The sequence below is a fragment of the Crinia signifera genome, chromosome 5 (assembly GCF_055691185.1).
Source record: "Crinia signifera chromosome 5, ASM5569118v1, whole genome shotgun sequence".
Classification (NCBI taxonomy): Eukaryota; Metazoa; Chordata; class Amphibia; order Anura; family Myobatrachidae; genus Crinia; species Crinia signifera.
Genome location: NC_139221.1, coordinates 125,458,714 through 125,747,071, shown reverse-complemented (window position 1 = coordinate 125,747,071; position 288,358 = coordinate 125,458,714). Strand labels below are relative to the sequence as shown.

Sequence of the window (288,358 nt, the reverse complement as noted above, 5' to 3'; positions counted from 1 at the left end):
TTGTCAATTCAGTTCCAATGCAAAAAAATTATTCCATCATGCATTGTTAAAAATGTGGACATAATTTGAGAGATATCCTGGTCAAAACAGATATATCTGCTCACAAGAAAACTTACAACAAAATTGGATGCTTTGGGTGCGCTAATTGTATGACCTGGTATGTATGTCACTTTAATAGAGGACCTTTAGACTCTCCATGGTACGTGCCAAGATAGGTTTTCTAAGCAAAATTCAATAATGATGTATTTATACCTGTTATTATGTATTTGCTGCTATGAACGCACATCTGTTATTTGCTACCTTATTATTGGCCGTGTATATCGACTTAAACAGTGGCACTGTTTTGCCTTACAGGTCTCTGTTCTTTTTAGCTTGTTCTCACTATGGTGATGGGAGATCACTTTCTATGACGTCAGGAAGCCCACGCCCGCGGCGGGAACACAGCGTTTTCACTCTGGTGCTTACACACTATATAGGTAAGTTGTATCTTGTTATTCGCTTATATCCTGACGAAAAACATAACGTTTGAAATGTTGATACATCAGTGTAACCTGTTTGTGGATTTTGTAAATGGTCAGTGAGTGCTGCCCACCAAATCTCTATCTATCTATCTATCTATCTATCTATCTATCTATCAATATATATATATATATATATATATACTTGCAGGGATGAGAGCGGCACTCGCAGCACAATAAGTTGACAGGTACACAAGGTTAGATGAGCGACGTTTCAACGTCCTTTATTCGGACATTTTCTTCAGGCTAATAAATGCAACATCTTACCATACTTTTATACACCACCGTGCTCTGGACGTCTCCCGCCGTTACACTGGTAGGCGCATCCGGAGTGACGTCATCATAGTGCTACCATCACCAAGGTTACATATACAAACAATAGATGCAATCCATAACATACAGAGAGGCACCTAAGACAAAACAGACAAATGAATACTGATTCAATAATGGGCAAAATAATAGCACTATAATCAATGTAAATAAATATTTATAAGATATGCACGTACTGCGTCACATCGATCAGGAAAAATAGAAGAATAACATCAAAAAATCGGCCTACACATTAACATCACACCAATAAAGTGCGTATGTGCATTAAGCAGCTATGTATCAAATAGGCTACATTATATATAAGACACTAAAATCCAGTAATGACAATGTTTCACGAATATCATTATTTCCTATTCAGGCAGCTAATGCCGGACAATTCATTTAGACCACGGGGTGACAAGGTGTCTAGACGATGTATCCACCGTGTCTCACACTTCAACAGTTGTAACCCTCGATTGCCTCCCCTAGGATTGAGTGGAATATGGTCAATCATGCGGTATCTTAACCCCTTCCTGACAGAGCCTGTTTTTGCCTTCCTGACAGAGCCCTTTTTTTCAATTCTGACATGTCTCACTTAAGTGGGGATAACTTTTTTTTGCTTTTACTTATCCCAGTGATTTTGAGATTGTTTTTTCGTGACACATTGTACTTCAAGTTAGTGGTAAATTTTCGTCGATACAGTCTGTGTTTTTTTGTGAAAAATACCAAAATATCGTGAAAAAATGGAAAATTTAGCGATTTGCAAAATGTTAAATTTTCTGCTTGTGAGACAAATAATCTTACCACTCAAAATAGTGAATAACTAACATAGACCATATGTCTACTTTATGTTGACATCATTATTTCAACTTCCTTTTAATTTTTTGGGACACTAGGAGGCTTACAATATGAATAGCAAATTCTCAAATTTTCAAGAAAATTTCAAACACTGATTTTTTTAGGGACCAGTTCAGTTCTGATGTGACTTTGAGGGACTTGTATGTGAGACACCCCCATAAATGATGCCATTTCAAAAACTGCACCCCTCACAGTATTCAAAACAGCATTTTGGAAGTTTGTTAACCCTTTAGGTGTTTCACAGGAATTAAAACAAAGTGTAGGTGAAATTTCAAAATTTCTTTTTTTTTGCAGATTTGCAATTTTAATACATTTTTCTAAGGAACACAGTACATTTTACTAGAGAAATGTGACTAAAAATTGATTCCCCCAATTCTTTTGTTTTCATAAATATCCTATATGTGGCCCTAGTGTGCACGGTGACCAAACCACAGGCTTCATAATAGAAGGAGCACCTACTTGATTTTGGAGCCTCCTTTTTATGAGATTATTTTTTAGGCACCATGTAGGTTTCTAGGCACCATAACATGCTAAAAGTTAGGAACCCCCCCACAAGTGACCCCATTTTGCAAACTACACCCCTCAGGGAATTCAGCTAGGGGTATAGTGTACATTTCAAACCCCCAGGGGTTTCACCAATTTTGATACAAGTGGGCAGTGAAAATGAAAAATTACATTTTTTTACACAAAAATGCAGTTCTGGCTCAAAATTTTTCATTTTCAGAAGGTATGAAGGAGAAAAAGCACCCCAAGATCTGTGCCCCAATTTCTCCCGAGTACGGCAATGCCTCACATGTGACCAAAAAATACCAGTTGGGTGCATGGCAGGACTCAGAAGGGAAGGAGTGATTTTTGGATTTTGCAGCACAGATTCTGGTGGAATGAATGGTGGGTGCTATGTTGCACCAATACAGTGGAACCCCCCCACAAGTCACCCCATTTTGCAAAGTACACCCCTCAGGGAATTCATCTAGGGGTATAGTGTACATTTCAAACCCCCAGGGGTTTCACCAATTTTGATACAAGTGGGCAGTGAAAATGAAAAATTACATTTTTTTACACAAAAATGCAGTTCTGGCTCACAATTTTTCATTTTCAGAAGGTATGAAGGAGAAAAAGCACCCCAAAATATGTGCCCCAATTTCTTCCGAGTACGGCAATGCCTCACATGTGACCAAAAAATACCAGTTGGGTGCATGGCAGGACTCAGAACGGAAGGAGTGATTTTTGGATTTTGCGGCTCAGATTCTGGTGGAATTTTGGTGGGTGCTATGTCGCATTAGCAAGACCCCCCAAGCACCAATACAGTGGAACCCCCCCACAAGTCACCCCATTTTGCAAACTACACCCCTCAGGGAATTCATCTAGGGGTATAGTGTACATTTCAAACCCCCAGGGGTTTCACCAATTTTGATACAAGTGGGCAGTGAAAATGAAAAATTACATTTTTTTACACAAAAATGCAGTTCTGGCTCAAAATTTTTCATTTTCAGAAGGTGTGAAGGAGAAAAAGCACCCCAAAATCTGTGCCCCAATTTCTCCCGAGTACGGCAATGCCTCACATGTGACCAAAAAATACCAGTTGGGTGCATGGCAGGACTCAGAAGGGAAGGAGTGATTTTTGGATTTTGCAGCACAGATTCTGGTGGAATGAATGGTGGGTGCTATGTTGCACCAATACAGTGGAACCCCCCCACAAGTCACCCCATTTTGCAAAGTACACCCCTCAGGGAATTCATCTAGGGGTATAGTGTACATTTCAAACCCCCAGGGGTTTCACCAATTTTGATACAAGTGGGCAGTGAAAATGAAAAATTACATTTTTTTACACAAAAATGCAGTTCTGGCTCACAATTTTTCATTTTCAGAAGGTATGAAGGAGAAAAAGCACCCCAAAATATGTGCCCCAATTTCTTCCGAGTACGGCAATGCCTCACATGTGACCAAAAAATACCAGTTGGGTGCATGGCAGGACTCAGAACGGAAGGAGTGATTTTTGGATTTTGCGGCTCAGATTCTGGTGGAATTTTGGTGGGTGCTATGTCGCATTAGCAAGACCCCCCAAGCACCAATACAGTGGAACCCCCCCACAAGTCACCCCATTTTGAAAACTACACCCCTCAGGGAATTCATCTAGGGGTATAGTGTACATTTAAAACCCCCAGGGGTTTCACCAATTTTGATACAAGTGGGCAGTGAAAAAGAAAAATTACATTTTTTACACAAAAATGCAGTTCTGGCTCACAATTTTTCATTTTCAGAAGGTATGAAGGAGAAAAAGCACCCCAAAATCTGTGCCCCAATTTCTCCCGAGTACGGCAATGCCTCACATGTGACCAAAAAATACCAGTTGGGTGCATGGCAGGACTCAGAAGGGAAGGAGTGATTTTTGGATTTTGCAGCTCAGATTCTGGTGGAATTTTGGTGGGTGCTATGTCGCATTAGCAAGACCCCCCAAGCACCAATACAGTGGAACCCCCCCACAAGTCACCCCATTTTGCAAAGTACACCCCTCAGGGAATTCATCTAGGGGTATAGTGTACATTTCAAACCCCCAGGGGTTTCACCAATTTTGATACAAGTGGGCAGTGAAAATGAAAAATTACATTTTTTTACACAAAAATGCAGTTCTGGCTCACAATTTTTCATTTTCAGAAGGTATGAAGGAGAAAAAGCACCCCAAAATATGTGCCCCAATTTCTTCCGAGTACGGCAATGCCTCACATGTGACCAAAAAATACCAGTTGGGTGCATGGCAGGACTCAGAACGGAAGGAGTGATTTTTGGATTTTGTGGCTCAGATTCTGGTGGAATTTTGGTGGGTGCTATGTCGCATTAGCAAGACCCCCCAAGCACCAATACAGTGGAACCCCCCCACAAGTCACCCCATTTTGCAAACTACACCCCTCAGGGAATTCATCTAGGGGTATAGTGTACATTTCAAACCCCCAGGGGTTTCACCAATTTTGATACAAGTGGGCAGTGAACATGAAAAATTACATTTTTTACACAAAAATGCAGTTCTGGCTCAAAATTTTTCATTTTCAGAAGGTATGAAGGAGAAAAAGCACCCCAAAATATGTGCCCCAATTTCTTCCGAGTACGGCAATGCCTCACATGTGACCAAAAAATACCAGTTGGGTGCATGGCAGGACTCAGAACGGAAGGAGTGATTTTTGGATTTTGTGGCTCAGATTCTGGTGGAATTTTGGTGGGTGCTATGTCGCATTAGCAAGACCCCCCAAGCACCAATACAGTGGAACCCCCCCACAAGTCACCCCATTTTGCAAACTACACCCCTCAGGGAATTCATCTAGGGGTATAGTGTACATTTAAAACCCCCAGGGGTTTCACCAATTTTGATACAAGTGGGCAGTGAAAAAGAAAAATTACATTTTTTACACAAAAATGCAGTTCTGGCTCAAAATTTTTCATTTTCAGAAGGTATGAAGGAGAAAAAGCACCCCAAAATCTGTGCCCCAATTTCTCCCGAGTACGGCAATGCCTCACATGTGACCAAAAAATACCAGTTGGGTGCATGGCAGGACTCAGAAGGGAAGGAGTGATTTTTGGATTTTGCAGCACAGATTCTGGTGGAATGAATGGTGGGTGCTATGTTGCACCAATACAGTGGAACCCCCCCACAAGTCACCCCATTTTGCAAACTACACCCCTCAGGGAATTCATCTAGGGGTATAGTGTACATTTCAAACCCCCAGGGGTTTCACCAATTTTGATACAAGTGGGCAGTGAAAATGAAAAATTACATTTTTTTACACAAAAATGCAGTTCTGGCTCAAAATATTTCATTTTCACAAGGAATGAAGGAGACAAAGCACCCCAAAATCTGTGCCCCAATTTCTCCCGAGTACGGCAATGCCTCATGTGTGACCAAAAAGTGGCAGGACTCAGAAGGGAAGGAGTGATATTTGGAGTTTGCAGCACAAATTCTGGTGGAATTTTGGTGGGTGCTATGTCGCATTAGCAAGACCCCCCAAGCACCAATACAGTGGAACCCCCCCACAAGTCACCCCATTTTGAAAACTACACCCCTCAGGGAATTCATCTAGGGGTATAGTGTACATTTAAAACCCCCAGGGGTTTCACCAATTTTGATACAAGTGGGCAGTGAAAAAGAAAAATTACATTTTTTACACAAAAATGCAGTTCTGGCTCAAAATTTTTCATTTTCAGAAGGTATGAAGGAGAAAAAGCACCCCAAAATCTGTGCCCCAATATCTCCCGAGTACGGCAATGCCTCACATGTGACCAAAAAATACCAGTTGGGTGCATGGCAGGACTCAGAAGGGAAGGAGTGATTTTTGGATTTTGCGGCTCAGATTCTGGTGGAATGAATGGTGGGTGCTATGTGGCATTAGCAAGACCCCCGAAGCACGGTGAAATTATGAACCTAATATTCCATAGATGTGTGGTATAATTTAAAACACTCCTTTATACATAGGCCGGGTTTGTCGGGGCAAGTGTCACACTGGAAAATAGTTTGCTTTCTTATTCCCTTTTTATAGCAAACTTTGCACCTTTTTTGTGTCCTGCCCTTTTTTCCAGTGGAGGGGATTTCATCAGGAAAATGCTGCCCTGGTACAATACGGGGGCCAGTACTAGAAGTACTGGGGCCCTCTGCCTGCTGGTTCCCAAATATTAGGCCCTTTATGACTTCCTCTTGAAAGTGCATAAATGTCCCCCTCTGGCCGGTAGAACGGAATAGCACGTAAGCGTTATACAGTGCCATCTGGATGATATACACGGCCACCTTCTTGTACCAGATTTTTGTTTTCCGCAGGGCACTGTACGGCTTCAGTACCTGATCTGAAAGATCCACTCCGCCCATGTACCTATTGTAATCCAGGATACAATTAGGTTTTGAGGTGTGGGTACTGGTACCTCGTACAGGGACGGAGGTGGTACTGTCTCCGTGAATTGTTGTCAGTATAAGGACATCCCTCTTGTCCTTATATTTGACCAACAACATATTTTCGGTGCATATTCCCCTGCTTTCACCCCTTCTCATTACTTGGGCAATGTGCGTTTTTGGGAGGCCTCTTTGGTTCTTGCGCACAGTACCGCAAGCTGCTGTACCTCTTGAACCAAGGGCCTTAAACAGGGGGATGCTAGTGTAAAAGTTATCCACATAGAGGTGATAACCTTTATCCAGGAAGGGGTGCACTAAATCCCAGACAATTTTCCCACTAACACCTACGAGGGAGGGGGGGCATTCTGGCGGTTGAATTCTTGAATCCTTCCCTTCATAAACCCTAAACCTGTGGGTGTACCCTGAGGTGCTTTCACACAGTTTATACATTTTTATGCCATACCTTGCCCTCTTACTGGGAAGGTATTGGCGGAATTTAACCCTTCCTTTAAAATGTATAAGGGACTCGTCGATACAAATAAATTTTTCAGGGATGTACACCTCTTCAAATTTGGCACTGAAATGATCAATGACCGGCCTGACTTTGAATAGCCGGTCAAAGGTGGGATCATCTCTGGGTGGGCACTGTGCATTATCGGTGTAATGTATGAATTTAAGAATTGTCTCAAATCGAGTCCGGGGCATGGCCATACGGTAAAATGGAGTACTGTACAGAACATCTGTACTCCAATATTGCCTAATTTCTGGCTTTTTTACTATGCCCATATGAAACACCAGACCCCAAAACGTCATCATCTCTACTGCATCTACAGGGGTCCACCTAGCAAATGATGACGTGGGGTTTTGAGCAATAAACTGCTGGGCATATAAATTAGTTTGGTCCACCATTAAATTTATAAAATCATCAGAGAAAAATAATTTGAAAAAGTCAATTTCTCTGAGACCTGTGGAATCAAATTGGATTCCTGGCATGGCCAAAAACTCAGGAACCTGGGGCTCAAAATTGTCTGGTGGTGGGGTCCATACTAGATCAATTATTGGGGGGGGAATCTCAGCTGATCTACGGGGGCGTCTTTGAGGGGGTCCCTCATCAGCAGAGGAGGAAGAGGAGCTTAAGGCAAATCCTTCAAATTCCCCGCTTGCATCACTGGCTGTGTCAGAGTCAGAAGCAAGCATGGCATATGCCTCCTCCACTGAATACATTCTCCTGGATGATTGGGAGGACATTTGGGAGGACATTTGGGAGGACATTTGGGATGCCATTTTTATTTTTGTGTTACCGGTAGTGAAATGTTTCAACACGTGTATAGTGTAGGGGGGGGCACAAACTTTATTTCAATCCGGGGGGTATGTAGTGTGTAGTGTGTATGTGGTGCAGAAAAAAAAAAAATACTTTATACCAATAAAAAAAAAAAAAAATGAAGGGGTTAAAAAAAAAAAAAAGGAAGGGGTTAAAAAAAAAAAGGTCCTGCGCCAAAAATTGAGCACAGATGTTGGTCAGTAACGTCTGTCACTGAACAGCGCTCAAAGGCAACAGGAATTTGATCAAAAAAAAAAAAAAAAATAGATCAACCCTGTGCCGAAAGAGATGATCAGTGATGTACGTCACTGATCAGCGCACAGCGGCCACAGGACACCCACAAAATCACAGTGTGTGTAAAAAAAAAAATTAAAAAAATACCCCACAGCACACACACAAAAAAAAAAGGTGATCAGTGATGCGACACTGATTACCAGTGAGGTGCAGCAGGTGCACAACCTTTGGTGCAACTGACAGGTATATATAAAAAAAAAAAAACCTCTGTACCCCCAAAAAAGTTGCTGATCACCTCAGATATAGTGATCAGCACAAAAGGCGGGGACAGCAGACACAAAATTTAGCACTCTCTATCACTATCTCTCTCTATCTCTCTATCTCTCACTATCTAACACTATCTAACACTCTATGACACTGCAGCAGCAGCACTCACAGGTATATCTATATATAAAAAAAAACCTGCGCCCCCAAAAAGTTACTGATCAGTTAATTTATACTGATCAGCACAAAAGGAGGGGGCAGCAGTCAGTTATATAAAAAATATATAGCACAATCTGTCACTATCTCTCTCTATCTCTCTCTATCTCTCTCTCTCTATCTCTCTCTATCTCTCTATAACTATCACACTGCAGCAGCACAAAATATAGCACTCTGTCAGTAGGCCTCTCTCTCTATCTCTCTCTCTCTATCTCTCTCTCTCTATCTATAACTAGATCACACTGCAGCAGCACAAAATATAGCACTCTCTGACACTATCTCTCTCTCTATCTCTCTCTATCTCTCTCTATCTCTCTCTATCTCTCTCTATCTCTCTCTATCTCTCTCTATCTCTCTCTCTCTATCTCTCTCTATCTATCTCTATCTATCTCTCTATCTATCTAGCTAATACTAATACAGTGCAGCAGCACAATATCACAGTATGGCACAATTATTGCACAGGATCCAGGAAGCAATCAGCAGCGATCAGGTAAGTATTGCAGCAAGTATTTCTGGTCAGTATGGCGGCAGGGGGGTACGGTGACCGCACTGCACGCTTTCCAGACCGGAATGGCGTCTGCAGTGCAGTCACCGTTAGTTTAAATCTCCCTCCTTGGCTGTGATTGGTCCGTCGGTCCGACGGACCAATCACGGCCTTTGGGGGCGGGCGGGGTGAGGTGGGGTGACACCAGTGTCACCCTTACACCCCGCGGTGATTGGTGCTGTACTTTACAGCACCAATCACCTCTGATCCCGTGTCACCGGCGAACGTTATTCGCCGGTGACACAGGAAAACGCTGTGAATGGCTGTTCACACTGAACAGCCAATCACAGCGATCGCCGACGGGGGGGCGGCATCGCAGCCCCCCCGGGGCATGCACGGACATGTCTGCTGTCAGGGACAGCAGACATGTTGAAACTGTCACCGCGTCTATAGACGCGGTGACAGTTTAAATCCATGACGTACATTTACGCCATGTGTCGGGAAGTGCTTCCCGACCATGACGTAAATGTACGTCAAATGTCGGGAAGGGGTTAAGGAAGGGAGTGTGTGTTGACGACTCACAAAGTGTTTGGGCACTGGAAGATCACACTTTCCCCCTGCGAGCGCTGCTCGGATGGTAGAACGGTGGGTGGTAATTCTCTCTTTAAAACTACGCTCAGTCTTGCCTATATACGACATACCACACGGGCATATAAGTTGGTACACAACGAATTTACTCTGACAAGATAAAGTATGCCTGATGTTATACTTCGTACCTCGGTGTGGATGGTAAAAGGTATTGCCAGGTATCATGCATGCGCATACTGTGCATGTACACCTGATGCAACCCCGGGGGGGTGGTTTCTCAGGTAAATTGAAGCCTGTGATATCAGTCTTAACTAAAACATCACGTAGATTGGGGCCCCTCTGATAACAAGACATAAGTCTAGTATCAGGAATGTTGATATCACGGTCTGTTTTTACTATGGGCCAAAGTTTTTTAGAGATTTTGTTAATTACAGGACTTTCTTTGGTGAATGTAGTGACCCAGGGTATAATGCTAGATGGCTGTGAGTCACTCTTGGGAGCAAGCAGTTCCTCTCTAGATATTAATTGGACCCTGTTCTTTGCCAAGATTAAGTCTCTAGGCTTATAACCTCGTACAAGAAATTTTTGGATCAAATCCTCAATTTGTCTATCAGCCTCAATGGGGTCTGAGATGATACGCTTGACACGTACCATCTGAGAGTACGGGAGGCCCTTAATGAGACTGGCTGGATGACAGCTTGACCCATGTAGGAGATTGTTCCTATCTGTCTCCTTTTGAAAAAGTGAGGTGGAAATGTGCCCATTATCCAAGGTAAGTAATACATCCAAAAAGCTTATATGTTTGTGGTGGTAAGTCATAGTTAATTGAACAGGACTGCCACTAGCATTATGCGCGTCAATGTGGAGCTTAAGATCCGCTATGGGACCTGACCAAATGACCAAGAGGTCATCGATGAATCTCCGATAAAGGAGAATTCTTCTTGCAATCGGAAGCACTTGAAAGAATAATAGCTGCTCAATGTGGAACATATAGATGTTGGCATACGCCGGAGCGGCGTTGGAACCCATTGAGCAGCCATTCAATTGTAGCCAAAATTTACCGTCATGAATAAAATAATTTTTAGTCAACACAAATATTAACAATGATATAAGGAAATCAATATCTGGACCTGAGTAATCCTGTTGGAGTGCCAAAAACGTCCGAACAGCCTCCACACCATCCCCATGGGGTATGATGGTGTAGAGGCTCTTCACGTCCAGCGTCACCAACCACACTTCACCCTCCAAGGTAGGTAGCTCTCGCAAAGCCAAAAGTAATGAGGTAGTATCAAGCAGATAATATGGCTGGCGAACTATATACGGTTGTAACACAGCATCTATAAACACAGATGTAAATTGTGATAGAGATTGCCTGGCCGCAATAATTGGGCGCCCAGGAGGATTACTTAAAGATTTGTGTATCTTAGGGATACTGTATATTACCGGTACAACAGGATACTCCGGAACAAGCGCCGTCATCAAAGTCTGTTCAATAATTTGTCGGTCGACAGCTCGTTTAAGTAACGACACCAGTTCTTTGCGGTAGTCCAATGTGGGATCATATGGTAATTTCCTGTATGTAGCGGTGTCAGAAAGTTGATTATCCAATTCTGCTTTATAATTTTTGTAATCCAAGACGACAAGGGCACCCCCCTTGTCGGCAGGTCGGAAGATCAGTTCCTTGTTGTTAGACAAATTTTTTAAGATTTTGCGATCGTTAGTCGACATATTTGAATGTTGAATCGGAGACTTGGTCAGTGATTCTTCAACTTGTGTGCCTAGGAGCCGCATATATGTCTTTATAGAAGGGTTGTTGGATTGGGGATCGAAAGTCGACCTCGGTTGTAGTCTGGCTAACTGGGGGGGAATTGCATTATTTGTAGACCAGTTAGTATTAGGACCGGAGGCAAAATGTTCCTTCAGCTTTAATGAGCGACACAGAGAATATTTCTCAGCCTGCCAGTCAAGCGTGTCCATTTTTAACGACGGTACAAATGATAAGCCCTTCGATAATATGGCATTCTCAGCTACTGACAGTGGGTAGGAAGATAAGTTGACCACTAAATTTTTGTTGGAATCGGGGGTTTTTTGCCAGATTGCTTTCCGCTGCCACTGGTGGCCCCTCCAGGGCTTATCATTTGTACCGTCGTTAAAAATGGACACGCTTGACTGGCAGGCTGAGAAATATTCTCTGTGTCGCTCATTAAAGCTGAAGGAACATTTTGCCTCCGGTCCTAATACTAACTGGTCTACAAATAATGCAATTCCCCCCCAGTTAGCCAGACTACAACCGAGGTCGACTTTCGATCCCCAATCCAACAACCCTTCTATAAAGACATATATGCGGCTCCTAGGCACACAAGTTGAAGAATCACTGACCAAGTCTCCGATTCAACATTCAAATATGTCGACTAACGATCGCAAAATCTTAAAAAATTTGTCTAACAACAAGGAACTGATCTTCCGACCTGCCGACAAGGGGGGTGCCCTTGTCGTCTTGGATTACAAAAATTATAAAGCAGAATTGGATAATCAACTTTCTGACACCGCTACATACAGGAAATTACCATATGATCCCACATTGGACTACCGCAAAGAACTGGTGTCGTTACTTAAACGAGCTGTCGACCGACAAATTATTGAACAGACTTTGATGACGGCGCTTGTTCCGGAGTATCCTGTTGTACCGGTAATATACAGTATCCCTAAGATACACAAATCTTTAAGTAATCCTCCTGGGCGCCCAATTATTGCGGCCAGGCAATCTCTATCACAATTTACATCTGTGTTTATAGATGCTGTGTTACAACCGTATATAGTTCGCCAGCCATATTATCTGCTTGATACTACCTCATTACTTTTGGCTTTGCGAGAGCTACCTACCTTGGAGGGTGAAGTGTGGTTGGTGACGCTGGACGTGAAGAGCCTCTACACCATCATACCCCATGGGGATGGTGTGGAGGCTGTTCGGACGTTTTTGGCACTCCAACAGGATTACTCAGGTCCAGATATTGATTTCCTTATATCATTGTTAATATTTGTGTTGACTAAAAATTATTTTATTCATGACGGTAAATTTTGGCTACAATTGAATGGCTGCTCAATGGGTTCCAACGCCGCTCCGGCGTATGCCAACATCTATATGTTCCACATTGAGCAGCTATTATTCTTTCAAGTGCTTCCGATTGCAAGAAGAATTCTCCTTTATCGGAGATTCATCGATGACCTCTTGGTCATTTGGTCAGGTCCCATAGCGGATCTTAAGCTCCACATTGACGCGCATAATGCTAGTGGCAGTCCTGTTCAATTAACTATGACTTACCACCACAAACATATAAGCTTTTTGGATGTATTACTTACCTTGGATAATGGGCACATTTCCACCTCACTTTTTCAAAAGGAGACAGATAGGAACAATCTCCTACATGGGTCAAGCTGTCATCCAGCCAGTCTCATTAAGGGCCTCCCGTACTCTCAGATGGTACGTGTCAAGCGTATCATCTCAGACCCCATTGAGGCTGATAGACAAATTGAGGATTTGATCCAAAAATTTCTTGTACGAGGTTATAAGCCTAGAGACTTAATCTTGGCAAAGAACAGGGTCCAATTAATATCTAGAGAGGAACTGCTTGCTCCCAAGAGTGACTCACAGCCATCTAGCATTATACCCTGGGTCACTACATTCACCAAAGAAAGTCCTGTAATTAACAAAATCTCTAAAAAACTTTGGCCCATAGTAAAAACAGACCGTGATATCAACATTCCTGATACTAGACTTATGTCTTGTTATCAGAGGGGCCCCAATCTACGTGATGTTTTAGTTAAGACTGATATCACAGGCTTCAATTTACCTGAGAAACCACCCCCCCGGGGTTGCATCAGGTGTACATGCACAGTATGCGCATGCATGATACCTGGCAATACCTTTTACCATCCACACCGAGGTACGAAGTATAACATCAGGCATACTTTATCTTGTCAGAGTAAATTCGTTGTGTACCAACTTATATGCCCGTGTGGTATGTCGTATATAGGCAAGACTGAGCGTAGTTTTAAAGAGAGAATTACCACCCACCGTTCTACCATCCGAGCAGCGCTCGCAGGGGGAAAGTGTGATCTTCCAGTGCCCAAACACTTTGTGAGTCGTCAACACACACTCCCTTCCTTAAGATACCGCATGATTGACCATATTCCACTCAATCCTAGGGGAGGCAATCGAGGGTTACAACTGTTGAAGTGTGAGACACGGTGGATACATCGTCTAGACACCTTGTCACCCCGTGGTCTAAATGAATTGTCCGGCATTAGCTGCCTGAATAGGAAATAATGATATTCGTGAAACATTGTCATTACTGGATTTTAGTGTCTTATATATAATGTAGCCTATTTGATACATAGCTGCTTAATGCACATACGCACTTTATTGGTGTGATGTTAATGTGTAGGCCGATTTTTTGATGTTATTCTTCTATTTTTCCTGATCGATGTGACGCAGTACGTGCATATCTTATAAATATTTATTTACATTGATTATAGTGCTATTATTTTGCCCATTATTGAATCAGTATTCATTTGTCTATTTTGTCTTAGGTGCCTCTCTGTATGTTATGGATTGCATCTATTGTTTGTATATGTAACCTTGGTGATGGTAGCACTATGATGACGTCACTCCGGATGCGCCTACCAGCGTAACGGCGGGAGACGTCCAGAGCACGGTGGTGTATAAAAGTATGGTAAGATGTTGCATTTATTAGCCTGAAGAAAATGTCCGAATAAAGGACGTTGAAACGTCGCTCATCTAACCTTGTGTACCTGTCAACTTATTGTGCTGCGAGTGCCGCTCTCATCCCTGCAAGTATCTATCCTTTGGTGCAGGCACCCAGCTTCATAATCAAGCATTGCGCCGTGGATTGTGCCGGTCTATTGGACTGATATATATATATATATATATATATATATATATATATATATATATGTATATATATATATATATATATATATATATATATATATATATATACAAAGCAAGGTCCCGATTCCCCTCAGGTAGCCGGAACAAACACGTCACTGCAGCCTTCTCACAAAATTATAGTTGCTTTATTAGACCTCGACGGGCCGTTTCGGGGTAACACCCCGTTTTCAAGAGGATACAACACATAAAAACATCTTACCATTTAAATAGGACACCGTGGCGCCAATCTTCACAGTTCTCCGCCCAGACACTCCCCCGGCCAGCCCCGTGAGCACGGGCGCATAGATCTGACGTCAGCGGCTCCCACCCGAGGCGTCGTCACCATGACAACCCGCCTTCACCTTAGACAGTACGGAGGCAGCGTCTATCCTGCCCCTCAGCCAATCACACACGGCGCACAGAGAACACGTCTGCGGCTCTCACCCACTACACGCATTCCCATAGCAACCGGAGTGATCCCCTGAGTGCAGGAACAGTGGTGGTTAATGTAAAGTTGGTGTATGTGTCACGCGCCGCCGCGGCGGTACACGGCGGGTCCTGTACTCACCCGTCCGTGTCCGCAGTCGGCTGGCGTGTGTCGGCCTCCATGTCAGGTGAGGCGGCAGGCAAAGGTCCGGCAGTGTTGGAGGGCAGCATGGAAGTCTGCAGCGTGGTCTCACTCTAGGCTATGGGTGCCGTGAGACCAGCGCCGCCATCTTGCTTAAGGGCAAACAGGGGATTGGGCCAGGTCAGAGCTGCACACCTGTTTCACTGTGATAGCCAATGGCAGCCGCCTTCTATGCATATAGAGGATCTGCCCAGGTAACTCAGTGTCAGTGCAAAGAGTCTTCTGTGCCGTGCACTTCCTGGAAGGCTCCTGACTCATTGTGTCCTTGCTATCCCAGCTGTGTCCGTCAGCTCGCTTTGGCTTCAGATCCAGTGCTCCTTTCCAGTCACACTGGTCGCCAGCTTCTCTCTGGTACCCTTGGGTGCTTCCTCCTGGATTCCCCAAAGACCTCCTCTTCAGCTACCTCCAGCCGCAGTCACCTCCCATCTTCTTCCAGTTCCGGATCCTCTATTTGCCACCATCTTTTCATCTCTTCATCAGGATTTTCTTCATCATTGTCTTCTGGACATTCATCCTCATTGTCTTCTGGACATTCATCCTCATTGTCTTCTGGACATTCTTCCTCATTGTCTTCTGGACATTTATCGTTTGCCATTTACTTTGATTCCTATTACAGTTGTTCTCAAAGAAGTATTTGAGTCCTGTATGACAGCCTTTATTAAACCTGCTCGTTTTAACCCTACTACTGCCTCCTCCTCAGTCCCTGAGCACCACACGACCTCATCAGAATCTTCGGCCGTGACAGTTTGCACTGACCCGATGGAGTCGGGTGAAAATCAGGGATCTCTGGCAAACGTATTGCAAGGCATTATGGGCCGCCTGGAAAAAGTGGAGTCTTCACAGCGGCAAGTGGCGCAATTTTTACAATCACTGACTTCCTCACAAACCACCCCTCCAGCGGCTACAGCAACATCTTCAGTATCCTCGGGAGGAGTTTCCGCCGCGCCACCAGTCGGGTCCATTATTCCCCCTCAGTTACATTTGCCGACCCCCAGCAAGTACGATGGGTCTCCTAAAGGATGTCGCGGGTTTTTGAATCAGTGCGATGTGCACTTCACTCTCCAAGCCTCCAACTTTCCAACTGACAAGGCGCGTGTAGCCTACATTGTCTCCCTCCTCTCGGGATCTGCCCTAGAGTGGGTTTCGCCTCTGTGGGAGAGAGCAGATCCTCTACTAAACAACTACGATGATTTCATTGCCTCCTTCCGACGAATCTTTGACGAACCAGGTCGAGTGTCATCAGCCGCTGCAGAGATTCTGAGAATTCGACAAGGTAGCAGATCGGTGGGCCAATATGTGGTGCAGTTCCAGACACTAGCATCGGAGTTGGAGTGGAATGAAGAGGCTCTCGTCGCCGCGTTCTGGAATGGTCTTTCCAGCCGTCTCAAGGACGAACTAGCTACCCGTGACACCCCTTCCACTCTGACAGCGCTAATCTCCTTGTGCAATAAAGTTGATCTGCGGCTTCACGAGCGACAACTGGAAAGGACTCGTTCTGAACGTTTTCGACCTCGTTCTTCTTCTGTGGTTACTTCTCCTGTAAAGATTGGATCATCTACTCCTTCTGCCACAGAAGAACCAATGCAAATAAATCGGTCCCGTCTCTCTCCCGAAGAAAAGAACCGACGTCGCAGAGATAATCTCTGTATGTACTGCGCTTCATCTTCTCATCCTCTGATCTCTTGTCCTCTTCGTCCGGGAAACGACCGCTCCTAATCTCCACGAGGGAGGCTAGATTAGGAGTGTTATCGCCTGCTCCCTCCACCATAGACTCTACCATCTCAGTCACCCTGAGTACTCCTCGGGGACAAACGTCCATGCAAGCTCTACTGGACTCAGGTGCGGCTGGGAACTTCATCTCGGCCGACATGGCTGCACAACTCTCCATACCTCTCCAACCACTGGAACAACCTCTGGTCCTGACAGCCGTCGATGGCAGCCACATCTCCAGTGGCCATGTCACCTCACAGACGGTACCGATCCATCTTCAAGTTGGAGCCCTGCACCAAGAGAAGTTAGAGTTTTTGGTTCTCCCTCAGTCCTCTCACCCTGTAGTCCTAGGGATGCCGTGGCTTACTAAGCATAACCCCCATGTCGACTGGCTAACTATGGAGATTAAGGCCTGGAGTAAGGACTGCTTTTCTTCTTGCTTATCTCCTGTTATTCCTATTCTTCTGAGCAAACCTCAAGCATTTTCTCCCCAGCTTCCTGCCTCCACCATACCCGCACCATACTTGTCTTTTTCAGATGTCTTTAGTAAAGGAGGTGCCGATACATTGCCGCCCCACCGGCCATGGGATTGTCCCATTGATCTCATTCCAGGCAAGACACCACCACGGGGAAGAACGTACCCTTTATCGTTGCCTGAGACCGAGGCCATGTCGGCATACATCCAGGAGAATCTGGAGAAGGGATTTATCCGGCCATCCACCTCTCCGGCAGGAGCAGGCTTCTTCTTCGTCAAGAAGAAAGATGGCAGCCTGAGACCGTGTATCGATTATCGGGGGTTGAATGACATCACCGTTAAAAATCGCTATCCGCTGCCCCTCATCACTGAATTGTTCGACCGAGTTAAGGGGGCCACGGTCTTCACCAAACTAGACTTGAGGGGAGCATACAACCTGATCCGTATCCGCCAGGGGGACGAATGGAAAACGGCCTTCAATACCCGAGATGGACATTATGAATACCTCGTTATGCCGTTTGGTCTGTGTAATGCTCCAGCCGTTTTCCAGCAATTCGTGAATGACATCTTTCGGGACTTGTTATATATTTCCATTGTTGTCTATTTAGATGACATCCTCATCTTCTCGTCCAATCTCAGCACTCACCGGCACACCGTTCGGGAGGTGTTAAGCCGTCTTCGCCAGAACCAGCTTTTCTGTAAGCTCGAAAAGTGTGCCTTCGAAGTCTCGTCAATTCCCTTCCTGGGTCATATTCTTTCAAGTACTGGGCTGGAGATGGATCCTGAAAAAGTCCGCGCTATTCAAGATTGGACACCCCCAACCACTCTCAAAGGTTTGCAAAGATTCCTCGGCTTTTCCAACTACTACCGCCGCTTCATCCGCAATTTCTCCTCCATAGCAGCACCTCTGACGGCTCTTACCCAAAAAGGGGCCAATCCTGCCCAATGGCCGCCCGCAGCTACCAAGGCTTTCCAACTACTGAAACAGGCGTTTATCACCGCTCCAATTCTTCTTCAACCTGATGTGAACCGACCCTTCATCCTGGAGGTTGACGCCTCTTCTGACGGAGTAGGAGCAGTTCTTTCGCAAAAAGGAGAGGATGCAGAGCTTCACCCTTGCGCATACTTTTCCAAGAAATTTCTCCCGGCAGAAAAGAACTACCCTATTGGAGAACAGGAGCTGCTCGCTGTTAAGTTAGCCTTCGAGGAGTGGCGGTATCTGTTAGAGGGGGCTCATCACCAGATCACAGTTTTTTCCGACCACAAAAATCTTTCTTTCTTAAGACAAGCACAATGTCTCACTTCACGCCAGGCTCGTTGGGCTATGTTCTTCGAACGCTTCAATTTCCAAATCAAGTATCGTCCAGGTGTTTTAAACAATAAAGCTGATGCCTTGTCTCGGTCCTTCAATCCCAGCTCAGATTCTGAACCACTTAAACAGTCCATCCTGAACCCTGTCGTTTTTGCTCATATCTCTCCTCACCCTACACCACCTGCAGGCAAGTCCTTTGTGCCGCCCAATTTACGCAAGAAGCTGTTGACGTGGGGCCACGCCTCCCGCTTTGCTGGACATTCCGGGGTACAAAAAACTTTACAATTTCTCCTACGATCATATTGGTGGCCAACCATTCGACAGGATGTAAAACACTTTGTATCTTCATGTGTCAAGTGCGCCCAACACAAGACGTCTCGGACTCCCCCAGCTGGGGCTTTGCTACCACTGTCCATCCCAACGGAACCATGGACTCATCTGTCGATGGACTTCATTTCTGAATTACCCTCCTCTAGCGGTTACACTGTTATCTGGGTGATAGTCGACCGATTTTCCAAAATGGCCCACTTCGTGCCCCTAAAATCATTACCTTCGGCTCCAGTACTAGCCCAACTCTTCATATCCACCATCTTCAGGCTTCATGGGTTGCCCAAAGAGATCATATCCGATAGGGGTGTGCAGTTTGTCGCCAAGTTCTGGAGAGCTCTGTGTACTGCCGTTCAGGTGAAATTAAAATTCTCCACCGCCTTCCATCCTCAGACTAACGGGCAAACCGAACGTGTCAACCAAGACCTAGAGACATTTATTCGACTTTTTGTGTCCTCCTCTCAAGATGAATGGAAGGATCTATTACCCTGGGCGGAGTATGCACACAACAACTCTTATCACTCCTCTTCAGGTACTACACCCTTCTTCACAGTCTACGGCAAACATCCACGGTCCCCTGATTTCTCAAGTTTGCCGTCTCCGGAGGTTCCGGCAGCTTCCATGTCTCTTCATCGTTTCAAAAAGATATGGGCTGAAGTTCACAAAGCTCTTCTTCAAGCTTCTGCCAGATATAAGAAAGCAGCTGATAAGCGAAGAAAGGCAGTTCCACCATTTAAAGTAGGGGATCGAGTGTGGCTGTCTACCCGCAATCTTCGACTTCGTGTACCCTCGATGAAACTTGCCCCTCGTTTTATTGGTCCATTCCCCATCACCCAAGTCATCAACCCGGTGTCCTACAGATTGCAGCTTCCATCTTCTATGAAGGTATCTAATTCTTTTCATATATCTCTTCTCAAACCATTGAAATTAAGCATCTTCCAAAAGAAAGTACCCCGACCCTCAAAGGTCAATACCGAGAAGGATGCTGAGTTTGAGGTCAGACGAATCATAGACTCTCGTTATCGCAACTCTCGACATCAATTTCTGGTGGAGTGGGCTGGTTTCGGACCGGAGGAGAACTCCTGGGTGGATCAAGCTGATTTACATGCCCCAAGTCTCGTTAAGCGCTTTTTTCAGAAGAATCCTCACAAGAAGCGCAAATGTCCTGAGGTTACCCGAAAAGGGGGGGGTACTGTCACGCGCCGCCGCGGCGGTACACGGCGGGTCCTGTACTCACCCGTCCGTGTCCGCAGTCGGCTGGCGTGTGTCGGCCTCCATGTCAGGTGAGGCGGCAGGCAAAGGTCCGGCAGTGTTGGAGGGCAGCATGGAAGTCTGCAGCGTGGTCTCACTCTAGGCTATGGGTGCCGTGAGACCAGCGCCGCCATCTTGCTTAAGGGCAAACAGGGGATTGGGCCAGGTCAGAGCTGCACACCTGTTTCACTGTGATAGCCAATGGCAGCCGCCTTCTATGCATATAGAGGATCTGCCCAGGTAACTCAGTGTCAGTGCAAAGAGTCTTCTGTGCCGTGCACTTCCTGGAAGGCTCCTGACTCATTGTGTCCTTGCTATCCCAGCTGTGTCCGTCAGCTCGCTTTGGCTTCAGATCCAGTGCTCCTTTCCAGTCACACTGGTCGCCAGCTTCTCTCTGGTACCCTTGGGTGCTTCCTCCTGGATTCCCCAAAGACCTCCTCTTCAGCTACCTCCAGCCGCAGTCACCTCCCATCTTCTTCCAGTTCCGGATCCTCTATTTGCCACCATCTTTTCATCTCTTCATCAGGATTTTCTTCATCATTGTCTTCTGGACATTCATCCTCATTGTCTTCTGGACATTCATCCTCATTGTCTTCTGGACATTCTTCCTCATTGTCTTCTGGACATTTATCGTTTGCCATTTACTTTGATTCCTATTACAGTTGTTCTCAAAGAAGTATTTGAGTCCTGTATGACAGCCTTTATTAAACCTGCTCGTTTTAACCCTACTACTGCCTCCTCCTCAGTCCCTGAGCACCACACGACCTCATCAGAATCTTCGGCCGTGACAGTATGGTTGCCTGTACATACAATCATTAGTACAAACGTTACATAAATATAATACAAAAGGACACACAATATAAAAATTAGACAACGGAGCAGAAATGGCTATATTCATATAGAAAAATATGAAAAAAGGTATATAGCAATATATATAAAAAAAAAAATTACTGAAGAAATTACTGAAAATTAAGACATGTATTCTAACAGGTACTAACAGTGTACATCATTTGAAATCCATAGTCATCTACATAAACATACACCACACGATTCTTTCATTTAATCCGTGCGGTGAAACTGTGTTCAATCTATGGATCCAATTAGCCTCAAGACGCAGCAGCTTTTTAACCCTATCCCCACCTCTATTAGATTCAGGGATGTGGTCAATTATCTGATACCTCAAAGATTCCAGTGAGTGTCCCTTTTCTTTAAAATGGATGGCTACAGGTTGTTCTGCTTTTTTGCCAGACAAAGCCCCTTTAATAGATGACCTGTGCATGGCCATGCGTTCTTTAAATTTGCGCGATGTCATCCCGACATAGCACAAATTGCATGGACATGTGATCATGTATACGACAAACCTAGTGTCACATGTCAAAACGTGCCTGATTTTAAATGTTTTTGATGAATGAGGATTTTGAAATTTATCACCCGCACGCATAAAGCTACATGTTACACAACTTGGACATTTATAACATCCAGGTTTTTTAACCTGCACATTTGGAGACTGTGCAGATTCAAACCCCTAACATCTGTATGGACAAGGATGTCCCTTAAATTCCGTCCCCTTGTGTAACATGCTAAAGGTCTTACTTTTTTAAAAATGGGAAGCTCTGCATCAGTGGCCACAATCGGCCATAGCGCTTTAGTAGCTATCGGGACTACAGAACTGGATGTATCAAATTGAGACACAAATGGAAACACTTCTTCACTTTTTTTCTTTCTAGATTTCCATAAATCAGCCCTCTTGAGTTTTAGAGCCCTCATTTTGGCATTTTCCAATTCTCTCAAGGGATATATATTTATACAGGGCTATTTTTCAGCAGGCTCAAGCAGAAACTGAGGCCCTTATTCTAGTTCACTCTTTCTGACAAAATATTTCTTAGATGGACAAAACCATGTGCACTGCAGGTGAGGCAGGTCTAAAACCAGGGGCGGATTGGGGACTAAAAGTGGCCCTGGAAAATATCTGGCAGTGGCCTCATGTGGGCGGCAGCAAATCATTAATGGGCAGAGCCAGCAGAACAGTAGGCGGAGCCAAATCCAGCAGCGCTGGACCTTATACTTACTGCAGTGTATGGGGAGAAGGAGGTGAAGTGGGAGGAAGTGGGGCAGTGGCCAGGAGCAGGCAGAGAGGAGGACAGCGGGCGGGAAAAGGTGGGGCCGCCCTGTGTGGCAATGCCGCCGCTGATACATTGCCCTGCAGGGGTGGTTTCAGAACAAAATGTCAGGGGGGCACCAAAATAGGGAAGGGAGATGGCTTATTAGCACATGATCCTAAAACAGTTGGCACTGCCTCAAAACAAGGGCATGGCCTTAAAGGGAATGACGAGGAGAGACAGTGAGTAACAGTGAACAGATGATTGAGAAGGCAGAGGGTGATGTCTTGGAAAGGCTGAGGGGCAGGAGAGAGAGAGGAAAATGGGGAAATAGTGCCACAGGGGAGAGGTAGATGGTGATACAGTGAGTGATGGGGAGAGATTGAGAGACAAAGGTGGCTACAGGGAGAGACATAGGGAGCTAGGGAAGGTGGACGGAGGGATGGGAGAGCGAGTTGGGGAGAGTAAGTGAGAGGGGGTGAGAGAGGTGGCAAGCGAAAGATGGGGTAGCTGGGAGGAGGAGATAGAGAGGGATTGGGTAAAAGGGAAAAATTAGTGACAGTGATAATAGGGGGAGGGGAAATTTGAGAGAGGAGGGATAGGGCCAGATGTATCAAACTTCAAAAGTGATAAAACAGAGAGTAATAAACAGCCAGCCAATCAGCTTCTACCTGCCATGTCACAGACTGTCTTTGAGAAATGTCAGGCAGGAGCTGATTGGCTGGCTGTTTATCACTCTCTATTTTATCACTTTTGAAGCTTGATACATCTGGCCCATAGTGAGAAAGGGCATGAGAGGGGTGAGTAAGTGAGAGAGGGTAAGAGTGGTGCGTGAGAGGAGGAGAGAGAGAGGTTGGGTGAAAGGGGAAGTGAGTGATGGGAGGATAGTAGGGGAAGGGGAGTCAGAGATGGGCAGAATGAGAAAGGGAAGAGGGAGTGTGTGAGGGGGAGAGGAGGGTGAGAGTGACAGAGGGAAAGAGAGTGTGGGGGGGGGGGCAGGGGCTGGCTTGCAACTTTCATCCTGGGGACAACACAAGCAAGTGTCCCCAGCTTTCTACAAAAAAAAATAAAAAATATTGAAAAATGTGCATTGTGTGTATGTGCGTATGTATGTAGATAAAGTGCCATTTAGAACTTTGTGGGCCCCATAGCAACATATTGAATGGGCCCCTGTACAGCCCAGGAACAGTATGCGTCAAAGGCGGGTAACAAAAATTTAGGACATGGCTTTGTGGGGATGGATCGTGGCCAAGTAATAGCCTGCGGGTGTGTCTATATGGTTAGGGCTGTAGGTTGCAGGGTGTGGGTGTGTGTGTGTGTGTGTGTGTGCGTATGTGTGTATGGTTAGTGTTATAGGCTGCAGGAGGGGTGTATGGTTCGGCTGAGGGGAGTATTCAGTTAGGTGTAGGCTGTGGGGGTAGGGTTAGGGTGCAAGTGGGTGGTAAATGGTTGGGCTGTGGGGGGGTGTATAGTGACAGTTAGGCTGTGTGGGTGAGGGGTGTATAGTTACAGTTAGGCTAGGTACTGTACCTTGCTCTGATGCCCTCAGAAGAAAATCCCCTCTATATGTAGCAATAAAGACACAGGTGGCACTCAGAGACACGATAAACCTCAAACGTGGGTTTTAATGTGTGAACGATGTTTCAGGGTCCAGTGGCCCTTTTACAGAAGAAGGGGCACTGGGTCCCAAAATGTCAATCACACATTATAGTCCACATTATAGTCCACATTATAGTCCACATTTGTGTGTGTATATATTGTGTGTGTGTGTGTGTGTACTGGCACACCCAATCCACCAATGCAGCTGCTGGGGTGCTGATCTCAGTCTGGAATCCAGGGGTACAGTTAAATATAAATATAATAAAGTATCCTAATAAGAGCACTCACCAGTCTTCAAATCTTTGCAACATTGAGAAAGGATTAATACATCACCAATTTAGTCAGAGCACATTTGTATGAACAGTTTGTCTTTGGGCTCTTCAGGGCTAGTATCATCTAAATAGCCGGTTAATAATGTCATCACAATGTCATACTGTATATGTAGGCGATATTAATGATACTGTAATATCATATACACTAAGTAACAGCTATTTAGAAGTACAATTAAAATCATGGGAAAGTCCTATTATAGTTACCCTTTATAGTAACTCTGAGTATTATGTTTTGAAGACTATCTGATTTACTGTAGTGTGCGGCTGGCAGTGACCGTGTGTTCCACGCTATCTATGTGGAACGCATGCAGCCTTAAGACCCACACTTCCGGCTTGAGCTCCGGAGTTACGCCAGAGGTAAGAGATGTTAATGACAGCAGTTCCACGTCTTAATGGCGTGACACGCAAGATACTGCGCTATCCGGACATCCTGCCTGACATCCCGCCGGTGGTCAATGGAACGATATACATGAAAGGAGTCTCTTTACCCATATAAAAGGTAGCAATTATTATGCGTTATTTTTACAGGCTATTTCATACTTTATGCCCACTGAGATACACCAAAAGTGGGTTATATAGACGTGCAGTCCTAATAAGTGAATGCTATGGACACTACCTGGCACCATGGTATATAAGGTGCTCAGTTGATACACTTGACAGATCTGTGATCCCTCTGAAAGCTTGGTCCCAAAACATCGACAAATGTGCTCTATGTACTCTATATTGGTGATGTATTAAACCTTTTTCAATTTTGCAAAGATTTGAAGACTGGTGAATGCTTATATCTATCTATCTATCTATCTATCTATCTATCTATCTATCTATCTATCTATCTATCTATCTATCTAGATAGACTGGGGTACAGCACTGCCCTCACACGGATTAACACAAAGAAGACGCCACACAGAGCAGAGTCAGGTCGACGTTTCAGATGTTTCTACTTTATCTAGACCAGGGCTGGGCAATTGCGGCCCTCCAGATGTTGATGAACTACACATCCCAGGATGCTTTGCATTAGTTTTGCTATGTGGCCATGCTGAAACTGATGCAAGGTGTGCTGGGATGTGTAGTTCATCAACATCTGGAGGGCCGCAATTGCCCAGCCCTGATCTAGACCAATATCCAACAAAAAATACAAAACATGACATACCTAAATACCGTGAGTGCGTCACTACCACATCGCTGGGGTCTCGGCAGTTGGCTCCCGCTGTGCAACTTGCCGCTTCCGGGTTTCGCCTGCGTCATGACGTCAGCATATCTCCGGAGCTGTCCTATGTTGCCAAGCAACCAACACGCTGACCAACCAACAATTGGGAGATCTGCATAAAGAAACAAAGCAAAGCAATAATAAACAAGAAAAAATACAGACAAATGCATAATATCCACTGGAGTGTGTAGTCCGCTGTAAACTTTACAAAAAAATATTAAAGGACAACAGCTCATTTAAACCTTTCGGTTTCATAGTGTCCAGCTTATAAATCCAATATGTCTCCAATTGGAGTAATTATTTTGCCCTATCGCCACCCCTGATATTGTATGGTACATGGATGCCATATGCCCTCTGGCCCACTTATATTTCAGTGTCCTTGGCCCGCCAGAGTGCACCTGGCTGCTGGGAGACATACAAAGGACACCTCTCTTTAAACACCGTTTCCTCTCATCTGATTTATTTTTACAAACACAACGACACTAATTTTCTGTATAATTAAGGTCTAATTCTCCACACATAGACAGCATTATAGAACACAGTAAAACACACAGTGAGTGCGCAGTTCAAACCCATCCTCGCATGACATAAAAAGGACGCCCGCTCACCCCCCCATCCGATCGCCCGCCTGCCCAGCATCCCGCCCGTAACCTCCCCCCCCCACACACACACACCTAGCTCCCGGCACCATTCTGCCCGCACCCACCCCCCCCTGCCAGCTCCCTCCAGCATCCCACCCGCTTTCCCCCACCCCCGCAAGCTTCTGCACCATCCCTCCCCCCCCCGACATCATACCCCACGATCTCCCTGCAGCATCCCACCCACAACCCCCCCAACCACCACTAGCTCCCACCAGCCTTACGCCCGCACACCCCCCTGCGATCTCCCGGCAGCATCCCTCCAGCAATCCCGCAAGCTCACGCTAACTTCACCGCTGCACATATACCTCATTACCAGCTACTTTGCCCAACTTGAATTACATAGCATGGCTGTCATTACTGCCAGTGGAACTGTCACACACTAAGTGGAGCATCTCTTGCCAAATATAAAAAGCACACAATTTCAACTAGCGCACACATTTTCTAATCCTGGTGTTACAATTAAACAAATGCACACCGATGTGGATTAACAGGCGGAATACGCCATGCAGACGTGTTTGCATTTGTGGGGGGGTCGAAAAGATGCTGCTGCAAGCTCCTGCCCGCACGCACCCACCTCCGGCCGGCAACCCCATACGCACACACCTCCCACCGTCACCTCCCACCAGCATCTCCGCCCCCACAATCTCCCAACAGCATTCACGGCTGCACCACCCCACCTCACCCACCCATAGCACCCCACTCTCTCCCACGCAATACATCCTCTCACAGGTTAAGGGGGCGCAGCCCCTTAAAACCTAGTACATACACATTATTAATGAATATCAGGAGGGGTGGAACTCAGCTGTTGATCAATTCAGGTACACATACACGAAATACATATACACTAAATACACATTGTACACAAAATACACATACTGTACACAAAAACACAAAGACAAGGGAGACTGAGAAGAGGAGAAAGAGAAAAGTGGAGAGAGACAGGTAGAAGAGAGATGGAGAGAGAGATGTACCTCATCAGCAGCAGCAGAGGTTCCCAGGAGCCTGGACGTGTCTGGGAGGGGTCCAGCGTTATCTCTCCAGGCAGCAGCTCTACTGGAGCACTGGGGGCGGCAGTGGGATCCTGGGGATGGCTGTCACCCACATCCGACAACTGCTGCGGCCGTGGAGGGAGCGGCAGGGAGGGAGTAGAGGGGCTATCCGAACACTATCCCCTGCGGCAGCCTGTCAGCTGGTCCGCGTAGCTCCCGTGCGCGGTCCCCACATCTGACCCACGCCGCCGCTGTGCTGCTTAAAAACTTTTAAAAAGCAGCGGCGGCAGCATGCAGTGCATGAGAAAGTCAGCACAGCCAATCAGCCTTGTAACAGAGGCTAAGCAGCTGATTGGCTGTGCTGATTTTCATATAACAGAGGCCGCGGCACAGACGCGCCGCGCACTGCTGCTGCTGATGATAGACGGGGAGGGGACGGCCAGGGAAACTGTATCGGCCTCAATGTCGGCGGCCTCCCGGGAAACTTCCCGGTAGATATAACGGCCAATCCGCCCCTGTCTAAAACCCCACCCAAATCTAATTATCTCTGCACAAGTATATATATATATATATATTATACAAGTCCAATTCTCTCACCACAATATAAATCCACATCTTGCTACGGCTGCCATAATGTTATTATATATCCATCCAATCTCCAAGTAAGAATAAATTCTCTCAGTAGTCGATTTTTGCAAAAAAGATATTTGTAATATGTTCCACAGGGGGAACGTTTTCGGGGTATGAGCTCCTTCTTCAGCCCCACAACAGCAACGAATACACCACACAAACAAATATTTATACTTACAGACTGGCAGCTGATCACACCAGGTCCGCCGAACTTTGCGTCCCTGCAGCCGGAAGTCATCGGCGCCTACTTCCGGGCGGAAGTACAAGCTCCATTGCATAGCAAACAGATGCTTGCGTTCCAAGCCACATAGACAAGGCATCATCACCAGCAGGGGGATACCAGGCGCACAGCAAAGACCTCCGGACCAGCAGCCAGTTTACAAATAAACATTTAACATAACTGACACGCAATGATGGTCTCGCTCCACTACTATATACATCCATGGTCTATGACAGGACCACTCCCGGAGGGCATCACTCCGCCCAGTTGCCAAGCAACTCCTTGCAGCAGACATGCCTCCTAGTAGTGTCGCAGTCAGAGCCACGCTGTAGTAGATGGGCTACTTAACCTCAAAAGCCTGTCAGTTACATACAACATTACAATCACTATCCCCTGCATTTTGTATTCCCTGTATGGCAACTTTACCAGATTCAAATATCTTACATTTATTATACTGTTTAGATTTATTATACGGTCTGTTTATTATACAGTCTAGATTTTTTGATTGTCGAGCTGCTGATGAGCCTGGGCACTTTGAGACCACTTAACACTGAGAGTCAGGATTAATTGTTAAACCTTCTTCCCCTAAACAATAAGTCTATAATCCACCTCTGCTCACAGGGAAGATTTCTGGTGGGCAGGCGTACCTCTGAGACCTGATCCCATTCTTTTATTCCATCTCTGCAATACAGTAAGTCTTCCATCCAGTGATGTTCTCATGACTACATGACCTGTTATACCTCTGGTTCTGACCATGTCGGTCCACTTGTGCAGTTTACCCCTTTGAGTGTCAACATCTCTGTGAGAGATGTTCAAAATATCCGCTAAAAACATTTGTTATATCAACTCAATAAATAATGTATTTAAAAAAAAAAAAATGTTTGCTTGGCAATCTTCACTCTTACTTTGACATATTCACTTGGCACTCAAAGACTTGCGTTCACAATTCACCCCTTCTTGTTACATAGTTGTCTGTAGACTCAAATCAATAGGAGAAAACATCTCTTAAACAGATTTAATAAATATGCCCTCATAATGTTACATTTGACTGAAACTGTTGTCTGGGAACTTCAAATAGAAAGCATGGTATATATTTGATATTCTAATCAATTTCAGTCACTGAACACAAAATCAGCTGGTTATCACCCTTTTTGTTTATTAACCAGTGGAAAAACAAGATTAACTAAGTCATTAATATGAGGCAAAACCTTTATAAATAATCACAGGAAGCAGTTAGTGGAACCAAATGCTTAGACTACACAGATAGCAAACATCAAATAAAGGAAATGGTTATTTTAATGAACTGCAATATTTAAAAAACATAAAAGTAGTAATAAAAATCATAGCAAAATCAATGCAACTAATTTACAGTGTCTCCATGATTGCTTTTAAAAACTGTATTTTAATGTATTCTATTCAAAGTAAAATGACATTTCAAATGTATGAATGTGTCATTTCAACCTCCATTGTACGTACATATGTGTACATTTATTAGATTTGAGCAGTTTGAGCAGTCTCCCAAAACCACCCTCTTGGGGGGGGTCAGTGGGACCAAATGACATGAATTGCATCATTGTAGCCCTGCCCACCGCTGTGCAATGTCTGAATTACCGGCATTGCACAGCGGGGGCGTGGCCACAAGGACCCAATCGTGCTGGCCGTGACCTCAAACACAATGTTCCATTGGCAGACCTGCCCCTTTCTCATGTCATCAGCACTCTCCCCTCCGCCTCACTGGACTGGCTGCCCTCTCGGGAAGAAGACAACCCTGCAGTAAAAGCTGCAGACAGGGATCAGGAGGTGAGCGCTATAATGGAGGACTGTGAAAACGATTTGGGTCCTCCTACGTCTGGTTACAACCCTGTGCACTATATTGGACATGGGGGGAGGGGCCCTAAACTGCACACCCTGGACATATGAGGTTCTACCTGCTGAGACCTGTAGTGCAGCAAGCAGGAGGAGGAGTTTGCATGTGCACACTAAATATAATTGCTAGACCTTTTAATATCTTTGCTATATTGCATTGGAGGTTATTAGCATAATGAGTGTTAGTCTGGGGGACTGTGTTTGGGGCGCAGGGCTCTTTGGGCTGCTGTTGCTGGGCTGTTCCATGGCATCATATCGTACACTTTCCATCACCCCTTTAGTTTGTTTAATATATATGTAGCACCCTCCACATTTATTATTACCTCTTACCTAGGTAAGTCTTATCACATATAATTTCCCCTATCCCTTTTACTATCACTTCAATTTCACACTAATGTGATGCCATGGGATGGTTCTGCTGGGCTGGCCTGGGGGGGGTCCTGTGCCCTGGACCTGTCTCAGAGTAGTGTTAGGGACTTGTCCTATTGAGGTAAGGGACTTGTCCTATTGAGGTAACCTGGGCGCGGTGGACAAGCCCACTATATTGGACTACATCTTTACATGTGGTATTTTTTTAGAGAAGAAGAAAAGTTTTAGTTGATTTATATATGCACATTAGCAGGATATCCCATTTGTGAGTACACTACAGTAAGAGATAACATATCCCATTGGTGGTATACACTATTGTTTTTCCCCCTTTATTTTGAGGACTAACAAAAATAGATTCAAACATCAGATTGGATTCAATAACAACTTGTAAATAAAATATCTATAAACCCAATACAAGTGCTGCCTATGTTTAATTTCTATACTGCTCCATATTATTTGACTATACACAGTTTGCTCCAAGCATAGGGATTAATATTGCCAAAAAAACATGTACATGACTCCAGAGACCTATCAGTAGCTATGGCTCCCTATATAGTCTCTGCCTGGCTACTACTCATTGCCAGAACAACTTCTTCAGCTTCCCTGCCTACCTACTGTTTGCAGTTTTAAAAGTTTAGTTCCACAGTCCAGTGTACAGATAAAGCCATGCTCATTGTTTCCATGATACGTACTTACAAGCATATGCATGGTGTCATGTAGCATGGCATGCCGGGTTGCAAATAATTGCATTCAGCTGTTGCCCATAGTGCTTAATGCTGCATGCAGGCTCGCATTATAGTCACCAACACACTTGCCACACAAGCTTGACAAAGCTGAGTATGGCTACATTTGTATGTACTGTGTTTTAGCAGCTGCTGTGTGTTCTCTAAATGCTAGATTGCTGCTAGCCTTATATCATTGTTCCAATGCATTGATGCTTCCAAGTCCATCTTCCCTGCCTCAGTGAATCAGGACTTGAGTAAAGAGGTTTGACTCCTCCAGCGCTAGTCTTGCAGACTGAGCCCTGCTACTTCTATTGCGCTTCATTTGTGTTTCCAGTTCTGCCATGTGCCAACACCATTCAGGACTTTATTATGTAAGGTTTTTTCTCTACATTGTCTTATGTCAGGGGTGGCCAAACCGGTCCTCGAGATCTACCAACTGTCCACGTTTTCCAGGTTACCTAGCTGCTGCACAGCTGTAGTCATTACTAACTGTCACATTTTAAAACATGCTGCATTCATTACTACTATAGTTTCACAAGTTGCCTGGAAAACATGCACCGTTGGTAGATCTTGAGGACAGGTTTGGCCACCCCTGTCTTATGTATTCGAAGTGTATGCTGTTTTCAGATAACAAGTCTCCAGTTTCTATGTGTACCTACAAACATTCCGTTTGCATCCATTACTCATCCACTAAAGATGAGTAGTGGATGCACACAGGTACACTCCACTACCCAGTATACCTGTGTGCATCCACTACTCATCTTATCCTCCACCATATTGAGTTTCAACAGTGAATCTGTTCTATTGGGCATCACAGATCTCAGTATTTTAACCAGGACCGCCATCAGGGGGGTCTGGGGGTACTTGAGTCCCGGGTACAAAATTGTGGCCCAGAAGGCAGCGTTGTAGTTGTACTAGGCTGCCAGTACGCACCGACGGCATTACAAATGAGGCAGCAGTTGCGAGCCAATTCAAGCTTTCTAACCTGCAGCCAGTCAGAAGCTGGGACTTGCGTATTGGCCCAAGGGTGGATTTACAGTGGGGGCACACGGGCATTTTTTATTTTAATTTCAAATCCGGGGCGTCCTAGTAATACAGTATGTAACAGTATGCTGCGGGCTGTTTCTGGAGGATGTGTGTAGTTGTACAAGCCCATCTCCTCTTCTCCCCCTCCCTACTGCCACTGCTGCTGAACGAGACATCACAAACTAGTGACTGCCCGGTGTGAAGAAGAGGACTTTTTTCCAATAGCTGCCTGGCACGCAGCTTACCCACTTCTCCAGAACAGAAGTTGATGCTGGGGCCTTCTGCTGCCAGAGCTTCGAGCACAGGAACCGGCTCCTTCCAGGACTGAAAGGAAATGCTGCTCGGCTGTCAGTGGACCCACAGCTGCTTGAGGTACTGTACACACAGTACAGCATATTATGAATGGTGCAGAGGAGGAAACAGTCATATCTGCTCTCTTTTTTTCCGTCTCTCTTCTCCTTCTCACTGCTCTACTTTTCTTTCATTCTTTTTCCCCCTCATCCCTCTTTGTCTCCCCCATTCTCTCTCTCTCTCCTTTGTTTCTTTCTGCTTTTCTCCCTTCCCCACTGTCTCCTTTTCTTTAATTCTATCACCCCTCATTCCTCTTTGCCCCCTTTTATCTCTCCCCCTCGTCCCTTTCTTTGTCCACCTATTTCTGTGTCTCTCTCTCCCCCATTCTCTCTCTTTCATTGCTTCTGCTGTAGCTCCACCTACATTATCCACAGCTCTGCCCACCTACATGCCCACTATTCCCCTATGGGGGCCCTGCCCATTTTGTCAGTCCCGGGCCCCACAATTTGTAATGGCAGCCCTGTTTCAGACACAGATTCATATGGTTCATTTGCCAGTATTTACAGTGATACCTGTCTTCATATACAGAAAGGAGATTTACTAGCCAAGCAAATCTTAATTTTTTTCTGAAATTGTCCCATCAAAGTAAATCAACTTATAAAAAATGGCAATATGGTTTTGCCCAGTTGCGTCCTTTTTTACTTTGCTTACGAACCTGAATAAGGCCCTATGTCCGTATGTCTTTCAGTTTGTTAGCTTTTAAATAGTTTAAAAATAGTTATTACTATTACATTTCAGTCGCTTTTTGCTAAAGATGGTTCTTGTAAACTTACAGTATGTTGGGGCCTTTTTTTTAAACTCTCCCTGTTGTTAATCCAGGAACATACAATTTTGGGATTTTAGTCCACTTCATTACATTTAGGTGAAAAGCCTAAGTACCGTCGCAATAAAATGTGATAATTTTTGCATGAAAAATGCATTTGATAATACATGTGCTCTATTATGAGTAAGGTAGTAATCTAAAAGTAGACAGATCTTGGAAGTTATTAGTTTTTCCCAAGTGCACATTCCTCCTGAGGATCACAGTCTCACATAAAGCATTGGTATACGCACACATCAAAACACAGAATACGGTAGGTGCATGCACTTATTTATCTGCATACTGTTAGATAGTTCACATACAGTATACAGAAAATTTGTGCAATATACCTGAGCATATCCCCTGATAAATTAGCTGACCACATCAATTAAGTTAAACATATTGCCTGATATTAAGAATATTAACAATAATGAATTTACAGTAAATGGTGAAAACACATCCAATGCTAACAAATCTTATATATTATCATATTAATATGAACATATTGCATATGAAAATGTTTCTTGCATGACAAAATGTACCCAAACATCAGCATTATCTTATCAAACCACCTCAATGTTCTATAGCCCAGATGCTTTAATTGGAAATTATGTTGACATTGCACAGAACATGAACTTCAATATACTGTAGATAACCAATTAAATGGCAAGCAATAAAATGTTGCATGATTCCTAATTGCTTGGCTTGCTCTGTAGAAAATACATTTTAGAGGTTTTGCTTCATGTACCTTATGTACTATATACAAGGTGTGGCTATTAAATAACGCATCTGTACTTATAAATAATAAACGTTACTGCATGAGATAAAAGGGATTGGATCATAGACCTTGGAGTACCCCAAAACGGTTTTGTAAGTTCCACCGCTCTCACACAGATTACTCAGCATGCAAAGAAGTTGGGTGTTTTCCTGTGCTTTGTAATAAAGCATCATCTATATATATGTCTAGTGTCCGTGAGTCTCTGAAACACTGCCATCTGCTGGCAGAGAGTGAAAATACATCTATTTCTCACACAAGCACAAACAAAGGTAGCAGACTAGCTCTCGAAGCCTTTGCTTCCAGTAGGCTTACTAGTAGTTCAATAATAGAGGTACAACTTAATATTTTTGTCAAATTGGAAAAATGCTTACCAAATCTTGTATTTTAATTGTACAAAAAAAATGTAGTGACGGTCATGAAAGTGTCGAAGATGATGAATGCCTTGCATATTCAACATGGAAATGTGGAAATTATGTTATAAATTGACCGTTCGCAGAAGGCATCTTGGCAATAACAATGTCGGAGAAACAACCGTCAGAATCCCAACGGTCAGTGACTGATCCACCACCCCAGTGGGCAGGCTGCTGGCACAAGCACACTAAAATGACAAATCACTTGCAGACACTGCATCTGATATGAATAGGGAAGCACTGATAGACTTTGAAGCAGGAAATGTCAGGTTACAATTGACCCTGAAAATGGATGTATTGTATTGTATATGAAACATGACTTTTTTACATAAAGCAAAATCAGCCATAAATAGCCACAAAACCTACAATAAGTAAGTTCAATTGGATTTCATATTTTTTTCTTTTTTTACATTTCCATAGTTATCAGTTTATAGCTAACCTTTGACATTTTAAGTCTGTGACAGGGCTTGCTGGGACTTGTAGTTTCACAAGAGCTGGAAAGCCACGGGTTGGCCAGATTTGGTTTAGTGGAATACTTCCCTGTAGAAAATAGGAGAAATAGAAATCATCATGAAGCAAATTAATTTAAAGAAATTGAACAAAATCTTCACACAATTGCATGCACAATTGCAACATAAACCATAACGCCTTCTAAGAAATCTAAAAGGATTAGGTCTATGGGGTAGATATAAGGGAGGGTTGTGTGAATGACATCATTGCAGCCATGTCTCCACTGTACAGTGCTGTAATTCTTTCCACAGGGCAGCAGGAACAAAATTCTTCAATCCACTGTGTTCCTCAGCTAGTCTACTCCCCCAGGAGTATGGGAGAACTCCACAAAGTCTCCAATACTTTCATGGACAATTATGGTATAAACATGACGTGTTAGTGAAGTGCCTCTCTTTTTTCTTGTTTGCACATTTCTCCTGTTGTTATTTCTTTTTTTATCCACCATATATAAAGTAACTCATAACAATAGATGCAAAAATACAATTTAGAGAATACACCCTCTTGCGCAGCTGCCACACAATCTCAACATCCAAAGGAGGGTCACCAATCCTAAATAACTGATTTTTGGGAAATGTTTTTAGGTGGAGAGAGTGATAGGGGCTAGTGAAATAAATATATCACAAGGAAAATTTCTTCCCTTCAATGGCTGATTTGGTATTCCTGAAGAGACTCGATGTCAGGTCATGGATGTTGTCATGGTACCATGGGGAAAAATAAAAACATATATAGCCTTATGGTGTAGTATGTTTAATCAAAATGATATTAAAGCATATATGAGTCCCCAGGTAAGAAATTCTTCCTAAGGTTTTTGTATAGATTTCCTCCAATTTTATATTTGACAGATGTCAATACCAGAACTCACATGAATCTCAATAGAAGACACATCAAGGTATCTTTAACTTTAAGGTTGAAATCGTACCCCAACTCACACTTTCTCCAGTGGAACCCTGTATATAAAGGTATCTTTATCCTTTAGGTACAAAGTAGTGCGTACCCCAACTCACTGGTATTTAGGTGTTTGTTAGCATATCAAAGTGTCTTTGACTCCATGTGATTTTTCATAAAACAAACGATTTACTGGCAAGTACTCCATGATATATGAAATAAAAAAAGGTGTCAGGGTAAAAAGGAACTTTTGTCTGCAATACAGAGGAAGGACTGGTACTGGTGCAGATGGAAAAAGTAGCAAAAAGTGGCCTTTAGTGGTTGAGGTCTGGATACCCAATCCAGTCAAAGTTCCACAGTCATAGTCCTCCTTGTATGCAGAAAAAGTCCCAGGTGCTTCCCAATGCATTTCGATCCTTCCTAGGATCTTTTTCAAGGTGTGCAGCTTCCATAACATTCATGGTATTTATACCCCTTGGCCGGAAGTATCTGTACTTCATACTTCCGGTTTATAGCAACATATGTAAAACCTATATGTCCCTTTATTAATAACATTCCAAAAAACATAATCCATATATAAGTCCACTTTATGAAGCATATTGTACCTCTTATCAGAAAGGAGAGGTCTGTATAATTGCTATGTGGCCGCGGATGCCGCATTGGACATACACGTGCGTTCCGCAGGCCGCCCTCTTTCAGGATTTGCGTGTCAAACCCTGGAAGTGATGTTTCTCAGACCCGATTGACATTGTCTGAGCTCTGGTTAGTACAGACCATAGATATCCGTAGTGCTGGATGTGTTAAACATCTATGTGCGCACATAGATGTGCCAAAAATTAAATCGACCCCCCCAATTAAAAAGGTTGTGGTGCCCCTGACTGCACATTTTAGGAGGACTTCATTCACATTAGCATTGTAGGCATGTTAAAATACTATTTCATGCATGTTTACAAAAATACTGTCCTTGGTTTTGAGAAATCTGGATTGATGATGCTTGAGAAAATGAAACAGATACCATAATATAAGTAATTAGCAGCAAAGGATATGTAAGCAAAGCAATATTTTAATTAATTCCCTAAATGTTGAAGACTCCCTCACAATCCCCAATGAGACAGTTGCTACAGTCTGCCTCTATAGTCCCACCCTGCCTGTACAGTATGACAGGTATGTTTGTAAAAACAATTTGTATAGGTTATAACATTACTGTCATTGTAGTATTTTGCTATACAGTAGATGCAAAATAAGGTAAATACAAAAAATTATCCAACTTCTTACCTTATAATAAAGCCTTTATTCTTTTCAGGAGTATAAAGAAAATGATTAATAGTACTCAATAGTTTATCATAATGAATCTCTGGAAGCACAGACACAAATTGAAAGATTTTTTGCTGGTGTCAGTTAATTATGTTGATTTTTGAAGAGTACATATATTCTTGATACCCCAAAATAATGCCATCCATTGCTGCTTCTCTGGCAGTAATCTTACAGCAAAGATATACTGTAGACCTACCGTCTGTATGATTTTATATCCAAAGCAGAGCCCAGTGAATTGGCCTCACGCATCTCAATGGTCAGGAAATTCTAGGTACTGCTTGTAATAGATTGTTCTGTTTATCATGTGTTCCTTTCTCAGGCTATCTCCCATTGGAGCTGTTATTACCGGTCATGTACACAGTGCCGTTTTGTTTTTTCTTTATCTTATGTCACATTATTCATGTTCATTACTGTTTCCCAATGTGACAGACACTTTTGTTATGATTTGTTAAAATGCAATATATTTGATATATTAAGTACAGTATGAGGTTATATTTTTATTTTAGATATATTGTAAAATTGCACATGAAATGTAAACCTATTAAATTGTAATACTTTTAAGGCAATTCACATTTCAGAATTTCCATACTGAATTGCAGCAATGAAGGCAGTACCTGTATTTCCTCTTCTAAATGATTATAAATTGGTTGTAGACCTCAAGGTAACTTGTATTGTGAACCCAGGGGTTTATTCTAGTCCATTCTTTCTGACAAAATCCTTCTTAGATGGACAAAACCATGTGCACTGCAGGGGGGCAGATGTAACATGTGCAGAGAGAATTAGATTTGGGTGAGTTATTTTGTTTCTGTGCAGGGAAAATACTGACTGCATGATTTTACACTTCAATATAGATCTCACTTTGAAGAAAAACCCCACCCAAATCTAATTCTCTCTGCACAAGTTACATCTGCCCCACCCGCAGTGCACATGGTTTTGTCCATCTAAGAAGGATTTTGTCAGAAAGAATGGACTAGAATAACCCCCCCAGTTTGGAACATTGGGTTGATGTATTATAAAGGCTTATAACAAGCCAGTATTTCTCTTCCTGCTTCAGCTCTTTACCAAGGTGAAGCAGGAAGAAATAATGTCAAGATGTAAGAACGCAGTACCGTAAATACTAGGTGTGGGAACAGAGACTCTGTGGGCACATCATCACCCACACATTGCTCTAGCAGTAGCATGACAGTAGAGACCTTACAATACAGTAGAGACCCTACCGTCCGCAGTATGTGGGGACCAGGGAGTGCCAGTCTGACATAATTATCTGTAATATGGGGCCCCACAGGGAACGGTTTTAACACCATTTCTTTTTACTGTCACCAACCTGTCACCTGCAGAAGTTTTCTGATGACTCTGCTATAGGAGGCCTCAAGTTATATGGGGACGATAGGGAGTACAGAGAATTTACGTAGGCTTTTGCCCTTTGGTGTCAGAAGAATCATCTCCAGCTTAATACAGGAAAGATTATGGAGCTGGTAGTTGATTTTAAGAGATGTCAACACTCTCCTCCTTCACCAGTAAGGATCCAGGGAGCAGATAATGAGATTGTAAAATCTTCTAAGTTTTCTCCATAACAATAAACTGGATTGGACTGATAATTCTGCTGCTCTGTATAGGAAGGGGCAGAGCAGACTTTACTTGTTGAGGAGAGTGAGGTCTTTTGGGGTGCAGGGAACGCTACTGAGGACTTTCTTTGACTCTGTGGTGGCATCAGCTATATTCTTTGGGGCGGTTTGCTGGGGCAGCAGCATTTTGTCTGCTGATAGCAAGAAACAAAACAGACTGGTTAGGAAAGCCAGTTCTGTTTTGGGAATCCCCTTGGATACGGTAGTGGTGGTCGGTGAGAGGAGAATAATTGGTAAGTTAGCATCCTTGCTGGATGATCTGTCCCACCCACTCCATGACATTTTGTCGGAATGAAGTAGTTCCTATAGTGATAGATTGCTTCACCCTCAATGTCTTACGGAGAGATACTGCGGGTCTTTTCTTCCTGTTGCAGTTAGACTATATAACCACCATGGTCCCCGGTAGATTCCTGCATACATCACTGCTTACGTTATGCCAATATATATTTACATATTTTTATTTACCATGGTTCTGTACTATGTTTTGGTTTCTCTTTATTTATTATGTGTGTTTTTATTATGCTATTTATTCTACCTCTACTATGCACTTTGCTGTAACAATGTGAATTTCTCCATTGTGAGACGAATAAAGGAACTCTGTGGCCCAGACACTGGAGACCTGACCGCTAAGCAACTTTTTTATCAAATGGACAAAGCCATGTTGCAATGCAGGTGGAGCAATGACAACTGTGCAGAGAGATTTAGATTTGGGTCCAATTCAGACTAGCAAGCAGGTAAATGCCACCCCACCTAGCTCCCTACCCCATCCCTGCGCACAACTGTGAATGCATTAGCAGCCAGGCACACGGGGAAAATCTCTCACCATCAAATGAATTTAACCTTCTTGCAGAGTAAGTCTAGACGTACAGTACTCAGCGCTGCAAATGCCGTGGGAAGATGGAGACCACTGCTGGCGTCAGTGGCTCTCACTCCCAATGGCATGGGAATGACTGTGTTTTCAGGTGCATTCCCAGAAAAGGCCGGCATTACACCCCCAAATGCCCGGCACCTGTAAATCACCTTGCAAGTGGCCAGCGATGGCTAGGCTTCACATGGTCCATTCGCAAGGGGGCCCTGCACGTGCGCACAGCGTACCGCATGCATGGATGGCCTTTCAATAATCAGCATGGCTGTGAATTCACAGCCCTGTGTATGGGTAACACGGATGGTGTAATGGTTAGCATTACTGCCTCACAGCACTGAGGTCATGGGTTCGATTCCCACCATGGCTCTAACTGTGGGGAGTTTGTATATTCCCCCCGTAATTGCGTGGGTTTCCTCCGGGTACTCCGGTTTCCTTTCACAATCCAAAAATATATACTGGTAGGCTAATTGACTCCCAACAAAAATTAACCCTAGAATGTCTGTGTGTGCATGTACATGTGGTAGGGAATATAGATTGTAAGCTCCACTGGGGCAGCGACTGATGTGAATGTTCAACTATACAATGGAACTTTTTCTATATAAAGATTGAGGACCTCAGTCACACACAGATATACAAGTTTGATACATCAAATTAATCAGCACAGTCTCCTATTACTTCCTAACTCTATCACATTGCGACTTAGGGCCTGATTCAGACATGTTCATTAGGCTGCATATGTTCGCAGCCTAGTGAACAGGTAAACGCCACCTGACTGAACACCTGCCCCCCTACCATGCAAATCCCTTTTCTAACATGCGAGGAGAGTGTATGGTAACGCATCCCCTCACATGCGGCTGTAGGGAAGAGAAATCATTCAATGGTCACTCACCTTCGAATGATTTCTCCAGCCTTTGCTAAGAAAAGTCAGCCTGGACTGACTTTCCTAGCGCCCACTGTCTTGAGAACGGAGCAAGTGGCTTGCTGAGTGTGAAACTCCCCAAAGTAGGATTGCCTACTTTTGAAAAGCAGTTTCAGGGAGATTTTAGATGCTAGCAAATTACACCATGCAAAAGGTGGCGCACCTTACTGTTGAGGGGGCCTTTCATGTTCCACCCAAAGCGCATGTCTAATGACACCTAGTGGTGTGTCTATTTCCACCCAGGGGCGTGTCTATTTCTCCCCCTGCCCCCTCCCCACTGCTTCATAAAAATGATTCTCTCCCCCTGGAGAGCTAAGAGGGGCTGCTTGGCGTGAATTCAGAAAACATCTGTACATTAAGGCAATCCTGAATCAAAATAAATGACATAAAATGACATGAAACAGTAGTTAAAGATGGCACTGCTGCAATAATGTTACAAGAAGTGATTGCTTCCAGAATGTCACGTGACCTGACCTGATCCATACATGCAAAATGGATAAAAGTACATTTTTTTTCCGATTTTCCAGCATTCTAGGATATACTATGATCCAGTAAAAAGACATTTCATAAAAGCAAAGCAGCAGTTCATTTTTGATTTATTATTTCAATTGTACAGATAAACATGTTTATTCTAATATAATGGCCGATAAAAGTATTGAGTTGTATCAAGAATATATACACTAATAAAAACGACTTTGTACCTAGCAAAACAAGTTCATAGTAAACTATTATATATTTATATGTTAATCTATTACCATGTACAGATGAGTCCTTATAAATTGCGTATACACTGTTAGTCTATGTTTCTGGTCCCTCCCCCACCCACCCATATGTGTGCGTATACCGGTATTAGTGGCTGTATATCAGAGAACCTTTGAGTCTCTATATATCCTCATCTTTATTATTGAGTTTTTTATTATTCAGTATTTTGCTCAATTCATTTATAATGTAGATTTTACTATATGTCATTACAATTTGTTATTGACTATTTAATTAAATTTTATACGATTGTCCACCTTTTGTGAGATCATTAAAGTATAATTTATTAAGACAATTAGAGAACAGTGATTATTCCAACCGAACTAGCACCAGTAACTGTAAGCGTGAAGTGTTGGTGTACTTTTTCTCCCATACGTCTCAAGAGGTATTTTGTAGTGTACCTATCTCAAACTTCGCAGCTAAGTTACATTGTGAGTCCACAGCGCAGCCTCCAAACACCCCACCCATCTATTACAGCTTCCACTAATGTGCTAAAGATCCAGACTGGAAGTGGTCATCGCTGATGCTAGAGACCCACCCAATAACGCTGTGGCACGTGTTAGTTTTCACAAACATACCCAAAAACACCATGTTTGTTTCAACCCCTATACACTGGCTTCTTGTCAATCAAACTGCAGCTTCTATGCGACCGGTATGTGTATACATACTTTGGAATGGACATTTTTTTATTCATATCTAAGCCACAATATCTAATGATATTTAAAGCAAAAACCTAAAAAATGTTGATGTACTCAACTAAAACATATCACTAAAACCACAGCGTGTGCATATATATATATATATATATATATATATATATATATATATATATATAAGTTATGTTTTTAAGACCTACAAAACCTAGGAATCACTTATTATTACCATAGAAACAATTTAACTGAATTTGATATACTGTAAATGTCAATTATCCAAAATTTACTGCAGGGCAATATCTGTAAAATACAATGTTATCTGAAATGGTGGTATTTTATTAAGTATATCCGATATAGAGAATAGGGAGTATTCTAATAAATAGTTATTGTACAGTATGTCGTACTGTAGCTGAGGAAACTAAAGAAACTGAATCAGACAAACTGTTTCACAATTCTAAAACTTTTATAGTTACATCACATCCATGTTCACAAAATTAGCATCATGTTTTAGAATTTGTGGTCAGGGCAGCCGAGAGGGGGGAACAGGTACTAATTACCCGGGCCCAGGCTTGCTGGAGGGGCCCAGTGGGGGCCCTGGTCCGACCCCCCCCCCCCCCATACCTTCCCCCTCCATCCCTCCCAGGCAGCCGCAGCAGCACACACGTACAGCATGTGCTGTGTTGACAGCAGGCTCAGCTTGAGTGTCTCACTGACAGTGTGGGAGCTCGTGCTGAGCCTGCTATCAGCACAGCACATGCTGTACATGTGTGCTGCTGCTGAGGAGGGCAATAATAACACTCCCCCCCCCCTCCATCGACTTTAAAGTGTGTTTTCACCCCCCTAAATGTTTTGGGGGCTTGGCCTAATAACGGGGTGGCCACGCCTCCTGCAATTAGGCCACCCCCCCAACATTTTTTTTACCGGGGCCCGGCATACCTCTTGGCTGCCCTGTTTGTGGTGTTTAAATCTGAAGGTATGTGTTAGTTATACACAAGCTGTCACATAAGCGAATTAAGGTTGTATTTATTGTAGGGTGATAACCTCTAGCTCTGGCGAACACCAATGTCTTATCCAGAGGTTTGGCCTACTCCCTATTTACTTTAAAAATCCCACCAGCATGGATAACTACCTCTGGTAAAAGCAAAGTATCAAAAGACAGTTATCATTATGGTATATGTACTGCTACAATCCTTACAATATAGCCTCCTGGGATCGGGGCTGGCTCCAGTGGTGTAACTACAAATTGTGCCCCAGCCTAAAAATTTCGTCTGCGCCCCCCCATCCCAAGTAAAGTTGAAACCCCCAGCCTGCCTTAGCCCTCCGCTTGCCGCCATGCCTGGGTCTGTGGTCCCTGCACTCCTCCTGGCTCCTGCTGCTAATGAAAAATTACCCTCACAAAATGGCTGCCCCAAATTACCCTGACAAAATGGCTGCCCCTAAGAGCAGACCATTTTTAAGGATTCTAGAGGAGGATGCTGTAAGGGAACTGACATTTTGTGAGAACCATTTTCATTAGCAGCATGAGCCAGCAAGTAGATCTGCGGGTCCCGGCTGCAGGTCCTGGCAGCGGTGCAGCGCAGCAATAGCCCCCACAGACCCCTGGTGCCCCGCCACTGTGGGCTATTGTTATGCCACTGGCTGGCTTTACCATTAGAGAGCTTTAGGCACTAGCCTAGGGTGCTGGGATTTGGGTTGGATTACATAATAAAGGATGTCTATAAGGTAGACAACCCTTGAACTTAATGCAGATCACAGCTCTGTAACTTCTAAGATACCACCTCCACACCTTCACTTGTGGGTCTGGACAGTGGGTAATTGGTGGCAGTGTGAGGTGGGGGAGGGGGGGGGCAGTAGAAATTTTGCCTGAGAAGCCTAGAGGTGCCCATACAGTGTGGCGATTTGGTCGAATGTGTTTGACATCACTGACCCGATGCGTGGTCCCGTGCACATCAGGTCGGTCCTTAGAGATTGAACATCCTGCACATAAAATCTATCAGATTGGACCCATCAGTGGCACATCGTGTATTGGGTTAGATTCTGTAGGTTTCTGGCAGCGATAAAGAGCTGCTGGCACACACCTATGTGCAGGCGGCAGTTCGGACAGCATGCGTTGGGGCGGGCAGCTACTGCAGAGTTTAAAAACTCTGTCTGCAGGGCGGGGACGGCTACAGTGAGCGGTGGGTGCCAGATGGGCAGCAGCGGGTGACGGGATGGGCAGCAGTGAGCGGCAGGTGCCAGATGATAGGGTGGGCACCAGTGAAAGGCAGCAGAAATTTAAAAAACACTTTCAAAAGGATCGTGAATAAGTAAGGTCAGCCTTACTGCTGCTGGTCCACAATTGCTGTGGGGCAGATCAGCAGTCAGCTGACCTGGCAAAGCTTTGATGGTAAATTACAGCATCAAAATATTGTCTATGTACATATTATTGCATACTGTGAAAGAAACCCCATTAAGCAGGTCTTGCATATAAATCAGATTTTCTAATGCAAACTAAAACAAGGAAGGCAATAAAATCAAGTATCACAAATTATTCATGTGTCTGGTGCTTCTCCCACTCACTGCCTATTAATCAACAAAAAGGGCAGGAAGAAATAAAAAAAATATATATATTTTTATATGGAGATGCTTTCAGTCAATCAGTGCTTCTATAGCACTAGGACAGCAGGGATCCCCGCTGTCAGTAGTGCGGAGGAAGCCACCTCACTCGCAGTTAGTGAGGGGTGAGGCTGCATCAGAAAGTCACCGCTGGAGCCTAGAATGGTAATGTATGCTGGTGTAAAATTAGTGTATGTATTAAAGTTATACTATTATATTCTATGTGTGTGGGTTTTTATTTGAACATTCTTTTTACAGGTGAATTACAAGTCCAAGGGGGGCCATTAAAGCCCAGCATGCTGAGACTTGTGGTTTGCCAAGTCCCAGCATGTGGGGAGGCCTGCTGGGACTTGTAGTTTGACTGTAAAAAGCACCCTGGACCTGTGATGCCTGGGGGGGCTTTATTAAGGGGGTCTCCCCCAGTGTGAAGGGTACAGCCGGGGGACCTTATGAAAGTTTTATTGTCCCCAGTATTTTTGGAACCAGGACCGGTCCAAGAGTCCATAGATGGTTTCAGAAATACGGAGGACCCCATACCCATTTTGTCCCCTGTATTTTTGGAACCAGGTCTGGCTCAATGAGTTATTCTCAGGAGGGGGTACCCCATGCTATTTTTATTTTATTTTAATGTTTACCAAAAATCGCACCCTATTTCATTTGCGAGTTGCATAATTTATAACGGGAAAACATCTGGATGCGAATTGAAGAGGGAGGAAAAAATCAACGGGTAAAATGTACGATTTTCACAGCAAGAAGTGCGATTTTTACCGCAATTTGCATCCTATTAAATGTGCAATTTTCAGAAAACAAGCGAATCCGGCTGTGTTTTGAGAAAAATTTTCTAAACTCTAAAATTCGCACTCTATTACATCTCCCCCAAAGCGTGCATAGAAAATAATACATATACAGCACCAGAACCACATCTTCATTTCAGAAGGATTAAGTTGTTAAATGTTTGAAATTGATTCGTGCTGCAACAGTAACATCTCCTTTGTAGGGTGTGCAGGGATAGATCAAATTTATTGTAAAGATTACTATAGTAATTAACATTGTGTAGTATCTTATAACATAATCTTAACTGTATTTTATTTTCCCCAATAGTGGTCAGGATTGGTATATTGGCTAATATAGCTGATTCCTGAGCCTTCGCCAAACGTTTTTTCAGTCTCATCTTCTTCAATGTGAAAAACATGTTGTAGAGCAGATTGAATAGAGCCCTGAAATTTCTTTTTCTTTTGCCGTCCAATCATGAAGTAGATATATGGGTTCATGCTGCTACTTAACACAGTGCATAAAATGCTAGCAAAGAAGAAATGCACAGTGTGAAAATCATTTGGCAAAAGTTTCATATACAATAACAGCCACATGACTTTGACAGGTACACAGGCAACAAGAAACACAAATACAGAAACAATTATAATAATATAGAGCTTTGGCGGTCTACATTTTATAGATGTTCTTTGAACCCTGATAAGTAAAAATATGCTGGATAGCATCATGACGGGAATAGATATACCAATCGATATTACAAATGTCATTGCCTCAGCCCCAGTACATATTACTGATCTGGATGAGTATGCCTTTGGGGAGCAAAGAAGGTTTTCAATGCAGCTTTCTATACCAGCAATAACCCACATGCATAAACAGACTGCGGATGACTGGTGTTTCGGACGGCAGCAACGGTACCAAATAGGATAAGAGACAGATAGACATCTCTCAACACTAATTGAAAGCAGGAATAACATACCAGCCTGGTATGCGCCATCATAAAATAGCTCTAAGAAAAGAATAATATGAGGTATTCCTGGAAAAAAAGGATGAAAACCTATCAGCAGATCTATCTGCAAGACCATGAGAACAGCATTAAAGAGGAGATACATAAAATCAGCAATGATCAGATTAATGATATATACTGTGAATTTGTTTCTTGGGATTCTGAAGGAAAGGAACCAGAAGGCAATTCCATTTCCTAGCAATCCAAAAACGCAGACAATGAAGGTACAACAGGCAGCAATTGCATAATGGATGTCAGAGGACTCATCAGTATTATTTTCGTGTGTTCCATTAAAATCGTTTTCCTCAATGTTGATAACAGACATGAATTTCATTGGACTTCTGGGTGTCTTCTGGGCTCAATTCCAGCCTAATTTAAAAAAATCAAAAAGGGTTATCATGTAATGATTAAAACATATTTATTATCTTGCATTGATATTTGCTTGTTATCTGCTGTGTGACAGGATTTTGGAATGTTCTATGCAAAGGGTAGGTGTTGGGGTGGGTAGTCACTAGAGCCAGTCCAATCATTCTGGACCATGAGAGACTGGTAGTACTTACTACAGGCTGTAATGAATGATAGAATGAGACCTCATTCCGTCCTTTAATACACTGCACCACCCCTCATGTGATACCATATAATTGAATGTTGCATGAAACCCACCGGAGTGCACAATTGTGCATACACACTAGACGATGCAGACGATTTGTCATTCCAATATGGCAACCGGCACAAAATCTTTCTAGTATGTACCCAGCTTTTGTGTATTGGACAGTGCCATAAAGCATTTGTAGAATTGGAAAGGCTATGGTCAGGCCATTTTGTGTGTGCGTGTGTGTGTGTGTGTGTAGAGGGGGTCATGTCTAGCCCATGGTGGGCATGGATGATAAGTGCTATATAACATTGGTGACTCTTATCCCCATTGCTGCTTTTATTCAACTTTGTGCATTTTGAGGAAGGCTACTGCATGGACTAAGCAGTTTGCCTATACAAATAAATATTAACTATCATTAACATAATATACTGTAAATTATAATTATGTTCATTTAAAAACTGTATTCCCTGCTGGTACCAGGGGCCAACTATCAATTATGACATTAGGACATACTGTACTAGTCTCTCTGATCACCTTCCCTGATCCATTGTAGGAAATCCAATCCCCCCCCCCCTTTCCCCTGACCTGTTTGGTCACATGACACCTTACCTTTCACTCAATCCCTGTCATTGTACAGAATGAATATTTTACTTTCCCAGCAATGAAAAGATTTCAGAGTGATGCATTTACTGCTAGTAGCAGTGCTGCTGGGGTTGATAGTCCCGTTTATACCACTTTTCCACCAAAAACGCAGGTCAGACCTGGGTTTCCAGACACAGGTGGTAAAGGGGTATTAGCCTCTCTCCTGGAAATGCAGCTGGTCTGTGCCCTTGCTCCATTTTCTAAACTTAGGTGGAGGTAGACAGTGTAAAAATGGTGCATGAAATCATGAACACATAGGGCCGTATGTAATGCGGGCGACGAAGGGTTAAACGGCAGGGAACGCCAAAAACAAGAGATCCTCGCCGTTTAACCCCCACGCCGGCCACTCCCCCATTTCTACATTCTGGGGGAATCCTTGCTCTCAGACATCAGCAAGGATTTCCCCAAACAGCGAGGCTCCCAGCTATTACAGGGAGCCCTTTTGGTATCTTTCCTTCTTGTTCCATTCCAGGGAGCCCGCTGCATTTACCACAAGCCTCGCTGTTTTAGTGGCCGCAAACCATTTCCCATCGCTACAAAAACCTAGCAAGGAAACGGCGTGTGCAGGAGGTCAGTTGAATACTGACCGTGCGAGCTGTGACAGCGAGGAGGCAGCACTGCTCGCTGTCACAGCTTGGAAAAGGAATCCAGCAGCAATTAACCCCTTCATGACAGAGCCAGTTTTTGCCTTCCTGACAGAGCCCTTTTTTTCAAATCTGGCATGTATCACTTAAGTGGGGATAACTTTTTTTTGCTTTTACTTATCCCAGTGATTTTGAGATTGTTTTCTCGTGACACATTGTACTTCAAGTTAGTGGTAAATTTTCGTCGATACAGTCTGTGTTTTTTTGTGAAAAATACCAAAATGTCGTAAAAAAATGGAAAATTTTGCGATTTGCAAAATGTTAAATTTTCTGCTTGTGAGACAAATAATCTTACCACTCAAAATAGTGAATAACTAACATAGACCATATGTCTACTTTATGTTGCCATCATTATTTCAACCTCATTTTGATTTTTTTGGACACTAGGAGGCTTAAAATATGAATAGCAAATTCTCAAATTTTCAAGAAAATTTCAAACTCTGATTTTTTTAGGGACCAGGTCAGTTATGATGTGACTTTGAGTGACTTGTATGTGAGACACCCCCATAAATGATGCCATTTCAAAAACTGCACCCCTCACAGTATTCAAAACAGCATTTTGGAAGTTTGTTAACCCTTTAGGTGTTTCACAGGAATTAATAGAAAGTGTAGGTGAAATTTCAAAATTTCATTTTTTTTGCAGATTTGCAATTTTAATACATTTTTCTAAGGAACACAGTAGATTTTACTAGAGAAATGTGACTAAAAATTGATTCCCCCAATTCTTTGGTTTTCATAAATATCCTATATGTGGCCCTAGTGTGCACGGTGACCAAACCACAGGCTTCATAATAGAAGGAGCACCTACTTGATTTTGGAGCCTCCTTTTTATGAGATTATTTTTTAGGCACAATGTAGGTTTCTAGGCACCATAAGATGCTAAAAGTTAGGTACCCCCCCACAAGTGACCCCATTTTGCAAACTACACCCTTCAGGGAATTCATCTAGGGGTATAGTGTACATTTCAAACCCCCAGGGGTTTCACCAATTGTGGTACAACTGGGCAGTGAAAATGAAAAAAAAATAATTTTTCATTTTCACAGCTCAGTTGTATCAAAATTGGTGAAACCCCGGGGGGGTTGAAATGTACACTATACCCCTTGATGAATTCCCTGAAGGGTGTAGTTTGCAAAATGGGGTCACTTGTGGGGGGGTTCCACTGTATGGGTGTTTCGGGGGTCATTCAACCAGAATCTGTGCTGCAAAATCCAAAAATCACTCCTTCCCTTCTGAGTCCTGCCATGCACCCAACTGGTATTTTTTGGTCACACATGAGGCATTGCCGTACTCGGGAGAAATTGGGGCACAGATTTTGGGGTGCTTTGTCTCCTTCATTCCTTGTGAAAATGAAAAATTTTGAGCCAGATCTGCATTTTTGTGTAAAAAAATGTAATTTTTTACAGAAAAATGCAGTTCTGGCTCAAAATTTTTTATTTTCACAAGGAATGAAGGAGACAAAGCACCCCAAAATCTGTGCCCCAATTTCTCCCGAGTACGGCAATGCCTCACGTGTGACCAAAAAATACCAGTTGGGTGCATGGCAGGACTCAGAAGGGAAGGAGTGATTTTTGGTGGTGGAATGAATGGTGGGTGCTATGTCGCATTAGCAAGACCCCCGAAGCACCAATACAGTGGAACCCCCCCACAAGTGACCCCATTTTAGTCACCAGCTTTGGGAGGGGGGCTGGCGCTGCGGCTGGCGGGGGGGTGGGAGGGGTGCTGGTGCTGCGGCAGCCGGGTGGGTGGGAGGGAGGGGGGCTGCCGGGTGGGAGGGGGGGGGGCTGACGATCGGTGCGGTATATACACACACACACACACACACATATATATATATATATGTGTGTATATATAGTCCACAGAGGTGTCGCACTCCAGCCCGTTTTAAAAGCTTTTTATTGCAAACAACGGTGACACAGCAACGTTTCAATACATTCAAGTATTATCGTCAGGCTCATTGAACACACAAACAGACACTGTTTAAATAGTGAACACTGCGCCCTTCAGCCAGGGTCCACGCCCAGCCAGGCGGCGCTACCAGATGACATCACCAAACGTTACTAAGTTGCAATGTCTAAAGCAATATATCAACCTTAAAAATTATTATCAAAATCACCTACTTAGTGCTAAACAAAACCATCCTCTAACATGTAAGTTCAATATTGATGAACACTTATTATAATGATAATCCGGACTAAAATCCTTATTTAGTATCATTAATTAAACGTGATATATAAATAGACACAGCAAAAATGACAAAGTAACCAAAACCACTTATAAATAAATAACGAACAACATATAACATATAGCGGACTGTCTCAATAATGAATTAGCATAATAACATCATATCAATGGGTTAGTATAACGATATAGATCTGAGGATATCGAATAAACATCGAAAATACATCAATCATGAAAATTAATCCCTAAGATCATTGCAGCAAGACATTCAGACCCATATTCTCGTTAAGCCCTTTTGGGGCAACTGTATCTAGTTTTATGATCCATCTAGATTCACATTGTAGTAAACGAAGACCACGATCACCCCCCCGTAGAGAGGGTGCCACGTGGTCGATCATGCGGTATTTCAAAGATGCAATACTATGCCCAGCAATTGCAAAGTGGCGAGCCACTGGCTGCTCACTTTTACCAGTTTTAATGGCCTTAGAGATCGAAGACCGATGTCCAGCCATTCGATCTTTAAAGCTACACTCGGTTTTCCCGATGTAGCTTAAGCCACACGGGCACAAAATTTGATAAACCACATAACGAGAATTGCATGAAAGCGTGTGTCTGATGGTAAGTACCTTACCAGTATGCGGATGATAGAATGTGGGGCCAGGAATCATAAATCTGCAAGTCGTGCAGGGGCATCGCACACAACCTAATTTTTTGGTTCTATCCACATTAACTGGTGTGTATGTCTTTACTAGATGGTCACGTAGATTGGGGGGACGTTTATAGCATGACATCAATCGAGAATTATCAAACTTAAGTTCTGGGTCACTCTGTATTATCGGCCATGTGTGTATATATATATATATATATATACATATATATACACACACATATATATATATATATATATATATATATATATATATATGTGTGTGTATATATATATATATATATATATATATATATATATAGTTTTTCAGTGCATATATTTATTTTTTTAACTTTTTCTGCAGCTTGATGCTGCTGCTGCGGGGGGGAGGGGGGAGGAGGTCAGCGCTGCGTGCGCTTCAGACGCTCCGGGGGAGCCGGGGGAGCTGCTGCTGCTGCCGGGTGAGTGCCCGGCGGGTTGGAGTGGGGGCTGCACATCGGAGGTGATCGGTGCTGTACTTGACAGCACCGATCACCACCGATCCCTGTGTTACCGAGCGGCTTAGCCGCCGGTAACACAGGAAACGCTGTGAATGGCTGTTCAGATTTGAACAGCCAATCACAGCGATCGCCGACCGGGGGGGGGCACCCCTGCCCCCCCTGGGCGGCGAGGGGGGATGTCTGCTGTCAGGGACAGCAGACATCACCTAACTGTCACTGCGTCTCTAGACGCAGTGACAGTTAGAAGTCATGACGTATATATACGTCATGTGTCGGGAAGTACTTCCCGACCATGACGTATATATACGTCAAATGTCGTGAAGGGGTTAACAATATTAATAAACTGTTCTTTTCTGGGGCGGGTTTTAGTGTTCTCTTTCCTTACAGTATATGAATAATGCTTTAAAGTGTCAATTGTTAGAGCTGAAACATATATACATGATACCACTTCCAGCTTTTTCAGCCTGTGTCTGTAGAACAACAAAGACAGACTGATCCAATTCGCAGCTGCCCTGCCCAACTTTCAGCTGAGGCTGGTCACGTCAGCAAACTGGATGAGTGAGTTACAGGAACTGAATATAGAACTGATACCCCTTTCACATCGCACTTTTAAAACGGTATATTGCCGTTTTTTCCCATTTTAAAACGTTTAAGGCTGCAATGTGAAAGTCCCAAAGTTGATTTACCGGTTAAAGTTAACTGGTATTTCAACACGGTTAAAAAGCAGAGTCCTACACGTTTTAAAGCCGTTTTTTTAGGCAGTGTGAATGGCTCTATTTCAATGGCTTGAAACGTGTCCCTTGGGGGTTAAACGGGTTGAATGTTTGAATGGTATTAAATGATTTTTAAAACAGTTTTCACCTGCAATGTGAAAGGTCTCAAGGCTCAGACCCGTTTTAAAGTCCCATTTAAGAATACCGTCTCATTACCCATTTCTGCAATGTGAAAGCAGTATTAGATTATTTGCCCTTAAAAACAACTATGCAAAGTACAAAACACATTCAGCATGTTCTATCCAAATAATGTACAGTAACTTACCCAGACTCTGTTTAACAACTTAGAAGTTTTCACTTAAAGCAGTATCTGTTAATACAATAATGGATGAAATACTATAATTGGCTATTATTCTCTAAGGTCTGTGATATACTGTACTGTAACACAAAACTCTGTACACAATATACCAATACTAACGCAATAAAATGTATCTTCCCATTTCAAATTTCAATTAGAGAACTAGATGACCTTATGTTCAATTATGTATTCTATCATGTATATACTTTATTGCCTATATATTGGGGCAGCACGGATGGTGTAATGGTGAGCATTACTGCCTCACAGCACTGAGGACATGGGTTCCATTCCCACCATCTCCCTTGGAGTTTGCATATTCTCCCCATGCTTGCATGGGTTTCCTCCGGGTACTCCGGTTTCCTCCCACAATCCAAAAGTATACTGGAAGGCTAATTGGCTCCCAACAAATTAACCCTAGAATGTCTGTGTGCGCGTACATGTGGTAGGGAACATAGATTGTAAGCTCCACTGGGGCCGGGACTGATGTGAATTTTTTCAAATATTCTCTGTAAAGCGCTGCGGAATACTGTATGTGTGCGCTATATAAGAAACTGTTATTAATAAATATTATAAAGATTTGTGCATTTTTGTTTTACCGGAAGGAATTAAGTACTCATACAAATGGAATGATGTGGAACTTTAAACTATAGTATGTGATCTGATCAGTGTGTATGAAGTGAGACTGTAAAATAGCCTTGGGTTACAAAAAAAAAATCCTGGCATACTAAAACATACCCTAAAAGCAAATAGGAAAACAGAATAATGTCATGAGGTTTAAAACTAGCACATTATACTATTCCACTGTTATTGGTAAAATGAGATGAACTCGTGCTCAATCCAAGCTTAGGCTGAGCATCTCAAACACACATCATGGGGGCCCTTAAAGATGGCCTCATGTCTAGGCAAATGTCAAGTCATGAGCAGTCATTTCACATTATCTGTGATCAAAATGTTGCCGCTTAGACAGAAAGAAAAAACGCACCCTTGCAAAATTGTGATACATTTGCAAAAAACTAACCATCAAACAGTTTTTTCCATCTGCGCCAGTCTAGGGCTTCCACTATTCTGCTAAAAAACCGGGCTGGAAGTGGTCATCGTCATCGCTAACATCAGAGACCATGACCCGAAAACCTCTGGGTACAACTGCGTTTTCATGAAAACGCCATGTTGCCACCTCCAAATGCTGACTTCCTGTCAATCAAACTGAGAATGCTTTGCGTTCGGATATTTATTCGCTAATTGACCCCACGCAATGCACATGTACGGTCGTTCTATAATTGAACGGATTATAAATTCTCTGATTATCAATCATACTGAATTAGGCCCATGAGTGAAGAAATATATTAGCGGAAATAAAGTCATTTTGTAACTATAGATTGTAAACTTGCGAGCAGGGCCTTCCGACCTCTATGTCTGTCAGTTTGTCCTATCACTGTTGATTCCACTTGTAAAGCCCAACGGTATATGCTGCGCTATATAAGAAACTGTTAATAAATAACCACGCACATACACAGAGTGATATAGTGCCAATTGCATCAAGTGTGTCAAACAAGGTGTTTGTCTCTCACAAGTAAAGTTTGGATTACCTGATCGATTAAAAAATGCAAATGCTAACATTTTTGGATATACAGTATGTTTATGAAAAAGGATTTAATAACTTTATTGTTACTCAGTAAAAAATATTAGAATTTAATTTGTCAAATACTATTGTCACCCATTAGCATGATTAAAAACTTTCAATGCAATTAGCTGCCTCTTCACAGCTAAATATATAATTTAGAGAAATATTACTTTACAACTGAAAGATTTTCAAACCTTGTTTGATCCTTCTCAGAAAATAGGGGGTTATTCAGACCCGATCGCATGACTAAATCTGCAGGCTGGGGATAATCAATAGACTGCGGATGCATACAGCCCATAGTACGCATGCCCGAGGTCATCCTGCGATAAAATCCTGCTACTTATTTAATCATTGGCCATATGCAAGTTCATTGACAGAAAGCTAGCATTTTAGGGTGGTGACCGCCCATTTTCTGGGAAGGTCAGTGGAAACATAGGTGTGCCCAGGCATTTTCAGGGAAGTCGTGTGACATCAGCTCCGGCCCTCATCAACCTGTTTCTATTGCAGCCACTGAGTATGTGCTGGGCTATGCACAGTGTTGTAACTACAATTTGACCCCCCCCCCCCCCCCACCACCACTACAATTTGAGCAGCACCACCACCACCCCTTCACCACTGTATCTTCTGCCACCTCCTCTAGCATCCTTAATAACCGTCTGCTGTGAGGGGAGTGGCCATTTTACAAGTGAATTTCTAACAGGAGGATCTGCTGGTCCCAGCAGGCTGGCATGGCAGCACCAGATTTGGCGGCGGCGGCAGGAACAATAGCTTCCGCAGGTCTGCAGAGCTATAGTTACGCCAGTGGCTATGCACAGACTGCACACAGTGTTAAAATCTTTAAATTTGGATTTTCAGCGAATCACAGATCCAGCTTTTCGCAGGCCGTGCTAAGCAAATCGCAGTCTTCCATGGTGTGGGTTTTTTACTCTGGCTGGGCAGCGTATACCTGATTGCAGCGCTATGCAAATTAGCAGCACAGCGATCAGATCTGAATAACCCCCAAATTTCCAACAGGGAGCTAACTCCCCTGCACTACTAATTATGCTGTGTTTCATGGTATATTTTTTGTCTGCCAATGTGTTCACGCATCTGTAAATGTGAGAAAATGTATCCTCAGATTTCAGAGCATTGAAAGGTAAACAATAATTACATAGGCAGATACTGTACACAATAGATGTACATACAGTAGGTTCATCCTTTTTTTATTTATTTAAGACAAAAATGGCAACTGGGCAGATTAGTTATCTAGCTGCCTCCAATATCTCTGCATGTTTTCAATGCTTTTGAAAAAATAAATGGGATTTGCAAAAACACAGTCAGTTTGGCAGCTCAATGCATCAGTCCACATATCTTCTAGCATCTTCTACTTCTGAGGAGTTATATTGTATATAAATTCCCATTTTTATGTTTATTATTTATTTATTATGTGATGTTGAATAACATTTGTATAAGAAAACCTAAATCTGAATCCACAATGAAATGCCACATAAAGCCTTAGCTAATGTAGGTTATATTACTAAACATTATTTCAGCACTTGTTTTGCTCTTCTCAAGTAGTTTTCTTGACTAAATAAATACATGAATAAAATTGAAAATAAAACAACTTAACAAAGAAGCACAAGATATTGAAGACTCTGCATATATGGACAGGTTACTGGGTCAGTATGGATGGTGTAATGGTTAGCATTACTGCCTCACAGTGCTGAGGTCATGGGTTCAATTCCCACCATGGCCCTAACTGTGCATATATTCTCCCCTTGCTTGCGTGGGTTTCTTCCAAAAATATACTGTTAGGCTAATTGGCTCCCAACAAAATTAACACTAGAATGTCTGTGTGTACATGTGGTAGGGAATATAGATTGTAAACTCCACTGGGGCAGGGACTGATGTGATTTTTAAAATATTCTCTGTAAAGCGACGCAGAATATGTGTGCGCTACTGTATATAAGAAACTGGTAATAAATAAATTAAGGCTTGGAGTGAGATAAAGTAACAATAGATAAAGTTTCAAGCAATTAGCTCCTAACAGCCATGTTACTGGCAGAATTTGAAAACTTACAGTAAGAAGCTGATTGGCTGGTACTCTAACTCATTCCAAGGCTTAGTAAATACAAGTACTTATTGGCGTGTTTATCAGAAATATGTTTTTTAAATGTAACAGTAGCAGAATAGCCACCTAGATTGTAGACCATTCATCTACACATAGTTGACAAAACTCCACATCTCCCAGCTAGACCAAGTCTATCACTACTTTCAATAACTTTTAACTTAATTGCAATTTCTTTAAATTACCCATACTTCAATTACATTTAATACATTTATCCATACAGTACTTCTTTTTGCATTTTAAGGACCGGATTATGAGAAATATTTCAGATCTTAGTTGAGTAAATTACCTGCTTGTTTATGTAGATACACAAGATGCTGCTCTTCCCAGGTCTTGCCAGGTCTGGCAAAATGAAGTCGTGCTGATATTAGCCTTTGGCATTTGATGTATTATTCTCAATGTTCTAGAAATTTGATCTTGGTTTCTTTATTTAAAAATGAATTGAACATATCTGTTAACTATTCTCTGCTGAATTTTCTCCCAGTGACGTTGACAAGTTTATTGTTCTCTCTGTTTCGTAGAAAGATTGTAATGTACATTGCTTTTATTCATTTTCAGAAAGATTTCATTATTTTATAGTCAACGACAAAGTATTCATAATTAATTTTTTACTTTAATTCATATATCTTGCCATTGGTGACTTTCTTAACTTAAAATGTTAAATTGGATTGCTCCAACATTAATTCTACTATAAAATCTCAATTTCACAATCACTGACATAACAATGGTACATTTCACTTACATTCAATCTGGATTCGGGTTTGGAATACATCATTTTTTTTTATTTATTTTTTTTATTTATTAACAGTTTCTTATTTAGGGGGTTATTCTGATGCACTCGGAAAGGCACAATCACTCTCTAATGGGCAAAACCATATGCACTGCAGGTGGGGCTGATGTAACATGTGCAGAGAGAGTTAGATTTGGGTGTTTTATTGTTTCTGTGCAGGGTAAATACTGGCTGCTTTATTTTTACACTGCAAAATAGATCTCACTTTGTAGAAAAACCCCACCCAATTCTAATTCTCTCTGCACAAGTTACATCTGCGCCACCTGCAATGCACATGGTTTTGTCCAGCTAAGAAGGAATTTGCCTCTAAGAATGAACTAGAATAAGGCCCCATGTGCACTGCAGGGGGGGGGAAGATGTAAAATGTGCAAATGAGAATTAGATTTGGGTGAGTTATTTTGTTTCTGTGCAGGGTAAATACAGGCTGCTTTATTTTTACACTGCAATATAGATCTCACTTTGAAGTACAACCCTCACCCAAATCTAACTCTCTCTGCACATGTTACATCAGCCCCACCTGCAGTGCACATGGTTTTGCCCATTAGAGAGTGATTGTGCCTTTCTGAGTGAATCAGAATAACTCCCATAGTGCAGCAAATTCTATTGTGCTTTACAGTTGGAAACAAGAGTTATAATGAGACACAACCTTGGTCCCATCACTACACAATGGGCCGGCCTATTTCCAATTTCTCCACAATGCAGATTCACACAGCTGAATCGGAAGACTGCTCATGTGCTGTGATTGCACTGCGCACATACCATGGTACCTATGTGATGTCGCTCACAGAGACAAGTTATTCTCAGAGTGATTGACAGTCAGAAACCATTTTGGGAAGGTAACAAGGAACAGAGCAAAAACCCAGGTATGTCACTACTATTTCACGGTGTGTCTCTGACTACATCTGCAATTTAACATGCAGAAAATGTGGTGCCAAAGCTCTCTCTGCCATTCTACATGATCATAGTCTCATTGAGGGTCAAAAGTGGAAAGTAATAGAGTACCAGCTAAACCAATCCTAATTGCCATTTTACAGCTTTGTTTAAAAAATGACAGGAGCTGTTTGGTTGGTAGTTTATCACTTTCTATTCTATCACTTCTCAAGGCATAGTATATCTTGCCCACAAAGAGTTCAATGTTCTGTGGATTTGCGTTGATGCTACAAATCTGTACGCAGTTGCTGAGATTCTGTGATGGCTCTGGTGGGTGTCGCTATACATTTTTGGGCAGCTGCTTTACAGGGCTTTTTCTAGACTATTTGGCTCCCAGGGTGAACAGTTAAAAATGCACTCTCTCCCCCCAATTTTTTTGCACATCAGAAAAGAGGTGTGGCCTCGTGGAAATGGGTGGGGTCTTGGGGAGGGGGTGTTGCCTTGCAGGGAAAAATGACTTTAAACCCCAGTTTTGTCCCACATGCTGAGAGTAGTTGCTGCATACAAAGCTGGATTATGACTCAGGAGGGCCCGGGGTACTTATGACAAGGGGCCCTGAGGTCTAAAATTTAAATCCTAATACAAATGTCTGTCTGTGTATATATGCAGTATATACACATATCCTTCTTGACCCAGAAATGTTGCTAATATGCTGTTCGATAAATTCAATTTAATATAAAATAATAGTTTAATACTGCAGTGCCGTATGTGGACTTGATTAATTCTTGATCCTCAGCAGAGGGATGGAACGGGATTCCGGCACTCAGAATACCGACGCAGACATCTCAACCATAAGTATGCGGGGCAGGTCAGCGTTAGGCTGGGAGGGAATTTGGTTTAGGCTGTGGGGAGGAGGTTTCGGCACTTAGAAGTGGGGTAGCTGTAAGGCCATGGGGCACAAAGAATAGAATTAGACACAAGCAAGGAGGGTTAGGGTTAGTTTGTGGGGGAGGCAGAGTTAGTGTTAGGCTGTAGGACGGGAGGCGTAGGAATCCCCTGCATTGGGATGCTAGCATTAGTATTCTCATATTCATGAGATTATTGTGTGGCTGAGAGACACTTTTAGCGAGTGCCAATAGATGATGGTAGACATGCATGATTGGCGGTGTTTGACATGCCCAATAAGTGGTGTTAGGCACACCCCTTTGAAGGTGCATCCCCTAACAAAATGTGCTGCGCACGCCTATGTTTGTGATACTATACATACTGTATATATATATATATATATATATATAGGGACAACAGAAAGTATAGAGTGCGCTTATACCAAAATGGAGCTTCCACCAGTTTGTAATCATATACAATTCAATAACCCAATACAATGTGTAATAATAAAACCAGAATGCTTTATTTTTGTTTCAAAGACCACATCTGGACATTGTATCCTTTTCGGAAAAACGAAATCAGTAACCCGACGCGTTTCGTCTTGAAAAAGACTTCATCAGGGGTTTTTACACTAAGTATGAATTCAAGCGCTTAAAATTGCGCGTAACACCATTCAGGATTTGTAGGCTGTAATAACCTTCCCCTCTGTGGGGTAAAGTCCGAGTATCCAAAGTTTCCCCAATTGGGGTCAAAAAGTACACGGTATATCCTTCCTTATGCCCTTATTAGGTATGCAAGTACATGGAATCCTGATTTAAAGGGATCCTCTCATTAGTACAAAACTGTCGGCGAGATCTGGGTAATGGAGATGGCCTGATCCACCGAGTCTGATTCACAATATCAGAGGTTCTGTTTAAATTTATATTGCGGATACCTACACGCACCTTACCCATTCTTCAGCTGAACCTCTGATATTGTGAATCAGACTCGGCGGATAATAAGGGCATAAGGAAGGATATACCGTGTACTTTTTGACCCCAATTGGGGAAACTTTGGATACTCGGACTTTACCCCACAGAGGGGAAGGTTATTACAGCCTACAAATCCTGAATGGTGTTATGCGCAATTTTAAGCGCTTGAATTCATACTTAGTGTAAAAACCCCTGATGAAGTCTTTTTCAAGACGAAACGCGTTGGGTTACTGATTTCGTTATTCCGAAAAGGATACAATGTCCAGATGTGGTCTTTGAAACAAAAATAAAGCATTCTGGTTTTATTATTACACATTGTATTGGGTTATTGAATTGTATATGATTACAAACTGGTGGAAGCTCCATTTGGTGGTATAAGCGCACTCTATACTTTCTGTTGTCCCTGTTAATTGCTGCCTCCCACTAACAGGGGGGTTCTAGAGTAGCTGCTTCACTATTAGGGCGCACGTGGGGTCAATCTTTGGATATATATATATATATATAGGTATATATATATCAGTGTTTTGTACGGCGGCACTCAGAAACTTTGCATGATATGCCAATGTTTAAAGGAGCTTTACTCATTTTGATCAGGGCCGTACAAAGAGCTGCTATCGGAGGGGGTCTGTGCCCTGGATATCACGGAAGGCAACAGACATATTGCAAGTATATAACGAGTGCCAGAATCCATCTACGCTATATATGGTACTGTGACTGCCAGTGGCGTAAGTTCATCCGTGACACCCGGAGGCAAGAAATAAGCTGGTGCCACCCCCCCCCCCCACACACACACACCAGCATAGATACATAGCTATAGAGAGGGAAAATGAGATAGGGGGAGCAATGGAGAGAAAGAGAGAATGATAGATAGGGAATCATGGAGAAAGAGAGAAACAGGTGTCAGAGATGGGTGAGAGGGGTGTCAGGCAGAGAGGGTTCAGGCAGAGACAGAGGGGGGTAAGGTAGAAAAATGGGAGGCAGAGAGAGAGAGCGAGAGGGGGCTAAGGCAGAGAGAGGGATGAGAGGTCAGGCATATAGAGAGGAGAGTGACGCAAAGAATGAAGAGGTTAAGGCAGAGAGAGAGAGGTGAAAGAGGGGGTTCAGGCAGAGAGAGGTGGTGGTAAGGTAGAGAGAGGGGTGTCAGGCAAAGAGAGAGACAGAGAGGGGGCTAAGGCAGAGACAGAGGGGTCAGGCATATATAGAGAGGGGGGTGAGGCAGAGAACGAGGTGGGGGGTCAGGTAGAGAGGGGTCAGTTAGGTAATGCGCATGAATAGCTCCTGGTAAACAGCAGCCCCCTGACCTTAGCGACACCGCTGGAGCTGAGTGCTGGGAGCCGCAGGAGCTGCCGTGCCACTGCTACCTTCCAGGCCTCCTGTCCTGCCCGCCGTCCTGTCATGGAGCCCGGGGCTGCAGGTTTGAAGTTTCACTGGACAGGCGCTAGCTCTGCAGCGCTGGCAGCTGTCTATCACCGCCTGCTTAGGACAGCCTGATAAACAAACAACCAGCGGTGCTGCAGAGCTAGCGTCTGTCAGGGGGCTGTCGCGGATAGGGGTGCGGACGGGGGTGGGGACGGGGGGGAAGCCCGGTGATTGAGAAATGTGCCCGGTGACAGGGCGATGTGCTCCTTCAGGGCTTAGCGCCCGGCGGCTGGAGTCTCCGTTGTCTCCCGGAGTTCCGCCACTGGTGACTGCTGTCTGTACCCAATCTGTTAACACACATTATAAAAAAAATTAAAGTAAAAAAGTTCTCTTTTGTTTCTTACTGTACTCCAACTGTGTATATGGTACTGTGACTGCATGCCATACTCACACAGTGTATACGGTACTGTAACTGCTGTTTGAACCCCAACTGTGTATATGGTATTATGACTACTGTTTGCACCCCCACTGTGTATATTGTATTGTGATTACTGTCTGTACCCCACTGTGTACATGGTATTGTGACAGCTGTCTGTACCCCCACTGTGCATACAGTTGTGACTGCTGTCTGTATACAAATTGTGTATACGGTATTGTGACTGCTGTCTGTACCCCCAGTGTGTATACATTATTGTGACTGCTGTCTGTACTCCAAATGTGTATATGGTATTGTGAATGCTCTCTGTACCAAAATTGTGTATACGTTACTGTGACTGCAGGCCGTTCCCCACTGTGTATATGTTACTGTCACTGCAGGCCATACCCCACTGTGTATACGTTGCTGCGACTGTCAGCCATATCCCACTGTGTATACCTTACTGTGAATGCCGACTGTACCCCACTGTGTGTTAACACAAGATAAATAAATAAAAGATATTATTTATACTGTTTGGTGCACTTTTTTTCACAAGCATCTTTTTCACAAGCATTTAAAAAAAATCAATTAACTGTTAAATAGTCCTTTGAAATTAGGACCACGTATGACAGCAGTCACCCTGTTCCACAGTGTATACAGTATTTTGTCTACTGTCTGTACCCCCACGGTGTATACAGTATTGTGATTACTGTCTGTACCCAAACTGCGTATATGGTAGTGTGACTGCTGTCTGTACCCCTACTGTGCATACAGTTGGGGGGGTTATTCTGGTTGATTCTTAAGGCTGCGAATTTGCAGCTTTGCGAGTCTACCACACCCCACCCGACGAATGCATACAGGGCCTGCAAATGGATGTTTAACATAAACATCCATTTGCAGCCTGTGGGTGAACACCCACATCATTCGATGGTCGCCGACCATCAATAAATATATGTTCCCCATATCCGTGTTCCCCATCAGGTTACATCTAGTGCCTTTCTGTATGTTTCCTATATCTGTACCGGTGCCACTCGGCTCCCTGACAGTTGGGATTCCGACAGTCATTACTCTGATGTCGGAATCCCGACTGCTCCCTCGTGGGGGTCCACGACCCCCAAGAAGTGAGAATAAAATAGGTGGCGAGTGCAGCGAGCCCGCAAGGGGCTTCATTGCGCTCCCCCCCGTTATGCAGTTGGGATTCCGACGTCTTAGTAATGACTGTCGGAATCCCGACTGTCGTGAATTGTACTACACCCATCTGTACTGTATTTACTATCTTCCTATGTGGCTGTTGCAGTCACCAAGTGGTGCTGCTGAATGGCTGCCTGGGTGCTGTGCAGCTCAGTAAATATATGTTCCCCATGTCCGTCTCCCTCATCAAGATACACCTAGTGCATATCTGTACATGTTATGTATATCTGTGCTGTCACTGGTTTTACTAGTTCTCACCCTGGCTGTTGCACAGCAATCCAAATCTAATTCCTAGTATATGCAAGTATTCATGGCCAATAAAGCTGATTCTGATTCAGAAAGTTAGAGATTTGGTAAGAAATCTTCAGTTTTTTTTTTTTTATATTCTGTTTTTATTGAATTAAAGTCAAATACAGAGACCAGAAAGCATAAACATAAGCAACAGTGATTGTCTTAGCTGTACACTTGGTGGCGGAGCAATTACCATTGTCGATAACAAGTTACAGTCTCAAGAAAAATAAAAAAAGGGAGAATGGAAGAGGTGTGTAACTAGAACTAAGAAAAGGGGGAGGTTGGGGATAGGGGAGGGGGGGGGGGGAGGGAGTGACCAATCACTTCAAGTGGAGTGCATGTAGTTTTTAAGTTGTATTGTCGCAGGGGAGAAGGTTGATCATACCTTACCGTGGGCGGCTATATAGTCTTTGTAGTGGGTGGAGGATTTGTAGTTTAACCATGGGAGCCATGTGGAAGTGAATTCTGACATCCTATCTTTAGAACTGAGGAGTAAGTCCTCCATATTCATATAGTGGTCTATCCTGGCGAACCAAGCAAGGCGAGTGGGCGGAGTTTGGGATTTCCAGAAGGCGGGGATCATTGCACGAGCCGCATTGCTGAGGTGACGTAGTAGGGATTTTTTATGTGAAGAAAGTGGTATTTTGGAGTGATTTAACAGCCAGAAGGAGGGGTTGTTAGGTACCGAGGTGAGTGTGATATTTGCCGATATAGAGATTACATCTTTCCAGAATGGTGTAATTAGGGGGCATGACCACCAAATATGTACCATAGTGCCTAAGTCTTTCCGACATCTCCAACAGTTGGGGGAGATCGATGGGGAAATAGCATGCAGGAGGGTTGGGGTTCTGTACCATCTCATCAGAAGTTTATATTGGGTTTCCTTAACTTGAGTGCATATGGAGCTCTTATGAGCTTTCAGAAAGATAGATTCCCATTCTTTCTCTGAAATTGTGATATTCAGATCTTTTTCCCACCTCTGAAGAAAGGGCACAGATTGCTGTGAATCATTTTGTTGTAAAATTCGATATAGAGAGGATATTATGTGGGTAGGGTGGGAGGGGGAGACACATAGTCTTTCGAAAGGAAATAGTTCTCTGGCCGCTTGTGTTAGGGCGTTTTTTGTGTGAAGAAAGTGTCGTACCTGGAGGTATTTCCAGAAGTCGGAATGTGGTATGTCCCATTTTTTCTGAATATCGGAGAATTGCATTACTACAGAGTTTTGTGTGAGCTGACCTAGTCTAAAGAGGCCTTCCAGTGCCCAGAGTTTGTAATGGGAAAGAATGAGGCCTGGGGTGAAAGCAGGGTTCCCCAGGAAAGATGTGAGAGGACCTATGTCTGAGGAGATATTAGGCTTGTTGCGTAAAGTCTTCCAGGAAGTCAATGTAGGAGATATGGTCGGATGATTATGCGGGAGTCTAGGAAGGGATGGGAGCCAGGGGAAAATTTCAGGATACTGTTGGGCGCATAGGCCCTCCAGAACCACCCATTGTTTGATCTCCCTACTACGCGTCCAGTCTAGGACTCTGCTAAGCATAATGGCTTGGCGATATTTTTTAATATCAGGGAGTTGAAATCCACCTTGAGCGGTTGACCGCATCAATGTATGTTTACTAATCCTGGGGGTCTTCCTAGCCCATACAAACTGTTGTATTAAGGATTGAATGGCTTTAAACCAGGAATCTGGGATTTGGATCGGGAGTGCTTGTAGGAGATAAAGTAGTCGAGGGAGGATATTCATTTTAACTACACCAATACGGCCCAGCCACGACAGTTTTTTTTAAAGCAGCAATCATTTGCACTGCAAAACCAGTTTGATTTGGAAGTGTAAATAATTGGCACTTTAAAAAAAAGGGAGCTGTATCACCAAATCTCTCACTTTCTGAATCTCTCATCCTAGCCACGGCTGTGGATCGTTTGGTCTACAACAACTAAGTCGACAAGCAGTGGGTCGACACCACTAGGTCGACATGCCGTAAGGTCGACATGGGTTAAGGTCGACATGGGTTAAGGTCGACATGTCATTAGGTCGAAACAAGCATTAGGTCTACATGGGCTAGGTCGACAGTCAAAATGTCGACATGGGGTTTTTTACTCTTTTTTGACCGAATGTTGACACAGTTGACATGGACACAGTGAAGTGCACCGCATCCCCTCGCATCACTCGTTTCGCTAGCCATGCTTCAGGCACAGTGAGTGTGAGTTCGGGCTTGTTCACGCACAGAAATATAATGAGAAAAGTTGAAATGAATCAGTGGGAGAAACAAATGTGGGTACTTATGTAATATCTGGGCTCCCGTTTTTCTTATGAGACCTCTTCCCCTCGCGGGGCTCGCAGCGCTCGCCACGCTTCGGGCACGGTGGCTCGCTGCGCTCGCCACACTATATAAAATCAACTCCATGTGTAGTTGGATAGTAGGGGTATGAAAAAATGGGGTGCATTTAACATGGGAGCCCAGATAATACATAAGTACCCAAATGTGTCAGCAATCTTTAATGGCAACACTTTTGGCTTTGCACATATTGCTATATTTTCCTCATACAAGTCAAAACAATATAAGCAATGCAAGCCAATGAATAAACATATAATCATTGCATCAGGGCATCTCATTATTCTTCAGGTAATAGAGCCAATCAGACGCGTTTTATTTTCTGTTGCATAGTACTGTATGTATCCCAATAAAATCAGATAAATGCTCGGAGCGCTTGCACAACAACATGGTGTATGTGCATTGCATAAAAACCACACCTGCAATGTACATGTTTGGAATATAATAATTACTATCATTTGGGATTTAGTCACCTTTTGAAAATGAGGTGACAACTCAATTAACGTTCTATAAATAAAAAAGATTTATACAAACTGGTAATTCCTGCATGCGGAAGTACAGACTTCATTCAACATTTCCTGGTGGATTTTTAGCTATTTTCATATTAATTACAATGTTACATTTCTGTTGTTTTTGTAAATGTGGGGATTCCCATCATTATGTTTGCTCTTCCTCGCATAGCAGATAAAGCTACAACTGTTATGACAACAGACTATTAGCTGTTTCCTACCAATCAGGAACAGCGCCATATGATCTGAGCCTGAGGAGCAACTTATCACTGGTTAATATTTAACATTTATACTTTGGTTTACACTATTCTCCTCATTCTTTTTATGGAACTTCTATATGCCAGTATCATACCGGTCACTAGTCATTTTGGGCCTTATTCTGGTTCGCTCTTAGAAGCAAATTCCTTCTCAAATGGACAAAACCATGTGCACTGCAGGTGGGGCAGATGTTACTTGTGCATATATAATTAGATTTGGGTGGGGTTTTACTTCAAAGTGAGATCTATATTGCAGTGTAAAAATAAAGCAGCCAGTATTTACCCTGCACAGAAACAAAATAACTCACCCAAATCTAATTATCTCTGCACAAGTTACATCTGCCCCCCTGCATTGCACATGGTTTTGTCCATCTAAGAAGGATTTTGTCAGAAAGAGTGAACTACAATAAGGCCCTTTGTCACCGACATGCACTTTTTGTTTCACTGTTGCAAATTAAGAACTTGATTCAGAGATGAATGTAAAACCGATGGTTAGCGCACATCTATGATGACTGCATAGGCGTGCGCACTTAGAGTGTTAGCGGTGCACAGGCACCCCCTAATGCTGTGCCCATCCTTATAAACACCTCACTACCGGTAGCAACCAACAATTCCTTTTTCTTTTTAGAACTGTATTCTATTAAAAGAAGCGCCCATCATTCAATTATGTGTGTTTTGCATTGTTAATTGTACTAGACCATTGTCATATCACTACATACCTGTGTCATCCATATATGTTTTTTACTTTATTTGCATGAACTGTTACAGAGAGTAATAAGAAGATTAAAAACTGACTGAAATAGGCCGGAGATTATGTTGTGGCTGAGAGACTTTTATATTGTAGTGAGTGCCAATAGATGATGGTTAGATGATGGTAGACACGCCTGATTGGTGGTGTTAGATGCACCCAATGGGTGTTGTTAGACATGCACAATAGGTGGTGCACCCCCTAATAAAATGTGCTGCGCACGCCTATGGATGTGGTGCGCATGCCTATGCACATGTGGAGGCTGTGTCTTGCGAATGTGCAGCCTTCCATCGGCAAGTCCGCTCGCAGTGTCTCCCAGCTACAGCTTGATTTGACAAGCTACAGCATTTGGGAGGCAGAGAGGCTGACAAACTACGACATTTGGAAACAAGTCAGTGTTTCAGGAAATGGGGATGTAACTCCCCAATTTTTAGCGAGGGATGCATCCAGTGTCTGCAGGGCTGGCGCCACCACTAGGCAAATCTAGGCATTTGCCTAGGGTGCCGGCCACTGGAGGGCGGTATTTCGCCCCCCCTTGCCGCCCGGGTACCTGTCCTGCGGCGTATATGTGCGTAAAAGCTGGCGGCGGCAGCGGGGGGTCCCTGCAGTCAATAATAAATAACGAGCGCTATCCGCCGAGCTATGCAGAAGCGCTTCTGTTTTGGAAACACTGGCCGCATGCTGATTGGCTGAGATTCAGCCAATCAGCGTGCGCCGTGCGGCCAGTGTTTCCAAAACAGAAGCGCTTCCGCATAGCCCGGCGGATAGTGCTCGTTATTTCTTATTGACTGCAGGACCCCCCCGCTGCCGCCGCCAGCTTTACAGCACCGCAGGACAGGTACCCGGGTGGCAGACACCGGGACGCCCCCACCCCGACTTGCCTGGGGCGCTCTGGTGCCTTGCACCGGCCCTGAGTGTCTGCATAACTGTACACACATTTTCTGGCCTTGTAAGCTGTCAGGAACCAGCCAGGCTGAGTAATCCTCAGCTTATGCAACCTGGCCAAACCTGCAATCATCACAATCAATTGTTGTGATAGTGATCCAAGGCAGCATCTATGGACACTGCACTCGTATTGCAAATGCTAGGGCGGAGTGAAAAAATTGAAATTGAGATATAAAAAATCGGCAAGTGTGGAAAAGTTGTGAGTTGACCTGAATAGGAAACGTGCAAAAGCGTTTTGATCTGAGTCAACATCTTCTGTTCTGGCAAGAGACCTAAAGTTTAGCTTTGTAGGTAAAAAAATGAAACGTATGAAGAAACTCAGAATCTAGTTAAAATTATGTCAGGATGTCTTAGAGTGGTTCATTAATATACTTTAGCATACTAAAAAGGAGTACGAGCTTGCCCTAGTGCAAAGGGACTGACTTTGGCGGGAGAAAAAATCCCTGATAACTGACCCATTTTCTTGGTCACAATTGTGAATATTGTGTGTTTTCTCCTGAATGTGTTTATAATAGAAGAAGCAAAAATACTTACAGAGTGACACTGTGTGAAATATAACACTGCATAATGGCCCTTAATCAGACCTAATCGCAGTACAAATTTTTTCTCAAAATGGGCAAAAAAATGTTGCACTGCAGGTGGGGCAGATGTAACATGTGCAGAGAGAGTTAGATTTGTGTAAGTTATTTTGTTTCTGTGCAGGGTAAATACTGGCTGCGTTATTTTTATACTGCAACTTAGATTTCAGTTTTAACACACCCCACCCAAATTTAACTCTCTCTGCACATGTTACATCTGCCCCAACTGCAGTGCGGCATTTTTTTGGCCCATTTTGAGAACAAATTTGTACTGTGATCAGGTTTGAATAAGGGCCAAAAGGCAGTTCACAGAAAACCCTCATTACCTTTTCACTAGTAATGTCCTACCAACCTTCTATATAACAGGACAATAGCACATATGGAGTAAAGCTGATTTTTGCAACCTTATATGAATTTAGGAATGTTTTGTGATAGTAATGCCAATCAAGTATAAAAAAAAACCCGGCACTGTTTTTGAAATCTATAAATAAATAAAAAAATACAATATTTAGAATTTTTTGGAGCACTGTGAGCAGTGGCGTAAGTTCATCCCAGTCGCCCGGAGGCAAGATACATATCGGTGCCCCCCCCCCCCTCCCCGATTTTATATATATATATATATATATATATATATATATATATATATATATATATATATATATATATAAAGAAAAAGGAACAGAGTGCGCTTATAGGTGAAGGTACACAACTTATTCCTCACTTTTGTTTAAAACATTTATTCAATAAAAGCCTTAACAATTCGGCTCATATAAAATACATAAATACATATGGTCATTTTGAAGATAACTATTAACGTAATGTACAATTTTTCCAATACAACAACTGGCCCAACGCGTTTCGTCACCTGCGTGACTTCCTCAGGGGCACTTGACGACTTGGTTGTCAAAGGTACAATTGCACTTTATGCAGTATCTCAAAATGAATGGGTACAGAAAATAGTTTTTTTGCAGGAGTATATATTTTACCAGTTAACAGCACTCTTGTTATGGCTGGCCCATACAAATAAACAAAGTTTTTGTCCCAGTTTCACTGAGTACAGAATTCTGCCATTGAATACACTAGAGGTTACTTCCTGGTCACACAGCATTGTTTGACCTGGATGTTGATATCTGCCACTGAGTGGGTGTACTCAGTGAAACTGGGACAAAAACTTTGTTTATTTGTATGGGCCAGCCATAACAAGAGTGCTGTTAACTGGTAAAATATATACTCCTGCAAAAAAACTATTTTCTGTACCCATTCATTTTGAGATACTGCATAAAGTGCAATTGTACCTTTGACAACCAAGTCGTCAAGTGCCCCTGAGGAAGTCACGCAGGTGACGAAACGCGTTGGGCCAGTTGTTGTATTGGAAAAATTGTACATTACGTTAATAGTTATCTTCAAAATGACCATATGTATTTATGTATTTTATATGAGCCGAATTGTTAAGGCTTTTATTGAATAAATGTTTTAAACAAAAGTGAGGAATAAGTTGTGTACCTTCACCTATAAGCGCACTCTGTTCCTTTTTCTTTATCTCTATCTGTCTTAAGTCCCGGCTAACAGGGGACTTTCAGAGTTGCTGCTAGCCATCTTTAAGGCGCGGACGGTTAGGTATTCCCCATTTTTATATATATATATATATATATATATATATATATATATATATATTCCGGTGCCCTCGGTCTAGATATTTGTAGTACTGAAAAAAACAGATGGCGGCACTCGGAGAATGATGAATAAATAATGTATTCAAAAAAGATTGCATACTACAAATACAACATAGTAGGCACAATGGATGTGGGGTGACGGACTATGACTGGTGGGGAGTAGTTGTGGGGTGACAATTTGTGAGTGGTGTGAATTATGGGTGTGGGGTGACAGACTGTGAGTAGGAAGGATGTGTAATGCGGCCGCAGTGGGGGGCGCTGTTAGTGTATCTCATATTTGGGGTGGGCAAGCTGCCCCCTTGCCCCATATTCCGATGCGGCACCCCTGGTTAAGTTTCAGGCAGGGAGGAGGAGGTGAGCTGTGGGACAGACTGCAGAACAGTCCCCAAAGATGGTCTCCTCCTCCTCTGCCAGGGGAGCCCAGCATGAGGGACACACACACACACTCTCTAGACATGTGCTGTCCCCCAATCAACCCGCTGCTCTCATACTGATACCGATGGTCAATCAGGCGGGCAATGGCAGCCACAGCATCTCCCCCCCCGGCTTCTTGCTGACTGCTGCTGTCTCTACTGGCCCCACACGCTGCAGTGTCTCCTACCCGGCTCCAGGCACCTCATCACGCTGCTGCGGCTGATTCAGCCTCACTCGGCACCCGTGCGCACTGGCTGTGGAGTCTCCCGCCCCGGCCCGACTCCTCGTCAGTAGTCACTGTTTGCTGGCTCTCACTGAGAGCAATGACTGAGGGAGTGCAGTGGCAGCCCACCGGGTGACAGGGAGGAGGGGGCGCGTCAAGATGCTGCATAGAACTAAGGTACCGCCGAGCAGCACTAGACTCGGGACTAGTGTTGAGACTAATGAGCGGAACATTTGGAGGCAATGGAGCCAGTGCCCCCTTTAAGGCTGGCGCCCGGTGGCAGATGACTCCATTGCCTCTGGGAGTTCCGCCACTGACTGTGAGTGCGGTATGTTTTGTCTTATCAATAACAGTTGCCCTTATTCTGGTTGGTGCGGATATGTCCGTGTGCGTTTGTTCCGCCGATGTTTTGTGTCTGCGCATGTGCAGAGGCAAAATTCCGCGTGAATTGTTTACACTACGAACAGGGGGAGGAGAGGGGTGTGAAGGGCTGTTTGGCCTCATTAACATATGCATACGCCCCGCGTTTCATGGGCGTTCCCATGAAAACGCTGGGCGTACGTATGGTAATGCGGCCGTGACGCACGTGTAGGGGGCGGACATATGACATTGCCGGATGTCAGCTGCCCAGATCCCTGCTTTTGCACGGATAATGCCCGAGTGGTCTGAGCTCGCGGGAGCTGCCTGACCACTCGGTCCTGCATTCCCAGAGATGGAGGAGGTGTGTACATGAGAAATCCACTCGTGCTCCGTGCGGTCAGCGGCTTACCGCATTCGGACGGAGTTTAGGACGCACAGTCCTGGCCGCATATTCGGCTCCGGCCGCACAGAACAGAATAAGGCCCAGTGTCTGGTTGTTAGATCTTGCTAATTCCATCCCAGTGAGGAGGTAATTGGATTTATGCTGCTCTCTTTGCAGTGCATATACAAAGATAGACAATCCTGTGTACATAAATAAGAAATAACTGTTGCAGGGCCAGATGTACTAAGCTTCAAAAGTGATAAAATAGAGAGTGATAAACAACCAGCCAATCAGCTCCTGTCTGACATTTTTCAAACACAGTCTGTGACAGGGCAGATAGGAGCTGATTGGCTGGCTGTTGATCACTCTCCATTTTATCACTTTTGAAGCTTAGTACATCTGGCCCTTAAAGAGATACAGACATCTAGAAAAATGGACTTGGACCGCACTATGAATAAATGTCAATTTTACTGGGCTCAAACTGGCATTATGAGCATTAATGAGAGCTTTGAGGTGGTCCCCTCCAAAATACCAGGCGGTCATCTATGTAGCAGGTGTAGAATACAATTCTATCTGCCACATTAGGATCTGCAAAGAACAATTTAACTTCTACGTCAAACATAAAAATGGGTTCTTGTTTAGTTTCACGGCGGCAGCATGGCGGCCCGCTACTTCCGGGTTCGGCGCTCGCAAAACTTTCTAAAATAAAGTCCATGCCAGCGTGAATAGTTCATACCCCCACTATCCACGTTGGCATGGAGTTGATTTTAGATAGCGTGGCGAGCGTAGCGAGCCACCGAGCCCGTAGCGTGAGCGAGCGAAGAGAGCCCCGCAAGGGGACACAGACGCTGCTGCGACTGAGATGCTGCCACCGTGAAACTAAACAAGTACCTAAAAATGTTTGCGTAGGATGGAAATACTGCAGCTCTCATCGCACATCCCACGTTTTGGACATAAAACTTGTCTTTCTAGAGAACATTTTTTTTAGTTAGAATCAGATTTAACAATTCTACCACTAGATCCTAACCATATAAGCATCATTATTGGTCAAAACATTTTAAGGGCTGCCAAACTATCAATACGAGGGATCACTGTTCAATCGTGAACAACCACATATCTTTGCCTCAGTCTGACACTGGAGATAATTTCCGCAATAAGGACTAAGCGTCCGTAATGCCCATTACATATCATGCCACATGTAATGCCCATTACACATTATGCCACAAACATAATGCCCATGATATATTATGCCCTTAGTAATGTCCCTTACACATAATTCCCCTCGTAGTGCCCCTTGAACATTGCCCATATTTCTGTCCCTCACAGAATTCCCATATTGATTCCATATAAGAGGAGAGACCTCATCGCCACGTCCCTCTATCCCCACCACAAACACCCTGTTCCACCCACAGACCCCCTATAAAGCTTTACTCACATATACACCCTAGTCCCCCTGTTTGTGCCACATTCACTCCATAATCCTCTACACCACTCCCAATTACACACCCTACTCTTTCACTGTCCCCAACATACCCATCCCATACCCATCCTATCCAACACCAGGGTGGTGAGTCTGGACCTCTTTTATGTTTGTTACACTGGAGCTCGAGCATGGTCCCCCTTCTGATGGCGACAACTTACCAACACATTGGGAGCCGGGTAGGCGGGTATATGTTAGCTGCGGCGGCTGACCCAGTCTGCACTCCCTGCGCAGGCTGCTCAATCAAGTCACTCAGCCGTCACAGCCTGCACTGAATCTGCAGCGGCTGTGATGGCTGTCACGAGAGGGGAGCAGTGCCGCGGATCGGCCTCTGCGCGCGACATCTGATAGTGGGACCCCCAGCTGTCCGCTGTCCATGCTCCGCGCTGTAACAGTGCACTAGTGTGTGCTGCTGCGCCTGCTATTTAAGATTCACATATCCCGCTGGACCGCGCTAGCCAATAGGCGCTCGCGGTTCAGCAGCCACCAGTTGATTGGCTGCTGGACCGCAAGCACCTATTGGCTAGCGGTCCAGCGAGAGACGTGAATTTTAAATAGCATCACGTCTCCCGCACACAGAGGGCCAGGGAGCCGGGAGCTAGCGGGGGAGATGGAGTGGGCGAGCTGGCGGTGCCGGCACGGCTCCGGCGCCAGGATAGCTTCCAGCGCCCGGAGCTGGTGCTCCATCGGCACTGCCCTTGCTACGCCTCTGCCCCTACAGTGCATCTGCTGGGTGAGCTATAAAATGTGAACTGTTAGGAGGTTTGAGGGCTGAGGATGAGAAATGCTGGCATAGGAGAGATTTTTTTTATATATATAGAAACATCCTCAGACCATATTTGATCCTTATTTCTTTGTAAGGATATCAATATGCTATCCCAAGCATGTTTAAATTCCTCTAATCTATTTAACTCTACCACCTCTGATGGGAGGCTATTCCACTTATCCACTATCCTTTCTGTGAAGTAATTCTTCCTCAAATTGCCCCTGAATCTTCCTCCCTCTAGTTTCAGTGCATGTCTTCGTGTTCTGTTGCTCCTCTTCCTGTGAAGAATGTCTCCCACCTGTACCTTGTTAAAACCCTTGATTTATTTGAAAGTTTCTATCATGTCCCCCCTTTCCCTTCTCTGCTCTAAAGTATACATATTAATATATTTTAGTCTTTCCTGGTACGTTTTGTGATGTAGGCCATGCACCATTTTAGCTGCCCTTCTTTGTACAGTCTCTAATGTATTTATATCCTTCTGGAGATATAGCCTCCAGAACTGAACACAGTACTCTAGATAATGTCATACCAATGACCTATACAGTGGCATTATTACTTCTTTCTTTCTACTGCTGATACCTCTCCCTTTGCAACCAAGCATCTGACTTGCCTTCTTCATTGCTTTGTTATATCGCCTACCAGCCTCTAAGTCCCCTGAAATAGTGACACCTAGATCCCTCTTCCTCAGTAGTTTCCATTATAGTGCCATTTATACTATATTTAGTCTTTGGATTTTTGCAACCCAAGTGCATGATTTAGCATTTTTTGGCATTAAACTGTATCTGCCATGCTCTTGACCATTCCTCTCATCTACCTAGACCATCAGTCATTTGTTTTACCCCTCCAGGTGTGTCTACCCTGTTGCATACCTTTGTGTCATCTGCAAAAAGGCACATTTTACCCTCAATTCCATTTGCAATCTCACCAATAAAAATATTACAAGTTGGTGCCCCTAGAAGAAAATACCACCACCAAGCTCAGTGTTTATACATGGAGATGAAATATAACACATTGGTTTATAGCTTATTTTTTATTGTTAAAGAAACACGCGATCAATGCACAAAATATACAACTACGGTATAAATATAAATTCTGAGTCTTGTCAATAATTAAAAATGTATTTATTAATTCACGACTATGCTTCAGGTTTTACCTGTCATCAGGTAATAAGGACATGATTAGGTTCAAACAGGGATGTACAGTACATGGTCCAAGGCACATCACTAGCTGAACCTAATCGGGTATTGTAATTCATCAATATACATTGTTTGTCTCATAAATAGTTTGTACACCTATGCTCTGTTTCCCTAATGACGGGGTAAAATCTGAAACTTTGGAGTGGATTAATAAAATACATTTTAATTATTTACAAGAATCCAGATTGCAACAGTATATTTGGCCACTATACCCCTGGAAGGCACCGCAGCATATCCACTCCTATGGAATGTGAGTTCCAGCATTTTGGATCTATGGGCTTAATTCAGCATGGATTGTTAATATGCTAAATTGCAGATGACTGCGAGTAGATATGCACCGCCCAGACAGAAAGATAAATCCCCCCGAGCAAATCTGCAAATGAATTGCGAAACTTAGTTACATAGTATTTAAGGCTGAATAAAGACTCAAGTCCATCCAGTTCAACCTTGGTGTATTAGCTTCAACCCTTGTTATATGTAGTCTACACTGATATATTTAAGGACAGATTATGATTATTGCTTGTACCTCTGTATATTTTTATCCAATAGATCCAACCTTATTTTAAACATATTTATTGTGACTGTTCAAATCTGAATAGCTCTGAGGATTTTGCAGCTTGAACGGTATAACATCAACACTGGGATGTAAGGGCACCTGGATGTCGGGGGATAGGGGGTCGGGGGGGGTGTGTGTGTGTGTGTGTGAAGAATTCACAATGTGCCGGCTGTTGCTGATAGTGAGATCTGCAGCTGTTACATGCAGGTGATAATGCAGCAGCCAATCAGCTCCTAACTGTCAAGTTACTGATCGTGATTGCAAATGACAGTTGGGGGCTGACTGGCTGCTGCGTTATCACCTCCCACTTTATCACGTCATCAGTCTAAGTACATAAGCACCTGAGTAGGCAGTAAGGTGGTATGGGGGTCCCTTCTCTTGTCAGGCATTCACATATGTTAAGCATGTAGTTCCAGCATCTGCCAGAGGTGGCGCTGTTGAGTGATGATGTCATAATGTAAATGAGACTCAATAGTTCCAGTGCTATGTACAGCTGTTGGGCAGCACTGTGGCACAGTGCTAATGCCCGTGCCTGGGGAAGCCAAGGGCCGCCGGTTCAAGACTGTCTCTCTCTCTCTGTAAGGGAAAGTGCCAGGAATGGCTCAAGACTATGCTTCCCCTCACATCAGATTGCAGGGATGAACCGTAGACCTGAAGCGTCTCAGGCACACTTTTTTATTCCTGACATTTTTTTCATCTCCATATTTTCCATGGTATTAATTTATTATCACTACGTGCCGCTGTATTTAGATCTCATGTTATATGAGTTTGGCTTAGCAGTTGTGACATTTTATTGGAATTAATAAATATAATAGGCATGTTTTCTTGTGTAAATCAGGCTAAAATGATATGTTCTATCTAAGCTTCATTTATTAAACACACTTTAATGTACTGTTTGGTTTTTATAATTTAAGATTACTTGTCATTTCTGGGGTGTTTCTGGGCGACACGTGGGGAGTGAGGAGGATATTTGTGACAATTGAGAGATTATGTAAGGGATTGTTTGGGGGGTGTGTTCAGTCTCAATGGGGGGGGTATTATTTGAAATGTGGATGTTTGTTGTTTGCCACAGCAGCATAGGGATGCGCACATAGGGGGACATTTACTAAGATGTGTATTCTACTTCACATGTGCTGTTGCTATGGGCAACCAATCAGATCCTGTCTACTATCTTAGAGGGTGCTAAATAAATAAGAAGTAAATTCTGATTGGTTGCCCAGAGCAACATCACATGTGAAGTAGAATATACATCTTAGTAAATTTCCCCCTTAGAGTGTTTGGTGTTCACAGTCACACCCTAATGCTGTGTACACCCTTGATCGTGTTTACCACCAGCCGAGGAGCAGTGGGCCATTTGTGCAGCAATGCAATAGTTGCACTGCGGAGCTGCAAAGGGAGTGGAACCTACTGACCAGATATAACCTGGCAACGACCAGCCGAGGAGAAGTGGGTGATTCGTGCATCACTGAGATCAGCTACGAGGTTCCAACAGAACTGCTTCAACTTTCTTTTTTATAGCACGCTAGGCAAGACTTTCAACCTGACTTACAAGCAAAGTTTAATATCCAATTCAACCCCTATGTGGCTTGTTCATGTTTACCACCAGCCAAGGAGCAGTGGACGATTCGTGCAGCAATGCAATAGCTGCAAAGGAGTGGAATCTTCTGACCAGATATAACCAGGTGATGACCAGCCGAGGAGCAGTGGGGTATAAACAGATTATTTCTGTCCGTTTCTTTCAAAAACAAACATGTATCGATTTTTCCATCACTTAGGGCCAGATGTACTAAGCTTCAAAAGTGATAAAATAGAGAGTGATAAACAACCAGCCAATCAGCTCCTGTCTGACATTTTTCAAACACAGTCTGTGACAGGGCAGATAGGAGCTGATTGGCTGGCTTTTGATCACTCTCCATTTTATCACTTTTGAAGCTTAGTACATCTGGCCCTTAAAGAGATACAGACATCTAGAAAAATGGACTTGGACCGCACTATGAATAAATGTCAATTTTACTGGGCTCAAACTGGCATTATGAGCATTAATGAGAGCTTTAAGGTGGTCCCCTCCAAAATACCAGGCGGTCATCTATGTAGCAGGTGTAGAATACAATTCTACCTGCCACATTAGGATCTGCAAAGAACAATTTAACTTCTACGTCAAACATAAAAATGGATTCTTGTTTCACGGCGGCAGCATGGCGGCCCGCTACTTCCAGATTCGGCGCTCGCAAAACTTTCTCAAAATAAAGTCCATGCCAGCGTGAATAGTTCATACCCCCACTATCCACATTGGCATGGAGTTGATTTTAGATAGTGTGGCGAGCGTAGCGAGCCACCGAGCCCGTAGCGTGAGCGAGCGAAGAGAGCCCCGCAAGGGGACACAGACGCTGCTGCGACTGAGATGCTGCCACCGTGAAACTAAACAAGTACCTAAAAATGTTTGCGTAGGATGGAAATACTGCAGCTCTCATCGCACATCCCACGTTTTGGACATAAAACTTGTCTTTCTAGAGAACATTTTTTTTAGTTAGAATCAGATTTAACAATTCTACCACTAGATCCTAACCATATAAGTATCATTATTGGTCAAAACATTTTAAGGGCTGCCAAACTATCAATACGAGGGATCACTGTTCAATCGTGAACAACCACATATCTTTGCCCCAGTCTGACACTGGAGATAATTTCCGCAATAAGGACTAAGCGTCCAATAAATAGTGTGGGTGTACTCTAATGCATGGTTGCAAAACACTAACAATGTACACTGACAATAATTGGAACAATGAGGGTGAGATTTAATAGGATAAGAGATTCAGAAAGTGAGAGATTTGGTGAGAAATCTCCAGGTTTTTTTTAAAGTGGTAATCATTTACACTGCAAAACCAGTCTGAATCTCTCATCCTATTAAATCTCACCATATCGGTCTGCCAGGTTGATCAGAAATGGATTTATGTAATTTCGGAATGCAATAGAAAACCGGTGCCATAGGATATGCTGGGGTCAGGCTGTCAATCAACTTCTTTGAAATTAATTTATAGTCTAGACCCTACTGTAATGCTGTGTACACACGGTGAGATCCCCTTGATATTCGACTTAAGATTCGAGTGCTATACTATCTTTGCTAACTCTGTACTATTTACATACAATTCATGCTATCTACATTACATTTGAACTATATAGTCACTGCTGCCCTATCTATCTGGGTTTAGATTTGTGCTGCCACGGGAGCGCGCATTGGGATCGCAAAGTAAAAAACCTGTATAATCTGCATGCGATCCCGATGTGATTTTGACTATATAGTCAAAATCTCATGCTGATTGTACCCGTGTGTACCCACCATAAGACTTGTTGCAATTCTTTCTTATAGCCGTCTGTAGGATCCTGATCAATTTTTGATTAGGATCACCACAAGGGGGAGCCCACACATGAATGTTTAATTGTGACAATCATCTCCAGAACCGAGGATTGTCAAAATTTATCTCAGGTGTATGGGCTCCATAAGCCCTTTGATTAATTAATGGATGCTATAACAATCATAGCTGCCAGTGTGCTAGCTGAAGATGTGCGAGACCATAGCTGACCATCAAATGATTTCTCCCACACACCCAGGACTGTGAATGGATGATTATGCAAATCATCCATTCACAGCCATGTGGGGGATCGTGGGTGTGAGGGGGGCAGTTGGCTGTGTGGGCGGCCTCTGGGGGACTTGTAAGGCTGCAGAATTTGCAGCCTTGCAAATCAACCAGAAAAAAGTCCTGGGTGCCCAGTGAGAGTTGGGAGCAAGGATAAATAAGGGAGATGGCACAATAAATAATTAGTAATAGAATCTGTTTACTTACATAAATGTTAACACTTAACACACTTAAAACACACTTAAAACAAAAACAAAACAAAACAAAAAAATATATATACATACAGTATATAATAAAAGAGTTAAAAACAATACTCTGTTTGTGTTCCAGGGTTATATATTTTTTTAATTGTTTTCTGTTCTGTATGTGTATGTGTCTGTACCCCCTTCCCATCTGTATACCGGTATCAGGAAAAATTCAACTTAAAGTCAAGGAAAGTTTACCTTTTTAAATAGATATTTTCCAGCCATCATTTTTTTCTATGAATTACTTGTTTGAATAAAAGTACATTATATATTTATATAGTTGCCTTACTCAGGAGACTCCCTGAAACAGCAGCAATCTCCCTCTCTCCCTCATTAGTCTAGCAATCTCCCTTATTTCACCTTGCCCACATTATGTAGCTGTTACTTTATTGGGGAAAAAAGGAATGAGATACTGTATAGATACATTTACATCATATTATCAGCACCATTTCCCAGCACTTTACCAAGTATAGTAGCTCTTACTAACTGCTTTGGGGCTCATCTACATTTGGATATAAGTCATTTTAAATGATTCCTCTCAGATGTAGCAGTACACGCCCATGCTTCAATGTGCAACGTGCACAATCTCTTTTCACATTCTCTCCATATATGGCACTAGACACATATATGGCACTAGACACACCCTTTAAGTGGAGCATGACACGCCCCTCAATGGGTGCTGTGCAAAATTCTACTACCAACTATAATCTCCCTGAAACTAGTTTTCAAAATTAGGTAAGTGTGTATATTTATTACTTGCATAGTTAATTTATTTTACATACACACAGGTGTGTTTTTCCTTTGCTTTGAAGTCTGCAATACTTCAAGTCTCTAATATTAGGTGTATACTTTATTCAACACGTTAGCCTATCCGGCCATCACTTTTATTTATATTATGGGTTTTCAACTGTATTAGTTGTATTAAACCTTTATATAATTAATTCCCTTTACAAGGGATGAAACGTAGCGAAAATATTAAAAACAAATAAAGATATAGAAAAACAAAGAGATAGAAATTTAAAACGTGTCTCTGTGACCTTTTTTTTAGCTTATGTTAATTTAGCTTGATGCTATTATGTAGAATCTGTGTTCATTCAAAATGTAATAAAGATACTTATTTCTTAATCAGCTGTGTTTGGTGTTTATTGTTACATTTGTTAACATTGTGTGTATCCACCCAGTGTAATTTTGTATCAATATAATTTTGACACAATTGTTGGTGGACTTGTTCTCTCTTATACTATATCTCATGCACCCTCTCCAGTATGTCGGGGGTCACTTGTTCTGGCTTATTCAGATGTGACTGCTTTCCCTAGGTGTCATTGGTCTTTAGAACATAATATAACTAAGTGGGGAATGCCTGCCGTACGGCCCAGTGTTCCCTTGTGAGAAATATCTAAGGATCAGTGAACAGGGATTTATACACATGTGTGCACACATTTATTGGTACATTTTTCAGACATATGTATGCAGGTAAATTTAATATTCGTTTCTGCAGAAAATATAGTTGACAACTGAGTTTTATTGTTGTTCACGTTTATATGCAGAATTTAATATTCTGTTTTCTCACCAAGGCGTTATAGTCCTGCATACATACCAAGCAACTTGTCAGATTGGACTTTATAATTTATTTTGCGTAATTCCGCATGAATTTCACATCCAATCAGTAATTTGTTATTGGGCAGTATATGCGCGGAGTTTAGTCAGATCCTTTCTATTCCGTTAGGTATATATGAGTATGATTATTTCATTATTTGCGTATACATGTGGCAATCTGCCGATTTGTCTTAGAGATTGGATCTCTTTAAATCGTGTTTTTTTATATTATATCACACTGCATACACACCAAGCAATTTGTCAGATTGGACTTTATAGTTTATTTTGCTTAATTCCGCATGATATTCACATCCAATCAGTAATTTGTTATTGGACAGTATGTGTGCAGAGTTTAGTCAGATCCTTTCTACTCCGTTAGGCATATATATGAGTCTGTTTATTTCATTATTTGCGCACACATGTAGCAATCCGCCGATTTTTCTTAGAGATTGGATTTTTTCAAATCGTGTTTTTTATCACACTGTTCATACACCAAGTGATAGCTGGATGAGAATAAGTGTAACTGTTTGCATTTTATTAAATTTCAAGAGAGAATTTCGCTTTTATTTTCTCTCAATTCAGTGCTGGAAAACTGCTGGTGTTTGATATTACTTTAGAAAGTATTTGCTCAGCTCTGTATGTCCCTTTTGCCACACAGCTGCAAGGTTTACAGCAAGTGCTTACAATAAAGCATATACATATGATGCAAATAGATAATATATTAATGAAGCTGTGTCAGGACGTACAGTCATACCGCTAATTACATCAGCCTTTTGTTTGCTGCTCTGTGGAACTGCAGTGATGGCTGCACTGGCTTGTATTGCCACAATAGTGATTAGTATGTTTAGTAGGTTTAGATATGATAACAACGGATGGTTGAAGCGTTACACAGAAAGTGCCGGTGGATACCTCCAGCCGGAGGCTGAGTCTCACTGGCTGGCACACTCCGCCGCAGCAGTTGTGGAGCACAGATACGTTTAGCCGCTCCTAAGCCAGGAGATAGATCTCTCTGGCTAGCGGGCGCTATTGGTAATGCTATATCAGTTACACAAGATATTTTAAACACCAAACAGATATATATTAAACACAGATCATCTGCTACACATTCACTCTGTGACCTTGTAGCAGATGATCTGTGTTTAATATATATCTGTTTGGTGTTTAAAATATCTTGTGTAACTGATATAGCATTACCAATAGCGCCCGCTAGCCAGAGAGATCTATCTCCTGGCTTAGGAGCGGCTAAACGTATCTGTGCTCCACAACTGCTGCGGCGGAGTGTGCCAGCCAGTGAGACTCAGCCTCCGGCTGGAGGTATCCACCGGCACTTTCTGTGTAACGCTTCAACCATCCGTTGTTATCATATCTAAACCTACTAAACATACTAATCACTATTGTGGCAATACAAGCCAGTGCAGCCATCACTGCAGTTCCACAGAGCAGCAAACAAAAGGCTGATGTAATTAGCGGTATGACTGTACGTCCTGACACAGCTTCATTAATATATTATCTATTTGCATCATATGTATATGCTTTATTGTAAGCACTTGCTGTAAACCTTGCAGCTGTGTGGCAAAAGGGACATACAGAGCTGAGCAAATACTTTCTAAAGTAATATCAAACACCAGCAGTTTTCCAGCACTGAATTGAGAGAAAATAAAAGCGAAATTCTCTCTTGAAATTTAATAAAATGCAAACAGTTATGCCGCCCACAGACGCTACAATTGTACTGTGCTATGCGTTTTTGACTGTACAATGGTTCTATACAATTTTTCTTTCAGCTTGCTATGAGATGTGCACTTGGATGCATGTGATGAACCCATGTTTGTAATGTTAAATTTCAGATGTAGTCTAAAAAGTACGTGCAGCACGTACTTTTTTAGACATACAATATCGGGCTCCAGGGAACATAAACACCATCCAATAATTGTACATAAGATGCAATTTGTGCTTAAAAAGTACAAAACGCATTCGATAATTGATGCGTCTGTGGGCACCTTTACACTTATTCTCATCCAGCTATCACTTGGTGTATGAACAGTGTGATAAAAAACACGATTTGAAAAAATCCAATCTCTAAGAAAAATCGGCGGATTGCTACATGTGTGCGCAAATAATGAAATAAACAGACTCATATATATGCCTAACGGAGTAGAAAGGATCTGACTAAACTCTGCACACATACTGTCCAATAACAAATTACTGATTGGATGTGAATATCATGCGGAATTAAGCAAAATAAACTATAAAGTCCAATCTGACAAATTGCTTGGTGTGTATGCAGTGTGATATAATATAAAAAAACACGATTTAAAGAGATCCAATCTCTAAGACAAATCGGCAGATTGCCACATGTATACGCAAATAATGAAATAATCATACTCATATATACCTAACGGAATAGAAAGGATCTGACTAAACTCCGCGCATATACTGCCCAATAACAAATTACTGATTGGATGTGAAATTCATGCGGAATTACGCAAAATAAATTATAAAGTCCAATCTGACAAGTTGCTTGGTGTGTATGCAGGACTATAACGCCTTGGTGAGAAAACAGAATATTAAATTCTGCATATAAACGTGAACAACAATAAAACTCAGTTGTCAACTATATTTTCTGCAGAAACGAATATTAAATTTACCTGCATACATATGTCTGAAAAATGTACCAATAAATGTGTGCACACATGTGTATAAATCCCTGTTCACTGATCCTTAGATATTTCTCACAAGGGAACACTGGGCCGTACGGCAGGCATTCCCCACTTAGTTATATTATGTTCTAAAGACCAATGACACCTAGGGAAAGCAGTCACATCTGAATAAGCCAGAACAAGTGACCCCCGACATACTGGAGAGGGTGCATGAGATATAGTATAAGAGAGAACAAGTCCACCAACAATTGTGTCAAAATTATATTGATACAAAATTACACTGGGTGGATACACACAATGTTAACAAATGTAACAATAAACACCAAACACAGCTGATTAAGAAATAAGTATCTTTATTACATTTTGAATGAACACAGATTCTACATAATAGCATCAAGCTAAATTAACATAAGCTAAAAAAAAGGTCACAGAGACACGTTTTAAATTTCTATCTCTTTGTTTTTCTATATCTTTATTTGTCTTTAATATTTTCGCTACGTTTCATCCCTTGTAAAGGGAATTAATTATATAAAGGTTTAATACAACTAATACAGTTGAAAACCCATAATATAAATAAAAGTGATGGCCGGATAGGCTAACGTGTTGAATAAAGTATACACCTAATATTAGGTACGTTTTTATGAAAAAGTCCAATAAGAGACATTCTGGGTAAGGAGTGCGCCCCACTCCAAACTGATTTCTTTTCTTTCTTTCTTGTTTACACTACTTAATTGACAAATCAGGGGGCTGCACCCTAGCAAACCAGGAATTATATTTTGAAAAAATTCCTGGCACGCGAGTATTTCTCCACCCAGAAAGAAAATAATACATAAATATAAAAATATGAATATCTGATTTATGGTGCGGATCACCCAACTTTCTTTCATCCAATACTTCAAGTCTGTCATTTTTACTTATAGGCTTTCCTGCTACACAACTAAAGCATATTTGCTATTTCTAAATACATTATTGATTCTCAGTGATGTCCTGATGTAAATTTGCCTTTAAGCCTTGTAACTCCACCTCTGTAACCCTGGTGGTTAGTAAGGACTTCTGCTCAATATTATTTTAAAGAAGACCAAGGCAGCAGCTTAGAACTGTCAGAGAAGTGAGCAGTATGATTTGAGTAACAGTTATCTTGGCACAAAGCACGAGACAAAGACATTACAGGTTAGTGTTCCTGTCACTTTCAGCTAGTACCTATATTCTGTGATCTTTTTTCTTCATGTTATACAGTACTGTATTTGCTTACTGTGATAAAGGCTTTTCTGCATGGTTTAACCTCAATAATCTAAAATCATACCACACACCATACACTGAGGGTGGGATGCACTAACATCCGCTGTCCCACATCACCGGCATTCGCCAGGTACTGTATTATTGATCATTACATATGTATTAATATATGGTATTACTAATGCAAAGGACAACTCTTCGGATAAGAGCTGAAAATCCAGGTCTGAGCCTCGGGTGTCCCATTGCACATGTAAAGAGTGATGGTGCCGGCACCGGCCGCTGGGCATGCTGGAAGGGATCCATAATGGATCCCTCAAACAGCGCTGTGGAGAGAAGCCCATAGGTTTCTATAAGGTATTCCCTCTGCAGCGGAGCCCCGGTGCTTTACTGCATTCGAAAATGTGGTAAGAACCACGAAAACTGGGTTTTTACCGCATTTACTCTTTAGTGCATCCCCCCCCAAGGGTGTGGCATACAGTAGCTCACAGACAATATCTAGGTCAACTGCTTTTAGGTCGACAGCAGAATTTCAACACGCACAAGGTCAACACAAGTAAAATAGGGACATAGAAAATGTCAACATGAGTTTTCACATGAGCTCGATTCGCTCAACGTGCTTCAAGCCAAGTGCCTTGACTTTACCGATCCCAATCACAGTCACGTGGATGGTAAAGTATGATAAAGTCCAAAAAAATAAAAACTTTTTGGAAAAACAAATGTCAAAGTTTTCATGTGTTGACCTTTTCCACATTGACCATTTGCTTGTGTCGGCCTTGCGTCGATTTTGACCTTGTGCGTGACGATATTTTGGTGTTGTTGTATTGACTATCGACTTTGACACTGTCTGTCCACTATCCACATACTGTACACTGATTTGGTTAATCAGCTACAATGACATACACTTTTGAATGATAGAATCCTTATATGTATATAAAAGCAACATTGTTATATAAATTACTTGTGTTTCTTGTCACATTGCCTTATGTTTAGATTCTTGCAAAAAAATTTTTTTTAAATCAATCTGGTGTGAAAGTAGCCTTTGAAGAAATACAATTTTGTACAGCACAACACAAAATTTGTCTATTTGCAGACGACGTTCTCCTTTTTCTAGCGAACCCTGAATTATCCCTTGTATTATATTATAAACTAAATACTACTAAAACTGAGGCTCTCACCTTCAGCATAGATGATGCTCTCCTTCTCTCCCTATGGTCCCAATATAAATACACCTGGCAAACCTCATCTCTACAATATTTAGGTGTTACAATCCCCCTGCGTCTTCAGGATGTAATCTCACTTAGAGGGTTATTCTGGTTCCCTCCTTCTGGCAAATTCCTTCTTAAATTGACAAAACCAGGTGCACTCCAGGTGAGGTAGATGTTACTTGTTATTTTGTTTCTGTGCAGGGAAAATACTGACTGCTTTATTTTTACACTGCAATATAAATCTCATTTTGAAGTAAAACCCCACCCAAATCTAACTCTCTCTCTGCTCAAGTAACATCTACAGTGCACATGGTTTTGTCCATTTAAGAAAGAATTTGCCAGAAGGAGTGAACCAGAATAACTCCCTAAATTATCTTCCACCTTTTAGCCCAATTTACAACTCCCCCTAAACAATGGACAACCTATGCCATTTCTTGGAAGGGTCGCCTAGCCTCTGTCAAAACAATGCTTCTCCTCTACTTATTTTGATCTACCCCCTATCTAGTCCCTCTCAATATAATCAATCAATTGTATTCTGTTATGTCTACCTTAATTTGGAAAACTAAAAGACCACCACTAGCATCCACTAGGGCATGGCGGGAGAATAATATACTGTCCCCGAAGCATGGCAATCACAGAGAACCATGAGAGGGGACGTGGTGCTACGTTTTAGTGTTTATGTTGACTGTGTTGACATTCTGTTTAAAAAAAAAACATGTCAACTTTATCAATGTCGACCTTACCCATGTCGACCTTATGACCCTGTCGACCTTACCCATGTTCACCCAATGACCCTGTTGACCTAAATATCTACCTTCCTGCATGTCGACCTTAACGCATGTCGACCTGACTGTATGTCAGCCTAATGGTGTTGACATAATGCTCGTCTACTATAGGGTGACCAACTCATCCCTTTAATCCGGGACACATATTAATTACACAGGTTCTGTGGCTGGCTTTCACCTGGTTTTAAACTGCCACACCTCAAGACTCCATTTCACCTGGTTTTAAACTGCCACAGAACCTGTGTAATTAATATGTGTCCCGGATTAAAGGGATGAGTTGGTCACCCTAGTCTACTATAATGCTGTTGACCTAATGATCCATACCCTCCAAAACTACTGCCAGATCTTTCCCTACTTGGTTGGACGGAGTTGAAGATTTCAACAATTGGAGACTTATATGAAAACTCAGTGCTCAAATCATTTCAGCAGCTCCATCTTTCTTAACATATTTAGAATGTCCAGATGCATAAACTACTTGGAAATTATGTTTAAGTTGACCCATGGGCTTTACCACACACCTGACAGACTCCACAAGATTTGGCCTGAGTCTTCCAAAATTTTGCTGGGGAAGATGTCAATGGGATCACTAGTCCATATATTTTGTTCCTGCCCTATCATTCAACAATTATGAATGGAGGTCTTTGATATGATCAAATATATTACAAAGGTCTCCGTTTCATTTCAATTGGTATTCTTACACTACTCCCCCCCCCCCCCTCCCCGAGGTTCCCGGACACTGTATCTAAGTTGTAAGACATGTTGTCATAGCAACTAGAGCTGCTATCGCTCAAAACTGAAAAAGACCTGACCCTCCTCATCTATGCAAGATTACTGCAGCTATTCAACGGAGTTATGAAATGGAAACTATTGGATTTAAGTATTCCATGACTCCAAACTCCCCCCTGACTAAATGGTTACCTTGGCCTACTTACTGTGAGTCCCATTTAGTATCATACCCCCCGACCTGTTTGAAACTTTGCAGACATACTTGTTTTTCCTATTATCATTTATGTTATTCTCTGTTGGCAGAGTAATGGGGACTTTGACCTATGGCTTAGTCACTATTAATGAAATCTTTGTTAACCTAGATATTGCTCTAATGTGCATTCTTTTCATTTTTTGTTCTAATTTATATTCAGCCACCCTATAGTTCGTTTATGCGAGACTATGATGTTTTCCATTTGTTTGAGGCTATACCTGGTATCACCCCCACCATACTTCCTAGTGTTCATTCTAGCACCCGCCATCTATGAAAACCCATGCAGTTCCTCTACCCTGCCTGGGGTGTCGCTGTCTGCTGTAGTTCTTATAACACAGTGTGGTCTGTATATCAGCACTGATATGCAAACCAGACCTGTGCTAGAAACACCACAGCACACAGTGACACCCCAGGCAGGGAAGAGGAACTGCATGGGTTTTCAAAGATGGCGGGTGCTAGAATGAACACTACCCTTTAGACTTCTTCTTTCCCCCTCTTTAGCCTTCCTCTTTCTTTTCTTTTCATTCTTCCTTCCTCTTTCCTGTTTTATTTACTTAATTTTAAAGCTTACCAATGGTGTCTGTGCTTTATGTTAAATGCAGAACTGATCTTCCATGTAGTAATGTCTTTATGTACAGTATTTACACTTTTCTGCATATGTTCTAATGTAAAATATACCTAATAAAAATATTTAAGTTAAAAAAGTAGCATTTAGCTATGTTTACCTATGCAGCTTATATATTCAGTAGCAAGTCCTATTTTACAATCTACAGCATATTGCTTCATATTATACCCCTTTCAGACTGCAAATGCCAAGTCGCATCCAGGATCGGGACACGGGTGCGTCCCGGGAGTGATCCGGCATTTGCGATCTGAAAGCTCCTGCTGCGACACAGCTTATTGCTGGTTCGCTGACATCACATGGGGGCGGGGTGGAGCGGTGGTGCATCATCGGGGGGCGGTGACAATGTCTCCAAGCACTGCTTCCTCCATAGTGTGAACAGGACCCTTGGGGCTCAATCTGAGTTTCCTGTTCACAATACACCTTGATCCCGGTCAGAGCCATGTTCATCTGTGGTGGTGTTGAAATGCCAGGTTGCTTGACCCGGGAAATGGTGCTATGCTGCTTTCAGACCGCAGATCAACCCAGGTTAACACAGCAATAGCGTTGATGTGGCGGTCTGAAATGGCTATTAGAAACCTAATAATGCTGCAAACAATACATAACAGATGCTAGAGGACATGTTACTGAAGCTAATGGGAGAAGTACAGTATAACATACAATTTTTTATTTATTCTGAACATAGGTCTGAATACAGGAGGAAAAGAAGAAATCTACCAGCACTCACAGAGGCTGACATGAATATCACAGACACCAATAACACTGACCAGAATGTGTCGCTGGAAGCAGATAATGGAGGCTATTCACAATATGCTTATATACATTTTACTATAGCAGCTGGTGTTGCATTAGGCCTCTGCCTGATCGGCTTTGTGGGAAATATTATAATATTTTGGTATCTTTGCTTCAGGATCCAGAGGAACAAATATACTATTTATATTATCAACCTGGCGGTGGCTGACTCCATCTTTATACTGCTTAGTGCTATACTGTTGATGATCAGTATCAATGCATTGATTAACACACAACCTGAATTTAAGGGGGATAAGTTATTGTATTTTGTTGTTGAAATATTATATGACTGCACACAGTATTCCGGAATGCTCATCCTAACGGCTATCAGCATGGAAAGGTGTATTTCTGTCCTGTTTCCCTTATGGTACCAGTGTCATCGTCCTTACAACCTGTCCACTATTATGTGTGTCTTCCTTTGGGCGATTGGATGTTTGGAAAGTCTCATTCAGAACTTGGTGTGCCCACCTGATGCATTTGACCATCAGACCTCACAGTGTACAGCAGTGCAGATAATGACATTTGTTATAGCTACAGGTATCTGCCTCCCAATCATGCTCATTTCAAGTCTCATCTTACTGTACAAAATAAAGAGGACCTTTAGAGAGCAATACCCATCAAAACTCTATACCATCATCATCACAGCAGTTTTATTTTTCATCATATCCGTTATCCCTATCAACTTTTTATGGTTTTTATTGTACTTCCGGATGCTGCCAACCAATGTTCAAACAGTCAGTTTATTCTTTGCAAGTATCTTTTGCACAGTGCTTAACTGTACCATTAACCCTTTTGTTTACTTTATTGTGGGAAGAAAATGGAAACAATCATCTAATCATTCTCTTCTTGATGCTCTTCAAAGAGCATTCAGTGTACAAAAATGATAATAATAAAGTAATTAAAAAATGAATAAGATAAGTGAAATAATTAATATAGCAAAAACAAACTACAGAATAGCTTTAATAGCAATGCTGCCAGACTTGTGATGCTGTACGGTTACCAATATTGTTGTCAAAAACACATTGGGGATTATGCTGCGCATACACAGTGCATTTTGGGCTGCTGATGCGATGTGCTGCAGGTACGTTTTGAACTAGATTGCATCGTATCAAGTTCAAAATGCATGCTGCTTTAGCACATCAAATGCGTTTTGAACTAGATACAATGCAATCAATAGTTCATTGCATTGTGTATGGGCTGCAATAGTCAGACCTGATCGCAAAGCTGATTTTTTTTTTCTCAAATGGACAAAACCATGTGTATTGAATTAGGCCCGTAGTCTTGGCAACGTTGAAACATATTAATGAACTAGCTGACCCGCCTGGCATTGCCCGGGAAAACCTTTGGGTTTTTTTAATTTCTTTAAAATTTTGGGTACTTGTGTATTATCTGGGATGCGATGGGACCCAATTTCCGGGCGCACAGACCCGCACTGTGCGATAAAAATATCGCATCGCATGCCATTAGAAATGGCATGCGATGCGATATTAAATTGTACAGGCACCCTGATGGGTGATTACTATGTTAAATGCACCCCCATTGTTAATGCCACCCCCACCATCAATGGCCACCTGAAGTGTGGCGAGCGCAGCGGTATGCGTCCTCTGACCTTTTCATACCCCCACTATCCATGTCGGCGTGGAGTTGTTTTTAGATAGTGTGGCGAGTGCAGCGAGCCACCGAGCCCAAAGCGCGGCGAGCGGACACCGAATACATGCAAAGTAATACGCGGACGCTTACCACGCTTCGGGCTCGGTGGCTTGCTGCGCTCGCTACACTATCTAAAATCAACTCCACGCCGACGTAGATAGTGGGGGTATGAAAAGGTCGAATGATGCGTACCGCCGCCCCATGCGGGCTCACTGCGCTCGCCACGCTTTGGGTGGCCGTTGATAGTGGGGGTGGCGTTAACAATGGGGGTGCATTTAACATAGTAATCACCCATCAGGGTGCCTGTACAATTAAAAATCAGGTCCAATTTGGTCGCATCGCATGCGATGCAATGCGATCAAAACTATGTCGTACGATGGAAATCTTGGGTACCCAGATAATACACAAGTACCAAATTTTGGCTTATGCTGTGCCAAAGGCATAATATTGCAATTTGTTAAAACCTCCACCATAATGTTAGAATGTTCCAAACTGAAAAAGCCGCCCTAAGCGCAGCAAAACGCGTTTTTGAGGACACATACCCGCAAGTGACCAGGTGACATATGGTACTGCACAATTACTGCACAATACAAGTGGACAACTGACGGCTGGACCTGGCACAGGTGAAGCGGACATTGTAGCATCATCACCTTCCACACAGCCGGCAGCCGAGGAGTCCCGCTGCTAATCACTATCTGCACAGTGCGCCTGTAACACGGCCGTCAGACACACAGAGCACTCTCCCCCCTCGACTAAGCCCGCTGGACGGAAAAGTCTATAACAATAAGGAGAGGGGCATTCGCACATGCTACCAGCATCGTGAAGCCGATCACGGCAATACAGACTGTCCTGATCACCACCAGTCACGGGTAAGATTGCTCCGTTAAAGAGCACTTGTATTCCACAAGGATTCCCCCATTTTTACCTCTGCTCTTGCCCCAATACCATCTGGGAAGTGTGCATATTTAAGAAACTGGGAGCCATATTACTCCATCAGTGAGACACACATTGACTTACAGCTAGCCCCGTTCTATTAAGAACTTGCACAGAGCACGTTAATACCATTGGCCAATGTGTCTGTATGTTTGTGTTGTTTTAGTTTGTTATTAGTTTTTATTTCAATGTTCTATTAATGTATAGAGTGTTAATACATTTTTATTGTGTACATAAGGTGCCTACTGGTACTTTTTCTCTACTTCTGTAAACTTTTGAGGGCGGCATCCCTCTACCATAAGGCGGCCATTTGCACACAGCATACAAACACCTGCCCCTAGCGCTCAAAACTTGTGTTTTTTATAATGTTAGAATGTGTTTGTATTGATTCTCAATATAAGCAATGAAATCAGGTGTGGTGTTTGAAAGACACCGCTCCTGACTTGATAGCTTTTGTGTGTGTTGATGAATTCCACATCCTCTGCTGAGATGTAGCGCCTACTGTATGATGCATTTATTTTTTGTGTGTGTTGTACTGTTTTTGTGTGTGGGTTGTAGTGAGTGTGGGCGTGTGTTGTACTGTGTGTGTGTGGTGCGTTATGTATGTGTTGTGTGTATTTGTCCAATGTGTAAGTGTGGGAGGTGTGCTACATATATGTGTGTGTGTGTGTGTGTGTGTGAAGTGTGCTGTGTGTATCTGTGCAATGTTAAAGTGTGTGGGTTCTGTGTGTTTGTGTGTGTTGTACTGTTTTTGGGTGTGTGTTGTAGTGAATGTTGATGTGTGTTGTACTGTGAGTAGTGTATTATGTGTCCGTGTGTGTTGTGTTGTGTGTATCTGTCCAATGTGTAAGTTTGTAAGGTGTGCTACGTATATATGTGTGTGTGTAGTGTGCTGTGTATCTGTGCAATGTTTAAGTGTGTGTTCTTTGTGTTTCCTTATTTGTGCAGTGTTTAAGTATGTGTGTTCTGTGTGTTTGTTTGTGTTATATTGTTTTTGGTGTGTATTGTACTGCATGTGATGTGTTATGTATGTGTGTATGTGTATATATGTGATGTGTGTGCTGTGTGTGCGTATTTGGAGTACTGTGTGTGTGATGTGTGTGTCTACAATGTGTACGTGTGTGTGTGATGTGTGGTGTATGTATAGCCCCAATTATCCCAATTGTTTAAAACCTCCAACATAATGTTATAATGTGTTTGCATTCATACTCAATGACTGCAATGATATACTGGATGAACAGTAATAGGGTGAGAGAATCAGAAAGTGAGAGATTTGGTACGAAATCAAACTCTTACCAAATCTCTCACTTTCTGAATCTCTCATCCTATTACATTTCAGCCCAGGTATGGTGTTATTTCTTTGTCATCTGTTTTCCATATCGTCAATATGTTTTCCAGATCGTCGATATGTTTTCCAGATTATGAATCAAGGCAAATTGAACCATGGTATTTTTTTTATTTATAAGTGAAATTTCCCAAAAACAGCTTTGAAGTGCACCCCACCATATCCAGAGATACCTTGTATCAATACCGATTTATTATGATCAAAGAACAATAAGTAAAAAGCGTAGGTTACGTATTATGTCCGTAACCCGCGTACCTTTTATGCCTAGCTACGTGCGAACAAAACGTAGCGCAGCGTAGCGTACCTTTATCGTGTATTATACACAGAAGAACCAATGCGTTAATAAGAGATCCCTTCGCAGTACTTTGTCTCTAATCTGCGAATACACCTTTAAGGACAATGTCCGTAATATACCTTTATCGCAATATGCGAATAACAGACAAGACCACAGTATAAAGGTGAGGAGATAGAAACTCCGTAAATAATGTATTTAGTCCCTAATGGACAAAAGGGGATTACAGAAATAAGAAAAACAGGTATAACAAGTAATGCAATCGTCTAACAATGTATATAATAATCAGGCTCTACTAGGGGAAAGAAAAACAGACACAGGATACAATCAGCCAACAATACAATAAAAGTAAGTACAGTGAATGCAACCGTTTACCGTCTCATCAAATATGCGCAGCGGTCGGAGCTCGCTTTGTTCAGGTTTGATCTATAGCCCGGTCAATGGTCAGGAAAAAGAAGCTGTGCCGAAGTGACCAAGGCCGCCCTGGGTCACCTATCTTATAGGGTCAGAAGGGGGAGGTCAAAGGCCATTCCTATTGGTCAGGGTTCATATGTCAAGTCCTCTGTGATTGGGGTAAAATGATGCACCTGGTTTGGATAGGTGCAGGGGGGAGTGAACTTTGGAGTCCTTTGTCTGTTGGCATCGTCGTCAGGGGTCGTAAATAGCAGTAGGAACCGGTTACAACCAGATTCTTTTGTAATACACATTTTAACAGAAACAGTCTTGGGAATATGGATTTTGTCCATAACTATCGGACCGTATGAATTGCGATTTATTCGCAATGACCGGAATACTGCGCATAAGAAACGGAACGTAACGGTACTAAACATTATACAGACGGAAGTATGTAATGCTGACTAAACTATGTGTGGTGCTCTCAACCTTTAACTATATTTTATTTAGTGTAAGTATGGTATTATGAATTTATGTGTAATAGTATGGCTGCGCTTCTGGTCCACTTTGTCACACAGACTCGGGTATGGATACTTTATTTGCGCAACTCTGCGAACCAAAATGGCGGCCATACTATCCTAAAATGGCGTGTGTGTAACTCGACTTTAACAGTCCACCCTTTGACAGTAAATATAAAACTGTCACAGCACAAACATTTTTTCATAACAATACAGAAATTCATAATCCTAACAGAGAAATTGGGATCAATGAATCAAACATATAAGGGGAGTAAACCATCTGCTCTTTGGCCGATCCAGGATCATGGATAAACGATGGGCCGCATTTATCGAACGATCTACTCAGGGTGACGAAGGATAATGTACAATTTTTTTGGATAAAAATAAAAACAAGGGAGGTTACAACATATACACTTTCACAAATATGGTATCTTTTAGTGGATGATGGTTTCAATTCTAGGGTCATATACCAAACCCTGGTCTTCCTCTGCATCTCTCGTTCTTACACTCATAATTTCAATACGTTTTGTCTTTCCCCGGGTCACCATTTTTACACATTTAAACAATAACACCAAGACCATGATGGCACCACCGATACAGAGAAGGAGTTTTCCGATGTTAGCTATGATTCCTTGCGCCCATTCTCCTAAACCAGAGAACCAGTGCATTGGGTTCAACCAGGAGGTCCATTCGCCGACCTTATTACCTATTTCTGCCAGGCTGATATTGTGTTCCCTTCTAAATTCCCATTTAAGCTGAAGAATCTCATCCATCCGATGATCGATGATTTCTTCTGGGTCTTCAGTATTGTTGGTGATGTATGTACAACATTTCACCCCAAACTGTGTAGAGAGGGTGACACAATATCCTCCTGTCATGGCTGTCAGATAGTTCAACACCATCCGATGTTGAACTACTGTAGCTCTCTTTTATATGCTTGTAACTCTTTCCCAGTGTATCTAAAGGTGTCATCATAAATCTCAGTGATGTTATCTACCAAGCTTGCTAATGCTTGGATGTACTTAAAATTTATGACTCCTCTGGCGGTATGGGTGATATCTAATGCAATGAGGAGTTGGATACCGAATGATTCGTGTATCAATTCAGAAGCTAGGGGTTCTTTCTTGATTGTTAAATCCCTTTTATGAATTTGGTCATAATGGGTATGAGTGTAAGGAGGAGGTATACCTTTGTGTATGCTTACCATTTCATCATGTGTAAGGGTCATCACTTCAGGTAACACTCTACCTAAATAACAAATTCCAACGTAGTTCATGGAGAGCCATTTGTACGCCTTCTACCACAAATATAATAAACATCGTCAGGGAGAAAATAAGGGACAGAGTATTTCATGATTTTATCACACATTATCCATAAGAACATTCCCGTCCCCTGCTCCCTGACTTGTTCCTCACAGGTTTCTAGCTGTAGGGTCATATTACAATAACCAGCGGATACTCTGCCGGCCATCATTTTACTTTTCTTCACAGTGTAGACATATTTATAGTGTCTCCCACTGGTGCGGATCTTTAACAATAATTCCTTATCAATAGGCTCTCCATCTGGACGCTGGGAGTAAGTTATTGTCTGGTTGTGCCATGTCACTTCCCTAGTACCAGTCATTCTGGAACTAGAGAAGTTCATACATACCAGGGACTTATCCACTTGGTATGGGTGTAATCTAAGACTAGGGGACCTGGTATACAGGTATCTCTTATCCAGTGGCCTCCCTTTATTTAATACGCTTATCTCAGAGATATTAAGCGGGTATGGGACTAGGCCTACACTACTTCTTTTATGTAGTACTTGTGAACACACCGAGCATTCCAGTTGGTTTAAGACCTTACCCACTAGTGAGTGGTAATCACTCAAGGGATGTCGGCCCGTAGTTGCCTTACTCATCGACTGACATCGCTGGATGCATTCTTCTTCCATTTTCGGCTGACAATATCTACAGACACAGTACTCACCAGACAAAAACTCATCACATTGCCCTTGAACTACGTTTTCCTCATACCTTTTACCTTCTCCTGTTATGGGTAAAGTATCAAGCTGGTTTAGGGATTCTACTTCACCCATATCTGGGTCCATTAGTACACTGTCAGAACTCCGCTCCGATCGCTCTAGAGTGTGGCAGCCACCGAGTATCCTTGAATGAGGAAGAGGAAATAGGAAGAAAACAAAGAAATAGATATATAACTGTGAACCTGTTGCTTGGAGTCCTTCCATCATCTCTACCAGGGGACTTTTTATTTGCTCTGCTCTTTGACTTTTGCTCGTTCAGGTTGCTTGACCTTGGCTGCCTTTCAGTCTTCCCGGAACAATGCTTCTAGCGATACTTCTTCTCTTTCGCTCTCTGCACACGGGAACTCTGGGTTACTGGCTTTCTTGCAGTGGGACGAATGTATCCAAGTCTCTCTCTCTGCGACTTTAATTGATGTAGTGCTGGTCAACAAAACTTGGTACGGTCCTTCCCAACGGTCTATCAAACAACCTGAGCGTAAAAAAATTTCGGATCATAACAAAGTCTCCTGGTTTAAGATTATGACAGTTCTCGATAGGCATATCAGGTGTCAATAAATTCAGCTCCTTTTGTTGTTTCCTTAGCTGTTTGTTTAGCTTTAGGATATACTGTACAGTTAGCTCATTGTTACACTTGAGATCATCCTGTGGGTCTATCATGACGTGTGGCTGCCGACCAAACAATATCTCGAAGGGGGACAAGTTGAGCGGAGCTCTGGGAGTGGTCCTAATGCTATACAGCACAATAGGCAGTGCCTCTGGCCATAACAACCCTGTTTCAGCCATAACTTTACCCAATTTGTTCTTAATAGTACCATTCATTCTCTCAAATTTGGCGCTCGCCTGGGGTCGATATGGAGTATGAAGTTTACTATTAATCCCCAGGAGTTTACACATGATTTGGAAGACCTCTCCTGTGAAATGAGTGCCTCTGTCACTCTCGATGACCTTTGGGATACCATATCTACAGACAAACTCTTGACATATTTTCTTTGCTGTAAAGGTAGCAGTGTTGGAGGCAGCGGGGAAAGCCTCCACCCAGCTGGAAAACATGTCAACACATACTAATACATATTTCAAATTTCTACAGGGTGGTAACTGTATGAAGTCGATTTGTATTACCTGGAAAGGGCCTTCTGTAGGAGGGATGTGGGATGGCTCTGTTGGGATGGCTTTTCCAATGTTCTTCCTCAAACAGGTGAGGCATGACATTGCCACTCTACCTGCTTGAGAAGCGAACCCTGGTGCACACCAGTAGGCCTTTACCAGCTTGCACATACCTTCCTTCCCAAGATGTGTCAGCCCATGGGCCGCCTCGGCTAGACTAGGAAGGTATGCCCTGGGGGCCACTGGTTTCCCGTGTCCATCTCTCCAAAGTCCTTTGGACTCTTGGCCACATCCCTTTGACTTCCATACTGCTCTCTCCTGTGGGGAACACAAATTCTGCATGTCTATCAGTTTGGATGTGGATACCATGTTCAGTGTACAGAGGTTTGTAGGATGGGTGGAAATATTTATAGGGCATGCGGCCCTTTTCGCTGCCTCATCAGCGCGGCTGTTACCAAGGGACACTGGGTCCTTCTCTGATGTATGAGCTTTGCACTTAATAACAGCCACTCTGTCTGGAAGCTGGATAGCTCCCAGAAGTTTCCTGATATATGTCGCATGCGCCACTGGTGTGCCAGCCGCCGTCATGAAATTTCGGAGGCGCCATAGGGCTCCAAAATCATTTATTACTCCGAAAGCATATCTGGAGTCGGTATATATGTTAACTGATTTTCCTTTGGCCAGTTCACATGCTCTGGTCAGTGCCACCAGTTCCGCTACTTGTGCTGAGTGAAAAAAACACTTAATCATTAAGATCCAATTGGAATATGCAAATATTTATTAAAAATACAATTCATCATAAAAGGAAAACATTTTCCTAAACATACATGACATACTACACATAACATACAATAGATAATTAGGCGAAGCTGATAATAGCTTTTGAGTGTCTGTATACTGAGGCTTTATAAGATGACTGTTTGTCATGTCATAGAGGCATTTTCAAATATAGAGGCTTTTTATATAGTTACCAGTCCCAGGGCCGTTTGTAGTGGGTAAATTTCACAGATTTTTGCTGCAATGTCCTATTGGACTTCCTCCCTTTATCTGAGCCAGGTATATGTTTGTAATCCTTTGAGTGGTCAACCTTTTTTCAAAGGGACCGGCTCCAGGTGGTTTCATCAGCTGATGAAGCCGCCGATCTACTAAACAGGCGGAGAAACGCGTACTTGGGAGCCTCACATATTCAGCCCGGAAGCAGTCCAGCCCAGCGCCGCAGTAAATCTACACACAGCTTTGACTGTGTAAACAGCTAAAGTTTCTTTTGGACGGACACCACCTGGAGCCGGTCCCTTTGAAAAAAGGTTGACCACTCAAAGGATTACAAACATATACCTGGCTCAGATAAAGGGAGGAAGTCCAATAGGACATTGCAGCAAAAATCTGTGAAATTTACCCACTACAAACGGCCCTTGGGACTGGTAACTATGTAAAAAGCCTCTATATTTGAAAATGCCTCTATGACATGACAAACAGTCATCTTATAAAGCCTCAGTATACAGACACTCAAAAGCTATTATCAGCTTCGCCTAATTATCTATTGTATGTTATGTGTAGTATGTCATGTATGTTTAGGAAAATGTTTTCCTTTTATGATGAATTGTATTTTTAATAAATATTTGCATATTCCAATTGGATCTTAATGATTAAGTGTTTTTTTGACTAAGCAGCGCCACCTAGGGATACCAGCTTGCTGGATACCTATTATATATATTTCCACTGTGAGAGGTACACAATTCCTCTGAATAGGAGGCTGCAGCTTGGTCAAAAGATTGAATCAAATCCATACCCATCTATTGTAGGAACCAGCGCTTTTGAGTGACCCTAGTGGCCACACACGTATTGTGCTGAGTGAGGTGGTCCTAAGGGTTCAGCTTCCACAATACCTTCTCCATCTACTACCGCGTAGCCTGTGCACAGCTCTCCCGTCTCCGTTTGTCTATGACAGCTACAGTGAATAAGGTTATGTCTACCTCACTTAATGGGCTGTCGCTTATGTCAGGACGTGCTGTGAAGGTCTGATTCAGGTAGGTCATGCAATCATGTTTGTCCTCACCCTCACTAAACTCTGCCTTACCATATTCAGCAACATTCCCATCACCCTCCACCCTTTGTGCCTTGGAGGGCACATGAGGAAGGAATGTGGCTGGGTTTAGTGTGTTGCATCTTTTGATGGTAATATTTACTGGGGCCATCAGCGCCAGTTCCCACTTGGTGAACCGTGCTGAGGACACATGACGTGTTTGGGCAGAATTTAGGAGGGCAGAGACAGCATGGGGAGCATGAACAGTTAAATCGTGTCCTAACACCACATCCTCACTCTTGCTTACTAATTGTGCTATCGCAGCTACGCTTCGTAAGCAAGTTGGGAGTGAGCGTGCTACTGTGTCCAGCTGGCCACTGTAGTACGCTACTGGTCGGTTGGCATCACCATGCTTTTGAACAAGTACTCCTGCCGCACACCCAGCTGATTCTGTTCCGTACAGTTCAAAGGGTTTCCCATAATCTGGCATTCCCAGTGCTGGGGCCTTTGTGAGGCTCACCTTTAGTTCCTCGAAAGCCAGCTCAGATTCCTCAGTATGAGAGACCCGGTCTGGCTTAGTTGAGGAAACCATCTCTTGTAGTGGTAATGCCAGAATAGAGAATCCTGGGATCCAATTGCGACAGTATCCACACATGCCTAGGAACGTACGGATCTGGTGCTGGGTCTGTGGCAGTACCATGTTTTGAATCGCTTGGATTCGGTCATCAGTGAGGTGTCTCAGCCCTTGGGTAAGGCATTGGCCCAGATACTTAACCCTGGTCTGACATAATTGTAGCTTATCCTTTGATACTTTATGTCCTGTCTCTGAGAGATGCATCAGCAGCTGTCTAGTGTCATCTACTGATGACTCCAGTGACTCAGAACACAACAACAAGTCATCGACATATTGTATTAGTATCAAACCACTCATAGGTTGAAAGGATTGTAAACAATCATGCAAGGCCTGGGAGAAGATGCTGGGGCTGTCTATGAATCCCTGAGGGAGTCGAGTCCAAGTATACTGTACTCCTCTGTAGGTAGAGGCGAACAGATACTGGCTGTCAGGGTGTAAAGGGACAGAGAAAAACGCAGAACACAAATCAATGACTGTGAAATGAGTGCAGTGAGGTGGTATTTGCATCAGGATGACAGCTGGGTTTGGCACTACGGGGAATTGGCTCTCAACTACTTTGTTTACCCCTCTTAGATCCTGCACTAGTCTGTAGCCCCTCCCCCCGCTCTTTTTCACAGGAAAGATGGGACTATTGGCCGTGCTGGAAGTTCTAACTAGGATTTCTTGTTGGAGCAATCGCTGGATCACTGGGTATACTCCTAGTTCGACTTCAGGTTTTAAAGGGTATTGCGGTATTTTTGGGGCTATCCTGCCTTCTTTTAAACGGATCTCTACTGGAGCTACATTTGCCATCAGCCCAGCATCCTGTCCATCTTTAGTCCAAAGGGAACTCGGTATTTGTGCTGTAATTTCAGCTACCCTAGATGGATTTGACTCTACAACAGTTGAATACAACATTAGCCTCTGAGGACTGTCCAGCATATCTTGCACTTCTTGTGCCAGATCTCTAGGAGTGTCCAGAAATACCCCATCGGGGGGTCCAATAGATGACACATCCCATTTTACATAGTAAATCTCTACCCAGGAGGTTAGTCGGGGCTGCTGCAGCCAACAGGAAAGAGTGTTTGGTATGTAGAGGCCCGATTGTAACATCCGCTGGTTTCGTCAGTGGGTAATGTTGTATTTTTCCTGTTACCCCAATTGCTGCTACTGATTGGTCAGTGAAACCCAAGTGAAGAGGAGTGTTGAGAACAGATCTGGCCGCCCCTGTATCAACCAAAAAGGTTTGCCTTACTCCAGCTATATCAACCTTTACCTGAGGTTCCTCTCTAAGGTGTTGTGTCAATCTAACTGGCTGTAGGATACAGGTATGACCTGTTTCCTATTGTCTTACCTGGGTTGCCCTTAGTACAGTGTCAGCCATCAGATGGGGAGGAGGCATGTTGCGTGACCTGTCTGTCTCCTCCCATTGTCTAGGGGCTGGGTATCTCCGTGTCTCACCCTGGTGAGATTCCCATTCTCGCCTATGTGTTTTGTAGCTCCTGGGGTTTCCTGATTTGCATTGAGTTGCAAAGTGTCCCTCCTTGTTGCAGTTGTAGCAAATTATTGGCTTTCTACCTGTGTCTCTGGTGTTCTGGTGGTGTGGGGTCTTGTTAGGGGCCTTACTGAAAGCTTGGATGCTAACCATCATTAATTTATCAGTTTGCAGCTCTCTGTGCTTCTTAATGTTACGGTCGTGGTCCATGGAAGATTCCCGTAGGGCATCTACTGTCATTCCACGCCAGTTTGGGAAAGATGTTTGGACTCTGGCCCTCAGATTTTCTTTAAGCCCATCCACCAGCACAGAGACAATCATTTCCCTCAGGTGGGGGTTGTCCTTAGGCTCGGAGACACCAGTGTATTTTGATACCGTTTTCAAGGCCCTGGTGAAATAATCACCAGCGGTTTCACCATCCTTTTGTTTGATGGTGAATATCTTGCTATATTCCACTGCCGCAGAAAAATATACTCCCAATTGTAAGTTGATTAGGAGTATATTTTCCTGGTTGATCTCATCATTTATTTCCCTGTCCGCTCTCAACCCACTATCCTGAATGAATTTCGGGATATCTATGTGGGTAGGGAGACAGGCCCTCAACATGATTCTCCAATCCTTGTTGGTGGGTTCATCAGAGTTTCCCAGATCCCTTACAAATTTCTGGCTCAGTGCCAGATCTTTCCTAGGATCAGGGAAATCTGAAATGATAGACCGCAGTTCTAACCGTGTCCATGGATTTAGCATGGTCATCTTTCTGGTAGGTATCACACCCTCTCTGTCTGCCTTACCATAAGGAACCTCCAGTGTGCAAACAGGGTATGTTTGCACCACCTCCGCATTACTGGGACCTGGTCTGGAGTCGACTGTGTCTGTGCTGTGTGGTGCTATCTTACCTGAGTCCAACTCTATGCTGTTGGCATCCGCCGTCTCCTCTTCCTGTGCTGGAGCCCCAGCAGCAGGTTTTGCAGGTTCAGCCTTTCCTTCAAGCATGTTAATTGCATGGGAGACGGCCAATGCCAACAGCTGCTCGTTTTCTTCTCTGGTTTCCTTATAAGGGGATAAGACAGGGTACAAGTTAGCAATTGTTAAATCTTTATGGATATTTTGCTTATCAGTTATTAATCCCTCCGGCACATATGGAGGTGGGGGAGCGGTTGCGGTTGCATTCCTGTTGCGGCTGATTGTATCTGATATTGCTAGACATCCTCCCCATTGTTCCTGCCCTTCCTTCTGCCACAATTTAAGAATTTCTATGTGCTTCACTCTCTTCTTACGACAGGAGAGTAGACATATTTCATCTTTTACTGCCGATGAGATTTCTGGATCAAAGCTACCAACACTGGGAAATTCTAACTTGCTGCCCTGTGTCATCTTTTTCCATTTCTTTTGGTAAACAACTGCTCGTTCACCGTGCTTACTGCACATAATGAAAGCTGCCGACCCTTTAGGTCGACTAGCTTCCTCCCTAACTAGCACGGTATCCCTGTGTGACCCGTTATTACCCATGATTACAGGAATAAACGTTCACAGCTAGTAGACACCGGTGGGTCGTTTATACCTTGAGTAGCTCCCAAAACACTCCTTCTCAGCGACCTAGAACGTTCCCACAATCAAGTGAGGCGCGAAGGGTACGAGGTAATAATACTCAATCACCAAGTCTTTCAACTAGTAGCGAACTACTAATCAACTTGCAAGGTGCGGCCAAATTTTTCCAGGACACAACAAAACTGGTTTTTCCTGTATCCCCAAAAACTGGTATTTCTAAAGCAGCTGATCGGATCACTGGGTTCCGATTTAGCTTCTTGTACCCTCCCGGTGGATCAAAATAGGTAGTTCCACGGAAGGGGCAGTTCCTATGGGCACGTCGTCACGTGCACCTTGTCCTACACTGGACTGTCCTACACTGGACTGCGCTACTATGCTTGAGTCGTGTCGTCACACACCCCTTCACCTCAGTTTTGTTTCACACTGGGTGCTAGTTACACCTTGGTCTTATACTTAAACTTGAAATATTTCTGTACAGAAAAATCTTCTCAGGTTGGTAGTTTCTCACTAGATACTTATGCAGGTATAAATACCTTTTAAATGGCTATAGGAATCTATTAAAATTAATGCTTGAGTTGCTTGTTTTTGGAAAAATGAACACTAAAAGAAAAACTTATTTTCTCTTATTAATCACCGCTTTATCCACAGTATGTTACTATACTGTTTTAAATAAAGCTAGTGATCAATACTGTTCACCTTTGAGTTCCTATGTGTGCTGCATGTGCAGTGCCAATGAACAGCCACGTGTGTACGTGCGTTGTTCACAGGCCGCCGATGAATCGGCCACCCACGTGTTCTATAGTGTATTTGCAAGGTCGCGCTCGGGTTTCGCTATACGCAGTAATTGCGCATAAATATGGAATAAATCCCTTAACCTCGTCCGAAAGTTACGTACAGAGATGCGAAATAAATCCCGCACTCAATCCGTAAATTACGTACAAAGATGCGAAAATTTCCAAATGCAAGCACGTGCGTGCAGACCTTGCGTAATACACAATAGACGCTTCACGTTACTGAAAAAGGCCCAGAACTTATCGCCACGTGGCGGAGTCCCTGGCCTTGCAGTAACTAACAATAAAAGTTATAGTTTTGCACAGAAAGGATCTTCTATGTAATATACTAAACACAGGCCTTTGTCTCCACGTGTGCGAACCTTATCGCACGTGGCACATATACTGTAATGAACAAGCAACTCAAGACACTATACCCTGTTAAACTACTTGTGGCAGGCAGAAGTACAGTTTACTAAACACTTAAATATACTTTAAAACACGTGGCTTAATGTTTCCTTGGATTTTACTTATTGTACTTCGAGTTCAATGCTAGCACCTCTCGAACCCCGCACCGCCGCGGACCCGGCCTATCCAGCAATGGATAATAATTACTTCCACCCTTTTGCTGGTATAGGTCACGCCGCGCGTATGGTACGGAGTTCTAGAGTGTGAAACGGCCGGACGCAGCCCCCAATTATCAATACCGATTTATTATGATCAAAGAACAATAAGTAAAAAGCGTAGGTTACGTATTATGTCCGTAACCCGCGTACCTTTTATGCCTAGCTACGTGCGAACAAAACGTAGCGCAGCGTAGCGTACCTTTATCGTGTATTATACACAGAAGAACCAATGCGTTAATAAGAGATCCCTTCGCAGTACTTTGTCTCTAATCTGCGAATACACCTTTAAGGACAATGTCCGTAATATACCTTTATCGCAATATGCGAATAACAGACAAGACCACAGTATAAAGGTGAGGAGATAGAAACTCCGTAAATAATGTATTTAGTCCCTAATGGACAAAAGGGGATTACAGAAATAAGAAAAACAGGTATAACAAGTAATGCAATCGTCTAACAATGAATATAATAATCAGGCTCTACTAGGGGAAAGAAAAACAGACACGGGATACAATCAGCCAACAATACAATAAAAGTAAGTACAGTGAATGCAACCATTTACCGTCTCATCAAATATGCGCAGCGCAGTCCGGTAGGAGCTCGCTATGTTCAGGTTTGATCTATAGCCCTGTCAATGGTCAGGGAAAAGAAGCTGTGCCGAAGTGACCAAGGCCGCCCTGGGTCACCTATCTTATAGGGTCAGAAGGGGGAGGTCAAAGGCCATTCCTATTGGTCAGGGTTCATATGTCAAGTCCTCTGTGATTGGGGTAAAATGATGCACCTGGTTTGGATAGGTGCAGGGGGGAGTGAACTTTGGAGTCCTTTGTCTGTTGGCATCGTCGTCAGGGGTTGTAAATAGCAGTAGGAACCGGTTACAACCAGATTCTTTTGTAATACACATTTTAACAGAAACAGTCTTGGGAATATGGATTTTGTCCATAACTATCGGACCGTATGAATTGCGATTTATTCGCAATGACCGGAATACTGCGCATAAGAAACGGAACGTAACGGTACTAAACATTATACAGACGGAAGTATGTAATGCTGACTAAACTATGTGTGGTGCTCTAAACCTTTAACTATATTTTATTTAGTGTAAGTATGGTATTATGAATTTATGTGTAATAGTATGGCTGCGCTTCTGGTCCACTTTGTCACACAGACTCGGGTATGGATACTTTATTTGCGCAACTCTGCGAACCAAAATGGCGGCCATACTATCCTAAAATGGCGTGTGTGTAACTCAAGGGAAAATATATATGTAATATATAATCAGGCGCAAGTGGTTAATTAAATAATTAATATAAGAAACCATATATTAAATGGCAGCTCCCAATGGATTCCCAGCAGGGGATCCAATGAAACAAAATCTAGGGGATATAATTATTCTAATCAAATAATTATAGAGAGCGCACTGAATTAAGCACAAATATTTATTAAAAAACAATAGATGAAAAGCTCATATAAACGATCACAATTATTTAATAAAATATAACAATAAAATCAATATGATATAAAATAGTTATAGAGCACTGGGCAATCACTGATGCCCCACACAATGCTATATGAATAATGTCCAGTTGCTCTTACCCACTAAGGATGATGTTATGTCCAGTAGCGGGGAACTTGTAATTGAGTTTGATGAGATATGAGAAGACAAAGTCCATCCAATAAGTTTATGGAGATATGTGATGTTTGATTGGGGGAAAAAAACGGAGGGGGATTTGTAGAGATGAAAAGGTGACTCGCAGAGCAGCCTCGCTGTTGGAAATAGATGTATCTGTGCTACAACCGGCAGATGATGGTCTCGGGGTCTGGAGCGAGTCACACCTCTTCTGAGGAAACCGTCTGATCCCACGACGGAGAAACGCGTTAAGACCGGGAGGACCACCCGGCACTCACCTTTACCCACCACTTTGCTTCAAATCATCAGATTTATTTCCTATCCTCGGGGCCGATACCTGTGAGCAGAAGGGTAGCTGCGGCGATCCTGGACTTTACCATCCACAGGCTCCCCCGAGAGGTGTGACTCGCTCCAGACCCCGAGACCAAGCGCGGCAGTTACCCCGTCACTCCCACCGTTGGCTCTCTTCCCCAGAACGTCACGGTGGTAGATGAGACAGACTTCTCCAACATACACCTAGCCGCGCCGCTGGTTCACTATGGAGTGCTCCCGGCTCATTACCATCATCTGCCGGTTGTAGCACAGATACATTTATTTCCAACAGCGAGGCTGCTCTGCGAGTCACCTTTTCATCTCTACAAATCCCCCTCCGTTTTTTTCCCCCCAATCAAACATCACAATTGTGATCGTTTATATGAGCTTTTTATCTATTGTTTTTTAATAAATATTTGTGCTTAATTCAGTGCGCTCTCTATAATTATTTGATTAGAATAATTATATCCCCTAGTGTGTGTAACTCGACTTTAACACTTGTTACGGAATTTGGCGGCTTTGAGTGCCACGGTGTGTCCGCAATGCGACACACACACACACACACACACACACACACACACACACTCTTCAACTTATTATATAGATAATTCCCATGTATATGTATTGTATGAATTTTTTGTTGCAACTTGTTGCTAAAGATCTCTATGTTCTGAACATGGGTCTGAGTCTGGGATCTGGGATGCGTACATTAAAGTTCGGACTGCACATGCGCACCTGGAATGGGTGGGGGCGAGACCTGCAGGGAAGACATCACTGCTGGCCACCGCAGGGTTGTGGGTAGTGTTGGCTGAGCTGCAGTGCACGCTGACAGGAAGTCAGCACATCGGGAGAAGCAGAGAGCCATCAGCCAGGGCTCTACTTCCCTGAAGCTAGCCCCGCCCACCACACAGAGAGCGTGCATCGGGCATACTGTACCTGCTACTCTCCTCTGCCTGCGGTGATCTGTCTCCTCCCTACCACACTGCTGGGTCCCTGCACCTCCAAGTGAGTGTTATGTATCCTGGGGGAGGGGGGGGGCTGTTTATAAAATATGTGTGTGTGTGTGTGTGTGACTGTGTACTGGTTGTTATATGGGGGGGGGGGGTGCCTATAAGTAATGTAAAATATTGGTGTGTGCTGGCAGTAATACAGAAGGAAGGGTTGTGAATATGTGTAATGAAATATAATGGTGTGTGTGTGTGTGTGTGTACTGGCTGTAATAAGGGGTGTGTGTAATGTAATATAAGTGTGTGCACTGGCTGTAATGTGTGTGTGTGTGATGTAATACAAGTGTGTGTGTACTGGCTGTAATATGGGGTGTTTGTGCGTAATGTAATATAATGGTGTGTGCACTGGCTGTGGTGTGTGTGTGTGATGTAATACAGGGGTGTGTGTACTGGCTGTAATATAGGGTGGGTGGGTGTGAGTTTGTGTAATATAATGGTGTGTGCACTGGTTTTGTCCAGAAATAATTGATCAGAAATAATTTGAATCGGTCCTTGACGACCAAACCGAGGCACCCCTGCAAGTGTCCCGAGGCACCCTAGGAAGCCTAGGCGCACAGTTTGGGAACCATTGGTCTAGGTGATATGCAAGATCGACATTAACAAAAAATCTACGTGCACAAGGGCAATATTGGCAAAAGGTCAATACAAGCAAACTGTCGACATAGAAAAAAGTTGACACATAAAAGGTCAAAATAATTTTTTGGGTGTGACTAGCAAAACCTGAGCATGTGGATCCCAAATTAGTGTAGCATGTACCCTGTAGGCCAGGGGAGGCTGAACCATTCCTCGAGATCTACCAACGGTCCACATTTTCCAGATCACCTAGCTGCTGCACAGCTGTAGTCATTATTAACTGTCACATTTTCAAACATGCTGCATTCATTCCTACTATAGATCCACAGGTTGCCTGAAAAACATGAACTGTTGGTAGATCTTGAGGACAGGTTTGGCCACCCCTGCTGTAGGCCAATTCAAATTGGAGTCCATGAGGATATTAAAGTATGAAAAAGTCCAAAAAAATTCGAAAAAAGTGAAAACCATGTTGACTTTTTAGCAGAACAGTTGAGAACAAAGGTGTTCAGTGCTTCCAGGGTTCCCAAAGAAAAACACTTAATTACGTGCAGCGGGTAAAAATCAATTGTCACTATATATATAGACGACATTTTAATTGTATGGGATGGAACAGACTCACGATTTTATGAATTTTTTTTAAAGATCTGGACAACAACAATGTGAACTTAAAGTTTACATCCAATATACAAAGAGAAACTATAGAATTCCTTGACCTGATCTTAACGAGTGAAAATAACAAAGTAGTAACTAAGAACTTTGTTAAGAGTGTGGACAAAAACAGTTACCTACAACATAAGAGCAACCACCGAAAAAGAAGGACAACATACCATACTCTCAATTTCATAGGATCAAACGTAATTGCAGCAAACCAGAGGACGTTGAAGAACAACTCACGCTGTACGGACAGAGATTCACAGAAAAGGAATACCCAACTGGTCTAATTGAGAAAGCAGAGAGAACAAGGTCCATAAATCGTGTCTCACTACTTACATATAGAAATAAAGAAGAAGAGAGAAAAGAATCCATGGCATTTATCACCACCTATAATAGGCACAAAGTCACCATAAAAAAATGCATACAAAACCACTGGGGGATACTCCTGATGGATCCCATATTAAAAGAGGTCTTACCCCCAAAACCGGACATTGTCTATAGAAAATCAAAGAATTTGAAGGACATACTAGCACCTAGTATGTTAAAAACAATAACATCCCCACAAAACAACCAAAGTGCCAAGGATCTTATAAATGTGGCAAATGTATCATATGCAAGTACCTCCATCCTAATAGGAGGAGCTTCTCTGACACAGGGAACAACAACTAGTTCCAAATCAAGAACTTTATGAACTGTAATTCGACCTCAGTCATCTATCTACTAGAATGTACCTGCAGGAAGAAATATGTAGGCAAGACCAAACGTCCCCTTAAACACATACAAGAACAGGTAAGAAGCATAAAGAACAAACTGGATAACCATGCAGTCCCCAGACATTTCGCAATAACACATGCATCAAATCCAGAAAACATGACTTTTAAGGCCATCGAACATGTAAAACTGGTTAGTACATACTAACAATATGTGTAAAAAAAAATACTTTATTGCGACTATTACAATTTCAAATGGGAGTCTGTATTTCTGGGGGAAGTTGGTGAATGGGGGTAAGGGTGAAGGTGGTCACACATATGGGTGGGCGTCACAGAGACCAGTTCTATCTTGCAGATCTCACTGGGGTGTCTTCTGCACATCAGTGTGGACAACCTGGGTGGTGGTGGGGAAAAGGCAGAGGCTCCGTGTTTGGGCAATGCAGGGGTCTGCTGAGTGTGTGGGGGGGGGGTGGACACACCCCCCAATATTACTAATGGACACACAAGTGAGTGCACAATTCACCCCAATATTACCAATAAGTCACCAGGTTTTACAGACAAAAAAAAACAGAATTTGCTGCACCACCCTGCATTAACTAGAGTGGAGCGCAATACCACCACCACCCTACTCCAACATTGACCATCCCCACCCCGCCACCCAGCAGACTCTGTGCATTGCCCAAACAACGAGCCTCTGCCTTTTCCCCACCACCACCCAGGTCGTCCACACTAGGGAAGGCTGACACACACCAGTATTTGCAGAAGACACCCCAGTGAGATCTGCAAGATAGAACTGGTCTCTGTGACGCCCACCCATATGTGTGACCACCTTCACCCTTACCCCCATCCACCAACTTCACCCAGAAGTACAGACTCCCATTTGAAATTGTCTCCAAGAACATTCTTAATTGGGTAGTTCAGAGATCCACACACGCTGGACACACAAGTGAGTGCGCAATTCACCCCAATATTACCAAACAGTATATGATGTGTAAAACCTTTTTTTGGGATGGAAAATAATTATGTAGCCAAAATATTTATTCTAACAATATTGCAGTTAGCAATGCTCATTAAATGAGCTTGTTTCTGTGATATTTTCAGCTTTGGGTTGATCTAAATTCAATGTCCTTTGTCTTTCACTAAAGAAGTAAATGTAGGGGTTGATAGTACAATTAAGAACAGTGCTGTAGATACTGGCAAAGTATAGAATGACTGTTTGAACATCTGTAGACAGCAACTGAAAATACATTAGGAACCATAAAAGATTGAAAGGTACAACAGATAAGATAAATGCAATAACTGCAGCAATTATGAATACATAAAGCTCTGCTGAAACCTGTTGGCTGAATTTTCTGTTAATGTTGATGAGTAATATGAGACTTGAAATGACCATGATTGGGAGGAAGATACCTATAGCTATAACAAAGGTTGTTATCTGCACTGCTGTACACTTTGAGGCCTGATTCCTGAATGCTTTATGTTGTGTGTTCTGAAAGTTCCGAATGAGACTTTCCAAACATCCAATGACCCAAAGAAAGACACATAGGGTATGGATCATTGGATAGACAGCAACTAGGTCGACAAGCATTAGGTCGACACCATTAGGTTGACATGCATGAAGGTCGACATGACTGAAGGTTGACATGCCGGAAGATCGACATGGCTGAATGTCAACATGGGTTAGGTTGACAGTGTCATTATGGGGACTTTCACTTTTTTTTGTCTCGAATTTGTCCAGCCATTTTGGCCTTTTTTATCCATGTAATAAAACTCCTTTTTTACATTTTCTAGATGTTTAAATTTTTTTCAAATCTGGTTTCATTACATATGCAATATGTCTGGAGATATCTATATTGATGAAGACACACAAAAATACCTTTATGTGAATTAATCCATCTTCATACCTTGTACAATACACATAACATATGGAGGTTTTCTAAACATTAGGAAGAAGTTTGCAAACCAACAGTTAAAAGAAACCTTTATGGGATTTAACTAATTTCTTATGAGTATGGTACGCAACCTCTGGATTCTGTGTTAAAACACCTTAAACACACAAAGATGCCTTGATGCATTGAACACAAAGGATGTCCATGTGAGGCAGGGTATGATTCAATCCCGTTCAGCTTCGGGGGGAGTAATATGTACTACTGTACATTAAAGTACTGAAAAATATGCACTTTATTTGGTTATTAAAGAAACCATTATAGGTTTATACACACTTTTTTCATTGTGAGTGGGGCATGCTATAGCATTCATCACCTTTATGGATAAATTTGGATTAATTATTTCCATTGTTTGACTTTATTACACATTGTTTATTTAAAATGTTGGGTACTTATGTAGTATCTGGATGCCCGATTTTTTGATTGTATGCCTTAACTTAAGGCATACAATCAGATGCGATGCGATTGACCCGATTTTTCATAGGATTCATTGTAAAAATGGTCTTGTTCATTTCCCTACTATCCAAGTGGGCACGGAGTTGGATATAAACCTGTGGCGAGCGAAGCGAGCCACCGAGCCCCGCGAGGGGACGCGGATTATTTTGGTGACATGGAATACATTTTAAATAATCTGCGTCCCCTTGCGGGGCTCGCTGCGCTCGCCACGCTTCGGGCTCGGTGGCTCGCTTCGCTGGCCACAGGTTTATATCCCACTCCATGCCCACTTGGATAGTAGGGAAATGAACAAGACCATTTTTACAATGAATCCTATGGAAAATCGGGTCGATCGCATCGCATCGCATCTGATTGTATGCCTTAAGTTAAGGCATACAATCAAAAAATCGGGCGTCCAGATACTACATAAGTACCAAATGTTGTTTTAAATGTACCATGGAGATAATTTTCCTGATCAAAAAGTGTAACCAAATAAGGACAGCTCTGGGACATCTATACTGTCAATCTCACAAGGAACATATTGTATAAACCTCTTATGCATAGGCACCGATTCTGTGGGTGCTCAAGGGCTTGAGCACCCACGGAAATTCATGAGCACCCACAGCCGCCATATTGCTGTATGTATAAGCCGTATTGCTGTATAAAGTAAGCACACTTGACTTCCGCTGGACGCGTACACCCGCCAGGCGCCGGCGCCAACCTCTGCCCTCTCCCTCCACCGTGCCTGAACACACAGTGGCAGTGCATCACAGCCTGGAGCCGAGGAGGCAGCTGAGCTTACTCGCCCCCAAGCAGAGTGGACTGGAGTAGTATGTAGGCTGCCAGGAGCGGGACCACCCGGCATCTGATTCCTCCAGTGAATCCTGTCACCCGCTGTGTCAGGCTTGTCAGCTTTTAATATCTGTTCAGCCTCCTGAGGCTGAGCAGATATTAAAAGGTGACAGGACTCTCTGGAGGAGTCAGATGCCGCGTGCCAGGCAGTCCCGCTAATTATGATGAATTTCTTAGCTGATATTTGGTTTAAAGATTCAAGTTACAATTTTACAGCTAAAAAAATGGAAAGCTACAGCAATAAAGAAAGTCAAGAGAATCAACAATGCAGTACTCTTAATTAAATAAGACACTTGTTACGATTGGCTGAGCAGTTAAAAATTGATTCAATGGCTAATTCACGCTACAGCCTAAAAAATTTTTTTTTATCTCCTCCTCATCTGGTTAGTACAACAACAGTAATTCACACAATAAAATGTAGTTGAATGCAGTTGATGCATCACATACTGTACATCTATCCTCCTTTTATTTTAAATAGCCCTTTTTCATCGCACCATGCTATGGTGCAACTCTGTCCCCGAATAGCACCCACATGCAGCTCCTGCGTAGTAAAATATGTGGCATGTCTATATTCAGCGTGACTGGAGACAACTGTGTTGTATAATACAAATTGGTATTATTTTGTGGCCACGCCCCTTCCCCATGAAGCCACCCCCCTATATTTTTGGGGAGTGGCTTCATGGGCACCCACCAGCAAAAACATAAATCGGCACCTATGCTCTTATGTAATAGTCTCAGTGAATAAGATTGCTTATATTGTTCTGTTTTTTTTGTATGTGAGAGAAGGGGGAAAGCGGGGTAAGGGAAGGAGGGTGGAAGCTTACGGTAGGGGAGAAGAGGAAAAGCATGCATTAAAGATAGAAATGGTAAATAAGCAAAGCATGCATAGTCTGGGCTTCGGCACATAGAACTAAGTGGTTAACTCAAAAGTGTTAACCACTTACAGCTCTGCACAGTGGCGGATTTAGGGCGGGAGGACCAGGGCTTTCCAACGAGCCCAGCCCCGTGTCTCTAGCCCCCCGGGAACCGGAGATATCGCCTGGTAAAGCTGTAACGTTTTTTCCCCATAGGATAATATGGGACCCATCAATTCCGACCCCCACCCGGTTCCGATGGCTGCCAGTTCCCCCCCCTGGCATCACAGAAGCTTGTTGTTGATCTTATTCAATTCCAAATCGCTGGGCCTTCAATATAATACCAGGCTGGTCCATATCGGTCTATTGGTTCCAGAGATATTGTGTGTAAACTGATTTTTTTATTTTTGAAATGTAATGTAATGGCTGTTCATGTTCTTTGAGGGCAGATTACTCTGGACCCAAACGTTCCAGTTTCACTGGACCAAAATCATTCAAAGCCCACTCAAAAGTTCTTCAATATGATGCTTGTCTCATGTAAATGGGTCAGTTGGTTCCGAAGATATAACCGGTTAAATGAGATAACTGGTTAAATGGGGGAGGGGTGGTTTTCTCTCCCCCTCACACCAGAAAATGCAGGGACTAGGCTGGTGTAAAAGGGGCCAACCTGGGAATGCATTTTCTGGTGTGAAAGGGGTATTATTTCAAATAGCCGGGACCTGCAGTGCTCTGAATACAGCCAGGCTCTGCCACTGTCAGTGGCTATCACTTCTGCCTGGCGGCGGCTGTCCCCCATTTACCGCGAGCATGTATTCCCGCTTGGCAATGAGCATGTAATCCCACATTGCAACGAGTATGTAACCTCTGGCAATGAGCATGGAACCCTTGGCAATGAGCATGTAGATAAAAAGCACTTATGTAGCATAATTTTTAATAGGCATTATGGTGTTTGGCATAATACATAATGGACATATTGGCGTGTGACTTAACGTGTAATGGACATTATGGTGTAAATGTTTAATGCGCGCCTTTGGTGGACAATGTGCCTGTCTATGAAGCGTATTGTGAATTTTGGCTTAATCTGTGTGGCATTATGTGAATTCTGGCTCAATCCGTGTGGCATTATGTGAATTTTGGCTCAATTCATGTGGCATTATGTGAATTTTGTCTCAATCCGTGTGGCATTTTGTGAATTTTGTCTCAATCCGTGTGGCATTATGTGAATTTTGGCTCAATCCATGTGGCATTATGTGAATTTTGGCTCAATTTGTATGTCATTTTATGAATTTGGCTCAATTTGTATGTCATTTTATGAATTTGGCTCAATCCGTGTGGCATTATGTGAATTTTGACATAATCCATGTGGCAATATGTGAATTTTGGCTCAATCCATTTGGCATTATGTGAATTTTGTCTCAATCTGTGTGGCATTATGTGAATTTTGGCTCAATCCGTGTGGTATTATGTGAATTTTGACACAATCCATGTGTTACTATGTGAATTTTGGCTTAATCCATTTGGCATTATGTGAATTTTGGCTCAATCCATGTGTTATTATGTCAATTTTGGCTTAATCCGTGTGGCATTATGTGAATTTTGACACAATTCATGTGGCATTATGTGAATTTTGGCTCATTCCATTTGGCATCATGTGTAAGGGTCTAGTATTTTGTTGCATAATGTGTAGAAGTTGTATATGGTGTTGTACACTACACTCAAGGACACGCCCCCTGTTGAGTGGCCACACACCCTTTTCCAGAGCGCGCCTTCGGCATGCGCACAACTACTTCCTTCACTTTTGTCGCCATGGTGGGCCTGCATACTTTAAATGACAGGGCCTATTTTTAATCCCATTCCCACCCTCTCTCTGCTGGTCTCTTAGCATGTACACTGGAACCACTAACACCACCCCTCCCCCACCTAAACCCTCTTTTATCATGGTGCCCCCCCTGTCATTTTATCCTGGATCCGCCCCTGGCTCTGTATATTGCTGAGCTACCAGAACATAAAATAATGGTAAAATAAGCAATAACAACAAATACACTTTAAATTAAATTGAATAATAACAGTACAGGCCCATTTTCTCTAATGCCCCTTTCCCACTGCAGCTAAAAAACGGTAAATTGCAGATTTTCAGCGCAATTTACCGTTTTAAGGCTGCAGTGGAAAAGTGCCAGAGTTGAAATACCGTTTAAAGCTAAATGGTATTTCAACCCGTTTTTAAAGCAGAGTCCTACACGGCTAAATAACGTTTAAGAGGCAGTGGGAATGCCTTTTAAACACTATTTAGCCTCCAGGCAGTCCCAGTGCCTGATGAGACCTAGTAGTTCTCACTTTGTGCATGTGTAATGAGTGCACGTGCATAATAAAGAGCCGCTCATTACATATGCACATATGTAATGAGCGGCTCATTAGAATGCACGTGCACTCATTACATATGCGCAAAGTGAGAACTACTAGTTCTCATCAGGCACTGGGACTGCCTGTACCCCGCATGGACCCTGCATGGACCCCCGCTGCCTCCCCACTGCCCTGCATCCCCGTGCAGGTAAGTACAAGGGGAGGGGAGGTGGGGGCACAGGGCAGGTACGGGGGGTTAGGCACTCTTTACACTGGGGGGCGGGAGGGATTAGGCACTCTTTACACTGGGGGGGGGGGGTAGGCACTGTACATTTTACATGGTTCACTGCAATGGGAATGGTACTTAAATGGTATTTAAAACGGTAATCTGCTGCAGTGGGAATGCTAATACCGTTTTAAATACCATTTAAGATTACCAGTACTTTAAACTGGTCTGCAGTGGGAAAGCAGCATCAGCGAAGCACACTAGTAATAAAGGTGCATTCAGCAATTTATTTATTTATTATTTATTTATTTATTTATTTATTAACAGTTTCTTATATAGCGCATACAGGTGTATTTGTTTATTACATCATAATACACTTCAACGTATTTAACTTAATATATTGGCTTATCTTTGGCATAATTATATGCTGTAATGCAGCCCATTCAGAAGTGATATGTAAAAGGATACATTAGACAGTTTACACTGTTACTTGTAATACTTATTGTAACATTTACTGTTTTTCAATAACAGACTGCGGGGGAAATTTACTAAGATGTATATTCTACTCCACACGTGATGTTGCTCTGGGCAACCAATCAGAATTTACTTCTTATTTATTTAGCACCCTCTAAGATAGTAGACAGGATCTGATTGGTTGCCCATAGCAACAGCACATGTGAAGTAGAATACACATCTTAGTAAATGTCCCCCTATGTGCGCATGCCTATGCTGCTGTGGCAAACAACAAACATCCACATTTCAAATAATACCCCCCCATTGAGACTGAACACACACCCCAAACAATCCCTTACATAATCTCTCAATTGTCACAAATATCCTCCTCACTCCCCACGTGTCGCCCAGAAACACCCCAGAAATGACAAGTGATCTTAAATGATAAAAACCAAACAGTACATTAAAGTGTGTTTAATAAATGAAGCTTAGATAGAACATATCAATTTAGCCTGATTTACACAAGAAAACATGCCTATTATATTTATTAATTCCAATAAAATGTCACAACTGCTAAGCCAAACTCATATAACATGAGATCTAAATACAGCGGCACGTAGTGATAATAAATTAATACCATGGAAAATATGGAGATGAAAAAAATGTCAGGAATAAAAAAGTGTGCCTGAGACGCTTCAGGTCTACGGTTCATCCCTGCAATCTGATGTGAGGGGAAGCATAGTCTTGAGCCATTCCTGGCGCTTTCCCTTACAGAGAGAGAGAGACAGTCTTGAACCGGCTTCCCCAGGCACGGGCATTAGCACTGTGCCACAGTGCTGCCCAACAGCTGTACATAGCTCTGGAACCATTGAGTCTCATTTACATTATGACATCATCACTCAACAGCGCCACCTCTGGCAGATGCTGGAACTACATGCTTAACATATGTGAATGCCTGACAAGAGAAGGGACCCCCATACCACCTTTCTGCCTACTCAGGTGCTTATGTACTTAGACTGATGACGTGATAAAGTGGGAGGTGATAACGCAGCAGCCAGTCAGCCCCCAACTGTCATTTGCAATCACGATCAGTAACTTGACAGTTAGGAGCTGATTGGCTGCTGCATTATCACCTGCATGTAACAGCTGCAGATCTCACTATCAGCAACAGCCGGCACATTGTGAATTCTTCACACACACACACACACACACACACAACCCCCCCGACCCCCTATCCCCCGACATCCAGGTGCCCTTACATCCCAGTGTTGATGTTATACCGTTCAAGCTGCGAAATCCTCAGAGCTATTCAGATTTGAACAGTCACAATAAATATGTTTAAAATAAGGTTGGATCTATTGGATAAAAATATACAGAGGTACAAGCAATAATCATAATCTGTCCTTAAATATATCAGTGTAGACTACATATAACAAGGGTTGAAGCTAATACACCAAGGTTGAACTGGATGGACTTGAGTCTTTATTCAGCCTTAAATACTATGTAACTAAGTTTCGCAATTTCTTTTGCAGATTTGCTCGGGGGGATTTATCTTTCTGTCTGGGCGGTGCATATCTACTCGCAGTCATCTGCAATTTAGTATATTAACAATCCATGCTGAATTAAGCCCATAGATCCAAAATGCTGGAACTCACATTCCATAAGAGTGTATATGCTGCGGTGCCTTCCAGGGGTATAGTGGCCAAATATACTGTTGCAATCTGGATTCTTGTAAATAATTAAAATGTATTTTATTAATCCACTCCAAAGTTTCAGATTTTACCCCGTCATTAGGGAAACAGAGCATAGGTGTACAAACTATTTATGAGACAAACAATATATATTATTGAATTACAATACCCGATTAGGTTCAGCTAGTGATGTGCCTTGGACCATGTACTGTACATCCCTGTTTGAACCTAATCATGTCCTTATTACCTGATGACAGGTAAAACCTGAAGCATAGTCGTGAATTAATAAATAAATTTTTAATTATTGACAAGACTCAGAATTTATATTTATACTGTAGTTGTATATTTTGTGCATTGATCGCGTGTTTCTTTAACAATAAAAAATAAGCTATAAACCAATGTGTTATATTTCGTCTCCATGTATAAACACTGAGCTTGGTGGTGGTATTTTCTTCTAGGGGCACCAACTTGTACCAGTGCTTTTTAATATTTTTATTGGTGAGATTACAAATGTAGGTAGATGAGAGGAATGGTCAAGAGCATGGCAGATACAGTTTAATGCCAAAAGATGCAAAATCATGCACTTGGGTTGCAAAAATCCAAAGACTAAATATAGTATAAATGGCACTATAATGGAAACTACTGAGGAAGAGGGATCTAGGTGTCACTATTTCAGGGGACTTAGAGGCTGGTAGGCGATATAACAAAGCAATGAAGAAGGCAAGTCAGATGCTTGGTTGCATAGGGAGAGGTATCAGCAGTAGAAAGAAAGAAGTAATAATGCCACTGTATAGGTCATTGGTATGACATTATCTAGAGTACTGTGTTCAGTTCTGGAGGCTATATCTCCAGAAGGATATAAATACATTAGAGACTGTACAAAGAAGGGCAGCTAAAATGGTGCATGGCCTACATCACAAAACATACCAGGAAAGACTAAAATATATTAATATGTATACTTTAGAGCAGAGAAGGGAAAGGGGGGACATGATAGAAACTTTCAAATAAATCAAGGGTTGGTACTTGTTTCCTAGCACGGCCACAAATCTTATGGATCGTGTACCTTTAGTTAAGGTACACGATCCATAAGATGGACCCGATTTCCTTTGAAATCAGGTCCATTTGGCCGGCTAGGATAAAATATCGGGGGCATTGCGTCAGTCGGGACCGTTAACAATGGTCCCGACGTGACCGACGCGATGCCCGCGATTTCCCCATAGGCTTCAATGTTAAAAAATATTTTAACATTGAAATCGTATCGGGAAAGGTAAAATATCGGGGGCATCGCGTCGGTCGGGACCATTAACAATGGTCACGACGCGATGCCCCCGATTTTTCCATCGGGTTCAATGTTAAAATATTTTTTGACATTGAAATAGTGAAAAAATGTGAAAAATGTGAAATGGGCCAATATGACCCATTTCACATTATAGATGTCCCCGTCGTCACCCCACGATAGACGCCAACCCGAAGCGTGGCGAGCGCAGCGAGCCCGCGAGGGGTGGCGGTGCGCGTCCTCCGACCTTTTCATTCCCCTACTATCCACGTCGGCGTGGAGTTGAGAATAGAATAGTGTGGCGAGCGCAGCGAGCCACCGAGCCCGAAGCGTGGCGAGCGTAGCGAGCCCCGCGAGGGGACGCGGATACCTTCACAGTTATACGCGTCCCCTCGCGGGCTTCACAGGTGTCCGTGGCGACGCGGACACCTGTGAAGTCCGCGAAGGGACGCGTTTACCTGTGAAGGTATCCGCGTCCCCTCGCGGGGCTCGCTGCGCTCGCCACGCTTCGGGCTCGGTGGCTCGCTGCGCTCGCCACACTATTCTATTCTCAACTCCACGCCAACGTGGATAGTAGGGGAATGAAAAGGTCGGAGGACGCGCACCGCTGCGCTCGCCACGCTTCGGGTTGGCGTCTATCGTGGGGTGCGGTGTACGCCGTTAAATTTGGGGGGGTTGGGAATATTTTTACATTGAATACAATGTAAAATCGGGTCCCAGGGACCCGATTTACATTTCATTAAAAAAAAAATCGGGTCCAAAATCGGTCGGTCGCGACGATCGCATCGCATGCGACCAAATCGCATGCGATGCGATCGAACCGATTTTTCCGACACGACCACCCCGATGTAAATCGGTGTGGCCGTGCTAGGAAACAAGTACCCAAGGGTTTTAACAAGGTACAGGTGGGAGACATTCTTCACAGGAAGAGGAGCAACAGAACACGAAGACATGCACTGAAACTAGAGGGAGGAAGATTCAGGGGCAATTTGAGGAAGAATTACTTCACAGAAAGGATAGTGGATAAGTGGAATAGCCTCCCATCAGAGGTGGTAGAGTTAAATAGATTAGAGGAATTTAAACATGCTTGGGATAGCATATTGATAACCTTACAAAGAAATAAGGATCAAATATGGTCTGAGGATGTTTCTATATAAAAAAAATCTCTCCTATGCCAGCATTTCTCATCCTCAGCCCTCAAACCTCCTAACAGTTCACATTTTCTAGCTCACCCAGCAGATGCACTGTAGGGGCAGAGGCGTAGCAAGGGCGGTGCCGATGGAGCACCAGCTCCGGGCGCTGGAAGCTATCCTGGCGCCGGAGCCGTGCCGGCACCGCCAGCTCGCCCACTCCATCTCCCCCGCTAGCTCCCGGCTCCCCGGCCCTCTGTGTGCGGGAGACGTGATGCTATTTAAAATTCACGTCTCTCGCTGGACCGCTAGCCAATAGGTGCTTGCGGTCCAGCAGCCAATCAACTGGTGGCTGCTGAACCGCGAGCGCCTATTGGCTAGCGCGGTCCAGCGGAATATGTGAATCTTAAATAGCAGGCGCAGCAGCACACACTAGTGCACTGTTACAGCGCGGAGCATGGACAGCGGACAGCTGGGGGTCCCACTGTCAGATGTCGCGCGCAGAGGCCGATCCGCGGCACTGCTCCCCTCTCGTGACAGCCATCACAGCCGCTGCAGATTCAGTGCAGGCTGTGACGGCTGAGTGACTTGATTGAGCAGCCTGCGCAGGGAGTGCAGACTGGGTCAGCCGCCGCAGCTAACATAATCCCGCCTACCCGGCTCCCAATGTGTTGGTAAATTGTCGCCATCAGAAGGGGGACCATGCTCGAGCTCCAGTGTAACAAACATAAAAGAGGTCCAGACTCACCACCCTGGTGTTGGATAGGATGGGTATGGGATGGGTATGTTGGGGACAGTGAAAGAGTAGGGTGTGTACTGTAATTGGGAGTGGTGTAGAGGATTATAGAGTGAATGTGGCACAAACAGGGGGACTAGGGTGTATATGTGAGTAAAGCTTTATAGGGGGTCTGTGGGTGGAACAGGGTGTTTGTGGTGGGGATAGAGGGACGTGGCGATGAGGTCTCTCCTCTTATATGGAATCAATATGGGAATTCTGTGAGGGACAGAAATATGGGCAATGTTTAAGGGGCACTACGAGGGGAATTATGTGTAAGGGACATTACTACGGGCATAATATATCATGGGCATTATGTTTGTGGCATAATGTGTAATGGGCATTACATGTGGCATGATATGTAATGGGCATTACGGACGCTTAGTCCTTATTGCGGAAATTATCTCCAGTGTCAGACTGGGGCAAAGATATGTGGTTGTTCACGATTGAACAGTGATCCCTCGTATTGATAGTTTGGCAGCCCTTAAAATGTTTTGACCAATAATGATGCTTATATGGTTAGGATCTAGTGGTAGAATTGTTAAATCTGATTCTAAATAAAAAAAATATTCTCTAGAAAGACAAGTTTTATGTCCAAAACGTGGGATGTGCGATGAGAGCTGCAGTATTTCCATCCTACGCAAACATTTTTAGGTACTTGTTTAGTTTCACGGTGGCAGCATCTCAGTCGCAGCAGCGTCTGTGTCCCCTTGCGGGGCTCTCTTTGCTCGCTCACGCTACGGGCTCGGTGGCTCGCTACGCTCGCCACGCTATCTAAAATCAACTCCATGCCAACGTGGATAGTGGGGGTATGAACTATTCACGCTGGCATGGACTTTATTTTAGAAAGTTTTGCGATCGCTGAACCCGGAAGTAGCGGGCCGCCATGCTGCCGCCGTGAAACTAAACAAGAACCCATTTTTATGTTTGACGTAGAAGTTAAATTGTTCTTTGCAGATCCTAATGTGGCAGGTAGAATTGTATTCTACACCTGCTACATAGATGACCGCCTGGTATTTTGGAGGGGACCACCTTAAAGCTCTCATTAATGCTCATAATGCCAGTTTGAGCCCAGTAAAATTGACATTTATTCATAGTGCGGTCCAAGTCCATTTTTCTAGATGTCTGTATCTCTTTAAGGGCCAGATGTACTAAGCTTCAAAAGTGATAAAATGGAGAGTGATCAACAGCCAGCCAATCAGCTCCTATCTGCCCTGTCACAGACTGTGTTTGAAAAATGTCAGACAGGAGCTGATTGGCTGGTTGTTTATCACTCTCTATTTTATCACTTTTGAAGCTTAGTACATCTGGCCCTAAGTGATGGAAAAATCGATACATGTTTGTTTTTGAAAGAAACGGACAGAAATAATCTGTTTATACCCCACTGCTCCTCGGCTGGTCATCACCTGGTTATATCTGGTCAGAAGATTCCACTCCTTTGCAGCTATTGCATTGCTGCACGAATCGTCCACTGCTCCTTGGCTGGTGGTAAACATGAACAAGCCACATAGGGGTTGAATTGGATATTAAACTTTGCTTGTAAGTCAGGTTGAAAGTCTTGCCTAGCGTGCTATAAAAAAGAAAGTTGAAGCAGTTCTGTTGGAACCTTGTAGCTGATCTCAGTGATGCACGAATCACCCACTTCTCCTCGGCTGGTCGTTGCCAGGATATATCTGGTCAGTAGGTTCCACTCCCTTTGCAGCTCCGCAGTGCAACTATTGCATTGCTGCACAAATTGCCCACTGCTCCTCGGCTGGTGGTAAACACGATCAAGGGTGTACACAGCATTAGGGTGTGACTGTGAACACCAAACACTCTAAGGGGGAAATTTACTAAGATGTATATTCTACTCCACACGTGATGTTGCTCTGGGCAACCAATTAGAATTTCCTTCTTATTTATTTAGCACCCTCTAAGATAGTAGACAGGATCTGATTGGTTGCCCATAGCAACAGCACATGTGAAGTAGAATACACATCTTAGTAAATGTCCCCCTATGTGCGCATGCCTATGCTGCTGTGGCAAACAACAAACATCCACATTTCAAATAATACCCCCCCATTGAGACTGAACACACACCCCAAACAATCCCTTACATAATCTCTCAATTGTCACAAATATCCTCCTCACTCCCCACGTGTCGTCCAGAAACACCCCAGAAATGACAAGTGATCTTAAATGATAAAAACCAAACAGTACATTAAAGTGTGTTTAATAAATGAAGCTTAGATAGAACATATCAATTTAGCCTGATTTACACAAGAAAACATGCCTATTATATTTATTAATTCCAATAAAATGTCACGACTGCTAAGCCAAACTCATATAACATGAGATCTAAATACAGCGGCACGTAGTGATAATAAATTAATACCAATGAAAATATGGAGATGAAAAAAATGTCAGGAATAAAAAAGTGTGCCTGAGACGCATCAGGTCTACGGTTCATCCCTGCAATCTGATGTGAGGGGAAGCATAGTCTTGAGCCATTCCTGGCGCTTTCCCTTACAGAGAGAGAGAGACAGTCTTGAACCGGCGGCCCTTGGCTTCCCCAGGCACGGGCATTAGCACTGTGCCACAGTGCTGCCCAACAGCTGTACATAGCTCTGGAACCATTGAGTCTCATTTACATTATGACATCATCACTCAACAGCGCCACCTCTGGCAGATGCTGGAACTACATGCTTAACATATGTGAATGCCTGACAAGAGAAGGGACCCCCATACCACCTTACTGCCTACTCAGGTGCTTATGTACTTAGACTGATGACGTGATAAAGTGGGAGGTGATAACGCAGCAGCCAGTCAGCCCCCAACTGTCATTTGCAATCACGATCAGTAACTTGACAGTTAGGAGCTGATTGTGAATTCCGGCCGGCACATTGTGAATTCTTCACACACACACACACACACACACACACAACCCCCCGACCCCCTATCCCCCGACATCCAGGTGCCCTTACATCCCAGTGTTGATGTTATACCGTTCAAGCTGCGAAATCCTCAGAGCTATTCAGATTTGAACAGTCACAATAAATATGTTTAAAATAAGGTTGGATCTATTGGATAAAAATATACAGAGGTACAAGCAATAATCATAATCTGTCCTTAAATATATCAGTGTAGACTACATATAACAAGGGTTGAAGCTAATACACCAAGGTTGAACTGGATGGACTTGAGTCTTTATTCAGCCTTAAATACTATGTAACTAAGTTTCGCAATTCATTTGCAGATTTGCTCGGGGGGATTTATCTTTCTGTCTGGGCGGTGCATATCTACTCGCAGTCATCTGCAATTTAGCATATTAACAATCCATGCTCAATTAAGCCCATAGATCCAAAATGCTGGAACTCACATTCCATAAGAGTGTATATGCTGCGGTGCCTTCCAGGGGTATAGTGGCCAAATATACTGTTGCAATCTGGATTCTTGTAAATAATTAAAATGTATTTTATTAATCCACTCCAAAGTTTCAGATTTTACCCCGTCATTAGGGAAACAGAGCATAGGTGTACAAACTATTTATGAGACAAACAATATATATTGATGAATTACAATACCCGATTAGGTTCAGCTAGTGATGTGCCTTGGACCATGTACTGTACATCCCTGTTTGAACCTAATCATGTCCTTATTAGCTGATGACAGGTAAAACCTGAAGCATAGTCGTGAATTAATAAATACATTTTTAATTATTGACAAGACTCAGAATTTATATTTATACTGTAGTTGTATATTTTGTGCATTGATCTCGTGTTTCTTTAACAATAAAAAATAAGCTATAAACCAATGTGTTATATTTCATCTCCATGTATAAACACTGAGCTTGGTGGTGGTATTTTCTTCTAGGGGCACCAACTTGTACCAGTGCTTTTTAATATTTTTATTGGTGAGATTGCAAATGGAATTGAGGGTAAAATGTGCCTTTTTGCAGATGACACAAAGGTATGCAACAGGGTAGACACACCTGGAGGGGTAAAACAAATGACTGATGGTCTAGGTAGATGAGAGGAATGGTCAAGAGCATGGCAGATACAGTTTAATGCCAAAAAATGCAAAATCATGCACTTGGGTTGCAAAAATCCAAAGACTAAATATAGTATAAATGGCACTATAATGGAAACTACTGAGGAAGAGGGATCTAGGTGTCAGTATTTCAGGGGACTTAGAGGCTGGTAGGCGATATAACAAAGCAATGAAGAAGGCAAGTCAGATGCTTGGTTGCATAGGGAGAGGTATCAGCAGTAGAAAGAAAGAAGTAATAATGCCACTGTATAGGTCAATGGTATGACATTATCTAGAGTACTGTGTTCAGTTCTGGAGGCCATATCTCCAGAAGGATATAAATACATTAGAGACTGTACAAAAAAGGGCAGCTAAAATGGTGCATGGCCTACATCACAAAACGTACCAGGAAAGACTAAAATATATTAATATGTATTCTTTAGAGCAGAGAAGGGAAAGGGGAGACATGATAGAAACTTTCAAATAAATCAAGGGTTTTAACAAGGTACAGGTGGGAGACATTCTTCACAGGAAGAGGAGCAACAGAACACGAAGACATGCACTGAAACTAGAGGGAGGAAGATTCAGGGGCAATTTGAGGAAGAATTACTTCACAGAAAGGATAGTGGATAAGTGGAATAGCCTCCCATCAGAGGTGGTAGAGTTAAATAGATTAGAGGAATTTAAACATGCTTGGGATAGCATTTTGATAACCTTACAAAGAAATAAGGATCAAATATGGTCTGAGGATGTTTCTATATAAAAAAAATCTCTCCTATGCCAGCATTTCTCATCCTCAGCCCTCAAACCTCCTAACAGTTCACATTTTCTAGCTCACCCAGCAGATGCACTGTAGGGGCAGAGGCGTAGCAAGGGCGGTGCCGATGGAGCACCAGCTCCGGGCGCTGGAAGCTATCCTGGCGCTGGAGCCGTGCCGGCACCGCCAGCTCGCCCACTCCATCTCCCCCGCTAGCTCCCGGCTCCCCGGCCCTCTGTGTGCGGGAGACGTGATGCTATTTAAAATTCACGTCTCTCGCTGGACCGCTAGCCAAAAGGTGCTTGCGGTCCAGCAGCCAATCAACTGGTGACTGCTGAACCGCGAGCGCCTATTGGCTAGCGCGGTCCAGCGGAATATGTGAATCTTAAATAGCAGGCGCAGCAGCACACACTAGTGCACTGTTACAGCGCGGAGCATGGACAGCGGACAGCTGGGGGTCCCACTGTCAGATGTCGCGCGCAGAGGCCGATCCGCGGCACTGCTCCCCTCTCGTGACAGCCATCACAGCCGCTGCAGATTCAGTGCAGGCTGTGATGGCTGAGTGACTTGATTGAGCAGCCTGCGCAGGGAGTGCAGACTGGGTCAGCCGCCGCAGCTAACATAATCCCGCCTACCCGGCTCCCAATGTGTTGGTAAGTTGTCGCCATCAGAAGGGGGACCATGCTCGAGCTCCAGTGTAACAAACATAAAAGAGGTCCAGACTCTCCACCCTTGTGTTGGATAGGATGGGTATGGGATGGGTATGTTGGGGACAGTGAAAGAGTAGGGTGTGTAATTGGGAGTGGTGTAGAGGATTATGGAGTGAATGTGGCACAAACAGGGGGACTAGGGTGTATATGTGAGTAAAGCTTTATAGGGGGTCTGTGGGTGGAACAGGGTGTTTGTGGTGGGGATAGAGGGACGTGGCGATGAGGTCTCTCCTCTTATATGGAATCAATATGGGAATTCTGTGAGGGACAGAAATATGGGCAATGTTTAAGGGGCACTACGAGGGGAATTATGTGTAAGGGACATTACTACGGGCATAATATATCATGGGCATTATGTTTGTGGCATAATGTGTAATGGGCATTACATGTGGCATGATATGTAATGGGCATTACGGACGCTTAGTCCTTATTGCGGAAATTATCTCCAGTGTCAGACTGGGGCAAAGATATGTGGTTGTTCACGATTGAACAGTGATCCCTCGTATTGATAGTTTGGCAGCCCTTAAAATGTTTTGACCAATAATGATGCTTATATGGTTAGGATCTAGTGGTAGAATTGTTAAATCTGATTCTAAATAAAAAAAAATGTTCTCTAGAAAGACAAGTTTTATGTCCAAAACGTGGGATGTGCGATGAGAGCTGCAGTATTTCCATCCTACGCAAACATTTTTAGGTACTTGTTTAGTTTCACGGTGGCAGCATCTCAGTCGCAGCAGCGTCTGTGTCCCCTTGTGGGGCTCTCTTCACTCGCTCACGCTACGGGCTCGGTGGCTCGCCACGCTATCTAAAATCAACTCCATGCCAACGTGGATAGTGGGGGTATGAACTATTCACGCTGGCATGGACTTTATTTTAGAAAGTTTTGCGAGCGCCGAACCCGGAAGTAGCGGGCTGCCATGCTGCCGCCGTGAAACTAAACAAGAACCCATTTTTATGTTTGACGTAGAAGTTAAATTGTTCTTTGCAGATCCTAATGTGGCAGGTAGAATTGTATTCTACACCTGCTACATAGATGACCGCCTGGTATTTTGGAGGGGACCACCTTAAAGCTCTCATTAATGCTCATAATGCCAGTTTGAGCCCAGTAAAATTGACATTTATTCATAGTGCGGTCCAAGTCCATTTTTCTAGATGTCTGTATCTCTTTAAGGGCCAGATGTACTAAGCTTCAAAAGTGATAAAATGGAGAGTGATCAACAGCCAGCCAATCAGCTCCTATCTGCCCTGTCACAGACTGTGTTTGAAAAATGTCAGACAGGAGCTGATTGGCTGGTTGTTTATCACTCTCTATTTTATCACTTTTGAAGCTTAGTACATCTGGCCCTAAGTGATGGAAAAATCGATACATGTTTGTTTTTGAAAGAAACGGACAGAAATAATCTGTTTATACCCCACTGCTCCTTGGCTGGTCATCACCTGGTTATATCTGGTCAGAAGATTCCACTCCTTTGCAGCTATTGCATTGCTGCACGAATCGTCCACTGCTCCTTGGCTGGTGGTAAACATGAACAAGCCACATAGGGGTTGAATTGGATATTAAACTTTGCTTGTAAGTCAGGTTGAAAGTCTTGCCTAGCGTGCTATAAAAAAGAAAGTTGAAGCAGTTCTGTTGGAACCTCGTAGCTGATCTCAGTGATGCACGAATCACCCACTTCTCCTCGGCTGGTCGTTGCCAGGATATATCTGGTCAGTAGGTTCCACTCCCTTTGCAGCTCCACAGTGCAACTATTGCATTGCTGCACAAATTGCCCACTGCTCCTCGGCTGGTGGTAAACACGATCAAGGGTGTACACAGCATTAGGTTGTGACTGTGAACACCAAACAATCTAAGGGGGAAATTTACTAAGATGTATATTCTACTCCACACGTGATGTTGCTCTGGGCAACCAATCAGAATTTACTTCTTATTTATTTAGCACCCTCTAAGATAGTAGACAGGATCTGTTTGGTTGCCCATAGCAACAGCACATGTGAAGTAGAATACACATCTTAGTAAATGTCCCCCTATGTGCGCATGCCTATGCTGCTGTGGTAAACAACAAACATCCACATTTCAAATAATACCCCCCCATTGAGACTGAACACACACCCCAAACAATCCCTTACATAATCTCTCAATTGTCACAAATATCCTCCTCACTCCCCACATGTCGCCCAGAAACACCCCAGAAATGACAAGTGATCTTAAATGATAAAAACCAAACAGGACATTAAAGTGTGTTTAATAAATGAAGCTTAGATAGAACATATCAATTTAGCCTGATTTACACAAGAAAACATGCCTATTATATTTATTAATTCCAATAAAATGTCACAACTGCTAAGCCAAACTCATATAACATGAGATCTAAATACAGCGGCACGTAGTGATAATAAATTAATACCATGGAAAATATGGAGATGAAAAAAATGTCAGGAATAAAAAAGTGTGCCTGAGAGGCTTCAGGTCTACGGTTCATCCCTGCAATCTGATGTGAGGGGAAGCATAGTCTTGAGCCATTCCTGGCGCTTTCCCTTACAGAGAGAGAGAGACAGTCTTGAACCGGCGGCGCTTGGCTTCCCCAGGCACGGGCATTAGCACTGTGCCACAGTGCTGCCCAACAGCTGTACATAGCTCTGGAACCATTGAGTCTCATTTACATTATGACATCATCACTCAACAGCGCCACCTCTGGCAGATGCTGGAACTACATGCTTAACATATGTGAATGCCTGACAAGAGAAGGGACCCCCATACCACCTTACTGCCTACTCAGGTGCTTATGTACTTAGACTGATGACGTGATAAAGTGGGAGGTGATAACGCAGCAGCCAGTCAGCCCCCAACTGTCATTTGCAATCACGATCAGTAACTTGACAGTTAGGAGCTGATTGGCTGCTGCATTATCACCTGCATGTAACAGCTGCAGATCTCACTATCAGCAACAGCCGGCACATTGTGAATTCTTCACACACACACACACACACACACACATCCCCCCCGACCCCCTATCCCCCGACATCCAGGTGCCCTTACATCCCAGTGTTGATGTTATACCGTTCAAGCTGCGAAATCCTCAGAGCTATTCAGATTTGAACAGTCACAATAAATATGTTTAAATTAAGGTTGGATCTATTGGATAAAATATACAGAGGTACAAGCAATAATCATAATCTGTCCTTAAATATATCAGTGTAGACTACATATAACAAGGGTTGAAGCTAATACACCAAGGTTGAACTGGATGGACTTGAGTCTTTATTCAGCCTTAAATACTATGTAACTAAGTTTCGCAATTCATTTGCAGATTTGCTCGGGGGGATTTATCTTTCAGTCTGGGCGGTGCATATCTACTCGCAGTCATCTGCAATTTAGAATATTAACAATCCATGCTGAATTAAGCCCATAGATCCAAAATGCTGGAACTCACATTCCATAAGAGTGTATATGCTGCGGTGCCTTCCAGGGGTATAGTGGCCAAATATACTGTTGCAATCTGGATTCTTGTAAATAATTAAAATGTATTTTATTAATCCACTCCAAAGTTTCAGATTTTGCCCCGTCATTAGGGAAACAGAGCATAGGTGTACAAACTATTTATGAGACAAACAATATATATTGATGAATTACAATACCTGATTAGGTTCAGCTAGTGATGTGCCTTGGACCATGTACTGTACATCCCTGTTTGAACCTAATCATGTCCTTATTACCTGATGACAGGTAAAACCTGAAGCATAGTCGTGAATTAATAAATACATTTTTAATTATTGACAAGACTCAGAATTTATATTTATACTGTAGTTGTATATTTTGTGCATTGATCGCGTGTTTCTTTAACAATAAAAAATAAGCTATAAACCAATGTGTTAAATTTCATCTCCATGTATAAACACTGAGCTTGGTGGTGATATTTTCTTCTAGGGGCACCAACTTGTACCAGTGCTTTTTAATATTTTTATTGGTGAGATTGCAATGGAATTGAGGGTAAAATGTGCCTTTTTGCAGATGACACAAAGGTATGCAACAGGGTAGACACACCTGGAGGGGTAAAACAAATGACTGATGGTCTAGGTAGATGAGAGGAATGGTCAAGAGCATGGCAGATACAGTTTAATGCCAAAAAATGCAAAATCATGCACTTGGGTTGCAAAAATCCAAAGACTAAATATAGTATAAATGGCACTATAATGGAAACTACTGAGGAAGAGGGATCTAGGTGTCAGTATTTCAGGGGACTTAGAGGCTTGTAGGCGATATAACAAAGCAATGAAGAAGGCAAGTCAGATGCTTGGTTGCATAGGGAGAGGTATCAGCAGTAGAAAGAAAGAAGTAATAATGCCACTGTATAGGTCATTGGTATGACATTATCTAGAGTACTGTGTTCAGTTTGGAGGCTATATCTCCAGAAGGATATAAATACATTAGAGACTGTACAAAGAAGGGCAGCTAAAATGGTGCATGGCCTACATCACAAAACATACCAGGAAAGACTAAAATATATTAATATGTATACTTTAGAGCAGAGAAGGGAAAGGGGGGACATGATAGAAACTTTCAAATAAATCAAGGGTTTTAACAAGGTACAGGTGGGAGACATTCTTCACAGGAAGAGGAGCAACAGAACACGAAGACATGCACTGAAACTAGAGGGAGGAAGATTCAGGGGCAATTTGAGGAAGAATTACTTCACAGAAAGGATAGTGGATTAGTGGAATAGCCTCCCATCAGAGGTGGTAGAGTTAAATAGATTAGAGGAATTTAAACATGCTTGGGATAGCATATTGATATCCTTACAAAGAAATAAGGATCAAATATGGTCTGAGGATGTTTCTATATAAAAAAAATCTCTCCTATGCCAGCATTTCTCATCCTCAGCCCTCAAACCTCCTAACAGTTCACATTTTCTAGCTCACCCAGCAGATGCACTGTAGGGGCAGAGGCGTAGCAAGGGCGGTGCCGATGGAGCACCAGCTCCGGGCGCTGGAAGCTATCCTGGCGCCGGAGCCGTGCCGGCACCGCCAGCTCGCCCACTCCATCTCCCCCGCTAGCTCCCGGCTCCCCGGCCCTCTGTGTGCGGGAGACGTGATGCTATTTAAAATTCACGTCTCTCGCTGGACCGCTAGCCAATAGGTGCTTGCGGTCCAGCAGCCAATCAACTGGTGGCTGCTGAACCGCGAGCGCCTATTGGCTAGCGCGGTCCAGCGGGATATGTGAATCTTAAATAGCAGGCGCAGCAGCACACACTAGTGCACTGTTACAGCGCGGAGCATGGATAGCGGACAGCTGGGGGTCCCACTGTCAGATGTCACGTGCAGAGGCCGAACCGCGGCACTGCTCCCCTCTCGTGACAGCCATCACAGCCGCTGCAGATTCAGTGCAGGCTGTGACGGCTGAGTGACTTGATTGAGCAGCCTGCGCAGGGAGTGCAGACTGGGTCAGCCGCCGCAGCTAACATAATCCCGCCTACCCGGCTCCCAATGTGTTGGTAAGTTGTCGCCATCAGAAGGGGGACCATGCTCGAGCTCCAGTGTAACAAACATAAAAGAGGTCCAGACTCACCACCCTGGTGTTGGATAGGATGGGTATGGGATGGGTATGTTGGGGACAGTGAAAGAGTAGGGTGTGTAATTGGGAGTGGTGTAGAGGATTATGGAGTGAATGTGGCACAAACAGGGGGACTAGGGTGTATATGTGAGTAAAGCTTTATAGGGGGTCTGTGGGTGGAACAGGGTGTTTGTGGTGGGGATAGAGGGACGTGGCGATGAGGTCTCTCCTCTTATATGGAATCAATATGGGAATTCTGTGAGGGACAGAAATATGGGCAATGTTTAAGGGGCACTACGAGGGGAATTATGTGTAAGGGACATTACTACGGGCATAATATATCATGGGCATTATGTTTGTGGCATAATGTGTAATGGGCATTACATGTGGCATGATATGTAATGGGCATTACGGACGCTTAGTCCTTATTGCGGAAATTATCTCCAGTGTCAGACTGGGGCAAAGATATGTGGTTGTTCACGATTGAACAGTGATCCCTCGTATTGATAGTTTGGCAGCCCTTAAAATGTTTTGACCAATAATGATGCTTATATGGTTAGGATCTAGTGGTAGAATTGTTAAATCTGATTCTAAATAAAAAAAAATGTTCTCTAGAAAGACAAGTTTTATGTCCAAAACGTGGGATGTGCGATGAGAGCTGCAGTATTTCCATCCTACGCAAACATTTTTAGGTACTTGTTTAGTTTCACGGTGGCAGCATCTCAGTCGCAGCAGCGTCTGTGTCCCCTTGTGGGGCTCTCTTCACTCGCTCACGCTACGGGCTCGGTGGCTCGCCACGCTATCTAAAATCAACTCCATGCCAACGTGGATAGTGGGGGTATGAACTATTCACGCTGGCATGGACTTTATTTTAGAAAGTTTTGCGAGCGCCGAACCCGGAAGTAGCGGGCCGCCATGCTGCCGCCGTGAAACTAAACAAGAACCCATTTTTATGTTTGACGTAGAAGTTAAATTGTTCTTTGCAGATCCTAATGTGGCAGGTAGAATTGTATTCTACACCTGCTACATAGATGACCGCCTGGTATTTTGGAGGGGACCACCTTAAAGCTCTCATTAATGCTCATAATGCCAGTTTGAGCCCAGTAAAATTGACATTTATTCATAGTGCGGTCCAAGTCCATTTTTCTAGATGTCTGTATCTCTTTAAGGGCCAGATGTACTAAGCTTCAAAAGTGATAAAATGGAGAGTGATCAACAGCCAGCCAATCAGCTCCTATCTGCCCTGTCACAGACTGTGTTTGAAAAATGTCAGACAGGAGCTGATTGGCTGGTTGTTTATCACTCTCTATTTTATCACTTTTGAAGCTTAGTACATCTGGCCCTAAGTGATGGAAAAATCGATACATGTTTGTTTTTGAAAGAAACGGACAGAAATAATCTGTTTATACCCCACTGCTCCTCGGCTGGTCATCACCTGGTTATATCTGGTCAGAAGATTCCACTCCTTTGCAGCTATTGCATTGCTGCACGAATTGTCCACTGCTCCTTGGCTGGTGGTAAACATGAACAAGCCACATAGGGGTTGAATTGGATATTAAACTTTGTAAGTCAGGTTGAAAGTCTTGCCTAGCGTGCTATAAAAAAGAAAGTTGAAGCAGTTCTGTTGGAACCTCGTAGCTGATCTCAGTGATGCACGAATCACCCACTTCTCCTCGGCTGGTCGTTGCCAGGATATATCTGGTCAGTAGGTTCCACTCCCTTTGCAGCTCCACAGTGCAACTATTGCATTGCTGCACAAATTGCCCACTGCTCCTCGGCTGGTGGTAAACACGATCAAGGGTGTACACAGCATTAGGGTGTGACTGTGAACACCAAACACTCTAAGGGGGAAATTTACTAAGATGTATATTCTACTCCACACGTGATGTTGCTCTGGGCAACCAATCAGAATTTACTTCTTATTTATTTAGCACCCTCTAAGATAGTAGACAGGATCTGATTGGTTGCCCATAGCAACAGCACATGTGAAGTAGAATACACATCTTAGTAAATGTCCCCCTATGTGCGCATGCCTATGCTGCTGTGGCAAACAACAAACATCCACATTTCAAATAATACCCCCCCATTGAGACTGAACACACACCCCAAACAATCCCTTACATAATCTCTCAATTGTCACAAATATCCTCCTCACTCCCCACGTGTCGCCCAGAAACACCCCAGAAATGACAAGTGATCTTAAATGATAAAAACCAAACAGGACATTAAAGTGTGTTTAATAAATGAAGCTTAGATAGAACATATCAATTTAGCCTGATTTACACAAGAAAACATGCCTATTATATTTATTAATTCCAATAAAATGTCACAACTGCTAAGCCAAACTCATATAACATGAGATCTAAATACAGCGGCACGTAGTGATAATAAATTAATACCATGGAAAATATGGAGATGAAAAAAATGTCAGGAATAAAAAAGTGTGCCTGAGACGCTTCAGGTCTACGGTTCATCCCTGCAATCTGATGTGAGGGGAAGCATAGTCTTGAGCCATTCCTGGCGCTTTCCCTTACAGAGAGAGAGAGACAGTCTTGAACCGGCGGCGCTTGGCTTCCCCAGGCACGGGCATTAGCACTGTGCCACAGTGCTGCCCAACAGCTGTACATAGCTCTGGAACCATTGAGTCTCATTTACATTATGACATCATCACTCAACAGCGCCACCTCTGGCAGATGCTGGAACTACATGCTTAACATATGTGAATGCCTGACAAGAGAAGGGACCCCCATACCACCTTACTGCCTACTCAGGTGCTTATGTACTTAGACTGATGACGTGATAAAGTGGGAGGTGATAACGCAGCAGCCAGTCAGCCCCCAACTGTCATTTGCAATCACGATCAGTAACTTGACAGTTAGGAGCTGATTGGCTGCTGCATTATCACCTGCATGTAACAGCTGCAGATCTCACTATCAGCAACAGCCGGCACATTGTGAATTCTTCACACACACACACACACACAACAACCCCGACCCCCTATCCCCCGACATCCAGGTGCCCTTACATCCCAATGTTGATGTTATACCGTTCAAGCTGCGAAATCCTCAGAGCTATTCAGATTTGAACAGTCACAATAAATATGTTTAAAATAAGGTTGGATCTATTGGATAAAAATATACAGAGGTACAAGCAATAATCATAATCTGTCCTTAAATATATCAGTGTAGACTACATATAACAAGGGTTGAAGCTAATACACCAAGGTTGAACTGGATGGACTTGAGTCTTTATTCAGCCTTAAATACTATGTAACTAAGTTTCGCAATTCATTTGCAGATTTGCTCGGGGGGATTTATCTTTCTGTCTGGGCGGTGCATATCTACTCGCAGTCATCTGCAATTTAGCATATTAACAATCCATGCTCAATTAAGCCCATAGATCCAAAATGCTGGAACTCACATTCCATAAGAGTGTATATGCTGCGATGTCTTCCAGGGGTATAGTGGCCAAATATACTGTTACAATCTGGATTCTTGTAAATAATTAAAATGTATTTTATTAATCCACTCCAAAGTTTCAGATTTTACCCCGTCATTAGGGAAACAGAGCATAGGTGTACAAACTATTTATGAGACAAACAATGTATATTGATGAATTACAATACCCAATTAGGTTCAGCTAGTGATGTGCCTTGGACCATGTACTGTACATCCCTGTTTGAACTTAATCATGTCCTTATTACCTGATGACAGGTAAAACCTGAAGCATAGTCGTGAATTAATAAATACATTTTTAATTATTGACAAGACTCAGAATTTATATTTATACTGTAGTTGTATATTTTGTGCATTGATCGCGTGTTTCTTTAACAATAAAAAATAAGCTATAAACCAATGTGTTATATTTCATCTCCATGTATAAACACTGAGCTTGGTGGTGGTATTTTCTTCTAGGGGCACCAACTTGTACCAGTGCTTTTTAATATTTTTATTGGTGAGATTGCAAATGGAATTGAGGGTAAAATGTGCCTTTTTGCAGATGACACAAAGGTATGCAACAGGGTAGACACACCTGGAGGGGTAAAACAAATGACTGATGGTCTAGGTAGATGAGAGGAATGGTCAAGAGCATGGCAGATACAGTTTAATGCCAAAAAATGCAAAATCATGCACTTGGGTTGCAAAAATCCAAAGACTAAATATAGTATAAATGGCACTATAATGGAAACTACTGAGGAAGAGGGATCTAGGTGTCACTATTTCAGGGGACTTAGAGGCTGGTAGGCAATATAACAAAGCAATGAAGAAGGCAAGTCAGATGCTTGGTTGCATAGGGAGAGGTATCAGCAGTAGAAAGAAAGAAGTAATAATGCCACTGTATAGGTCATTGGTATGACATTATCTAGAGTACTGTGTTCAGTTCTGGAGGCTATATCTCCAGAAGGATATAAATACATTAGAGACTGTACAAAGAAGGGCAGCTAAAATGGTGCATGGCCTACATCACAAAACATACCAGGAAAGACTAAAATATATTAATATGTATACTTTAGAGCAGAGAAGGGAAAGGGGGGACATGATAGAAACTTTCAAATAAATCAAGGGTTTTAACAAGGTACAGGTGGGAGACATTCTTCACAGGAAGAGGAGCAACAGAACACGAAGACATGCACTGAAACTAGAGGGAGGAAGATTCAGGGGCAATTTGAGGAAGAATTACTTCACAGAAAGGATAGTGGATAAGTGGAATAGCCTCCCATCAGAGGTGGTAGAGTTAAATAGATTAGAGGAATTTAAACATGCTTGGGATAGCATATTGATATCCTTACAAAGAAATAAGGATCAAAAATGGTCTGAGGATGTTTCTATATAAAAAAAATCTCTCCTATGCCAGCATTTCTCATCCTCAGCCCTCAAACCTCCTAACAGTTCACATTTTCTAGCTCACCCAGCAGATGCACTGTAGGGGCAGAGGCGTAGCAAGGGCGGTGCCGATGGAGCACCAGCTCCGGGCGCTGGAAGCTATCCTGGCGCCGGAGCCGTGCCGGCACCGCCAGCTCGCCCACTCCATCTCCCCCGCTAGCTCCCGGCTCCCCGGCCCTCTGTGTGCGGGAGACGTGATGCTATTTAAAATTCACGTCTCTCGCTGGACCGCTAGCCAATAGGTGCTTGCGGTCCAGCAGCCAATCAACTGGTGGCTGCTGAACCGCGAGCGCCTATTGGCTAGCGAGGTCCAGCGGGATATGTGAATCTTAAATAGCAGGCGCAGCAGCACACACTAGTGCACTGTTACAGCGCGGAGCATAGACAGCGGACAGCTGGGGGTCCCACTGTCAGATGTCGCACGCAGAGGCCGATCCGCGGCACTGCTCCCCTCTCGTGACAGCCATCACAGCCGCTGCAGATTCAGTGCAGGCTGTGATGGCTGAGTGACTTGATTGAGCAGCCTGCGCAGGGAGTGCAGACTGGGTCAGCCGCCGCAGCTAACATAATCCCGCCTACCCGGCTCCCAATGTGTTGGTAAGTTGTCGCCATCAGAAGGGGGACCATGCTCGAGCTCCAGTGTAACAAACAAAAAAGAGGTCCAGACTCACCGCCCTGGTGTTGGATAGGATGGGTATAGGATGGGTATGTTGGGGACAGTGAAAGAGTAGGGTGTGTAATTGGGAGTGGTGTAGAGGATTATGGAGTGAATGTGGCACAAACAGGGGGACTAGGGTGTATATGTGAGTAAAGCTTTATAGGGGGTCTGTGGGTGGAACAGGGTGTTTGTGGTGGGGATAGAGGGACGTGGCGATGAGGTCTCTCCTCTTATATGGAATCAATATGGGAATTCTGTGAGGGACAGAAATATGGGCAATGTTTAAGGGGCACTACGAGGGGAATTATGTGTAAGGGACATTACTACGGGCATAATATATCATGGGCATTATGTTTGTGGCATAATGTGTAATGGGCATTACATGTGGCATGATATGTAATGGGCATTACGGACGCTTAGTCCTTATTGCGGAAATTATCTCCAGTGTCAGACTGGGGCAAAGATATGTAGTTGTTCACGATTGAACAGTGATCCCTTGTATTGATAGTTTGGCAGCCCTTAAAATGTTTTGACCGATAATGATGCTTATATGGTTAGGATCTAGTGGTAGAATTGTTAAATCTGATTCTAAATAAAAAAAAATGTTCTCTAGAAAGACAAGTTTTATGTCCAAAACGTGGGATGTGCGATAAGAGCTGCAGTATTTCCATCCTACGCAAACATTTTTAGGTACTTGTTTAGTTTCACGGTGGCAGCATCTCAGTCGCAGCAGCGTCTGTGTCCCCTTGCGGGGCTCTCTTCGCTCGCTCACGCTACGGGCTCGGCGGCTCGCTACGCTCGCCACGCTATCTAAAATCAACTCCATGCCAACGTGGATAGTGGGGGTATGAACTATTCACGCTGGCATGGACTTTTTTTTAGAAAGTTTTGCGAGCGCCGAACCCGGAAGTAGCGGGCCGCCATGCTGCCGCCGTGAAACTAAACAAGAACCCATTTTTATGTTTGACGTAGAAGTTAAATTGTTCTTTGCAGATCCTAATGTGGCAGGTAGAATTGTATTCTACACCTGCTACATAGATGACCGCCTGGTATTTTGGAGGGGACCACCTTAAAGCTCTCATTAATGCTCATAATGCCAGTTTGAGCCCAGTAAAATTGACATTTATTTATAGTGCGGTCCAAGTCCATTTTTCTAGATGTCTGTATCTCTTTAAGGGCCAGATGTACTAAGCTTCAAAAGTGATAAAATGGAGAGTGATCAACAGCCAGCCAATAAGCTCCTATCTGCCCTGTCACAGACTGTGTTTGAAAAATGTCAGACAGGAGCTGATTGGCTGGTTGTTTATCACTCTCTATTTTATCACTTTTGAAGCTTAGTACATCTGGCCCTAAGTGATGGAAAAATTGATACATGTTTGTTTTTGAAAGAAACGGACAGAAATAATCTGTTTATACCCCACTGCTCCTCGGCTGGTCATCACCTGGTTATATCTGGTCAGAAGATTCCACTCCTTTGCAGCTATTGCATTGCTGCACGAATCGTCCACTGCTCCTTGGCTGGTGGTAAACATGAACAAGCCACATAGGGGTTGAATTGGATATTAAACTTTGCTTGTAAGTCAGGTTGAAAGTCTTGCCTAGCGTGCTATAAAAAAGAAAGTTGAAGCAGTTCTGTTGGAACCTCGTAGCTGATCTCAGTGATGCACGAATCACCCACTTCTCCTCGGCTGGTCGTTGCCAGGATATATCTGGTCAGTAGGTTCCACTCCCTTTGCAGCTCCACAGTGCAACTATTGCATTGCTGCACAAATTGCCCACTGCTCCTCGGCTGGTGGTAAACACGATCAAGGGTGTACACAGCATTAGGGTGTGACTGTGAACACCAAACACTCTAAGGGGGAAATTTACTAAGATGTATATTCTACTCCACACGTGATGTTGCTCTGGGCAACCAATCAGAATTTACTTCTTATTTATTTAGCACCCTCTAAGATAGTAGACAGGATCTGATTGGTTGCCCATAGCAACAGCACATGTGAAGTAGAATACACATCTTAGTAAATGTCCCCCTATGTGCGCATGCCTATGCTGCTGTGGCAAACAACAAACATCCACATTTCAAATAATACCCCCCCATTGAGACTGAACACACACCCCAAACAATCCCTTACATAATCTCTCAATTGTCACAAATATCCTCCTCACTCCCCACGTGTCGCCCAGAAACACCCCAGAAATGACAAGTGATCTTAAATGATAAAAACCAAACAGGACATTAAAGTGTGTTTAATAAATGAAGCTTAGATAGAACATATCAATTTAGCCTGATTTACACAAGAAAACATGCCTATTATATTTATTAATTCCAATAAAATGTCACAACTGCTAAGCCAAACTCATATAACATAAGATCTAAATACAGCGGCACGTAGTGATAATAAATTAATACCATGGAAAATATGGAGATGAAAAAAATGTCAGGAATAAAAAAGTGTGCCTGAGACGCTTCAGGTCTACGGTTCATCCCTGCAATCTGATGTGAGGGGAAGCATAGTCTTGAGCCATTCCTGGCGCTTTCCCTTACAGAGAGAGAGAGAAAGTATTGAACCGGCGGCCCTTGGCTTCCCCAGGCACGGGCATTAGCACTGTGCCACAGTGCTGCCCAACAGCTGTACATAGCTCTGGAACCATTGAGTCTCATTTACATTATGATAACATCACTCAACAGCGCCACCTCTGGCAGATGCTGGAACTACATGCTTAACATATGTGAATGCCTGACAAGAGAAGGGACCCCCATACCACCTTACTGCCTACTCAGGTGCTTATGTACTTAGACTGATGATGTGATAAAGTGGGAGGTGATAACGCAGCAGCCAGTCAGCCCCCAACTGTCATTTGCAATCACGATCAGTAACTTGACAGTTAGGAGCTGATTGGCTGCTGCATTATCACCTGCATGTAACAGCTGCAGATCTCACTATCAGCAACAGCCGGCACATTGTGAATTCTTCACACACACACACACACACAACCCCCCCGACCCCCTATCCCCCGACATCCAGGTGCCCTTACATCCCAGTGTTGATGTTATACCGTTCAAGCTGCGAAATCCTCAGAGCTATTCAGATTTGAACAGTCACAATAAATATGTTTAAAATAAGGTTGGATCTATTGGATAAAAATATACAGAGGTACAAGCAATAATCATAATCTGTCCTTAAATATATCAGTGTAGACTACATATAACAAGGGTTGAAGCTAATACACCAAGGTTGAACTGGATGGACTTGAGTCTTTATTCAGCCTTAAATACTATGTAACTAAGTTTCGCAATTCATTTGCAGATTTGCTCGGGGGGATTTATCTTTCTGTCTGGGCGGTGCATATCTACTCGCAGTCATCTGCAATTTAGCATATTAACAATCCATGCTCAATTAAGCCCATAGATCCAAAATGCTGGAACTCACATTCCATAAGAGTGTATATGCTGCGGTGCCTTCCAGGGGTATAGTGGCCAAATATACTGTTGCAATCTGGATTCTTGTAAATAATTAAAATGTATTTTATTAATCCACTCCAAAGTTTCAGATTTTACCCCGTCATTAGGGAAACAGAGCATAGGTGTACAAACTATTTATGAGACAAACAATATATATTGATGAATTACAATACCCGATTAGGTTCAGCTAGTGATGTGCCTTGGACCATGTACTGTACAGGGGCAAACGCAGGATTTTCAAAAGGGGGTTTCCAGAGGGGCGGAGCAAAGCACGGAGATGGACACTTAGGTGACCCAGTATATGCCGGGTCAGTTAAAGTATTATAGATAGACCAAATGTATATAAATAATAATAATAAATATATATATATATATATATATATATATATAAATATATATACATAACAGCAGAGTAGACCCCTGGGCATAGTAATGTATTGGGGCCCCTACCTATCCTCCAGCGGTAGGGGTGGGGGAAGCTTTGATGTCCTGCGGGTGGTAGGGGGTATTATCAACCGCTCAGCATGTAGGGCCTGGATCAGTAATTTCCACTAATTACCCCTTTACTGCACAGATAGTGGGAGATGGGGTGGGAGAAGGGGGCATTGGGCTGAATGAAGGGGTCCTGATACATAACTTCCAGGGTGGTAGAGGATGTTTAATACGCAGAGGAGGGGTGTATAGTGGAGTGGGTTTAATATTCATAATTTTCTGGTGGGAGGACAACTTGCTTGACTGCAGATATCTCCAGTTCCCGGAAATAGATTTCTTAGCTTTTAATGAAATTAAAAACTAGAGAATCCCACCTACCAAATGGTATTGGGGACTAGGGGATCAGAGTTAAGGAGGCAGAGCAATCCGCCAACGAGTATATAAAACTACATACCAGGTGTGTGGAGCTGGAGCAGTAACCAGCTGCTGGAAGGCTGAGATCTCTGGTTCTGGGCACAGTAGAGACAAGCTTCTAGTGTCCCTCAAAGGGGGAGAGTCCCATATATTTTGGAATATACCCTCAGAAAAACTCTAAGTCAGACAGTACCTGAAATATCTGACTGGGAAAAACAATTAACAGGCTTGGATGGGGACCACTGCTTTGAAGTCAGATATCTCCGGTTCCCCAAGGCCGATTTTGAAAATTTTTGTACCCATGGAAAGAGGGGACCCTCAGTTTTCAGACTAGGGCCATCAGATTCCTAGGGGGGTTTCTGGGTACTCAGAAACCCCCCCTGCGTGCGCTACTGCTGTACATCCCTGTTTGAACCTAATCATGTCCTTATTACCTGATGACAGGTCAAACCTGAAGCATAGTCGTGAATTAATAAATACATTTTTAATTATTGACAAGACTCAGAATTTATATTTATACTGTAGTTGTATATTTTGTGCATTGATCGCGTGTTTCTTTAACAATAAAAAATAAGCTATAAACCAATGTGTTATATTTCATCTCCATGTATAAACACTGAGCTTGGTGGTGGTATTTTCTTCTAGGGGCACCAACTTGTACCAGTGCTTTTTAATATTTTTATTGGTGAGATTGCAAATGGAATTGTGGGTAAAATGTGCCTTTTTGTAGATGACACAAAGGTATGCAACAGGGTAGACACACCTGGAGGGGTAAAACAAATGACTGATGGTCTAGGTAGATGAGAGGAATGGTCAAGAGCATAGCAGATACAGTTTAATGCCAAAAAATGCAAAATCATGCACTTGGGTTGCAAAAATCCAAAGACTAAATATAGTATAAATGGCACTATAATGGAAACTACTGAGGAAGAGGGATCTAGGTGTCACTATTTCAGGGGACTTAGAGGCTGGTAGGCGATATAACAAAGCAATGAAGAAGGCAAGTCAGATGCTTGGTTGCATAGGGAGAGGTATCAGCAGTAGAAAGAAAGAAGTAATACAGGTTGAGTATCCCGTATCCAAAATGCTCGGGACCAGGAGAATTTTGGATAACGGATTATTCCGTATTTCGGAATATTTTAATATTTCAATTATGTATTTTGAAGTATCTTGCATGTATGCTGTATAAACACATAAAATACACACAAATATATTTTATTACCACATAAAATACACACAAATGTATTTTATTTGTTCAAAAAACAAGGTTTCAAAACATGAAACAAAATTTGTGTACTATCTCAGATATTGAATTTGAATGCCAAGCAATCATTTTCTTGCACATATATAGTGCCAGTTACATACAATGTCACCAGTGATGCTGTTACATATGTCCCCAGTGAGTTTTTATCAAATTTTTTTTTTTTTTTCACTTTCTGGAATGTATGGTTTTCGGAATAATTCGGATAACGGATACTCGGATACGGGATACTCAACCTGTAATGCCACTGTATAGGTCATTGGTATGACATTATCTAGAGTACTGTGTTCAGTTCTGGAGGCTATATCTCCAGAAGGATATAAATACATTAGAGACTGTACAAAGAAGGGCAGCTAAAATGGTGCATGGCCTACATCACAAAACATACCAGGAAAGACTAAAATATATTAATATGTATACTTTAGAGCAGAGAAGGGAAAGGGGGGACATGATAGAAACTTTCAAATAAATCAAGGGTTTTAACAAGGTACAGGTGGGAGACATTCTTCACAGGAAGAGGAGCAACAGAACACGAAGACATGCACTGAAACTAGAGGGAGGAAGATTCAGGGGCAATTTGAGGAAGAATTACTTCACAGAAAGGATAGTGGATAAGTGGAATAGCCTCCCATCAGAGGTGGTAGAGTTAAATAGATTAGAGGAATTTAAACATGCTTGGGATAGCATATTGATATCCTTACAAAGAAATAAGGATCAAATATGGTCTGAGGATGTTTCTATATAAAAAAAATCTCTCCTATGCCAGCATTTCTCATCCTCAGCCCTCAAACCTCCTTACAGTTCACATTTTCTAGCTCACCCAGCAGATGCACTGTAGGGGCAGAGGCGTAGCAAGGGCGGTGCCGATGGAGCACCAGCTCCGGGCGCTGGAAGCTATCCTGGCGCCGGAGCCGTGCCGGCACCGCCAGCTCGCCCACTCCATCTCCCCCGCTAGCTCCCGGCTCCCCGGCCCTCTGTGTGCGGGAGACGTGATGCTATTTAAAATTCACGTCTCTCGCTGGACCGCTAGCCAATAGGTGCTTGCGGTCCAGCAGCCAATCAACTGGTGGCTGCTGAACCGCGAGCGCCTATTGGCTAGCGCGGTCCAGCGGGATATGTGAATCTTAAATAGCAGGCGCAGCAGCACACACTAGTGCACTGTTACAGCGCGGAGCATGGACAGCGGACAGCTGGGGGTCCCACTGTCAGATGTCGCGTGCAGAGGCCGATCCGCGGCACTGCTCCCCTCTCATGACAGCCATCACAGCCGCTGCAGATTCAGTGCAGGCTGTGACGGCTGAGTGACTTGATTGAGCAGCCTGCGCAGGGAGTGCAGACTGGGTCAGCCGCCGCAGCTAACATAATCCCGCCTACCCGGCTCCCAATGTGTTGGTAAGTTGTCGCCATCAGAAGAGGGACCATGCTCGAGCTCCAGTGTAACAAACATAAAAGAGGTCCAGACTCACCACCCTGGTGTTGGATAGGATGGGTATGGGATGGGTATGTTGGGGACAGTGAAAGAGTAGGGTGTGTAATTAGGAGTGGTGTAGAGGATTATGGAGTGAATGTGGCACAAACAGGGGGACTAGGGTGTATATGTGAGTAAAGCTTTATAGGGGGTCTGTGGGTGGAACAGGGTGTTTGTGGTGGGGATAGAGGGACGTGGCGATGAGGTCTCTCCTCTTATATGGAATCAATATGGGAATTCTGTGAGGGACAGAAATATGGGCAATGTTTAAGGGGCACTACGAGGGGAATTATGTGTAAGGGACATTACTACGGGCATAATATATTATGGGCATTATGTTTGTGGCATAATGTGTAATGGGCATTACATGTGGCATGATATGTAATGGGCATTACGGACGCTTAGTCCTTATTGCGGAAATTATCTCCAGTGTCAGACTGGGGCAAAGATATGTGGTTGTTCACGATTGAACAGTGATCCCTCGTATTGATAGTTTGGCAGCCCTTAAAATGTTTTGACCAATAATGATGCTTATATGGTTAGGATCTAGTGGTAGAATTGTTAAATCTGATTCTAACTAAAAAAAATGTTCTCTAGAAAGACAAGTTTTATGTCCAAAACGTGGGATGTGCGATGAGAGCTGCAGTATTTCCATCCTACGCAAACATTTTTAGGTACTTGTTTAGTTTCACGGTGGCAGCATCTCAGTCGCAGCAGCGTCTGTGTCCCCTTGCGGGGCTCTCTTCGCTCGCTCACGCTACGGGCTCGGTGGCTCGCTACGCTCGCCACGCTACGCTCACCACGCTATCTAAAATCAACTCCATGCCAACGTGGATAGTGGGGGTATGAACTATTCACGCTGGCATGGAATTTATTTTAGAAAGTTTTGCGAGCGCCGAACCCGGAAGTAGCGGGCCGCCATGCTGCCGCCGTGAAACTAAACAAGAACCCATTTTTATGTTTGACGTAGAAGTTAAATTGTTCTTTGCAGATCCTAATGTGGCAGGTAGAATTGTATTCTACACCTGCTACATAGATGACCGCCTGGTATTTTGGAGGGGACCACCTTAAAGCTCTCATTAATGCTCATAATGCCAGTTTGAGCCCAGTAAAATTAACATTTATTCATAGTGCGGTCCAAGTCCATTTTTCTAGATGTCTGTATCCTAAGTGATGGAAAAATCGATACATGTTTGTTTTTGAAAGAAACGGACAGAAATAATCTGTTTATACCCCACTGCTCCTCGGCTGGTCATCACCTGGTTATATCTGGTCAGAAGATTCCACTCCTTTGCAGCTATTGCATTGCTGCACGAATCGTCCACTGCTCCTTGGCTGGTGGTAAACATGAACAAGCCACATAGGGGTTGAATTGGATATTAAACTTTGCTTGTATGTCAGGTTGAAAGTCTTGCCTAGCGTGCTATAAAAAAGAAAGTTGAAGCAGTTCTGTTGGAACCTCGTAGCTGATCTCAGTGATGCACGAATTACCCACTTCTCCTCGGCTGGTCGTTGCCTGGATATATCTGGTCAGTAGGTTCCACTCCCTTTGCAGCTCCGCAGTGCAACTATTGCATTGCTGCACAAATGGCCCACTGCTCCTCGGCTGGTGGTAAACACGATCAAGGGTGTACACAGCATTAGGGTGTGACTGTGAACACCAAACACTCTAAGGGGGAAATTTACTAAGATGTATATTCTACTTTACATGTGATGTTGCTCTGGGCAACCAATCAGAATTTACTTCTTATTTATTTAGCACCCTCTAAGATAGTAGACAGGATCTGATTGGTTGCCCATAGCAACAGCACATGTGAAGTAGAATACACATCTTAGTAAATGTCCCCCTATGTGCGCATGCCTATGCTGCTGTGGCAAACAACAAACATCCACATTTCAAATAATACCCCCCCATTGAGACTGAACACACACCCCAAACAATCCCTTACATAATCTCTCAATTGTCACAAATATCCTCCTCACTCCCCACGTGTCGCCCAGAAACACCCCAGAAATGACAAGTGATCTTAAATGATAAAAACCAAACAGTACATTAAAGTGTGTTTAATAAATGAAGCTTAGATAGAACATATCAATTTAGCCTGATTTACACAAGAAAACATGCCTATTATATTTATTAATTCCAATAAAATGTCACAACTGCTAAGCCAAACTCATATAACATGAGATCTAAATACAGCGGCACGTAGTGATAATAAATTAATACCATGGAAAATATGGAGATGAAAAAAATGTCAGGAATAAAAAAGTGTGCCTGAGACGCTTCAGGTCTAAGGTTCATCCCTGCAATCTGATGTGAGGGGAAGCATAGTCTTGAGCCATTCCTGGCGCTTTCCCTTACAGAGAGAGAGAGACAGTCTTGAACCGGCGGCCCTTGGCTTCCCCAGGCACGGTCATTAGCACTGTGCCACAGTGCTGCCCAACAGCTGTACATAGCTCTGGAACCATTGAGTCTCATTTACATTATGACATCATCACTCAACAGCGCCACCTCTGGCAGATGCTGGAACTACATGCTTAACATATGTGAATGCCTGACAAGAGAAGGGACCCCCATACCACCTTACTGCCTACTCAGGTGCTTATGTACTTAGACTGATGACGTGATAAAGTGGGAGGTGATAACGCAGCAGCCAGTCAGCCCCCAACTGCCATTTGCAATCACGATCAGTAACTTGACAGTTAGGAGCTGATTGGCTGCTGCATTATCACCTGCATGTAACAGCTGCAGATCTCACTATCAGCAACAGCCGGGACATTGTGAATTCTTCACACACACACACACACACAACCCCCCCCCGACCCCCTATCCCCCGACATCCAGGTGCCCTTACATCCCAGTGTTGATGTTATACCGTTCAAGCTGCGAAATCCTCAGAGCTATTCAGATTTGAACAGTCACAATAAATATGTTTAAAATAAGGTTGGATCTATTGGATAAAAATATACAGAGGTACAAGCAATAATCATAATCTGTCCTTAAATATATCAGTGTAGACTACATATAACAAGGGTTGAAGCTAATACACCAAGGTTGAACTGGATGGACTTGAGTCTTTATTCAGCCTTAAATACTATGTAACTAAGTTTCGCAATTCATTTGCAGATTTGCTCGGGGGGATTTATCTTTCTGTCTGGGCGGTGCATATCTACTCGCAGTCATCTGCAATTTAGCATATTAACAATCCATGCTCAATTAAGCCCATAGATCCAAAATGCTGGAACTCACATTCCATAAGAGTGTATATGCTGCGGTGCCTTCCAGGGGTATAGTGGCCAAATATACTGTTGCAATCTGGATTCTTGTAAATAATTAAAATGTATTTTATTAATCCACTCCAAAGTTTCAGATTTTACCCCGTCATTAGGGAAACAGAGCATAGGTGTACAAACTATTTATGAGACAAACAATATATATTGATGAATTACAATACCTGATTAGGTTCAGCTAGTGATGTGCCTTGGACCATCCCTGTTTGAACCTAATCATGTCCTTATTACCTGATGACAGGTAAAACCTGAAGCATAGTCGTGAATTAATAAATACATTTTTAATTATTGACAAGACTCAGAATTTATATTTATACTGTAGTTGTATATTTTGTGCATTGATCGCGTGTTTCTTTAACAATAAAAAATAAGCTATAAACCAATGTGTTATATTTCATCTCCATGTATAAACACTGAGCTTGGTGATGGTATTTTCTTCTAGGGGCAACAACTTGTACCAGTGCTTTTTAATATTTTTATTGATGAGATTGCAAATGGAATTGAGGGTAAAATGTGCCTTTTTGCAGATGACACAAAGGTATGCAACAGGGTAGACACACCTGGAGGGGTAAAACAAATGACTGATGGTCTAGGTAGATGAAAGGAATGGTCAAGAGCATGGCAGATACAGTTTAATGCCCAAAAATGCAAAATCATGCACTTGGGTTGCAAAAAATCCAAAGACTAAATATAGTATAAATGGCACTATAATGGAAACTACTGAGGAAGAGGGATCTAGGTGTCACTATTTCAGGGGACTTAGAGGCTGGTAGGCAATATAACAAAGCAATGAAGAAGGCAAGTCAGATGCTTGGTTGCATAGGGAGAGGTATCAGCAGTAGAAAGAAAGAAGTAATAATGCCACTGTATAGGTCATTGGTATGACATTATCTAGAGTACTGTGTTCAGTTCTGGAGGCCATATCTCCAGAAGGATATAAATACATTAGAGACTGTACAAAGAAGGGCAACTAAAATGGTGCATGGCCTACATCACAAGACGTACCAGGAAACACTAAAATATATTGATATGTATACTTTAGAGCAGAGAAGGGAAAGGGGGGACATGATAGAAACTTTCAAATAAATCAAGGGATTTAACAAGGTACAGGTGGGAGACATTCTTCACAGGAAGAGGAGCAACAGAACACGAAGACATGCACTGAAACTAGAGGGAGGAAGATTCAGGGGCAATTTGAGGAAGAATTACTTCACAGAAAGGATAGTGGATAAGTGGAATAGCCTCCCATCAGAGGTGGTAGAGTTAAATAGATTAGAGGAATTTAAACATGCTTGGGATAGCATATTGATATCCTTACAAAGAAATAAGGATCAAATATGGTCTGAGGATGTTTCTATATAAAAAAAATCTCTCCTATGCCAGCATTTCTCATCCTCAGCCCTCAAACCTCCTAACAGTTCACATTTTCTAGCTCACCCAGCAGATGCACTGTAGGGGCAGAGGCGTAGCAAGGGCGGTGCCGATGGAGCACCAGCTCCGGGCGCTGAAAGCTATCCTGGCGCCGGAGCCGTGCCGGCACCGCCAGCTCGCCCACTCCATCTCCCCCGCTAGCTCCCGGCTCCCCGGCCCTCTGTGTGCGGGAGACGTGATGCTATTTAAAATTCACGTCTCTCGCTGGACCGCTAGCCAATAGGTGCTTGCGGTCCAGCAGCCAATCAACTAGTGGCTGCTGAACCGCGAACGCCTATTGGCGAGCGCGGTCCAGCGGGATATGTGAATCTTAAATAGCAGGCGCAGCAGCACACACTAGTGCACTGTTACAGCGCGGAGCATGGACAGCGGACAGCTGGGGGTCCCACTGTCAGATGTCGCGCGCAGAGGCCGATCCGCGGCACTGCTCCCCTCTCGTGACAGCCATCACAGCCGCTGCAGATTCAGTGCAGGCTGTGACGGCTGAGTGACTTGATTGAGCAGCCTGCGCAGGGAGACTGGGTCAGCCGCCGCAGCTAACATAATCCCGCCTACCCGGCTCCCAATGTGTTGGTAAGTTGTCGCCATCAGAAGGGGGACCATGCTCGAGCTCCAGTGTAACAAACATAAAAGAGGTCCAGACTCACCACCCTGGTGTTGGATAGGATGGGTATGGGATGGGTATGTTAGGGACAGTGAAAGAGTAGGGTGTGTAATTGGGAGTGGTGTAGAGGATTATGGAGTGAATGTGGCACAAACAGGGGGACTACGGTGTATATGTGAGTAAAGCTTTATAGGGGGTCTGTGGGTGGAACAGGGTGTTTGTGGTGGGGATAGAGGGACGTGGCGATGAGGTCTCTCCTCTTATATGGAATCAATATGGGAATTCTGTGAGGGACAGAAATATGGGCAATGTTTAAGGCAGGGCCGTTTCTAGACAATTTAGCTCCTAGGGCGAAGAAAAAAAAATGCCCCCCCCCCCAATACATAACATGGGATAATAGAAATTGCCGAAATAGGGGGTGTGGCTTAATTTTAAAAGGGGTGTGGCTTAATGTGAGGCGTGGTCTAGCAGGAAAACAATTACCTTATATCACACTTTTGCAACCTGCATGACCAGACATTGGTTGCTGCAGGAATTGTTATTGTCCTCCCGCACTTAGGTTGGCCGGCTGAAGGCCACACACAGTGACCTAGTACGCCTCACAGATCAAGGCCAAACAATGACAGGCTACTTAAATCATTATACACTATTTATCCGTGATGCCAATTACACATTACGCCGTACACTGTGATGACGATTACATATTACGCCGCACACCGTGATGACAATTACACCGCACACCAAGATGCCCATTAGACCCCACGCTGTGATGGCAATTACACAATACTCCACACATCGTAATGCCCATTACACATTATGCCCCATGTGCCGCTGCCGCACAACTGATGCCGTTTACTAATATGCCCCCACAGTGCCAGATATGCCCCCACAGCGCCACACATATGCCCCCACAGTGCCACACATATGCCCCCACAGTGACACAAATATATGCCCCCACAGTGCTACACATATGCCCGCACAGTGACACAAATATATGCCCCCACAGTGCTACACATATGCCCCCACAGTGACACAAATATATGCCCCCACAGTGCCACAAATATATGCCCCCAGTGACAGAAATATATGCCCCCACAGTGCCACACATCTGCCCCCACAGTGCCACACATATGCCCCGTGACAGAAATATATGCCCCCACAGTGCCACACATATGCCCCCAGTGACAGAAATATATGCCCCCACAGTGCCACAAATATATGCCCCCACAGTGCCACACATATGCCCCCAGTGACAGAAATATATGCCCCCACAGTGCCACACATATGCCCCCAGTGACAGAAATATATGCCCCCACAGTGCCACAAATATATGCCCCCACAGTGCCACAAATATATGCCCCCACAGTGCCACAAATATATGCCCCCACAGTGCTACACATATGCCCCCACAGTGCCACAAATATATGCCCCCACAGTGCTACACATATGCCCCCACAGTGCCACAAATATATGCCCCCACAGTGCCACAAATATATGCCCCCACAGTGCCACAAATATATGCCCCCACAGTGCCACAAATATATGCCCCCACAGTGCTACACATATGCCCCCACAGTGCCACAAATATATGCCCCCACAGTGCCAAACTCACTTTTTCTATGCTGCTTCCGAGGGGAGGGGAGCGCATCCTGCCTCTCTCCTTCCCCTTCAGTGTGTGTACCTGAGCTGAGCCGTCAGCCATTCATATCTCGCGCCCGAGATCTGATTGGCTGACAGCGGCAGCCCAGTGACTTGAGCGAGGGGACGGAGAGACGCACGATGCGTTCCCCTCCCCTCTCCAGCGTGTAGTCCCCACGCTGTGATGGCAATTACACAATACTCCACACATCGTAATGCCCATTACACATTATGCCCCATGTGCCGCTGCCGCACAACTGATGCCGTTTACTAATATGCCCCCACAGTGCCAGATATGCCCCCACAGCGCCACACATATGCCCCCACAGTGCCACACATATGCCCCCACAGTGACACAAATATATGCCCCCACAGTGCTACACATATGCCCGCACAGTGACACAAATATATGCCCCCACAGTGCTACACATATGCCCCCACAGTGACACAAATATATGCCCCCACAGTGCCACAAATATATGCCCCCAGTGACAGAAATATATGCCCCCACAGTGCCACACATCTGCCCCCACAGTGCCACACATATGCCCCGTGACAGAAATATATGCCCCCACAGTGCCACACATATGCCCCCAGTGACAGAAATATATGCCCCCACAGTGCCACAAATATATGCCCCCACAGTGCCACACATATGCCCCCAGTGACAGAAATATATGCCCCCACAGTGCCACACATATGCCCCCAGTGACAGAAATATATGCCCCCACAGTGCCACAAATATATGCCCCCACAGTGCCACAAATATATGCCCCCACAGTGCCACAAATATATGCCCCCACAGTGCTACACATATGCCCCCACAGTGCCACAAATATATGCCCCCACAGTGCTACACATATGCCCCCACAGTGCCACAAATATATGCCCCCACAGTGCCACAAATATATGCCCCCACAGTGCCACAAATATATGCCCCCACAGTGCTACACATATGCCCCCACAGTGCCACAAATATATGCCCCCACAGTGCCAAACTCACTTTTTCTATGCTGCTTCCGAGGGGAGGGGAGCGCATCCTGCCTCTCTCCTTCCCCTTCAGTGTGTGTACCTGAGCTGAGCCGTCAGCCATTCATATCTCGCGCCCGAGATCTGATTGGCTGACAGCGGCAGCCCAGTGACTTGAGCGAGGGGACGGAGAGACGCACGATGCGTTCCCCTCCCCTCTCCAGCGTGTAGTCGGGGAGAGAGACAGCGGCGGCGGCTGCGGCGGCTATGGCAGCTACGGCGGCTACAGGGTTTTGGGGGGGGGGGGGAGACTGCCGGGCGCCCTGGCTGTTTCAGAGGCGGACAAGCCGTGCGGCGCCCCGGGCTGCTGCACGGCTTGTCCGCCTCTAGAAACGGCCCTGGTTTAAGGGGCACTATGAGGGGAATTATGTGTAAGGGACATTACTACGGGCATAATATATCATGGGCATTATGTTTGTGGCATAATGTGTAATGGGCATTACATGTGGCATGATATGTAATGGGCATTACGGACGCTTAGTCCTTATTGCGGAAATTATCTCCAGTGTCAGACTGGGGCAAAGATATGTGGTTGTTCACGATTGAACAGTGATCCCTCGTATTGATAGTTTGGCAGCCCTTAAAATGTTTTGACCAATAATGATGCTTATATGGTTAGGATCTAGTGGTAGAATTGTTAAATCTGATTCTAACTAAAAAAAATGTTCTCTAGAAAGACAAGTTTTATGTCCAAAACGTGGGATGTGCGATGAGAGCTGCAGTATTTCCATCCTACGCAAACATTTTTAGGTACTTGTTTAGTTTCACGGTGGCAGCATCTCAGTCGCAGCAGCGTCTGTGTCCCCTTGCGGGGCTCTCTTCGCTCGCTCACGCTACGGGCTCGGTGGCTCGCTACGCTCGCCACGCTATCTAAAATCAACTCCATGCCAACGTGGATAGTGGGGGTATGAACTATTCACGCTGGCATGGAATTTATTTTAGAAAGTTTTGCGAGCGCCGAACCCGGAAGTAGCGGGCCGCCATGCTGCCGCCGTGAAACTAAACAAGAACCCATTTTTATGTTTGACGTAGAAGTTAAATTGTTCTTTGCAGATCCTAATGTGGCAGGTAGAATTGTATTCTACACCTGCTACATAGATGACCGCCTGGTATTTTGGAGGGGACCACCTTAAAGCTCTCATTAATGCTCATAATGCCAGTTTGAGCCCAGTAAAATTAACATTTATTCATAGTGCGGTCCAAGTCCATTTTTCTAGATGTCTGTATCCTAAGTGATGGAAAAATCGATACATGTTTGTTTTTGAAAGAAACGGACAGAAATAATCTGTTTATACCCCACTGCTCCTCGGCTGGTCATCACCTGGTTATATCTGGTCAGAAGATTCCACTCCTTTGCAGCTATTGCATTGCTGCACGAATCGTCCACTGCTCCTTGGCTGGTGGTAAACATGAACAAGCCACATAGGGGTTGAATTGGATATTAAACTTTGCTTGTAAGTCAGGTTGAAAGTCTTGCCTAGCGTGCTATAAAAAAGAAAGTTGAAGCAGTTCTGTTGGAACCTCGTAGCTGATCTCAGTGATGCACGAATCACCCACTTCTCCTCGGCTGGTCGTTGCCTGGATATATCTGGTCAGTAGGTTCCACTCCCTTTGCAGCTCCGCAGTGCAACTATTGCATTGCTGCACAAATGGCCCACTGCTCCTCGGCTGGTGGTAAACACGATCAAGGGTGTACACAGCATTAGGGTGTGACTGTGAACACCAAACACTCTAAGGGGGAAATTTACTAAGATGTATATTCTACTTCACATGTTATGTTGCTCTGGGCAACCAATCAGAATTTACTTCTTATTTATTTAGCACCCTCTAAGATAGTAGACAGGATCTGATTGGTTGCCCATAGCAACAGCACATGTGAAGTAGAATACACATCTTAGTAAATGTCCCCCTATGTGCGCATGCCTATGCTGCTGTGGCAAACAACAAACATCCACATTTCAAATAATACCCCCCCATTGAGACTGAACACACACCCCAAACAATCCCTTACATAATCTCTCAATTGTCACAAATATCCTCCTCACTCCCCACGTGTCGCCCAGAAACACCCCAGAAATGACAAGTGATCTTAAATGATAAAAACCAAACAGTACATTAAAGTGTGTTTAATAAATGAAGCTTAGATAGAACATATCAATTTAGCCTGATTTACACAAGAAAACATGCCTATTATATTTATTAATTCCAATAAAATGTCACAACTGCTAAGCCAAACTCATATAACATGAGATCTAAATACAGCGGCACGTAGTGATAATAAATTAAAACCATGGAAAATATGGAGATGAAAAAAATGTCAGGAATAAAAAAGTGTGCCTGAGAGGCTTCAGGTCTAAGGTTCATCCCTGCAATCTGATGTGAGGGGAAGCATAGTCTTGAGCCATTCCTGGCGCTTTCCCTTACAGAGAGAGAGAGACAGTCTTGAACCGGCGGCCCTTGGCTTCCCCAGGCACGGGCATTAGCACTGTGCCACAGTGCTGCCCAACAGCTGTACATCGCTCTGGAACCATTGAGTCTCATTTACATTATGACATCATCACTCAACAGCGCCACCTCTGGCAGATGCTGGAACTACATGCTTAACATATGTGAATGCCTGACAAGAGAAGGGACCCCCATACCACCTTACTGCCTACTCAGGTGCTTATGTACTTAGACTGATGACGTGATAAAGTGGGAGGTGATAATGCAGCAGCCAGTCAGCCCCCAACTGCCATTTGCAATCACGATCAGTAACTTGACAGTTAGGAGCTGATTGGCTGCTGCATTATCACCTACATGTAACAGCTGCAGATCTCACTATCAGCAACAGCCGGGACATTGTGAATTCTTCACACACACACACACACACACAACCCCCCCGACCCCCTATCCCCCGACATCCAGGTGCCCTTACATCCCAGTGTTGATGTTATACCGTTCAAGCTGCGAAATCCTCAGAGCTATTCAGATTTGAACAGTCACAATAAATATGTTTAAAATAAGGTTGGATCTATTGGATAAAAATATACAGAGGTACAAGCAATAATCATAATCTGTCCTTAAATATATCAGTGTAGACTACATATAACAAGGGTTGAAGCTAATACACCAAGGTTGAACTGGATGGACTTGAGTCTTTATTCAGCCTTAAATACTATGTAACTAAGTTTCGCAATTCATTTGCAGATTTGCTCGGGGGGATTTATCTTTCTGTCTGGGCGGTGCATATCTACTCGCAGTCATCTGCAATTTAGCATATTAACAATCCATGCTGAATTAAGCCCATAGATCCAAAATGCTGGAACTCACATTCCATAAGAGTGGATATGCTGCGGTGCCTTCCAGGGGTATAGTGGCCAAATATACTGTTGCAATCTGGATTCTTGTAAATAATTAAAATGTATTTTATTAATCCACTCCAAAGTTTCAGATTTTACCCCGTCATTAGGGAAACAGAGCATAGGTGTACAAACTATTTATGAGACAAACAATATATATTGATGAATTACAATACCCGATTAGGTTCAGCTAGTGATGTGCCTTGGACCATGTACTGTACATCCCTGTTTGAACCTAATCATGTCCTTTTTACCTGATGACAGGTAAAACCTGAAGCATAGTCGTGAATTAATAAATACATTTTTAATTATTGACAAGACTCAGAATTTATATTTATACTGTAGTTGTATATTTTGTGCATTGATCGCGTGTTTCTTTAACAATAAAAAATAAGCTATAAACCAATGTGTTATATTTCATCTCCATGTATAAACACTGAGCTTGGTGATGGTATTTTCTTCTAGGGGCAACAACTTGTACCAGTGCTTTTTAATATTTTTATTGATGAGATTGCAAATGGAATTGAGGGTAAAATGTGCCTTTTTGCAGATGACACAAAGGTATGCAACAGGGTAGACACACCTGGAGGGGTAAAACAAATGACTGATGGTCTAGGTAGATGAGAGGAATGGTCAAGAGCATGGCAGATACAGTTTAATGCCCAAAAATGCAAAATCATGCACTTGGGTTGCAAAAAATCCAAAGACTAAATATAGTATAAATGGCACTATAATGGAAACTACTGAGGAAGAGGGATCTAGGTGTCACTATTTCAGGGGACTTAGAGGCTGGTAGGCAATATAACAAAGCAATGAAGAAGGCAAGTCAGATGCTTGGTTGCATAGGGAGAGGTATCAGCAGTAGAAAGAAAGAAGTAATAATGCCACTGTATAGGTCATTGGTATGACATTATCTAGAGTACTGTGTTCAGTTCTGGAGGCCATATCTCCAGAAGGATATAAATACATTAGAGACTGTACAAAGAAGGGCAACTAAAATGGTGCATGGCCTACATCACAAAACGTACCAGGAAACACTAAAATATATTGATATGTATACTTTAGAGCAGAGAAGGGAAAGGGGGGACATGATAGAAACTTTCAAATAAATCAAGGGATTTAACAAGGTACAGGTGGGAGACATTCTTCACAGGAAGAGGAGCAACAGAACACGAAGACATGCACTGAAACTAGAGGGAGGAAGATTCAGGGGCAATTTGAGGAAGAATTACTTCACAGAAAGGATAGTGGATAAGTGGAATAGCCTCCCATCAGAGGTGGTAGAGTTAAATAGATTAGAGGAATTTAAACATGCTTGGGATAGCATATTGATATCCTTACAAAGAAATAAGGATCAAATATGGTCTGAGGATGTTTCTATATAAAAAAAATCTCTCCTATGCCAGCATTTCTCATCCTCAGCCCTCAAACCTCCTAACACTTCACATTTTCTAGCTCACCCAGCAGATGCACTGTAGGGGCAGAGGCGTAGCAAGGGCGGTGCCGATGGAGCACCAACTCCGGGCGCTGGAAGCTATCCTGGCGCCGGAGCCGTGCCGGCACCGCCAGCTCGCCCACTCCATCTCCCCCGCTAGCTCCCGACTCCCCTGCCCTCTGTGTGCGGAAGACGTGATGCTATTTAAAATTCACGTCTCTCGCTGGACCGCTAGCCAATAGGTGCTTGCGGTCCAGCAGCCAATCAACTAGTGGCTGCTGAACCGCGAGCGCCTATTGGCTAGCGCGGTCCAGCGGGATATTTGAATCTTAAATAGCAGGCGCAGCAGCACACACTAGTGCACTGTTACAGCGCGGAGCATGGACAGCTGGGGGTCCCACTGTCAGATGTCGCGCGCAGAGGCCGATCCGCGGCACTGCTCCCCTCTCGTGACAGCCATCACAGCCGCTGCAGATTCAGTGCAGGCTGTGACGGCTGAGTGACTTGATTGAGAAGCCTGCGCAGGGAGTGCAGACTGGGTCAGCCGCCGCAGCTAACATAATCCCGCCTACCCGGCTCCCAATGTGTTGGTAAGTTGTCGCCATCAGAAGGGGGACCATGCTCGAGCTCCAGTGTAACAAACATCAAAGAGGTCCAGACTCACCACCCTGGTGTTGGATAGGATGGGTATGGGATGGGTATGTTGGGGACAGTGAAAGAGTAGGGTGTGTAATTGGGAGTGGTGTAGAGGATTATGGAGTGAATGTGGCACAAACAGGGGGACTAGGGTGTATATGTGAGTAAAGCTTTATAGGGGGTCTGTGGGTGGAACAGGGTGTTTGTGGTGGGGATAGAGGGACGTGGCGATGAGGTCTCTCCTCTTATATGGAATCAATATGGGAATTCTGTGAGGGACAGAAATATGGGCAATGTTTAAGGGGCACTACGAGGGGAATTATGTGTAAGGGACATTACTACGGGCATAAAATATCATGGGCATTATGTTTGTGGCACAATGTGTAATGGGCATTACATGTGGCATGATATGTAATAGGCATTACGGACGCTTAGTCCTTATTGCGGAAATTATCTCCAGTGTCAGACTGGGGCAAAGATATGTGGTTGTTCACGATTGAACAGTGATCCCTCGTATTGATAGTTTGGCAGCCCTTAAAATGTTTTGACTAATAATGATGCTTATATGGTTAGGATCTAGTGGTAGAATTGTTAAATCGGATTCTAACTAAAAAAAATGTTCTCTAGAAAGACAAGTTTTATGTCCAAAACGTGGGATGTGCGATGAGAGCTGCAGTATTTCCATCCTACGCAAACATTTTTAGGTACTTGTTTAGTTTCACGGTGGCAGCATCTCAGTTGCAGCAGCGTCTGTGTCCCCTTGCGGGGCTCTCTTCGCTCGCTCACGCTACGGGCTCAGTGGCTCGCTACGCTCGCCACGCTATCTAAAATAAACTCCATGCCAACGTGGATAGTGGGGGTATGAACTATTCACGCTGGCATGGAATTTATTTTAGAAAGTTTTGCGAGCGCCGAACCCGGAAGTAGCGGGCCGCCATGCTGCCGCCGTGAAACTAAACAAGAACCCATTTTTATGTTTGACGTAGAAGTTAAATTGTTCTTTGCAGATCCTAATGTGGCAGGTAGAATTGTATTCTACACCTGCTACATAGATGACCGCCTGGTATTTTGGAGGGGACCACCTTAAAGCTCTCATTAATGCTCATAATGCCAGTTTGAGCCCAGTAAAATTGACATTTATTCATAGTGCGGTCCAAGTCCATTTTTCTAGATGTCTGTATCTCTTTAAGGGCCAGATGTACTAAGCTTCAAAAGTGATAAAATGGAGAGTGATCAACAGCCAGCCAATAAGCTCCTATCTGCCCTGTCACAGACTGTGTTTGAAAAATGTCAGACAGGAGCTGATTGGCTGGTTGTTTATCACTCTCTATTTTATCACTTTTGAAGCTTAGTACATCTGGCCCTAAGTGATGGAATAATCGATACATGTTTGTTTTTGAAAGAAACGGACAGAAATAATCTGTTTATACCCCACTGCTCCTCGGCTGGTCATCACCTGGTTATATCTGGTCAGAAGATTCCACTCCTTTGCAGCTATTGCATTGCTGCACGAATCGTCCACTGCTCCTTGGCTGGTGGTAAACATGAACAAGCCACATAGGGGTTGAATTGGATATTAAACTTTGCTTGTAAGTCAGGTTGAAAGTCTTGCCTAGCGTGCTATAAAAAAGAAAGTTGAAGCAGTTCTGTTGGAACCTCGTAGCTGATCTCAGTGATGCACGAATCACCCACTTCTCCTCGGCTGGTCGTTGCCTGGCTATATCTGGTCAGTAGGTTCCACTCCCTTTGCAGCTCCGCAGTGCAACTATTGCATTGCTGCACAAATGGCCCACTGCTCCTCGGCTGGTGGTAAACACGATCAAGGGTGTACACAGCATTAGGGTGTGACTGTGAACACCAAACACTCTAAGGGGGAAATTTACTAAGATGTATATTCTACTTCACATGTGATGTTGCTCTGGGCAACCAATCAGAATTTACTTCTTATTTATTTAGCACCCTCTAAGATAGTAGACAGGATCTGATTGGTTGCACATAGCAACAGTACATGTGAAGTAGAATACACATCTTAGTAAATGTCCCCCTATGTGCGCATGCCTATGCTGCTGTGGCAAACAACAAACATCCACATTTCAAATAATACCCCCCCCCCCCCATTGAGACTGAACACACACCCCAAACAATCCCTTACATAATCTCTCAATTGTCACAAATATCCTCCTCACTCCCCACGTGTCGCCCAGAAACACCCCAGAAATGACAAGTGATCTTAAATGATAAAAACCAAACAGTACATTAAAGTGTGTTTAATAAATGAAGCTTAGATAGAACATATCAATTTAGCCTGATTTACACAAGAAAACATGCCTATTATATTTATTAATTCCAATAAAATGTCACAACTGCTAAGCCAAACTCATATAACATGAGATCTAAATACAGCGGCACGTAGTGATAATAAATTAATACCATGGAAAATATGGAGATGAAAAAAAATGTCAGGAATAAAAAAGTGTGCCTGAGACGCTTCAGGTCTACGGTTCATCCCTGCAATCTGATGTGAGGGGAAGCATAGTCTTGAGCCATTCCTGGCGCTTTCCCTTACAGAGAGAGAGAGACAGTCTTGAACCGGCGGCCCTTGGCTTCCCCAGGCACGGGCATTAGCACTGTGCCACAGTGCTGCCCAACAGCTGTACATAGCTCTGAAACCATTGAGTCTCATTTACATTATGACATCATCACTCAACAGCGCCACCTCTGGCAGATGCTGGAACTACATGCTTAACATTTGTGAATGCCTGACAAGAGAAGGGACCCCCATACCACCTTACTGCCTACTCAGGTGCTTATGTACTTAGACTGATGACGTGATAAAGTGGGAGGTGATAACGCAGCAGCCAGTCAGCCCCCAACTGTCATTTGCAATCACGATCAGTAACTTGACAGTTAGGAGCTGATTGGCTGCTGCATTATCACCTGCATGTAACAGCTGCAGATCTCACTATCAGCAACAGCCGGCACATTGTGAATTCTTCACACACACACACACAACCCCCCCGACCCCCTATCCCCCGACATCCAGGTGCCCTTACATCCCGGTGTTGATGTTATACCGTTCAAGCTGCGAAATCCTCAGAGCTATTCAGATTTGAACAGTCACAATAAATATGTTTAAAATAAGGTTGGATCTATTGGATAAAAATATACAGAGGTACAAGCAATAATCATAATCTGTCCTTAAATATATCAGTGTAGACTACATATAACAAGGGTTGAAGCTAATACACCAAGGTTGAACTGGATGGACTTGAGTCTTTATTCAGCCTTAAATACTATGTAACTAAGTTTCGCAATTCATTTGCAGATTTGCTCGGGGGGATTTATCTTTCTGTCTGGGCGGTGCATATCTACTCGCAGTCATCTGCAATTTAGCATATTAACAATCCATGCTGAATTAAGCCCATAGATCCAAAATGCTGGAACTCACATTCCATAAGAGTGGATATGCTGCGGTGCCTTCCAGGGGTATAGTGGCCAAATATACTGTTGCAATCTGGATTCTTGTAAATAATTAAAATGTATTTTATTAATCCACTCCAAAGTTTCAGATTTTACCCGGTCATTAGGGAAACAGAGCATAGGTGTACAAACTATTTATGAGACAAACAATGTATATTGATGAATTACAATACCCGATTAGGTTCAGCTAGTGATGTGCCTTGGACCATGTACTGTACATCCCTGTTTGAACCTAATCATGTCCTTATTACCTGATGACAGGTAAAACCTGAAGCATAGTCGTGAATTAATAAATACATTTTTAATTATTGACAAGACTCAGAATTTATATTTATACTGTAGTTGTATATTTTGTGCATTGATCGCGTGTTTCTTTAACAATAAAAAATAAGCTATAAACCAAAGTGTTATATTTCATCTCCATGTATAAACACTGAGCTTGGTGGTGGTATTTTCTTCTAGGGGCAACAACTTGTACCAGTGCTTTTTAATATTTTTATTGATGAGATTGCAAATGGAATTGAGGGTAAAATGTGCCTTTTTGCAGATGACACAAAGGTATGCAACAGGGTAGACACACCTGGAGGGGTAAAACAAATGACTGATGGTCTAGGTAGATGAGAGGAATGGTCAAGAGCATGGCAGATACAGTTTAATGCCAAAAAATGCAAAATCATGCACTTGGGTTGCAAAAATCCAAAGACTAAATATAGTAAAAATGGCACTATAATGGAAACTACTGAGGAAGAGGGATCTAGGTGTCACTATTTCAGGGGACTTAGAGGCTGGTAGGCAATATAACAAAGCAATGAAGAAGGCAAGTCAGATGCTTGGTTGCATAGGGAGAGGTATCAGCAGTAGAAAGAAAGAAGTAATAATGCCACTGTATAGGTCATTTGTATGACATTATCTAGAGTACTGTGTTCAGTTCTGGAGGCCATATCTCTAGAAGGATATAAATACATTAGAGATTGTACAAAGAAGGGCAACTAAAATGGTGCATGGCCTACATCACAAAACATACCAGGAAAGACTAAAATATATTAATATGTATACTTTAGAGCAGAGAAGGGAAAGGGGGGACATGATAGAAACTTTCAAATAAATCAAGGGTTTTAACAAGGTACAGGTGGGAGACATTCTTCACAGGAAGAGGAGCAACAGAACACGAAGACATGCACTGAAACTAGAGGGAGGAAGATTCAGGGGCAATTTGAGGAAGAATTACTTCACAGAAAGGATAGTGGATAAGTGGAATAGCCTCCCATCAGAGGTGGTAGAGTTAAATAGATTAGAGGAATTTAAACATGCTTGGGATAGCATATTGATATCCTTACAAAGAAATAAGGATCAAATATGGTCTGAGGATGTTTCTATATAAAAAAAATCTCTCCTATGCCAGCATTTCTCATCCTCAGCCCTCAAACCTCCTAACAGTTCACATTTTCTAGCTCACCCAGCAGATGCACTGTAGGGGCAGAGGCGTAGCAAGGGCGGTGCCGATGGAGCACCAGCTCCGGGCGCTGAAAGCTATCCTGTCGCCGGAGCCGTGCCGGCACCGCCAGCTCGCCCACTCCATCTCCCCCGCTAGCTCCCGGCTCCCCGGCCCTCTGTGTGCGGGAGACGTGATGCTATTTAAAATTCACGTCTCTCGCTGGACCGCTAGCCAATAGGTGCTTGCGGTCCAGCAGCCAATCAACTAGTGGCTGCTGACCCGCGAACGCCTATTGGCGAGCGCGGTCCAGCGGGATATGTGAATCTTAAATAGCAGGCGCAGCAGCACACACTAGTGCACTGTTACAGCGCGGAGCATGGACAGCGGACAGCTGGGGGTCCCACTGTCAGATGTCGCGCGCAGAGGCCGATCCGCGGCACTGCTCCCCTCTCGTGACAGCCATCACAGCCGCTGCAGATTCAGTGCAGGCTGTGACGGCTGAGTGACTTGATTGAGCAGCCTGCGCAGGGAGTGCAGACTGGGTCAGCCGCCGCAGCTAACATAATCCCGCCTACCCGGCTCCCAATGTGTTGGTAAGTTGTCGCCATCAGAAGGGGGACCATGCTCGAGCTCCAGTGTAACAAACATAAAAGAGGTCCAGACTCACCACCCTGGTGTTGGATAGGATGGGTATGGGATGGGTATGTTGGGGACAGTGAAAGAGTAGGGTGTGTAATTGGGAGTGGTGTAGAGGATTATGGAGTGAATGTGGCACAAACAGGGGGACTAGGGTGTATATGTGAGTAAAGCTTTATAGGGGGTCTGTGGGTGGAACAGGGTGTTTGTGGTGGAGATAGAGGGACGTGGCGATGAGGTCTCTCCTCTTATATGGAATCAATATGGGAATTCTGTGAGGGACAGAAATATGGGCAATGTTTAAGGGGCACTACGAGGGGAATTATGTGTAAGGGACATTACTACGGGCATAATATATCATGGGCATTATGTTTGTGGCATAATGTGTAATGGGCATTACATGTGGCATGATATGTAATGGGCATTACGGACGCTTAGTCCTTATTGCGGAAATTATCTCCAGTGTCAGACTGGGGCAAAGATATGTGGTTGTTCACGATTGAACAGTGATCCCTCGTATTGATAGTTTGGCAGCCCTTAAAATGTTTTGACCAATAATGATGCTTATATGGTTAGGATCTAGTGGTAGAATTGTTAAATCTGATTCTAACTAAAAAAAATGTTCTCTAGAAAGACAAGTTTTATGTCCAAAACGTGGGATGTGCGATGAGAGCTGCAGTATTTCCATCCTACGCAAACATTTTTAGGTACTTGTTTAGTTTCACGGTGGCAGCATCTCAGTCGCAGCAGCGTCTGTGTCCCCTTGCGGGGCTCTCTTCGCTCGCTCACGCTACGGGCTCAGTGGCTCGCTACGCTCGCCACGCTATCTAAAATCAACTCCATGCCAACGTGGATAGTGGGGGTATGAACTATTCACGCTGGCATGGAATTTATTTTAGAAAGTTTTGCGAGCGCCGAACCCGGAAGTAGCGGGCCGCCATGCTGCCGCCGTGAAACTAAACAAGAACCCATTTTTATGTTTGACGTCAGGGGCGGATTGGCCCACCGGGAAACCGGGCAGTTTCCCGGTGGGCCGGCACATTTTAGTAGGCAAGCGGCCGCCCACCCTGCCTAACAGGGCTGGCCGCGGCATCTCCGTGCTGGGCCGCGGCAGCCGGCACTGTGCCCTGATTGAAGATGGCTGCGGCCAGCCTCGAGTCCCCCACAGTTAAAATGGCCGCGGGAGGGCTGGTGCGCATGCGCGAGCGCACACAGCTGCTCCCGCGGTCTGGAGAAAGGCTGGCTGCGCTCCAGCCATCCAAGCATCTGAGCATCAGCGCGCAGGGGCGTTCCGATGGATCTCTCCTGCGGCAGCGGCAGGAGCCGTACTCTGCCCGGCGCACCCTATGAGGTCACCCGGCAGCGTGTGAGAGCGGCTGACAGTCACCGCCGGCTTGGGTCTCCTGAGCGGCTGATCAATACGCGCCGCTGTCCTGCCTCCCTCTCCTCCGGTCAGCGCGGCTCTCCAGGCCACGGGCAGGCTCTCCTCTCTTCAGCCACTCACAACAGACTCTGGCACAGCATGCTGGTCCCGCGCATACTGCAGGTCCCAACCATCCTCACAACTCCAAAAGTGTCCCTATTGCTCACCTCCCTTCATCTCCTTGCATCCCACTTTCATCTACCTTGCATTTTATCTCTCTCCGTTTTACCTCCTCATCACTCCAGTACTTTATGATGGGTATGGGTGAAAACCGGACCAGGACAAAACCCCCGGGGGTGTCCTGTCTGGGGGTGTCCTGTCCGGGGGGCTGCCTGTCACACCTGTCACCAGGTAGTGGAGGAGGGGGAGAATAAAGCCTCCCTGTACGGTCCGGGCATGCAGCAAAAGCCGGATGGTCCGGACCACCCGGGGAGTGGGGAGTGCGTGTGTGTGTGTTGTGTTCATATACAGTATATGTGTGAGAGGAATGTGTGTGTGTGTGTGTGTATAGTATGTGTGTATCGGACGAGGGGTTTGGTGTGTGTGTATATATGTGTATGTATATATATATATATATATATATATATATATATACATACATACATACACAGTATGTCTGTGTGTGGGGAACGCTAAGCAGAAGTGCCCAGCTCACTATTTTTGCTGTGCTGTGTCTCCAGGCTTCCTTGACTTCCGCCGCCGTGTCCATGTCTGCCGTTCTGTCCGCCAGGGATGTTACTGGATATCCGGGACAGATTAGCGCATCTGCTGTAAGTGACTCCCTGCCACATGAAACTCAAGCAGGTGCAAAGGGCAAGGTTAGTACACTACACTACATCGCCCCTGACAGCCCAACCAAACCATATACCCCACAGCCTAACCCTAACCATACATCCCGCAGGCAGGCTAACCCTAACCATACACCCCACCCAGGCAGCCTAATCTTTACCATACCACCCCCCCCATAGCCTAATCCTAACAATACACCCCACTCAGGCAGCCTAATCCTAACCATATCACCCCCCCGTAGCCTAACCATAACGCCCCCACACAGCCTAACCCTAACCATACACCCCCCTCACACACACACACACACACACACACACACACACACACACACACAGCCTTGCTCTACCCATACACGCATACTCCCCTCCCTGCATCCTCTGTCACTCTGAGTTCCCCCCTCACACTCTGCATCCTGTGCCACCATATCCCCCTCACAATCTGCTTCCTATGCCAACCTGCATACGTCCTCCCAGCATTCTACGCCACCCTGCGTCCCCCCTCCCATGCGCCTATTCTGCAGCCTGAGGGGCTGGGGACATAGCCAGCAGCTCAGAGAGCCACTAGCCATGCCCCTCACAGTGGGGAAAATGGGGTGTGGCCTCATTGAAATAGGCCACACCCCCTTATCGCTAGGCCACACCCCAAAAAAATTGCGCGCGCCTGCGGCGCGCAACAGGCCCCCCCCCCTTGGGGCTGCTTCGAGATATTTCCCGGGCTGGTTTTAATTCCCAATCCGCCCCTGTTTGACGTAGAAGTTAAATTGTTCTTTGCAGATCCTAATGTGGCAGGTAGAATTGTATTCTACACCTGCTACATAGATGACCGCCTGGTATTTTGGAGGGGACCACCTTAAAGCTCTCATTAATGCTCATAATGCCAGTTTGAGCCCAGTAAAATTGACATTTATTCATAGTGCGGTCCAAGTCCATTTTTCTAGATGTCTGTATCTCTTTAAGGGCCAGATGTACTAAGCTTCAAAAGTGATAAAATGGAGAGTGATCAACAGCCAGCCAATCAGCTCCTATCTGCCCTGTCACAGACTGTGTTTGAAAAATGTCAGACAGGAGCTGATTGGCTGGTTGTTTATCACTCTCTATTTTATCACTTTTGAAGCTTAGTACATCTGGCCCTAAGTGATGGAAAAATCGATACATGTTTGTTTTTGAAAGAAACGGACAGAAATAATCTGTTTATACCCCACTGCTCCTCGGCTGGTCATCACCTGGTTATATCTGGTCAGAAGATTCCACTCCTTTGCAGCTATTGCATTGCTGCACGAATCGTCCACTGCTCCTTGGCTGGTGGTAAACATGAACAAGCCACATAGGGGTTGAATTGGATATTAAACTTTGCTTGTAAGTCAGGTTGAAAGTCTTGCCTAGCGTGCTATAAAAAAGAAAGTTGAAGCAGTTCTGTTGGAACCTTGTAGCTGATCTCAGTGATGCACGAATCACCCACTTCTCCTCGGCTGGTCGTTGCCTGGATATATCTGGTCAGTAGGTTCCACTCCCTTTGCAGCTCCGCAGTGCAACTATTGCATTGCTGCACAAATGGCCCACTGCTCCTCGGCTGGTGGTAAACACGATCAAGGGTGTACACAGCATTAGGGTGTGACTGTGAACACCAAACACTCTAAGGGGGAAATTTACTAAGATGTATATTCTACTTCACATGTGATGTTGCTCTGGGCAACCAATCAGAATTTACTTCTTATTTATTTAGCACCCTCTAAGATAGTAGACAGGATCTGATTGGTTGCCCATAGCAACAGCACATGTGAAGTAGAATACACATCTTAGTAAATGTCCCCCTATGTGCGCATGCCTATGCTGCTGTGGCAAACAACAAACATCCACATTTCAAATAATACCCCCCCATTGAGACTGAACACACACCCCAAACAATCCCTTACATAATCTCTCAATTGTCACAAATATCCTCCTCACTCCCCACGTGTCGCCCAGAAACACCCCAGAAATGACAAGTGATCTTAAATGATAAAAACCAAACAGTACATTAAAGTGTGTTTACTAAATGAAGCTTAGATAGAACATATCAATTTAGCCTGATTTACACAAGAAAACATGCCTATTATATTTATTAATTCCAATAAAATGTCACAACTGCTAAGCCAAACTCATATAACATGAGATCTAAATACAGCGGCACGTAGTGATAATAAATTAATACCATGGAAAATATGGAGATGAAAAAAATGTCAGGAATAAAAAAGTGTGCCTGAGACGCTTCAGGTCTACGGTTCATCCCTGCAATCTGATGTGAGGGGAAGCATAGTCTTGAGCCATTCCTGGCGCTTTCCCTTACAGAGAGAGAGAGACAGTCTTGAACCGGCGGCCCTTGGCTTCCCCAGGCACGGGCATTAGCACTGTGCCACAGTGCTGCCCAACAGCTGTACATAGCTCTGGAACCATTGAGTCTCATTTACATTATGACATCATCACTCAACAGCTGATATCAACAGGTGATAACGCAGCAGCCAGTCAGCCCCCAACTGTCATTTGCAATCACGATCAGTAACTTGACAGTTAGGAGCTGATTGGCTGCTGCATTATCACCTGCATGTAACAGCTGCAGATCTCACTATCAGCAACAGCCGGCACATTGTGAATTCTTCACACACACACACACACACAACCCCCCCGACCCCCTATCCCCCGACATCCAGGTGCCCTTACATCCCAGTGTTGATGTTATACCGTTCAAGCTGCGAAATCCTCAGAGCTATTCAGATTTGAACAGTCACAATAAATATGTTTAAAATAAGGTTGGATCTATTGGATAAAAATATACAGAGGTACAAGCAATAATCATAATCTGTCCTTAAATATATCAGTGTAGACTACATATAACAAGGGTTGAAGCTAATACACCAAGGTTGAACTGGATGGACTTGAGTCTTTATTCAGCCTTAAATACTATGTAACTAAGTTTCGCAATTCATTTGCAGATTTGCTCGGGGGGATTTATCTTTCTGTCTGGGCGGTGCATATCTACTCGCAGTCATCTGCAATTTAGCATATTAACAATCCATGCTGAATTAAGCCCATAGATCCAAAATGCTGGAACTCACATTCCATAAGAGTGTATATGCTGCGGTGCCTTCCAGGGGTATAGTGGCCAAATATACTGTTGCAATCTGGATTCTTGTAAATAATTAAAATGTATTTTATTAATCCACTCCAAAGTTTCAGATTTTACCCCGTCATTAGGGAAACAGAGCATAGGTGCACAAACTATTTATGAGACAAACAATATATATTGATGAATTACAATACCCGATTAGGTTCAGCTAGTGATGTGCCTTGGACCATGTACTGTACATCCCTGTTTGAACCTAATCATGTCCTTATTACCTGATGACAGGTAAAACCTGAAGCATAGTCGTGAATTAATAAATACATTTTTAATTATTGACAAGACTCAGAATTTATATTTATACTGTAGTTGTATATTTTGTGCATTGATCGCGTGTTTCTTTAACAATAAAAAATAAGCTATAAACCAATGTGTTATATTTCATCTCCATGTATAAACACTGAGCTTGGTGGTGGTATTTTCTTCTAGGGGCAACAACTTGTACCAGTGCTTTTTAATATTTTTATTGATGAGATTGCAAATGGAATTGAGGGTAAAATGTGCCTTTTTGCAGATGACACAAAGGTATGCAACAGGGTAGACACACCTGGAGGGGTAAAACAAATGACTGATGGTCTAGGTAGATGAGAGGAATGGTCAAGAGCATGGCAGATACAGTTTAATGCCAAAAAATGCAAAATCATGCACTTGGGTTGCAAAAATCCAAAGACTAAATATAGTAAAAATGGCACTATAATGGAAACTACTGAGGAAGAGGGATCTAGGTGTCACTATTTCAGGGGACTTAGAGGCTGGTAGGCAATATAACAAAGCAATGAAGAAGGCAAGTCAGATGCTTGGTTGCATAGGGAGAGGTATCAGCAGTAGAAAGAAAGAAGTAATAATGCCACTGTATAGGTCATTTGTATGACATTATCTAGAGTACTGTGTTCAGTTCTGGACGCCATATCTCTAGAAGGATATAAATACATTAGAGACTGTACAAAGAAGGGCAACTAAAATGGTGCATGGCCTACATCACAAAACATACCAGGAAAGACTAAAATATATTAATATGTATACTTTAGAGCAGAGAAGGGAAAGGGGGGACATGATAGAAACTTTCAAATAAATCAAGGGTTTTAACAAGGTACAGGTGGGAGACATTCTTCACAGGAAGAGGAGCAACAGAACACGAAGACATGCACTGAAACTAGAGGGAGGAAGATTCAGGGGCAATTTGAGGAAGAATTACTTCACAGAAAGGATAGTGGATAAGTGGAATAGCCTCCCATCAGAGGTGGTAGAGTTAAATAGATTAGAGGAATTTAAACATGCTTGGGATAGCATATTGATATCCTTACAAAGAAATAAGGATCAAATATGGTCTGAGGATGTTTCTATATAAAAAAAATCTCTCCTATGCCAGCATTTCTCATCCTCAGCCCTCAAACCTCCTAACAGTTCACATTTTCTAGCTCACCCAGCAGATGCACTGTAGGGGCAGAGGCGTAGCAAGGGCGGTGCCGATGGAGCACCAGCTCCGGGCGCTGAAAGCTATCCTGGCGCCGGAGCCGTGCCGGCACCGCCAGCTCGCCCACTCCATCTCCCCCGCTAGCTCCCGGCTCCCCGGCCCTCTGTGTGCGGGAGACGTGATGCTATTTAAAATTCACGTCTCTCGCTGGACCGCTAGCCAATAGGTGCTTGCGGTCCAGCAGCCAATCAACTAGTGGCTGCTGACCCGCGAACGCCTATTGGCGAGCGCGGTCCAGCGATATATGTGAATCTTAAATAGCAGGCGCAGCAGCACACACTAGTGCACTGTTACAGCGCGGAGCATGGACAGCGGACAGCTGGGGGTCCCACTGTCAGATGTCGTGCGCAGAGGCCGATCCGCGGCACTGCTCCCCTCTCGTGACAGCCATCACAGCCGCTGCAGATTCAGTGCAGGCTGTGACGGCTGAGTGACTTGATTGAGCAGCCTGCGCAGGGAGTGCAGACTGGGTCAGCCGCCGCAGCTAACATAATCCCGCCTACCCGGCTCCCAATGTGTTGGTAAGTTGTCGCCATCAGAAGGGGGACCATGCTCGAGCTCCAGTGTAAGAAACATAAAAGAGGTCCAGACTCACCACCCTGGTGTTGGATAGGATGGGTATGGGATGGGTATGTTGGGGACAGTGAAAGAGTAGGGTGTGTAATTGGGAGTGGTGTAGAGGATTATGGAGTGAATGTGGCACAAACAGGGGGACTAGGGTGTATATGTGAGTAAAGCTTTATAGGGGGTCTGTGGGTGGAACAGGGTGTTTGTGGTGGGGATAGAGGGACGTGGCGATGAGGTCTCTCCTATTATATGGAATCAATATGGGAATTCTGTGAGGGACAGAAATATGGGCAATGTTTAAGGGGCACTACGAGGGGAATTATGTGTAAGGGACATTACTACGGGCATAATATATCATGGGCATTATGTTTGTGGCATAATGTGTAATGGGCATTACATGTGGCATGATATGTAATGGGCATTACGGACGCTTAGTCCTTATTGCGGAAATTATCTCCAGTGTCAGACTGGGGCAAAGATATGTGGTTGTTCACGATTGAACAGTGATCCCTCGTATTGATAGTTTGGCAGCCCTTAAAATGTTTTGACCAATAATGATGCTTATATGGTTAGGATCTAGTGGTAGAATTGTTAAATCTGATTCTAACTAAAAAAAATGTTCTCTAGAAAGACAAGTTTTATGTCCAAAACGTGGGATGTGCGATGAGAGCTGCAGTATTTCCATCCTACGCAAACATTTTTAGGTACTTGTTTAGTTTCACGGTGGCAGCATCTCAGTCGCAGCAGCGTCTGTGTCCCCTTGCGGGGCTCTCTTCGCTTGCTCACGCTACGGGCTCAGTGGCTCGCTACGCTCGCCACGCTATCTAAAATCAACTCCATGCCAACGTGGATAGTGGGGGTATGAACTATTCACGCTGGCATGGAATTTATTTTAGAAAGTTTTGCGAGCGCCGAACCCGGAAGTAGCGGGCCGCCATGCTGCCGCCGTGAAACTAAACAAGAACCCATTTTTATGTTTGACGTAGAAGTTAAATTGTTCTTTGCAGATCCTAATGTGGCAGGTAGAATTGTATTCTACACCTGCTACATAGATGACCGCCTGGTATTTTGGAGGGGACCACCTTAAAGCTCTCATTAATGCTCATAATGCCAGTTTGAGCCCAGTAAAATTGACATTTATTCATAGTGCGGTCCAAGTCCATTTTTCTAGATGTCTGTATCTCTTTAAGGGCCAGATGTACTAAGCTTCAAAAGTGATAAAATGGAGAGTGATCAACAGCCAGCCAATCAGCTCCTATCTGCCCTGTCACAGACTGTGTTTGAAAAATGTCAGACAGGAGCTGATTGGCTGGTTGTTTATCACTCTCTATTTTATAACTTTTGAAGCTTAGTACATCTGGCCCTAAGTGATGGAAAAATCGATACATGTTTGTTTTTGAAAGAAACGGACAGAAATAATCTGTTTATACCCCACTGCTCCTCGGCTGGTCATCACCTGGTTATATCTGGTCAGAAGATTCCACTCCTTTGCAGCTATTGCATTGCTGCACGAATCGTCCACTACTCCTTGGCTGGTGGTAAACATGAACAAGCCACATAGGGGTTGAATTGGATATTAAACTTTGCTTGTAAGTCAGGTTGAAAGTCTTGCCTAGCGTGCTATAAAAAAGAAAGTTGAAGCAGTTCTGTTGGAACCTTGTAGCTGATCTCAGTGATGCACGAATCACCCACTTCTCCTTGGCTGGTCGTTGCCTGGATATATCTGGTCAGTAGGTTCCACTCCCTTTGCAGCTCCGCAGTGCAACTATTGCATTGCTGCACAAATGGCCCACTGCTCCTCGGCTGGTGGTAAACACGATCAAGGGTGTACACAGCATTAGGGTGTGACTGTGAACACCAAACACTCTAAGGGGGAAATTTACTAAGATGTATATTCTACTTCACATGTGATGTTGCTCTGGGCAACCAATCAGAATTTACTTCTTATTTATTTAGCACCCTCTAAGATAGTAGACAGGATCTGATTGGTTGCCCATAGCAACAGCACATGTGAAGTAGAATACACATCTTAGTAAATGTCCCCCTATGTGCGCATGCCTATGCTGCTGTGGCAAACAACAAACATCCACATTTCAAATAATACCCCCCCATTGAGACTGAACACACACCCCAAACAATCCCTTACATAATCTCTCAATTGTCACAAATATCCTCCTCACTCCCCACGTGTCGCCCAGAAACACCCCAGAAATGACAAGTGATCTTAAATGATAAAAACCAAACAGTACATTAAAGTGTGTTTAATAAATGAAGCTTAGATAGAACATATCAATTTAGCCTGATTTACACAAGAAAACATGCCTATTATATTTATTAATTCCAATAAAATGTCACAACTGCTAAGCCAAACTCATATAACATGAGATCTAAATACAGCGGCACGTAGTGATAATAAATTAATACCATGGAAAATATGGAGATGAAAAAAATGTCAGGAATAAAAAAGTGTGCCTGAGACGCTTCAGGTCTACGGTTCATCCCTGCAATCTGATGTGAGGGGAAGCATAGTCTTGAGCCATTCCTGGCGCTTTCCCTTACAGAGAGAGAGAGACAGTCTTGAACTGGCGGCCCTTGGCTTCCCCAGGCACGGGCATTAGCACTGTGCCACAGTGCTGCCCAACAGCTGTACATAGCTCTGGAACCATTGAGTCTCATTTACATTATGACATCATCACTCAACAGCGCCACCTCTGGCAGATGCTGGAACTACATGCTTAACATATTTGAATGCCTGACAAGAGAAGGGACCCCCATACCACCTTACTGCCTACTCAGGTGCTTATGTACTTAGACTGATGACGTGATAAAGTGGGAGGTGATAACGCAGCAGCCAGTCAGCCCCCAACTGTCATTTGCAATCACGATCAGTAACTTGACAGTTAGGAGCTGATTGGCTGCTGCATTATCACCTGCATGTAACAGCTGCAGATCTCACTATCAGCAACAGCCGGCACATTGTGAATTCTTCACACACACACACACACACACAACCCCCCCGACCCCCTATCCCCCGACATCCAGGTGCCCTTACATCCCAGTGTTGATGTTATACCGTTCAAGCTGCGAAATCCTCAGAGCTATTCAGATTTGAACAGTCACAATAAATATGTTTAAAATAAGGTTGGATCTATTGGATAAAAATATACAGAGGTACAAGCAATAATCATAATCTGTCCTTAAATATATCAGTGTAGACTACATATAACAAGGGTTGAAGCTAATACACCAAGGTTGAACTGGATGGACTTGAGTCTTTATTCAGCCTTAAATACTATGTAACTAAGTTTCGCAATTCATTTGCAGATTTGCTCGGGGGGATTTATCTTTCTGTCTGGGCGGTGCATATCTACTCGCAGTCATCTGCAATTTAGTATATTAACAATCCATGCTGAATTAAGCCCATAGATCCAAAATGCTGGAACTCACATTCCATAAGAGTGTATATGCTGCGGTGCCTTCCAGGGGTGTAGTGGCCAAATATACTGTTGCAATCTGGATTCTTGTAAATAATTAAAATGTATTTTATTAATCCACTCCAAAGTTTCAGATTTTACCCCGTCATTAGGGAAACAGAGCATAGGTGCACAAACTATTTATGAGACAAACAATATATATTGATGAATTACAATACCCGATTAGGTTCAGCTAGTGATGTGCCTTGGACCATGTACTGTACATCCCTGTTTGAACCTAATCATGTCCTTATTACCTGATGACAGGTAAAACCTGAAGCATAGTCGTGAATTAATAAATACATTTTTAATTATTGACAAGACTCAGAATTTATATTTATACTGTAGTTGTATATTTTGTGCATTGATCGCGTGTTTCTTTAACAATAAAAAATAAGCTATAAACCAATGTGTTATATTGCATCTCCATGTATAAACACTGAGCTTGGTGGTGGTATTTTCTTCTAGGGGCAACAACTTGTACCAGTGCTTTTTAATATTTTTATTGATGAGATTGCAAATGGAATTGAGGGTAAAATGTGCCTTTTTGCAGAAGACACAAAGGTATGCAACAGGGTAGACACACCTGGAGGGGTAAAACAAATGACTGATGGTCTAGGTAGATGAGAGGAATGGTCAAGAGCATGGCAGATACAGTTTAATGCCAAAAAATGCAAAATCATGCACTTGGGTTGCAAAAATCCAAAGACTAAATATAGTAAAAATGGCACTATAATGGAAACTACTGAGGAAGATTGATCTACAGACGGCGCCGGCCTTATGCTTGCTGGCGAATCGCCAGCAGCATGCTGCTGGCGATCCGCCAGCAACACGGCGCGCCATCTGACTGAGACGCGCGTGCGTCCCCCACGCACGCGCGTCTCAGTATCCGGGCGGCCGGCCGGCGAGGCGGACGCAATACTGTCCGCCTCCCGCTCGAGGGGGGCTGGGGGGACCCGAGGAGGCTGTGGGGGGGTGCGGGCGCCCGGTGTGGGCACCGGGCGACCGTCGGAAGGGGACGGCAGCACCGTCGGAAGGGGACGCGCGCGCACCTCGTGCGCGCGCGTCCCCTTCCGACACACAGATGGCGCGGGAGCAGGGAATGGCGATGGCGTCGCCATCGCCATCCCCTGCAAAGATGAGCCCGGCCCCATCTGTAGGTGTCACTATTTCAGGGGACTTAGAGGCTGGTAGGCAATATAACAAAGCAATGAAGAAGGCAAGTCAGATGCTTGGTTGCATAGGGAGAGGTATCAGCAGTAGAAAGAAAGAAGTAATAATGCCACTGTATAGGTCATTTGTATGACATTATCTAGAGTACTGTGTTCAGTTCTGGAGGCCATATCTCTAGAAGGATATAAATACATTAGAGACTGTACAAAGAAGGGCAACTAAAATGGTGCATGGCCTACATCACAAAACATACCAGGAAAGACTAAAATATATTAATATGTATACTTTAGAGCAGAGAAGGGAAAGGGGGGACATGATAGAAACTTTCAAATAAATCAAGGGTTTTAACAAGGTACAGGTGGGAGACATTCTTCACAGGAAGAGGAGCAACAGAACACGAAGACATGCACTGAAACTAGAGGGAGGAAGATTCAGGGGCAATTTGAGGAAGAATTACTTCACAGAAAGGATAGTGGATAAGTGGAATAGCCTCCCATCAGAGGTGGTAGAGTTAAATAGATTAGAGGAATTTAAACATGCTTGGGATAGCATATTGATATCCTTACAAAGAAATAAGGATCAAATATGGTCTGAGGATGTTTCTATATAAAAAAAATCTCTCCTATGCCAGCATTTCTCATCCTCAGCCCTCAAACCTCCTAACAGTTCACATTTTCTAGCTCACCCAGCAGATGCACTGTAGGGGCAGAGGCGTAGCAAGGGCGGTGCCGATGGAGCACCAGCTCCGGGCGCTGAAAGCTATCCTGGCGCCGGAGCCGTGCCAGCACCGCCAGCTCGCCCACTCCATCTTCCCCGCTAGCTCCCGGCTCCCCGGCCCTCTGTGTGCGGGAGACGTGATGCTATTTAAAATTCACGTCTCTCGCTGGACCGCTAGCCAATAGGTGCTTGCGGTCCAGCAGCCAATCAACTAGTGGCTGCTGACCCGCGAACGCCTATTGGCGAGCGCGGTCCAGCGATATATGTGAATTTTAAATAGCAGGCGCAGCAGCACACACTAGTGCACTGTTACAGCGCGGAGCATGGACAGCGGACAGCTGGGGGTCCCACTGTCAGATGTCGTGCGCAGAGGCCGATCCGCGGCACTGCTCCCCTCTCGTGACAGCCATCACAGCCGCTGCAGATTCAGTGCAGGCTGTGACGGCTGAGTGACTTGATTGAGCAGCCTGCGCAGGGAGTGCAGACTGGGTCAGCCGCCGCAGCTAACATAATCCCGCCTACCCGGCTCCCAATGTGTTGGTAAGTTGTCGCCATCAGAAGGGGGACCATGCTCGAGCTCCAGTGTAACAAACATAAAAGAGGTCCAGACTCACCACCCTGGTGTTGGATAGGATGGGTATGGGATGGGTATGTTGGGGACAGTGAAAGAGTAGGGTGTGTAATTGGGAGTGGTGTAGAGGATTATGGAGTGAATGTGGCACAAACAGGGGGACTAGGGTGTATATGTGAGTAAAGCTTTATAGGGGGTCTGTGGGTGGAACAGGGTGTTTGTGGTGGGGATAGAGGGACGTGGCGATGAGGTCTCTCCTCTTATATGGAATCAATATGGGAATTCTGTGAGGGACAGAAATATGGGCAATGTTTAAGGGGCACTACGAGGGGAATTATGTGTAAGGGACATTACTACGGGCATAATATATCATGGGCATTATGTTTGTGGCATAATGTGTAATGGGCATTACATGTGGCATGATATGTAATGGGCATTACGGACGCTTAGTCCTTATTGCGGAAATTATCTCCAGTGTCAGACTGGGGCAAAGATATGTGGTTGTTCACGATTGAACAGTGATCCCTCGTATTGATAGTTTGGCAGCCCTTAAAATGTTTTGACCAATAATGATGCTTATATGGTTAGGATCTAGTGGTAGAATTGTTAAATCTGATTCTAACTAAAAAAAATGTTCTCTAGAAAGACAAGTTTTATGTCCAAAACGTGGGATGTGCGATGAGAGCTGCAGTATTTCCATCCTACGCAAACATTTTTAGGTACTTGTTTAGTTTCACGGTGGCAGCATCTCAGTCGCAGCAGCGTCTGTGTCCCCTTGCGGGGCTCTCTTCGTTTGCTCACGCTACGGGCTCAGTGGCTCGCTACGCTCGCCACGCTATCTAAAATCAACTCCATGCCAACGTGGATAGTGGGGGTATGAACTATTCACGCTGGCATGGAATTTATTTTAGAAAGTTTTGCGAGCGCCGAACCCGGAAGTAGCGGGCCGCCATGCTGCCGCCGTGAAACTAAACAAGAACCCATTTTTATGTTTGACGTAGAAGTTAAATTGTTCTTTGCAGATCCTAATGTGGCAGGTAGAATTGTATTCTACACCTGCTACATAGATGACCGCCTGGTATTTTGGAGGGGACCACCTTAAAGCTCTCATTAATGCTCATAATGCCAGTTTGAGCCCAGTAAAATTGACATTTATTCATAGTGCGGTCCAAGTCCATTTTTCTAGATGTCTGTATCTCTTTAAGGGCCAGATGTACTAAGCTTCAAAAGTGATAAAATGGAGAGTGATTGAAGGGTTAAGATTTAGAACCCACGTAGCATATAGGAATTTGCACGTAGACTGTTCCCATTGTGGGTAGACTGTTTTTGCATAGCTACATTTCAAGGTTACAGATAATGGGCCTGTGTGCGTTATCACTTCGGCACTGAGCTTCTGCTCCCAACCCCTCCTCTTGGAATTGCTATGCAGTGTGTTCATGTATAAACTCCTCTATAATCGAAAACCCCCCTCTCTCACCCATTCTCTTGTGTATAATATCTTGTATGCCTCCTGTTTAATCTGCCCAGCAACTGTTAAACAGCCAATAACAAAGTACCACACATTTGTCCACACCCATGTATCATGTCTTTTAACTTACTGTTAAACTTCTAATAAACCAGAATGTTTCTTGACTCGCCACCGTGTGTTTGGTGTGTAGTGTTAAGATTACATTCTCACGGGTACCTAAGGGGCCACCAGGTCGAGGGGCTACACATTTATCCTTACAATTTGAGGGTTTCGTCTGGGATTCAGCCGGCCGTCCCCTCCACGGGATTGCGGCCACCTGCTGAATTTGAGAATCTGAACTCACTCCGTGTTCCGGGAACACGTGACAAGGTAATATTTAAGTCCGGGACTTAATATTACGTAATTGTATGTAAGGAAATTTATGACGCCATAAATGTATCAGGGATACAAGGACCAGGGGTCCACGTCATAAAAAAGGACCTGGGGTCCACGTAAAGGTAATTCAAGTCCGGGACTTGAGATTACGAAACAGGTATCCGGGATACCGCAATTGAACCAGGGGTTCACAGAGAAAGCCTCCTCGATCTGATCGCCTAAATATATGTATGTACATGTTTGTCTGTTAATGTTGCAACTGTGTATTTGTTTGGGACACTCAGTGGACGGGTGGTAAGTGCACGTACGCTGAAGTGTTCTGTCTGTCTTATATACAATTGTGCTGTATATTTTGTATTAGGGATACTCAGTGAACGGGTGGTGAGTGTACGGCCACTGAGTGTCATTTGTTGTGTAGAGCGATTCTAAGTAGATTTGCAAAGTGATTTGGCTACTGAATGTCATTTTGTTTAAAGTAATTTTAAGTACAATTGCGACTTGACTTGTGACAGATATTATTGTGACTATATTGACTGACATACTGTTATATTATGGGATTATATTAGAGTAAAGAAACAGAATATTCCCCGCTTTTACCAGGAGAGACATGTAAAGAATATGTTGCCCGTGTCTCCCCCACAAATTACTATTTCATTAACCCTTGGGTAGACAATTTAGCGGGGTGGATAGGATAATTAAAAAATTGTCCCAAACCAATAATAACACCAATAGGATGTATAATATATTTAAAGAAAGCATGCAAAGGACGCAGCTTTACCCAAGGAGATATGAGACTGGGAAAAAGTTCCACTTATCAGTGTACCCTCAGTCACACAAACAACTGTAGGTTACCCACTTAATACACAAGAAGGCATAGATGCTATGTGAGATCAACTTGCTGCACATATGAATGAAGTGTTTAAAGCACGCTCATCTCTCCCCATAGCTGTAAGTTGTAAACAGAAACAGTGACAAATTTCTGGAAGAGATTCAAGAAGTGCGGGACCGAGGAAGCAGGTCTGCCGCTTCTGCATAATGATAATTTACTTGTTTCCACTTTCATTAATAATCTGCTGCCGATGTATAGCCTCGCTGTGAAGCAGAGTGTTTCAACTTAAACCTCTGATACAGTGAAGGATTTTGAAAAAACATTTGTATAAAAAGGAAGCAGCAGATTGTTTTGAAGTTAAAAGAAACACTGTCACACCATCACATACCCCGTTCACACGCTTCCAAAATCAAAACAATCCTAGGAGACAGAATAAACCATTCCGTCCTCCTAGAGACAGGCTACCTCAGAGGGCTCCTGCGGGACCCCCACCCAACAGGCAGACAAGCTGCTATAACTGTGAAAGGGATAGCCATTGGGCTAGAGACTGTCCGTTCCCTTCAAACAAACCCCGACAGGTCAGTAACCCCATGCAGCCCAGCCAACCCAGACCTAGAGACAACCCCAGATTTCAGATTGACTGGCAGGGACAGACCTTAAAGGGCCATGACATAGGAAAACATGAATTTACTGTAATACCTGACTGCCCAATGAATTTGCTAGGCAGAGATCTTCTCTCTGTGCTAGAAATCACAATTAGTCCATCAGAAGCAGGAAAGGGAATTGATGTTTCATCACCACACTTGCTCATGACTGACAGTTCTGACCCAAACACAGAATTAGACACTGTAAATTCTCAGATATGGTCAACAGGACCTCAGAGCAATAAACCAATTAATTGTTCCCATTGCACCCACTGTACCTGATATAAACTCACTCATCTCAGCCATCCCTGTAGATGCCGCCTACTTCTCAGTAACCGATTTGAAAAAAAATATATATTTTTTAGCATACCTGTGGACACCCAGACACAACTGTTATTTGCATTTTCTTTTGAGGCCAGCAGTTAACATGATGCAGACTGCCACAGGAGTATATTAACTCCCCTGTTGTGTACAGCATCGTGCTCCAAGCCACAACCCCCCTGGCACCCCCCCTATGGTTCAGTCCTGCTACAGTATGCAGATGATCTGCTTATCTGTAGTTCAACAAAGGAGGCATGCCGAGAGGATGGTATATCACTGTTAAACTGGCTCTGTGAATGTGGGCACAAAGTGTCAAAAAGCAAAAATGCAATGGTACAAAAAGAATGTTGATTATTTAGGTTTTGTCTTGACAAAAGGGGAAAGGAAAGTCAGCCCACAACGCATACAGTCTGTACTGGGTCTGGTCCGCCCAAACACTATTATTGCAGACAGTGGATTTCTGACTGTTCCTACTATGATAACATTTTGAGACAAGCCACACTCAATGACAAACCTAAACAGATACAATGGTCACAAGAAATGTTAAATGCATATGAAAGCCTTAAAAATGTATGTTGATGAAAAGTCCGGCATTGACCCTCCCAAACTATGTACAACCATTTCATTTATATGCAAGGGACAAAATGTAAAACCATGGCGGGTGTGCTGACACAAGAATATGGAGGTAAGCTGCGCCCCGTGGCATTCTTTTCCAAAGTGATGCCGGTGTCGGTCCAAGGTATGCCTGCCTGTCTTCGGGCACTGGCGGCCTGTGCAATGGTAGCTGAGATGGCAACCACACTCACCCTAGGCTCACCCACTGTTCTCCATACCACACATAATGTTGTAGCATTACTTAAAGGGCTACACACACAACACATGTCAGCCCAGCGTCTTAGTGGAGATGAGGTCCTGTTGCTAGGAAGCCCCTCACTCACCATTAAGTATGCAAACGCATCCTCAGGCCCCGCACCCATTCTAAATGCACTTTTAGGACTAAAGGGCTCCCAGGATGACATTCCTGACGATCATGACTGTTCTGCATCAATAGAGTCAGAGACCTCCCCTAGACTTGACATTTCCCTTGTACCAATACCAGGTTCTGACCATGTATTTGTGGATGGTTCTTGTAGTAGACCCAATGACTCGACATATCAGGCAGGCTACGCAGTGGTACGCCTCCCAAATGACATTTTAGAAGCGAGACCCATTCCATATCAATCAGCACAAGCTGCAGAACTCATAGCGCTCACAAGAGCTTGCCAAATGTAGAAAGATAAACCTGATCACTGAACTACAAAGCTCAGCATCACAAAAAAGACTTGGATGACTGGTTATTTCCAATATTGCAGAAAAATCCTATAACAGGATTGATCTGCAAAGAGGGGAAGCCATGCATACCACAATCAAGCGCCCCATTGTTCATTGCTTACTACCATGGGGTAGGACTTTATAGCAAAAACACCACAGCTATGCTTTTAAACAAAGATTTTTACATCACAGATGCAAAAACAGTTGCACGCATACTAACACAAGAAATCATCCCTAGATGGGGATGCCCGCTCCAAATAGATAGCGACAAAGGCACTGCCTTTACAGCAAAAAATCACACAAGCTTTAGTAAAAGCACTGCAAATAGATTGGAAATTTCACATTCCTTATCATCCCCAAAGTTCAGGAATTGTGGAAAAAATAAATAGGACTTTAAAGGACAAACTTAGGAAAGCAACAGGAGGAACATTTAATAAATGGAAACAAACCCTCCCCATAGTCCTAGCAGAAATTAGAATGACCCCCCAAAAGACTCTGGGTTATTCACCCTTTGAAATTTTAATAGGAAGACCTTTCCCCCTCATCACCAGACTTAGTGAAATTGAACATGGTGTTATTTGTAAAAATCTTTTTAATCCACAGGAATCAACACATCCTTTCCAGATCGGAGACAAGGTCGTTGTGAAGGTTCTCGCCAGAAATAAGAGCCCAGGAGACTTCACCTATGGTCCAGAAACAGAGATCGTAGCGGTAACAAGGACGGCTGTCCTTACAGAAGAGAGTCCAGTGTGGATACACGCATCCAGGGTAAAGAGAATCCCGAGTAACATCCCGGATAGAGAACAGATTGAGGAAGGGGTGCTAACGGGGGTAGACAACCCTGACCCCCAACAAGGACGAGGTACTAACGAGGGTAGACAACCCTGACCTCCAACGTGGAGAAGAGGACCCATTCCATGATGACTCCAACTCTGGACCAGCCCCTGATATTGACCCCAATAACTTTGCTCGTTCTTGCTCTTTGCATTCCCCTTAAAGCTGAAGTAGATATAACCCAAAATGGTGAACTACTAACCCTATGGTTTAACTCATCTAACACTCATACTGCCACATTTGTACTTGATTATTTCCAGTTCCCAAAACTAGCTGATACACATAATAGAAGTAATTGTTATGTCTGTGCAAAATCCAGGCCTCATCTAGGCACTGTACCTTTAAACATCCCAGAATCCCAAGAGAATTGTTTTTTTTTTCAGTTTATATAACGGTACTCGTACAAATGATAGTGAATGTGAGTTATGGAAAATGAAATATCCCATATTGTCAAAGAATTCTAACCCAGGAAACACCATCACCATTTACCCAGGTAACTACACATGTTATGTATCCAATGACACAACAGGAAGAAATTTAAGAACCTTTCCTGATGGATACTGTAGTAAATATAGACACATTGTACTTGTCAACCAGACTAAATCCCTTGGTGACATTTACTATATTTGCGGTGATATGAAGATAAGAACTAAGCTAGATACTCCTTGGCAGGGACAGTGTGCTCTAGCCAAAATTATTATGCCCTTACACATACTACCTGCAGAAATAGAGGCACCTTTGCCTGAAGACACAATTAATAGAAAGAAAAGGGAAACACCTTTAGGGAGTTTTGATCCACATGTATATATTGATGCAATTGGTGTCCCAAGAGGGGTCCCAGATGAATTTAAGGTCAGAGATCAAGTTGCGGCTGGCTTTGAATCCATCATACCCATAATCACTGCAAACAAAAATGTTGCTTGGATTAATTACATTTACTACAACCAGCAGAGATTTGTAAATGATACAAGAGATGCTTTAAAAGGCATTGCAGAACAATTAGAAGCCATATCACAAATGACATTTCAAAATTGTATGGCTCTAGATACTGTATGATATTAGCAGAGAAAGGAGGAGTTTGTGTTTATATAGTAAAAGTTGAAGGATGTTGTACATATATCCCTGACAACACAGGCCCCCATGGTAAAGTTACTCTAGCTATTAAAAAACTGGAGGATTTATCAATAGAATTGAAGAAGAATTCAGGCATCGATAACCCATGGAGCCAATGGTTTGGATGGTTTGAAAACTGGAAGCAGGCCCTTGTTCAATTAACAATCTATATATTGATTATTCTTAAGGCCCATACACACTAGTAGACTTTCATTTCAAAAGACTTTGCCAAAATCTTTGATAGATATATCTTTCACCAAAGTAGTGCGTACACACTAGACTATTTTCCTCAAAGAGCGAGAGATTTTCAGGAGGCGAAAGACTTTGCTGAAAATCTTTCATATACAAGGCTATTTACATAATGGGCTGGGTTTGAATTCCAAGGGTGGGAGCAGGGTCCATTTTAATCAGTGCATTCCTGTTCTTGGTGCCTGATTCAGAACTGATTGCTGGCAAAATCCCACCCGTGTGCACGGCAAACATTTTATTTGTAGCCGTGCACGTAGGGAGAAAATTATTCACACCATCATGTCCATTACACATTATACCACATACTAGAACGCCCATTACACAATATGCCACACACCATTGGGTGATCGGCAGTGGGTGATAGTGATGGATAGCGGGTGACAGCAGTGTAAGGGTGGTGGATGAGGGTGACGGGCAGTGGGTGATAGTGACAGATAGTGGGTGACAGCAGCATGAGGGTGATGGGCAGTGGGTGATAGCGATGGATAGTGGGTGATAGCGATCGATAGTGGGTGATAGCGATGGATAGTGGGTGACGGCAGCATAAGGGCGACATCGGTGTGAGGGTGACGAGCAGTGAGTGATAGTAATGGATAGTGGGTGACAGCAGCATGAGGGTGGTGGATGAGGGTGACGGGCAGGGGGTGACAGCAGCGTGAGGGTGATGGGCAGTGGGTGATGGTGACGGATTGTGGGTGACGGCAGCATAAGGGTGGCCGGTGATGGTGACGGATAGTGTACTGGCTGGGGGGGGCACATGCCATCCTGCCACCCTGCCACCCGACACAGTCCGCTACTGGAACTTGGGCCCCTAGGATTATGGGGCCCTAGGGCAACTGCCCATCAAGCCCTTGCATTAAGATGTCCCTGAATATATACATTGCTGGCCTGTGCCAGCAATGTATATATTACTTGCTAATACGTAATCATTGGTGCCCTGTGGCACCAATAATATATACATTGCTGGTCTGTGCCAGCAATGTATATATTACTGGCTTATTAATAACATTGGTGCCCAGTGGTGCCAGTAATATATACATTGCTGGCATGTGCCAGCAATGTATATATTATTGGATTATTAATAACATTGGTGCCCAGTGGTGCCAGTAATATATACATTGCTGACCTGTGCCAGCAATGTATATATTACTGCATTATTAACATTATTGGTGGCCAGTGGTGCCATCAATATACACATTGCTGGCATGTGCCAGCAATGTATATATTAATGGATTATTAATAACATTGGTGCCCAGTGGTGCCAGTAATATATACATTGCTGACCTGTGCCAGCAATGTATATATTACTGGCTTATTAATAACATTGGTGCCCAGTGGTGCCAGTAATATATACATTGCTGACCTGTGCCAGCAATGTATATATTACTGCATTATAAATATCATTGGTGGCCAGTGGTGGCAGAAATATATACATTGCTGGCATGTGCCAGCAATGTATATATCACTGCCTTTAACATTGGTGGTCAGCGGAGGAGCAGGGAGGATGCGGCCAGTGGGCTGGGGGCGGGGCGTTCGGCTGGGGGGCGGGGCGCTCTGACGTGCTGCTGTGTAGCCGGAAGGAGGGGGAGAGGAGGCTGCGCTGCGTACATGTCTGCAGCCTGTGACCGGACAGCGTGGGAGCGAGGAGAGGTGAGTATAAGCAGGGGGAGGGAGCGGGCGGTCAGCTGGGCTGAAAGTCTGTGATCTTTCAGCCCGGCTGCCATACACATTTAGCGATGATGGCTAAAAAACCAGCCATCATCGCTAGATGTGCTGGTAAAACCAGCAGACTTTCCACCTCGCTAGCGATGATGCGGGAGCGCGCATCATCGCTAGTCGGGGATCTCTGGCCCATACACACTAGGCGATTTTCAGCTGAAAATCGTCAAGTGTGTATGGGCCTTTACAATTATCTGTATTGTTGTTTTTTGTATTATACCATGTTGTAGAAAATTTGAATCCATTGCCCCTGCACACGCAAATTCCCCTGAAGGCTACAAACAATATCTTGCTAAGCACAGAAATAAGGAATTCAGTAAGAAGAATCATATCATCTAAATTCATGCTTCTAAGAGGGGATTGAAGGGTTAAGATTTAGAACCCATGTAGCATATAGGAATTTGCACGTAGACTGTTCCCATTGTGGGTAGACTGTTTTTGCATAGCTACATTTCAAGGTTACAGATAATGGGCCTGTGTGCGTTATCACTTCGGCACTGAGCTTCTGCTCCCAACCCCCCCTCTTGGAATTGCTATGCAGTGTGTTCATGTATAAACTCCTCTATAATCGAAAACCCCCCTCTCTCACCCATTCTCTTGTGTATAATATCTTGTATGCCTCCTGTTTAATCTGCCCAGCAACTGTTAAACAGCCAATAACAAAGTACCACACATTTGTCCACACCCATGTATCATGTCTTTTAACTTACTGTTAAACTTCTAATAAACCAGAATGTTTCTTGATTCGCCACCGTGTGTTTGGTGTGTAGTGTTAAGATTACATTCTCACGGGTACCTAAGGGGCCACCAGGTCGAGGGGCTACACATTTATCCTTACAGTGATCAACAGCCAGCCAATAAGCTCCTATCTGCCCTGTCACAGACTGTGTTTGAAAAATGTCAGACAGGAGCTGATTGGCTGGTTGTTTATCACTCTCTATTTTATCACTTTTGAAGCTTAGTACATCTGGCCCTAAGTGATGGAAAAATCGATACATGTTTGTTTTTGAAAGAAACGGACAGAAATAATCTGTTTATACCCCACTGCTCCTCGGCTGGTCATCCCCTGGTTATATCTGGTCAGAAGATTCCACTCCTTTGCAGCTATTGCATTGCTGCACGAATCGTCCACTACTCCTTGGCTGGTGGTAAACATGAACAAGCCACATAGGGGTTGAATTGGATATTAAACTTTGCTTGTAAGTCAGGTTGAAAGTCTTGCCTAGCGTGCTATAAAAAAGAAAGTTGAAGCAGTTCTGTTGGAACCTCGTAGCTGATCTCAGTGATGCACGAATCACCCACTTCTCCTCGGCTGGTCGTTGCCTGGATATATCTGGTCAGTAGGTTCCACTCCCTTTGCAGCTCCGCAGTGCAACTATTGCATTGCTGCACAAATGGCCCACTGCTCCTCGGCTGGTGGTAAACACGATCAAGGGTGTACACAGCATTAGGGTGTGACTGTGAACACCAAACACTCTAAGGGGGAAATTTACTAAGATGTATATTCTACTTCACATGTGATGTTGCTCTGGGCAACCAATCAGAATTTACTTCTTATTTATTTAGCACCCTCTAAGATAGTAGACAGGATCTGATTGGTTGCACATAGCAACAGTACATGTGAAGTAGAATACACATCTTAGTAAATGTCCCCCTATGTGCGCATGCCTATGCTGCTGTGGCAAACAACAAACATCCACATTTCAAATAATACCCCCCCCCCCCCATTGAGACTGAACACACACCCCAAACAATCCCTTACATAATCTCTCAATTGTCACAAATATCCTCCTCACTCCCCACGTGTCGCCCAGAAACACCCCAGAAATTACAAGTGATCTTAAATGATAAAAACCAAACAGTACATTAAAGTGTGTTTAATAAATGAAGCTTAGATAGAACATATCAATTTAGCCTGATTTACACAAGAAAACATGCCTATTATATTTATTAATTCCAATAAAATGTCACAACTGCTAAGCCAAACTCATATAACATGAGCTCTAAATACAGCGGCACGTAGTGATAATAAATTAATACCATGGAAAATATGGAGATGAAAAAAATGTCAGGAATAAAAAAGTGTGCCTGAGACGCTTCAGGTCTACGGTTCATCCCTGCAATCTGATGTGAGGGGAAGCATAGTCTTGAGCCATTCCTGGCGCTTTCCCTTACAGAGAGAGAGAGACAGTCTTGAACCGGCGGCCCTTGGCTTCCCCAGGCACGGGCATTAGCACTGTGCCACAGTGCTGCCCAACAGCTGTACATAGCTCTGAAACCATTGAGTCTCATTTACATTATGACATCATCACTCAACAGCGCCACCTCTGGCAGATGCTGGAACTACATGCTTAACATATGTGAATGCCTGACAAGAGAAGGGACCCCCATACCACCTTACTGCCTACTCAGGTGCTTATGTACTTAGACTGATGACGTGATAAAGTGGGAGGTGATAACGCAGCAGCCAGTCAGCCCCCAACTGTCATTTGCAATCATGATCAGTAACTTGACAGTTAGGAGCTGATTGGCTGCTGCATTATCACCTGCATGTAACAGCTGCAGATCTCACTATCAGCAACAGCCGGCACATTGTGAATTCTTCACACACACACACACACACAACCCCCCCGACCCCCTATCCCCCGACATCCAGGTGCCCTTACATCCCAGTGTTGATGTTATACCGTTCAAGCTGCGAAATCCTCAGAGCTATTCAGATTTGAACAGTCACAATAAATATGTTTAAAATAAGGTTGGATCTATTGGATAAAAATATACAGAGGTACAAGCAATAATCATAATCTGTCCTTAAATATATCAGTGTAGACTACATATAACAAGGGTTGAAGCTAATACACCAAGGTTGAACTGGATGGACTTGAGTCTTTATTCAGCCTTAAATACTATGTAACTAAGTTTTGCAATTCATTTGCAGATTTGCTCGGGGGGATTTATCTTTCTGTCTGGGCGGTGCATATCTACTCGCAGTCATCTGCAATTTAGCATATTAACAATCCATGCTGAATTAAGCCCATAGATCCAAAATGCTGGAACTCACATTCCATAAGAGTGTATATGCTGCGGTGCCTTCCAGGGGTATAGTGGCCAAATATACTGTTGCAATCTGGATTCTTGTAAATAATTAAAATGTATTTTATTAATCCACTCCAAAGTTTCAGATTTTACCCCGTCATTAGGGAAACAGAGCATAGGTGTACAAACTATTTATGAGACAAACAATATATATTGATGAATTACAATACCCGATTAGGTTCAGCTAGTGATGTGCCTTGGACCATGTACTGTACATCCCTGTTTGAACCTAATCATGTCCTTATTACCTGATGACAGGTAAAACCTGAAGCATAGTCGTGAATTAATAAATACATTTTTAATTATTGACAAGACTCAGAATTTATATTTATACTGTAGTTGTATATTTTGTGCATTGATCGTGTGTTTCTTTAACAATAAAAAATAAGCTATAAACCAATGTGTTATATTTCATCTCAATGTATAAACACTGAGCTTGGTGGTGGTATTTTCTTCTAGGGGCAACAACTTGTACCAGTGCTTTTTAATATTTTTATTGATGAGATTGCAAATGGAATTGAGGGTAAAATGTGCCTTTTTGCAGATGACACAAAGGTATGCAACAGGGTAGACACACCTGGAGGGGTAAAACAAATGACTGATGGTCTAGGTAGATGAGAGGAATGGTCAAGAGCATGGCAGATACAGTTTAATGCCAAAAAATGCAAAATCATGCACTTGGGTTGCAAAAATCCAAAGACTAAATATAGTATAAATGGCACTATAATGGAAACTACTGAGGAAGAGGAACTAGGTGTCACTATTTCAGGGGACTTAGAGGCTGGTAGGCAATATAACAAAGCAATGAAGAAGGCAAGTCAGATGCTTGGTTGCATAGGGAGAGGTATCAGCAGTAGAAAGAAAGAAGTAATAATGCCACTGTATAGGTCATTGGTATGACATTATCTAGAGTACTGTGTTCAGTTCTGGAGGCCATATCTCCAGAAGGATATAAATACATTAGAGACTGTACAAAGAAGGGCAACTAAAATGGTGCATGGCCTACATCACAAAACGTACCAGGAAAGACTAAAATATATTAATATGTATACTTTAGAGCAGAGAAGGGAAAGGGGGGAAATGATAGAAACTTTCAAATAAATCAAGGGTTTTAACAAGGTACAGGTGGGAGACATTCTTCACAGGAAGAGGAGCAACAGAACACGAAGACATGCACTGAAACTAGAGGGAGGAAGATTCAGGGGCAATTTGAGGAAGAATTACTTCACAGAAAGGATAGTGGATAAGTGGAATAGCCTCCCATCAGAGGTGGTAGAGTTAAATAGATTAGAGGAATTTAAACATGCTTGGGATAGCATATTGATATCCTTACAAAGAAATAAGGATCAAATATGGTCTGAGGATGTTTCTATATAAAAAAAATCTCTCCTATGCCAGCATTTCTCATCTTCAGCCCTCAAACCTCCTAACAGTTCACATTTTCTAGCTCACCCAGCAGATGCACTGTAGGGGCAGAGGCGTAGCAAGGGCGGTGCCGATGGAGCACCAGCTCCGGGCGCTGAAAGCTATCCTGGCGCCGGAGCCGTGCCGGCACCGCCAGCTCGCCCACTCCATCTCCCCCGCTAGCTCCCGGCTCCCCGGCCCTCTGTGTGCGGGAGACGTGATGCTATTTAAAATTCACGTCTCTCGCTGGACCGCTAGCCAATAGGTGCTTGCGGTCCAGCAGCCAATCAACTAGTGGCTGCTGAACCGCGAGCGCCTATTGGCTAGCGCGGTCCAGCGGGATATGTGAATCTTAAATAGCAGGCGCAGCAGCACACACTAGTGCACTGTTACAGCGCGGAGCATGGACAGTGGACAGCTGGGGGTCCCACTGTCAGATGTCGCGCGCAGAGGCCGATCCGCGGCACTGCTCCCCTCTCGTGACAGCCATCACAGCCGCTGCAGATTCAGTGCAGGCTGTGACGGCTGAGTGACTTGATTGAGCAGCCTGCGCAGGGAGTGCAGACTGGGTCAGCCGCCGCAGCTAACATAATCCCGCCTACCCGGCTCCCAATGTGTTGGTAAGTTGTCGCCATCAGAAGGGGGACCATGCTCGAGCTCCAGTGTAACAAACATAAAAGAGGTCCAGACTCACCACCCTGGTGTTAGATAGGATGGGTATGGGATGGGTATGTTGGGGACAGTGAAAGAGTAGGGTGTGTAATTGGGAGTGGTGTAGAGGATTATGGAGTGAATGTGGCACAAACAGGGGGACTAGGGTGTATATGTGAGTAAAGCTTTATAGGGGGTCTGTGGGTGGAACAGGGTGTTTGTGGTGGGGATAGAGGGACGTGGCGATGAGGTCTCTCCTCTTATATGGAATCAATATGGGAATTCTGTGAGGGACAGAAATATGGGCAATGTTTAAGGGGCACTACGAGGGAAATTATGTGTAAGGGACATTACTACGGGCATAATATATCATGGGCATTATGTTTGTGGCATAATGTGTAATGGGCATTACATGTGGCATGATATGTAATGGGCATTACGGACGCTTAGTCCTTATTGCGGAAATTATCTCCAGTGTCAGACTGGGGCAAAGATATGTGGCTGTTCACGATTGAACAGTGATCCCTCGTATTGATAGTTTGGCAGCCCTTAAAATGTTTTGACCAATAATGATGCTTATATGGTTAGGATCTAGTGGTAGAATTGTTAAATCGGATTCTAACTAAAAAAAATGTTCTCTAGAAAGACAAGTTTTATGTCCAAAACGTGGGATGTGCGATGAGAGCTGCAGTATTTCCATCCTACGCAAACATTTTTAGGTACTTGTTTAGTTTCACGGTGGCAGCATCTCAGTCGCAGCAGCGTCTGTGTGCCCTTGCGGGGCTCTCTTCGCTCGCTCACGCTACGGGCTCAGTGGCTCGCTACGCTCGCCACGCTATCTAAAATAAACTCCATGCCAACGTGGATAGTGGGGGTATGAACTATTCACGCTGGCATGGAATTTATTTTAGAAAGTTTTGCGAGCGCCGAATCCGGAAGTAGCGGGCCGCCATGCTGCCGCCGTGAAACTAAACAAGAACCCATTTTTATGTTTGACGTAGAAGTTAAATTGTTCTTTGCAGATCCTAATGTGGCAGGTAGAATTGTATTCTACACCTGCTACATAGATGACCGCCTGGTATTTTGGAGGGGACCACCTTAAAGCTCTCATTAATGCTCATAATGCAAGTTTGAGCCCAGTAAAATTGACATTTATTCATAGTGCGGTCCAAGTCCATTTTTCTAGATGTCTGTATCTCTTTAAGGGCCAGATGTACTAAGCTTCAAAAGTGATAAAATGGAGAGTGATCAACAGCCAGCCAATAAGCTCCTATCTGCCCTGTCACAGACTGTGTTTGAAAAATGTCAGACAGGAGCTGATTGGCTGGTTGTTTATCACTCTCTATTTTATCACTTTTGAAGCTTAGTACATCTGGCCCTAAGTGATGGAATAATCGATACATGTTTGTTTTTGAAAGAAACGGACAGAAATAATCTGTTTATACCCCACTGCTCCTCGGCTGGTCATCACCTGGTTATATCTGGTCAGAAGATTCCACTCCTTTGCAGCTATTGCATTGCTGCACGAATCGTCCACTGCTCCTTGGCTGGTGGTAAACATGAACAAGCCACATAGGGGTTGAATTGGATATTAAACTTTGCTTGTAAGTCAGGTTGAAAGTCTTGCCTAGCGTGCTATAAAAAAGAAAGTTGAAGCAGTTCTGTTGGAACCTTGTAGCTGATCTCAGTGATGCACGAATCACCCACTTCTCCTCGGCTGGTCGTTGCCTGGATATATCTGGTCAGTAGGTTCCACTCCCTTTGCAGCTCCGCAGTGCAACTATTGCATTGCTGCACAAATTGCCCACTGCTCCTCGGCTGGTGGTAAACACGATCAAGGGTGTACACAGCATTAGAGTGTGACTGTGAACACCAAACACTCTAAGGGGGAAATTTACTAAGATGTATATTCTACTTCACATGTGATGTTGCTCTGGGCAACCAATCAGAATTTACTTCTTATTTATTTAGCACCCTCTAAGATAGTAGACAGGATCTGATTGGTTGCCCATAGCAACAGCACATGTGAAGTAGAATACACATCTTAGTAAATGTCCCCCTATGTGCGCATGCCTATGCTGCTGTGGCAAACAACAAACATCCACATTTCAAATAATACCCCCCCCCCCCCCATTGAGACTGAACACACACCCCAAACAATCCCTTACATAATCTCTCAATTGTCACAAATATCCTCCTCACTCCCCACGTGTCGCCCAGAAACACCCCAGAAATGACAAGTGATCTTAAATGATAAAAACCAAACAGTACATTAAAGTGTGTTTAATAAATGAAGCTTAGATAGAACATATCAATTTAGCCTGATTTACACAAGAAAACATGCCTATTATATTTATTAATTCCAATAAAATGTCACAACTGCTAAGCCAAACTCATATAACATGAGATCTAAATACAGCGGCACGTAGTGATAATAAATTAATACCATGGAAAATATGGAGATGAAAAAAATGTCAGGAATAAAAAAGTGTGCCTGAGACGCTTCAGGTCTACGGTTCATCCCTGCAATCTGATGTGAGGGGAAGCATAGTCTTGAGCCATTCCTGGCGCTTTCCCTTACAGAGAGAGAGAGACAGTCTTGAACCGGCGGCCCTTGGCTTCCCCAGGCACGGGCATTAGCACTGTGCCACAGTGCTGCCCAACAGCTGTACATAGCTCTGAAACCATTGAGTCTCATTTACATTATGACATCATCACTCAACAGCGCCACCTCTGGCAGATGCTGGAACTACATGCTTAACATATGTGAATGCCTGACAAGAGAAGGGACCCCCATACCACCTTACTGCCTACTCAGGTGCTTATGTACTTAGACTGATGACGTGATAAAGTGGGAGGTGATAACGCAGCAGCCAGTCAGCCCCCAACTGTCATTTGCAATCACGATCAGTAACTTGACAGTTAGGAGCTGATTGGCTGCTGCATTATCACCTGCATGTAACAGCTGCAGATCTCACTATCAGCAACAGCCGGCACATTGTGAATTCTTCACACACACACACACACACAACCCCCCCGACCCCCTATCCCCCGACATCCAGGTGCCCTTACATCCCAGTGTTGATGTTATACCGTTCAAGCTGCGAAATCCTCAGAGCTATTCAGATTTGAACAGTCACAATAAATATGTTTAAAATAAGGTTGGATCTATTGGATAAAAATATACAGAGGGACAAGCAATAATCATAATCTGTCCTTAAATATATCAGTGTAGACTACATATAACAAGGGTTGAAGCTAATACACCAAGGTTGAACTGGATGGACTTGAGTCTTTATTCAGCCTTAAATACTATGTAACTAAGTTTCGCAATTCATTTGCAGATTTGCTCGGGGGGATTTATCTTTCTGTCTGGGCGGTGCATATCTACTCGCAGTCATCTGCAATTTAGTATATTAACAATCCATGCTGAATTAAGCCCATAGATCCAAAATGCTGGAACTCACATTCCATAAGAGTGTATATGCTGCGGTGCCTTCCAGGGGTATAGTGGCCAAATATACTGTTGCAATCTGGATTCTTGTAAATAATTAAAATGTATTTTATTAATCCACTCCAAAGTTTCAGATTTTACCCCGTCATTAGGGAAACAGAGCATAGGTGTACAAACTATTTATGAGACAAACAATGTATATTGATGAATTACAATACCCGATTAGGTTCAGCTAGTGATGTGCCTTGGACCATGTACTGTACATCCCTGTTTGAACCTAATCATGTCCTTATTACCTGATGACAGGTAAAACCTGAAGCATAGTCGTGAATTAATAAATACATTTTTAATTATTGACAAGACTCAGAATTTATATTTATACTGTAGTTGTATATTTTGTGCATTGATCGCGTGTTTCTTTAACAATAAAAAATAAGCTATAAACCAATGTGTTATATTTCATCTCCATATATAAACACTGAGCTTGGTGGTGGTATTTTCTTCTAGGGGCAACAACTTGTACCAGTGCTTTTTAATATTTTTATTGATGAGATTGCAAATGGAATTGAGGGTAAAATGTGCCTTTTTGCAGATGACACAAAGGTATGCAACAGGGTAGACACACCTGGAGGGGTAAAACAAATGACTGATGGTCTAGGTAGATGAGAGGAATGGTCAAGAGCATGGCAGATACAGTTTAATGCCAAAAAATGCAAAATCATGCACTTGGGTTGCAAAAATCCAAAGACTAAATATAGTATAAATGGCACTATAATGGAAACTACTGAGGAAGAGGGATCTAGGTGTCACTATTTCAGGGGACTTAGAGGCTGGTAGGCAATATAACAAAGCAATGAAGAAGGCAAGTCAGATGCTTGGTTGCATAGGGAGAGGTATCAGCAGTAGAAAGAAAGAAGTAATAATGCCACTGTATAGGTCATTGGTATGACATTATCTAGAGTACTGTGTTCAGTTCTGGAGGCCATATCTCCAGAAGGATATAAATACATTAGAGACTGTACAAAGAAGGGCAACTAAAATGGTGCATGGCCTACATCACAAAACGTACCAGGAAAGACTAAAATATATTAATATGTATACTTTAGAGCAGAGAAGGGAAAGGGGGGACATGATAGAAACTTTCAAATAAATCAAGGGTTTTAACAAGGTACAGGTGGGAGACATTCTTCACAGGAAGAGGAGCAACAGAACACGAAGACATGCACTGAAACTAGAGGGAGGAAGATTCAGGGGCAATTTGAGGAAGAATTACTTCACAGAAAGGATAGTGGATAAGTGGAATAGCCTCCCATCAGAGGTGGTAGAGTTAAATAGATTAGAGGAATTTAAACATGCTTGGGATAGCATATTGATATCCTTACAAAGAAATAAGGATCAAATATGGTCTGAGGATGTTTCTATATAAAAAAAATCTCTCCTATGCCAGCATTTCTCATCCTCAGCCCTCAAACCTCCTAACAGTTCACATTTTCTAGCTCACCCAGCAGATGCACTGTAGGGGCAGAGGCGTAGCAAGGGCGGTGCCGATGGAGCACCAGCTCTGGGCGCTGAAAGCTATCCTGGCGCCGGAGCCGTGCCGGCACCGCCAGCTCGCCCACTCCATCTCCCCCGCTAGCTCCCGGCTCCCCGGCCCTCTGTGTGCGGGAGACGTGATGCTATTTAAAATTCACGTCTCTCGCTGGACCGCTAGCCAATAGGTGCTTGCGGTCCAGCAGCCAATCAACTAGTGGCTGCTGAACCGCGAGCGCCTATTGGCTAGTGCGGTCCAGCGGGATATGTGAATCTTAAATAGCAGGCGCAGCAGCACACACTAGTGCACTGTTACAGCGCGGAGCATGGACAGCGGACAGCTGGGGGTCCCAATGTCAGATGTCGCGCGCAGAGGCCGATCCGCGGCACTGCTCCCCTCTCGTGACAGCCATCACAGCCGCTGCAGATTCAGTGCAGGCTGTGACGGCTGAGTGACTTGATTGAGCAGCCTGCGCAGGGAGTGCAGACTGGGTCAGCCGCCGCAGCTAACATAATCCCGCCTACCCGGCTCCCAATGTGTTGGTAAGTTGTCGCCATCAGAAGGGGGACCATGCTCGAGCTCCAGTGTAACAAACATAAAAGAGGTCCAGACTCACCACCCTGGTGTTGGATAGGATGGGTATGGGATGGGTATGTTGGGGACAGTGAAAGAGTAGGGTGTGTAATTGGGAGTGGTGTAGAGGATTATGGAGTGAATGTGGCACAAACAGGGGGACTAGGGTGTATATGTGAGTAAAGCTTTATAGGGGGTCTGTGGGTGGAACAGGGTGTTTGTGGTGGGGATAGAGGGACGTGGCGATGAGGTCTCTCCTCTTATATGGAATCAATATGGGAATTCTGTGAGGGACAGAAATATGGGCAATGTTTAAGGGGCACTACGAGGGGAATTATGTGTAAGGGACATTACTACGGGCATAATATATCATGGGCATTATGTTTGTGGCACAATGTGTAATGGGCATTACATGTGGCATGATATGTAATAGGCATTACGGACGCTTAGTCCTTATTGCGGAAATTATCTCCAGTGTCAGACTGGGGCAAAGATATGTGGTTGTTCACGATTGAACAGTGATCCCTCGTATTGATAGTTTGGCAGCCCTTAAAATGTTTTGACCAATAATGATGCTTATATGGTTAGGATCTAGTGGTAGAATTGTTAAATCGGATTCTAACTAAAAAAAATGTTCTCTAGAAAGACAAGTTTTATGTCCAAAACGTGGGATGTGCGATGAGAGCTGCAGTATTTCCATCCTACGCAAACATTTTTAGGTACTTGTTTAGTTTCACGGTGGCAGCATCTCAGTTGCAGCAGCGTCTGTGTCCCCTTGCGGGGCTCTCTTCGCTCGCTCACGCTACGGGCTCAGTGGCTCGCTACGCTCGCCACGCTATCTAAAATCAACTCCATGCCAACGTGGATAGTGGGGGTATGAACTATTCACGCTGGCATGGAATTTATTTTAGAAAGTTTTGCGAGCGCCGAACCCGGAAGTAGCGGGCCGCCATGCTGCCGCCGTGAAACTAAACAAGAACCCATTTTTATGTTTGACGTAGAAGTTAAATTGTTCTTTGCAGATCCTAATGTGGCAGGTAGAATTGTATTCTACACCTGCTACATAGATGACCGCCTGGTATTTTGGAGGGGACCACCTTAAAGCTCTCATTAATGCTCATAATGCCAGTTTGAGCCCAGTAAAATTGACATTTATTCATAGTGCGGTCCAAGTCCATTTTTCTAGATGTCTGTATCTCTTTAAGGGCCAGATGTACTAAGCTTCAAAAGTGATAAAATGGAGAGTGATCAACAGCCAGCCAATAAGCTCCTATCTGCCCTGTCACAGACTGTGTTTGAAAAATGTCAGACAGGAGCTGATTGGCTGGTTGTTTATCACTCTCTATTTTATCACTTTTGAAGCTTAGTACATCTGGCCCTAAGTGATGGAATAATCGATACATGTTTGTTTTTGAAAGAAACGGACAGAAATAATCTGTTTATACCCCACTGCTCCTCGGCTGGTCATCACCTGGTTATATCTGGTCAGAAGATTCCACTCCTTTGCAGCTATTGCATTGCTGCACGAATCGTCCACTGCTCCTTGGCTGGTGGTAAACATGAACAAGCCACATAGGGGTTGAATTGGATATTAAACTTTGCTTGTAAGTCAGGTTGAAAGTCTTGCCTAGCGTGCTATAAAAAAGAAAGTTGAAGCAGTTCTGTTGGAACCTCGTAGCTGATCTCAGTGATGCACGAATCACCCACTTCTCCTCGGCTGGTCGTTGCCTGGATATATCTGGTCAGTAGGTTCCACTCCCTTTGCAGCTCCGCAGTACAACTATTGCATTGCTGCACAAATGGCCCACTGCTCCTCGGCTGGAGGTAAACACGATCAAGGGTGTACACAGCATTAGGGTGTGACTGTGAACACCAAACACTCTAAGGGGGAAATTTACTAAGATGTATATTCTACTTCACATGTGATGTTGCTCTGGGCAACCAATCAGAATTTACTTCTTATTTATTTAGCACCCTCTAAGATAGTAGACAGGATCTGATTGGTTGCACATAGCAACAGTACATGTGAAGTAGAATACACATCTTAGTAAATGTCCCCCTATGTGCGCATGCCTATGCTGCTGTGGCAAACAACAAACATCCACATTTCAAATAATACCCCCCCCCCCATTGAGACTGAACACACACCCCAAACAATCCCTTACATAATCTCTCAATTGTCACAAATATCCTCCTCACTCCCCACGTGTCGCCCAGAAACACCCCAGAAATGACAAGTGATCTTAAATGATAAAAACCAAACAGTACATTAAAGTGTGTTTAATAAATGAAGCTTAGATAGAACATATCAATTTAGCCTGATTTACACAAGAAAACATGCCTATTATATTTATTAATTCCAATAAAATGTCACAACTGCTAAGCCAAACTCATATAACATGAGATCTAAATACAGCGGCACGTAGTGATAATAAATTAATACCATGGAAAATATGGAGATGAAAAAAAATGTCAGGAATAAAAAAGTGTGCCTGAGATGCTTCAGGTCTACGGTTCATCCCTGCAATCTGATGTGAGGGGAAGCATAGTCTTGAGCCATTCCTGGCGCTTTCCCTTACAGAGAGAGAGAGACAGTCTTGAACCGGCGGCCCTTGGCTTCCCCAGGCACGGGCATTAGCACTGTGCCACAGTGCTGCCCAACAGCTGTACATAGCTCTGAAACCATTGAGTCTCATTTACATTATGACATCATCACTCAACAGCACCACCTCTGGCAGATGCTGGAACTACATGCTTAACATATGTGAATGCCTGACAAGAGAAGGGACCCCCATACCACCTTACTGCCTACTCAGGTGCTTATGTACTTAGACTGATGACGTGATAAAGTGGGAGGTGATAACGCAGCAGCCAGTCAGCCCCCAACTGTCATTTGCAATCACGATCAGTAACTTGACAGTTAGGAGCTGATTGGCTGCTGCATTATCACCTGCATGTAACAGCTGCAGATCTCACTATCAGCAACAGCCGGCACATTGTGAATTCTTCACACACACACACACAACCCCCCCGACCCCCTATCCCCCGACATCCAGGTGCCCTTACATCCCAGTGTTGATGTTATACCGTTCAAGCTGCGAAATCCTCAGAGCTATTCAGATTTGAACAGTCACAATAAATATGTTTAAAATAAGGTTGGATCTATTGGATAAAAATATACAGAGATACAAGCAATAATCATAATCTGTCCTTAAATATATCAGTGTAGACTACATATAACAAGGGTTGAAGCTAATACACCAAGGTTGAACTGGATGGACTTGAGTCTTTATTCAGCCTTAAATACTATGTAACTAAGTTTCGCAATTCATTTGCAGATTTGCTCGGGGGGATTTATCTTTCTGTCTGGGCGGTGCATATCTACTCGCAGTCATCTGCAATTTAGCATATTAACAATCCATGCTGAATTAAGCCCATAGATCCAAAATGCTGGAACTCACATTCCATAAGAGTGGATATGCTGCGGTGCCTTCCAGGGGTATAGTGGCCAAATATACTGTTGCAATCTGGATTCTTGTAAATAATTAAAATGTATTTTATTAATCCACTCCAAAGTTTCAGATTTTACCCCGTCATTAGGGAAACAGAGCATAGGTGTACAAACTATTTATGAGACAAACAATATATATTGATGAATTACAATACCCGATTAGGTTCAGCTAGTGATGTGCCTTGGACCATGTACTGTACATCCCTGTTTGAACCTAATCATGTCCTTATTACCTGATGACAGGTAAAACCTGAAGCATAGTCGTGAATTAATAAATACATTTTTAATTATTGACAAGACTCAGAATTTATATTTATACTGTAGTTGTATATTTTGTGCATTGATCGCGTGTTTCTTTAACAATAAAAAATAAGCTATAAACCAATGTGTTATATTTCATCTCCATGTATAAACACTGAGCTTGGTGGTGGTATTTTCTTCTAGGGGCACCAACTTGTACCAGTGCTTTTTAATATTTTTATTGATGAGATTGCAAATGGAATTGAGGGTAAAATGTGCCTTTTTGCAGATGACACAAAGGTATGCAACAGGGTAGACACACCTGGAGGGGTAAAACAAATGACTGATGGTCTAGGTAGATGAGAGGAATGGTCAAGAGCATGGCAGATACAGTTTAATGCCAAAAAATGCAAAATCATGCACTTGGGTTGCAAAAATCCAAAGACTAAATATAGTAAAAATGGCACTATAATGGAAACTACTGAGGAAGAGGGATCTAGGTGTCACTATTTCAGGGGACTTAGAGGCTGGTAGGCAATATAACAAAGCAATGAAGAAGGCAAGTCAGATGCTTGGTTGCATAGGGAGAGGTATCAGCAGTAGAAAGAAAGAAGTAATAATGCCACTGTATAGGTCATTTGTATGACATTATCTAGAGTACTGTGTTCAGTTCTGGAGGCCATATCTCTAGAAGGATATAAATACATTAGAGACTGTACAAAGAAGGGCAACTAAAATGGTGCATGGCCTACATCACAAAACATACCAGGAAAGACTAAAATATATTAATATGTATACTTTAGAGCAGAGAAGGGAAAGGGGGGACATGATAGAAACTTTCAAATAAATCAAGGGTTTTAACAAGGTACAGGTGGGAGACATTCTTCACAGGAAGAGGAGCAACAGAACACGAAGACATGCACTGAAACTAGAGGGAGGAAGATTCAGGGGCAATTTGAGGAAGAATTACTTCACAGAAAGGATAGTGGATAAGTGGAATAGCCTCCCATCAGAGGTGGTAGAGTTAAATAGATTAGAGGAATTTAAACATGCTTGGGATAGCATATTGATATCCTTACAAAGAAATAAGGATCAAATATGGTCTGAGGATGTTTCTATATAAAAAAAATCTCTCCTATGCCAGCATTTCTCATCCTCAGCCCTCAAACCTCCTAACAGTTCACATTTTCTAGCTCACCCAGCAGATGCACTGTAGGGGCAGAGGCGTAGCAAGGGCGGTGCCGATGGAGCACCAGCTCCGGGCGCTGAAAGCTATCCTGGCGCCGGAGCCGTGCCGGCACCGCCAGCTCGCCCACTCCATCTTCCCCGCTAGCTCCCGGCTCCCCGGCCCTCTGTGTGCGGGAGACGTGATGCTATTTAAAATTCACGTCTCTCGCTGGACCGCTAGCCAATAGGTGCTTGCGGTCCAGCAGCCAATCAACTAGTGGCTGCTGACCCGCGAACGCCTATTGGCGAGCGCGGTCCAGCGGGATATGTGAATCTTAAATAGCAGGCGCAGCAGCACACACTAGTGCACTGTTACAGCGCGGAGCATGGACAGCGGACAGCTGGGGGTCCCACTGTCAGATGTCGCGCGCAGAGGCCGATCCGCGGCACTGCTCCCCTCTCGTGACAGCCATCACAGCCGCTGCAGATTCAGTGCAGGCTGTGACGGCTGAGTGACTTGATTGAGCAGCCTGCGCAGGGAGTGCAGACTGGGTCAGCCGCCGCAGCTAACATAATCCCGCCTACCCGGCTCCCAATGTGTTGGTAAGTTGTCGCCATCAGAAGGGGGACCATGCTCGAGCTCCAGTGTAACAAACATAAAAGAGGTCCAGACTCACCACCCTGGTGTTGGATAGGATGGGTATGGGATGGGTATGTTGGGGACAGTGAAAGAGTAGGGTGTGTAATTGGGAGTGGTGTAGAGGATTATGGAGTGAATGTGGCACAAACAGGGGGACTAGGGTGTATATGTGAGTAAAGCTTTATAGGGGGTCTGTGGGTGGAACAGGGTGTTTGTGGTGGGGATAGAGGGACGTGGCGATGAGGTCTCTCCTCTTATATGGAATCAATATGGGAATTCTGTGAGGGACAGAAATATGGGCAATGTTTAAGGGGCACTACGAGGGGAATTATGTGTAAGGGACATTACTACGGGCATAATATATCATGGGCATTATGTTTGTGGCATAATGTGTAATGGGCATTACATGTGGCATGATATGTAATGGGCATTACGGACGCTTAGTCCTTATTGCGGAAATTATTTCCAGTGTCAGACTGGGGCAAAGATATGTGGTTGTTCACGATTGAACAGTGATCCCTCGTATTGATAGTTTGGCAGCCCTTAAAATGTTTTGACCAATAATGATGCTTATATGGTTAGGATCTAATGGTAGAATTGTTAAATCTGATTCTAACTAAAAAAAATGTTTTCTAGAAAGACAAGTTTTATGTCCAAAACGTGGGATGTGCGATGAGAGCTGCAGTATTTCCATCCTACGCAAACATTTTTAGGTACTTGTTTAGTTTCACGGTGGCAGCATCTCAGTCGCAGCAGCGTCTGTGTCCCCTTGCGGGGCTCTCTTCGCTCGCTCACGCTACGGGCTCAGTGGCTCGCTACGCTCGCCACGCTATCTAAAATCAACTCCATGCCAACGTGGATAGTGGGGGTATGAACTATTCACGCTGGCATGGAATTTATTTTAGAAAGTTTTGCGAGCGCCGAACCCGGAAGTAGCGGGCCGCCATGCTGCCGCCGTGAAACTAAACAAGAACCCATTTTTATGTTTGACATAGAAGTTAAATTGTTCTTTGCAGATCCTAATGTGGCAGGTAGAATTGTATTCTACACCTGCTACATAGATGACCGCCTGGTATTTTGGAGGGGACCACCTTAAAGCTCTCATTAATGCTCATAATGCCAGTTTGAGCCCAGTAAAATTGACATTTATTCATAGTGCGGTCCAAGTCCATTTTTCTAGATGTCTGTATCTCTAGGGCCAGATGTACTAAGCTTCAAAAGTGATAAAATGGAGAGTGATCAACAGCCAGCCAATCAGCTCCTATCTGCCCTGTCACAGACTGTGTTTGAAAAATGTCAGACAGGAGCTGATTGGCTGGTTGTTTATCACTCTCTATTTTATCACTTTTGAAGCTTAGTACATCTGGCCCTAAGTGATGGAAAAATCGATACATGTTTGTTTTTGAAAGAAACGGACAGAAATAATCTGTTTATACCCCACTGCTCCTCGGCTGGTCATCACCTGGTTATATCTGGTCAGAAGATTCCACTCCTTTGCAGCTATTGCATTGCTGCACGAATCGTCCACTGCTCCTTGGCTGGTGGTAAACATGAACAAGCCACATAGGGGTTGAATTGGATATTAAACTTTGCTTGTAAGTCAGGTTGAAAGTCTTGCCTAGCGTGCTATAAAAAAGAAAGTTGAAGCAGTTCTGTTGGAACCTTGTAGCTGATCTCAGTGATGCACGAATCACCCACTTCTCCTTGGCTGGTCGTTGCCTGGATATATCTGGTCAGTAGGTTCCACTCCCTTTGCAGCTCCGCAGTGCAACTATTGCATTGCTGCACAAATGGCCCACTGCTCCTCGGCTGGTGGTAAACACGATCAAGGGTGTACACAGCATTAGGGTGTGACTGTGAACACCAAACACTCTAAGGGGGAAATTTACTAAGATGTATATTCTACTTCACATGTGATGTTGCTCTGGGCAACCAATCAGAATTTACTTCTTATTTATTTAGCACCCTCTAAGATAGTAGACATTATCTGATTGGTTGCCCATAGCAACAGCACATGTGAAGTAGAATACACATCTTAGTAAATGTCCCCCTATGTGCGCATGCCTATGCTGCTGTGGCAAACAACAAACATCCACATTTCAAATAATACCCCCCCATTGAGACTGAACACACACCCCAAACAATCCCTTACATAATCTCTCAATTGTCACAAATATCCTCCTCACTCCCCACGTGTCGCCCAGAAACACCCCAGAAATGACAAGTGATCTTAAATGATAAAAACCAAACAGTACATTAAAGTGTGTTTAATAAATGAAGCTTAGATAGAACATATCAATTTAGCCTGATTTACACAAGAAAACATGCCTATTATATTTATTAATTCCAATAAAATGTCACAACTGCTAAGCCAAACTCATATAACATGAGATCTAAATACAGCGGCACGTAGTGATAATAAATTAATACCATGGAAAATATGGAGATGAAAAAAATGTCAGGAATAAAAAAGTGTGCCTGAGACGCTTCAGGTCTACGGTTCATCCCTGCAATCTGATGTGAGGGGAAGCATAGTCTTGAGCCATTCCTGGCGCTTTCCCTTACAGAGAGAGAGAGACAGTCTTGAACCGGCGGCCCTTGGCTTCCCCAGGCACGGGCATTAGCACTGTGCCACAGTGCTGCCCAACAGCTGTACATAGCTCTGAAACCATTGAGTCTCATTTACATTATGACATCATCACTCAACAGCGCCACCTCTGGCAGATGCTGGAACTACATGCTTAACATATGTGAATGCCTGACAAGAGAAGGGACCCCCATACCACCTTACTGCCTACTCAGGTGCTTATGTACTTAGACTGATGACGTGATAAAGTGGGAGGTGATAACGCAGCAGCCAGTCAGCCCCCAACTGTCATTTGCAATCACGATCAGTAACTTGACAGTTAGGAGCTGATTGGCTGCTGCATTATCACCTGCATGTAACAGCTGCAGATCTCACTATCAGCAACAGCCGGCACATTGTGAATTCTTCACACACACACACACACACACACAACCCCCCCGACCCCCTATCCCCCGACATCCAGGTGCCCTTACATCCCAGTGTTGATGTTATACCGTTCAAGCTGCGAAATCCTCAGAGCTATTCAGATTTGAACAGTCACAATAAATATGTTTAAAATAAGGTTGGATCTATTGGATAAAAATATACAGAGGTACAAGCAATAATCATAATCTGTCCTTAAATATATCAGTGTAGACTACATATAACAAGGGTTGAAGCTAATACACCAAGGTTGAACTGGATGGACTTGAGTCTTTATTCAGCCTTAAATACTATGTAACTAAGTTTCACAATTCATTTGCAGATTTGCTCGGGGGGATTTATCTTTCTGTCTGGGCGGTGCATATCTACTCGCAGTCATCTGCAATTTAGCATATTAACAATCCATGCTGAATTAAGCCCATAGATCCAAAATGCTGGAACTCACATTCCATAAGAGTGGATATGCTGCGGTGCCTTCCAGGGGTATAGTGGCCAAATATACTGTTGCAATCTGGATTCTTGTAAATAATTAAAATGTATTTTATTAATCCACTCCAAAGTTTCAGATTTTACCCCGTCATTAGGGAAACAGAGCATAGGTGTACAAACTATTTATGAGACAAACAATATATATTGATGAATTACAATACCCGATTAGGTTCAGCTAGTGATGTGCCTTGGACCATGTACTGTATATCCCTGTTTGAACCTAATCATGTCCTTATTACCTGATGACAGGTAAAACCTGAAGCATAGTCGTGAATTAATAAATACATTTTTAATTATTGACAAGACTCAGAATTTATATTTATACTGTAGTTGTATATTTTGTGCATTGATCGCGTGTTTCTTTAACAATAAAAAATAAGCTATAAACCAATGTGTTATATTTCATCTCCATGTATAAACACTGAGCTTGGTGGTGGTATTTTCTTCTAGGGGCAACAACTTGTACCAGTGCTTTTTAATATTTTTATTGATGAGATTGCAAATGGAATTGAGGGTAAAATGTGCCTTTTTGCAGATGACACAAAGGTATGCAACAGGGTAGACACACCTGGAGGGGTAAAACAAATGACTGATGGTCTAGGTAGATGAGAGGAATGGTCAAGAGCATGGCAGATACAGTTTAATGCCAAAAAATGCAAAATCATGCACTTGGGTTGCAAAAATCCAAAGACTAAATATAGTAAAAATGGCACTATAATGGAAACTACTGAGGAAGAGGGATCTAGGTGTCACTATTTCAGGGGACTTAGAGGCTGGTAGGCAATATAACAAAGCAATGAAGAAGGCAAGTCAGATGCTTGGTTGCATAGGGAGAGGTATCAGCAGTAGAAAGAAAGAAGTAATAATGCCACTGTATAGGTCATTTGTATGACATTATCTAGAGTACTGTGTTCAGTTCTGGAGGCCATATCTCTAGAAGGATATAAATACATTAGAGACTGTACAAAGAAGGGCAACTAAAATGGTGCATGGCCTACATCACAAAACATACCAGGAAAGACTAAAATATATTAATATGTATACTTTAGAGCAGAGAAGGGAAAGGGGGGACATGATAGAAACTTTCAAATAAATCAAGGGTTTTAACAAGGTACAGGTGGGAGACATTCTTCACAGGAAGAGGAGCAACAGAACACGAAGACATGCACTGAAACTAGAGGGAGGAAGATTCAGGGGCAATTTGAGGAAGAATTACTTCACAGAAAGGATAGTGGATAAGTGGAATAGCCTCCCATCAGAGGTGGTAGAGTTAAATAGATTAGAGGAATTTAAACATGCTTGGGATAGCATATTGATATCCTTACAAAGAAATACTGTAAGGATCAAATATGGTCTGAGGATGTTTCTATATAAAAAAAATCTCTCCTATGCCAGCATTTCTCATCCTCAGCCCTCAAACCTCCTAACAGTTCACATTTTCTAGCTCACCCAGCAGATGCACTGTAGGGGCAGAGGCGTAGCAAGGGCGGTGCCGATGGAGCACCAGCTCCGGGCGCTGAAAGCTATCCTGGCGCCGGAGCCGTGCCAGCACCGCCAGCTCGCCCACTCCATCTCCCCCGCTAGCTCCCGGCTCCCCGGCCCTCTGTGTGCGGGAGACGTGATGCTATTTAAAATTCACGTCTCTCGCTGGACCGCTAGCCAATAGGTGCTTGCGGTCCAGCAGCCAATCAACTAGTGGCTGCTGACCCGCGAACGCCTATTGGCGAGCGCGGTCCAGCGATATATGTGAATCTTAAATAGCAGGCGCAGCAGCACACACTAGTGCACTGTTACAGCGCGGAGCATGGACAGCGGACAGCTGGGGGTCCCACTGTCAGATGTCGCGCGCAGAGGCCGATCCGCGGCACTGCTCCCCTCTCGTGACAGCCATCACAGCCGCTGCAGATTCAGTGCAGGCTGTGACGGCTGAGTGACTTGATTGAGCAACCTGCGCAGGGAGTGCAGACTGGGTCAGCCGCCGCAGCTAACATAATCCCGCCTACCCGGCTCCCAATGTGTTGGTAAGTTGTCGCCATCAGAAGGGGGACCATGCTCGAGCTCCAGTGTAACAAACATAAAAGAGGTCCAGACTCACCACCCTGGTGTTGGATAGGATGGGTATGGGATGGGTATGTTGGGGACAGTGAAAGAGTAGGGTGTGTAATTGGGAGTGGTGTAGAGGATTATGGAGTGAATGTGGCACAAACAGGGGGACTAGGGTGTATATGTGAGTAAAGCTTTATAGGGGGTCTGTGGGTGGAACAGGGTGTTTGTGGTGGGGATAGAGGGACGTGGCGATGAGGTCTCTCCTCTTATATGGAATCAATATGGGAATTCTGTGAGGGACAGAAATATGGGCAATGTTTAAGGGGCACTACGAGGGGAATTATGTGTAAGGGACATTACTACGGGCATAATATATCATGGGCATTATGTTTGTGGCATAATGTGTAATGGGCATTACATGTGGCATGATATGTAATGGGCATTACGGACGCTTAGTCCTTATTGCGGAAATTATCTCCAGTGTCAGACTGGGGCAAAGATATGTGGTTGTTCACGATTGAACAGTGATCCCTCGTATTGATAGTTTGGCAGCCCTTAAAATGTTTTGACCAATAATGATGCTTATATGGTTAGGATCTAGTGGTAGAATTGTTAAATCGGATTCTAACTAAAAAAAATGTTCTCTAGAAAGACAAGTTTTATGTCCAAAACGTGGGATGTGCGATGAGAGCTGCAGTATTTCCATCCTACGCAAACATTTTTAGGTACTTGTTTAGTTTCACGGTGGCAGCATCTCAGTCGCAGCAGCGTCTGTGTCCCCTTGCGGGGCTCTCTTCGCTCGCTCACGCTACGGGCTCAGTGGCTCGCTACACTCGCCACGCTATCTAAAATCAACTCCATGCCAACGTGGATAGTGGGGGTATGAACTATTCACGCTGGCATGGAATTTATTTTAGAAAGTTTTGCTAGCGCCGAACCCGGAAGTAGCGGGCCGCCATGCTGCCGCCGTGAAACTAAACAAGAACCCATTTTTATGTTTGACGTAGAAGTTAAATTGTTCTTTGCAGACCCTAATGTGGCAGGTAGAATTGTATTCTACACCTGCTACATAGATGACCGCCTGGTATTTTGGAGGGGACCACCTTAAAGCTCTCATTAATGCTCATAATGCCAGTTTGAGCCCAGTAAAATTGACATTTATTCATAGTGCGGTCCAAGTCCATTTTTCTAGATGTCTGTATCTCTTTAAGGGCCAGATGTACTAAGCTTCAAAAGTGATAAAATGGAGAGTGATCAACAGCCAGCCAATAAGCTCCTATCTGCCCTGTCACAGACTGTGTTTGAAAAATGTCAGACAGGAGCTGATTGGCTGGTTTTTTATCACTCTCTATTTTATCACTTTTGAAGCTTAGTACATCTGGCCCTTCAAACACACCGTCACAGTGTGAGTTTCGGTACGACATTGGTTACTGGGACTCCCTATACCCCACTTACTTTGTTTCAGTATTGTGTCACTTATACACATATTGTGTTTTTTTTTCTTTTATGACTTTCATATTGAACTTATCACATCCTGTGGATATACGAGTCAAGCGCCATCAATCCCTCATCTTTTCTGAATACGTCTTGCGAGCTAGGATTATTGAGTGGTCCTCTTTTCGGGATTGAGGCTGCAGGGACTTCATAGCGCCTTGGGACTTTTTCATATTTGTTATTTGTTTTGTCTTTTACACTTGGATACATAGAAATACACGCCAACAGCATATCGATACTGTATTCTCATTAGAGGAAATAGGCGACATAGAAATTCTAGATGATACACTGGATAATATTATGTCTAGATTAGAGAAAACTCTATTAAAAGAGAGTCGACTTTGGTGGGAAGTGACGACTCTAGAGAAGTACCTCACTGTCAAATTAATCCCTAAGGGTTTACAGATCCAGAAAAGGGCTTCATTCAATAACCCCTCTGAAAAATTCACCCAGAGGTGGGAACAAATCCTGAATATATGCTCCATCTCATTAATGGAGCTGATTATTCAGGAAAGGAAATCCGAAATGGAGGATGTCGAATCTAACATTACTAAACTAGAGTCCCTTATTGATCCGTTTAAAAATCAAGCGGAATACAAAGAATTAGAAGGTAAAATCAAATTGAAACTTCAGAAAAATGAAAAAGATTTGATGAGAAGGAAACAAAAAAAGTTTCAACGGGACAAAGCTTCGGTGGATGGGGTAAAAGACGGCACACGTTCTGGGAGACCCGTTCCAGGGCCACCAGATGTGCGTCGTCGCACACTTACTACAAACCCTGGTCCTAGAAAGAATTCTAGAAAAAGACAACAAAACTTCCAATCACCTATTAGACCAAAACCACTCTATAGTGAAGCAGTTAAAACTAATTTAAATCCACCCAGGACTCCTTTACCACAAAGGACTCCTAGGGGCCAAAACCCTAAATCATGGAAAAGAGTACCGTTTAGGAGACCTTTTAAAAATTGGGAAGAAAGGAGAAATGATCCAGTATTTCCTGAACAACAGAGTTTTAGGAATAGAGAGACCATAAGGGGAGATCGTCCTAATTGGGTTGACCATTATACTTCACATAATAGGTTTAATACTCTAGAACATCCGCCCACTAGGTCAAATTTTTTAGACCAGAATCGCCAATCATGGAGAATCAATTAATTACTCCCCCCTCTTCCATTAATGTAAGAAAGAGGGTTAAGAGGGGTAAGAGAGGTGGTACCCGTAAAAGGATTAGAAAGAAAAAGAAAAAGAATATTAAATATTCACATTCCAATATTGTAGATACTGAAGAACATGTCACAAAGATTTACAACCTTAGTGATCATAGTTTGTCCGAAGGGGAAACCCTTGTTTTACAAAAAGGTCTTAAATATGCCCCTAGCAACTCCATTAATTTTTTCGACCTGTATTTGGATGTAAATAAATTCATTCGTAAGATAACTTTGAAGAAATTTTTTGCGAATAAAGACTCGGTTGAGCAGGAATTTAATATTAATCCTTTCAAAAAGCCCTCAGTATTTAATCCTCAATATATTAAAGGTTGTTTTATCGAATCATTCCAAAAATTGGTTAATAATGAATTAAACATACTTAAGGATAATCTACCCACCATGAGGCATAATATGTCGATTATAGAAAAAGAGGCGATTGAATCCCTTAAGAATAATACCAATCTGATCATTAAACCCGCCGATAAAGGCGGGGCGGTGGTGGTTTTAAACAAATCCATGTACATAGCTGAAGCAATGCGTCAACTAAATGATGGTATTACGTACAGGAAATTAAAGACAGATCCTTCACAAAGAATCCTTCTAGATTTAAAAAAATTGGTGGATGGGTTCGTTGCCCTGGGCACTATAACAGGTGAGACGGCTGAATTTTTGGTAAGAAAGGAGTACTCAGTTCCAGTGCTCTATCTCTTGCCGAAAATACACAAAAATTCCAGTAACCCCCCAGGACGCCCAATTGTTGCAGGCACAAACAGCATAACTGCAAATTTGTCCTATTTCATAGATCACCATCTGCAACCCATTGTTATTACTAATAGGTCTCATTTAAAAGACACTAAAGATGTCCTGAATAAAATCAAGATGATAGATTGGGATGAAGACTGTTTCTTTGTCACTGCGGATGTTACATCCCTGTATACAATTATTAAACATACAGATGGAGTTCAGGCAGTGAAACAATCCCTCTTAGAAACTGATACCAGTCCCGATTTACAAAACCTGTTAATACAAGGCATCAAATTCATCTTGACCAACAATTATTTTAATTTCAATGGTGTGTTTTTTAATCAGGAGGTTGGCACAGCCATGGGGACCAGGTTCGCCCCTAGCTATGCCAACATGTTCATGGCCAGATGGGAGAACCTGATGGTATGGCATGGTCATGGCTGGGAGGCGAATCTGGTCCAATGGTTGACGACGTGCTCTTTGTATGGAGAGGTCAGGAAACGGAACTGCTTACATTTTGTGAATACCTTAATTCCAATGAGTTTAATATTAAACTAACCTATGACATAAGTAAAACTGGAGTCAATTTTTTGGATTTAAGGATTTATGTAGAGAATATGCAGATCGAGACTACAGTATATTATAAACCGTCTGACTCCAACTCCTATATTAATCCATCCAGTAATCACTTAAAAAGATGGATAACGAATGTCCCTAAAGGGCAGTTCGTACGTCTTAAACGTAACTGTTCAAATAATGCCAACTTTGAAACCAGTGCTTCAAAAATGAAGGATAAATTTGTTAACAAAGGGTATAATCCTTTATTGGTTGAAGGGGCGTTGGATGAAACAAGGGCATTGGTAAGAGAAGATCTTCTTAAAGATAAAAATGACAACACCTCTGGAAATTCAAATTATACTATAGCATTTAGTACTCAGTACAATGCCTATCATAAATCAATAGAACAGATCTTTAAGAGGAACTGGAAGCTGTTATTGGAAGACCCCATTCTCACGAATATTTTACCATCTACCCCAAAATTTATCTATAGGAGGGCTGCTAACCTTAAAGACAAATTGGTGAATAGTGCTTTCACAGAAAAAGGCATCATGTCGACACGCAACAACGGGTTTCACCGTTGCGGTGATTGCGCCATGTGCAAAGCTTATCCATCCACCATAAGGAAATTCACAGAGTTTAAATTGAATAACTTTAACATTAAACCCAGACAATTTATTACATGCAATTCTAACTATGTAGTATACGCCATTCGCTGTGCATGTGATAAAATGTATGTCGGCAAGACCAAGCGAAATTTGAAAATACGGCTTGCCGAACACGTGCGAAATATAAAAAGAGAGTTTAAAGATCACCCCTTCTCGTTACATTTCTTAGAAGTCCACAATAGTTCCCTAAAAGCCATTACAGGCTTTTGGGCTTGGAAAATGTCAAATGCAACTGGCGACATAACAATAGGGACATTAGGTTAGCCCAAACTGAGATGAGGTGGATTTTTAATTTGTCCACTCTTGCCCCACAAGGCTTGAACCATGAATTTGAGTTAAAATGTTTTTTATAAATTTTTTACATATTTTTATATTTTTTTATGTGTACAGTATATCAATTTGTATAGCATTTTATATATAATACTGTATTTTAATTGTATACTTTGTAAATGGAGGAACCACTGACCTTATCCCGTTTATTTATTAATTACCTCTAGCACTTTAAATTATATATGTTAAACCCCTTATCCGTTTTAATTTATAATCAGCATTTGCACTTTGAACAGGACTCAAAGATGCGTTCCATACAACGTAAATAAGCTTTATCTATGACCCGCATTATGAGTGAGGCATCAATAAAGATGCACCTTGAACGCGACAGTTACTATGCCCGGCTTCTGACACTTCCGGGATGCGTTCCACGCACCGGAAGATGTCATTAGCCGATAACTATGGTGCGCCTCATTGACCTACTTCCGGGCATGCGGTCCACGCACCGGAAGATGTCATTAGCCGTTATAACATGGTGCGCTTCATTCACCCATTTCCTGACTTCCGGGCGTGCGTTCCACGTCCCGGAAGTAGTTATCCCCGCGAATAGCACTACACCGATTCCGTACTATATATACACATGTTCTATACGGGATTCAAGCATTTGCTTACACGCTAAGCGGGTGTATAATTAGAGGGGTTTATAGTGCTTTTACAAAAGGGAATAAGTCCCGTTCACCCTGATTAGGCTGAACCGGAAGTGGCTCCTCCATTGTGCTATATAAACCCTGTATGATTCATTCACTGTCTATCCTTGATAAAGGCGGCTGGGACCGCCGAAACATGTTGGAGGACAAGTGAGTTTTTGTTACCTTGTTTTAAGAAGTATAGTGGCTATTGGCCAATTGGTCACTGTACACTTTTTGTTTATTAAATAATTCATTCTGAGACTGGCACTTTCCCTTTGTTTTCCGTTACATCCATCTGAGGGAAATTATTGGAGTTGATGCCAGGTTTATTGTCTTGGTGAAAAGAAACCTTTATAGACGTTGATCACCTGCATTTGCAGTGAGTACGGTACGCCACCATTTTGGACCACCTTCACTGCATGGTTGGTGTCCTATGTTGTTGAGCTTCAAAAGATACCTTTATGCACTTAATCTTCAAATTGCACGAGTGAGTTTGGTACGCTCATTAAAGTCAGTGTCCCTGTCACAGTGGGTGTACCCCTAACATAAAGAAACCTTTATACACTTCAAACACACCTTCACAGTGTGAGTTTCGGTACGACATTGGTTACTGGGACTCCCTATACCCCACTTACTTTGTTTCAGTATTGTGTCACTTATACACATATTGTGTTTTTTTTTCTTTTATGACTTTCATATTGAACTTATCACATCCTGTGGATATACGAGTCAAGCGCCATCAATCCCTCATCTTTTCTGAATACGTCTTGCGAGCTAGGATTATTGAGTGGTCCTCTTTTCGGGATTGAGGCTGCAGGGACTTCATAGCGCCTTGGGACTTTTTCATATTTGTTATTTGGACAGAAATAATCTGTTTATACCCCACTGCTCCTCGGCTGGTCATCACCTGGTTATATCTGGTCAGAAGATTCCACTCCTTTGCAGCTATTGCATTGCTGCACGAATCGTCCACTGCTCCTTGGCTGGTGGTAAACATGAACAAGCCACATAGGGGTTGAATTGGATATTAAACTTTGCTTGTAAGTCAGGTTGAAAGTCTTGCCTAGCGTGCTATAAAAAAGAAAGTTGAAGCAGTTCTGTTGGAACCTCGTAGCTGATCTCAGTGATGCACGAATCACCCACTTCTCCTCGGCTGGTCGTTGCCTGGATATATCTGGTCAGTAGGTTCCACTCCCTTTGCAGCTCCGCAGTGCAACTATTGCATTGCTGCACAAATGGCCCACTGCTCCTCGGCTGGTGGTAAACACGATCAAGGGTGTACACAGCATTAGGGTGTGACTGTGAACACCAAACACTCTAAGGGGGAAATTTACTAAGATGTATATTCTACTTCACATGTGATGTTGCTCTGGGCAACCAATCAGAATTTACTTCTTATTTATTTAGCACCCTCTAAGATAGTAGACAGGATCTGATTGGTTGCCCATAGCAACAGCACATGTGAAGTAGAATACACATCTTAGTAAATGTCCCCCTATGTGCGCATGCCTATGCTGCTGTGGCAAACAACAAACATCCACATTTCAAATAATACCCCCCCCCCCCCCATTGAGACTGAACACACACCCCAAACAATCCCTTACATAATCTCTCAATTGTCACAAATATCCTCCTCACTCCCCACGTGTCGCCCAGAAACACCCCAGAAATGACAAGTGATCTTAAATGACAAAAACCAAACAGTACATTAAAGTGTGTTTAATAAATGAAGCTTAGATAGAACATATCAATTTAGCCTGATTTACACAAGAAAACATGCCTATTATATTTATTAATTCCAATAAAATGTCACAACTGCTAAGCCAAACTCATATAACATGAGATCTAAATACAGCGGCACGTAGTGATAATAAATTAATACCATGAAAAATATGGAGATGAAAAAAATGTCAGGAATAAAAAAGTGTGCCTGAGACGCTTCAGGTCTACGGTTCATCCCTGCAATCTGATGTGAGGGGAAGCATAGTCTTGAGCCATTCCTGGCGCTTTCCCTTACAGAGAGAGAGAGACAGTCTTGAACCGGCGGCCCTTGGCTTCCCCAGGCACGGGCATTAGCACTGTGCCACAGTGCTGCCCAACAGCTGTACATAGCTCTGAAACCATTGAGTCTCATTTACATTATGACATCATCACTCAACAGCGCCACCTCTGGCAGATGCTGGAACTACATGCTTAACATATGTGAATGCCTGACAAGAGAAGGGACCCCCATACCACCTTACTGCCTACTCAGGTGCTTATGTACTTAGACTGATGACGTGATAAAGTGGGAGGTGATAACGCAGCAGCCAGTCAGCCCCCAACTGTCATTTGCAATCACGATCAGTAACTTGACAGTTAGGAGCTGATTGGCTGCTGCATTATCACCTGCATGTAACAGCTGCAGATCTCACTATCAGCAACAGCCGGCACATTGTGAATTCTTGACACACACACACACAACCCCCCGACCCCCTATCCCCCGACATCCAGGTGCCCTTACATCCCAGTGTTGATGTTATACCGTTCAAGCTGCGAAATCCTCAGAGCAATTCAGATTTGAACAGTCACAATAAATATGTTTAAAATAAGGTTGGATCTATTGGATAAAAATATACAGAGGTACAAGCAATAATCATAATCTGTCCTTAAATATATCAGTGTAGACTACATATAACAAGGGTTGAAGCTAATACACCAAGGTTGAACTGGACGGACTTGAGTCTTTATTCAGCCTTAAATACTATGTAACTAAGTTTCGCAATTCATTTGCAGATTTGCTCGGGGGGATTTATCTTTCTGTCTGGGCGGTGCATATCTACTCGCAGTCATCTGCAATTTAGCATATTAACAATCCATGCTGAATTAAGCCCATAGATCCAAAATGCTGGAACTCACATTCCATAAGAGTGTATATGCTGCGGTGCCTTCCAGGGGTATAGTGGCCAAATATACTGTTGCAATCTGGATTCTTGTAAATAATTAAAATGTATTTTATTAATCCACTCCAAAGTTTCAGATTTTACCCCGTCATTAGGGAAACAGAGCATAGGTGTACAAACTATTTATGAGACAAACAATGTATATTGATGAATTACAATACCCGATTAGGTTCAGCTAGTGATGTGCCTTGGACCATGTACTGTACATCCCTGTTTAAACCTAATCATGTCCTTATTACCTGATGACAGGTAAAACCTGAAGCATGGTCGTGAATTAATAAATACATTTTTAATTATTGACAAGACTCAGAATTTATATTTATACTGTAGTTGTATATTTTGTGCATTGATCGCGTGTTTCTTTAACAATAAAAAATAAGCTATAAACCAATGTGTTATATTTCATCTCCATGTATAAACACTGAGCTTGGTGGTGGTATTTTCTTCTAGGGGCAACAACTTGTACCAGTGCTTTTTAATATTTTTATTGATGAGATTGCAAATGGAATTGAGGGTAAAATGTGCCTTTTTGCAGATGACACAAAGGTATGCAACAGGGTAGACACACCTGGAGGGGTAAAACAAATGACTGATGGTCTAGGTAGATGAGAGGAATGGTCAAGAGCATGGCAGATACAGTTTAATGCCAAAAAATGCAAAATCATGCACTTGGGTTGCAAAAATCCAAAGACTAAATATAGTATAAATGGCACTATAATGGAAACTACTGAGGAAGAGGGATCTAGGTGTCACTATTTCAGGGGACTTAGAGGCTGGTAGGCAATATAACAAAGCAATGAAGAAGGCAAGTCAGATGCTTGGTTGCATAGGGAGAGGTATCAGCAGTAGAAAGAAAGAAGTAATAATGCCACTGTATAGGTCATTGGTATGACATTATCTAGAGTACTGTGTTCAGTTCTGGAGGCCATATCTCCAGAAGGATATAAATACATTAGAGACTGTACAAAGAAGGGCAACTAAAATGGTGCATGGCCTACATCACAAAACGTACCAGGAAAGACTAAAATATATTAATATGTATACTTTAGAGCAGAGAAGGGAAAGGGGGGACATGATAGAAACTTTCAAATAAATCAAGGGTTTTAACAAGGTACAGGTGGGAGACATTCTTCACAGGAAGAGGAGCAACAGAACACGAAGACATGCACTGAAACTAGAGGGAGGAAGATTCAGGGGCAATTTGAGGAAGAATTACTTCACAGAAAGGATAGTGGATAAGTGGAATAGCCTCCCATCAGAGGTGGTAGAGTTAAATAGATTAGAGGAATTTAAACATGCTTGGGATAGCATATTGATATCCTTACAAAGAAATAAGGATCAAATATGGTCTGAGGATGTTTCTATATAAAAAAAATCTCTCCTATGCCAGCATTTCTCATCCTCAGCCCTCAAACCTCCTAACAGTTCACATTTTCTAGCTCACCCAGCAGATGCACTGTAGGGGCAGAGGCGTAGCAAGGGCGGTGCCGATGGAGCACCAGCTCCGGGCGCTGAAAGCTATCCTGGCGCCGGAGCCGTGCCGGCACCGCCAGCTCGCCCACTCCATCTCCCCCGCTAGCTCCCGGCTCCCCGGCCCTCTGTGTGCGGGAGACGTGATGCTATTTAAAATTCACGTCTCTCGCTGGACCGCTAGCCAATAGGTGCTTGCGGTCCAGCAGCCAATCAACTAGTGGCTGCTGAACCGCGAGCGCCTATTGGCTAGCGCGGTCCAGCGGGATATGTGAATCTTAAATAGCAGGCGCAGCAGCACACACTAGTGCACTGTTACAGCGCGGAGCATGGACAGCGGACAGCTGGGGGTCCCACTGTCAGATGTCGCGCGCAGAGGCTGATCCGCGGCACTGCTCCCCTCTCGTGACAGCCATCACAGCCGCTGCAGATTCAGTGCAGGCTGTGACGGCTGAGTGACTTGATTGAGCAGCCTGCGCAGGGAGTGCAGACTGGGTCAGCCGCCGCAGCTAACATAATCCCGCCTACCCGGCTCCCAATGTGTTGGTAAGTTGTCGCCATCAGAAGGGGGACCATGCTCGAGCTCCAGTGTAACAAACATAAAAGAGGTCCAGACTCACCACCCTGGTGTTGGATAGGATGGGTATGGGATGGGTATGTTGGGGACAGTGAAAGAGTAGGGTGTGTAATTGGGAGTGGTGTAGAGGATTATGGAGTGAATGTGGCACAAACAGGGGGACTAGGGTGTATATGTGAGTAAAGCTTTATAGGGGGTCTGTGGGTGGAACAGGGTGTTTGTGGTGGGGATAGAGGGACGTGGCGATGAGGTCTCTCCTCTTATATGGAATCAATATGGGAATTCTGTGAGGGACAGAAATATGGGCAATGTTTAAGGGGCACTACGAGGGGAATTATGTGTAAGGGACATTACTACGGGCATAATATATCATGGGCATTATGTTTGTGGCATAATGTGTAATGGGCATTACATGTGGCATGATATGTAATGGGCATTATGGACGCTTAGTCCTTATTGCGGATATTATCTCCAGTGTCAGACTGGGGCAAAGATATGTGGTTGTTCACGATTGAACAGTGATCCCTCGTATTGATAGTTTGGCAGCCCTTAAAATGTTTTGACCAATAATGATGCTTATATGGTTAGGATCTAGTGGTAGAATTGTTAAATCGGATTCTAACTAAAAAAAATGTTCTCTAGAAAGACAAGTTTTATGTCCAAAACGTGGGATGTGCGATGAGAGCTGCAGTATTTCCATCCTACGCAAACATTTTTAGGTACTTGTTTAGTTTCACGGTGGCAGCATCTCAGTCGCAGCAGCGTCTGTGTCCCCTTGCGGGGCTCTCTTCGCTCGCTCACTCTACGGGCTCAGTGGCTCGCTACGCTCGCCACGCTATCTAAAATCAACTCCATGCTAACGTGGATAGTGGGGGTATGAACTATTCACGCTGGCATGGAATTTATTTTAGAAAGTTTTGCGAGCGCCGAACCCGGAAGTAGCGGGCCGCCATGCTGCCGCCGTGAAACTAAACAAGAACCCATTTTTATGTTTGCCGTAGAAGTTAAATTGTTCTTTGCAGATCCTAATGTGGCAGGTAGAATTGTATTCTACACCTGCTACATAGATGACCGCCTGGTATTTTGGAGGGGACCACCTTAAAGCTCTCATTAATGCTCATAATGCCAGTTTGAGCCCAGTAAAATTGACATTTATTCATAGTGCGGTCCAAGTCCATTTTTCTAGATGTCTGTATCTCTTTAAGGGCCAGATGTACTAAGCTTCAAAAGTGATAAAATGGAGAGTGATCAACAGCCAGCCAATAAGCTCCTATCTGCCCTGTCACAGACTGTGTTTGAAAAATGTCAGACAGGAGCTGATTGGCTGGTTGTTTATCACTCTCTATTTTATCACTTTTGAAGCTTAGTACATCTGGCCCTAAGTGATGGAATAATCGATACATGTTTGTTTTTGAAAGAAACGGACAGAAATAATCTGTTTATACCCCACTGCTCCTCGGCTGGTCATCACCTGGTTATATCTGGTCAGAAGATTCCACTCCTTTGCAGCTATTGCATTGCTGCACGAATCGTCCACTGCTCCTTGGCTGGTGGTAAACATGAACAAGCCACATAGGGGTTGAATTGGATATTAAACTTTGCTTGTAAGTCAGGTTGAAAGTCTTGCCTAGCGTGCTATAAAAAAGAAAGTTGAAGCAGTTCTGTTGGAACCTCGTAGCTGATCTCAGTGATGCACGAATCACCCACTTCTCCTCGGCTGGTCGTTGCCTGGATATATCTGGTCAGTAGGTTCCACTCCCTTTGCAGCTCCGCAGTGCAACTATTGCATTGCTGCACAAATGGCCCACTGCTCCTCGGCTGGTGGTAAACACGATCAAGGGTGTACACAGCATTAGGGTGTGACTGTGAACACCAAACACTCTAAGGGGGAAATTTACTAAGATGTATATTCTACTTCACATGTGATGTTGCTCTGGGCAACCAATCAGAATTTACTTCTTATTTATTTAGCACCCTCTAAGATAGTAGACAGGATCTGATTGGTTGCCCATAGCAACAGCACATGTGAAGTAGAATACACATCTTAGTAAATGTCCCCCTATGTGCGCATGCCTATGCTGCTGTGGCAAACAACAAACATCCACATTTCAAATAATACCCCCCCCCCCCATTGAGACTGAACACACACCCCAAACAATCCCTTACATAATCTCTCAATTGTCACAAATATCCTCCTCACTCCCCACGTGTCGCCCAGAAACACCCCAGAAATGACAAGTGATCTTAAATGATAAAAACCAAACAGTACATTAAAGTGTGTTTAATAAATGAAGCTTAGATAGAACATATCAATTTAGCCTGATTTACACAAGAAAACATGCCTATTATATTTATTAATTCCAATGAAATGTCACAACTGCTAAGCCAAACTCATATAACATGAGATCTAAATACAGCGGCACGTAGTGATAATAAATTAATACCATGGAAAATATGGAGATGAAAAAAATGTCAGGAATAAAAAAGTGTGCCTGAGACGCTTCAGGTCTACGGTTCATCCCTGCAATCTGATGTGAGGGGAAGCATAGTCTTGAGCCATTCCTGGCGCTTTCCCTTACAGAGAGAGAGAGACAGTCTTGAACCGGCGGCCCTTGGCTTCCCCAGGCACGGGCATTAGCACTGTGCCACAGTGCTGCCCAACAGCTGTACATAGCTCTGAAACCATTGAGTCTCATTTACATTATGACATCATCACTCAACAGCGCCACCTCTGGCAGATGCTGGAACTACATGCTTAACATATGTGAATGCCTGACAAGAGAAGGGACCCCCATACCACCTTACTGCCTACTCAGGTGCTTATGTACTTAGACTGATGACGTGATAAAGTGGGAGGTGATAACGCAGCAGCCAGTCAGCCCCCAACTGTCATTTGCAATCACGATCAGTAACTTGACAGTTAGGAGCTGATTGGCTGCTGCATTATCACCTGCATGTAACAGCTGCAGATCTCACTATCAGCAACAGCCGGCACATTGTGAATTCTTGACACACACACACACAACCCCCCGACCCCCTATCCCCCGACATCCAGGTGCCCTTACATCCCAGTGTTGATGTTATACCGTTCAAGCTGCGAAATCCTCAGAGCAATTCAGATTTGAACAGTCACAATAAATATGTTTAAAATAAGGTTGGATCTATTGGATAAAAATATACAGAGGTACAAGCAATAATCATAATCTGTCCTTAAATATATCAGTGTAGACTACATATAACAAGGGTTGAAGCTAATACACCAAGGTTGAACTGGACGGACTTGAGTCTTTATTCAGCCTTAAATACTATGTAACTAAGTTTCGCAATTCATTTGCAGATTTGCTCGGGGGGATTTATCTTTCTGTCTGGGCGGTGCATATCTACTCGCAGTCATCTGCAATTTAGCATATTAACAATCCATGCTGAATTAAGCCCATAGATCCAAAATGCTGGAACTCACATTCCATAAGAGTGTATATGCTGCGGTGCCTTCCAGGGGTATAGTGGCCAAATATACTGTTGCAATCTGGATTCTTGTAAATAATTAAAATGTATTTTATTAATCCACTCCAAAGTTTCAGATTTTACCCCGTCATTAGGGAAACAGAGCATAGGTGTACAAACTATTTATGAGACAAACAATGTATATTGATGAATTACAATACCCGATTAGGTTCAGCTAGTGATGTGCCTTGGACCATGTACTGTACATCCCTGTTTGAACCTAATCATGTCCTTATTACCTGATGACAGGTAAAACCTGAAGCATGGTCGTGAATTAATAAATACATTTTTAATTATTGACAAGACTCAGAATTTATATTTATACTGTAGTTGTATATTTTGTGCATTGATCGCGTGTTTCTTTAACAATAAAAAATAAGCTATAAACCAATGTGTTATATTTCATCTCCATGTATAAACACTGAGCTTGGTGGTGGTATTTTCTTCTAGGGGCAACAACTTGTACCAGTGCTTTTTAATATTTTTATTGATGAGATTGCAAATGGAATTGAGGGTAAAATGTGCCTTTTTGCAGATGACACAAAGGTATGCAACAGGGTAGACACACCTGGAGGGGTAAAACAAATGACTGATGGTCTAGGTAGATGAGAGGAATGGTCAAGAGCATGGCAGATACAGTTTAATGCCAAAAAATGCAAAATCATGCACTTGGGTTGCAAAAATCCAAAGACTAAATATAGTATAAATGGCACTATAATGGAAACTACTGAGGAAGAGGGATCTAGGTGTCACTATTTCAGGGGACTTAGAGGCTGGTAGGCAATATAACAAAGCAATGAAGAAGGCAAGTCAGATGCTTGGTTGCATAGGGAGAGGTATCAGCAGTAGAAAGAAAGAAGTAATAATGCCACTGTATAGGTCATTGGTATGACATTATCTAGAGTACTGTGTTCAGTTCTGGAGGCCATATCTCCAGAAGGATATAAATACATTAGAGACTGTACAAAGAAGGGCAACTAAAATGGTGCATGGCCTACATCACAAAACGTACCAGGAAAGACTAAAATATATTAATATGTATACTTTAGAGCAGAGAAGGGAAAGGGGGGACATGATAGAAACTTTCAAATAAATCAAGGGTTTTAACAAGGTACAGGTGGGAGACATTCTTCACAGGAAGAGGAGCAACAGAACACGAAGACATGCACTGAAACTAGAGGGAGGAAGATTCAGGGGCAATTTGAGGAAGAATTACTTCACAGAAAGGATAGTGGATAAGTGGAATAGCCTCCCATCAGAGGTGGTAGAGTTAAATAGATTAGAGGAATTTAAACATGCTTGGGATAGCATATTGATATCCTTACAAAGAAATAAGGATCAAATATGGTCTGAGGATGTTTCTATATAAAAAAAATCTCTCCTATGCCAGCATTTCTCATCCTCAGCCCTCAAACCTCCTAACAGTTCACATTTTCTAGCTCACCCAGCAGATGCACTGTAGGGGCAGAGGCGTAGCAAGGGCGGTGCCGATGGAGCACCAGCTCCGGGCGCTGAAAGCTATCCTGGCGCCGGAGCCGTGCCGGCACCGCCAGCTCGCCCACTCCATCTCCCCCGCTAGCTCCCGGCTCCCCGGCCCTCTGTGTGCGGGAGACGTGATGCTATTTAAAATTCACGTCTCTCGCTGGACCGCTAGCCAATAGGTGCTTGCGGTCCAGCAGCCAATCAACTAGTGGCTGCTGAACCGCGAGCGCCTATTGGCTAGCGCGGTCCAGCGGGATATGTGAATCTTAAATAGCAGGCGCAGCAGCACACACTAGTGCACTGTTACAGCGCGGAGCATGGACAGCGGACAGCTGGGGGTCCCACTGTCAGATGTCGCGCGCAGAGGCTGATCCGCGGCACTGCTCCCCTCTCGTGACAGCCATCACAGCCGCTGCAGATTCAGTGCAGGCTGTGACGGCTGAGTGACTTGATTGAGCAGCCTGCGCAGGGAGTGCAGACTGGGTCAGCCGCCGCAGCTAACATAATCCCGCCTACCCGGCTCCCAATGTGTTGGTAAGTTGTCGCCATCAGAAGGGGGACCATGCTCGAGCTCCAGTGTAACAAACATAAAAGAGGTCCAGACTCACCACCCTGGTGTTGGATAGGATGGGTATGGGATGGGTATGTTGGGGACAGTGAAAGAGTAGGGTGTGTAATTGGGAGTGGTGTAGAGGATTATGGAGTGAATGTGGCACAAACAGGGGGACTAGGGTGTATATGTGAGTAAAGCTTTATAGGGGGTCTGTGGGTGGAACAGGGTGTTTGTGGTGGGGATAAAGGGACGTGGCGATGAGGTCTCTCCCCTTTATGGAATCAATATGGGAATTCTGTGAGGGACAGAAATATGGGCAATGTTTAAGGGGCACTACGAGGGGAATTATGTGTAAGGGACATTACTACGGGCATAATATATCATGGGCATTATGTTTGTGGCATAATGTGTAATGGGCATTACATGTGGCATGATATGTAATGGGCATTATGGACGCTTAGTCCTTATTGCGGAAATTATCTCCAGTGTCAGACTGGGGCAAAGATATGTGGTTGTTCACGATTGAACAGTGATCCCTCGTATTGATAGTTTGGCAGCCCTTAAAATGTTTTGACCAATAATGATGCTTATATGGTTAGGATCTAGTGGTAGAATTGTTAAATCGGATTCTAACTAAAAAAAATGTTCTCTAGAAAGACAAGTTTTATGTCCAAAACGTGGGATGTGCGATGAGAGCTGCAGTATTTCCAATCTACGCAAACATTTTTAGGTACTTGTTTAGTTTCACGGTGGCAGCATCTCAGTCGCAGCAGCGTCTGTGTCCCCTTGCGGGGCTCTCTTCGCTCGCTCACTCTACGGGCTCAGTGGCTCGCTACGCTCGCCACGCTATCTAAAATCAACTCCATGCTAACGTGGATAGTGGGGGTATGAACTATTCACGCTGGCATGGAATTTATTTTAGAAAGTTTTGCGAGCGCCGAACCCGGAAGTAGCGGGCCGCCATGCTGCCGCCGTGAAACTAAACAAGAACCCATTTTTATGTTTGACGTAGAAGTTAAATTGTTCTTTGCAGATCCTAATGTGGCAGGTAGAATTGTATTCTACACCTGCTACATAGATGACCGCCTGGTATTTTGGAGGGGACCACCTTAAAGCTCTCATTAATGCTCATAATGCCAGTTTGAGCCCAGTAAAATTGACATTTATTCATAGTGCGGTCCAAGTCCATTTTTCTAGATGTCTGTATCTCTTTAAGGGCCAGATGTACTAAGCTTCAAAAGTGATAAAATGGAGAGTGATCAACAGCCAGCCAATAAGCTCCTATCTGCCCTGTCACAGACTGTGTTTGAAAAATGTCAGACAGGAGCTGATTGGCTGGTTGTTTATCACTCTCTATTTTATCACTTTTGAAGCTTAGTACATCTGGCCCTAAGTGATGGAATAATCGATACATGTTTGTTTTTGAAAGAAACGGACAGAAATAATCTGTTTATACCCCACTGCTCCTCGGCTGGTCATCACCTGGTTATATCTGGTCAGAAGATTCCACTCCTTTGCAGCTATTGCATTGCTGCACGAATCGTCCACTGCTCCTTGGCTGGTGGTAAACATGAACAAGCCACATAGGGGTTGAATTGGATATTAAACTTTGCTTGTAAGTCAGGTTGAAAGTCTTGCCTAGCGTGCTATAAAAAAGAAAGTTGAAGCAGTTCTGTTGGAACCTCGTAGCTGATCTCAGTGATGCACGAATCACCCACTTCTCCTCGGCTGGTCGTTGCCTGGATATATCTGGTCAGTAGGTTCCACTCCCTTTGCAGCTCCGCAGTGCAACTATTGCATTGCTGCACAAATGGCCCACTGCTCCTCGGCTGGTGGTAAACACGATCAAGGGTGTACACAGCATTAGGGTGTGACTGTGAACACCAAACACTCTAAGGGGGAAATTTACTAAGATGTATATTCTACTTCACATGTGATGTTGCTCTGGGCAACCAATCAGAATTTACTTCTTATTTATTTAGCACCCTCTAAGATAGTAGACAGGATCTGATTGGTTGCCCATAGCAACAGCACATGTGAAGTAGAATACACATCTTAGTAAATGTCCCCCTATGTGCGCATGCCTATGCTGCTGTGGCAAACAACAAACATCCACATTTCAAATAATACCCCCCCCCCCATTGAGACTGAACACACACCCCAAACAATCCCTTACATAATCTCTCAATTGTCACAAATATCCTCCTCACTCCCCACGTGTCGCCCAGAAACACCCCAGAAATGACAAGTGATCTTAAATGATAAAAACCAAACAGTACATTAAAGTGTGTTTAATAAATGAAGCTTAGATAGAACATATCAATTTAGCCTGATTTACACAAGAAAACATGCCTATTATATTTATTAATTCCAATGAAATGTCACAACTGCTAAGCCAAACTCATATAACATGAGATCTAAATACAGCGGCACGTAGTGATAATAAATTAATACCATGGAAAATATGGAGATGAAAAAAATGTCAGGAATAAAAAAGTGTGCCTGAGACGCTTCAGGTCTACGGTTCATCCCTGCAATCTGATGTGAGGGGAAGCATAGTCTTGAGCCATTCCTGGCGCTTTCCCTTACAGAGAGAGAGAGACAGTCTTGAACCGGCGGCCCTTGGCTTCCCCAGGCACGGGCATTAGCACTGTGCCACAGTGCTGCCCAACAGCTGTACATAGCTCTGAAACCATTGAGTCTCATTTACATTATGACATCATCACTCAACAGCGCCACCTCTGGCAGATGCTGGAACTACATGCTTAACATATGTGAATGCCTGACAAGAGAAGGGACCCCCATACCACCTTACTGCCTACTCAGGTGCTTATGTACTTAGACTGATGACGTGATAAAGTGGGAGGTGATAACGCAGCAGCCAGTCAGCCCCCAACTGTCATTTGCAATCACGATCAGTAACTTGACAGTTAGGAGCTGTGTCATGCCTTCAGCATAAGTTTCTGTTGTGTTCTACTGTTTATCTGTTTTGCATAATCCACTCCTTCCTGTGGTCAGTACAGAGCTACTGCATGCTAGGTAGTTTGTCCCCCTTAGCTTTCTGTAGCTAGCTAGCTAGCAATGCATTCTGGGACAAAGATGATCATCAGGGGCCATATTAAGTTTCACATGTATGCAGACAGATACAGCTCACATGGTCCAGCCCGAGACAGCATTCGATGTTTTACCCAATTCATTGTATATGCAACTTCTCCAATTCATTGTATATGCAACTTCTCCAATTCATTGTATATGCAACTTCTCCAATTCATTGTATATGCAACTTCTCCAATTCATTGTATATGCACCATCTAATCAATCATCGCATATATATACATGATCCCTTTACTGGATAATAAATACCGTTCTTCAGACATCGTATATCAAGATCGATTATTGAAAAGTAAAGGAGGGTTATGCTGTAGGTTTCGAATTTGCCAAGCTGCTTAGTGAGAGACTGAACAGTAAAACATCGATGCTATCAGCATTTGGACACATGCACACTGACTTCATCAGCAAACCATCAATGCCATCGATGCTACCATCGAGTTGGACACATGAACACTGATTTGTCAGCAAATATCAGGCTGTCAGCAACTTAAAACACACATCCTGAATTTGTCAGCAACATTGTCTGTCAGCAAGTGGATCACATGTACTGACTTACAGATCTGTTACACTGCCAGCCACAGCTATCTGCATATGACAGCACAAGTTTCTATACAGTCTGCTAACAGTGGCAACTCAGCAACAGGAGTACCGCCATTTGACTACACAGAAGCCTCACACTGTCAGCACAGCTACCTGCACATGGCAATACAACAGTCCCTGCACAGTCAAACAGTTTAACAGTTCCAAGAACCTGACTTAACAGAGCCCTGCTACACCGTCAGCACAGATACCTGCACACGGCGATACAGCAGTCTCTACGCAGACAAGCATTTACATCTCCTCAGTATGTCTCATAAAACAACATCTTCATACAAAACAAGGTCCCACATCTCTGGTTCCTCCAAATCAACATCAGTTAGCAATGCAGCCATCCTTGCACGTGCAAAAGCAGAAGCTGCAAAGGTACGGGCCAACTTTGCTGAGCAAGAAATGCAGTTGAAAGTAGAGAAATTTCACATGGAGGCAGAAAAGGTACGTCTGGGTGCAGAAAAGGATATGGAGAAAAAACGCTTAGAAGCAATTAGTGAGAAGCTTGCTGCTGAGAGGGAAGCTGCCGCCGCTATGGCCGAAGCAGAGTTCTTAGAGTCTGCAGAACGCTTCAACATAAAAGAAACCATTAATATACTTGATGCAGAACTTGGATCACAGAATTCAATGCAACGTGCAGCAGAATACGTGCGCCAAGTGTCCGCAAATAGCAGCAACGCTCCACCAGTACAAGATATGCAATCAGATTTCATAAATGAAACAAGCCAAGTACACTATGCAGTGCCACCACAAGTCAGTAGCAGACTGCAAACCTGCAAGCAAGAGGACTCCAATCACAGTGGATCCATGAGAGACAACTCACCCTCACGCCAAGAGCCTGTAGCCGCAAACTACAACCATGGCACTACCTCCTACACGCAAAGGTGGGGAAATACAAGCCAGCAGGAACCAGTCATTCCTACCAGGTATGATAACACACCACTTACCCACCATGCTAATGCACCTAGAGCCAATCAAGATACATTAGACTTTGCCAGGTTTCTTGCACGCCGTGACCTGGTGACAAAAGGACTCTCAAAGTTCAATGATCACCCTGAGAGTTTCAGAGCATGGCGATCCTCTTTCCAAAACGCAATCAAAGATTTAGGCCTTTCATATAGTGAAGAGATAGACCTCTTAATTAAATGGCTTGGGAATGAATCAGTTGAACATGCTAGAAGGATAAGAGTGATTAATATTAACCATCCTGAGTATGGCCTTAAAATGATCTGGGACAGACTTAATGAGTGCTATGGTTCACCAGAGGTAATAGAAAACGCACTGTTCAAAAGTATTGATGATTTTCCTAGGTTACCTAACAGAGGCTATCAGAGACTTAGAGAGTTAAGCGACTTACTAATGGAGCTCCAAGTAGCCAAATGTGAGGGAGACTTGCCAGGACTTGCTTTCCTAGACACCGCCAGAGGCATTAACCCTATAGTGCAAAAACTACCTTATAATCTACAGGAACAATGGATTACCCACGGTTCAAAGTTCAAACAGCGTAACAAGGTACCATTTCCACCATTCTCTGTTTTTGTGGACTTTGTAAGTCAGCAAGCCAAGACCAGGAATGACCCTAGTTTTGCCTTTGCCCTAACAGGCACTACCCCTGCGCTACCTAACCCTCGCAAAACTGCAGTCACAGTTCACAAGACTAACGTTCATGATTCAGATTCTTCCCACAGGTTTATCAGCTCTGCTCACCAAGAGACCAGGGAGAAAGATCCCGCCAAGCAGTGCCCTCTGCATCACAAACCACACCCTCTCCTGAAATGCAGAGCCTTCAGAGAAAAGTCCCTGGAGAACCGTAAGGCCTTCTTAAGAGAAAATGGTATCTGCTACAAATGCTGCTCTTCCTCATCTCACCTCGCCAAAGATTGCAAGGTTAGTCTTAACTGCACAGACTGTCACAGCACAAGTCACAACACAGCTTTACACCCTGGGCCTCCCCCATGGGCTTTACAAAACAGCCACAGTGACACAGAGCATGGCAGGGAGCATAATGCAGAGCAAAAAGACACTAATGCAGCAACACCAGAGATGACTGTGCAATGTACCGAAGTCTGCAAAGATGCCATTAGCAACAGATCTTGCTCCAAAATCTGTTTAGTCAGAGTCTACCCCAAAGGCCAACCAGATAAAGCTGTCAAACTTTATGCTATCCTAGATGACCAAAGTAATGGTTCTCTAGCCAGATCAAACTTCTTTGAGACCTTTAACATCAGAGGCCCCAGCACCCCTTACTCCTTAAAAACCTGTGCAGGGAGTTTTGAGGCAGCAGGAAGGAAAGCCACTGGCTATATAGTCAAATCCATAGATGGTAAGATATGTCTTCCCTTACCACCAATCACCGAGTGCGATGATATCCCAGAGAAAAGGTCTGAAATTCCTACACCAGATGCAGCCTTTCATCATTCGCATTTAAAACGTATAGCACATCTGATACCAGAACTGGACTCACAAGCCCAGGTATCTCTACTCATCGGGAGAGATCTCCTACGAGTCCACAAAGTCAGAAGTCAGATTAATGGTCCACACAATGCACCTTATGCTCAACGTTTAGACCTAGGATGGGTCATAATAGGAGAGGTATGCCTTGGAAGTGTGCACAAACCAGCTTCTATCAATACCATGCTTACTTGCACTTTAGAAAATGGACGCCCTTCTCTGTTTCAACCATGTCACAACCACTTCCTCATTAAGGAACTACCACACTGTACTCCCATAGATTCTCTTAGTGACGACCAGATCTGTGACAACTACCAAGATCATCTGGGATTCACAGTCTTCCAAAGAACAAAAAGGGATGACCAAGTAGCAATGTCCATAGAAGACAAACTATTCTTGGAAATAATGGAGGAAGGACTAGTTAAAGACAATACCAACAGCTGGGTTGCCCCTCTACCGTTTAGAACACCCAGACAACGTCTACCTAACAACAGAGAACAAGCTCTCAAACGTTTCTCCTCACTTAAACGCAATCTTCACAGAAAACCAGAGATGAAAGATCACTTCTTTTCTTTCATGAGCAAAATATTTGAAAACTGTCACGCTGAGATAGCTCCTATTCTTAAAGAGAAAGATGAATGCTGGTACCTGCCAATGTTTGGAGTATACCATCCAAAGAAACCAGGTCAGATCAGAGTTGTATTTGACTCCAGTGCTAAATTTGAAAGTATCTCTTTAAATGATGTGCTCCTGACAGGACCAGACCTTAACAACAAACTCCTTGCAGTACTCATACGATTCCGAAAAGACTCTATTGCCTTCACAGCTGACATTCAGCAAATGTTTCATTGTTTCCTTGTGAGAGAACAGGATAGGAATTTCCTAAGATTCTTTTGGTTCAGAGACAACGACCCCTCTAAGGACATTGTAGAATACCGCATGAGGGTACACATCTTTGGTAACAGCCCTTCACCCGCAGTTGCCATCTACGGACTCAGACGTTCAGCTCAAGAGGGTGAACTAGAGTATGGTTCTGATGTTAGACAGCTCGTAGAAAAAGATTTCTATGTGGATGACTGTTTGAAATCTATGCCAACAGAAGAGACCGCAATCAGCATTCTCAAGAGAGCTCAGGAAATGCTTGCTTGTTCCAATCTCAGACTTCACAAAATAGCCTCCAACAGCAAAAAAGTCATGGAAGCCTTCCCTACACAAGATCATACCACTGACTTAAGGGATTTGGATTTAGGAACTGATTCGCCACCAGCCCAACGTAGCCTTGGACTCTTATGGGACTTGAAATCTGACTCCTTTACCTTCCAAGTAAGTAGTGAAGAAAGGCCCTTCACTCGCAGAGGTGTCTTATCTACTGTCAATAGCTTGTACGACCTCTTAGGATTTGCAGCTCCTGTCACCATTCAAGGTAAAGCCTTGCTCAGAGACCTAACCTGTGAATCATCCGACTGGGATGCCCCTCTACCTCTAGGAAAAAGGGAATTGTGGGAAGAGTGGAAAAGTTCTCTGTCCGCCTTAACCAACCTTTATATTAGACGCCCATATGCACCTGTACCTTCCACAGAAGTGCAAAAGCAGAGACTGTGTGTATTCTCAGATGCTTCAGTTCAAGCAATTGCTGCTGTTGCATATCTCAAAACCATGGACAATAAAAGTCAATGTAACATTGGATTCGTCATGGGCAAAGCAAAGCTAGCACCTCTTCCAGAACACACAGTGCCCAGGCTAGAATTCTGTGCTGCAGTACTAGCCGTAGAAGTAGCTGAATTAATCTCATCAGAGTTGCCTATCAAACTCTCAGAAACAGAATTCTACACTGACAGCAAAGTAGTATTAGGGTACATTTACAACGAGACCAGACGTTTCCATGTTTATGTCAGCAACCGCGTGCTAAGGATCAGGAGATCTACCAATCGAAAACAGTGGAACTATGTATCTACTGCTCATAACCCCACAGATCACGCCATAAGAGCCGTTCCAGCCAGTCTCCTCAAAGACACCACATGGCTCACAGGACCTGAATTCTTGTACAAGACAGATTTGATCAATCCTCAAAGAGACCCATTTCTACTTACCCCTGCCACTCTTTTTACTCAGAAGACTGGGACTGCTTATGCTCTTTCAGGAGATTTCAACACCAAAGACTTATTGAAACCTCAATGGAGACAAGTTCAAAGCCTTGCAAACACCCTTTGGGACAGGTGGAAAAGTCAGTACTTATCTACCTTACAACCAAGAAGCAAATGGCAAGTTGCCCAACCCAACTTAAAACCAGGGGACATTGTGCTCATCAGAGACTGTCAGGCACAACGTAATGAGTGGCCTTTAAGTCTTGTCACCAAAACATTCCCAAGTAAGGATGGGAAAGTCTGTAAGGTGGAGGTCAAGGTCTGTAAACAAGGAGAGACTAAGTTCTATCTCAGACCAGTATCCGAACTGTTCTTACTGTTATCATCTTAGAGTTTAATATATGGTATCAGTGATACCAGACGGGGAGTGTCATGCCTTCAGCATAAGTTTCTGTTGTGTTCTACTGTTTATCTGTTTTGCATAATCCACTCCTTCCTGTGGTCGGTACAGAGCTACTGCATGCTAGGTAGTTTGTCCCCCTTAGCTTTCTGTAGCTAGCTAGCTAGCAATGCATTCTGGGACAAAGATGATCATCAGGGGCCATATTAAGTTTCACATGTATGCAGACAGATACAGCTCACATGGTCCAGCCCGAGACAGCATTCGATGTTTTACCCAATTCATTGTATATGCAACTTCTCCAATTCATTGTATATGCAACTTCTCCAATTCATTGTATATGCAACTTCTCCAATTCATTGTATATGCAACTTCTCCAATTCATTGTATATGCACCATCTAATCAATCATCGCATATATATACATGATCCCTTTACTGGATAATAAATACCGTTCTTCAGACATCGTATATCAAGATCGATTATTGAAAAGTAAAGGAGGGTTATGCTGTAGGTTTCGAATTTGCCAAGCTGCTTAGTGAGAGACTGAACTGAACTAATGGCTGCTGCATTATCACCTGCATGTAACAGCTGCAGATCTCACTATCAGCAACAGCCGGCACATTGTGAATTCTTCACACACACACACACACAACCCCCCCGACCCCCTATCCCCCGACATCCAGGTGCCCTTACATCCCAGTGTTGATGTTATACCGTTCAAGCTGCGAAATCCTCAGAGCTATTCATATTTGAACAGTCACAATAAATATGTTTAAAATAAGGTTGGATCTATTGGATAAAAATATACAGAGGTACAAGCAATAATCATAATCTGTCCTTAAATATATCAGTGGAGACTACATATAACAAGGGTTGAAGCTAATACACCAAGGTTGAACTGGATGGACTTGAGTCTTTATTCAGCCTTAAATACTATGTAACTAAGTTTCGCAATTCATTTGCAGATTTGCTCGGGGGGATTTATCTTTCTGTCTGGGCGGTGCATATCTACTCGCAGTCATCTGCAATTTAGCATATTAACAATCCATGCTGAATTAAGCCCATAGATCCAAAATGCTGGAACTCACATTCCATAAGAGTGTATATGCTGCGGTGCCTTCCAGGGGTATAGTGGCCAAATATACTGTTGCAATCTGGATTCTTGTAAATAATTAAAATGTATTTTATTAATCCACTCCAAAGTTTCAGATTTTACCCCGTCATTAGGGAAACAGAGCATAGGTGTACAAACTATTTATGAGACAAACAATATATATTGATGAATTACAATACCCGATTAGGTTCAGCTAGTGATGTGCCTTGGACCATGTACTGTACATCCCTGTTTGAACCTAATCATGTCCTTATTACCTGATGACAGGTAAAACCTGAAGCATAGTCGTGAATTAATAAATACATTTTTAATTATTGACAAGACTCAGAATTTATATTTATACTGTAGTTGTATATTTTGTGCATTGATCGCGTGTTTCTTTAACAATAAAAAATAAGCTATAAACCAATGTGTTATATTTCATCTCCATGTATAAACACTGAGCTTGGTGGTGGTATTTTCTTCTAGGGGCAACAACTTGTACCAGTGCTTTTTAATATTTTTATTGATGAGATTGCAAATGGAATTGAGGGTAAAATGTGCCTTTTTGCAGATGACACAAAGGTATGCAACAGGGTAGACACACCTGGAGGGGTAAAACAAATGACTGATGGTCTAGGTAGATGAGAGGAATGGTCAAGAGCATGGCAGATACAGTTTAATGCCAAAAAATGCAAAATCATGCACTTGGGTTGCAAAAATCCAAAGACTAAATATAGTATAAATGGCACTATAATGGAAACTACTGAGGAAGAGGGATCTAGGTGTCACTATTTCAGGGGACTTAGAGGCTGGTAGGCAATATAACAAAGCAATGAAGAAGGCAAGTCAGATGCTTGGTTGCATAGGGAGAGGTATCAGCAGTAGAAAGAAAGAAGTAATAATGCCACTGTATAGGTCATTGGTATGACATTATCTAGAGTACTGTGTTCAGTTCTGGAGGCCATATCTCCAGAAGGATATAAATACATTAGAGACTGTACAAAGAAGGGCAACTAAAATGGTGCATGGCCTACATCACAAAACGTACCAGGAAAGACTAAAATATATTAATATGTATACTTTAGAGCAGAGAAGGGAAAGGGGGGACATGATAGAAACTTTCAAATAAATCAAGGGTTTTAACAAGGTACAGGTGGGAGACATTCTTCACAGGAAGAGGAGCAACAGAACACGAAGACATGCACTGAAACTAGAGGTAGGAAGATTCAGGGGCAATTTGAGGAAGAATTACTTCACAGAAAGGATAGTGGATAAGTGGAATAGCCTCCCATCAGAGGTGGTAGAGTTAAATAGATTAGAGGAATTTAAACATGCTTGGGATAGCATATTGATATCCTTACAAAGAAATAAGGATCAAATATGGTCTGAGGATGTTTCTATATAAAAAAAATCTCTCCTATGCCAGCATTTCTCATCCTCAGCCCTCAAACCTCCTAACAGTTCACATTTTCTAGCTCACCCAGCAGATGCACTGTAGGGGCAGAGGCGTAGCAAGGGCGGTGCCGATGGAGCACCAGCTCCGGGCGCTGAAAGCTATCCTGGCGCCGGAGCCGTGCCGGCACCGCCAGCTCGCCCACTCCATCTCCCCCGCTAGCTCCCGGCTCCCCGGCCCTCTGTGTGCGGGAGACGTGATGCTATTTAAAATTCACGTCTCTCGCTGGACCGCTAGCCAATAGGTGCTTGCGGTCCAGCAGCCAATCAACTAGTGGCTGCTGAACCGCGAGCGCCTATTGGCTAGCGCGGTCCAGCGGGATATGTGAATCTTAAATAGCAGGCGCAGCAGCACACACTAGTGCACTGTTACAGCGCGGAGCATGGACAGCGGACAGCTGGGGGTCCCACTGTCAGATGTCACGCGCAGAGGCCGATCCGCGGCACTGCTCCCCTCTCGTGACAGCCATCACAGCCGCTGCAGATTCAGTGCAGGCTGTGACGGCTGAGTGACTTGATTGAGCAGCCTGCGCAGGGAGTGCAGACTGGGTCAGCCGCCGCAGCTAACATAATCCCGCCTACCCGGCTCCCAATGTGTTGGTAAGTTGTCGCCATCAGAAGGTGGACCATGCTCGAGCTCCAGTGTAACAAACATAAAAGAGGTCCAGACTCACCACCCTGGTGTTGGATAGGATGGGTATGGGATGGGTATGTTGGGGACAGTGAAAGAGTAGGGTGTGTAATTGGGAGTGGTGTAGAGGATTATGGAGTGAATGTGGCACAAACAGGGGGACTAGGGTGTATATGTGAGTAAAGCTTTATAGGGGGTCTGTGGGTGGAACAGGGTGTTTGTGGTGGGGATAGAGGGACGTGGCGATGAGGTCTCTCCTCTTATATGGAATCAATATGGGAATTCTGTAAAGGGACAGAAATATGGGCAATGTTTAAGGGGCACTACGAGGGGAATTATGTGTAAGGGACATTACTACGGGCATAATATATCATGGGCATTATGTTTGTGGCATAATGTGTAATGGGCATTACATGTGGCATGATATGTAATGGGCATTATGGACGCTTAGTCCTTATTGCGGAAATTATCTCCAGTGTCAGACTGGGGCAAAGATATGTGGTTGTTCACGATTGAACAGTGATCCCTCGTATTGATAGTTTGGCAGCCCTTAAAATGTTTTGACCAATAATGATGCTTATATGGTTAGGATCTAGTGGTAGAATTGTTAAATCGGATTCTAACTAAAAAAAATGTTCTCTAGAAAGACAAGTTTTATGTCCAAAACGTGGGATGTGCGATGAGAGCTGCAGTATTTCCATCCTACGCAAACATTTTTAGGTACTTGTTTAGTTTCACGGTGGCAGCATCTCAGTTGCAGCAGCGTCTGTGTCCCCTTGCGGGGCTCTCTTCGCTCGCTCACGCTACGGGCTCAGTGGCTCGCTACGCTCGCCACGCTATCTAAAATCAACTCCATGCCAACGTGGATAGTGGGGGTATGAACTATTCACGCTGGCATGGAATTTATTTTAGAAAGTTTTGCGAGCGCCGAACCCGGAAGTAGCGGGCCGCCATGCTGCCGCCGTGAAACTAAACAAGAACCCATTTTTATGTTTGACGTAGAAGTTAAATTGTTCTTTGCAGATCCTAATGTGGCAGGTAGAATTGTATTCTACACCTGCTACATAGATGACCGCCTGGTATTTTGGAGGGGACCACCTTAAAGCTCTCATTAATGCTCATAATGCCAGTTTGAGCCCAGTAAAATTGACATTTATTCATAGTGCGGTCCAAGTCCATTTTTCTAGATGTCTGTATCTCTTTAAGGGCCAGATGTACTAAGCTTCAAAAGTGATAAAATGGAGAGTGATCAACAGCCAGCCAATAAGCTCCTATCTGCCCTGTCACAGACTGTGTTTGAAAAATGTCAGACAGGAGCTGATTGGCTGGTTGTTTATCACTCTCTATTTTATCACTTTTGAAGCTTAGTACATCTGGCCCTAAGTGATGGAATAATCGATACATGTTTGTTTTTGAAAGAAACGGACAGAAATAATCTGTTTATACCCCACTGCTCCTCGGCTGGTCATCACCTGGTTATATCTGGTCAGAAGATTCCACTCCTTTGCAGCTATTGCATTGCTGCACGAATCGTCCACTGCTCCTTGGCTGGTGGTAAACATGAACAAGCCACATAGGGGTTGAATTGGATATTAAACTTTGCTTGTAAGTCAGGTTGAAAGTCTTGCCTAGCGTGCTATAAAAAAGAAAGTTGAAGCAGTTCTGTTGGAACCTCGTAGCTGATCTCAGTGATGCACGAATCACCCACTTCTCCTCGGCTGGTCGTTGCCTGGCTATATCTGGTCAGTAGGTTCCACTCCCTTTGCAGCTCCGCAGTGCAACTATTGCATTGCTGCACAAATGGCCCACTGCTCCTCGGCTGGTGGTAAACACGATCAAGGGTGTAAACAGCATTAGGGTGTGACTGTGAACACCAAACACTCTAAGGGGGAAATTTACTAAGATGTATATTCTACTTCACATGTGATGTTGCTCTGGGCAACCAATCAGAATTTACTTCTTATTTATTTAGCACCCTCTAAGATAGTAGACAGGATCTGATTGGTTGCACATAGCAACAGTACATGTGAAGTAGAATACACATCTTAGTAAATGTCCCCCTATGTGCGCATGCCTATGCTGCTGTGGCAAACAACAAACATCCACATTTCAAATAATACCCCCCCCCCCCCCCATTGAGACTGAACACACACCCCAAACAATCCCTTACATAATCTCTCAATTGTCACAAATATCCTCCTCACTCCCCACGTGTCGCCCAGAAACACCCCAGAAATGACAAGTGATCTTAAATGATAAAAACCAAACAGTACATTAAAGTGTGTTTAATAAATGAAGCTTAGATAGAACATATCAATTTAGCCTGATTTACACAAGAAAACATGCCTATTATATTTATTAATTCCAATAAAATGTCACAACTGCTAAGCCAAACTCATATAACATGAGATCTAAATACAGCGGCACGTAGTGATAATAAATTAATACCATGGAAAATATGGAGATGAAAAAAAATGTCAGGAATAAAAAAGTGTGCCTGAGACGCTTCAGGTCTACGGTTCATCCCTGCAATCTGATGTGTGGGGAAGCATAGTCTTGAGCCATTCCTGGCGCTTTCCCTTACAGAGAGAGAGAGAGAGACAGTCTTGAACCGGCGGCCCTTGGCTTCCCCAGGCACGGGCATTAGCACTGTGCCACAGTGCTGCCCAACAGCTGTACATAGCTCTGAAACCATTGAGTCTCATTTACATTATGACATCATCACTCAACAGCGCCACCTCTGGCAGATGCTGGAACTACATGCTTAACATATGTGAATGCCTGACAAGAGAAGGGACCCCCATACCACCTTACTGCCTACTCAGGTGCTTATGTACTTAGACTGATGACGTGATAAAGTGGGAGGTGATAACGCAGCAGCCAGTCAGCCCCCAACTGTCATTTGCAATCACGATCAGTAACTTGACAGTTAGGAGCTGATTGGCTGCTGCATTATCACCTGCATGTAACAGCTGCAGATCTCACTATCAGCAACAGCCGGCACATTGTGAATTCTTCACACACACACACACAACCCCCCCGACCCCCTATCCCCCGACATCCAGGTGCCCTTACATCCCAGTGTTGATGTTATACCGTTCAAGCTGCGAAATCCTCAGAGCTATTCATATTTGAACAGTCACAATAAATATGTTTAAAATAAGGTTGGATCTATTGGATAAAAATATACAGAGGTACAAGCAATAATCATAATCTGTCCTTAAATATATCAGTGTAGACTACATATAACAAGGGTTGAAGCTAATACACCAAGGTTGAACTGGATGGACTTGAGTCTTTATTCAGCCTTAAATACTATGTAACTAAGTTTCGCAATTCATTTGCAGATTTGCTCGGGGGGATTTATCTTTCTGTCTGGGCGGTGCATATCTACTCGCAGTCATCTGCAATTTAGCATATTAACAATCCATGCTGAATTAAGCCCATAGATCCAAAATGCTGGAACTCACATTCCATAAGAGTGGATATGCTGCGGTGCCTTCCAGGGGTATAGTGGCCAAATATACTGTTGCAATCTGGATTCTTGTAAATAATTAAAATGTATTTTATTAATCCACTCCAAAGTTTCAGATTTTACCCCGTCATTAGGGAAACAGAGCATAGGTGTACAAACTATTTATGAGACAAACAATATATATTGATGAATTACAATACCCGATTAGGTTCAGCTAGTGATGTGCCTTGGACCATGTACTGTACATCCCTGTTTGAACCTAATCATGTCCTTATTACCTGATGACAGGTAAAACCTGAAGCATAGTCGTGAATTAATAAATACATTTTTAATTATTGACAAGACTCAGAATTTATATTTATACTGTAGTTGTATATTTTGTGCATTGATCGCGTGTTTCTTTAACAATAAAAAATAAGCTATAAACCAATGTGTTATATTTCATCTCCATGTATAAACACTGAGCTTGGTGGTGGTATTTTCTTCTAGGGGCAACAACTTGTACCAGTGCTTTTTAATATTTTTATTGATGAGATTGCAAATGGAATTGAGGGTAAAATGTGCCTTTTTGCAGATGACACAAAGGTATGCAACAGGGTAGACACACCTGGAGGGGTAAAACAAATGACTGATGGTCTAGGTAGATGAGAGGAATGGTCAAGAGCATGGCAGATACAGTTTAATGCCAAAAAATGCAAAATCATGCACTTGGGTTGCAAAAATCCAAAGACTAAATATAGTAAAAATGGCACTATAATGGAAACTACTGAGGAAGAGGGATCTAGGTGTCACTATTTCAGGGGACTTAGAGGCTGGTAGGCAATATAACAAAGCAATGAAGAAGGCAAGTCAGATGCTTGGTTGCATAGGGAGAGGTATCAGCAGTAGAAAGAAAGAAGTAATAATGCCACTGTATAGGTCATTTGTATGACATTATCTAGAGTACTGTGTTCAGTTCTGGAGGCCATATCTCTAGAAGGATATAAATACATTAGAGACTGTACAAAGAAGGGCAACTAAAATGGTGCATGGCCTACATCACAAAACATACCAGGAAAGACTAAAATATATTAATATGTATACTTTAGAGCAGAGAAGGGAAAGGGGGGACATGATAGAAACTTTCGAATAAATCAAGGGTTTTAACAAGGTACAGGTGGGAGACATTCTTCACAGGAAGAGGAGCAACAGAACACGAAGACATGCACTGAAACTAGAGGGAGGAAGATTCAGGGGCAATTTGAGGAAGAATTACTTCACAGAAAGGATAGTGGATAAGTGGAATAGCCTCCCATCAGAGGTGGTAGAGTTAAATATATTAGAGGAATTTAAACATGCTTGGGATAGCATATTGATATCCTTACAAAGAAATAAAGATCAAATATGGTCTGAGGATGTTTCTATATAAAAAAAATCTCTCCTATGCCAGCATTTCTCATCCTCAGCCCTCAAACCTCCTAACAGTTCACATTTTCTAGCTCACCCAGCAGATGCACTGTAGGGGCAGAGGCGTAGCAAGGGCGGTGCCGATGGAGCACCAGCTCCGGGCGCTGAAAGCTATCCTGGCGCCGGAGCCGTGCCGGCACCGCCAGCTCGCCCACTCCATCTCCCCCGCTAGCTCCCGGCTCCCCGGCCCTCTGTGTGCGGGAGACGTGATGCTATTTAAAATTCACGTCTCTCGCTGGACCGCTAGCCAATAGGTGCTTGCGGTCCAGCAGCCAATCAACTAGTGGCTGCTGACCCGCGAACGCCTATTGGCGAGCGCGGTCCAGCGGGATATGTGAATCTTAAATAGCAGGCGCAGCAGCACACACTAGTGCACTGTTACAGCGCGGAGCATGGACAGCGGACAGCTGGGGGTCCCACTGTCAGATGTCGCGCGCAGAGGCCGATCCGCGGCACTGCTCCCCTCTCGTGACAGCCATCACAGCCGCTGCAGATTCAGTGCAGGCTGTGACGGCTGAGTGACTTGATTGAGCAGCCTGCGCAGGGAGTGCAGACTGGGTCAGCCGCCGCAGCTAACATAATCCCGCCTACCCGGCTCCCAATGTGTTGGTAAGTTGTCGCCATCAGAAGGGGGACCATGCTCGAGCTCCAGTGTAACAAACATAAAAGAGGTCCAGACTCACCACCCTGGTGTTGGATAGGATGGGTATGGGATGGGTATGTTGGGGACAGTGAAAGAGTAGGGTGTGTAATTGGGAGTGGTGTAGAGGATTATGGAGTGAATGTGGCACAAACAGGGGGACTAGGGTGTATATGTGAGTAAAGCTTTATAGGGGGTCTGTGGGTGGAACAGGGTGTTTGTGGTGGGGATAGAGGGACGTGGCGATGAGGTCTCTCCTCTTATATGGAATCAATATGGGAATTCTGTGAGGGACAGAAATATGGGCAATGTTTAAGGGGCACTACGAGGGGAATTATGTGTAAGGGACATTACTACGGGCATAATATATCATGGGCATTATGTTTGTGGCATAATGTGTAATGGGCATTACATGTGGCATGATATGTAATGGGCATTACGGACGCTTAGTCCTTATTGCGGAAATTATCTCCAGTGTCAGACTGGGGCAAAGATATGTGGTTGTTCACGATTGAACAGTGATCCCTCGTATTGATAGTTTGGCAGCCCTTAAAATGTTTTGACCAATAATGATGCTTATATGGTTAGGATCTAGTGGTAGAATTGTTAAATCTGATTCTAACTAAAAAAAATGTTTTCTAGAAAGACAAGTTTTATGTCCAAAACGTGGGATGTGCGATGAGAGCTGCAGTATTTCCATCCTACGCAAACATTTTTAGGTACTTGTTTAGTTTCACGGTGGCAGCATCTCAGTCGCAGCAGCGTCTGTGTCCCCTTGCGGGGCTCTCTTCGCTCGCTCACGCTACGGGCTCAGTGGCTCGCTACGCTCGCCACGCTATCTAAAATCAACTCCATGCCAACGTGGATAGTGGGGGTATGAACTATTCACGCTGGCATGGAATTTATTTTAGAAAGTTTTGCGAGCGCCGAACCCGGAAGTAGCGGGCCGCCATGCTGCCGCCGTGAAACTAAACAAGAACCCATTTTTATGTTTGACGTAGAAGTTAAATTGTTCTTTGCAGATCCTAATGTGGCAGGTAGAATTGTATTCTACACCTGCTACATAGATGACCGCCTGGTATTTTGGAGGGGACCACCTTAAAGCTCTCATTAATGCTCATAATGCCAGTTTGAGCCCAGTAAAATTGACATTTATTCATAGTGCGGTCCAAGTCCATTTTTCTAGATGTCTGTATCTCTTTAAGGGCCAGATGTACTAAGCTTCAAAAGTGATAAAATGGAGAGTGATCAACAGCCAGCCAATCAGCTCCTATCTGCCCTGTCACAGACTGTGTTTGAAAAATGTCAGACAGGAGCTGATTGGCTGGTTGTTTATCACTCTCTATTTTATCACTTTTGAAGCTTAGTACATCTGGCCCTAAGTGATGGAAAAATCGATACATGTTTGTTTTTGAAAGAAACGGACAGAAATAATCTGTTTATACCCCACTGCTCCTCGGCTGGTCATCACCTGGTTATATCTGGTCAGAAGATTCCACTCCTTTGCAGCTATTGCATTGCTGCACGAATCGTCCACTGCTCCTTGGCTGGTGGTAAACATGAACAAGCCACATAGGGGTTGAATTGGATATTAAACTTTGCTTGTAAGTCAGGTTGAAAGTCTTGCCTAGCGTGCTATAAAAAAGAAAGTTGAAGCAGTTCTGTTGGAACCTTGTAGCTGATCTCAGTGATGCACGAATCACCCACTTCTCCTTGGCTGGTCGTTGCCTGGATATATCTGGTCAGTAGGTTCCACTCCCTTTGCAGCTCCGCTGTGCAACTATTGCATTGCTGCACAAATGGCCCACTGCTCCTCGGCTGGTGGTAAACACGATCAAGGGTGTACACAGCATTAGGGTGTGACTGTGAACACCAAACACTCTAAGGGGGAAATTTACTAAGATGTATATTCTACTTCACATGTGATGTTGCTCTGGGCAACCAATCAGAATTTACTTCTTATTTATTTAGCACCCTCTAAGATAGTAGACATTATCTGATTGGTTGCCCATAGCAACAGCACATGTGAAGTAGAATACACATCTTAGTAAATGTCCCCCTATGTGCGCATGCCTATGCTGCTGTGGCAAACAACAAACATCCACATTTCAAATAATACCCCCCCATTGAGACTGAACACACACCCCAAACAATCCCTTACATAATCTCTCAATTGTCACAAATATCCTCCTCACTCCCCACGTGTCGCCCAGAAACACCCCAGAAATGACAAGTGATCTTAAATGATAAAAACCAAACAGTACATTAAAGTGTGTTTAATAAATGAAGCTTAGATAGAACATATCAATTTAGCCTGATTTACACAAGAAAACATGCCTATTATATTTATTAATTCCAATAAAATGTCACAACTGCTAAGCCAAACTCATATAACATGAGATCTAAATACAGCGGCACGTAGTGATAATAAATTAATACCATGGAAAATATGGAGATGAAAAAAATGTCAGGAATAAAAAAGTGTGCCTGAGACGCTTCAGGTCTACGGTTCATCCCTGCAATCTGATGTGAGGGGAAGCATAGTCTTGAGCCATTCCTGGCGCTTTCCCTTACAGAGAGAGAGAGACAGTCTTGAACCGGCGACCCTTGGCTTCCCCAGGCACGGGCATTAGCACTGTGCCACAGTGCTGCCCAACAGCTGTACATAGCTCTGGAACCATTGAGTCTCATTTACATTATGACATCATCACTCAACAGCGCCACCTCTGGCAGATGCTGGAACTACATGCTTAACATATTTGAATGCCTGACAAGAGAAGGGACCCCCATACCACCTTACTGCCTACTCAGGTGCTTATGTACTTAGACTGATGACGTGATAAAGTGGGAGGTGATAACGCAGCAGCCAGTCAGCCCCCAACTGTCATTTGCAATCACGATCAGTAACTTGACAGTTAGGAGCTGATTGGCTGCTGCATTATCACCTGCATGTAACAGCTGCAGATCTCACTATCAGCAACAGCCGGCACATTGTGAATTCTTCACACACACACACACACACACACACAACCCCCCCGACCCCCTATCCCCCGACATCCAGGTGCCCTTACATCCCAGTGTTGATGTTATACCGTTCAAGCTGCGAAATCCTCAGAGCTATTCAGATTTGAACAGTCACAATAAATATGTTTAAAATAAGGTTGGATCTATTGGATAAAAATATACAGAGGTACAAGCAATAATCATAATCTGTCCTTAAATATATCAGTGTAGACTACATATAACCAGGGTTGAAGCTAATACACCAAGGTTGAACTGGATGGACTTGAGTCTTTATTCAGCCTTAAATACTATGTAACTAAGTTTCGCAATTCATTTGCAGATTTGCTCGGGGGGATTTATCTTTCTGTCTGGGCGGTGCATATCTACTCGCAGTCATCTGCAATTTAGCATATTAACAATCCATGCTGAATTAAGCCCATAGATCCAAAATGCTGGAACTCACATTCCATAAGAGTGGATATGCTGCGGTGCCTTCCAGGGGTATAGTGGCCAAATATACTGTTGCAATCTGGATTCTTGTAAATAATTAAAATGTATTTTATTAATCCACTCCAAAGTTTCAGATTTTACCCCGTCATTAGGGAAACAGAGCATAGGTGTACAAACTATTTATGAGACAAACAATATATATTGATGAATTACAATACCCGATTAGGTTCAGCTAGTGATGTGCCTTGGACCATGTACTGTACATCCCTGTTTGAACCTAATCATGTCCTTATTACCTGATGACAGGTAAAACCTGAAGCATAGTCGTGAATTAATAAATACATTTTTAATTATTGACAAGACTCAGAATTTATATTTATACTGTAGTTGTATATTTTGTGCATTGATCGCGTGTTTCTTTAACAATAAAAAATAAGCTATAAACCAATGTGTTATATTTCATCTCCATGTATAAACACTGAGCTTGGTGGTGGTATTTTCTTCTAGGGGCACCAACTTGTACCAGTGCTTTTTAATATTTTTATTGGTGAGATTGCAAATGGAATTGAGGGTAAAATGTGCCTTTTTGCAGATGACACAAAGGTATGCAACAGGGTAGACACACCTGGAGGGGTAAAACAAATGACTGATGGTCTAGGTAGATGAGAGGAATGGTCAAGAGCATGGCAGATACAGTTTAATGCCAAAAAATGCAAAATCATGCACTTGGGTTGCAAAAATCCAAAGACTAAATATAGTATAAATGGCACTATAATGGAAACTACTGAGGAAGAGGGATCTAGGTGTCACTATTTCAGGGGACTTAGAGGCTGGTAGGCGATATATCAAAGCAATGAAGAAGGCAAGTCAGATGCTTGGTTGCATAGGGAGAGGTATCAGCAGTAGAAAGAAAGAAGTAATAATGCCACTGTATAGGTCATTTGTATGACATTATCTAGAGTACTGTGTTCAGTTCTGGAGGCCATATCTCTAGAAGGATATAAATACATTAGAGACTGTACAAAGAAGGGCAACTAAAATGGTGCATGGCCTACATCACAAAACATACCAGGAAAGACTAAAATATATTAATATGTATACTTTAGAGCAGAGAAGGGAAAGGGGGGACATGATAGAAACTTTCAAATAAATCAAGGGTTTTAACAAGGTACAGGTGGGAGACATTCTTCACAGGAAGAGGAGCAACAGAACACGAAGACATGCACTGAAACTAGAGGGAGGAAGATTCAGGGGCAATTTGAGGAAGAATTACTTCACAGAAAGGATAGTGGATAAGTGGAATAGCCTCCCATCAGAGGTGGTAGAGTTAAATAGATTAGAGGAATTTAAACATGCTTGGGATAGCATATTGATATCCTTACAAAGAAATAAGGATCAAATATGGTCTGAGGATGTTTCTATATAAAAAAAAATCTCTCCTATGCCAGCATTTCTCATCCTCAGCCCTCAAACCTCCTAACAGTTCACATTTTCTAGCTCACCCAGCAGATGCACTGTAGGGGCAGAGGCGTAGCAAGGGCGGTGCCGATGGAGCACCAGCTCCGGGCGCTGAAAGCTATCCTGGCGCCGGAGCCGTGCCAGCACCGCCAGCTCGCCCACTCCATCTCCCCCGCTAGCTCCCGGCTCCCCGGCCCTCTGTGTGCGGGAGACGTGATGCTATTTAAAATTCACGTCTCTCGCTGGACCGCTAGCCAATAGGTGCTTGCGGTCCAGCAGCCAATCAACTAGTGGCTGCTGACCCGCGAACGCCTATTGGCGAGCGCGGTCCAGCGATATATGTGAATCTTAAATAGCAGGCGCAGCAGCACACACTAGTGCACTGTTACAGCGCGGAGCATGGACAGCGGACAGCTGGGGGTCCCACTGTCAGATGTCGCGCGCAGAGGCCGATCCGCGGCACTGCTCCCCTCTCGTGACAGCCATCACAGCCGCTGCAGATTCAGTGCAGGCTGTGACGGCTGAGTGACTTGATTGAGCAGCCTGCGCAGGGAGTGCAGACTGGGTCAGCCGCCGCAGCTAACATAATCCCGCCTACCCGGCTCCCAATGTGTTGGTAAGTTGTCGCCATCAGAAGGGGGACCATGCTCGAGCTCCAGTGTAACAAACATAAAAGAGGTCCAGACTCACCACCCTGGTGTTGGATAGGATGGGTATGGGATGGGTATGTTGGGGACAGTGAAAGAGTAGGGTGTGTAATTGGGAGTGGTGTAGAGGATTATGGAGTGAATGTGGCACAAACAGGGGGACTAGGGTGTATATGTGAGTAAAGCTTTATAGGGGGTCTGTGGGTGGAACAGGGTGTTTGTGGTGGGGATAGAGGGACGTGGCGATGAGGTCTCTCCTCTTATATGGAATCAATATGGGAATTCTGTGAGGGACAGAAATATGGGCAATGTTTAAGGGGCACTACGAGGGGAATTATGTGTAAGGGACATTACTACGGGCATAATATATCATGGGCATTATGTTTGTGGCATAATGTGTAATGGGCATTACATGTGGCATGATATGTAATGGGCATTACGGACGCTTAGTCCTTATTGCGGAAATTATCTCCAGTGTCAGACTGGGGCAAAGATATGTGGTTGTTCACGATTGAACAGTGATCCCTCGTATTGATAGTTTGGCAGCCCTTAAAATGTTTTGACCAATAATGATGCTTATATGGTTAGGATCTAGTGGTAGAATTGTTAAATCGGATTCTAACTAAAAAAAATGTTCTCTAGAAAGACAAGTTTTATGTCCAAAACGTGGGATGTGCGATGAGAGCTGCAGTATTTCCATCCTACGCAAACATTTTTAGGTACTTGTTTAGTTTCACGGTGGCAGCATCTCAGTCGCAGCAGCGTCTGTGTCCCCTTGCGGGGCTCTCTTCGCTCGCTCACGCTACGGGCTCAGTGGCTCGCTACGCTCGCCACGCTATCTAAAATCAACTCCATGCCAACGTGGATAGTGGGGGTATGAACTATTCACGCTGGCATGGAATTTATTTTAGAAAGTTTTGCTAGCGCCGAACCCGGAAGTAGCGGGCCGCCATGCTGCCGCCGTGAAACTAAACAAGAACCCATTTTTATGTTTGACGTAGAAGTTAAATTGTTCTTTGCAGACCCTAATGTGGCAGGTAGAATTGTATTCTACACCTGCTACATAGATGACCGCCTGGTATTTTGGAGGGGACCACCTTAAAGCTCTCATTAATGCTCATAATGCCAGTTTGAGCCCAGTAAAATTGACATTTATTCATAGTGCGGTCCAAGTCCATTTTTCTAGATGTCTGTATCTCTTTAAGGGCCAGATGTACTAAGCTTCAAAAGTGATAAAATGGAGAGTGATCAACAGCCAGCCAATAAGCTCCTATCTGCCCTGTCACAGACTGTGTTTGAAAAATGTCAGACAGGAGCTGATTGGCTGGTTTTTTATCACTCTCTATTTTATCACTTTTGAAGCTTAGTACATCTGGCCCTTCAAACACACCTTCACAGTGTGAGTTTCGGTACGACATTGGTTACTGGGACTCCCTATACCCCACTTACTTTGTTTCAGTATTGTGTCACTTATACACATATTGTGTTTTTTTTTCTTTTATGACTTTCATATTGAACTTATCACATCCTGTGGATATACGAGTCAAGCGCCATCAATCCCTCATCTTTTCTGAATACGTCTTGCGAGCTAGGATTATTGAGTGGTCCTCTTTTCGGGATTGAGGCTGCAGGGACTTCATAGCGCCTTGGGACTTTTTCATATTTGTTATTTGTTTTGTCTTTTACACTTGGATACATAGAAATACACGCCAACAGCATATCGATACTGTATTCTCATTAGAGGAAATAGGCGACATAGAAATTCTAGATGATACACTGGATAATATTATGTCTAGATTAGAGAAAACTCTATTAAAAGAGAGTCGACTTTGGTGGGAAGTGACGACTCTAGAGAAGTACCTCACTGTCAAATTAATCCCTAAGGGTTTACAGATCCAGAAAAGGGCTTCATTCAATAACCCCTCTGAAAAATTCACCCAGAGGTGGGAACAAATCCTGAATATATGCTCCATCTCATTAATGGAGCTGATTATTCAGGAAAGGAAATCCGAAATGGAGGATGTCGAATCTAACATTACTAAACTAGAGTCCCTTATTGATCCGTTTAAAAATCAAGCGGAATACAAAGAATTAGAAGGTAAAATCAAATTGAAACTTCAGAAAAATGAAAAAGATTTGATGAGAAGGAAACAAAAAAAGGGTACTTGTTTCCTAGCACGGCCACACCGATTAAGATCGGGGTGGTCGTTCTGAAAAAAATCGGGTCGATCGCATCGCATGCGATTTGGTCGCATGCGATGCGATCGACGCGACCGACCGATTTTTGACCCGATTTTTTTCATTGAATCCAATGTAAATTGGGTCCCTGGGACCCAATTTTACATTGGATTCAATGAAAAAAATTCCCAACCCCCCCAAATTGAAGCGCGTAAACAGCAGCCCACGATAGACGCATACCCGAAGCGTGGCGAGCGCAGCGAGCCCGCGAGGGGCGGCGGTACGCGTCCTCCGACCTTTTCATGCCCTACTATCCACTAGGGCGTGGAGTGAGAATAGAATAGTGTGGCGAGCGCAGCGAGCCACCGAGCCCGAAGCGTGGCGAGCGCAGCGAGCCCCGCGAGGGGACGCGGATACCTTCACAGGTAAATGCGTCCCTTCGCGGGCTTCACAGGTGTCCGCGTCGCCACGGACACCTGTGAAGCCCGCAAGGGGACGCGTATAACTGTGAAGGTATCCGCGTCCCCTCGCGGGGCTCGCTGCGCTCGCCACGCTTCGGGCTCGGTGGCTCGCTGCGCTCGCCACACTATTCTATTCTCACTCCACGCCCTAGTGGATAGTAGGGCATGAAAAGGTCGGAGGACGCGTACCGCCGCCCCTCGCGGGCTCGCTGCGCTCGCCACGCTTCGGGTTGGCGTCTATCGTGGGGCGACGACGGGGACATCTATAATGTGAAATGGGTCATATGGACACATTTCACATTTTTTGACATTTTTACACCATTTCAATGTTAAAAAATTTTTTAACATTGAATCCTATGCAAAAATCGGGGGCATCGCGTCGCATCGCGTCGGGACCAATGTTAATGGTCCCGACCGACGCGATGCCCCCGATATTTTACCTTTCCCGACAAGATTTCAATGTTAAAATATTTTTTAACATTGAAGTCTATGGAAATATCGGGGGCATCGCGTCGGTCGCGTCGGGACCAATGTTAATGGTCCCGACCGACGCGATGCCCCCGATATTTTATCCTAGCCGGCAAAATGGACCTGATTTCAAAAGAAATCGGGTCCATCGTGGGTAATCGTGTCCCTTAAGTAAGGGACACGATTACTCACGATTGTGGCCGTGCTAGGAAACAAGTACCAAAAAAGTTTCAACGGGACCAAGCTTCGGTGGATGGGGTAAAAGACGGCACACGTTCTGGGAGACCCGTTCCAGGGCCACCAGATGTGCGTCGTCGCACACTTACTACAAACCCTGGTCCTAGAAAGAATTCTAGAAAAAGACAACAAAACTTCCAATCACCTATTAGACCAAAACCACTCTATAGTGAAGCAGTTAAAACTAATTTAAATCCACCCAGGACTCCTTTACCACAAAGGACTCCTAGGGGCCAAAACCCTAAATCATGGAAAAGAGTACCGTTTAGGAGACCTTTTAAAAATTGGGAAGAAAGGAGAAATGATCCAGTATTTCCTGAACAACAGAGTTTTAGGAATAGAGAGACCATAAGGGGAGATCGTCCTAATTGGGTTGACCATTATACTTCACATAATAGGTTTAATACTCTAGAACATCCGCCCACTAGGTCAAATTTTTTAGACCAGAATCGCCAATCATGGAGAATCAATTAATTACTCCCCCCTCTTCCATTAATGTAAGAAAGAGGGTTAAGAGGGGTAAGAGAGGTGGTACCCGTAAAAGGATTAGAAAGAAAAAGAAAAAGAATATTAAATATTCACATTCCAATATTGTAGATACTGAAGAACATGTCACAAAGATTTACAACCTTAGTGATCATAGTTTGTCCGAAGGGGAAACCCTTGTTTTACAAAAAGGTCTTAAATATGCCCCTAGCAACTCCATTAATTTTTTCGACCTGTATTTGGATGTAAATAAATTCATTCGTAAGATAACTTTGAAGAATTTTTTTGCGAATAAAGACTCAGTTGAGCAGGAATTTAATATTAATCCTTTCAAAAAGCCCTCAGTATTTAATCCTCAATATATTAAAGGTTGTTTTATCGAATCATTCCAAAAATTGGTTAATAATGAATTAAACATACTTAAGGATAATCTACCCACCATGAGGCATAATATGTCGATTATAGAAAAAGAGGCGATTGAATCCCTTAAGAATAATACCAATCTGATCATTAAACCCGCCGATAAAGGCGGGGCGGTGGTGGTTTTAAACAAATCCATGTACATAGCTGAAGCAATGCGTCAACTAAATGATGGTATTACGTACAGGAAATTAAAGACAGATCCTTCACAAAGAATCCTTCTAGATTTAAAAAAATTGGTGGATGGGTTCGTTGCCCTGGGCACTATAACAGGCGAGACGGCTGAATTTTTGGTAAGAGAGGAGTACTCAGTTCCAGTGCTCTATCTCTTGCCGAAAATACACAAAAATTCCAGTAACCCCCCAGGACGCCCAATTGTTGCAGGCACAAACAGCATAACTGCAAATTTGTCCTATTTCATAGATCACCATCTGCAACCCATTGTTATTACTAATAGGTCTCATTTAAAAGACACTAAAGATGTCCTGAATAAAATCAAGATGATAGATTGGGATGAAGACTGTTTCTTTGTCACTGCGGATGTTACATCCCTGTATACAATTATTAAACATACAGATGGAGTTCAGGCAGTGAAACAATCCCTCTTAGAAACTGATACCAGTCCCGATTTACAAAACCTGTTAATACAAGGCATCGAATTCATCTTGACCAACAATTATTTTAATTTCAATGGTGTGTTTTTTAATCAGGAGGTTGGCACAGCCATGGGGACCAGGTTCGCCCCTAGCTATGCCAACATGTTCATGGCCAGATGGGAGAACCTGATGGTATGGCATGGTCATGGCTGGGAGGCGAATCTGGTCCAATGGTTGACGACGTGCTCTTTGTATGGAGAGGTCAGGAAACGGAACTGCTTACATTTTGTGAATACCTTAATTCCAATGAGTTTAATATTAAACTAACCTATGACATAAGTAAAACTGGAGTCAATTTTTTGGATTTAAGGATTTATGTAGAGAATATGCAGATCGAGACTACAGTATATTATAAACCGTCTGACTCCAACTCCTATATTAATCCATCCAGTAATCACTTAAAAAGATGGATAACGAATGTCCCTAAAGGGCAGTTCGTACGTCTTAAACGTAACTGTTCAAATAATGCCAACTTTGAAACCAGTGCTTCAAAAATGAAGGATAAATTTGTTAACAAAGGGTATAATCCTTTATTGGTTGAAGGGGCGTTGGATGAAACAAGGGCATTGGTAAGAGAAGATCTTCTTAAAGATAAAAATGACAACACCTCTGGAAATTCAAATTATACTATAGCATTTAGTACTCAGTACAATGCCTATCATAAATCAATAGAACAGATCTTTAAGAGGAACTGGAAGCTGTTATTGGAAGACCCCATTCTCACGAATATTTTACCATCTACCCCAAAATTTATCTATAGGAGGGCTGCTAACCTTAAAGACAAATTGGTGAATAGTGCTTTCACAGAAAAAGGCATCATGTCGACACGCAACAACGGGTTTCACCGTTGCGGTGATTGCGCCATGTGCAAAGCTTATCCATCCACCATAAGGAAATTCACAGAGTTTAAATTGAATAACTTTAACATTAAACCCAGACAATTTATTACATGCAATTCTAACTATGTAGTATACGCCATTCGCTGTGCATGTGATAAAATGTATGTCGGCAAGACCAAGCGAAATTTGAAAATACGGCTTGCCGAACACGTGCGAAATATAAAAAGAGAGTTTAAAGATCACCCCTTCTCGTTACATTTCTTAGAAGTCCACAATAGTTCCCTAAAAGCCATTACAGGCTTTTGGGCTTGGAAAATGTCAAATGCAACTGGCGACATAACAATAGGGACATTAGGTTAGCCCAAACTGAGATGAGGTGGATTTTTAATTTGTCCACTCTTGCCCCACAAGGCTTGAACCATGAATTTGAGTTAAAATGTTTTTTATAAATTTTTTACATATTTTTATATTTTTTTATGTGTACAGTATATCAATTTGTATAGCATTTTATATATAATACTGTATTTTAATTGTATACTTTGTAAATGGAGGAACCACTGACCTTATCCCGTTTATTTATTAATTACCTCTAGCACTTTAAATTATATATGTTAAACCCCTTATCCGTTTTAATTTATAATCAGCATTTGCACTTTGAACAGGACTCAAAGATGCGTTCCATACAACGTAAATAAGCTTTATCTATGACCCGCATTATGAGTGAGGCATCAATAAAGATGCACCTTGAACGCGACAGTTACTATGCCCGGCTTCTGACACTTCCGGGATGCGTTCCACGCACCGGAAGATGTCATTAGCCGATAACTATGGTGCGCCTCATTGACCTACTTCCGGGCATGCGGTCCACGCACCGGAAGATGTCATTAGCCGTTATAACATGGTGCGCTTCATTCACCCATTTCCTGACTTCCGGGCGTGCGTTCCACGTCCCGGAAGTAGTTATCCCCGCGAATAGCACTACACCGATTCCGTACTATATATACACATGTTCTATACGGGATTCAAGCATTTGCTTACACGCTAAGCGGGTGTATAATTAGAGGGGTTTATAGTGCTTTTACATAAGGGAATAAGTCTTGTTCACCCTGATTAGGCTGAACCGGAAGTGGCTCCTCCATTGTGCTATATAAACCCTGTATGATTCACTCACTGTCTATCCTTGATAAAGGCGGCTGGGACCGCCGAAACATGTTGGAGGACAAGTGAGTTTTTGTTACCTTGTTTTAAGAAGTATAGTGGCTATTGGCCAATTGGTCACTGTACACTTTTTGTTTATTAAATAATTCATTCTGAGACTGGCACTTTCCCTTTGTTTTCCGTTACATCCATCTGAGGGAAATTATTGGAGTTGATGCCAGGTTTATTGTCTTGGTGAAAAGAAACCTTTATAGACGTTGATCACCTGCATTTGCAGTGAGTACGGTACGCCACCATTTTGGACCACCTTCACTGCATGGTTGGTGTCCTATGTTGTTGAGCTTCAAAAGATACCTTTATGCACTTAATCTTCAAATTGCACGAGTGAGTTTGGTACGCTCATTAAAGTCAGTGTCCCTGTCACAGTGGGTGTACCCCTAACATAAAGAAACCTTTATACACTTCAAACACACCTTCACAGTGTGAGTTTCGGTACGACATTGGTTACTGGGACTCCCTATACCCCACTTACTTTGTTTCAGTATTGTGTCACTTATACACATATTGTGTTTTTTTTTCTTTTATGACTTTCATATTGAACTTATCACATCCTGTGGATATACGAGTCAAGCGCCATCAATCCCTCATCTTTTCTGAATACGTCTTGCGAGCTAGGATTATTGAGTGGTCCTCTTTTCGGGATTGAGGCTGCAGGGACTTCATAGCGCCTTGGGACTTTTTCATATTTGTTATTTGGACAGAAATAATCTGTTTATACCCCACTGCTCCTCGGCTGGTCATCACCTGGTTATATCTGGTCAGAAGATTCCACTCCTTTGCAGCTATTGCATTGCTGCACGAATCGTCCACTGCTCCTTGGCTGGTGGTAAACATGAACAAGCCACATAGGGGTTGAATTGGATATTAAACTTTGCTTGTAAGTCAGGTTGAAAGTCTTGCCTAGCGTGCTATAAAAAAGAAAGTTGAAGCAGTTCTGTTGGAACCTCGTAGCTGATCTCAGTGATGCACGAATCACCCACTTCTCCTCGGCTGGTCGTTGCCTGGATATATCTGGTCAGTAGGTTCCACTCCCTTTGCAGCTCCGCAGTGCAACTATTGCATTGCTGCACAAATGGCCCACTGCTCCTCGGCTGGTGGTAAACACGATCAAGGGTGTACACAGCATTAGGGTGTGACTGTGAACACCAAACACTCTAAGGGGGAAATTTACTAAGATGTATATTCTACTTCACATGTGATGTTGCTCTGGGCAACCAATCAGAATTTACTTCTTATTTATTTAGCACCCTCTAAGATAGTAGACAGGATCTGATTGGTTGCCCATAGCAACAGCACATGTGAAGTAGAATACACATCTTAGTAAATGTCCCCCTATGTGCGCATGCCTATGCTGCTGTGGCAAACAACAAACATCCACATTTCAAATAATACCCCCCCCCCCCATTGAGACTGAACACCCCCCCCCCAAACAATCCCTTACATAATCTCTCAATTGTCACAAATATCCTCCTCACTCCCCACGTGTCGCCCAGAAACACCCCAGAAATGACAAGTGATCTTAAATGACAAAAACCAAACAGTACATTAAAGTGTGTTTAATAAATGAAGCTTAGATAGAACATATCAATTTAGCCTGATTTACACAAGAAAACATGCCTATTATATTTATTAATTCCAATAAAATGTCACAACTGCTAAGCCAAACTCATATAACATGAGATCTAAATACAGCGGCACGTAGTGATAATAAATTAATACCATGGAAAATATGGAGATGAAAAAAATGTCAGGAATAAAAAAGTGTGCCTGAGACGCTTCAGGTCTACGGTTCATCCCTGCAATCTGATGTGAGGGGAAGCATAGTCTTGAGCCATTCCTGGCGCCTTCCCTTACAGAGAGAGAGAGACAGTCTTGAACCGGCGGCCCTTGGCTTCCCCAGGCACGGGCATTAGCACTGTGCCACAGTGCTGCCCAACAGCTGTACATAGCTCTGAAACCATTGAGTCTCATTTACATTATGACATCATCACTCAACAGCGCCACCTCTGGCAGATGCTGGAACTACATGCTTAACATATGTGAATGCCTGACAAGAGAAGGGACCCCCATACCACCTTACTGCCTACTCAGGTGCTTATGTACTTAGACTGATGACGTGATAAAGTGGGAGGTGATAACGCAGCAGCCAGTCAGCCCCCAACTGTCATTTGCAATCACGATCAGTAACTTGACAGTTAGGAGCTGATTGGCTGCTGCATTATCACCTGCATGTAACAGCTGCAGATCTCACTATCAGCAACAGCCGGCACATTGTGAATTCTTGACACACACACACACAACCCCCCGACCCCCTATCCCCCGACATCCAGGTGCCCTTACATCCCAGTGTTGATGTTATACCGTTCAAGCTGCGAAATCCTCAGAGCAATTCAGATTTGAACAGTCACAATAAATATGTTTAAAATAAGGTTGGATCTATTGGATAAAAATATACAGAGGTACAAGCAATAATCATAATCTGTCCTTAAATATATCAGTGTAGACTACATATAACAAGGGTTGAAGCTAATACACCAAGGTTGAACTGGACGGACTTGAGTCTTTATTCAGCCTTAAATACTATGTAACTAAGTTTCGCAATTCATTTGCAGATTTGCTCGGGGGGATTTATCTTTCTGTCTGGGCGGTGCATATCTACTCGCAGTCATCTGCAAATTAGCATATTAACAATCCATGCTGAATTAAGCCCATAGATCCAAAATGCTGGAACTCACATTCCATAAGAGTGTATATGCTGCGGTGCCTTCCAGGGGTATAGTGGCCAAATATACTGTTGCAATCTGGATTCTTGTAAATAATTAAAATGTATTTTATTAATCCACTCCAAAGTTTCAGATTTTACCCCGTCATTAGGGAAACAGAGCATAGGTGTACAAACTATTTATGAGACAAACAATGTATATTGATGAATTACAATACCCGATTAGGTTCAGCTAGTGATGTGCCTTGGACCATGTACTGTACATCCCTGTTTGAACCTAATCATGTCCTTATTACCTGATGACAGGTAAAACCTGAAGCATAGTCGTGAATTAATAAATACATTTTTAATTATTGACAAGACTCAGAATTTATATTTATACTGTAGTTGTATATTTTGTGCATTGATCACGTGTTTCTTTAACAATAAAAAATAAGCTATAAACCAATGTGTTATATTTCATCTCCATGTATAAACACTGAGCTTGGTGGTGGTATTTTCTTCTAGGGGCAACAACTTGTACCAGTGCTTTTTAATATTTTTATTGATGAGATTGCAAATGGAATTGAGGGTAAAATGTGCCTTTTTGCAGATGACACAAAGGTATGCAACAGGGTAGACACACCTGGAGGGGTAAAACAAATGACTGATGGTCTAGGTAGATGAGAGGAATGGTCAAGAGCATGGCAGATACAGTTTAATGCCAAAAAATGTAAAATCATGCACTTAGGTTGCAAAAATCCAAAGACTAAATATAGTATAAATGGCACTATAATGGAAACTACTGAGGAAGAGGGATCTAGGTGTCACTATTTCAGGGGACTTAGAGGCTGGTAGGCAATATAACAAAGCAATGAAGAAGGCAAGTCAGATGCTTGGTTGCATAGGGAGAGGTATCAGCAGTAGAAAGAAAGAAGTAATAATGCCACTGTATAGGTCATTGGTATGACATTATCTAGAGTACTGTGTTCAGTTCTGGAGGCCATATCTCCAGAAGGATATAAATACATTAGAGACTGTACAAAGAAGGGCAACTAAAATGGTGCATGGCCTACATCACAAAACGTACCAGGAAAGACTAAAATATATTAATATGTATACTTTAGAGCAGAGAAGGGAAAGGGGGGACATGATAGAAACTTTCAAATAAATCAAGGGTTTTAACAAGGTACAGGTGGGAGACATTCTTCACAGGAAGAGGAGCAACAGAACACGAAGACATGCACTGAAACTAGAGGGAGGAAGATTCAGGGGCAATTTGAGGAAGAATTACTTCACAGAAAGGATAGTGGATAAGTGGAATAGCCTCCCATCAGAGGTGGTAGAGTTAAATAGATTAGAGGAATTTAAACATGCTTGGGATAGCATATTGATATCCTTACAAAGAAATAAGGATCAAATATGGTCTGAGGATGTTTCTATATAAAAAAAAATCTCTCCTATGCCAGCATTTCTCATCCTCAGCCCTCAAACCTCCTAACAGTTCACATTTTCTAGCTCACCCAGCAGATGCACTGTAGGGGCAGAGGCGTAGCAAGGGCGGTGCCGATGGAGCACCAGCTCCGGGCGCTGAAAGCTATCCTGGCGCCGGAGCCGTGCCGGCACCGCCAGCTCGCCCACTCCATCTCCCCCGCTAGCTCCCGGCTCCCCGGCCCTCTGTGTGCGGGAGACGTGATGCTATTTAAAATTCACGTCTCTCGCTGGACCGCTAGCCAATAGGTGCTTGCGGTCCAGCAGCCAATCAACTAGTGGCTGCTGAACCGCGAGCGCCTATTGGCTAGCGCGGTCCAGCGGGATATGTGAATCTTAAATAGCAGGCGCAGCAGCACACACTAGTGCACTGTTACAGCGCGGAGCATGGACAGCGGACAGCTGGGGGTCCCACTGTCAGATGTCGCGCGCAGAGGCTGATCCGCGGCACTGCTCCCCTCTCGTGACAGCCATCACAGCCGCTGCAGATTCAGTGCAGGCTGTGACGGCTGAGTGACTTGATTGAGCAGCCTGCGCAGGGAGTGCAGACTGGGTCAGCCGCCGCAGCTAACATAATCCCGCCTACCCGGCTCCCAATGTGTTGGTAAGTTGTCGCCATCAGAAGGTGGACCATGCTCGAGCTCCAGTGTAACAAACATAAAAGAGGTCCAGACTCACCACCCTGGTGTTGGATAGGATGGGTATGGGATGGGTATGTTGGGGACAGTGAAAGAGTAGGGTGTGTAATTGGGAGTGGTGTAGAGGATTATGGAGTGAATGTGGCACAAACAGGGGGACTAGGGTGTATATGTGAGTAAAGCTTTATAGGGGGTCTGTGGGTGGAACAGGGTGTTTGTGGTGGGGATAGAGGGACGTGGCGATGAGGTCTCTCCTCTTATATGGAATCAATATGGGAATTCTGTGAGGGACAGAAATATGGGCAATGTTTAAGGGGCACTACGAGGGGAATTATGTGTAAGGGACATTACTACGGGCATAATATATCATGGGCATTATGTTTGTGGCATAATGTGTAATGGGCATTACATGTGGCATGATATGTAATGGGCATTATGGACGCTTAGTCCTTATTGCGGAAATTATCTCCAGTGTCAGACTGGGGCAAAGATATGTGGTTGTTCACGATTGAACAGTGATCCCTCGTATTGATAGTTTGGCAGCCCTTAAAATGTTTTGACCAATAATGATGCTTATATGGTTAGGATCTAGTGGTAGAATTGTTAAATCGGATTCTAACTAAAAAAAATGTTCTCTAGAAAGACAAGTTTTATGTCCAAAACGTGGGATGTGCGATGAGAGCTGCAGTATTTCCATCCTACGCAAACATTTTTAGGTACTTGTTTAGTTTCACGGTGGCAGCATCTCAGTCGCAGCAGCGTCTGTGTCCCCTTGCGGGGCTCTCTTCGCTCGCTCACTCTACGGGCTCAGTGGCTCGCTACGCTCGCCACGCTATCTAAAATCAACTCCATGCTAACGTGGATAGTGGGGGTATGAACTATTCACGCTGGCATGGAATTTATTTTAGAAAGTTTTGCGAGCGCCGAACCCGGAAGTAGCGGGCCGCCATGCTGCCGCCGTGAAACTAAACAAGAACCCATTTTTATGTTTGACGTAGAAGTTAAATTGTTCTTTGCAGATCCTAATGTGGCAGGTAGAATTGTATTCTACACCTGCTACATAGATGACCGCCTGGTATTTTGGAGGGGACCACCTTAAAGCTCTCATTAATGCTCATAATGCCAGTTTGAGTCCAGTAAAATTGACATTTATTCATAGTGCGGTCCAAGTCCATTTTTCTAGATGTCTGTATCTCTTTAAGGGCCAGATGTACTAAGCTTCAAAAGTGATAAAATGGAGAGTGATCAACAGCCAGCCAATAAGCTCCTATCTGCCCTGTCACAGACTGTGTTTGAAAAATGTCAGACAGGAGCTGATTGGCTGGTTGTTTATCACTCTCTATTTTATCACTTTTGAAGCTTAGTACATCTGGCCCTAAGTGATGGAATAATCGATACATGTTTGTTTTTGAAAGAAACGGACAGAAATAATCTGTTTATACCCCACTGCTCCTCGGCTGGTCATCACCTGGGCCCTTATTCTGATCGGTGCGGAAATTCCCGCATGCGGACGGACCGCCGATGTTGATCGTCTGCGCATGTGCAGAGGTCACTCTGCGCATGTGCAGGCGATTTCGCCGCACGGATTCTTTATACGCCGCACAGGGGGCGTAGAGGGGCGTGAGGGGCTACTTAGCCTCATTACCCTATGCATACGCCCCGCGTTTCATGGGCGTTCCCATGCAAACGCGGGGCGTATGCATGGTAATGAGGCCGTGACGCGTGGGTACGGAGCGGGCATCTGACATCGCCGGATGTCAGCTGCCCGCCCCTATACATGATTTCACACGGACAAGTGTCCGTGTGGTCTTGTGTTGCGGGACCTGGTGTAGCGTGCGGCCCTGCATTCGATGTTCGGCGACCATCGAATGCAGGGGCTGCTCCCAAGACGGAGGAGGCGTATCCCCGTCCAATTTCATGCGGATCGCCACATATCCGCATACGGACGGCAGGTGGCGATCCGTATGGAAGGCGGGGATTCGCCTGCACGGTTGCGGCCGCATATTCTGATCGGGCCGCACCGATCAGAATAAGGGCCCTGGTTATATCTGGTCAGAAGATTCCACTCCTTTGCAGCTATTGCATTGCTACACGAATCGTCCACTGCTCCTTGGCTGGTGGTAAACATGAACAAGCCACATAGGGGTTGAATTGGATATTAAACTTTGCTTGTAAGTCAGGTTGAAAGTCTTGCCTAGCGTGCTATAAAAAAGAAAGTTGAAGCAGTTCTGTTGGAACCTCGTAGCTGATCTCAGTGATGCACGAATCACCCACTTCTCCTCGGCTGGTCGTTGCCTGGATATATCTGGTCAGTAGGTTCCACTCCCTTTGCAGCTCCGCAGTGCAACTATTGCATTGCTGCACAAATGGCCCACTGCTCCTCAGCTGGTGGTAAACACGATCAAGGGTGTACACAGCATTAGGGTGTGACTGTGAACACCAAACACTCTAAGGGGGAAATTTACTAAGATGTATATTCTACTTCACATGTGATGTTGCTCTGGGCAACCAATCAGAATTTACTTCTTATTTATTTAGCACCCTCTAAGATAGTAGACAGGATCTGATTGGTTGCCCATAGCAACAGCACATGTGAAGTAGAATACACATCTTAGTAAATGTCCCCCTATGTGCGCATGCCTATGCTGCTGTGGCAAACAACAAACATCCACATTTCAAATAATACCCCCCCCCCCCCATTGAGACTGAACACACACCCCAAACAATCCCTTACATAATCTCTCAATTGTCACAAATATCCTCCTCACTCCCCACGTGTCGCCCAGAAACACCCCAGAAATGACAAGTGATCTTAAATGATAAAAACCAAACAGTACATTAAAGTGTGTTTAATAAATGAAGCTTAGATAGAACATATCAATTTAGCCTGATTTACACAAGAAAACATGCCTATTATATTTATTAATTCCAATGAAATGTCACAACTGCTAAGCCAAACTCATATAACATGAGATCTAAATACAGCGGCACGTAGTGATAATAAATTAATACCATGGAAAATATGGAGATGAAAAAAATGTCAGGAATAAAAAAGTGTGCCTGAGACGCTTCAGGTCTACGGTTCATCCCTGCAATCTGATGTGAGGGGAAGCATAGTCTTGAGCCATTCCTGGCGCTTTCCCTTACAGAGAGAGAGAGACAGTCTTGAACCGGCGGCCCTTGGCTTCCCCAGGCACGGGCATTAGCACTGTGCCACAGTGCTGCCCAACAGCTGTACATAGCTCTGAAACCATTGAGTCTCATTTACATTATGACATCATCACTCAACAGCGCCACCTCTGGCAGATGCTGGAACTACATGCTTAACATATGTGAATGCCTGACAAGAGAAGGGACCCCCATACCACCTTACTGCCTACTCAGGTGCTTATGTACTTAGACTGATGACGTGATAAAGTGGGAGGTGATAACGCAGCAGCCAGTCAGCCCCCAACTGTCATTTGCAATCACGATCAGTAACTTGACAGTTAGGAGCTGATTGGCTGCTGCATTATCACCTGCATGTAACAGCTGCAGATCTCACTATCAGCAACAGCCGGCACATTGTGAATTCTTGACACACACACACACAACCCCCCGACCCCCTATCCCCCGACATCCAGGTGCCCTTACATCCCAGTGTTGATGTTATACCGTTCAAGCTGCGAAATCCTCAGAGCAATTCAGATTTGAACAGTCACAATAAATATGTTTAAAATAAGGTTGGATCTATTGGATAAAAATATACAGAGGTACAAGCAATAATCATAATCTGTCCTTAAATATATCAGTGTAGACTACATATAACAAGGGTTGAAGCTAATACACCAAGGTTGAACTGGACGGACTTGAGTCTTTATTCAGCCTTAAATACTATGTAACTAAGTTTCGCAATTCATTTGCAGATTTGCTCGGGGGGATTTATCTTTCTGTCTGGGCGGTGCATATCTACTCGCAGTCATCTGCAATTTAGCATATTAACAATCCATGCTGAATTAAGCCCATAGATCCAAAATGCTGGAACTCACATTCCATAAGAGTGTATATGCTGCGGTGCCTTCCAGGGGTATAGTGGCCAAATATACTGTTGCAATCTGGATTCTTGTAAATAATTAAAATGTATTTTATTAATCCACTCCAAAGTTTCAGATTTTACCCCGTCATTAGGGAAACAGAGCATAGGTGTACAAACTATTTATGAGACAAACAATGTATATTGATGAATTACAATACCCGATTAGGTTCAGCTAGTGATGTGCCTTGGACCATGTACTGTACATCCCTGTTTGAACCTAATCATGTCCTTATTACCTGATGACAGGTAAAACCTGAAGCATAGTCGTGAATTAATAAATACATTTTTAATTATTGACAAGACTCAGAATTTATATTTATACTGTAGTTGTATATTTTGTGCATTGATCACGTGTTTCTTTAACAATAAAAAATAAGCTATAAACCAATGTGTTATATTTCATCTCCATGTATAAACACTGAGCTTGGTGGTGGTATTTTCTTCTAGGGGCAACAACTTGTACCAGTGCTTTTTAATATTTTTATTGATGAGATTGCAAATGGAATTGAGGGTAAAATGTGCCTTTTTGCAGATGACACAAAGGTATGCAACAGGGTAGACACACCTGGAGGGGTAAAACAAATGACTGATGGTCTAGGTAGATGAGAGGAATGGTCAAGAGCATGGCAGATACAGTTTAATGCCAAAAAATGTAAAATCATGCACTTGGGTTGCAAAAATCCAAAGACTAAATATAGTATAAATGGCACTATAATGGAAACTACTGAGGAAGAGGGATCTAGGTGTCACTATTTCAGGGGACTTAGAGGCTGGTAGGCAATATAACAAAGCAATGAAGAAGGCAAGTCAGATGCTTGGTTGCATAGGGAGAGGTATCAGCAGTAGAAAGAAAGAAGTAATAATGCCACTGTATAGGTCATTGGTATGACATTATCTAGAGTACTGTGTTCAGTTCTGGAGGCCATATCTCCAGAAGGATATAAATACATTAGAGACTGTACAAAGAAGGGCAACTAAAATGGTGCATGGCCTACATCACAAAACGTACCAGGAAAGACTAAAATATATTAATATGTATACTTTAGAGCAGAGAAGGGAAAGGGGGGACATGATAGAAACTTTCAAATAAATCAAGGGTTTTAACAAGGTACAGGTGGGAGACATTCTTCACAGGAAGAGGAGCAACAGAACACGAAGACATGCACTGAAACTAGAGGGAGGAAGATTCAGGGGCAATTTGAGGAAGAATTACTTCACAGAAAGGATAGTGGATAAGTGGAATAGCCTCCCATCAGAGGTGGTAGAGTTAAATAGATTAGAGGAATTTAAACATGCTTGGGATAGCATATTGATATCCTTACAAAGAAATAAGGATCAAATATGGTCTGAGGATGTTTCTATATAAAAAAAAATCTCTCCTATGCCAGCATTTCTCATCCTCAGCCCTCAAACCTCCTAACAGTTCACATTTTCTAGCTCACCCAGCAGATGCACTGTAGGGGCAGAGGCGTAGCAAGGGCGGTGCCGATGGAGCACCAGCTCCGGGCGCTGAAAGCTATCCTGGCGCCGGAGCCGTGCCGGCACCGCCAGCTCGCCCACTCCATCTCCCCCGCTAGCTCCCGGCTCCCCGGCCCTCTGTGTGCGGGAGACGTGGACCGCTAGCCAATAGGTGCTTGCGGTCCAGCAGCCAATCAACTAGTGGCTGCTGAACCGCGAGCGCCTATTGGCTAGCGCGGTCCAGCGGGATATGTGAATCTTAAATAGCAGGCGCAGCAGCACACACTAGTGCACTGTTACAGCGCGGAGCATGGACAGCGGACAGCTGGGGGTCCCACTGTCAGATGTCGCGCGCAGAGGCTGATCCGCGGCACTGCTCCCCTCTCGTGACAGCCATCACAGCCGCTGCAGACTCAGTGCAGGCTGTGACGGCTGAGTGACTTGATTGAGCAGCCTGCGCAGGGAGTGCAGACTGGGTCAGCCGCCGCAGCTAACATAATCCCGCCTACCCGGCTCCCAATGTGTTGGTAAGTTGTCGCCATCAGAAGGTGGACCATGCTCGAGCTCCAGTGTAACAAACATAAAAGAGGTCCAGACTCACCACCCTGGTGTTGGATAGGATGGGTATGGGATGGGTATGTTGGGGACAGTGAAAGAGTAGGGTGTGTAATTGGGAGTGGTGTAGAGGATTATGGAGTGAATGTGGCACAAACAGGGGGACTAGGGTGTATATGTGAGTAAAGCTTTATAGGGGGTCTGTGGGTGGAACAGGGTGTTTGTGGTGGGGATAGAGGGACGTGGCGATGAGGTCTCTCCTCTTATATGGAATCAATATGGGAATTCTGTGAGGGACAGAAATATGGGCAATGTTTAAGGGGCACTACGAGGGGAATTATGTGTAAGGGACATTACTACGGGCATAATATATCATGGGCATTATGTTTGTGGCATAATGTGTAATGGGCATTACATGTGGCATGATATGTAATGGGCATTATGGACGCTTAGTCCTTATTGCGGAAATTATCTCCATTGTCAGACTGGGGCAAAGATATGTGGTTGTTCACGATTGAACAGTGATCCCTCGTATTGATAGTTTGGCAGCCCTTAAAATGTTTTGACCAATAATGATGCTTATATGGTTAGGATCTAGTGGTAGAATTGTTAAATCGGATTCTAACTAAAAAAAATGTTCTCTAGAAAGACAAGTTTTATGTCCAAAACGTGGGATGTGCGATGAGAGCTGCAGTATTTCCATCCTACGCAAACATTTTTAGGTACTTGTTTAGTTTCACGGTGGCAGCATCTCAGTCGCAGCAGCGTCTGTGTCCCCTTGCGGGGCTCTCTTCGCTCGCTCACTCTACGGGCTCAGTGGCTCGCTACGCTCGCCACGCTATCTAAAATCAACTCCATGCTAACGTGGATAGTGGGGGTATGAACTATTCACGCTGGCATGGAATTTATTTTAGAAAGTTTTGCGAGCGCCGAACCCGGAAGTAGCGGGCCGCCATGCTGCCGCCGTGAAACTAAACAAGAACCCATTTTTATGTTTGACGTAGAAGTTAAATTGTTCTTTGCAGATCCTAATGTGGCAGGTAGAATTGTATTCTACACCTGCTACATAGATGACCGCCTGGTATTTTGGAGGGGACCACCTTAAAGCTCTCATTAATGCTCATAATGCCAGTTTGAGTCCAGTAAAATTGACATTTATTCATAGTGCGGTCCAAGTCCATTTTTCTAGATGTCTGTATCTCTTTAAGGTCCAGATGTACTAAGCTTCAAAAGTGATAAAATGGAGAGTGATCAACAGCCAGCCAATAAGCTCCTATCTGCCCTGTCACAGACTGTGTTTGAAAAATGTCAGACAGGAGCTGATTGGCTGGTTGTTTATCACTCTCTATTTTATCACTTTTGAAGCTTAGTACATCTGGCCCTAAGTGATGGAATAATCGATACATGTTTGTTTTTGAAAGAAACGGACAGAAATAATCTGTTTATACCCCACTGCTCCTCGGCTGGTCATCACCTGGGCCCTTATTCTGATCGGTGCGGAAATTCCCGCATGCGGACGGACCGCCGATGTTGATCGTCTGCGCATGTGCAGAGGTCACTCTGCGCATGTGCAGGCGATTTCGCCGCACGGATTCTTTATACGCCGCACAGGGGGCGTAGAGGGGCGTGAGGGGCTACTTAGCCTCATTACCCTATGCATACGCCCCGCGTTTCATGGGCGTTCCCATGCAAACGCGGGGCGTATGCATGGTAATGAGGCCGTGACGCGTGGGTACGGAGCGGGCATCTGACATCGCCGGATGTCAGCTGCCCGCCCCTATACATGATTTCACACGGACAAGTGTCCGTGTGGTCTTGTGTTGCGGGACCTGGTGTAGCGTGCGGCCCTGCATTCGATGTTCGGCGACCATCGAATGCAGGGGCTGCTCCCAAGACGGAGGAGGCGTATCCCCGTCCAATTTCATGCGGATCGCCACATATCCGCATACGGACGGCAGGTGGCGATCCGTATGGAAGGCGGGGATTCGCCTGCACGGTTGCGGCCGCATATTCTGATCGGGCCGCACCGATCAGAATAAGGGCCCTGGTTATATCTGGTCAGAAGATTCCACTCCTTTGCAGCTATTGCATTGCTGCACGAATCGTCCACTGCTCCTTGGCTGGTGGTAAACATGAACAAAGCCACATAGGGGTTGAATTGGATATTAAACTTTGCTTGTAAGTCAGGTTGAAAGTCTTGCCTAGCGTGCTATAAAAAAGAAAGTTGAAGCAGTTCTGTTGGAACCTCGTAGCTGATCTCAGTGATGCACGAATCACCCACTTTTCCTCGGCTGGTCGTTGCCTGGATATATCTGGTCAGTAGGTTCCACTCCCTTTGCAGCTCCGCAGTGCAACTATTGCATTGCTGCACAAATGGCCCACTGCTCCTCGGCTGGTGGTAAACACGATCAAGGGTGTACACAGCATTAGGGTGTGACTGTGAACACCAAACACTCTAAGGGGGAAATTTACTAAGATGTATATTCTACTTCACATGTGATGTTGCTCTGGGCAACCAATCAGAATTTACTTCTTATTTATTTAGCACCCTCTAAGATAGTAGACAGGATCTGATTGGTTGCCCATAGCAACAGCACATGTGAAGTAGAATACACATCTTAGTAAATGTCCCCCTATGTGCGCATGCCTATGCTGCTGTGGCAAACAACAAACATCCACATTTCAAATAATACCCCCCCCCCCCATTGAGACTGAACACACACCCCAAACAATCCCTTACATAATCTCTCAATTGTCACAAATATCCTCCTCACTCCCCACGTGTCGCCCAGAAACACCCCAGAAATGACAAGTGATCTTAAATGATAAAAACCAAACAGTACATTAAAGTGTGTTTAATAAATGAAGCTTAGATAGAACATATCAATTTAGCCTGATTTACACAAGAAAACATGCCTATTATATTTATTAATTCCAATGAAATGTCACAACTGCTAAGCCAAACTCATATAACATGAGATCTAAATACAGCGGCACGTAGTGATAATAAATTAATACCATGGAAAATATGGAGATGAAAAAAATGTCAGGAATAAAAAAGTGTGCCTGAGACGCTTCAGGTCTACGGTTCATCCCTGCAATCTGATGTGAGGGGAAGCATAGTCTTGAGCCATTCCTGGCGCTTTCCCTTACAGAGAGAGACAGTCTTGAACCGGCGGCCCTTGGCTTCCCCAGGCACGGGCATTAGCACTGTGCCACAGTGCTGCCCAACAGCTGTACATAGCTCTGAAACCATTGAGTCTCATTTACATTATGACATCATCACTCAACAGCGCCACCTCTGGCAGATGCTGGAACTACATGCTTAACATATGTGAATGCCTGACAAGAGAAGGGACCCCCATACCACCTTACTGCCTACTCAGGTGCTTATGTACTTAGACTGATGACGTGATAAAGTGGGAGGTGATAACGCAGCAGCAAGTCAGCCCCCAACTGTCATTTGCAATCACGATCAGTAACTTGACAGTTAGGAGCTGATTGGCTGCTGCATTATCACCTGCATGTAACAGCTGCAGATCTCACTATCAGCAACAGCCGGCACATTGTGAATTCTTCACACACACACACACAACCCCCCCGACCCCCTATCCCCCGACATCCAGGTGCCCTTACATCCCAGTGTTGATGTTATACCGTTCAAGCTGCGAAATCCTCAGAGCTATTCATATTTGAACAGTCACAATAAATATGTTTAAAATAAGGTTGGATCTATTGGATAAAAATATACAGAGGTACAAGCAATAATCATAATCTGTCCTTAAATATATCAGTGTAGACTACATATAACAAGGGTTGAAGCTAATACACCAAGGTTGAACTGGATGGACTTGAGTCTTTATTCAGCCTTAAATACTATGTAACTAAGTTTCGCAATTCATTTGCAGATTTGCTCGGGGGGATTTATCTTTCTGTCTGGGCGGTGCATATCTACTCGCAGTCATCTGCAATTTAGCATATTAACAATCCATGCTGAATTAAGCCCATAGATCCAAAATGCTGGAACTCACATTCCATAAGAGTGTATATGCTGCGGTGCCTTCCAGGGGTATAGTGGCCAAATATACTGTTGCAATCTGGATTCTTGTAAATAATTAAAATGTATTTTATTAATCCACTCCAAAGTTTCAGATTTTACCCCGTCATTAGGGAAACAGAGCATAGGTGTACAAACTATTTATGAGACAAACAATATATATTGATGAATTACAATACCCGATTAGGTTCAGCTAGTGATGTGCCTTGGACCATGTACTGTACATCCCTGTTTGAACCTAATCATGTCCTTATTACCTGATGACAGGTAAAACCTGAAGCATAGTCGTGAATTAATAAATACATTTTTAATTATTGACAAGACTCAGAATTTATATTTATACTGTAGTTGTATATTTTGTGCATTGATCGCGTGTTTCTTTAACAATAAAAAATAAGCTATAAACCAATGTGTTATATTTCATCTCCATGTATAAACACTGAGCTTGGTGGTGGTATTTTCTTCTAGGGGCAACAACTTGTACCAGTGCTTTTTAATATTTTTATTAATGAGATTGCAAATGGAATTGAGGGTAAAATGTGCCTTTTTGCAGATGACACAAAGGTATGCAACAGGGTAGACACACCTGGAGGGGTAAAACAAATGACTGATGGTCTAGGTAGATGAGAGGAATGGTCAAGAGCATGGCAGATACAGTTTAATGCCAAAAAATGCAAAATCATGCACTTGGGTTGCAAAAATCCAAAGACTAAATATAGTATAAATGGCACTATAATGGAAACTACTGAGGAAGAGGGATCTAGGTGTCACTATTTCAGGGGACTTAGAGGCTGGTAGGCAATATAACAAAGCAATGAAGAAGGCAAGTCAGATGCTTGGTTGCATAGGGAGAGGTATCAGCAGTAGAAAGAAAGAAGTAATAATGCCACTGTATAGGTCATTGGTATGACATTATCTAGAGTACTGTGTTCAGTTCTGGAGGCTATATCTCCAGAAGGATATAAATACATTAGAGACTGTACAAAGAAGGGCAACTAAAATTGTGCATGGCCTACATCACAAAACGTACCAGGAAAGACTAAAATATATTAATATGTATACTTTAGAGCAGAGAAGGGAAAGGGGGGACATGATAGAAACTTTCAAATAAATCAAGGGTTTTAACAAGGTACAGGTGGGAGACATTCTTCACAGGAAGAGGAGCAACAGAACACGAAGACATGCACTGAAACTAGAGGGAGGAAGATTCAGGGGCAATTTGAGGAAGAATTACTTCACAGAAAGGATAGTGGATAAGTGGAATAGCCTCCCATCAGAGGTGGTAGAGTTAAATAGATTAGAGGAATTTAAACATGCTTGGGATAGCATATTGATATCCTTACAAAGAAATAAGGATCAAATATGGTCTGAGGATGTTTCTATATAAAAAAAATCTCTCCTATGCCAGCATTTCTCATCCTCAGCCCTCAAACCTCCTAACAGTTCACATTTTCTAGCTCACCCAGCAGATGCACTGTAGGGGCAGAGGCGTAGCAAGGGCGGTGCCGATGGAGCACCAGCTCCGGGCGCTGAAAGCTATCCTGGCGCCGGAGCCGTGCCGGCACCGCCAGCTCGCCCACTCCATCTCCCCCGCTAGCTCCCGGCTCCCCGGCCCTCTGTGTGCGGGAGACGTGATGCTATTTAAAATTCACGTCTCTCGCTGGACCGCTAGCCAATAGGTGCTTGCGGTCCAGCAGCCAATCAACTAGTGGCTGCTGAACCGCGAGCGCCTATTGGCTAGCGCGGTCCAGCGGGATATGTGAATCTTAAATAGCAGGCGCAGCAGCACACACTAGTGCACTGTTACAGCGCGGAGCATGGACAGCGGACAGCTGGGGGTCCCACTGTCAGATGTCGCGCGCAGAGGCTGATCCGCGGCACTGCTCCCCTCTCGTGACAGCCATCACAGCCGCTGCAGATTCAGTGCAGGCTGTGACGGCTGAGTGACTTGATTGAGCAGCCTGCGCAGGGAGTGCAGACTGGGTCAGCCGCCGCAGCTAACATAATCCCGCCTACCCGGCTCCCAATGTGTTGGTAAGTTGTCGCCATTAGAAGGTGGACCATGCTCGAGCTCCAGTGTAACAAACATAAAAGAGGTCCAGACTCACCACCCTGGTGTTGGATAAGATAGGTATGGGATTGGTATGTTGGGGACAGTGAAAGAGTAGGGTGTGTAATTGGGAGTGGTGTAGAGGATTATGGAGTGAATGTGGCACAAACAGGGGGACTAGGGTGTATATGTGAGTAAAGCTTTATAGGGGGTCTGTGGGTGGAACAGGGTGTTTGTGGTGGGGATAGAGGGACGTGGCGATGAGGTCTCTCCTCTTATATGGAATCAATATGGGAATTCTGTGAGGGACAGAAATATGGGCAATGTTTAAGGGGCACTACGAGGGGAATTATGTGTAAGGGACATTACTACGGGCATAATATATCATGGGCATTATGTTTGTGGCATAATGTGTAATGGGCATTACATGTGGCATGATATGTAATGGGCATTATGGACGCTTAGTCCTTATTGCGGAAATTATCTCCAGTGTCAGACTGGGGCAAAGATATGTGGTTGTTCACGATTGAACAGTGATCCCTCGTATTGATAGTTTGGCAGCCCTTAAAATGTTTTGACCAATAATGATGCTTATATGGTTAGGATCTAGTGGTAGAATTGTTAAATCGGATTCTAACTAAAAAAAATGTTCTCTAGAAAGACAAGTTTTATGTCCAAAACGTGGGATGTGCGATGAGAGCTGCAGTATTTCCATCCTACGCAAACATTTTTAGGTACTTGTTTAGTTTCACGGTGGCAGCATCTCAGTCGCAGCAGCGTCTGTGTCCCCTTGCGGGGCTCTCTTCGCTCGCTCACTCTACGGGCTCAGTGGCTCGCTACGCTCGCCACGCTATCTAAAATCAACTCCATGCTAACGTGGATAGTGGGGGTATGAACTATTCACGCTGGCATGGAATTTATTTTAGAAAGTTTTGCGAGCGCCGAACCCGGAAGTAGCGGGCCGCCATGCTGCCGCCGTGAAACTAAACAAGAACCCATTTTTATATTTGACGTAGAAGTTAAATTGTTCTTTGCAGATCCTAATGTGGCAGGTAGAATTGTATTCTACACCTGCTACATAGATGACCGCCTGGTATTTTGGAGGGGACCACCTTAAAGCTCTCATTAATGCTCATAATGCCAGTTTGAGCCCAGTAAAATTGACATTTATTCATAGTGCGGTCCAAGTCCATTTTTCTAGATGTCTGTATCTCTTTAAGGGCCAGATGTACTAAGCTTCAAAAGTGATAAAATGGAGAGTGATCAACAGCCAGCCAATAAGCTCCTATCTGCCCTGTCACAGACTGTGTTTGAAAAATGTCAGACAGGAGCTGATTGGCTGGTTGTTTATCACTCTCTATTTTATCACTTTTGAAGCTTAGTACATCTGGCCCTAAGTGATGGAATAATCGATACATGTTTGTTTTTGAAAGAAACGGACAGAAATAATCTGTTTATACCCCACTGCTCCTCGGCTGGTCATCACCTGGTTATATCTGGTCAGAAGATTCCACTCCTTTGCAGCTATTGCATTGCTGCACGAATCGTCCACTGCTCCTTGGCTGGTGGTAAACATGAACAAGCCACATAGGGGTTGAATTGGATATTAAACTTTGCTTGTAAGTCAGGTTGAAAGTCTTGCCTAGCGTGCTATAAAAAGAAAGTTGAAGCAGTTCTGTTGGAACCTCGTAGCTGATCTCAGTGATGCACGAATCACCCACTTCTCCTCGGCTGGTCGTTGCCTGGATATATCTGGTCAGTAGGTTCCACTCCCTTTGCAGCTCCGCAGTGCAACTATTGCATTGCTGCACAAATGGCCCACTGCTCCTCGGCTGGTGGTAAACACGATCAAGGGTGTACACAGCATTAGGGTGTGACTGTGAACACCAAACACTCTAAGGGGGAAATTTACTAAGATGTATATTCTACTTCACATGTGATGTTGCTCTGGGCAACCAATCAGAATTTACTTCTTATTTATTTAGCACCCTCTAAGATAGTAGACAGGATCTGATTGGTTGCCCATAGCAACAGCACATGTGAAGTAGAATACACATCTTAGTAAATGTCCCCCTATGTGCGCATGCCTATGCTGCTGTGGCAAACAACAAACATCCACATTTCAAATAATACCCCCCCCCCCCATTGAGACTGAACACACCCCCCAAACAATCCCTTACATAATCTCTCAATTGTCACAAATATCCTCCTCACTCCCCACGTGTCGCCCAGAAACACCCCAGAAATGATAAGTGATCTTAAATGATAAAAACCAAACAGTACATTAAAGTGTGTTTAATAAATGAAGCTTAGATAGAACATATCAATTTAGCCTGATTTACACAAGAAAACATGCCTATTATATTTATTAATTCCAATGAAATGTCACAACTGCTAAGCCAAACTCATATAACATGAGATCTAAATACAGCGGCACGTAGTGATAATAAATTAATACCATGGAAAATATGGAGATGAAAAAAATGTCAGGAATAAAAAAGTGTGCCTGAGACGCTTCAGGTCTACGGTTCATCCCTGCAATCTGATGTGAGGGGAAGCATAGTCTTGAGCCATTCCTGGCGCTTTCCCTTACAGAGAGAGAGAGACAGTCTTGAACCGGCGGCCCTTGGCTTCCCCAGGCACGGGCATTAGCACTGTGCCACAGTGCTGCCCAACAGCTGTACATAGCTCTGAAACCATTGAGTCTCATTTACATTATGACATCATCACTCAACAGCGCCACCTCTGGCAGATGCTGGAACTACATGCTTAACATATGTGAATGCCTGACAAGAGAAGGGACCCCCATACCACCTTACTGCCTACTCAGGTGCTTATGTACTTAGACTGATGACGTGATAAAGTGGGAGGTGATAACGCAGCAGCCAGTCAGCCCCCAACTGTCATTTGCAATCACGATCAGTAACTTGACAGTTAGGAGCTGATTGGCTGCTGCATTATCACCTGCATGTAACAGCTGCAGATCTCACTATCAGCAACAGCCGGCACATTGTGAATTCTTCACACACACACACACAACCCCCCCGACCCCCTATCCCCCGACATCCAGGTGCCCTTACATCCCAGTGTTGATGTTATACCGTTCAAGCTGCGAAATCCTCAGAGCTATTCATATTTGAACAGTCACAATAAATATGTTTAAAATAAGGTTGGATCTATTGGATAAAAATATACAGAGGTACAAGCAATAATCATAATCTGTCCTTAAATATATCAGTGTAGACTACATATAACAAGGGTTGAAGCTAATACACCAAGGTTAAACTGGATGGACTTGAGTCTTTATTCAGCCTTAAATACTATGTAACTAAGTTTCGCAATTCATTTGCAGATTTGCTCGGGGGGATTTATCTTTCTGTCTGGGCGGTGCATATCTACTCGCAGTCATCTGCAATTTAGCATATTAACAATCCATGCTGAATTAAGCCCATAGATCCAAAATGCTGGAACTCACATTCCATAAGAGTGTATATGCTGCGGTGCCTTCCAGGGGTATAGTGGCCAAATATACTGTTGCAATCTGGATTCTTGTAAATAATTAAAATGTATTTTATTAATCCACTCCAAAGTTTCAGATTTTACCCCGTCATTAGGGAAACAGAGCATAGGTGTACAAACTATTTATGAGACAAACAATATATATTGATGAATTACAATACCCGATTAGGTTCAGCTAGTGATGTGCCTTGGACCATGTACTGTACATCCCTGTTTGAACCTAATCATGTCCTTATTACCTGATGACAGGTAAAACCTGAAGCATAGTCGTGAATTAATAAATACATTTTTAATTATTGACAAGACTCAGAATTTATATTTATACTGTAGTTGTATATTTTGTGCATTGATCGCGTGTTTCTTTAACAATAAAAAATAAGCTATAAACCAATGTGTTATATTTCATCTCCATGTATAAACACTGAGCTTGGTGGTGGTATTTTCTTCTAGGGGCAACAACTTGTACCAGTGCTTTTTAATATTTTTATTAATGAGATTGCAAATGGAATTGAGGGTAAAATGTGCCTTTTTGCAGATGACACAAAGGTATGCAACAGGGTAGACACACCTGGAGGGGTAAAACAAATGACTGATGGTCTAGGTAGATGAGAGGAATGGTCAAGAGCATGGCAGATACAGTTTAATGCCAAAAAATGCAAAATCATGCACTTGGGTTGCAAAAATCCAAAGACTAAATATAGTATAAATGGCACTATAATGGAAACTACTGAGGAAGAGGGATCTAGGTGTCACTATTTCAGGGGACTTAGAGGCTGGTAGGCAATATAACAAAGCAATGAAGAAGGCAAGTCAGATGCTTGGTTGCATAGGGAGAGGTATCAGCAGTAGAAAGAAAGAAGTAATAATGCCACTGTATAGGTCATTGGTATGACATTATCTAGAGTACTGTGTTCAGTTCTGGAGGCTATATCTCCAGAAGGATATAAATACATTAGAGACTGTACAAAGAAGGGCAACTAAAATTGTGCATGGCCTACATCACAAAACGTACCAGGAAAGACTAAAATATATTAATATGTATACTTTAGAGCAGAGAAGGGAAAGGGGGGACATGATAGAAACTTTCAAATAAATCAAGGGTTTTAACAAGGTACAGGTGGGAGACATTCTTCACAGGAAGAGGAGCAACAGAACACGAAGACATGCACTGAAACTAGAGGGAGGAAGATTCAGGGGCAATTTGAGGAAGAATTACTTCACAGAAAGGATAGTGGATAAGTGGAATAGCCTCCCATCAGAGGTGGTAGAGTTAAATAGATTAGAGGAATTTAAACATGCTTGGGATAGCATATTGATATCCTTACAAAGAAATAAGGATCAAATATGGTCTGAGGATGTTTCTATATAAAAAAAATCTCTCCTATGCCAGCATTTCTCATCCTTAGCCCTCAAACCTCCTAACAGTTCACATTTTCTAGCTCACCCAGCAGATGCACTGTAGGGGCAGAGGCGTAGCAAGGGCGGTGCCGATGGAGCACCAGCCCAGGGCGCTGAAAGCTATCCTGGCGCCAGAGCCGTGCCGGCACCGCCAGCTCGCCCACTCCATCTCCCCCGCTAGCTCCCGGCTCCCCGGCCCTCTGTGTGCGGGAGACGTGATGCTATTTAAAATTCACGTCTCTCGCTGGACCGCTAGCCAATAGGTGCTTGCGGTCCAGCAGCCAATCAACTAGTGGCTGCTGAACCGCGAGCGCCTATTGGCTAGCGCGGTCCAGCGGGATATGTGAATCTTAAATAGCAGGCGCAGCAGCACACACTAGTGCACTGTTACAGCGCGGAGCATGGACAGCGGACAGCTGGGGGTCCCACTGTCAGATGTCGCGCGCAGAGGCTGATCCGCGGCACTGCTCCCCTCTCGTGACAGCCATCACAGCCGCTGCAGATTCAGTGCAGGCTGTGACGGCTGAGTGACTTGATTGAGCAGCCTGCGCAGGGAGTGCAGACTGGGTCAGCCGCCGCAGCTAACATAATCCCGCCTACCCGGCTCCCAATGTGTTGGTAAGTTGTCGCCATTAGAAGGTGGACCATGCTCGAGCTCCAGTGTAACAAACATAAAAGAGGTCCAGACTCACCACCCTGGTGTTGGATAAGATGGGTATGGGATGGGTATGTTGGGGACAGTGAAAGAGTAGGGTGTGTAATTGGGAGTGGTGTAGAGGATTATGGAGTGAATGTGGCACAAACAGGGGGACTAGGGTGTATATGTGAGTAAAGCTTTATAGGGGGTCTGTGGGTGGAACAGGGTGTTTGTGGTGGGGATAGAGGGACGTGGCGATGAGGTCTCTCCTCTTATATGGAATCAATATGGGAATTCTGTGAGGGACAGAAATATGGGCAATGTTTAAGGGGCACTACGAGGGGAATTATGTGTAAGGGACATTACTACGGGCATAATATATCATGGGCATTATGTTTGTGGCATAATGTGTAATGGGCATTACATGTGGCATGATATGTAATGGGCATTATGGACGCTTAGTCCTTATTGCGGAAATTATCTCCAGTGTCAGACTGGGGCAAAGATATGTGGTTGTTCACGATTGAACAGTGATCCCTCGTATTGATAGTTTGGCAGCCCTTAAAATGTTTTGACCAATAATGATGCTTATATGGTTAGGATCTAGTGGTAGAATTGTTAAATCGGATTCTAACTAAAAAAAATGTTCTCTAGAAAGACAAGTTTTATGTCCAAAACGTGGGATGTGCGATGAGAGCTGCAGTATTTCCATCCTACGCAAACATTTTTAGGTACTTGTTTAGTTTCACGGTGGCAGCATCTCAGTCGCAGCAGCGTCTGTGTCCCCTTGCGGGGCTCTCTTCGCTCGCTCACGCTACGGGCTCAGTGGCTCGCTACGCTCGCCACGCTATCTAAAATCAACTCCATGCCAACGTGGATAGTGGGGGTATGAACTATTCACGCTGGCATGGAATTTATTTTAGAAAGTTTTGCGAGCGCCGAACCCGGAAGTAGCGGGCCGCCATGCTGCCGCCGTGAAACTAAACAAGAACCCATTTTTATGTTTGACGTAGAAGTTAAATTGTTCTTTGCAGATCCTAATGTGGCAGGTAGAATTGTATTCTACACCTGCTACATAGATGACCGCCTGGTATTTTGGAGGGGACCACCTTAAAGCTCTCATTAATGCTCATAATGCCAGTTTGAGCCCAGTAAAATTGACATTTATTCATAGTGCGGTCCAAGTCCATTTTTCTAGATGTCTGTATCTCTTTAAGGGCCAGATGTACTAAGCTTCAAAAGTGATAAAATGGAGAGTGATCAACAGCCAGCCAATAAGCTCCTATCTGCCCTGTCACAGACTGTGTTTGAAAAATGTCAGACAGGAGCTGATTGGCTGGTTGTTTATCACTCTCTATTTTATCACTTTTGAAGCTTAGTACATCTGGCCCTAAGTGATGGAATAATCGATACATGTTTGTTTTTGAAAGAAACGGACAGAAATAATCTGTTTATACCCCACTGCTCCTCGGCTGGTCATCACCTGGTTATATCTGGTCAGAAGATTCCACTCCTTTGCAGCTATTGCATTGCTGCACGAATCGTCCACTGCTCCTTGGCTGGTGGTAAACATGAACAAGCCACATAGGGGTTGAATTGGATATTAAACTTTGCTTGTAAGTCAGGTTGAAAGTCTTGCCTAGCGTGCTATAAAAAAGAAAGTTGAAGCAGTTCTGTTGGAACCTCGTAGCTGATCTCAGTGATGCACGAATCACCCACTTCTCCTCGGCTGGTCGTTGCCTGGATATATCTGGTCAGTAGGTTCCACTCCCTTTGCAGCTCCGCAGTGCAACTATTGCATTGCTGCACAAATGGCCCACTGCTCCTCGGCTGGTGGTAAACACGATCAAGGGTGTACACAGCATTAGGGTGTGACTGTGAACACCAAACACTCTAAGGGGGAAATTTACTAAGATGTATATTCTACTTCACATGTGATGTTGCTCTGGGCAACCAATCAGAATTTACTTCTTATTTATTTAGCACCCTCTAAGATAGTAGACAGGATCTGATTGGTTGCCCATAGCAACAGCACATGTGAAGTAGAATACACATCTTAGTAAATGTCCCCCTATGTGCGCATGCCTATGCTGCTGTGGCAAACAACAAACATCCACATTTCAAATAATACCACCCCCCCCCCCATTGAGACTGAACACACACCCCAAACAATCCCTTACATAATCTCTCAATTGTCACAAATATCCTCCTCACTCCCCACGTGTCGCCCAGAAACACCCCAGAAATGACAAGTGATCTTAAATGATAAAAACCAAACAGTACATTAAAGTGTGTTTAATAAATGAAGCTTAGATAGAACATATCAATTTAGCCTGATTTACACAAGAAAACATGCCTATTACTGTATATTTATTAATTCCAATGAAATGTCCCAACTGCTAAGCCAAACTCATATAACATGAGATCTAAATACAGCGGCACGTAGTGATAATAAATTAATACCATGGAAAATATGGAGATGAAAAAAATGTCAGGAATAAAAAAGTGTGCCTGAGACGCTTCAGGTCTACGGTTCATCCCTGCAATCTGATGTGAGGGGAAGCATAGTCTTGAGCCATTCCTGGCGCTTTCCCTTACAGAGAGAGAGAGACAGTCTTGAACCGGCGGCCCTTGGCTTCCCCAGGCACGGGCATTAGCACTGTGCCACAGTGCTGCCCAACAGCTGTACATAGCTCTGAAACCATTGAGTCTCATTTACATTATGACATCATCACTCAACAGCGCCACCTCTGGCAGATGCTGGAACTACATGCTTAACATATGTGAATGCCTGACAAGAGAAGGGACCCCCATACCACCTTACTGCCTACTCAGGTGCTTATGTACTTAGACTGATGACGTGATAAAGTGGGAGGTGATAACGCAGCAGCCAGTCAGCCCCCAACTGTCATTTGCAATCACGATCAGTAACTTGACAGTTAGGAGCTGATTGGCTGCTGCATTATCACCTGCATGTAACAGCTGCAGATCTCACTATCAGCAACAGCCGGCACATTGTGAATTCTTCACACACACACACACAACCCCCCCGACCCCCTATCCCCCGACATCCAGGTGCCCTTACATCCCAGTGTTGATGTTATACCGTTCAAGCTGCGAAATCCTCAGAGCTATTCATATTTGAACAGTCACAATAAATATGTTTAAAATAAGGTTGGATCTATTGGATAAAAATATACAGAGGTACAAGCAATAATCATAATCTGTCCTTAAATATATCAGTGTAGACTACATATAACAAGGGTTGAAGCTAATACACCAAGGTTGAACTGGATGGACTTGAGTCTTTATTCAGCCTTAAATACTATGTAACTAAGTTTCGCAATTCATTTGCAGATTTGCTCGGGGGGATTTATCTTTCTGTCTGGGCGGTGCATATCTACTCGCAGTCATCTGCAATTTAGCATATTAACAATCCATGCTGAATTAAGCCCATAGATCCAAAATGCTGGAACTCACATTCCATAAGAGTGTATATGCTGCGGTGCCTTCCAGGGGTATAGTGGCCAAATATACTGTTGCAATCTGGATTCTTGTAAATAATTAAAATGTATTTTATTAATCCACTCCAAAGTTTCAGATTTTACCCCGTCATTAGGGAAACAGAGCATAGGTGTACAAACTATTTATGAGACAAACAATATATATTGATGAATTACAATACCCGATTAGGTTCAGCTAGTGATGTGCCTTGGACCATGTACTGTACATCCCTGTTTGAACCTAATCATGTCCTTATTACCTGATGACAGGTAAAACCTGAAGCATAGTCGTGAATTAATAAATACATTTTTAATTATTGACAAGACTCAGAATTTATATTTATACTGTAGTTGTATATTTTGTGCATTGATCACGTGTTTCTTTAACAATAAAAAATAAGCTATAAACCAATGTGTTATATTTCATCTCCATGTATAAACACTGAGCTTGGTGGTGGTATTTTCTTCTAGGGGCAACAACTTGTACCAGTGCTTTTTAATATTTTTATTGATGAGATTGCAAATGGAATTGAGGGTAAAATGTGCCTTTTTGCAGATGACACAAAGGTATGCAACAGGGTAGACACACCTGGAGGGGTAAAACAAATGACTGATGGTCTAGGTAGATGAGAGGAATGGTCAAGAGCATGGCAGATACAGTTTAATGCCAAAAAATGCAAAATCATGCACTTGGGTTGCAAAAATCCAAAGACTAAATATAGTAAAAATGGCACTATAATGGAAACTACTGAGGAAGAGGGATCTAGGTGTCACTATTTCAGGGGACTTAGAGGCTGGTAGGCAATATAACAAAGCAATGAAGAAGGCAAGTCAGATGCTTGGTTGCATAGGGAGAGGTATCAGCAGTAGAAAGAAAGAAGTAATAATGCCACTGTATAGGTCATTTGTATGACATTATCTAGAGTACTGTGTTCAGTTCTGGAGGCCATATCTCTAGAAGGATATAAATACATTAGAGACTGTACAAAGAAGGGCAACTAAAATGGTGCATGGCCTACATCACAAAACGTACCAGGAAAGACTAAAATATATTAATATGTATACTTTAGAGCAGAGAAGGGAAAGGGGGGACATGATAGAAACTTTCAAATAAATCAAGGGTTTTAACAAGGTACAGGTGGGAGACATTCTTCACAGGAAGAGGAGCAACAGAACACGAAGACATGCACTGAAACTAGAGGGAGGAAGATTCAGGGGCAATTTGAGGAAGAATTACTTAACAGAAAGGATAGTGGATAAGTGGAATAGCCTCCCATCAGAGGTGGTAGAGTTAAATAGATTAGAGGAATTTAAACATGCTTGGGATAGCATATTGATATCCTTACAAAGAAATAAGGATCAAATATGGTCTGAGGATGTTTCTATATAAAAAAAATCTCTCCTATGCCAGCATTTCTCATCCTCAGCCCTCAAACCTCCTAACAGTTCACATTTTCTAGCTCACCCAGCAGATGCACTGTAGGGGCAGAGGCGTAGCAAGGGCGGTGCCGATGGAGCACCAGCTCCGGGCGCTGAAAGCTATCCTGGCGCCGGAGCCGTGCCGGCACCGCCAGCTCGCCCACTCCATCTCCCCCGCTAGCTCCCGGCTCCCCGGCCCTCTGTGTGCGGGAGACGTGATGCTATTTAAAATTCACGTCTCTCGCTGGACCGCTAGCCAATAGGTGCTTGCGGTCCAGCAGCCAATCAACTAGTGGCTGCTGAACCGCGAACGCCTATTGGCGAGCGCGGTCCAGCGGGATATGTGAATCTTAAATAGCAGGCGCAGCAGCACACACTAGTGCACTGTTACAGCGCGGAGCATGGACAGCGGACAGCTGGGGGTCCCACTGTCAGATGTCGCGCGCAGAGGCCGATCCGCGGCACTGCTCCCCTCTCGTGACAGCCATCACAGCCGCTGCAGATTCAGTGCAGGCTGTGACGGCTGAGTGACTTGATTGAGCAGCCTGCGCAGGGAGTGCAGACTGGGTCAGCCGCCGCAGCTTACATAATCCCGCCTACCCGGCTCCCAATGTGTTGGTAAGTTGTCGCCATCAGAAGGGGGACCATGCTCGAGCTCCAGTGTAACAAACATAAAAGAGGTCCAGACTCACCACCCTGGTGTTGGATAGGATGGGTATGGGATGGGTATGTTGGGGACAGTGAAAGAGTAGGGTGTGTAATTGGGAGTGGTGTAGAGGATTATGGAGTGAATGTGGCACAAACAGGGGGACTAGGGTGTATATGTGAGTAAAGCTTTATAGGGGGTCTGTGGGTGGAACAGGGTGTTTGTGGTGGGGATAGAGGGACGTGGCGATGAGGTCTCTCCTCTTATATGGAATCAATATGGGAATTCTGTGAGGGACAGAAATATGGGCAATGTTTAAGGGGCACTGCGAGGGGAATTATGTGTAAGGGACATTACTACGGGCATAATATATCATGGGCATTATGTTTGTGGCATAATGTGTAATGGGCATTACATGTGGCATGATATGTAATGGGCATTACGGACGCTTAGTCCTTATTGCGGAAATTATCTCCAGTGTCAGACTGGGGCAAAGATATGTGGTTGTTCACGATTGAACAGTGATCCCTCGTATTGATAGTTTGGCAGCCCTTAAAATGTTTTGACCAATAATGATGCTTATATGGTTAGGATCTAGTGGTAGAATTGTTAAATCTGAATCTAAATAAAAAAAATGTTCTCTAGAAAGACAAGTTTTATGTCCAAAACGTGGGATGTGCGATGAGAGCTGCAGTATTTCCATCCTACGCAAACATTTTTAGATACTTGTTTAGTTTCACGGTGGCAGCATCTCAGTCGCAGCAGCGTCTGTGTCCCCTTGCGGGGCTCTCTTCGCTCGCTCACGCTACGGGCTCGGTGGCTCGCTACGCTCGCCACGCTATCTAAAATCAACTCCATGCCAACGTGGATAGTGGGGGTATGAACTATTCACGCTGGCATGGACTTTATTTTAGAAAGTTTTGCGAGCGCCGAACCCGGAAGTAGCGGGCCGCCATGCTGCCGCCGTGAAACTAAACAAGAACCCATTTTTATGTTTGACGTAGAAGTTAAATTGTTCTTTGCAGATCCTAATGTGGCAGGTAGAATTGTATTCTACACCTGCTACATAGATGACCGCCTGGTATTTTGGAGGGGACCACCTTAAAGCTCTCATTAATGCTCATAATGCCAGTTTGAGCCCAGTAAAATTGACATTTATTCATAGTGCGGTCCAAGTCCATTTTTCTAGATGTTTGTATCTCTTTAAGGGCCAGATGTACTAAGCTTCAAAAGTGATAAAATGGAGAGTGATCAACAGCCAGCCAATCAGCTCCTATCTGCCCTGTCACAGACTGTGTTTGAAAAATGTCAGACAGGAGCTGATTGGCTGGTTGTTTATCACTCTCTATTTTATCACTTTTGAAGCTTAGTAAATCTGGCCCTAAGTGATGGAAAAATCGATACATGTTTGTTTTTGAAAGAAACGGACAGAAATAATCTGTTTATACCCCACTGCTCCTCGGCTGGTCATCACCTGGTTATATCTGGTCAGAAGATTCCACTCCTTTGCAGCTATTGCATTGCTGCACGAATCGTCCACTGCTCCTTGGCTGGTGGTAAACATGAACAAGCCACATAGGGGTTGAATTGGATATTAAACTTTGCTTGTAAGTCAGGTTGAAAGTCTTGCCTAGCGTGCTATAAAAAAGAAAGTTGAAGCAGTTCTGTTGGAACCTCGTAGCTGATCTCAGTGATGCACGAATCACCCACTTCTCCTCGGCTGGTCGTTGCCAGGATATATCTGGTCAGTAGGTTCCACTCCCTTTGCAGCTCCGCAGTGCAACTATTGCATTGCTGCACAAATTGCCCACTGCTCCTCGGCTGGTGGTAAACACGATCAAGGGTGTACACAGCATTAGGGTGTGACTGTGAACACCAAACACTCTAAGGGGGAAATTTACTAAGATGTATATTCTACTCCACACGTGATGTTGCTCTGGGCAACCAATCAGAATTTACTTCTTATTTATTTAGCACCCTCTAAGATAGTAGACAGGATCTGATTGGTTGCCCATAGCAACAGCACATGTGAAGTAGAATACACATCTTAGTAAATGTCCCCCTATGTGCGCATGCCTATGCTGCTGTGGCAAACAACAAACATCCACATTTCAAATAATACCCCCCCATTGAGACTGAACACACACCCCAAACAATCCCTTACATAATCTCTCAATTGTCACAAATATCCTCCTCACTCCCCACGTGTCGCCTAGAAACACCCCAGAAATGACAAGTGATCTTAAATGATAAAAACCAAACAGTACATTAAAGTGTGTTTAATAAATGAAGCTTAGATAGAACCAGAGGCGTAGCGAGCCCGGAGCCGGCGGAGCACACGCTCCGGGCGCAGGAAGCTAGCCTGGCGCCGGAGCTGTGCCAGCACCGCCAGCTCGCTCGCCCGCCTCCGCCGTTGCCCTGCCCGCTCCCCCGCGAGAGACGTGCTGCTGCGGCGGCTATGTAAAATTGTAACAACACGTCTCCCGCACGCTGGACCGCTAGCCAATGGGCGCTTGCGGTCCAAAAGCCAATCAACTGGTGGCTGCTGGACCGCGAGCGCCTATTGGCTAGCGGTCCAGCGGGAGATATGAATTTTACACAGCAGCACAGCGCGTCTCTCTCCCGGACCTAGAGGAGGGAGGGGAGGGAGGGCTGGAAGCGACGCACGTCGCAGCGCAGCACAGAACAGCAGGGGGAGGGGTGAGGTAAGGTGCACCCTCCCACCCTGCTGCATCCACCCTGCATCACCCGCGCATCCACCCACCCTGCTGCACAAACCCACCCACCCTGCTGCAACCAAACACCCACCCACCCAGCTGCATAAACCCACCCTGCTGCAAGCAGCCACCCACCCACCTGCACAAACCCACCCACCCTGCTGCAACCACCCACCCAGCTGCACAAACTCACCCACCCTGCTGCAAGCAGCTACCCACCCACCCTGCTGCAAGCACACACCCACCCAGCCTGCTGCACCCACCCACCAACCGTCCCACCCTGCGGCACCAACCCACTCTGCTGCACTAACCCACCAACCCTGCTGCAAGCAAACACCCACCCACCCTGCTGTACCCACCAACCATCCAACCCTGCTGCACCCACTCACCCTGCGGCACCAACCAACCCTCCCAGCCTGCTGCACCCACCCACTGACCCTACCACCCTGCTGCACCCATCCTCCCACCTTGCTGCACAGCGGCCGGGAGCGGGCCGCTGCACAGTTCTGCACCCCTGGGCAACAAGCAAATTCAGTCCCCCTTGGCATCGAGCATGAAGCCCCTGGCATTGAGCATCTAGGTAAGTGGCACTTATGTGTCAAATGTGTAATGGACATTATAGTGTGTTATATAGTATGCAATGGGCATTGCGGAGTGTTATATAGTATGTAATGGGCATTACGCTGTGTTATATAGTATGTCATGGGCATTGCAGTGTTATATAGTATGTCATGGGCATTGCGGAGTGTTATATAGTATGTCATGGGCATTGCGGAGTGTTATATAGTATGTGATGGGCATTACGGTGTGTTATATAGTATGTAATGGGCATTACGGTGTGTTATATAGTATGTGATGGGCATTACGGTGTGTTATATAGTATGTGATGGGCATTACGGTGTGTTATATAGTATGTGATGGGCATTACGGTGTGTTATATAGTATGTAATGGGCATTACGGTGTGTTATATAGTATGTAATGGGCATTACGGTGTGTTATATAGTATGTAATGGGCATTACGGTGTGCTATATAGTATGTGATGGGCATTACGGTGTGCTTTATAGTATGTAATGTGCATTACGCTGTGTTATATAGTATGTAATGGGCATTACGGTGTGTGGTATAATGTTGGTCTGTGCAAACTTTTCACTGCGCAGGAGCCTCACCTATGACATATTGGGGGGGAGGGGGGGCGCAAAACATGCCCTTGCTCCGGGCGCCATGGCACCTAACTACACCACTGGATAGAACATATCAATTTAGCCTGATTCACACAAGAAAACATGCCTATTATATTTATTAATTCCAATAAAATGTCACAACTGCTAAGCCAAACTCATATAACATAAGATCTAAATACAGCGGCACGTAGTGATAATAAATTAATACCATGGAAAATATGGAGATGAAAAAAATGTCAGGAATAAAAAAGTGTGCCTGAGACGCTTCAGGTCTACGGTTCATCCCTGCAATCTGATGTGAGGGGAAGCATAGTCTTGAGCCATTCCTGGCGCTTTCCCTTACAGAGAGAGAGAGACAGTCTTGAACCGGCGGCCCTTGGCTTCCCCAGGCACGGGCATTAGCACTGTGCCACAGTGCTGCCCAACAGCTGTACATAGCTCTGGAACCATTGAGTCTCATTTACATTATGACATCATCACTCAACAGCGCCACCTCTGGCAGATGCTGGAACTACATGCTTAACATATGTGAATGCCTGACAAGAGAAGGGACCCCCATACCACCTTACTGCCTACTCAGGTGCTTATGTACTTAGACTGATGACGTGATAAAGTGGGAGGTGATAACGCAGCAGCCAGTCAGCCCCCAACTGTCATTTGCAATCACGATCAGTAACTAGACAGTTAGGAGCTGATTGGCTGCTGCATTATCACCTGCATGTAACAGCTGCAGATCTCACTATCAGCAACAGCCGGCACATTGTGAATTCTTCACACACACACACACACAACCCCCCCGACCCCCTATCCCCCGACATCCAGGTGCCCTTACATCCCAGTGTTGATGTTATACCGTTCAAGCTGCGAAATCCTCAGAGCTATTCAGATTTGAACAGTCACAATAAATATGTTTAAAATAAGGTTGGATCTATTGGATAAAAATATACAGAGGTACAAGCAATAATCATAATCTGTCCTTAAATATATCAGTGTACACTACATATAACAAGGGTTGAAGCTAATACACCAAGGTTGAACTAGATGGACTTGAGTCTTTATTCAGCCTTAAATACTATGTAACTAAGTTTCGCAATTCATTTGCAGATTTGCTCGGGGGGATTTATCTTTCTGTCTGGGCGGTGCATATCTACTCGCAGTCATCTGCAATTTAGCATATTAACAATCCATGCTCAATTAAGCCCATAGATCCAAAATGCTGGAACTCACATTCCATAAGAGTGTATATGCTGCGGTGCCTTCCAGGGGTATAGTGGCCAAATATACTGTTGCAATCTGGATTCTTGTAAATAATTAAAATGTATTTTATTAATCCACTCCAAAGTTTCAGATTTTAACCCCGTCATTAGGGAAACAGAGCATAGGTGTACAAACTATTTATGAGACAAACAATATATATTGATGAATTACAATACCCGATTAGGTTCAGCTAGTGATGTGCCTTGGACCATGTACTGTACATCCCTGTTTGAACCTAATCATGTCCTTATTACCTGATGACAGGTAAAACCTGAAGCATAGTCGTGAATTAATAAATACATTTTTAATTATTGACAAGACTCAGAATTTATATTTATACTGTAGTTGTATATTTTGTGCATTGATCGCGTGTTTCTTTAACAATAAAAAATAAGCTATAAACCAATGTGTTATATTTCATCTCCATGTATAAACACTGAGCTTGGTGGTGGTATTTTCTTCTAGGGGCACCAACTTGTACCAGTGCTTTTTAATATTTTTATTGGTGAGATTGCAAATGGAATTGAGGGTAAAATGTGCCTTTTTGCAGATGACACAAAGGTATGCAACAGGGTAGACACACCTGGAGGGGTAAAACAAATGACTGATGGTCTAGGTGGATGAGAGGAATGGTCAAGAGCATGGCAGATACAGTTTAATGCCAAAAAATGCAAAATCATGCACTTGGGTTGCAAAAATCCAAAGACTAAATATAGTATAAATGGCACTATAATGGAAACTACTGAGGAAGCGGGATCTAGGTGTCACTATTTCAGGGGACTTAGAGGCTGGTAGGCGATATAACAAAGCAATGAAGAAGGCAAGTCAGATGCTTGGTTGCATAGGGAGAGGTATCAGCAGTAGAAAGAAAGAAGTAATAATGCCACTGTATAGGTCATTGGTATGACATTATCTAGAGTACTGTGTTCAGTTCTGGAGGCCATATCTCCAGAAGGATATAAATACATTAGAGACTGTACAAAAAAGGGCAGCTAAAATGGTGCATGGCCTACATCACAAAACGT

At 43.7% G+C, this 288,358-nt stretch overlaps 1 protein-coding gene across 1 annotated transcript; it reads left to right on the top strand.

Moving 5' to 3' along the window:
* The first annotated feature begins 89,146 nt into the window (after window positions 1–89,146).
* Window positions 89,147–90,085, top strand: LOC146005732 (proto-oncogene Mas-like). The gene has a single exon (XM_083145159.1). It carries the CDS (start codon window positions 89,147–89,149, stop codon window positions 90,083–90,085), a length of 939 nt encoding a protein of 312 aa, XP_083001285.1.
* Window positions 90,086–288,358: the final 198,273 nt, after the last annotated feature.

Excerpts from the sequence above, each read along its gene's own strand:
- LOC146005732 (XM_083145159.1), top strand. The coding sequence starts at position 89,147 with ATGAATATCACAGACACCAATAACACTGACCAGAATGTGTCGCTGGAA.